Source organism: Aplidium turbinatum, chromosome 9, assembly GCF_918807975.1.
Source record: "Aplidium turbinatum chromosome 9, kaAplTurb1.1, whole genome shotgun sequence".
NCBI classification, from domain to species: Eukaryota; Metazoa; Chordata; class Ascidiacea; order Aplousobranchia; family Polyclinidae; genus Aplidium; species Aplidium turbinatum.
In genome coordinates this window covers 14535079-14801602 of record NC_137480.1, presented here as the reverse complement: position 1 = coordinate 14801602, position 266524 = coordinate 14535079, and the positions used below count along the sequence as shown (strand labels likewise).

General features: G+C 38.0%; 13 protein-coding genes across 19 annotated transcripts; 6 read left to right on the top strand and 7 right to left on the bottom strand.

Moving 5' to 3' along the window:
• The first annotated feature begins 37050 nt into the window (after positions 1-37050).
• Positions 37051-45269, top strand: LOC145777108 (ADP-ribosylation factor 1-like). Its single transcript, XM_082588400.1, has 4 exons — positions 37051-37233; positions 41318-41428; positions 42128-42252; positions 42436-45269. The coding sequence occupies exons 1-4, from the start codon at positions 37089-37091 to the stop codon at positions 42595-42597; spliced, it is 543 nt and encodes a 180-aa protein (XP_082444526.1). The 5' UTR covers positions 37051-37088; the 3' UTR covers positions 42598-45269.
• A 12674-nt stretch (positions 45270-57943) lies between these two features.
• On the top strand, positions 57944-61045 carry LOC145777106 (ADP-ribosylation factor 1). Its single transcript, XM_082588397.1, has 4 exons — positions 57944-58121; positions 58607-58717; positions 59189-59313; positions 59511-61045. The coding sequence occupies exons 1-4, from the start codon at positions 57977-57979 to the stop codon at positions 59670-59672; spliced, it is 543 nt and encodes a 180-aa protein (XP_082444523.1). The 5' UTR covers positions 57944-57976; the 3' UTR covers positions 59673-61045.
• Positions 61046-66911: 5866 nt separating this feature from the next.
• LOC145777103 (ADP-ribosylation factor-like protein 13B) lies at positions 66912-80538 on the top strand. Of its 2 annotated transcripts, XM_082588394.1 has the most exons (9): positions 66912-67110; positions 67735-67862; positions 68028-68220; positions 69408-69513; positions 69791-69984; positions 70794-70833; positions 76892-77225; positions 78670-78858; positions 80338-80538. In XM_082588394.1, exons 1-9 carry the CDS (start codon positions 67073-67075, stop codon positions 80409-80411), a joined length of 1296 nt encoding a protein of 431 aa, XP_082444520.1. In that variant the 5' UTR covers positions 66912-67072; the 3' UTR covers positions 80412-80538. The 2 variants fall into 2 exon arrangements, with proteins under 2 accessions (XP_082444520.1, XP_082444521.1); XM_082588395.1 differs by lacking the exon at positions 70794-70833 and having other exon boundaries at positions 77062-77225.
• A 585-nt stretch (positions 80539-81123) lies between these two features.
• On the bottom strand, positions 81124-85279 carry LOC145777291 (uncharacterized). Its single transcript, XM_082588640.1, has 2 exons — positions 85140-85279; positions 81124-83869 (listed from the first exon to the last, which is right to left on the bottom strand). Exons 1-2 carry the CDS (start codon positions 85169-85171, stop codon positions 83389-83391), a joined length of 513 nt encoding a protein of 170 aa, XP_082444766.1. The 5' UTR covers positions 85172-85279; the 3' UTR covers positions 81124-83388.
• Positions 85280-105465: 20186 nt separating this feature from the next.
• Positions 105466-112391, bottom strand: LOC145777220 (protein FAM228B-like). The gene is made up of 7 exons (XM_082588545.1): positions 112178-112391; positions 111361-111489; positions 110574-110687; positions 109223-109417; positions 107373-107522; positions 107073-107239; positions 105466-106398 (listed from the first exon to the last, which is right to left on the bottom strand). The coding sequence occupies exons 1-7, from the start codon at positions 112289-112291 to the stop codon at positions 106185-106187; spliced, it is 1083 nt and encodes a 360-aa protein (XP_082444671.1). The 5' UTR covers positions 112292-112391; the 3' UTR covers positions 105466-106184.
• Positions 112392-117993: 5602 nt separating this feature from the next.
• LOC145777588 (profilin-4-like) lies at positions 117994-130303 on the top strand. 2 transcript variants are annotated; one of them, XM_082589006.1, is made up of 4 exons: positions 117994-118291; positions 127819-127947; positions 129937-130071; positions 130169-130303. In XM_082589006.1, exons 1-4 carry the CDS (start codon positions 118241-118243, stop codon positions 130301-130303), a joined length of 450 nt encoding a protein of 149 aa, XP_082445132.1. In that variant the 5' UTR covers positions 117994-118240. The 2 variants fall into 2 exon arrangements, with proteins under 2 accessions (XP_082445132.1, XP_082445133.1); XM_082589007.1 differs by lacking the exon at positions 117994-118291 and adding an exon at positions 125011-125702.
• Positions 130304-130311: 8 nt separating this feature from the next.
• On the bottom strand, positions 130312-134183 carry LOC145777589 (centromere protein S-like). Its single transcript, XM_082589008.1, has 3 exons — positions 133700-134183; positions 130616-130719; positions 130312-130450 (listed from the first exon to the last, which is right to left on the bottom strand). The coding sequence occupies exons 1-3, from the start codon at positions 133739-133741 to the stop codon at positions 130312-130314; spliced, it is 285 nt and encodes a 94-aa protein (XP_082445134.1). The 5' UTR covers positions 133742-134183.
• Positions 134184-136333: 2150 nt separating this feature from the next.
• Positions 136334-159431, top strand: LOC145777519 (syntaxin-binding protein 5-like). Of its 2 annotated transcripts, XM_082588915.1 has the most exons (28): positions 136334-136483; positions 139941-140038; positions 140749-140830; positions 141219-141319; positions 141570-141704; positions 141968-142115; positions 142425-142548; positions 143094-143157; positions 143454-143605; positions 143677-143900; positions 144182-144293; positions 144952-145151; positions 146551-146706; positions 147050-147135; positions 147552-147677; positions 149807-149946; positions 150112-150174; positions 151726-152106; positions 152563-152769; positions 154110-154211; positions 154464-154589; positions 155348-155457; positions 155597-155704; positions 155809-155963; positions 156193-156328; positions 156743-156875; positions 157311-157537; positions 157967-159431. In XM_082588915.1, exons 1-28 carry the CDS (start codon positions 136334-136336, stop codon positions 157994-157996), a joined length of 3876 nt encoding a protein of 1291 aa, XP_082445041.1. In that variant the 3' UTR covers positions 157997-159431. The 2 variants fall into 2 exon arrangements, with proteins under 2 accessions (XP_082445041.1, XP_082445042.1); XM_082588916.1 differs by lacking the exon at positions 151726-152106.
• Positions 159432-159495: 64 nt separating this feature from the next.
• LOC145777518 (androglobin-like) lies at positions 159496-186169 on the bottom strand. Of its 3 annotated transcripts, none has more exons than XM_082588912.1 (41): positions 186039-186169; positions 185715-185827; positions 183683-183791; positions 183393-183512; positions 182789-182878; positions 182158-182219; positions 181662-181785; positions 181278-181417; positions 180519-180608; positions 179979-180071; positions 179448-179557; positions 179250-179354; positions 177784-177902; positions 177132-177309; positions 176572-176734; positions 176079-176200; positions 175088-175155; positions 174618-174706; positions 173276-173386; positions 173122-173203; positions 172576-172735; positions 172129-172239; positions 171557-171705; positions 171257-171424; positions 170603-170674; positions 169651-169786; positions 168978-169203; positions 168255-168389; positions 167658-167811; positions 166866-167053; positions 166548-166629; positions 166311-166419; positions 165988-166106; positions 165463-165534; positions 164733-164853; positions 163951-164114; positions 162978-163136; positions 162561-162654; positions 160332-160446; positions 159925-160117; positions 159496-159781 (listed from the first exon to the last, which is right to left on the bottom strand). In XM_082588912.1, the coding sequence occupies exons 1-41, from the start codon at positions 186066-186068 to the stop codon at positions 159596-159598; spliced, it is 5031 nt and encodes a 1676-aa protein (XP_082445038.1). In that variant the 5' UTR covers positions 186069-186169; the 3' UTR covers positions 159496-159595. The 3 variants fall into 3 exon arrangements, with proteins under 3 accessions (XP_082445038.1, XP_082445039.1, XP_082445040.1); XM_082588913.1 differs by having other exon boundaries at positions 179304-179354; XM_082588914.1 differs by lacking the exons at positions 185715-185827; positions 186039-186169 and adding an exon at positions 184503-184631.
• A 1495-nt stretch (positions 186170-187664) lies between these two features.
• Positions 187665-198890, bottom strand: LOC145777434 (kinesin-like protein KIF22). Its single transcript, XM_082588806.1, has 11 exons — positions 198729-198890; positions 196731-196902; positions 195895-196046; positions 195463-195672; positions 194842-195072; positions 193845-193966; positions 193565-193727; positions 192917-193054; positions 192416-192473; positions 191831-191960; positions 187665-191244 (listed from the first exon to the last, which is right to left on the bottom strand). The coding sequence occupies exons 1-10, from the start codon at positions 198831-198833 to the stop codon at positions 191833-191835; spliced, it is 1479 nt and encodes a 492-aa protein (XP_082444932.1). The 5' UTR covers positions 198834-198890; the 3' UTR covers positions 187665-191244; positions 191831-191832.
• Positions 198891-207232: 8342 nt separating this feature from the next.
• LOC145776724 (transmembrane protein 98-like) lies at positions 207233-207973 on the top strand. The gene has a single exon (XM_082587953.1). The coding sequence runs from the start codon at positions 207233-207235 to the stop codon at positions 207971-207973; it is 741 nt and encodes a 246-aa protein (XP_082444079.1).
• An 11579-nt stretch (positions 207974-219552) lies between these two features.
• Positions 219553-231630, bottom strand: LOC145777272 (uncharacterized). 2 transcript variants are annotated; one of them, XM_082588616.1, is made up of 3 exons: positions 231348-231630; positions 230431-230522; positions 219553-221843 (listed from the first exon to the last, which is right to left on the bottom strand). In XM_082588616.1, exons 1-3 carry the CDS (start codon positions 231493-231495, stop codon positions 221658-221660), a joined length of 426 nt encoding a protein of 141 aa, XP_082444742.1. In that variant the 5' UTR covers positions 231496-231630; the 3' UTR covers positions 219553-221657. The 2 variants fall into 2 exon arrangements, with proteins under 2 accessions (XP_082444742.1, XP_082444743.1); XM_082588617.1 differs by having other exon boundaries at positions 231384-231630.
• A 3980-nt stretch (positions 231631-235610) lies between these two features.
• Positions 235611-254783, bottom strand: LOC145777162 (akirin-2-like). Its single transcript, XM_082588470.1, has 6 exons — positions 254329-254783; positions 239925-240056; positions 239730-239845; positions 239027-239114; positions 237115-237186; positions 235611-236740 (listed from the first exon to the last, which is right to left on the bottom strand). The coding sequence occupies exons 1-6, from the start codon at positions 254612-254614 to the stop codon at positions 236730-236732; spliced, it is 705 nt and encodes a 234-aa protein (XP_082444596.1). The 5' UTR covers positions 254615-254783; the 3' UTR covers positions 235611-236729.
• Positions 254784-266524: the final 11741 nt, after the last annotated feature.

Here is a 266524-nt window from a genome sequence, read left to right as displayed (position 1 = left end):
ACAACAACCACCTTTCAGAACTGATACTAGCCTTATCATTGAAACAGAAGTAGCCTAACAGCACTGCCAAATGAAAAAATATCCCGGAATTACACTTAACAAGGAGCTTAACTTTCAAAAAACATTGCAGGTAAACTCAAAAGAAGAAACTTGTTATTCCAAAAAACAAGGTAGGCTACCGTCTTAAAACGAAAAAGCATAGTGTAGCAAAAACAGAGTTGAGAAAAAACCCGGGCTTTTTTGTGTTTGGGAACGTTCAAATATTACGTAACGCCTTCGAGGGGGAGGGGGGGGGTTTATGTAAAGCGTTACGTTAGCGTCACATCGGGGGGGAGGGGGTTCAAGCAAAACGTTACGTAATGCTTTCGAGTACGAAATGGTAGTTTTTTGTGCTGAATTCGTAGTGAAAAAGCGTTACATGGGGGAGGGGGGGATTGAAAAAAGCGTTACGTTGGCGTTACATGGGGAGGGGGGGTCAAAAATTCGGAAAAAAGGCGTTACGTAATATTTGAACGTTCCCTTTTTTAAAACTATTTGAAAAAGGTAGTCTCTGGGGGGTTGCTCACTCAAAAAGAAGGTGGACAACTGGAGGGTCATAGTGTTATGACAAAATTTGGTGCAACTACAGCTTGAAGTCTACCGCCATATGTCGCATACCCAGGTGCAGCGTGTTTGTCCTGTCTACGAGTGTACAAAGTGTGTATTGTCAAAATAAATGTTTGAAAATATGTGATATCATCGGTGAGGGAAAGCAAGGAAAGCAGTGCTTACCTTAGCAAAAACTATGCAAAATATAATGACTGAATTCTAGGTTTTACTTATTATTTTTATCACGTCTATTTTAACTTGAAAATTACTGTATTCGTGACTAGAATTACTCGTAACGCTTGTGAGTAGTCTAAGTCCTCACCAAACCGCATGTCTTGCCTATAAATGCCAATTGACGCAAACGCTTCTGTCAGAAACAATCACTGAGGCTCCAGGTAAGTAACTATCAAACTTGCTTTCCCAGATTCAAAAATGTCAAAAAACGCCTTCGTTTCATCCAATCCTCACCCGTTTTGCAAAACGTCACTAGCTGCTTAGCCAATCAGATGTGTTATGGTAGGTTAGTTGTGCTTTCCCAGTGACGTCAATGCGTACATTCGCTAGAGCGACTAGACTAACTCGTCAGAATGGTCTCTCGTCACGGTACACGCACAGCATCATAATGCCAAAAAGCTTGTTGCTGTTTTTTGATGTCTCCTCGCCAGTCGCCATGTACTTTAGCCTACTGTACTAGCTTTCATAGCCATGCCTTTGCCCTTTTTACAGCGTGGATATAACGTTACTTCGCCAATGAACGTTCAGGTGCGGATGCAATATTTAGTTTGTTAAGCTTCTATACCCAGGAGGCAAACTTATCCAGCTTTTTGTACAAATTGCTTGCGGTTGTAATGTTTAGGCCTAAGTGTTAGTTTTTGTAGTGTAGGCTTAACTGAATATCTGAGAATGAACATTCATGACGAATTAAACATTTAGACAACTATTATTCCATGTCTAACACAGGATTTTGGTCCTGCAACGTTAAAATTAAGATTGTTTATGACTTCTAAACAATAAATGGATGTATGATCACGACATAGGCGAAGCACAATTTGACAGATTTTTATTTTTGATTTGTTTTGGAAATGCTCTCAGAGCGCACCAAATTGGAAGTGTTTTTCAAAAATTTTTGGGGGACGCCCCCCAGACCCCCCGCTGGAAGTGTTGCCTTCGGCAACACGCCTTCGGGCTTCGCCCGACGGTTACGCCCTTTGTGCCTACTACCTTGCTGCAGCATATTTCCAAGTTGCTTTCCCAACGGTTTAAGCCACCGAACGTCATTGGATATCATGCTGATGTAATGCTATACTAGTCATAATAATGCAGCAACAGATTTCACGCTACAGTGGTAGCAGTTGTTATTGCTAACCTCACACTGCTGTAGCAAGGTTCTGTCGATGTTCTAGCATCCTAAACCTCGCGCAAAATATAGCATTTCATTTGTTAAAAATGAATTTGCGTAAAAGCAAACAAAACTTTTTGCAGTTCTGCCAATTTTTAAACTTTGCAGTGACCCTCCAGCTGTCCATATCGCAAAAAAATCAATAAAGCAAGTCGTCCAGTAGTTTCACGCTTATGTCACTTCAGTGCCGGTCTTTGGGGTGTGCAAACCGTGCGATCGCACAGGGCCCGCAAATTAGGGGCCCGCAATTTACTCAGAAAATGCAGTAATTTTGTCATTTTCAATGGAAAAATTCAAAAAGTGAATTCAACAAAAGAATTAGCTACAAGAAAACATAAAGACTCAACGGGTGAAACCTATTTCGTCCCCAGAGCATTTCGTACCTTGCAAAGATTGAGAAAAAAACAATAGAGCCGAAGTCGCTGATCGGAGTTGCCGCAAACATTTCAAAATTTTTCTCGATCTTTTCAGGGGACAAAATAGGTCGAAATTTGATTTTGTTAGACGATTTTAGGGTACGGTACTAAATCGGGGTACAAAGTTTTCAGGGAACGACATAAGTTGCATCCAGACTCAACATATAAACATAGCTTTATTTCCGAAAAATGCCAAAGAAAGCATGATCTTATCCTTTTGCTATGCCACCGGACAGCACCATTTTACAGTAATATTCATACCCAAATTTTTGTTGAACATGCCCTCAGAATGCCCCAAATTTAAAGAAATTTTAAAAAAATTTCTGGGGGATGCCCCCCACACCCCCGTCGCTGAGTGTCGCCCGCCGACTGTCAAACCACTCCCTCCCCTTTCAAAATACTTAGTTACGCTACTGAATTGGATCATTGTCATTTGGGCCTGCAAGGCATATTCCGCACAGGGCCCGAAATACCCTAAGACCGGCACTGGTCACTTCAAAATGAATTTCGGAGTTGGAGCCGGAGTGAATACTTTCGAAGCTGGAGTAAAAAAAAAGTGACTTCGTTCACTTCTGCTAGGCATGTGGTGAATGCAAAAGTTGATGAAGAAAGGTTATTGGTCAGATGATTAATTTGATTATATTTTAACAACAAGAATTTATGTTTGAGCCTTAGAGAGCTTGACTTGTTGTACCAGATGCATATAACACTCAGTAATGTTAAGGGATTTAACAATTTTTGTTAAACACACAATAAAACAAGAAAAAACTACTAAATGCAACGTTTTCGACATCACATATAGTGTCCTCATCAGGAATAATATATAGGCTACATCTAAGAGAAATGAATTTGAAAATTTTACATTCAAGCTGTACAAGCGACACCTTTCAACAGCACCATCAACAACGGACACACGAATTCAATGCAAGACACACAAATTGGCGAGGGACAAATCACATGATATGCACAACTCAAAACACTAAATAATAGTTTTATTGCAGCCTGATACCAGTGGCGGATTCAGAACGTAATTTGTGGGTGGGCCTAGGAAATATCTTGGTGGGCCTTCACCAATAATGCCAACAATGCTTGTTGTACCTGTGCTGCTCACTCTACTTGGGGCAATCAGTTAGCACAAAAAATCGTAATCAACTTATTTTTTAACAACAAACAAAAAATCGTTAATAGTTCTATCAGAAAAGAAGCTGTAATAGCATTTAAAAAGCGGCAAAAAACGAAAGACTTATAAATGTGAGATTATGTCAACCATGCATAGATAATGATTTGTGAAAGTGGCGAAAAGCGTATTACACAAGAATGCAACCTCCTGACTTGGAATGAGCAGAACTAAAAACATTCAATCATTAACAAGTGTTGTCTGTTCTAAAAAGAGATGCTTTAATATCCTTTTTGGCCATTGAGTGTCATTCTATATGTCAGTGTTCATTTGATTGCGAAATCATCGTTTGTGCTTTTGATGTTTTGGTCTACAAACATGTATCGAAAAATTAACAATGTAGGATTTTTGGATAAACATTATGAAAACTGATTGGCTTGGTCGTTTGTGGCATTTTCCATCCTATCACGACAAAGAGAGGGAGGGACAATATTTAGAACTTGTACTTGAAAGTGTTATCCAAGGACATAACAACTTTGGTGCGAGTTGAACCAAGATCTTTGAATTGTTATATCATTGAAGCAATATTGCACATTTTTTTGTTGTGGAAATATTCAGCAAATGCCTCCCTCAACAAATCTTAACGTATGAAGGGTTATAAAACACATGTTTGTTTGGAAAGCGAAATGCATCAATCAGCCTCTTAATTTTTGCCCTTAAAATGCGACATATTAGGCCGTATCTTAAGTAGGCTGATTGGCAGAGCAAATATTTTCCATTGTTAAAGAGATACTAAAAAAAAAACTTGACTTGGCGATTTTCCACGTTCTTTGTGTTTAACATGCTTCCATAAAACGATTTTCAATAAAATTTTGCCCCATTGCGGTCTGATCAGCATTCCGCGCGTGCTTTTGTCAGAGCTTTCAAAACGGGAATGGGCGTGAGCAGCGAAGCGTGCGACTGTACAGTCTACGTCACTATAGACTAGCAATCAGCTGATCGCGCAAAAGTTGTTACTGGGGGCGATTTAACTGTAGGCTATGTAATGTATGTACAGTACGTCAAAACATCAGATTTTAACATCAAAACATCAGACAGTTTGCTCAAAACATCAGATCTGATGTTAAAACATCAGATGTGGTTTTGTTATTGCTGTCGATAGTGACGTATTCTCGAGCAGTGTTTCCACTTTTTGGTCATTTTGAAAAAAATGAAAAATAAATGAAAGATTGGACTTTGGGCCTTGCCAGTGCCATTGAAAACAAATTTTATTCGGTAATTTTTTTTGGAATGTGTTCTTGAATGTTCAGTTTACGCATTTTCATGCTTAATTCTCGTTTGAAAATTTTATTTAGTAGGCCTTCAAAATGTTGTTACCAGGGAATTATTTCATCCACTATAGTTGCCGCTGAACGCAAGGCCGGATTTAGCTGATGGGAGACCCGGGTAACTTTTAGATTGGGGGGCCCCCGTGCAAAAAATGTTTTCACGCCGTCGGCGCGAAAAACCACCTCTACGTCTACAGTAGCATTAATTCAGCACTGCACAGCATTTTGCAGAAACTTCAAAGGCTGAAAGAAAAAAATAATAATACTGTAACACAAAATCGCATTTTTTTCTACGTCGGGAGGCCCTTCAAAAGGGGGGCCTGAGGCACCTGCACCCTTTGTCCTCCCTAAATCCGGGCCTGGCTGAATGAAGAGCAGTCCTGAAAAATGCCTAGTCAAATCAGCGCCGCGTGATCTTGAGACGGGCTCTTAACTGCTGAGCTAACGTGGGTAAGAGTTATCCACTTGTCAAAATTGACATCATCAGACATTTTCATCATCGGACACCATCAGTTTTTTCCTATACTTTGTACAAAAAAAAGTTGTCCAAATGGTCTCAATCCCAATGGGTGGGCATGGTAAAATTTCAGTAAGTTTCCGTACGGTAGTTATTTTATTTTCTAGTAGCCTAAACTTGTGATAGATGTAAGTGTAAGAAACAATAAACAACTTTAAGACAAACATATTTTCAGTGATGTACGCGCATACAAAAAATATTGACGCCGTCAGCGCAAACGTTCGAAAAACCATACGCCGTATGCGTCAACGTAACTTGTAACAAAAGTTGGTGGCGTCAGCGTCAGCGCATACACTAGCGCAAACTAATTTTGTTTGCTTGGTGCCAAACATTCACACGGTATAAACCACTCCAAACAAACAAGTTTTATTTTAAAATTCCACGAAGAAACCAGGGAGAAACACAAGCATCTGAAAGTGTTTATCTGACATTTTGCTGTATTTTGGTTCCAATATGTCTTTCACCATGTCTTTGCCCATTGAAAACATTCTTTCAACTGCAGCCCTGGAAGGTATTGGTGTGTTGTAGGGATTGTATATCATAGGGATGCGAAACTTCATCCGCTTTTGGCTTATTCGCTACACTAGAAGGGTTACGTTTTTTTGTAATTTATAAAATATTTTACTTTTTATGGGTTATATAAGAAGAGTGAAGTTGGTTTTAAAGTAATTTAAGGTTTTTAGTTAAAAGCAAGCCAGCAGTAAAGCGTAAAAAAAATGTCAAATTGGCAATTGACCCTTCTAATGTTGAAGGAACAACGGAGTTGCGCGTCCCGTAATGTACCGTCCCTAGGTGTGTTGTAGCGAAAAAAATACATTAAAAAGTATGCGTTGACGCTATGCGCTAAAAAACCTCGAAAACTTTACGTCGTAGCCTCAAGTGCAAACTATCCAAAAAAATGTGGCCGCAAGCGTTAGCGTAAACAAAAATTCTACGCGGCGTAGAATTATACGTACATCTCTGCATATTTTGCAAAAAATAAATTAAATTTTCTCCGATTGGTCCCACACTTCTTCCACTGTATCTGAAATTGATAAAACTTTTATTGGCAACTCTTGCGGTCCCACGAATTACCCATAAGTACCCATAAGCACCATAAGTACCCATAAGCCCCATAAGTCGCGTCGAATTACCCATAAGTACCCATAAGTCGCGTCGAATTACCCATAAGCCCCATAAGTCGCGTCGAATTACCCATAAGCCCCATAAGTCGCGTCGAATTACCCATAAGCCCCATAAGTCGCGTCGAATTACCCATAGGCACCATAAGTAGCATTGAATTACCTAGAAGTAACGTCGAATTACCCATAAGCTTGTATAGTGTAGAGTGTAGTCTATAGCCGTCTAGAAGACTAGTAGTCGGCTGCATAGCCGAGTGGTGAGGAGCACTGGCTGGGCGTTCCAAAATATAGTTCGACCTCTGGTTCGACACCGCTCAAGAGCAGGACACTTGAAGGCATGCCTAAAGGTGGACACAAAGATTGGCTTCGTTGCCTTCCCGTCCGCTTATGTGTAATCTGCAGTTTGCTGCAGCAGATGGAGTGTTCTGTCCGATAAAACACCTTAACATTGGACAATTTTCCCTATGAACCAGGTGACTGCAGCATAGCAATCGTTCTCGCACTCAGCCAGAGACTTCATTCTTGCTTTAAACTTGATAATTAAAGAAAAAAAAGAATAATGGCAAGGGTGGGAATCAAACCCGTGTCACCAAATTCAATAGCCCTTTGGCTAAATCGCTAAACCACTCTGCCACGCAAGCGCTCGTGAAACCTTCGCTTAATTTGGTTTATATGGGTAATGTTTCGAGAACGCTCACAATATTATCAGTTTGGTTTGTTTTTATTTCTGACCATCACAACGAAAAAACAATATACGACAAACTTAGCACAGATCTATAAAAGGTAGAAGCGACAAAACGCGGACGTTATTACGTGCACGATACCAAAGCAGGACAATCAGTTTAACCCTATTTCCTGTGGGGGGGGGGTCGGTGGGGACTTGCTCCTTTGCAAAGCAATATCATTAAAGAACTACGCGATCCACAGCTTTAAATTTTCTTGACTTTTCCTAAAAATTATTCAAGTATTTATTCCGCTTTAAATGACGTTGCTATTGTCTATAGTTTTAGAGATATGGCATGATTTTCATAACATACTCTGATATTTTAGCTAGCTACTAGCTAGCCCTTTTGTTTTCAAATTATACGGATTAATAGGATTACTGAGCGCCGCCGTGCGTGGAACTGCGACGCAGATATCTCATGAGTTGGCTTTGTTGTAAAGCATTCAACCATAATGAGTCTGCCTTTTGTTTGCAAACTCGAGTTTTGAGTTGCTTTGATTAATCTTTTAAATACATCTGAGTTGCTTTGAAATTATCAGAGAGCATCCGATAAGCTATACTGAAAAAATGTAATTTTACGTTGTTTTCTATGGCAAATACATTTTGTTTCTAACTTATAACAAGAAGCAGTAGGAAAATTCTTGCCAAAACTCTGTTTATCTCATAAAACAAACAGACTGATGTGGTAAGTTTCTTGATTTCTTGTCGGAAAGCAAGGAGTGCGTTCTTGACCCGCCAATAAACTTTTCCATGTACCTGTACACTTATATTCACATGAATGTTGTGAAAATGTTTTATGAAAACGAGAGATTGATGGATATTGAAAAGAACTTGACACAGACTATCTAAACTGCTTGGCTTTTGTGGAAAAACACGCGCAGCTAAATTATTGTGCTTTGACAAGCATTGTGCATATTGTATCATCACTGAATCTTTACCTAAATGGTAATTTTGCAGTTGCTTGAGAGATTACAAAATTATTTTTTTATACGAGGATTGAAAAGTTTTGATATATCTCAGCAGAAACACTATTAGGACCAACTCAATAATTTCAAACTTTTCATTCAAATGTTGGTCTTCAAAAGCTTATTTTCACAAAACGGTATAGGCCTACATCTTTTTCTCCATAAATTTAGACGTTTGTGTCATTTGGAGCAAAGTTGTTTGTTGGGTTGAAAGAATCTGAAATCAATGCCTCGTTTGTGTAACGTATCGTAACGTAATCTATCAGTCAGCGCTTTTGTGCCTTTTTGTTTTCGAATACATTTCCGTGACAAAAGATTGGCTTTTGTAATAACGCCATCAACCATAGAGTTGTATTCTCTGACTGCATCTCAAACGCTATGCCATACCCAGCAATTTTTCTAAAGCATTGTTACACAAAATGCATATCTGACAAAAGAAGGGAAATATGTTGAATTGAATTATATTTTATACGGATCGTTTTCCTTGTCCTTGAAAAAAAGAAAGAACGATTTTTACCGTTTGGCATAAAAATATGTATATTGAGGTTCACCTTGGTTTGCATAATGAAAATCACCCCAAAGAATTGCTTGAAGTGATTTTTGCAGCTATTTGATCCTTCGCGATGTTATCAATTATAGTTTCTATCAGATGAAACCTGTTCAAACTATTTTTTTAAAACTATGGTTCATTCAAGAATATAATACTTTGTAAATATAGCTTACTTCATTTTTGCGTTTTTACTTCAATTTTTTCACAAGCAAGACTTTACACAAAACAAGTTATTTGCAACGTGAGTTGATTGACCATAGTAGCCTAAATGGACCAAAATGCTGTGGCCAAAACTTGATTACTTTTTATCAAAATGTTTGCACATTGGAAACAGCAATCATTTTGTTTCAAATCAGCAAATCACTTTTTGTCATTGGTTCAACGTCTGCAGACGTCTAATCTAATATACGACAAAATTGGTTTTCTGGGTCTTCGGTTCGGAAAAACATCATTATGATGTATTGTGACGTGGTCTATCAGCCAGCAGTAGTTTATGCGTCTTTTGTTTTTGGATGTGTGTCAATTACAAAAGATGGTTTTTGCAGTAACGCCATCAACCGCAAACTGCATCTAAAATGCTATTTCAAAATTTGAACAGAAAGAAATCTTCTAATGCGTAATAAATAACTTGACACAAAATGTATGTCCAACAAATCAGAAAAAAAATGTAGAAAACGTTATTTTGCAAATCTAGTTAACAACATGAAAAAAAACACTTCAATCATATTGACACAAACGTACATTTTTAAAATATCAATAACCTTCAATTTTGCCCAAGGAAAAAGTCAACACTTTAGTGATTTTTTGTTTTTTTACGACAATAGCACTCGGCCTGAAAAATAATTTTTTTCTATTTTTCGTATCGTTATGCCACGACTTTGAGTTTGTCACGCAGAACGGGAGTTCCATTTGGCAAACGACCTGTTCTATAGCCTACCAACACGATTTGACTAAACGATTATTATCACTACATTTTGTCACAACTGTTTGCAAAATTGTTTCATTCAAAGTGATCATTGTTGGTAAGTATTGAAACATTTCACTTTGGAATGCATCGTGACATAGTTTATCAGTAAGGAGTTTTAGACGCTCTTTGTTTTTGGAGTGCATGATGGCCTAAAATGGAACAAGCTCCTATCGAAACAAGTCACTACCTTTGGATAGGTTGTTGTTCAAATACCACGTGACACCACAGGCTACCTTACTTTTCTGTATTCAACCGCTACCCAGACAGCAAATCAGACACTTTTTACATCGTTTGCCAATAATGTTAAAAACGAATAAATAGCTTCCTGAGATGTGCTGTGAAATACAAAGTGTTTCTTGATCATGCATAACCAAATTCGAAAGTGTGAATGTGAAAAAAAATTTGCTTGATTTAGTTCCAATATCAAGTAATGACAGTACGTTTGAAAAAGTGTAGACTATAAACATGTGACTCAAAAAGAACTTGAAATAGTTTTTTTGTGGTGATTTTGTCTCATTCTCTGCAAATGTTGAAACAAAGCAAATTTTTTTTACAATGCCTCCGGCAAAACAACAAGCAAACGCGAGTCGGACGCCAATTACGATTTCATTGAAGCGTGGACGACGTCTCCGCGTAAGAGATTAAAATCTACACAATGGAATTAACCCGTCACACTCAATTATAAGTTAATTACGAAGCAATTTCTCAAGTCAAATAAAAAAATATGACCAACCATCAAATTATTTGATGTTTCAAGTTGCGCTGTTGAACAAATTGCAAAAGAGTTTCGATGTTATGTTGTCAGATAAATTATCTACACCATGTGAAAATTTGATTGATCTATCTTGCGTAGTTTTTGAGTTACACGAGCTCAAAGTGATAGTGTCGAACCGACCCCCCCGTCCGCAAGTCAACTGGCCAAGATACGTCACAGGATAAAGGGTTAACATGACACGGTCGCAACAGCAACCTGCAGATTACATATATGCTGACATGAGGCGTAAGTAATTCCACGTTGCTTATGGGTAATTCGACGCGACTTATGGGGCATTTGGGTAATTCGACGCGACTTATGGGGCTTATGGGTAATTCGACGCCACTTATGGGGCTTATGGGTAATTCAACTCCCGTCGAATTACCCATAAGCCCCATAATTACCCATAAGTCGCGTCGAATTACCCATAAGCAACGTGGAACTACTTAATACTTACGCCTTCATGTCAGCCTATATGTAACCTGCAGGTCGCTGTTGCGACTTGCGACCGTGTCATTTTAAACTGATAGTCCTGCTTTGGTATCATGCACGTTATAACGTCCACGTTTTGTCTATTCTACCTTTTATAGACCTCTGCTAAGTTTGTCGTATATTGTTTTTTCGTTGTTGATGGTCAAAAATAAAAACAAACCAAACTGATAATATTGTGAGCGTTCTCGAAACATTACCCATATAAACCAAATTAAGCTTAAGTTCCACGAGCGCTTGCGTGGCAGAGTGGTTTAGCGCTTTAGTCAAAGGGCTATTGAATTTGGTGACACGGGTTTGATTCCCACCCTTGCCATTATTCTTTTTTTTTCTTTAATTATATCAAGTTTAAAGCAAGAATAAAGTCTCTGGCTGAGTGCTGAGAACGATTGCTATGCTGCAGTCACCTGGTTCATAGGGAAAATTGTCCAATGTTAAGGTGTTTTATCGGATAGAACACTCCATCTGCTGCAGCAAACTGCAGATTACACACAAGCGGACGGGAAGGCAACGAAGCCAATCTTCGTGTCCACCGTTAGGCATGCCTTCAAGTGTCCTGCTCTTGAGCGGTGTCGAACTATATTTTGGAACGCCCAGCCAGTGCTCCTCACCACTCGATCGGCTATGCAGCGTCCGCGTTTTGTCGCTTCTACCTTCTGTAGACCTCTGCTATGTTTGTCATATAGCCTATTGTTTTTTCGTTGTGATGATCAGAAATAAAAACAAACTAAACTGAAAATATTGTAAGCGTTCAGGAAACATTACCGATATAACCTAAATTAGACAGAGGTTTTGCGAGCGAATTCGTGGAGGATGGTTTGGACGAAGAAGTTAGAAGAAGTATTGATTTTGATGACGTGCGTTCGATTCCCTCCCTTGCAATTATTATTTTTTTTTTTAATTACACAACTGTAGCCTAACAAAAAACGAAATTTTTTTTGTTCTTGGGAAATAATTGCTATTTTTTGTTTGCTTTTGCCCACAAAAACATGCAAAATCTTTATTGCAGGCTACCACACAGCAGGGCCTCCGAGAGAAATAATGACTGGTCGGGAAACAATACTAAAAGTGGGCCCCAAAAAACATTTTTCAGCAAAAATGCAAGTGACGAATTTGTATCATGCGTTGCATAATGTGTCTTAAACCGAACTTGGCTACTTTCCTCATCGTGAAATTGAATTCCTTTAAAGTTTCAATCCATCGTGAAAATGCAGCCGACTACTTGGCTACAAGTCGGCTATGCAAGCTTATGGGTAATTCGACGTTGCTTATGGGTAATTCGACGCACGTCGAATCACCCATAAGCACCATACTTCCGTCGAAGTCGGATTACTTGTAAAACTGGTAAAATTACCATCAGGTATCAATAATGCATTCATGCTGTGATTGAGGCAGGCGGTCGTTTTGAGTTTCCCAAAACAACAGCTCTGACGACGAAGTATTTCATCGTGTTTCTGTATGAAATGGTTGTGTAGTCTTATTCTTTGTTTGATAGATTCGAAATAAATTTAGAAGTTTTCGTTTTCCACCAGAAGAACATTGTTTTGTCAGCTAAAACATTTATCACTTTATCAATCCTTCATTGCCCCATAGCCGCTTTTGGTGATATGTAGTTCCTTTCACGTCTTGTTATGTTGAAAATATGCTACAGCAAAGACATTTCAAAATTTTCTTTGTCCAAACAACAAGTAGGCCCAAGCCGACGCTAAAAATAATTCTAGTTTTTGTGGCACCATAAATGAAGATTTATCTGGCTTGTGGAAGTTGCCACAGCATGTTGCACTTTATGTTGCATTTTTTAGTTTGTGGTGAACTTTCAAACTTTATTATTGAGACACTGTTCTGTACGTCATGTAGAGGCTCAAACATATCTATCTTGATTAAAAAGAATTGCCTACTTTTCTTGGTTTCCGTGCTACAAAACAAGCTCGTTTGCACTGATTCAATGTCTTCAGCGGTTGACCAAGCGGTTTTTTGGCTTTAGTCACAATCGTGGCATTTCTGTCAAGAAACAACTAATGATTTCTGTTATTCGAGAGAGGCAGTGATGTGACGCGACAAGCCAAAGCTTGTTTTCAACAAATGTGCAATAAACTATCAGTATCCTCATTCCGCGAACGCCAAACGAAAATTTGCTTGAAGACAGGCGGTGAGAAATGAAACTAAAAGAATATCACAAAGAAACCCGTTTTGTGTACTTGCATCTGAATGCCAATCAAACCTTGGCAATGAATAACATCTGGCGAAAAAAACTATCACGTCAAATCAGTGTCCAAAAGTGTTGAATTTATCTAATTTTATAAATCTAGTACATTTCAAATACGGCAACGTATGCGGTCGGTTGGTTTGGCTGTAGCCTCTAATAAAATTGTTCCTGACAGTTTTGCATAGCCTACTTGTAAGGGCTTTGAACCACTGAAGGTCATCGAGTTTGCAGAGTAAAGTTTCCGATTGTCGAAGTATTATTGTTGGTGAAAAAGTCGGGGGGCCCTGGGCACCTGCCCCCTCTACCCCCCCCCTAAATCCGGGCCTGGGTGAATACATCTATCCACTCAGTGCCACTGAATGGGAGCAGTTCTGAAATGTGTTGCTCAAGCACACACCCAGAGAGCCGAACCAGAGTATATTGGTCACGAAGATTCTTCGTGTAGCCTACTAACAAACTCGGTGACTAAACCATTTAGCTAACAGGGATAATTGTGCATTCAGCACAGGTTAAAAGATACATTTAAGAAAAATTGAAATAGCCTCAGTGTAACATTGAATTGCTGGCTTTCGGTTTTTTAAAAAGATTCATCAGGATAGCAGGCTTTCCAACGATCACATAAAGCATGACGGTTGCAATCCTACTTTGAAAACTTCACGCTGACTTTCACTTCGTTCATGTTTTCATTGAGACTTCATTTCGGTATGTTGGTGGAGGCATGTGCAGTTGTGCACTGCATATCCCGTTTTAAAAGGTAGTTGGTGGTGTATTGTAACATCACTTTTGTGAATATAAAGATATGAAAGTGAATTGGAAACTTTTCTTTGTCGAATTTAGTGGTCTTTGGATCACACAAAAATAATTACACTTCTCCTGTTGTCTGCAATGTCCGGAAAAAACAAGTCCATTAAACATCTTAGATTCTGACAGTTTTTAGACTGAAAAGGAGTTTGTGCGTCCTTTAGTCATAGACTGGCACCAATGCTTCTAAACTTGTTTCCACAGCTAGGCCTACTGATTTCCCTTCCACGTAGGAATGTGAGCAGAGATTTTCAGTAATGATGAACATCAAGTCAAAAAATTGAAACCGACCAAGTGCGCCCGGAAATAACTTTCGATGGGCTGTTAGCAAATTTACACTGCACATCGACCAATTGGTGGACAGTAAGCCTAAACAAAAATTTCATTAAATTTAGTTGTGGTGCTTTAGTGTTATTTTAGTAAGCCAGTGTTACTATTCTGAATAAAATATGATTCCATAAAATCAGTTAATTAGTTGTTCTGTAACAAGTGGTACACTTGGCAGTAGCCTACAGAGCGTCCAAGTGGTACGAGATCGTAAAAAGGTTGGGAACCCCTAATATAGGGCATAATAATGACAGTTTAATGTTTAAAACTACATATATATGGCATAATAGCGATGGTTTTGTATTGAAAGTAACATGTATTCTATTTAAATGTAATTGCCACAAAACGAAATTCTGTTATCACAGTGCAATGTGAACTATTTGGCACATGGTAAAATGTTGTGAGTGGCCTAAAAGCATGTAAGCTTGAAAAGGTGGCCCTACGCGACAATCTTGTCACTTGCCTCACCCTAAAGCCGCAAATGACTAAGGATACCGGTAAAACAAAAAAATACTGGTACTTGCTTGTGAATCGAATTGAATTTTTTCCATTGAAAATGACAGAAATTACCCACTGCATTTTCTGAGTAAATTGCGGGCCCCATAATTTGCGGGCCCTGTGCGATCGCACGGTTTGCACACCCCAAAGATGATGACCAACAGTCAACTATACATTTGCAGAACGCAGTTTGACGTTGATCCAATGCTAATTGGATTTTGCTTGCTAGTGAATGAACTTTTTTGTGTTAGATGTGTTGCATTGCAAAAGACTTAGCAACAACGTTAGCGAACGACTTTCTTGCGCAACTGCAACGTTTTGATTTTCAGCATCAGAAATAGCCCTTTTTTTTCACTGTGCCTTTATATAGCACATCATCTGTGTCGAATCAGCACAGTTTAGCCCATACGCGAACATTTCTTAGCATTACTTTTATACAGTAGATAGATTAATAGATGGAAGTAACGTTTATTAAAATAACATCTTAATCGTACGGTAATTTAAGAAAGGTTAATTTAAGTTAAATCAAAGTAGAAAGGCAATTACAGCTTAGCCTACTTCTTTGCCAAGACACTTGTATTTTAGCCTACCACTTCGATTTTTACACTTAGATGTTCATACTTGTTAGATCGTAATGTGCTTCAACAGGCGTTTATGACAACCATAAATATTTTTATAAGCTATTTTTATAACTATACTCTGCTAAAGCCATGAACGGATTTATCCCACCAAGTAAGCTAAGTTATTTCAGTTGATCGAACATTTTTCTCTCAGTCTCAGACTCTCAGGAATATTGATTGAAAAACGAGCTTTAGGTATCTTGTCAAACTAACACAAAATCCGACGCGACCGACCAGTTGAAACTTGACGATCGACGGTTCGATCTCGATGGACGGGTTCAAGCAAATAAGCTATAGAGGTAGCCGAACATTTGATCGCAATTTAAGGAAGTTTACGTTACGCTTTTTCTGGAGCATATGTTAATTACATTTTATTTCTATTTAGTTGTGTGAGCGTGGTTGTGTCCTGATCCAAATCTTTAAGAGCATTGAGCTTCCTAAAAAAATCTTGTAGTTATCATAGGTTACCTTGCAATCTCAGAAACATAAAATGCCGAAGTCTCGAGCTCCTCGTTACCCTTGCGGTGCTTGCAGTCAGCAATGCAAGTCAACCGATTGTTCGGTATTGTGCGGAGTTTGCAACTTGTGGTTTCATGCCAAATGTGAGGGGTTGACAAAAGAGCAGGTGACTGTCCTAGGCAGCATCAAAGAAGACTTTGTCTGCGCTGCTTGCTGTACATCCGCTGATAGCTTCGACTTTGATAAAGCGTTATTGCGTTTAAGCAATGCTGCTGGTTTGGGAATTGAAGGTCTTAAGACTGCAGTAAAGTTGGAAAATATCCTCTTGCGAAAAGTAAAATTGGAAGTACCACCAGCCGTTTCATTTGCGGAAACTATACCGACCGATGAAGTAGCGATGGAAATTCTCCGAGGTGCTGGAGGCGTTCGCTCACATAGGCCAGGCATTTCTACTCTAAATGGAAATTGTTTATTCAACGCCATTTCTTCGGCAATTTATGGAGATGAAACCAGGGCATCTCAACTGCGAGTTTTCACGACTGTTGAGTTGTTGGCATGGCCACAGTACGGAGACATGTCAACAAATACAGACCTCTGTCTGGTGTCACCGGATTACACGGAGGTGTGTTTAGAGTGTGCTAAAGACGGGTCTTTTTCGTCAGCAATAACTATCCAAGCTGCTGCATCTGTTCTACGCCGAGACATAACTTCCACTTACCCTCCTGTTAACGGCCTTCTGGACAAATGCCACAAAATATTGGATACCATATTTCGCAGCCGAAACAAGTGTTTGTACCAACCCATCAACATTATGTGGACAAGTATGAGTCGACCAACAGCATTTGGATTTTGGACCCCAAATCATTTTGTTCCTCTTCTTCCGGTGTCTGATAAAAAAAACATCATATTGTTGGAAGCAGAAACAAGTTCAAAGGTAATGAATAAAATGTTAATCAACCAACTGCCAAGCTCGTAAATTAGCGTTCCGTTGTCGTGCAATTTCAGAGTGTAGGCATAATTAATTGCCCAATATAGTGTTTCATCTTGAGAATGAGATTGAAGTGGTGTTCTTTACCTGCCGCAGAACAGGCAAGTTTTCCCAAGAAAGCAGCAGCTACCTCCTTTTGTATTGATGCGTAGGCTACTTCTAACTTGAGCAGTCTTTGAAGGATTTTGTTTATAAGCTATGCAAAACCTCTGCTCACAAACGATATCATAACAATCTTCTTGTTTCATTACGTAATGATTGCAGATGAGCACCTCGCCCCAAGCTGAACCTGCGTCACCAGAACCATACTTTGTCGACGAAGAGGAGCCTGCCATCTACGAAATGGACGATGAATTTCCAAACAATGAACAAATCAAGGTAAAAAGTGGAAGTTTACTTGGTGAACTCATGCAACGTTGCAAATATGTAGTAGGCCTAATATTTCCTTACAAGTAAAATAGGCTAACTTAAGTTGTTTTCATAAATGAAGGAAACTTTCCTCGAGAACAAGGCTGCGTCGTCAACATCAGGGTTCCATCTTAAAGAATCACCCGCCCACGAAATTGAAAATGAATCACCACAGCGGAAGCGAATCAAGGTAGCCTTCTGCTGTACTATAGATATTGCTTTGATTTTGGTTTTGAATCTGTATCCTCGGACTGACAAAGCCTTGAGACTCTTGACGCAGGGCCGGTTACCAAGATTGGCTCAGTGAAGTTTTCCGATGGTTGAAGTGTTGTTGCCGGGGAATTATTCCATTCACTAAGTGCCGCTGAATGGAGAGCAGTCCTGAAAATGCGTTGCTCAAGCGCACACCCCGAGAGTCGAACCAGCGCTGCGTGATCTTGGGCCGGGCGCTTAACCATTGAGCTAACGGGACGGACATATGGGGCGATATAGAAGCGTAGCCACTAGCCAGCACAAAATGTCGGCGTGGGGGGCCAAGTGACAATTATTTCAAATGTAAGTGACCCGGTGGCGTGCCCCAAAGAGACACCCCATAGGGGGTCTGGAGACCTCCTCCCGAAACTTTTGAAGAAAATACGTTGAAATTGTGCATTCTAAAAGTACTTTGAGCCTAAATGAGTAGTAAATAGGCGTTAAGGGCTTATAGTGATGGGTACAATGGTGGGCTTTAATTTGCCAATAAATACCTTTCATGCAAAATACCACACGGTACTTGTTCACTTGGGATTGCTGTTCTGTTTATTTGCATCATTGCAAGACCTGAGAGTCTATCTTCACCAATACCTTAATAGTTTGTTAGTTGGTTGCACATACAAAAACGTTGCTAGGGTTTAAAAATACTCAAAAACGTTTCAAACTTGTAGTTGTAGTCACAGCGTAGTATTCATAGAAAAGCCATAAAACATGTCCCACAGTTTGCTCACCGTTAGTCTATATATTGTTTGACACAGGGTAGTAATTTTTGCTTTATTGATATAGAAAAGTTTGTTCCACATCCACGATGTGTCGTCAAAACCAAAATTTCTTGTTAAAGACCTTTCCAACTACGAAATGGATGATCTGCCAGAGCTAAAACGTCTCATGGTAAAGTAATCACAATTTGCTTTCTTTCCACTTGCATTACTTTAGCTCAATCGATGGTAAATACTTTGCAAACCTTTCTATGATGTGCTCATTGTAACTCTTTGTTTAGTCCATTCTGCTTTTGTTACCGACCACCACACAGTAAAAGCAATACATACCAACGAGGTAATTCCTGTTAGCTTGCGGTCCATGTAGAAATAAAGAGCAAATGAGGCTTGTGCACTGAATGGTGCTTTAACTTTACCTTTGAATTCTCCTGTAGCCAATAGGCCTACTGTTGAGTGTTGAGCTACTTACAAGCACTATGCTGTTTTCTTCATTTGATAAATTTAATTTTTATCCACTATGTAGATAAAATTACTGTATAATTGTTATACTTGAAGAGAACATTATCTGATGTCGAAATCGTTCTATATGAAATTTGTTTGCAATGTGGTTTTTGTTTCCGTAAATGTAAAAAAACGTAATAATATGTTCAATCTTGGTTGCTTAACTCCGCTTCGTATGCTCATTTCGCATATGGCTGATGTTCAGCATTTTGGTACTTATCATCGCGTCATAAATGCAGACGAACTCACCACAAACAGAATCTGCGTCACTAGCACTAGACTTTGCCGACGCACAGTCCAACATTTACGGAATGAACGTTGCATCTCAAGAGGATGAACGATTTGAAGTAAGCAACAAACAATTGAAGTTTTCGTTGTAGATTAAGGAATTGTCCTTTGCAAATGTATTGTTTGACAACTAAGTCATTTCATTTGTTTTCATAAATGAAGGAGACTCTCTTCGAGACCAAAGCTGCATCACCTGAACCAGAGTTCCTCCTTAATGATCCTCCCAATTACACATTTTCGTCGGACGATGAGCTACCAGAAATAAAATTGATGAAGAAGTCTTGTTTGTTGATTCTCCTTGTGGTTTATAGTTTTGTATCAGGCCATTTTGAAGATAATGTGGATCCGGTACTAATGAGAGGTCCGAGCCACTAGCATAAACGTGTTAATTTATTAAAGCACAGCTGTGTGCTTCATTTATAAACATGTAGGGTAGGCCTAGCCAGCAAGTAAGATCATTGTTATCCGGGTGACCGCTGACCATGGCAGTCTTTTTTGTTTGGCTGGCAGGCCAACCATCATGGAGTAGGCTACTATTTCAACTCCATCGTTCTTTTGTACATTAATTCATTACATCAAGATATATTTTTATGTTTACCTTTTCAATGAATTTTAATCCATTGCTTTCACTTAAATGCAGAAGACTTTACTCCAAACGCAAGGTGTGTCACCAAACCCAGAGATTCCAAGTGAAAAACTTTTCAGCTACGAAAAGGAAGATGAACTGCTAAAACGTATTCAGGTACAAATTTTGCAAATGTAACTGCACAAGGCTTATACCGTGGGGCTGAGGATTAAACTTTTCATTAATTTTACACTTCTAGGTGTAGATTATAGAAGGAATCGAAGACGACTTGATGTTATGCTGATGTATTAATTTACTCTTTTAATCTATGTCTCACTTGCAATTGGTTCGTGAATTTTTTTAACTTTCATCACCTCAAGAACATTTTCATCCAAACAAAAACGTCTCAAACACCATAGTTCTTGCTACTGCTACCAAGAAAAGAATGAACAAATTTCCGAAGCTAAAACGATGCTTGTTAAAACTAAGGATAGGCCTAATAGGCTAGTAATTTATACAGAGAGTAGCTAAGGGAGACCGGAGTTGTCGGAATATCGGGTGTTAGTTGAAACATTAGTATATTTACCTCCCCAATAGTCTTATGATAGATGTAGTCTTTATACATTTCGTTCAAGCGACTAATCGATGTTTATTACTTTACAAATCCAGACGGGTGTGTACCGTGTGAAGACTCCTTCACCCAAGCCGAACTTCGGCCATGAAACCTCTCCTACATGCAAAAACAACGATGAGCTACCAGAGCTAACACCAATCAAGGTATGTATCTCCCCCTTTATTTAATCTCCACTTTCGCTGTGCAACCGGGATTGTATGCTTTTACTTTTTAGTAAATTTCAATAAAAAGCGTAGTGATAGGCCTAATAACAGTTAATATATTTTTTCTGCCTTAATTTATAAGCTCAGGATTTTATATTAAACCGTTTAATGGATTGGGATTAATTTGCCTCTCTTAAATGCAGAATACTTTTATCCAAACGCAAACTGTATCACCAAAATCAAAGTTACTAAATGAAAAGTCTCACAACTACACCTACGCAATGGAAAACGAATGGCCAGAGTTCCAGCAATTCATGGTAAACATAACCATTCATGCAATTGATTGAGTTTCTCTTTTAGCAGCATGATCGTTGCTTATACTTCACAGTGTAGATTCTAACGATCTGTTTAAGCCTGATGCTACGAGTTAGTTGTGGCATCAGGCTTAAACAGATCGTTAGAATCTACACTGTGAAGTAAATAACCATTCATGTTTGAACATTTCGAGCATAGCTTCAATTTAACATGTATTTTATCTAGTAACTCTGATCGACAGAATTAAATTGAAATATAAGTAGCCTATAGACTGCATAGGCTACCGGTAGGCTATGATGATGAAGATGTGCGTTTATTGAAACCGCTTTTAAATAGGTCAACCTAGTTCCAAACTTTAAAAGCTTGCAATAAGCCTGATATCATAATGTATTGTTTACTTTGCAGGAAATGATGGAAAGTTCCTTTACTCAAAAAAATAATGAACAACAATTAGAAGGGAGTTCTCGAATGGGCGAAAATTCTCTTCCAATAAGTGGTAAATTTTTATCACTCCAGCAACTTTTGAAGGAACTTTCTAAAGACAACGCTGGCTTGTTAGACAACGTTCCTAGAGGCCCGAAAACTAACGTATTTTTTACTGTCAATAATCAGCGCAATGTCGACAAAGCTGGTGAGAGAAGGCATGACTTTCCCGATGATTGTGGTGTTTGGGACGGTAGAAAGGGAACTACTTCCAACACACATGTCTTAAAAAATGATAGTAATAATATAAAAGTGATTTATTTAAAAAACAGTGTGTTTTGTTCCGCTAAAAAAGCAGAAGGTAAAATTGAATACATTCCTCTTTTCCCTCAACCTTCAAAAAAAGAAGTTCTCAAGCTGCATAGGTATTATACAACTTTAAAACGGCAACCTTGCTTCAAGAAAAGAGTCAGCGTGGCATCTGGACCAGGAATGAAAGCGGTAGCTGTGGTGGAATATTCTGGTGTCTTAAAAAAATTCACTCCAACTTCACACGGAAATAGCAAAAAAGCAGCTCCATACACAAGAACCGATCCCACAGTGATGGAAAAAATATCCCGTACCGTTTTGTCTAAAACTCCGCGTGAAGCGTATCAAGAAATGGTGGAAAAGGACCCAACAAATGGACCCAAACATTTTAAACAAGTTAGAGACAAGAAATACTGTGATAACAAGAAAAAGCACCCTTGCAATAGAAATAATATAGCCGACGAAATCTTGGAAGTTTTATCAATGTTAAATACAAATTCGCATGTACAAGAAATTATCCATAAAAAAAGTAAACCACCTTGCATTATTTTATATTCGAATGAACAAATAATTGACATGGAAAAAAACTTACGCCATTCAGGAAATATTTTAGGGGTAGACAGGACGTTTAATTTGGGTGCATGTTATGTAACAATAGTTGTGTACAAACATTGTTCTGTTGACCACAGAGAGTCAGGCAAGAGTCCTATATTTCTTGGACCAATGTTTTTACATTGGGACGGGGAATTTGTTACGTATAACTCTTTTTTCGCTCATTTAAAATCGAAGCTTGCCGACTCTGTTGAAGGGTTAAATTTCGAATTGCGCATTGGAAGTGACCAAGAACAAAGCTTGCTGAAATCCATAAAATTGTCCTTTCCATCAGCCACACATGTTTTATGTTGTAAGCATTTAAAGGAAAATGTCATTCGTTTTTTGACAGACAAAGTAGGCTGTTGTATGCAAGAAAAAAAAGTAATTGTTGAAAAAATTTTTGGACGAAATGGTCTGACGTTTAGTGCAGACGCATATCAATACGAAAAGAATGTAGGCTACTAGAATTATATAGTTGTTTTGACAAGTATCCATCGTTTAAATGTTATTTTGAAAAACGTTTAAATAATTTGTTGTATGATTATGTTTGTAAACCTTCACAATTAGGGAAAGTTGAAAGCCTTTGGACCAATAACAATTGCGAATCGTTGAATAACATTTTGAAGCTGACCACAAATTGGAAAGCTCAAAAATTATCTGATTTGGTGGAAAAGCTCAGCAATGTCACCCGTTTGCAAATGTTAGACTTGAGGCGCGCCATATTCGGCGAAGGAAATTACATTTTAAAAACTCATTTAAAAAAATATTTGATTCCAAAACATGTCTGGTGTAATTTATCCGATGAAGAAAAATCCGAAAAGTTTGTACAATTCATCAGTAGAAAGAAATGTATGATAAAAAATAAGATCGTGGCCACAAACGTAAATTTTTCTGTTCCCAAAGTTAAAACAATTGCAAAAAAGCCAGGACAGAAAAAACGTTCTAGAAGCGAAAAAACACGGTGATTTTGTTACTGCCACTCAATTATAGTTACAATTGTTTTTACAACATATACTGCTTTTGGGTGCTCTCACCAGGTACAGTAGGCTATGCTGATTGCTCTGTAGAAATGCTCACAACAAAAACGTTCATTACCTTGTTTATTTTTCTGCATTTATTTTGTTATCTTGTTTGTAGTCATATGCTACAACATATAAGTTACTGTACTGTCATATTGTTTTCGGTGCTCTCACCAGGTAGTAGGCTATGTTGATTGTCTCGTTGATTGCTCTTTACAAATGTTTACAACAAAAACGTTCATTAAATAGGCTATTTCAGGCTTGTTCATTTTTCTGCATTTATTTTTTCGTCTTGTTTATAGTTGGGTGCGTGGCCGAGTGACCAGAACGCCTGTGCGACGCTCGAATGGTTGTCACGTCGGTTCGACACCGCTCTCAAGCACGTGGCTGTGTCTCTGCAGGACACTTGCTGACATGCTAAAATAATAAGAGCAGCTGACTCGATTACTAAATGTCCCTTCGCTGCTTCCAGTCGCCTGTTGTGTTGCATCTGTTATCGCAGAGTAGGCTACCGCTTTGTTGTCGTAATGGGTGCAAAACACAGCAAAATATGATTTCATTGACTATACAGTATTTTGCCAAACTTACCTGATTTTTTTTTGTTTATGGGGAGCTTCACATTTGCTTTTTATTGCTGTCAACTGCATTATCAAAAAATTGCATGGAATGCCGCTTGTTTATCGATTTGTGACCTCTAGCGGACATTCATGAATGTGATAGAAGTTTGAAGAGTAACAGAAACCTCAAGGTCTTTCGTTCATTTGCTGTCTCGTTTTGCCACTACGCTGTTACAAAACTGTGTGCAATTGCTGCAGAATTTTTTTTTCGAAGAACTTTCAAGGATGTGAAGATGTAACTGATGTGTAGGATTCGAATTTGCGTTGTTCTGCTTTATTTTAGCCAATGTTTTGCGCTTGTGTTACTCGGATTCCTTAATCCGCACACGGGCTTGTAGCCTAGACAGCAAATCAGTCGCAAATCAAGTCAAATAAGCAAATCAAGTCAAATAAATATAAACAAACGACTGGTTTGCTATCTAGGCTGCTTTCCAGTTGAAAGAAGCTGGAGGCTTTCAACGTCATGCCCTTTCCGTTCAGTGGCTGCTTCTGTCTAGACGATTATTTTTATTGTTAGGTTGGTTCCGTTGAAGACGATCGTATCATTTTTTTTGCACCAGCTCAATGGCCGAGTGGTTATGCCTTCGGCTCTGATGCTGGTAGACGTGAGATCGATTCCAGATCGGGTCAACGGAACACTTTATAAACGGTACCGTTTGTGTTCTTTCTTGCATAGCGCAGTTAGAAAAAAATCGAGTAGGCTAATAATGTACCGTAATGAGATCGTAAATCTGTTATAAAACCAAAATGAATGCTGGCTCTGAAAGACCTTAGCTGTTGTAGAGCGACAGTAAATAAAACTATGACATTAATATTACCGGTTGTTATGTTTGTTTTGTTGAGGACTGCCGTGTCGTTCTCGTTGTTATTGATTTGCCAGTCGTTTGTAGGCTTACTTCTTTTATTAGCCTACTACCATTTCTGGCTGTAGGCTATTTGCGTTTTTTGAATAGAACTTGCACTGTCGATGCGCGAACGAAGGTTCCTTGCCCGGATCACCCCTTGGTACTACAGTGCTCAGGGATGTCGTTGTCTTGCCGGACCGCCCTGATATGAGCGGGTAGCTCCTCCTATAGCCTACAGCACACGTTATAGAAAAGGTAAAGGGCCATGAGCAGCCTAGAGTTCATGCATATGTTGAAATAATTTTATTGGAAAGCAGGTAATTTTGCTTCATTAGGCTACGTCATTCCGAATAATAGTTTTCAACTGTTCATAGTTTGAGTGAGTATGAAATAGAAAAATGACGTTTAGCATCATTCTATTATTACAAAAACCACGAAATCATACCGTACAGGAAATCATACCGTAAACAACAACATTTGTATTTTGGAATAAGAAGGTGGTTATGAGTGTAGGTGCAAACTAGTAGGTTAACTTATCGGAAGTTTGACTCAGGTAACATTTCTGTTTTTGCACACCGAAATAAATTCCCTGATTTTCTAAATCTAACTTATGGTTAATTCGGCCAGACTTTTGGTACCGGTAATTCAACAGACTTATGCCCACTACAGACGACTATGTAGGCTTATGAGTAATTCGACCTGAGTTATGGGCTTGTTCGACCTGACTTATGGGTAATTCGACGCGACTTGTGGGGCTTATGAGTAATTCGGCACGACTTGTGGGGCTTATGGGTAATTCGACGCGACTTGTGGGGCTTATGGGTAATTCGACACGACTTGTGGGGCTTATGGGTAATTCGACGCGACTTATGGGGCTTATGGGTAATTCGACGCGACTTGTGGGGCTTATGGGTAATTCGACGCGATTTATGGGGCTTATGGGTAATTCGACGCGACTTATGGAGCTTATGGGTAATTCGACGCGACTTATGGGGCTTATGGGTAATTCGACGCGACTTATGGGTAATTCGACTCGCGTCGAATTACCCATAAGCAACGTGGAATTACTTACGCCTTCATGTCAGCGTATATGTAATCTGCAAGTCGCTGTTGCGACTTGCGATCGTGTCACTTAAACTGATTGTCCTGCTTTGGTATCATGCACGTTATAACGTCCGCGTTTTGTCGCTTCTACCTTTTATAGACCTCTGCTAAGTTTGTCGTATATTGTTTTTTCGTTGTGATGGTCAGAAATAAAAACAAACTAATCTGATAATATTGTGAGCGTTCTCGAAACATTACCCGTATAAACCAAATTAAGCTTAAGTTCCACGAGCGCTTGTGTGGCGGAGTGGTTTAGCCAAAGGGCTATTGAATTTGGTGACATGGGTTTGATTGCCACCCTTGCCATTATTCTTTTTTTCTTTAATTATCAAGTTCAAAGCAAGAATTAAGCCTCTAGCTGAGTGCGAGAACGATTGCTATGCTGCAGTCACCTGGTTCATAGGGAAAATTGTCCAATGTTAAGGTGTTTTATCGGACAAAACACTCCATCTGCTGCAGCAAACTGCAGATTACACATAAGCGGACGGGAAGGCAACGAAGCCAATCTTCGTGTCCACCTTTAGGCATGCCTTCAAGTGTCCTGCTCTTGAGCGGTGTCGAACTATATTTTGGAACGCCCAGCCAGTGCTCCTCACCACTCGGCTATGCAGCCGACTACTAGGCTTCTAGACGGCTATAGACTACACTCTACACTATACAATCTTATGGGTAATTCGACGTTACTTCTAGGTAATTCAATGCTACTTATGGTGCCTATGGGTAATTCGACGCGACTTATGGGGCTTATGGGTAATTCGACGCGACTTATGGGGCTTATGGGTAATTCGACGCGACTTATGGGGCTTATGGGTAATTCGACGCGACTTATGGTGCTTATGGGTAATTCGACGAGACTTATGGGGCTTATGGGTAATTCGACGCGACTTATGGGGCTTATGGGTAGTTCGACGCGACTTATGGGGCTTATGGGTAATTTGACGCGACTTATGGGTAATTCGACGCGACTTATGGTGCTTATGGGTACTTATGGGTACTTATGGGGCTTATGGGTAATTCGTGGGACCCCCAACTCTTGTTCATTTATGGGAGTGTTGCCAGTTGCCACTTGTCAAGTAGAAAATTTTATTTATAATGTAGGGAAATTTTTTAAGTCCTTGGGGACAAAACTCAAATCTGTGAAGGTGGGTAAAAATGTAAGATATTGACTCCTCGATTTTTGATCGTCCGACTGTGATTTCCGCTCCAGTATTGCCAGATTTTGTAGGGTTTGTAATGTGCATGGTATCCATTGTTCCACACTTTTGATGAAGTTTATGAACAGCTTGTGGGGCTGCTTTTTGTGGTTTGTAAGCTACGGTACTTTATATAGGCTGGTAGGCTACTGAACAAAAGCAATGAGAGCAACAAGCGTTTCAACTGAATTCCATGCATTAAAATGATTATACTAGTGAAAATGAAGTTTTAGCAGGAAATGATATTTATTAGTCTATCTGACTTAGCTAATGAAGATTTGGCCGTTTTCTTGACTTTTTGTAAATTGAGAATCGTCTTTAACAATACCATAAAACAGGTTCAATTTAGGCTAACAATAATAGGGTATGATCAAAAAAATATTTTTTTTCTTATAGAAATAATTTGAGGCTTGTATGTTTTGGTTTTACTCCGCCCGTAATTTTTTTTCCAGTTTGTCCATCTTTTATGTTTCATACGGTTACCAGTGCGGATCATCCATAAAGTTGAAGCTTTATTTTATAGACAATTTTGGTAAAGAGGTCACTTTCTTCAACCACAGACATATACAACCAAGCAACCACACGGCATTTAACATATGATAATCCATTAAAATTGAACATAAACTATAAGCTACAAACGTTTTCGGCCATACACACGTTAGCCCTTATCAAGTAACAAAAAAAAAATAACTGCTTATCATATTTACACTGAAAATGAATAACTGATCTAAACACTGAATTGAAAAAACGAAATGCAAAATGAAACGGCACAGCATAGGAGAAAGGCACATCACATGGCATTTAAATTACACAAGGCAAAGACGCATCATATGACGTATCAAGAAAAAACGTTGAGTATTTACTCATTTTACAAAGTATTTACTCAACGTCTTTTCTTGATACGTCATATGATGCGTCTTTGCCTCGTGTAATTTAAACGCCATGTGATGTGCCTTTCTCCTATGCTATGCCGTTTCATTTTGCATTTCGTTTTTTCAATTCAGTGTTTAGATCAGTTATTCATTTTCAGTGTAAATATGATAAGCAGTTATTTTTTTTTTGTTACTTGATAAGGGCTAACGTGTGTATGGCCGAAAACGTTTGTAGCTTATAGTTTATGTTCAGTTTTAATGGATTATGTTAAATGCTGTGTGGTTGCTTGGTTGTATATGTCTGTTATTTTATAGAACTACAAAAATTCGGTTTTGGTGAATCCTTGATTAATTCTCTACAAGGAGGGGTTTTGTTTTTCCAGTTCAGTTCTGCCACTTGTTATATTTCTTGATGATTGGTCAATGTTTTAGAAGGGGTGTCCTGATTTACCGTAAGTCGTGTTGTCTCTGGTGTTTTACTGCTGAGAGGTTTTGTGCAAATATGAAGTTGTTGCCAGTTTTCAAATTTGTGGCAGAGGTACACTGGTACTGTACAGTACTTTTATAATATTGCACATTGTGAAAACTAACTGCTTGTTCGAACTTAATAAAGAGAGATAACTGTCTGTGTCATACTCATACCGGTATACTGCTTTTTTCAGGAGAGCAATACCTTGTCTTGCGGGGTGCAACTGAGATATGAACCGTTGGGTAAAATTATGCCTGACCAATTACCCAACCTCATCAATCAATCATTTTATTTTTCGTCATTAACGCGTCCGGGATGAAAAAGATACTAACTACAAAAATCGATATAAACCTACCAGCACGTTAACGAACAAGAAAAGGTGGCAAAACCTTGAAAGGTTTAAAACGTGCCTGAATGAAAAATTATGTACGGTAGTAGGCTATATATCAGTAGTTAGCATGGCCACAAAACCCTTAAAACAAAAAGCAAAAAATAAAACAAAAACAGAGAGAAGCACATGTAGTAATGAATGACAGGATTGACAGCCTAATGAAAAGTGTTGTGGATTGAATTTGCCAGTTCCAATATTGATGTGGATGAGCAGTCATAATAATAATAATAATAATAGGATGGAGAAAGAAAACCGGACATAAAAGAAACCCATCCTCAGGCAAATGCCCGTTTCAATGTGGCCCAGGAGAGCAGGTGTTGAGCTCTTTTTATGGTTAGACTGCACATCACACAGTAGCCTAAGACGATTGAGGTTTGATATCCAGTTTAAGTTATTGTTTCTTGTCCTGGTGGGTGATGGTCAATAATTCATATAATAGTGCCAAATACTCAAACAGCTCGCTACAAGTTTAGTTGAAATAAGTTTGATACTCCTATTGCGAGCCAAAAAATGTAGTTGATTCTTTCATTTAAGGTAGGTTTTTTTTTAAAAAAAACACGCTATTGAAGACCAGCCCATGGCTCTCTAAACCATGGATTGCAACCCTTCAGAGAAATCGCACAACACATTTTAGGGGTTGCCAATACACCACTTTTCCACAAAGTGTTTTCCAGAAAATCCTACAATGCTTTTTTTGTGATACACAAATGTCAAAAACTCAAAAGTAATAATATTCAAAAGTCTGCCCCGATAGCTCAGTTGCTTGAACACTTGTCTTTATAAAGAAACTGCAAAATCAAGCAACATTGGTTTTGATTCTTTGTGGTGTGCGCTTGAGCAATGCATTTCAAGGATAGTTTTTCATTCAGTGGCACTAGGGATGGGCAAAATAGAATAATTGGCTATTCTAGAATATTCTAGAATACTGAAACCGCATATAGAATACAGATATCTATTCTAGAATAATTGACCGTTTTACCATCAACACATTTTAATGATTTTACAAAAACAATGAACATCACAAAATTGCTTATTGCAGTGTAACAAATTTAGGCTTTTTAAAATTTTCGATACAATACGATATCTTTTCAATATCAATATTTATTTCAATTTTGTTCAATGTTTTAACTATCACAGCCTTAACTCGTAACTGCAAACCCTTACCAAAATGTTGTCGAGGCCAAACGGCAAAAGTTGAAATTGCCTCGGCAATTGCTTTCAACGTTTATTACGAAATATGTAAAACAAAAAGCGAAAAATACACTAGAGTAGTAGTCCATCACGACTGCACTGTTTGATTTGTTGTGATGTAATAATGCCAAAAGTAGCGATAAAGCGAGCAACGCGATACGCACGCTGTTACAGTAATTCACGTTAAATAACTCACGGGGAGGAAAACCAAGTTAATTTTGCGTTAATTCAACGTTTGAGTCAGCACAAATCGATTTAATTTTCCCGGCGGGTTATATTGCGTAACATTCCGTAATAACAATGCCCAAAAAGAAATTTACATTTATTTTACATTAATTCGACATCTAGCGACGTTGAATTATCATAAAATAACGTTAATTGCTCAACCAGGTACCAGTAACAAATTAATAGCTCCCTGCGAGAAGATTGCCTCGATTTACGTATGCACTAACATAGTTTCGGCACAATTGGGATACTGCGAGCAACACAAAGTCTATTTGATAAAGAACTAGCTGTCAGAATCATCAGATGCTGTATCGGAGGATGAGGTTGTCGTGTCATCACTGGAATCAGACACATCAAGAGGCTCATCGCTTGGCTATAAATCTACACTGTCTTCGCCGTTCGCAATGAAGCGTCCACGTTTTGCCGCTTTCGTGCTTTGATACCCATCCACACGCCTCTTTCGCAGAGCTCCATTAGGGTATTGACTAAGGAACAAATCTATGGCAGTGGCATAACGACTGGCAGGAATGTCTAACCTTTACAAGCGCTTGTGTGGCCTTGGCATTTTTATTGCTGACGCTAATTTCAAAGACTGAGAAACTCTTTTCTTAATTTGAACAAAAATATCGAAAAGTATTGAAATATCGAGTATTTTTTCAAATATTGTATCGTTTTGTTTTTTTCGATATCGCCCAACACTAGTGGCAATTTAACCTGCACTTGAAAAACATCTCTCTGAAGAAGCAGATGTGGCAGTTACACAAAAATATTGCGCTTAACAAGAAAGATCTCTTTAATGTGAACACGTACGTTTTTCCTATGCCGGAGTGCACTAAATCGATAAACAATTCTACTTTCGCTGCAGCGAATTCGTTGCGACCAGACGGAGCGGTACGGAGTCGATCGTTAAAGCGGTTTCAATTATCCGATTTCATATGCATTTTGAAACCGGTTAGGCTTCACAACCGGTTATTCTATATTCGGTATTCTGTTTTGCCCATCCCTGAGTGGGGTCTGCTACTATTCGGTGAGTCCGATTCGATGAGTCCGATTCGGTGAGTTCGATTCGGTGAGTTCCTAACCTTTAACCCCTAACCCCTAACCCTAAAACGGCAATGATAATTAGGCTACGGTACCCAATAATTTAAAAAAAAAATTGAAAAAATCTCCCGTTAAGGGATCGGACTCACCGACACGGACTCACCGAATCAGACTCACCGAATCGGACTCACCGAAACGGGCCATTCCGCCTGAGTGGCACCTGGTAGGTGGGATAATTTAGAGTATCTGAAACCGTCAGGAGTAAGCTCTCAAAGAAGCTTTAATAACGCGCTACTCGGACCAAAGCAGCATGCACTACTGCTACTTCTTTCGCTACTTTTATTTAAAATGACACTAGGAAACAATCTTCAAGTCCCTAGTGATGCAAAAATGACCTTGAAAATGAATGTTATCATTTGTTTACACTGTCATTTTAATGTCGTTATAGAAAACACATTCTAAGGGAAATTTATTATTACGCATCTTTCAAAAACACAAGCATTTCAAAATGAGAGTCATTAAGTCCGGCCCGCTTTAGCTTAAGCACATCTCCTCCAACAGAGAAAAGTCTCTCCACCGTAGCACTGGAAGGAATGGGGGTGTTGGGAATTAAAAACATTATTACTGCATTGTAAAGTAAGTTGGTTGTCGAAAGAGAAAACTTTGAAAAAACTGTTGATGAGTATTGAAGTCAATTTTTCTAATGGTAAAGCATTCTGTTGGTCTACTATTTTGAGATGTAGGCTACTCTGTGGTAAGATGCTCCTGTTACAGATCAACCACAGTCAATTGTGTCTCCTCATTCTTCAAGACAGAATATTCTGATTCCACAAGTACGATAAGCACTGAGCAAATTATCATATAAACAATGTTACTGTACTTAATAACTTTCCAGGACACATTTTGTAAAAACAAAAGGATTGGGTTCTTTGCCTGGTGGCTGTGTTGTGTGTCAGGGAGTTGTGCTTATGGAAAATATCAAATAAGATTCAATCCAATTTTTAAAATAGTTTAATTACCAACACTGTGCCGCACCGCTTGACAACAGGAGGTTTAACAGAATCATGTAGAGGTTTTTGATAACACCATGTCCATTTGTTTCATAAAGCTGCATCAGCTGTCATACGTATAATAAGACTTCAAAGTTGAATGAAATTGTCAATACCAATGTATGGGAGCAAGTCTTTTAGGCGCAGACAGTTAGGTGCCGGTCATCGGTCAAATAGGCGCGCACACTGTGGCGTCTGGATATTTAGGTGCGGACCACTGTGGCGCCCGTTCATTTAGGTGCTATTCCTAGTAAAGTCTGCAGATTGTATCAGCTTGGCAGGTAGGGCAATGCTTTTCACACAAAATGTTAAATTGAACAAAAAATATGTCATGGCTCCCCCTTCCGTTAGTGAAGCTGCTTAAACCGGCAATGCTTTTCACACAAAATGTTATATTGAACAGAAAAATATATTGTATTTTAATGCGAGGCTTGAGTGAAGAGTACGGTAACTTAGTTTTCCGTCAAAACCCCTACTAGGTTTAATAACGAGCAAAGTCGCACCATTATGCTTGCAACTTGTAGCTAGGGTTCATATGCCTTATAGAAATGTGTTCATGTAGTGGAGCGTTGTCTCATACAAACTTGCCACACGACCAATCCATCCCGAGTAGAAGTAATTGCGAAAGATAACAGATTAAGTAAGGTTCCATCTGGCTGCAACCTGTGTTCAGTAGGGTGGAGTGAAAACACTTTTTATAAAAAAATTATTAGCTTGGGGTTGGAAAACTTGCCAATTACTACCAAAAACAGTTGTGCAAAATTAGAATGTAATCTGACGACATCTTGATCTGCCACCAGCCACTTAAAAATTTACTATTTCCTTCTACATTAGGGTGGATCAATTTAGGGGGGTGTAAAACCTTTTTACTCATTTTACTTAGCTTGGGTGGCCAAAACTTTCCATTGGGCATATAGAACACTGTGCTAAAACTATATTTCGATCAAACAAATTTTTGATCTGCAACCAGATCATTACTTATCGACTAAAAATGCAAAAATACATGCAAATGTATATTTGAATTTGACATTAGCATAGAGATTTATTGTAACGCAATGGAAATGATAATATGCATCAAACTTCCTCGCTTTAGATGAAGTAGTCACGTTTCGATTCAAACCTGGGCATTTTTTGTCGTGATTCAATGCGTGAGAGTATAAATCCATCTTGCGAATTAACTCCTCACGCCGCCGCTGAAGCTTCCGTCACCAACTTGACGCACCTTTCCACCACCTGCGTGTGACACGGAAATCGAGGAAATAAAAGCTCTGGAGTGTCCTTAGCTGCAATCATGTCTCGCAGTTCTTTGTTTCCCATGTTTCTTGTTACAGGAGCCTCCGTAAGATTGAGAGCCTGACAGTCAACTTTATCCTAGGATTCGTTGGCGTCAAACTTTATGGGCGGAATGCAGAATCGTCGCACTGTTCTCTATTCACGATGTCTTGATCGAGCATTCTGAATTCACTTAAGTCCAAGCTCACGGATTATCACTACCAATGACAAATGTAAAGTGGCAAATAAGAAGCACGCCCTTGCAGTGAAGCAGGAATGCAGCTGGCTCTGGAACTCCCCAAGCTCAGATGGCCATTTGTCAGCCCCCTTCAGCACCAGAGAACTTGCATCAGTCAAAACAAGTTAAAAGTGGGAAAGCACAAGGGCCCGATAATATCCCTCTAGAATTTTTAAGGCACTGTGGTCCCAAATGTTTGGCATGGGAAAAGCTTCTATTCTGCTTGCCTGACCCTCCAGGCCATACCTAAAATCTGTCGAAAAGCAGCTGCAGTGGCACTACTTTAACCAAACAAGCCAGCTGATGATTCAAGAGTTATCGTCCAATATCACTACTCTGCGTCCCATATAAGATCCTGGTACGGCTCCTGCTAACTAGAGTCGAGCCAGTTGTCGATCTCCAACTACCAAAAGAACAAGTTGGATTTTGGCATGGACGCTATACGACTCATCAAGCAGTCAAGCTGACCGAGGATATAGAGAAAAGTTTCGAGAAGGGCAACAAAGCAGGAGTAATCTTGGTAGACCTCACTGCTGCCTATGATTCTGTGTGTCGCCAAGGGCTAACCCTAAAGCTCCTCCGCATGATCCCAGGCAAAAAGGTAGTGCAATTTCTCGCCAACATTCTGGCAAATCGGACCTTTTTGCTGAAGACGAGTGATGGGCAGTGCAGCCTGCCCAGCCGCTTAAGAAACGGTGTTCCGCAAGGATCATGGTTATCCCCTCTACTATATTTAACATCTACATCAGTGACATGCCAGAGACTACGTAACGCCAGTATGGCTATGCTGATGATCTGGCACTACTCCATTCTGACAAGTACTGGCATGTGGTAGAGGAAGCGCTTACAGATGACATGGCCCAAATCGCAGACTACCTGGAGCTTTGGATGCTGAAACTGAGCCTGGCAAAGATCACTGTCACACCTTTGAAACATGGAATCTACGCGCCCATTGTCAGTCTCAACGGAAACCCACTCCCACACAACCCGTGCCCCACCTTCCTAGGAGTGAATTTCGATCGACAATTAATATACAAACACCATGCTGAAGCCCTACATGCCAAGCTATCAGCACGCAACAACTTTCTGAGATGCTTAGCTGGAACATACTGGGGTTCTAGTACATCTGCACTCCGTACAAGTACTCTTGCACTTGTTTACAGCACCTCCGAATATGCTTCCCCCACTTGGTGCCGCAGCGCACAGCCGCACACACTAGCAAAATTGACACTGCCCTCAACACCACCATGAGAATAATCACTGGTTGCCTGCTTCCAACTCCCACCGACTTTTTGCCTGTGCTATCCGGCATCGCCCTAGGTAGACTGCGTAGGGAAAATCACGTTCGCAGTCTAGTTTTAGAAGCTATGTCAAGGGATGACTACCTCCTCAAACAGATTGTCCTAAATTCGCACCCTCAAAATCCCCAGCGCTTGAAATCTCGACGCCCCTTTTCCGGACATGCTGCAGATCTCTGCAAGTCCAACTTCCACATTACCGAAGTTTGGCACAGTGAATGGAGAGAAGTTGCGAGACCAACCCAATTCACAGTTCCTCCCAATACCAACACTCCAGCCGGAGCAGAACAACCTCGGAAGGAATGGGTGAAGCTCAATCGCTTGCTGACTGGGGTGGGCCATTTCAACAGCAACATGTTTCAATGGGGCCTCACCGACTCACCATTTTGTGCATGTGCCTCAGAATCTCAGACTGCATAACGCATTATCTACCAATGTCCTGCATATCGACCCCAGGACAGATATATGGAGTGTGGACCTCACAACGCTCGATGAACGCACAATCTATTGGCTGCTGTGTCTGGATGTAACAACGTGATCTGCGGCGGTCTCAAACGCAAGAAAACGAATATTCTCGAACTTTTTGAGAAGATGCTCCATACACCAAGCAAGAGCTTATCCAAGAGGACAGGAAAATTCACGTGGTCCAGCTGTTAGTCCATCCAGATGTGCAAATACATGTCTAATGCAAATACACGATACTGTTCTCCAGAGAAATGGATACTTTGCACACTCAGAAAACATTACGTTGTCCATGATCACAGATGAGAGGCAGATAATCCGTGAGTTTGGACTTAAGTGAATTCAGAATGCTTGATCAAGACATCGCGAACAGAGAACAATGCGACGATTCTGCATTCCGCCCATAAAGTTTGACGCCAACGAATACTACGATATGGTTGACTGTCAGGTTCTCGAGCTCACCGAGCCTCCTGTGACAAGAAATATGAGAGACCAAAAACTAGGAGACATGATTGCAGCTAAGGACACTACAGAGCTTTTATTTTCTCGATTTCCGTGTCACATGCAGGTGGTGGAAAGGTGCGTCATGTTGGTGACGGAAGCTTCAGCGGCGGTGTGAGGGGTTAATTTGCGAGATGGATTTATACTCTCACGCATTGAATCACGACAAGAAATGCCCAAGTTCGAATCAAAACGTGACTATTTCATCTAAAGCGAGGAAGTTTGATGCATATTATCATTTCCATTGCATTGCAATAAATCTCTATGCTAACGTCGAATTCAAATAGGAATTTGCATGTATTTTTGTATTTTTGCGGTTTTAGTCAATGAGTAATGGCCTGGTTGCAAATCAAAAATTTGTTTGATTGAAATATAGTTTTAGCACAGTGTTCTATATACCCATTGGCAAGTTTTGGCCACCCAAGCTAAGTAAAATGAGGAATAAAGTTTTACACCCCCCTAAATTGATCCACCCTAATGTAGAAGGAAATTGTAAATTTTCAAGTGGCTGGTGGCAGATCAAAAATTTGTTCCATCGAAATTAATTTTTAACACAATGTTCTATACACCCAATGGCAAGTGTTCCAACCCCAAGCTAAGCAAAATGAGGAAAAAAGTGTTTTACCCACCTAAATCGATCCACCCTAGTGTTCAAGATGCATAGCAAATGTCCTGTGGAGATGTGCTAATATCAAGAGTAGTAGAGTGTTGTCTCGCACCTCATCTCCACACGCGCATTAACAAAACAACATATTTTTTTGTTCAATATAACATATTGTATGAAAAGCATTGCTCTACCTACCAAGCTGATGGGTCTGCTACTATTTGGTGAGTCCGATTCGGTGAGTTTCTAACCTCTAACCCCTAATCCTAACCCCTAACCTTAAAACGGCAATGATAATTAGGCTACGGTACCCAATAATTTAAAAAAAAATTGAAAAAATCCCCCGTTAAGGGATCGGACTCACCAAATCGGACTTACCGAATCGGACTCACCGAAACGGGCCATTCCGCAAGCTGATACAACCTGCAGACTTTACTAGGAATAGGACCTAATTGAACGGGCGCCACAGTGCTCCGCACCTAAATATCCAGACGCCACAGTGTGCGTGCCTATTTGACGGGCGCCTAACTGTCTGCGCCTAAAAGACGTGGATCCCAATGTATTGTAGAGCTAGAAGTATTGATGTGAATCACTAATTTTAAGATTTTCATTAACATTACTTTTTCAATGAGTTTGTTTTGTTGATTACTTTTTCTTATGTTTCATGCAGAATTTTTAGAAACTTTTATAAAAGTTAATGTGATAAATCCAAATGGGTGGTTTTATGTCACTTTTCAAACGCCTTTTTGGCAAGCAAGAGATGCGAATTTTGATGGTTGGATTGGATGCTGCTGGTAAAACAACAATCTTGTATAAATTGAAACTTGGAGAAATTGTAACAACAATTCCCACTATTGGTGAGTAATTAGTGTTTTTTTTTTATCAGCTCGTTCTTTTGAACAGATATGGTACTTATCTGAAACATCATTGGAGCCTTTTCAATTTCATGCGATGTTTAGACGTTTTGTTGATCTATCTAATTCAATCAACGCTTCCTTATCATAACATGCATATTGCCAAAATGGCCCGTTTCGGTGAGTCCGATCCCCATTCGGTGATTTTTTCAATTATTTTTTTTAAATTATCAGGTACCGTAGCCTAATTATCATTGCCGTTTTAGGGTTAGGGAATAGGGGTTAGAACTTACCTAATTGGACTCACCAAATCGGACTCACCGAATAGTAGCAGACCCGCACATTGCACATGCCTTGTTTGACTTGAGCCTTGGATGGATATTTATTGATCTATTTTAGACAACGGCAACATAGTTATCTTACAACTTTCGGATTCAATACTGGTTTGGTTACTTATGTTTGTAACATACGGCAACACAATTTTTGTTTACCAATCAAATAATATATGCCACCCCCAAATGTAAATCACACAAATAATGACAAAAATACTTTGTAAGGCATGGTTTACAATTGACTTGAGTAACTATGGTAACTTTTGCGTCACAGCGAGTATCTAGTGAAAGAAATTTGATGGGAATTAAACATTGGTAAACAGAAGTATATATCTGTACAAGACAAGATATACGTAATGGGTAAAGTAGAATTTGTGTCAACTGCGACAGGTCAGCCACATCAAAATTTGATGTACCTCCATCTAAAACAGGCCTCGAAATTCCATCTAAAACAGGACATGTCCGCCGTCACAGCATGTCGTCTCTAATAAGCTGAACTGTCGTAAGTCCAAATGTTTCAAAATTGCGTTTTTGATTGATTTGGTATCTTTATAGACTACAGTTTATTTTGTTAAAGCATCGTAACTCTATCTACTTTAGTTTTGATGATACAGAACGATGAACTATCGTAAATGAATGTACAGCAAACACAGCGTAAACTTTAAAACTCAATTTTCTCAAAACTGCATTTTTGGAGTTACGATAGTTCAGCTTATTAGAGACTAGAGATGTACCGATATATCGGTATCGGTGATATCGGCCATTTTTTGAGTATCGGTATCGGCATCGGTATCGGCAAAATTTGGCCGATACTGTGGCCGATACTAAACATGTAAAAAAGGCGTTTGCTGCGGATTTTCTGCAGAAGCAAAGATATTACATAAATTTTTTAAAGTAGTAACTAACACCACATTGATGTAGAAAAATAACAACCTGTTCAAATTTTTGATACCTCACACTCCCATGACTTCATGCGCGCACCTTTTGGCATTGTTTGCTTACAGTGATTCTTTCACTCAAACAAAACGTTTTGTTTCAGCAGTTTTGCGTTGTTTGATTCTTAAGTTGTGAAGGAGACTCAATTTCTCCAATATTTATCATTCTTTTCTTTGTGTTTCTTTTTTACTCTCAGCAGAGGATAAAACCAGGCCAAGACTAGCCAGATAGCAAAAAAGTATACTTTTGGATCGTTTTTACGTTGCTAAACGTTTAAAAAAAACCATGGAACTTGGTTGTTTTTAGTAAGCTGGTTTTATCAGTTTGTGATTTAATTTCCACCTTTCGTTGTAATGATCACACCAAGCTTAAACAATGTCATGGCAGAGTAAGTAGGCTCAAAATGAAAGCAATGGGACTACAAATCCTCACTAAACTAATCAATAAATGGTCTTGTTGCGCCTAAGATGACAACCTCATTGTGAAGAAAGGAGCGTTCTTCCCGGCTATCAGCACAAGGCTGAGCACTCACTACAGCGAGCTGTTGCGATTCGCTACCCATAACGGTGTAGCTTCCACGCTAGCCATTTAGACCATCCAATCAACTATATGTTTCTCGGCAGCCGTTTTGTAGCAAGAATTGACATCGACAAGAATTGAAATGGCTATTGTACGCCCGGACAGCAGAATAACTAACTTTTATGATTTAATTTAGGGTGCTTTTAACAGAACATTTTGCACGTAAAGCATTAAATTACCACTTTGGGCCCATAATTTGCTTGCAAAGCACTCGATTACCTTTCTGGGCCCTTTTGCCAGATTACGGCCCCCCAGGACTAAAGAATAACAACTTTAATGCTTGAAATCAGTCGTTTAGGATGGTTTTAGCCAAAAATTTTTGTGCGTAAACTATAAAACCACAATTTCGGGCCCTCCCAACAAACACAGGCTTGGATCGTCAAGGGTACGCCGTACCTTCCGTACCCCCCTCTCATAGGCCTTGGTCATTTTAGGCGCAACAAGACCATTTGGATTAGTTTAGTGAGGATTCTTAGTTTGCTTTCATTTTGAGCATAGCCTACTTATTCTGCCGTGACATTGTTTAAGCTTGGTGGGTTTATTACAACGAAAGGTGGAAATTTAATCACAAACTGATAGAACCAGCTTACTAAAAACAACCAAGTTACGCGGGTTTTTTAAACGTTTAGCAACGTAAAAACGATGCAAAAGTATACATTTTTGCTACCTGGGTAGTCTTGGCCTGGCAAAAGCTTTTCAACCGAACGGCAAGCGCCATTAGGTTGCACATTACTTGTTGAATAGTTTTTGTACGACTACACAAATCACTTGGTTTACATTTTACATCTTATTATCAATTATGATAGCCTATTTGGAGAGTTTGTGCAAACACTTTATTAATTTTTCAGAAACCCCAATTATGATGTAATGTTTCTTTCCTTATACCCCAGTCCTCAATTATGGTGGCCTTTCATTACTGAAACCTACTAGTATTATGACACAACAATGCGGTTGAGATTGGATTCTTGAATCTTTAATAAATTATGCCAATTGAAAGCTTTTTTTAATAGTTTTATGCAAATAAGGTAAAACTTAGCATTTGATATAATTCCTTGCAAATACCAAAATTGCTTCTTTTTGTAACACCAAAGTATCGGCCAAAATATCGGTATCAGTATCGGTATCGGCCTAAAAAAGTGATATCGGTATCGGCCAAAATATTGGTATCGGTACATCTCTATTAGAGACGATGTGATGTCCGCGGGAAGTACCCTCTAGATCGGTCATATTTGTCCGCCGAGAAATAACACATGAACTAGCGATACAAATTGTCATTCATAGCACGAATAATTGTTGCGAGAATATAATTTACCGCGCATTCTAGCACACATCTAGAAAATGTGAATACTGTTCTGTATCGTATAGATTTCTTAGTTTCCATTCAAGCAGGAAAACTTTCGATTTTTACGTTGCTTCGATTGATGACATTGAATCAGCGTAACAAATGTGAATTCTTCGCCAAGAATCAATGGAGTACGGTACTTCTACACTAATCACGCGCAGCTTAGTTCAAGTTTTACATCACAATGTCAGGCTTTGATCTCCGAGTAATATTCACGAGGCAAGGTTGGTTACAAAATTTGTTAAGCTTTGGTATTGCAGTAAGAAAGAAAAGGCCCAGAGAAATTCACTTTCGCTCACATGACACGCAAATATAAACCTAATGAAAAAAGCCTAATGAAACTTTGCACAGCAGAAAATAGTAGCATTAGTGTATAAGTTTTCCGACTCGTGCCCAGAGCATTGTGACGCAAGAAGCCGCACGGCCTCGTTCGGTTGAAGTTAATCAGTTATGTGTTTTGATTCTTCAAGCGCACGTCGTTGGTCTGATGAAAGCCTTTCAGAGTGACTTCACTGCAATTTTAAAAAGCCTTCTAAACCGTAGCTATAGTTCTCAAATGGTGAAAAATTATCAAGATAAAGTGATTAAGCATGACGATCGACGCTAAAACTGGTGTGTCCGCCGTGAGACTTAATTTGTCCGCCGTGAGACTTAATTTGTCCGCCGAGGTAGCTGCTCAGACCGGACACGTTTGTCCGCCGTCAACAAAAACGAATTTCGAGGCCTGTAAAATGTGGGCTCCAAGACTCCAGAATGCAACTGTCTCAATAAGACAACAAGACTAAATGTTGACTTGGTATCTATGCCCCAGTGCCAGTCAATGGAATTCATTGATAGTGGTAGAGAGACTATTAGTACAGTAGTGTACATGGTATTTGATATAGATGATTGTTTGCAGGATTCAATGTCGAAACTGTTGAATACAAAAACATCAGCTTCACTGTGTGGGATGTTGGCGGTCAAGACAAGATCCGGCCATTGTGGAGACACTATTTCCAAAATACTCAAGGTAAAATTGTTTATTGGCAGTTTAAAATATCACAACGCTTTAACCCTTTCACGTGGTAAAGTATGGCATGAGGTTTCAGGTGAATTAGAAAAATTTTTTTCTATTTTGTTTAAAAGAAAGTTTAAGTGGATCACTATTTACTTTTCCTTGCATTAGACGAGGCGGATGCATTGCTGCTTTTTCGAAGCTAGCAGTGTTGTTCATGGCTTGGTAGAAGACAAGTCACTTACTCACTTCGCATGTTCACACTTGCAAGTGCAGAAACGCCACTTTCACACAAAATAACGTCACAAACAGCCATTGTTACCGAACCATGGACTAAACTAAACAACAACTGCAAGAATAGGCGCTGGGAACGAACTAGTCCGAAGTAGGTCACATTAGGCCTACCAAACAATAATCGTGGCACAAGATATAGTGTTACCGACATTTCTGTTCACGACTTGTACAATACGGTAGCATAACCTACTAGTCCAACAGCCTATAACCTTCACGTCCCCAGTTTAAGGACCACTGGGTCTATCCACAAGCCACGATCTTACACAAAAGAAAGTGCTTGTACTTTAACTTTGTTAAGGTTGGTCTAAATACAAGTAGATAATAACCCTAACCCTATCTCATTGTAAAATGATGTCATATAGTTCATACTTTAATTCAATAGCTTTTTTGGCACTGAAGTATAACTTGAGACTCTTGCAGGTTTAATCTTTGTGGTCGATAGCAACGATCGGGAACGTGTTATAGAAGCTCGAGAAGAATTGACCCGAATGTTAAATGAAGATGAACTCAGAGATGCTGTGTTGCTGGTATTTGCAAACAAGCAGGTTAGTACAAGTGCCGATCACAAAAGTTAGTGCTGTTTTCAAACTTTGCCAGGCTAGTTTTAAGGGATATGGAACAATTTTCAATGAAAGATTAAGAAGTACCGAAAATGTCAGTAGTTGTTATGAACTCGGTATGCCAGAAAAATGTTTTGTATCGGTGTTAATTGTAGCAAATGATTTCAGGATCTTCCCAATGCACAATCGGCCAGTGAGCTCCAAGAAAAGTTAGGTTTGCAAGGTCTTCGCAACAGAAAATGGTACATTCAGTCAACCTGCGCTACTAGTGGTGATGGGTTATATGAAGGACTCGACTGGCTTTCAACTCAACTAAAAAATTCTAATTGATTTGGTTGCATATTATTTGAAGGCCGTACTCTTGAAGCTGTACATACTTTAGCGACGGCTCTGAATCCACTCATTATATTCCAGAAGAAATCCTATTGCATCATTGTTGCTTTTTGTTTGTTGTATGTATAAATTTGACACCGTGTTCATTTGCATGTAAGCTGCATTCTGTATCAGTGAAAAACAAAATCAGTTTTTGTTTTTGAAAAACCGATTGGTCTTTCACAAAATATGTGTTGTGAAAAAATGTAGAAGTACCGCAGTGGTTTTGCTCTAGCAAACTCTCATGAGCGAATTGAACACGTTTTGAAGAAGCTTAGAAATCTTTTGGCAGCAACTAATATTTTGTTAAATTGTCTGCATCCACTTTGTGTTTAAACTGACTAATGTTTAATTTAACATAAAACTTTTGATAGTAATTCATATTTGTTTTTCCTCATTGCAAACAACTCCTGCGCTGTTGAAAATACTGTTTTAGTTCCTCTCACTGAGAGGTTTTCAAAATCAAGGTTCTCTAGTGGTCTGCGTACGGAATGGTGCACCTCATAGTATGTGTATGATTTAGCTATTTGCTGTGTGTGAATTAAGTTCATTATGATGAGACCAAATGACGTGTTCTGGCTTAACGCGTCGTAAGCAATCGCAAAAATGACGATTGTTCGACAATGAAACTCCTTCAGAAATTTTCCAAACTCTTGCGACATTTCCACGACTTTGTAATCTCTGAAAACTTGTTGAAACGTCAAAGTTCAAAAAAAAGATCAACGCCTAGTACCACAGTTTTGCTGCAACATGTGTACTAATGGGCCTTTTCTGTTGGTACCCTCATTGTCAGTTTAGCTGTCATGTGTTTGGTATATGTGACGTCACATTGTTATATTGTATGAGGTTTATCTCCATCAACGTCATAGTCTGTAATTTTGCGGTTGTCTAAATATCACATGACGCCGTCTTGCTTACCCCTATAGGTTGGCATTCGTCAACAATGTAACAGTGCTGACAAATATACTCCTGAGAGCGTCGTATGCTCAACCACTTCTTCGGCTTGCGTGAAGAAATGAATTTGTGAAGTCGGTTAGGTATCAGACGCGGTCAGCCTTCCATGCGGTCCACAGCCCGATAATCACGGTCCCGTGGAGGAACTGATTTTAGTGGCATTTTTTTATGTTTGTATTGTTGAAGCTTAAAATCACGTGTTAAACTCTATAGATCATATCGATTCCTCACTGTTCATGTGATTGTTTTCTTGTAAGCACAATGGTGATACAAACAGGATCGTAAGTTCTTCTCTTTACGTTGCTTGTGTGTCAATGATAGAAATATGTGGAGCTTGTGTGCAAATACATCGAAGATCTGGGGATTTCTTATTTACATTGATTGCGTTTCGATTTACAAAATTTTGTGTCATTTCCCGAATGATGCGATTGTGTAAAATTTGCTTCTCACAAACGGCGTTGTAGTTATTGCTGCAGTTTCGTTTTTCATTGATGCAAAACGTTAAGTTTTTGTGACCAGATCAAGTTAGCGTTTTTTAAATTTTCAAGTCTGTTTAAAATTGCATTCTTACCCGTGTGCAATGTGCAACGGTTATTCATTCATTAATGAGACTTTTGAAAAGCTGAAATTTCGCATATTCACCAATCTGAAAATTACGTATTTGAGATAAAAATTCCATTCATAATCACCAAAGAATAATTCAGTTGCAAATCCACAAACGTTAATTGAGAAAGTCTCATTACTTACTTATTCACTTTCGTAGTTGTTTAACACACGAATTTTCGGTTTTAAGGTCAATCTTTCAAATCTATACATTTGAGTTTTGAAATTTTAGGTAAGTCTACTTTTTGGTTTCTGGATTACGAGCGGCATTTTTGCACTAAACAATTGAAAGCTTTTTTTCGGCCACTCGAAGTAGGCCTACTCTACTGATCAAATATGCATGCATACTGCATATTATCAATATTCTTATTCTGCTGCTGTGTCATCGCTGTCGGTTGAAGTCTTGTGGCTGACATCGTTTACACTTGTTGTGTTTGCTTATTTCACGCTTTACCTGATGATTATATTATTATTATCGGTCGTTCACGGAACTTCAAAATGTGGAACCCATTAAAAATACATATTTGGACTCAATCAACCAAGTGTTCATGATATATTTTCATGCCATCGTTTTATGTTACATGTGTTCTTAACGTGACCATGTTCTAATTTTCTGGCGTGTAATTAAGCAGCGTAGCCAGAAGAGTGTATAAACTTGCAGAGAGTGTTTTGGGCTTTCAAAGTCACCAAAAATTTCTTTTTTTAATGCTGTTGTTAAAAAGACAGATCTCATTCACTGTTGTTATACGAGATGAGTACTTACTGAGTAGGCTGCAATTGTAATTTGTTACATGAACAGTTGTATCCGTTTTGTTAGGTTAGACTAGTGGTTCCCAACCTTTTTTTGGCTGTTACCCTAAACTCCACCTTGAAGTGAGCTAATTACCCCCACGATCAATTTTCAAAAACAAAAATGTTTATTGCTAAGTATTTCAAAGGGCTAACTATGACAATCAAAATGCAATACAATACTGAATACAAGATAAAAATGCGTGGTAAACATTCAATCCGAAAGTTGGGCCTGGACTTCAGCTGCCAGCTTTGTGATCCTGGGCTTAGTGGTAGCCTACTGAAGGCGATTCTTGCGTCGCTTTCGACGTCCATCAGGCGATTGCGCTTCTTTGTTTTCATTCCCAAGACTGTTGAAAATCCTTGTTCACAGCGATGCGTTGTTGAAAAAGATGTCAGGATATTTAATGCCTGTGTCGCTAATGTTGGTGCGTCCTGGAGTCTGCTAGACCAGAAGAGTTCCAAGCCTTTCCCCTTGAAATCAAGTTTCAACGCTTCGTTCATTTGGAGAGTGATAAATTCTTCTTTAGTCGGAAAGTCGTCATCATCCACCTGGCCGTCATCACATGTGAAGGGCTCAGTGCACCATTTGCGACTAGCCGTGTCCAAATTCGAAAAGTAGTTGTCCAAATGTCCATCTTCTTGGCTACCTGGCCTAAGTGGTCAGCTATGTCCTCGCCGTTCAACACCGCTGTCAAATCAAGTCCATTGCCTTCGAGGTACATGTCAAGCGTCTGAAACTGCGCCACTGTGCCTCTTCCAACCCGCTTGTTCCACAATTTAACCTTTGCGATAAATGCTGCTACGGCTACTTTGATGTCGATCACAATTGCATTCTTGCCTTGAATTAAAATATTGCCTTTGTCCATATCACCAAAGATATCAGCCAGATGAGAAATCCACTGTTGGTTTGAGAAGTATTCAGCCAAGTCGGACTTCTTTTCTATCAGAAAAACATGGACAGCCTCACGAAGTTCGACCAGGCGGGTTATCTATGTGCTACGAGACAGCCATCGTACTTCTGTGTGGTACAGTAATGCTTCGTATCTTTCTACCATCTTCTTGCACAGTTCCTTGAAAAGACTGTTCAATTCCTTCGCTTTTATAAAGTTCACTTGCTTCACTGTTTCTAAATCGAGTCTCGTTACCCCCCCAAAACAGGCAAATTACCCCTGGGGGTAATTTACCCCCAGGTTGGGAACCACTGGGTTAGACAATGGATCATTCATAAAATTTGATAAAGAACAGGCTGGTTACTCAAAGGTAGCCATATGTTTAGTTGACATAGGGTTTGATTGGGCTAAAACATTGCAAAACATTTTCCAATGTTTCTATGATGGGATGCTAACACGGCTAAATCTTTCGTTCGGCGGTGATGGCGTGAGCCTACATCTTTTCATCTAAATATGTCTCAACACTCTCTTCACTTTGTGCGTCGCAATTCATGTTTTGGTTGAATTTTTAGAAAGAACGGTTGCTTCTGTGGCATAAAGGTTTGCAGCCTATCCACTTGCAAAAGTTTGGATTTACCTTACAGCTCATCAATTAACGCATTTGTATAATTTTAAGTCGTTTGCCCTTTGTGCAAAGCTCCCTTCGCCTTTCCAAGAGTGGCGTGACTCTGCTTTTTACGACCTTTTAGACAGGCGATAACTTGGTTAGATATTGGTGCAAAGGCCGATTTTCGAGTAGTGATTATGAACTATGCAGCCTATAGGTATTAGTCCACTTGATGATATTATACAGTAGCCCAATCAGCTAAATATACTGTCAACTAGCTAAAGCAATCAGCTAAATAAACTGTCAAAAATATCACACAAGTGTGAAATATGTAGCCTATGATGCAGTGTGATTGACACATTATTCGAGTTCTTTTTTGTAAGATTGATGTAGGCTAAGCTTGATTAAAAGGATGAGACCAACCAATTTCGCAAGAATCCTCCCAGATTGCTCAGTTTGTTAGCGCGTGATTTCATGAAATAAGAAGCTTCGAGATCAAGCGACGCTGGTTCGACTCTCGGGGTGCGCTTGAGCCACGCATTCTAAGGACTGTTCTCCATTCAGCAGAATAATAATTCCCCAGCAACGAGACTTTAGCAATCGTGCATTCCAACTCACTAGGGTTGACGTCTTTGTGGTCCGTGGGTCGCTGCCGCGGATGGAGTGTTATGACCACAGAAAACAGACGCTTTGAAAATTAGTCCTTTTTTTCTTGTAAACCAATTAACTGCAGGTCGTTCTTCTGGCGTTCGACCAGAGAGTTGATTCTTGCTTTGAACTTTGATAATTAATTAAAGAAGAGAAAAGTGTTGACGAGGGTGAATTGAGCCCACGTCGTTGAGGTTGCTGCCTACCACTGAGCTGCACTGATAACGACTAAACGTTCTCTACCTGCAGTTTCTGTCTGATATTTCAAGAGCGCTTACAATATTACGTGCATGTGGCACTGGCACCCCGTCTCCTGCGGATTATGTGTGCTAAGATATCGCTCATAACATAACTTCATCAATCGTCATAAGTGCGTCGCGACTTCAGCAGATTCTTCTGAGTGTGTCGTTTCAAAACTTATGAAAAAGGAGACGCGATATGCTATAAATTTTTGCTTCGAGCGCACCAAAAAGGGTCCGCCAAAACAAAAAGGTTAAAAACCACTGTCTTAGATGATTATAGGGCTATCATGGCCACCTAAAGATACGGCCTGATATGTCACATTTTGTAGAAATTTCCAGATTTTTCTAACTTTGGGCGAACGTTTGAATAAATTTTTCTAGAAATTAGATTTTTACGCTTTCTTTATTCTTTTCCCCAGATGACACAATAGGTTTTAACATCCTCACATGTAGAAAAACAAAGAAAATTTGATTTCGAAGATTTTAGTCAGACTGTTAATTTTCAGTGACAGTCTGATTTTGCATTTTTTAACTTTCTTTTTCTCATTTGCTACTGCTTCCCCAAGGCAACAAAAAAGTTTTATGTCATTAGGAAACCGCAAAAAGTAAAAACATCTCAAAAAATGTCAGTCAAGCACTAGCAGTAGCTGTAATCAAAATCTGCAAAATGTGACAAATCAGACCGCATCTCCAGGTGGCCATGGGCTATGTAGCAAAAAGTGACAAATAAAAAACATAACATATTTATTTGTCAGATTCAGTCAATAAACATTTTGCTGTTCATTTGATTTTCTCAACAGAAAACATGCGTTTTGCATTTTGAGCCATAGCTTATTGCAGATGAAGAATTGCTCGATTTTTAACAATTCATTAAAAAAAAAATCTATAGTTCTGCAATATTTGAACTATTCTGTCCATTTTCTAATGTGCCATCATTCAAACAATGCTAATCATCTAATGCAAGCTAACTATCAGGTTTAAGACACCTTTATACTAGCTTTGGTATAGATCGAACAGTTTAGCATCATCAATGCAAAGAGTTTTTTCTGACAGATAGCCTACTTCCACACATCGCTAAAAAGCGTTATCCTATTCTTTGGTGTAAGACAGCATAAGCAATAAGCATCCAATCAAAGGATGTGATCTCGAAAAATGAATTAGTGGTCTATTCATCCAAATAGGCAACATAAGAGTCAAACAATAAAAATACATCTGCCATGGCCATCGAGTAACACTGCCTTCGTTTGCCACAGAAATAAATGTAGGCTAGCCTATCCACCATATCCACAGCAAGCAATGTAGGCTACCTATGGTCAACTTCAAAGTCAATAAACACTTTTCTTAAACAAAAGTTCAGTTCAGTTGTTTTTTATTTCTGACCATCATATCAAAAACAATACACGTCAACATAGCAAAGGTCGAGAAAAAGGTAGAAGCGACAAACCGTAAACGTTAAAACATGCTTGTGACCTAAGTAAGTTATTGGGTTGAAAGAAATTTGGCACAGTCGCAACACCTTCAGAAAAGGATAACCTAGCCTACTTCTGCCACATAGCTCACAGAAAATCTACTTTTCTTTTTTGGTATCGTTGCTTAGCCTTATTTAGCTTTCGCCAATGTCACATAAAAATAAACCCATGTTGAAAATGATAGCAATGCAAAAAAGAGGACATTTGAGCATTTTCAAGTGTCCTCGGAGGACCATTAATTTTTTATGAAAAAAAGGACAAATCCTCCTAAAAGAGGACATATGGTATCCCTAAGCTTATGCATCAAGAGTGTTCCCCCTCAAAATCATCAACACTTTTGATAACCCAACAAGGTCGATCAACATAACAACTGTCTTTTTGTCCTGTTTTATTGTTTTTTTACTCACATAAATTGTTAAAAAAAAATTCCCCAGCCTATATTTTTTCCTATTTTTTTCTAAATTTATAAAAAATTTAGAATTGAGGTGCTGCGACCGTGCCATATTTTAAACTGATTGTCCTGCTTTGATATCATGCACGTTATAACGTCCGCGTTTTGTCGCTTCCACCTTTTTCTAGACCTTTGCTATGTTTGTCAATTGTCATATATTGTTTTTTCGTTGTGATAGTCAGAAATAAAAACAAACCGAACTGAGTCACGGAACACTTTATGTACTGGTATCAAAATAATCTTGCGGAATAGGCCTACCGTATCAAATAAAATTTTGTAGGTTGCAGGCGGCTTAGCCTACCTCGTTATACTAGTGCCCGCACTATTCAAATTTAACAAAATATCTTGACCTTTGATGCAGGACTTCGGAAATCTCTTTACAATTTTTTATGTAGATGTCAATCTTCAAAAAGTTGTTACATGAATGCTCTCTGCAATTCTGACGCTTTTGTCAAATCGTCGTATTTCAATTCTGCCGTTGGCAGTTTACTTGTCGATAATTTTCCGCAGCAGCATTAACTGTTAACTGGGTTATTGTGATTATTACTTGTATTGTTTGTTTTTGTTTTTTGCATGTTTGATAGTAAATATGAGAATATGACCCTATTGGTCTGATACAAATAAATAATAAAATAAACAGCACAACAACAATTTATTCACTTCCAGTTTTTCTCAGTAGCCTACTGTATCTGGGCTAATGCGATGTCTGATTTACGACCGGTGTTCCATGCAGCACCAGTCAAACTAGGGATTGTAGATCATAGGGATGCGAAACTTCATCCGCTTTTGACTTATCCGCAACACTAAAAGGGTTACGTTTTTTTGTAATTTACAAAATATTTTACTTTTTATGGGTTATATAAGAAGAGAGAAGTTGGTTTTAAAGTAATTTAAGGTTTTTAGTTGAAAGCAAGCCAGCAGTAAAGCGTAAAAAAAATGTCAAATGACCCTTTTAATGTTGAAGGAATAACTGAGTTGCGCGTCCCGTAATGTACCGTCCCTAAGTCAAACTAATAAACTTCTTGTGGAACACCTGACGATCTTTCATGGAACACCGGTTGAAGTCACTGTTGTAAAGGGTAGGCACTTTAACGTATATCACTTGTCGAAGAGTGCCTGCTTTGTCGAAGAGTGCTTTTCCTTATAAACTCCATTGATTGCAGTCATTAAGATCCTTCTTGCACTCAGTTCAGTTGCAGAAGAAAAAACAGTAATAGCAGAGGGTGCGAATCGAACCCATGAAATCGAAATTACTACTCCTCTGCCCTAACCATTAGGCAACGCTGGTTGTGGCGATGCATTCAGTTAAATTTTTTTGTATCCAAAAAATCACGTGATTCTCGCGACGAGATGAACATGTCACGCATGATTGCGTACCTTTTCGACAAGTGGAATACGTTAAAGTTAAAATGCCTGGTAGGCACTTTTACGTATTACACTGCCCGAAAAGGCAACCGCAACCATGCGTGACATACGACATCGCTGATGTTGGTAGCGCTATCATGCGTGACATGACTCAACACGTGATTAACTGGTCGTCTTTATCGAAAGATTTTGATACAAAGAAATTTAACTGAATGCATCGCCACAACCAACGTTGCCTAATGGTTAGGGCAGAGGAGTAGTAATTTCGATTGCATGGGTTCGATTCCCACCCTTTGCTAATACTATTTTTTCTTCAACTGAACTGAGTGCAAGAAGAATCGTAGTGACTGCAAACAATGGAGTTTATGAGAAAAGTTGTGACTAAAACACCAGTAATGTCATATACGATACGCATGGTTGCGGTTACCTCTTCGGGCAGTGTAATACGTAAAAGTGCCTACCAAAATACCTACCGTTGTAAAGTGTAGGCCTGCAGTTCGGACGACAATATTCGAAAAACCAACACACTTTTATTCAAAGAAATATATTCAATTCAATTCAATTTATTTTTCTTTGTCAGAATACAAAAGAAATGATATTGTGAAAAAGAAATACAGTAACAAAACCAACAAAAGGAAAAGGTGGCAAAACCATAATGGTTTAAGACGTGCATAAAAGGATCTAATATTGCGGTATAGGCCTATGCATCGATAAATATAGTTAAGCACGGCCACCAAACCTGATACATTAAAACAAGTAGATGAATAAGTTAAGAATCAGTCGCCTCCTCGTTCCTAAAACAACTGGAGCGTCAATTCTTAAAGCAATGAGAACACGACTGAACCCAACAACATCACAAAAACAAACTAATACACACACACATATTGTAATTACATAAGGGACTATCAAAACAAGGACTATTTACAGGTTTTATACAGAAATAAAGTGTTCGCAGCAACGAAATTAAGTAGCTTATAGAATGCAGATCAAATACACAATATGGCAGCTCATTATTAAGATAAAATAGTTAAAAAAGCTTTGTTTTTGAAATTAATTTCCAGCACATGTAAGAGCATAAGAAGTATGATGATATAGCCAGTGTTGGGCGCGATAACTCATTTTTCAGTTAAGCGATAACGATAATCGATAAACGAAAAATGCCTAAAGCGATAACGATAAACGATAAATCAAAAAAAAGTTAAGCGATAACGATAAACGATAAATTATCGCCGATAATGTCCGATAACGATAATTTTTTTTTCTTGATTAGCGCTGCCCCACCCCATGCAGCACGAACTGTTTTCATCAACATGACGAAAAATCGAACATAATGTACTGTAAAGGGACAAAACTTTTTGTAAGTTATGCATGAATAGAATCGCAACAGCGGCAGTAGGTATGGAATCTTCAACCTCTTGATCCAGAATCAAACCACTGAGGTAACCGCCGTGCTTATAATTATACATTCAGATACCAGTTGGATGCTTTTATCAATTGAATTACACTGCCGCTTACGTGCAGTAGGCAAAATAATTAAATCAAATGAAAATACCATAAAAAATTCCAAACTTTGTATTTTGCTTTCTACGGGCTGTTTACAGCAAAGTCAGCAATAATTGAAAAAATTCCAAAAAACGCAAAATGCTTGAAAATTTATCAGTAATCTTAAGCGTTATTGGTAGTAAAAATGTGCATACTGTGAAATCCATCAAGCTTGTCAAATTAGTCGTGTTTGTTCAAGAACAATAACATAATTATCGTACCGTAACTTACTGATAATTTCAGACAAATTTTTCTATTTTCTTTGTGAACACCATCATTAAAGCAATGGCAGAACGCTGAGTTGTTGAGATAAGAATTACAATATAGGCACTGTATTATTAGTGGGAATAAAAATATTTGATTGAGCGTTGGCTATGTCACATAGGTAAATCGTCGTCGTATCCAGTATCCAGCTTACGCCCGGTGGTTGAAGATTTAGATTAAGTGGACGGGAAGGCAAGAAAGCCAATCTTCATGTCCACTTTCAGGCATGCCTTTAAGTGTCCTGCGAAAGACAATGTCCTGTCCTTTCGATTGCCGTTCCAGCGCTCTCACCACTCGGCTATGCAGCATAGGTAAATGAGAAAGGTTATACTGTAGGCTATTTAGCATAATTTTACCACGCAACTCGATACGCAACTGTATGCTCATGAGCGGTGTCGAACCGGCGCCCTTTCGATTGCCGTTCCAGCGCTCTCACCACTCGGCTATGCAGCATAGGTAAATGAGAAAAGTTATACTGTATTTAGCATAATTTTACCACGCAACTCGATGCGCCTATTGTCATGCAAAAACTACTACAAGATGCAAAAAGTGTGATGTCGGTCTGCATGTCAAATGCTTCAAGCAATATTATATTCTGCAATGACTTGTTTCAGTGATGGTGGCGCGAAAGACCATGTTTTCGATGTAAAAGCGGCCTCGTATTGCGACACTTTCATAAACCACTTGCCAATTTCTTTCGCTTCGCTTCAAAGGAATCTGTACCGCCTGTGCGCTTACATTTTAATTGTAAAATTCACTCGCGATTGCCGATTGCAGCAACACAACAAGAGACATGTTGCATGCATTTCATTGCATTGCAATTTGCAACTCTAAAAATTATTGTGTTGTCAGGGCCGTCGCTGCAGGGGGCGTGCCCCTCCCATGACAACGACCTGTGCACTCACACTTCAGGCACTGAAGAAGAACTGGTTTTAACTTTAGTTTCATGAACTAGGTGGCTAGTAAAAATATTACTTTTCATGTTCTTTCCACTTGTGTGTTGATCCGAAATAAAATTTATCGGCGATTAATTATCGGCGATATTCAAATACTGCCTTTGGCGATAACGATAAACGATAACTGAAAAAATAATTAAGCGATAACGATAAGCGATAAAAATTTATCGCCGATAATTATCGCCGATAATGCCCATCACTGGATATAGCAGCGTGTTTTTCGTATTGCCAATAAGAGTTGAATCATCTTTTATAGCGTCAGTGAAGGATGGAGTGTTTTGGTATCGCTAATGAGAGGTGGAGATTCTTTGGTAGTGCCGATGAAAGATGTAGTGTCTGAGCTGTTTCAAGCATCTTTTTCCAAACCAATCTAAACAATAATCTTACGAAAAGTCAAGCGATCCTCTGAACAAACATAATAGCTTATAATAATCAGGGGGTAGTTAGATGCAAGCTTGTAGTAACTTAGTGATATATTCTTATCTGGCAATATAAAATTATGCAATACAGTATAGTAGCTTATTCATGGAAGAGTAAAGATAGTAATCATCATCTTTAACTATTCGGGTGTAATATATGATAAGATATAGCATACGTATATTAAGATATGTTAATGTATAATATAGTAATATATGTAGGATAAATTTACAAAAGTGGCATTTGGAAAGGCATGCTATGCCAGGATTTGGTGTAACAATCAATAATACAGTCAGAAAATTAAAGAGTTACAGCATAGGTTGTTAGAGGTTGATTTTCAGAACGCAAGTGCTTTTTCAGGTTACTGCAAAATATTGAAAAGGTTTCAATTTCAGTGACGGTTTTCGGGAGATTGTTCCACACTTTAACTCCACTAAACTGGATGGAATGTTGAGTCAGTCTTTTGGAGAAGTAGGGGAGGAAAAAGTTATTGTTGCTTCTGGTTGATATTGAGTGCAAATTGTTATTAAGTTGAAATAGAGAATTAAAGCATTGGGGTAAGTGATTGTGTTTGAGTTTGAACATAAATTTTGCAGTTTCTATTGTATATAGTTCGTCAATTGTGAAAAAATTATGGGATTGAGAGTGATTTGATTCATGTTTTGCAATCATTTTTATAAATTTGTTGCAAATCTTTTGAAGTTTATTTAAAACAGTTACATGACCATGCTTCCATACACTTATGCAATACCGGAGATTGCTTTCGATTAAGGAATGGTAAAGGCAAATCAGATTGTTGGTGTTTAAGTAGGACTTAACCTTGCAGATCACTCCAAAGTTTTTGCGAAGTTTTTGCAGTAAGGATAGCATATGGGGTTTTCATGACAAGTCTTCACTCAGCAGAATGCCCAGAAAACTGATAGTGTTGACACGTTCAATGGGTTGATTGCATATAGACAGTGTGTAAGAGAGGTTTGAAAGTTTATTGGTATTATTGAATAACATATATTTTGTTTTTTTTACATTTAGTGATAGCTTATTTGCTGCTAACCAGTTTGTTACTCCTGTCATTTCCTCATTCGCCATTTCGAAAAGTTTGTCATAATTTTTACTGCAAAAGAATAAATTGGTATCGTCAGCAAACATTATAGATTCAGAGTGTACTAAACATCTCGAAAAATCATTAACATAGATTAAAAATAATAGTGGTCCAAGGATCGATCCTTGTGGTACTCCATAACATATTTCTCGTTTAGCAGACATTGAGTGAGATACTTCTACAACTTGAAATCTGTTTTGTAAGTAACTTCTGAACCAGTCATGGGCTATACCCCTAATACCAAAATAGTAAAGTTTGTTTAGCAGAATGTGGTGATCGATAGTATCAAATGCTTTGGACAGGTCCAAAAATATACCTAGTGTTGTTTCTTTTCTTTCAATTGCATTTGAAATTTTATCAACGAGATGTAATGCTGCATGACTTGTTGAGTGATTTTGTCTGAAACCAAACTGCTGACCATAGAAGAAGTCATTGCCTTCTAGAAAATTGTATATTCTATTGTACATTATTTTCTCAAGTACTTACATTATTTTCAATAAGTTCAAACAAATTTACAGAATATGCAAGAAAAATAGTTCTGAGCATCCTTAAAAGATGCACTCTAGGGGACCTCCTTGTTTGCTTCATGGACGCGTCGGCCCTGCTTGTAGTTGTGCCGTAATAAAGATGAAATATGATTGAAACTTTTTTCCCCTTTTGTATAAAAATGTTTTAAAGTGGCAACACTGATAGACTCAACGGTATGATGTGGATATTGGAAAGCAATTTTACAGAATTTTAGTCACAAGTGAATGAATCGGGCGTTGGCTTGTAGAAGTGGTATTTTTGTGTTTTGTTATTATTATATTGTACTCTGGTCCAGTACACATGGTATTACAAAGAAAAACATTAACATGTACAAATAAATAAAAATAAGAAATTTTTGAAGAGAAAACAAAAATCACAAGGAACAGAAAAGATACGGTAAGACACAATCATAAATAGTTTTCGACACCTCGCTTAAATATCGCAATAGACATACTATTGACTACAGCATATGGTAAATTATTCCAAGTGTCGACTACTATATTGGCAAAGGAAAATTTACGGCAGTCCAGTTGAGCAAACTGTGTTATGCAATTGTTGTAGGTATTAACAGAAATTCAGAATCAGTTGTTCAATCCATCATCAACAAATTGAAAATGTATTCTGCCTGTAGCTTACATATTTTTTTACAGTTGTGCTTGATCAAGATAGGCTATATGAACTGCCGGTACTGTATACCGTACTAGTTTTAAGGCTGTGGCTATATTTACACTATGTAGTGTAATAATAGCCTCAATAGTGTTGCCAGATATGGAATGCTGCCTTAATTTGAGAAAAGTTTGAAGCTGGTGAAAACAAAAACTTGTATAATTTTGGAAATTTTTTTTTAGTCCTGGGCGGATGCAACCTAATTTGTACCATGAACAATTCGTACAATCAGTTCGTACCTTGAAAAAGTCGAAAAAAAAATTTAAAAAAGCCGAAGTTGCTGATCACAGTTTCCGCAAACATTTTAAAAGGATTAGGGTATCGGAGTATCGGTATCTGCAAACAAACAAACTGAAAATGATCGAGAGAAAAAAATAGAACATCGCTGATCGCATTTTTCGTTTTTCCGCAGTTTTCGCAAACATTTTAAAAGAGTTAAGGTTGATCGGAGTTTCCGCAAACATTTTAAAAGGATTAGGGTGTTTCCGCAAATAAACAAACTGAAAAGATCGAGAGAAAAAAATAGAACAAAGCCAAAGTCGCTGATCACAGTTTCCGTTTTTCCGCAGTTTCCGCAAACATTTTAAAATTTCCGGTAATGATCCTAAGAGTTTACGGAAGTCGTTGATTGCAGTTTCCGTTTTTCCGCAGTTTCCGCAAACGTTTTAAAATTTCCGGTAATGATCGTAAGAGTTTACCAAAGTCGCTGATCGCAGTTTCCGCAAAATTTTTAAAAGGATGAGGGTTTAGAGTTAGGGTTGATCGGAATTTCCGCAAACATTTTAAAAGGGTTAGGGTTGATCGGAGTTTCCGCAAACATTTTAAAATTTCCGTTAATGATCCTAAAAGTTTTTGTTTGCGAAAAATTTTGCAAAAACTGCGATCAGCGACTTCGACTTTTTTAAAGTTTTTCTCTTGATCTTTTCAAGGTACGAACTGACGGTACGAATTGTTCATGGTACGAAGTAGGTTGCATCCGTCCTGGGCAAAGATCAAAACCCTAATCTTATTCATAACTCTTATCATTACCTTAACCTTTCCTAACTTTAATCCCAACTCTGGCAACACCTGATTGCAACCGTGGTATTAAGTAAGTGTGGAAAATTAGCCACTTCCTAGTTTAATCATGAAATGCTGTTTGACAGTCAGTCTAAACCAGACTTAATCGGTCTTCGAAAACAAAATAGTGTAACTGACCTCCTGTGTTCTTCTTGAAGTGACGAGGAAGGAGATTAACTGCAGGTAGCCAGACTTCAAAGACTTAGCCTACCAGTAGGCTACACTTCGAGTTTGCCACACATTTCTGATTATTAGACATTCCCTGCAGAATGTGTCCAATTAAATTAAAAAGCAACAAATGAATTAATGACAGCTTCATCTTTGTTTTGTTAAGTGGAAAAATTGAAATTGCTGACGTGGCATATGAAATTAACTACCTTATTTAAACAACGATTAGTTTTAGTGAAAAGTAACCAAGTCTCATCTTTACTTTGTTAAGTGCAAAAAAAATTTTTTTTTTTGTTTCTATAAAACATAAAAATAAAAATTGCTACTGTGAAAAATGAAATTACTACCGAATTCAATTAATTTTAGTACAAAATAATCAAATCTTGCATCATTCATGCATTGCGGCAGTCGAGCCTTGCATCATTCATGTATTGCAGCATTCAGGTCTTGCGTCATTCGGACTTTGTGGCCAAGAGATCATGTCATTCTCGTTTGCACCATTTGGACCACAGCATAAAGTTGTAGACTGCCACTTCTGCCAGTACCGTATGCAATTACTTTTACATTTTATGTCAATAGGATATATAGAAAAATTTTTGTGTTGCTTATAAATTAAAATGGGAGCCTTTGCATCTTTGTTTAAAGGCCTTTTTGGCAAAAAGGAAATGCGAATTTTGATGGTTGGATTGGATGCTGCTGGTAAAACAACAATCTTATATAAATTAAAGCTTGGAGAAATCGTAACAACTATTCCAACTATTGGTAAGTAATTAATGAAATTTTTGCTTCAACATTTTATTGATCTCTGCACTCTCAGTGACGGTAATCAAAGGATTATTGCTTGTTTTAATTTGCAGAACTGCTAATTACAGTGTTTGTATTATTATTGTGGCTGTTTTGACTCAACAAAAATAGTCAAGAAACACCCAGTGTGTTGTGACAAATGAGTTGCACAGGCTGTAACTCTTTAGAATTGCCTTTGGAACTCTGTTAGGCCGCCCCAATAGCTCAATTGGTTGGCGTAAGAAATCTTCAAATTAAGATTTCCAAAATACGTGACTCTCTATAAATATGTCTGAGATAGCTTTTGATAATCAGGAAGCTGAATGGTGCCTTTTCTAGAAGAGACGAATCAAAGCTGAGGCGAAAGCTGGAAGAGTAAAGAAATATCTATTTCAGAATTTCTTTTAGTTCAGCTAATTTTCTCGCAATTTATTAGTGGATTATTTCCTAAAATTCATCTGCAGGTTTTAATGTTGAAACTGTTGAATACAAAAACATCAGCTTCACTGTGTGGGATGTTGGCGGTCAAGACAAGATTCGTCCTTTGTGGAGACATTATTTTCAAAACACACAAGGTAAAGCTGTATAGTGTATAGGCTATTGATTGTAAAAAAAATATCAAAATGATTTATTTGGTACCTGGTCAGAGAAAGCTGTTGTTTGTTTGTGTCACAAGTGTAGATGGAACCTTAGCACCAACGTAAATTTTGTGACGTCATATTTGGTAGGCGTCGTGTTCTTGGTTCTGTGTTCAGAGTAATGATTCTTTAGTTGCACCTAGTACAATTGACACGTTATATACTGTATGTTCTCTCTCTCCTTTTTGTTAACAACAAGCCATTCACACCATGCAGAATAATTGTTAGATCTCTGCTGATTGCTGAAGTAGAAAATAGTATAGAAAACAAGAATATAAATGTGTTATTATTTATGCAAACTTGACCAGATTGAGTTTTTTTTCCCTACACCATCATTGCTCTCAGATGTAATTTGTTGCAATCTTGATGGTGCTTGATTACAGCGATGTTTTCTTTCAACCATGGCAGGTTTAATCTTTGTGGTCGATAGCAACGATCGGGAGCGTGTTGTGGAAGCTCGAGAAGAATTGACCCGAATGTTAAATGAAGATGAACTCAGAGATGCCGTGCTTCTAGTATTTGCAAACAAGCAGGTTAGTTCCAAAACAAAATTTGGTGATTATTACACTTTTCATCAAATCTTATGATTTTACTGATGATCCAACAAGATGCGCAGTGTGATAAAAACAGGCTAGTAACTGTATTTAAGAAGTACGTAGTTGTCACACATCAAAAACCATGTCATTCATGAACGAAGTTTAAGGTAACAGCAACTTGTCAAAATTTTTAGGATCTCCCCAACGCATTGTCTGTCTCCGAACTCCAAGAAAAGTTAGGCTTGCACAATCTCCGCAACCGAACTTGGTACATACAATCGACCTGCGCCACCAGTGGTGATGGATTGTATGAAGGACTCGACTGGCTTGCAAATTCATTGAAAAACGCCAAATAATAACCTTTCGTTTTTGATTGCATGCTACATTGCCGCACAGTTGATGTACATATTTGAGTTGGGTCTTTACACATTGTTTTTCGCATTCCTGATTTCGAACGTTATCACATTGTTTGAGAAATCACGGAACACCAATTCATAGTTTTGTAAGATGTCATACGCTAACACAGAAATATGCTTCATGCAGTGGTAAGTTCCATATGCATTTTTGTGACAAAGTGCTTGTAATCTTACAATACTTTTTCGATTAAGTGGGTACAACGCAACTGAATTAAAAAAGGTAGTTTGCAAATGGTAAACCCCTCAGATCAAATAATAAAGTATGGCGCGAGGTCATGTCTCTGGAGCACTCTAAACAGTTTAAACTTACGGACTCTTCAGTGCTTTGATTTTATTATTCTAATGCCAGCCATATGGATGACATTGTAAAATTGTGATTGGCCAGTAGCATTGCCGTTTTTTTAAACTTGACAACGTTGTATTCGTAAATAAGACATCTTAGTGATTTGGAAACAAATATAATTTATCAAAAAGGAAATAAGCTACGCGTCGGGCAACATTTATTGAAGTTTTCTTGAAACAGTTTATTACTTTCTTTATGGAATAGTTTAACAAAAGTTTTTTTTTTTTAAGCAAGATGTATCATGTTAGCAACGAAACATATCCACTATCCAACCTGCGTTAGACCGTGCTATAGAAAATGTTTATCAAAAACATTGATTAAATGCATCTAACTTGTACATAGTATTACATACTTAACAAATGTTTTCATCTTGAAATTGTATTGTTAATAGGCCAAAGCGTTAATCTGCTCAAAGCATATGAAACGACACTAGCTACACCATCCCCTAGATCACTAAGCCAATTGCACATAATAGACTACTTTAAGTAAATCCTTTAAAAAACAACTGTTTTCGATTGCTGTTCCGGTTGCACGTATGTAATACCAACTTACGATAGCTTTCTTAGGTGTTATAAAGTCGATAGTTCAGCTAAACGAACGTTGAATTTTTTGTGTGTTGTCTTTTCAACTGTGCTAAGTGAAGCAGCGGCAAGCTTTTGAACAGCAGCAGCTGTTTCAACCTTCTTCAATACCGCTTTTAGATCATATGGCCGCCAACCACTGCTTGAAATGTTATATGCTTGATTTTCCTTGTAGAAAGAAAGCAAATCATCGATGAATTCAAGGAAAACAATACGTTCGTTTGTTGCACCATGTTTTCAGCAGTCTCGGGATTAAAACCATTTAGATTCCTTTATGTACAATGCATCATGTATTACGTGCATTATACTTCCCGCTTCATGGTCGTAGTTGGTTATAGTATTTCACAGGTTTAAATCATTGAAAATATACCAATACTCGTGTAACCATACTTCATCACTGCCATACTTTTGTGCTGTTAATATGTCACTGAACTGAAGGAGGTACGTCAACTGGGTTTCATTTTGTCTACTAAAGTTGGAAACGCTATTAGGGGTTTTGATTTATTTTTGCAAGGCAGTGCGAAGTAAAATCAAGCAAGAAAAATATAATTCAAAACAATCGAAATCAACCGAGACTTAAATTGCTACACTTTTGAAATACTCATCCCAATTGTGGATGTAAAAAGTAAACTTTGAGGGGCACCAGACTTTCAAAGAAACGAGAATATAGCCGATGTGAAAGTTGAAATCCCAATAATTCAACGGTTCGTTGTGGTGGGCTTGCTCCCATGAATACTTTGACAAAGTTTTGCTTATGTTATGACCCAGTAGGCTATTGGTTGTTTGTTGAACAAGTATAACTTAGGGGGACGTGGCAAAACGGGCATTTGCTTTTTTTACAAAAATTACAAATTAACATTTTTTTCTTCTAGAACTACTTGTACTAACTAACACAAAAAGATCGGAAGCCCTCTTGCCACACTCAGCAGCAGTTTTTACCTCTTTGTTATAAAAACTTGTCCACTTAAATATGATTATAGTTTAGTGTTTTTTTTGAAAATTTTAACTTTTCTTAGTATTGAACACGTAACAGTTGCTAATTGTCTTTTGTAGCTGACTGTACTGTAGGCCAGGGCTTTCCAAACTTTTCTGCTCGCGACCCCTTTTAATTTCCTAAAATTTTTCGCGACCCCTTACGATTAAAATGACGAACAATACGAAATGTACATTTGTGATATTTATTGAGAAGCGACGTGATGTTGGTTGGTTTGATTACAGGTTGTCTCAAACCAGCCAACATCACGTCGCTGCACATTCTGTCTGGAATTGCTCTCCCCAACATTAGAATAAGCGTGACCAGCAGAAAGGAAAGATCTTGCCAGGACATGGATTTGAGACACCCACTGTATGGCCAGACTCCAGCACACCGGCGTCTGAAGTAAATAAAAAGTTTTCTTGCCTCAGTTGTCCCAATAGGTCAAGACGTATTCCATGGGGAGCACAAGTTGCAAATGCGGACAGGAGCAAACAATGCAACATCTACTCGAATGCCCTGACCTAAAGGAAAGGTGCTCTGCATAGGATTTGGCCGAATTCAAAGATAGAGCAAGAGCTTGCGTGGTGCTCTGGGCTACGGCCGTTTGTTTTTTTGTTTGTCGTATCCAGGCTTACACCTGGTGGTTGAAGATTTAGATTAAGTGGACGGGAAGGCAAGGAAGCCAATCTTCATGTCCACCTTCAGGCATGTCTTTAAGTGTCCTGCCAAAGACACAGCTGCATTATCTTGAGCGGTGTCAAACCGGCACCCTTTCGATTGCCGTTCCAGGCCTCTCACCACTCGGCTATGCATGCAGGCTACGGCCGTGTGACACACGATGAAGAAGAAAAGCTTAGATCAAATGAAAACCGAAAACTATTTTCCGGCACTCAGTTCAGTTTGAATTTATTTATTTCTGATCATTACAACGAAGTCTATTGGTAGCCTACTGGAAACAAAACAAAAAAGCAAACACATGTTTTCAGTGTGAATGGGTGTGACTGCCATCTGCTACAAAGCAAGTCCAGTCGTGGCTCAATGTTAGTTAAAGCAGGTTTCAAGGCAGTTTCAATGTTGCTTAGGTTGGAACAGTAGGCGAAGTGAGAATATTTCAAACAAATCATTTTGAAATTTTGGTTTCCAGATGTTCAATTTGTTGATGAACGCATCAATTTTAGATTTCAATGCAAAATATTGATGTTTTCTCCTAGGAAGGGCAAACTAAATTCGTTCAGTTTTTTGAGCAAATCTGACATTTGGCATAATTCCAGAAGCTAGATGCGAAAATGGTGGATCAAGACTGAATTTTATTCTGCTGAAAAAAATCACGATTTCAGTTTTCAACGTTAATTGGCTGGCAATTTTAAAGCTTTGATTTTTGAAAGCCACTTCATGATGCAGTAACAGAGTTTTTAACTCCGATTCCATGTCGCCTCATAAATTTTCAAAAATACGGCAGGCTATTGAGTGTGTGACTCTTAATGAAGTTAATAACAAATTGGTATAGGCTACTTTCTGCGACCCCTGAAGTTCGTTACGCGACCCCTTTGGGGGTCGCGACCCCCAGTTTGGGAAGCCCTGCAGTGTAGGCTACCCACCGTAGCCTACTAAAAAACTTACTGCAATTTAAAAAAAAACGTATGTTTAACGTGGTACCAACTACCGCCCTGGTAATGTTAGAATAAGGCAATCGCTGTGAGCCTTCATATTCCCTTTAGATATCCTTGGTTCTATTAAAGGGCATCTGATTAAGTACCTTCAGTTCAGTTTGTTTTTATTTTTGACCATCACAACAAAAAAAACAATATATGACAAACATAGCAGAGGTCTAGAAAAAGGGGCTTGTCAATGGTTCAAAACCTCTGTGAGTAGGCCTACGAGTGAGCTTGTGGAACTTCCTTAATTCTAATTTCAAGGTCGTGAGTTCGATCTTCGGGGCACTAATGCAGGTTTTCTTAACTTGCTTATAATCCACTGCTAACAGTAGAACCGCTGCTGGCGTAACTACATTCTGATGACACTGACACAGGGGTAACGAAATGAATCTCAAGGAATTTCTTTATTTGTGAGTTCGAATTGCAGAATTTAGAAAACCAATTTTTGAATTGGTGTTTTTAGAATGAATAGATTTTGAATTTGGAAATAAAATGATGTGTATAAAACTTGTTTGTGTGGAGGTATATAAAGCACTTTTAGAATGATTAAATTAAAAGACAAGTAGTTTCGTACCGGTAATTTAAATTTGCCAAATTTCAACAATATGTTTACGATTGTAAAACAACAAGGGTGAACTCATGGTAAGATTTCGTCATAGAGGTGAATTGCGGAGATATTGAATAGTTGTTTACCTCATAGCAACTTGAAACTGACGCTATTTCTTAAAAGTTATTGTTGATGAAATTACTGATTTGACGTCATAACGTAACGTTTTGCAAAATCGGAGAAACTAGAAAGCCATCAATCGCTATTGAACAGAATTACTGGTGAAAGCTGCGGTGGGTTATTTGGTGGAAAACTATTTGTCAATTATTTTTGTTCACAACAGGTGAGTTTTTTTAGGAACGCAAATATTACAGAAAAACATTTTGCACAAGGTTGAAAACAATGTATATTGTATATTCATCACGGCTCCCTACAGAACGAAGCAGCTAAATTCGCTTTCGAGATTATGCTCCACTTTGATATCACAACCCCTGAAAAATTACGACCACAAACTTAAGTTGGTTTTGAGGGAACAGAAGGGTCGACTTGCCTTCGCTCAGCAATCCAACATCGAGAGAGTCCACTCTCGCACGAATCCAACGTCGACTAACCAGCGTGCAAGTGTCAATATAACGTATTTATCAAAGGAATTGTAACAATGAAATCTTTTTGAAATATAAGTTTGTTTCCAACAGACGTGAAGGCATGTTTTTGAAAACAAAGGTTTGTGCTTGAATTGTAAAACATTTAAAGCTTTGCTGGGGAAATTTCAGTCTGGATATCTGGCAACGCTGAAAACAGAGAGTTGTATTATTGTAGTTTGTCTGTTGTGACAACGTATGGTCAGCACTCAGCAGTCAACGGCAGTGGTGCCACGGCTTGTGTTTTAGCACAAGATCTTGTGCTTTTTCTTTTGATCTTGTGCTCTTGTGTTTTCCGATCAATTTTTGGCTAAATCTTGTGTTTTTTGATCAAAGTCAAATTAACCGTTGCTACCATGGTTTGTGTTTGGTAGAGAATTGAGGACTGGCACTAAAAGGTTTTGGTGACTACTAGGTTTCTGGTACCATACTTACTGCTTAGGCATATTGACCAATTTTACACATTGAGTTATCAAGCCTGCCGTTCTGCCAAGATTAGCTAAAAACTTTGATCTGAAGAGAGTACGTTATGTGCTCGTCGGCAGACTCAGAGGTTGTGTTGCTAGACAACAAGAGCAGCGAAAAGAGTACCGGTGTATCAGCATCAAATAATGACAATCATTCACCAAGTCCCAAAACAAAAAGTGGTACGGTAGGCTATAAACAGCCTTTTAATCGTCAATGGTTGAATGATCCTGATTTTAAAAGATTGATACAAGAAAACAAAACTGATATAATAGATATGTAGCCTTTTGTAAGATTTGTGATATTAAATTAAATCGAAAGAGAACAGTGATTTAGTAAGCATGTATCTTCCCTAAACTGTTGATTTCAGAGTCATGTTATTCTTCAAATTGGCACAAAATAGGTCGCAAAGGTTCAATTTTGCAGTCTTGTGCTTTTGTATCCAAATCTTGTGCTTTTTCTGAAATTGCTGTGGTAGCATTGGTCAACGGCTAACGAGATAACGTTGCAGCCTGCACAGTGAGAATCTATTGGAATAAGCAACTTTTTTGTTTTTCTTTGCAAAAATGTGTCTCACGTGTAGAACATAGTCTTTTATGTTTTCATTTGAGTGAAAAGAGTTGTCTACTTGACAGTTTGTAGGGGAGCAAGTCTTTTAGGCGCTGGTCAAATAGGTGTGCACACTGTGGCATCTGGATATTTAGGTGCAGAGCACTGTGGCGCCCGTTCAGTTAGGTGCTATTCCTAGTAAAGTCTGCAGATTGTATCAGCTTGGCAGGTAGGGCAATGCTTTTCACACAAAATGTGTCATGGCTTCGCACGGTGAGTGAAGCTGCTTAAACCGGTAATGCTTTTCACACAAAATGTTATATTGAACAGAAAAATATATTGTTTTTTAATGGGTGTGTTTGGCATTTATTTGTTGTTAGTCCAGGTTTGCGTCGGCGAAAGCTTTATCAATAAATTATTCAAGTTTCCGAACATGACTGAGTTCACTTTTAGTAATATAAGTTAAATAATAACTACACTAAACATCAGTAAAAAATATACCATAGCCTATATAAGCTAGTGGTAGCTTGAGTAAAGAGTAACTTAGTTTTCCATCAAAACCATGACTAGGTTTTGCCAAACCTGAGCTTATACACATACAATCTGCAGACTTTACTAGGAATATCACCTATCCTAAATAAATGACCGCCACAGTGCTCTGCACCTAAATATCCTGACGCCACAGTGTGCGCGCCTATTTGACCGGCGCCTAACTGTCTGCGCCTAAAAGACGTGGACCCGTTTCTAGGGACTAAATGGCGTCTTTAACTTTCACCACTCCAAGTTTGCAAGTCGTTTTTGAATCAGAGAAGTGTTGATATTTTTTTACCGAAATTATTTTAAAATGCCACGAAAGTTTTTCAAGTTTCTGTGATAGGAGCTTTTTTGAAAAACTAGTCATACGGTAGGTATGGTAACTCCTTAAATGGTTATTTCAGAAACCTTGCTTGCCTACATCCATCAGAGCGATTGCGCACAGCACTTCATCTGTATGATTCACTTTAAATAAGACTGATGGTGATGACTACATCAATATCCAGCATTGCAGAAAAAATATAACACTTCAATATAATGTAAAATATTTCCTAACCGTAGTGCAAGTTGTCTAATAGAAAGAAGTCAGAATTTGAAGAGTTCCTTTCGTATGAGACATGATTGTTTAAATTTCGGGCAGGTGATGGAAAGCCAAGTTAATGTAGCTTTGTCCAATGCTGTCACACTGTGCATTCTATTTGATAAATTGTAAATGGGACATGTAAGAATGACATAATCAGCAACTTTTTTTCTGTGCCACATTTGCAAGTCGACTGGAGACAGTGGAGAGCCAAACTCCACTTGTACATATTGGAAACTTGTTTGAAATGGAATAATCATCTTATTCTGTACATATAAATTATAATTGATTTGTTTCGTTAGATTTATGTAGTGTTGCTCTGTACTTCATTACTATAGTTGGGTGTGAAGAATTGAATTCATTTACTTTGATAAGATTGGTGAAAACTGTTTTTGAAAGGTTTTTGACTCTCTCTGATGTAAAGAAGCATTAAGATTCTGGAACTCAATACTATTACCGTGGCTTATTAATGGGTAACTGCTTGAGGTCACTTGGAAAAAAAAGAAAGTAAGTCCACATAGCAGTTTTTTTAATCTAAAACAATATTTTGTTGACGTTGTACCTTGTTGAAAACTGTTGATGAGATCAAAAAATTGTATGTTGTTCGGTTACGGTCTTCTGAATGCAAGTTGGATCTTATCTGTCTATATATACATACATTGCCAATTTTACATGTGTATTTTTGTTTTGTGATGTACTTCATCTTCATCAATGAAACATTCTATTGTTTTGTAGAACAACAAAATTAAAAAAATTATGTAACCACATACAGTAGTGCTATTTTTCTCATTTTTGGAAATGCTGTTGCACTTAAAACCTGATGAATGTACATTACAATCAAAACAACTTGAAACTAAACAGAAAAATCATTAGAATCAGAGTTTAAGATTTCAAAAAAGTAACGTTGCAAAAGAATGTTCCAGAGCTGACACTTTGATAACTATTTGTCCGATTATAATAAGTTTTTAGTATGAGTTGTATTTTTATAATCTACATTCGACAAGATATGTATATTGCATTAATCTAAATCTGAAGCCTACTGGTTTAGATTATGTTTTGTCTAAATAAAAGGTCATCAAGTTCGCTGCAAGTCGATAAATGATATTAATTTCCTTAAACATTTTTCAACAGAAGTGCATCAGTTCTTATAGTTGGATTAGATAATGCTGGAAAGACCACAGCTGCTAAAAGAGTTCAAGGAGCATCGATTGAAAACGTAGCCCCGACAGTTGGATACTCATCTGATCAGTTTAAATTTGGTTAGTTTGTTTTTCACACTCCTGATTTAGATAATTAGTATTTTCGCAATTTAAAAAATTAAAATTATTTCTTTAACGTATTTACTTAAAAAACTTCTTGGCTGTTTCCACTTTTGATTTAACATATACAATATACTTACGCTCTATTTTTTTTCAATTGTTTAGGACACTTTGATGTTACAATGATAGATGTCGGAGGCGGAAAAAGAATCCGTGATATTTGGAAGAATTATTTTGCGGAAGTTCATGCCGTCATATATGTGGTCGACTCATCTGATCTTGAACGCCTTGAAGAATGCAAAAATGAACTATCTCAGCTGTTGAGTAATTCTTTAATCAAAGAGAAGCCTCTGCTGCTGTAAATATGCTGAGTTGTTAACTATATTAGTTATGTTTTATTTATTCAGTTTTTTGGTTGTTTGTTTTGAATAAGCATTAAGCAATGGTGACTGTGATTGGAGCCCAAGTTAGTGTCGCATGGAAGTTAAAACCTGTGTCAGGTAGCAACTTGACAAAGAATTGTTTGTCGCAAACGCAGAAAGCTTGAATGTTTTAGTTTCAAAGAAAATTATCTATGTACTGAAATAACAGCCCTATAATAGTCTATTCTATTCCTTGAAATTGCCTATTCTATACCATTAATTACTTTCCTCCACAGAATACATATATAATGACTATTTGCGTTTTGTAATGACTAATTTAGATTAGATCGATTTATTTTTGCACCTGACATTGGAACACGATATTTTGGCATTCTCACATTGTCGACTTGTCGTATGATCATGTTGAAGTCAAGCAATGACTAGTTCACTTGCAGTATAATATATTTTATCGAACGTATGGTTGCCGATGCTGCACGGTATATTTGACGGACAGGTGATGCCCACACTCAATCTTCAATAATTTGATTGTTTATTTTGAGCAAGTTTCAAAGTTTCTGTTCTACAGGTTGTTAGGTGAACATTGAACAAATGCTTTTCATACAAAAGAATTACACTACACGTGCGTAGAACGTACCAAAGGTTTTGTTCCAAAATAAGGTGCACAAAAAAACTCAGCCATTTACATCAATGACGACAGCACCACAGCCATGCCACGTTACCTTCCTTGCACCTTATTTTTACACAACATAATTATTCGACGTCTTGCCTTCAGCCCCAGATGGGCAATGTTTTCGGCACTACATCAAACGACTACTAGAGTAGATTGGACTGCAATGTCCAGTTTTGTTTGATCTGTTTAAACTTATTTAGTTATTGCCTATGAGCTCACATAGAAATTGCCACTACATTAAATCGAGAAAAACCTCTGCGTTTAGCGAGTTGTATACAACATTTATTATTAAACATGGTTGTGCTCATTCATCTCCACTCCACAGGACAGCTGTAAAGGTGCGACATTTTTAGTGTACCGTATTTTTTAGTAATTGTTTGATACTTGAATTGCCACCTAAATGCCCGTACGTAAACTGAGGCTACACCGAAATGTCGTGGACCACTTACAATTTAAGTCTGTGTTATGAAACGAGTCTTTTCGTATTTTTAGGTTTGCTAACAAACAAGATAAACAGGGCGCTTTAGATGAAGTTGATATTGGAGATCGTCTTAATTTGGAAGCAATTGTAAATGAACATAAAACCTTTTGTAAAGTGGTAAGTTTTTCAAGCGTATGTGAAAACACAGAAGTTTCTACGTGGTTTGGCGTTACATCAATCGCTGTTGTTATATTGTGTAGTGTAGTGCACTGCTGCTATGAAACACTTCACTAAACCTAATTAGAAAAATAATCACCCAAGATGTGACACATAAACTTTTAATATCCATCTTAAGACTTTTTATAAAGATGCACTGTTGCAATCTGGTGTGGCACAGTGCTGTTGAAGTTTGTTTGGAGTCGATATACTTTTTAGTTATTTAACTCAACTTTAGGAAATGTGTGCCGCAACGTTGCACAAAAAAGACCGATCAATCAAAAATGGAATGACGTGGCTTCTAAGCATGGTAGAAAAAGATTACGACAAATTAAATTCCCGCGTCCAAGCTGATGTTGAAACACGGGATGCGGAGTTGGAAGTGGAGATGGAAGCTCGCAGAGAGCGCGTTCGAAGACGTAGAGAGGAAAGGTAGACTGATGTTACGTTAGAAGATCTATCATAAGATCACTAAAAAAACTTCATCGTAGTCTGTAGGAAATGAATACGTAATTTAATTTCTATTTTGTACATGCTACCTAGTGCTAAAGGGGTAGTGGTGTTAAACTGTTTTTAGTCATCGTTTTTTTTTTTTAGTTCTTTTTGTTTTGTGTACTACTTGCAATCATTCCATACATTTTCAAGCAAAGAGGTTTACATTACTTATTGCCGTTTACATTTGCCGTTAACTTTGCCGTTTACATTACTATAAGCATTGTATAGAACTGTAAAGATGAAAATAAAAGCGGAGCTGCAAAAGTATAGATGCTGATTAGCCCGGTTAAAATTAACTTGGTCAAATTTTTTTACCGGAGGTCTTAGAATAAATACTGTTGTATCCTAAAATCACGGCTAGACTTGGATTTGAAAAAAGCCAATTAACCCCTAACACTATACAGGACTACCCCTGTCATTCTGGCTGCGATAGTTCTGCATTGATGTGCTTCGCAAACAAACTTATGTTTGCGCTGTGACGCCAATAAGTTGGTGTAGTTTGGAAACTCATAAATTTCAAATGAAGTAAATGAAATATTCATCAACTAACAACGCGAATTTCTCTCAACCGCTTATTACATTTTTAAACTGTCATGCACGTTCATCTAAAGTTAAACTCTACATGGGTCGGGTTCGGTTAAATGTAATTGACTATACACGAAATCAAATCTGTATCCTGTGTAAACTTTGAACGTATACTGCTTGCTCGCGAATTATTTCATCTTCACCCGTTCTCATATTTGTAGAGAAGCTCAAGAAGCGGCAGACAAAGTTAACGGCATTGAGGCTGTAACCACCACAGGTTGAGTTACTGATTCTATTTGGCGACCAATAGTTGTTATGCGGACCGCACATACATTAAACAGAGAATACAATAAAGGGGACCCAACACACAGCAAAACCTAGAAAATTAACAGGGCTTAGCCCCACTGAGACCAGGGAGCTTGCAGGGCGTGGAATAAGAGGGCTAGTTAAGCACCATCCAAAGTCACGAATTTATAAACTGAGCGCTAGTAATGGACTAGGCCAGCATAGGGGTATAGCAGAGAAAAGGGATAAAAGATTACTGAGCAGTAGCACCAGCAGCCATTTAGGTTTCACAAATCCAGTAGGCAATTACATCTACATTGATCTTTCAGTATGATACAAATCCGATATCAATTAGTTACTGATCCCTTTCAAAGAATAGAAATATAAACATTAAGTTAGTTTAAGAGTGTTACTTACATACTGTGTGACTTCCACGATAATAAATATTTAAACCCTAAATAAAACTGCTTTCGAATCTTCCGCCTCGCCGTCAAAACATCATCGCGGTGACAACATCCGGGAATGTGCATAAAGCCTATTTTGGGAAGGGCAACGCAGTCGACCGAAACTCGCCATGTAAACAAGGGCTTCGTAAAGGGTCAGAAAGCAGGCATAAACAATTATGATTAAATCGGAACTGAGCATGAGATTATGAAACCAACATACCGGCCTCAAAAACATTACTGGGGTAGAAGTAGCTGTTTTTCCCAAGAGAAAAATAATCGAAGGCTCTTATTACATGAGCTTGTTCAGACAATACAACGTTTCAAATGTACAATGTCGCATAACTATGGAAAATATTTACGATCTCTGAAGTGGGTCCCCTGAGGTCGTTTTGAACACAAAAGCAAAGCTAGGCAAACGTATTGGAAACAAAACACAAGCAACAATACCATACACTAAGTTACGTAAATGTTCGCGTCGCGCGCGTAATAATAAAACTGTCTCTATCAGTAAGTCCAATCATCTAGGGAAATCGATTCAAACGTCTGCTTCCAAAAGACACACCTTTCAAACATCACGCCCATAGGTTGAAATCGCAGTCTTTAGACGAACCGTGCGTACAAAGTCGTCTTGAGCTGGAAACACTTCCGTCACTCTCGCTTTGGGCCACGACCCTCTGGATTGACAGTCATTTATTACCAAGACCACGTCGCCAACGGCGAGATTTCGAACTGGCTTCTGCCACTTGCTACGGGTTTGCAATAATGTTATGTATTCTGCAGACCAACGCTGCCAAAACTGGTCGGTAAGGTAGTTAACTAACCGCCATGATTTACGGTAACTGTCAGCAAATGTAAATATATCACATGGCATGCTTGCATCAAGCTTGGTTTGTAGCAAGCTATTAGGTGACAGAGCCACCAAGTCTTCGGGATCGTCGCTAACTGTTGTCAACGGCCTGTCATTCATCATGTGTTCTGCTTCGGTAACAAGTGTTATTAGGTCTTCATCCTTCAAAGTTCGGTCCTTGACCAAGGCATGCAGAATTCTCCTGGCAGATCGGGTGCATCTCTCCCAGGCTCCACCTCTATGTGATGCCAATGGGGCATTGAAAGACCACTTGATGCCTTTCTGAATATGGGAAAGGTTCCACCGTTTGATACCTTCAAATGTGCCGTTGTCACTTATGGGTTCTTCAACCATGCCTCTTCGATTTACGAACCTTTGAAATGCTTGAAGGAATGAGGAGGTGTCGAGGGAGTAAGCAAATTCAAAATGTACAGCCCGAGAGGCCATACAGGTAAATACACACAAGTAACGTTTGGACATGCTTCTACCAGACTTGGTCATAAACGGCCCTGCATAGTCCACTCCTGTGCAAGCAAACGCTGGTCTACCAGGGGTAACCCTACATTTTGGAAGTGGTGCCATGATTTGTTGACCCCCTGTAGCATCTCTCAAACGACACACTCTACACTCACGCAACACACAACGCACAGTAGAATGATCTTTAATCACCCAAAAAGCCTCCCTACACACACTAAGCGTATGAAGCGCGCCGCAATGGGCACCACAAACATGAAAAAACTCATGGCGCGTCACATGGTGTCGGCTGGGCAAGATCATTGGATGTTTTTCCCTAAAGCGAAGCAAAACTTCAATCAGATTGCTTGTTTGGTCTGGGCCTTGAAGTAGGTTGTCATTTAAAGAAGTGCCCCTGAACTTAGACGCACAATCGAAGACAATGCGGAATTTTTCACCGGTAGCATGATGAGAGGGGTACCATGTTCGGTTGGTCTGAGGCAATTGATCATGTGGCATCCTTTGTGCATACCCGTTGTCTAAATATTCTCTGATCTTCTGACTATACATATCGAAGAACTCGTCATCCTTTCCAAACCTACGCCGAAAGTGGTTCAAGCATTTTTCGGCAAACTTTCTGTTGCCAGAGAGTGTAGTTTCCTCATCTTTCCATGGTAGTCCTAGCTGATAATGTCCCTCCACCTTTTTGACCGATTCTTTCATTAAAGTCAGCGCTTGTTTGTCATTGATGGACATGGCAAGTTCATCTGGATCACCAACATCATTGAAGTCATGATCGTAGGTTTGCTGCATGTGACGATGCAGTATGTCACTACCAGAGTGAATAAAATTAACATGCACCAAGGCCTTGGAACTATTATGTCCCACAGGACCACTCAATGTCCAACCCAAGCCAGTACGAATGGCATTTGGTTCACCATTCCGGCCTCTGCGAAACGCATGCATATAGTGTGCTTCCTGCACATCAGCACCAATTAAAAGGTCAACTGACTTTTCAGCCAGCTCTGGGATGTCAACGCCTTGCAATACATCTGGAAACATGCTAGCATCATCAGCATTCGGAATACTTCCATCCAGAGCAGGTAATGCCGGAACCGCCAATACAGCATCAATCTCCATCCCCTTACATTCTTTAATGCCACGTGTATACAGACCCTGCAGCCTGTAACCACGTTGTTGACTGACGCCGTTCATAGTTGAAATGGAGTAATCCACACTCTTGCCTGTCATCCCAAGCCGCTTCATCAAGTCGATTGTGCAGAGGGTGGTGTCTGAGCCTTCATCAAGAAAGGCATAAGTATCGACTTGTGACTTTCTATCCGGGCTCCAAACTGTAACCGGTACCACCTTCAGACGTACCATATAACTCTTTGCACCACGCAGCCCCGAACTAGCGCAGGTTACTACAGAAGTACAATTGGAAGATGTAGAGGAGCCGGCCTCTTTGCTGTCCTGGCCAGGTTTCATGGGTTCCGTGGCTCCATACTTTCTTCCACTCCTGTCATCTTGAGGGCGGTGAAGCAGAGTGTTATGTCTTCCTTTGCAAAGCTTACAACTCTTGTCCCACTTGCACTCTTGTACACGATGTCCAAACTCTAAACAGTTAAAACAACACTGGGCAGCTCTAACTGTCCGCTGTCGGTCCACTTCAGCCATGCGACGAAACTGCCTGCATTGCCACAATGGGTGTCCGTTAGAACACACAGGGCACTTCCAATCGCATGGTTCTGAAGAATAGTTTGCACCAACGCTACTCTTAGCAGTATGAGGTCCACCCCTTACTGAACCCTGTGATGCATATGACAGAACACCTTTACCTGACTTGGTTCTTCTTTCCTGGTTCGATTGAATCTTGTCTCTGTTGAGAGCCTGTGCCAAATATCCACCTTGGACCCGAGCATACTGGTAAATATGATCAGCCAGTTGAGCAAATGTAAGCCCTTCAACAGAGACCTCAATCAACCGATCTTGCAACTTGGGTGGCAGACGACTCACAACACTTGTCAGGGTGTGACGTGTGTTCAACCCACAATCTAGTCTCCCCCCACAAGTCATTTCACAATCTTTCATCTGACGCGACAAATCCAATAGTCCCTGCGTGTTCCCTTCCTTAAATGAAGGTCCATTTATGATCTTTTCAATAAAGGCTGTGGTAACACTGTCGATCATGCCAAAGTTTCTGTACAGTGTGTTACGGGCATGGTGGTAAGCAAGGCTTGGTGGTTCCATGACAATGCATTGCTCGATGCTGCGTCGTGCCCTCCCAGTGCAGCAAGAGATCAAAAGGTCCAACATAGCAGCTGGATCGTTTACATCGCGAATGACATATTTCTCAAAATATCGGACAAAGCGATAATAATCTGTTGGCGTACCATCAAATTTACTCTCTTCTGTTACCCGACCACCCTGGGCGCGGCAGACCGCAGTTGCCATTGAATGCAATGCACCGACAACCTTTTCAATTTGTGAATTTGCCGGATGCAATGAGGTATCCAGACCTGTGGACTCATGCCTTACGGGCAGGTGCCTCCCAACACCTTGGTAGCCAGGCACAGACCTCATGTCTGCGCTGTGCTGGCCATAAGAATCTCTTTGGTATCCCATCATCATGGGTTGGTGTGGTGCTCTCCAGCCATTCCACTCTGCTTGGCACTCCAAGTGAGCATCCTTACGCTTGGCTTCATAATTCACAAACGAATTCCAATGCGAAGCCGTGACGCGTTCACCAGGCAACACAGACCGCGAATCCATGTCGGCATGGCTCCTGGTAACAAAGTCCTTTTCGCTAGAAACGTCTAGCCCTTTGTCGCTACGGTGCAGTTCCCCTTGACAAGATTCGAAAGTACTGTGACTCTCATTTCCAACGAGATTGACAACTGTCTCTGTTTTTGGCGGAACTGCGTCTTTAGACAGGGGGACATCGCCAGTCACATGGCGAGATACAGATTCCTCACGAAGTAAACCCTTCCCCTCACCTATTGCCTTCTCTGACTCAACCTTGTCATCGCCCGTCAGAGAAGATTTAAAACGTCGACGCTCCAGCTCCAAGGCCCGGCGCTCTAAAGCCATCTCCTGGCGTTGGAGCTGCAAAGCGCGACGCTCCAGTTCTAATTCTCGTTCCTCCAATTGGAGAGACAACTCAGCATGGCGCTTATCCATAGTGAGTTCAACAAAATTAATGAAAACAAATACTACCAGTAAGTATTAACAAAATAAAATAGCCGCAATATATCCCTACAGTAGATGTAGGCTACAGATAAGCCAGACAACACAACAGTAAACAAAAACAAAAAATAACCAGGGGAATTCCCTTCGGAAATAACCTACGAGGTCAGCCGCTTACAACTAGCAAAGCGAGCTACAACTGATCACAACAGTAAATCAAAAATTATGTAAGTTGGAGTAGAATCAATTAATGCGCATTCAGCCACAATTAACCGAACTAAACTACTGCAACCTCACACAAGAAATTCAATGACTGACATTCAACTCACACAGCAAAAGCAGCCACTACACACATTCATGAATCAATCGTACCGTAGCCTACCAGGGTACGCAAGAAATCAATAATTGATATGATGTAACCACCACAGGTTGAGTTACTGATTCTATTTGGCGACCAATAGTTGTTATGCGGACCGCACATACATTAAACAGAGAATACAATAAAGGGGACCCAACACACAGCAAAACCTAGAAAATTAACAGGGCTTAGCCCCACTGAGACCAGGGAGCTTGCAGGGCGTGGAATAAGAGGGCTAGTTAAGCACCATCCAAAGTCACGAATTTATAAACTGAGCGCTAGTAATGGACTAGGCCAGCATAGGGGTATAGCAGAGAAAAGGGATAAAAGATTACTGAGCAGTAGCACCAGCAGCCATTTAGGTTTCACAAATCCAGTAGGCAATTACATCTACATTGATCTTTCAGTATGATACAAATCCGATATCAATTAGTTACTGATCCCTTTCAAAGAATAGAAATATAAACATTAAGTTAGTTTAAGAGTGTTACTTACATACTGTGTGACTTCCACGATAATAAATATTTAAACCCTAAATAAAACTGCTTTCGAATCTTCCGCCTCGCCGTCAAAACATCATCGCGGTGACAACATCCGGGAATGTGCATAAAGCCTATTTTGGGAAGGGCAACGCAGTCGACCGAAACTCGCCATGTAAACAAGGGCTTCGTAAAGGGTCAGAAAGCAGGCATAAACAATTATGATTAAATCGGAACTGAGCATGAGATTATGAAACCAACAGAGGCCAAGAATGCAGGGTCAGAAGACATGACTGCTACCCACACGAACAATGTGTTGGTGTCATCGCACACTTTAAACGACCAGCGTGCCACACCAAGCGATGCCACTGCTCACAGCGCCAGGTCCGGTCTTGGTGATGAGTTGCTGGATGACGTCGATGACTCTGATGTCAGTCTCCCAGGTTCAATTGACCAACCACGAGGCTCACATCGTCATGACAACTCCAACCGAGAAGCCGGTTGGAATCACAATAACAGACTCAACGAGATCGTACGTGACAGTCCCCTCGGTTCCTCTAGCGCTACCGATGAAGCTATGTCGGTTACTTCAGAGAAAGGTTTGTGATGCTGTGTTGCATTTATGTGTATTTTTCGGCAGAATATTATATGTCTTTTTACTAACTGCCACTGATCACATTTTCAAAAGGTACTTTGTGTCAAGCAGTGATTGGCATTTTCATTTATCTTAGAATGCTGCGTAGACTTTTAATTTGTTAGCAGCTTCAACTAGCTGTAATTTATTCAAGATTTATTTGTGTTGCTTGCCGCGGCCGGCGGGTAACAAAGAACGACATCAGTGCTGCCAGCTGGGAAACACTTCAAAAATTGTTTGTTGTGTTCTTGCTTGCGTGCAACAGTGAGAATGATTTGATATGGCAACTATAATCGAAAAGTTGAAAAATGCTGGTCTCGGTCCACAACAACCTTGTGACGTAGAACTTAAGTGAAAACGTGCCTTTATTATTTGTTTTATTTCTGCTTCAACAAGCTCAACATTGTCCCAGGCCTCGAAATTCGTTTTTGTTGACGGCGGACAAACGTGTCCGGTCTGAGCAGCTATCTCGGCGGACAAATTAAGTTTCACGGCGGACACACCGGTTTAGCGTCGATCGTCATGCTTAATCACTTTATCTTGATAATTCTTTGCCGTTTGAGAACTATAGCAATAGTCACGGTTTAGAAGGCTTTTTAAAATTTCAGCGAAGGCACTCTGAATAGAATCATCAGACCAACGACGTGCGCTTGGAAGAGTGAAAGCGCCATGTAGCTGCTTAGTGCTTAATACGCCGCATAACTGATAACATAACTTATCGTAACTTCCACCGAACGAAGTCTTGAGGCTTCTTGCGTCACAATGCTTTGGGCACGAGTCGGGAAACTTCTACACTAACGCCACTATTTTCTGCTGTTTAAAGTTTCACAGGCGTTTTTCTTTGGGTTTATTTTTACGTGTCATGTGAGCGAAAGTAAATTTTTCTTGGGCCTTTTCTTTCTTACTGTAATACCAAAACTTAACAAATTTTGCTGCATCTTGCTGTAATAGCCTACTGGGATAATCTAATTTTGTAACCAACCTTGCCTTATCGATATTACTCGGAGATCAAAGCAAGACATTGTGACGTAAGACTTAAACTGTTGCGCGTGATTAGTTTACCGGTACTCTCATCGATTCTTAGCGAAGAATTTACCTTTGTTACGCTGATTCAATGTCATCAATCGTTGAAGCAACGTAAAAATCTAAAGTTTTCCTGTTTGAATGGAAGCTAAGGGATACAGTATTCACATTTTCTAGATGCGCGGGAAATTATATTCTCACAACAATTGTTCGTGCTATGCAATGACGATTTGTATCGCTAGTTCTTGTGTTATTTCTCGGCGGACAAATATGACCCATCTAGATGGTACTTCCCTCGGACATCACAGTCATCACATGCTGTGACGGCGGACATGTCCGCCGTGAATTTCGAGGCCTGTTTTCCCAATATGTTTGCTACGTTACAGATGATTCTACACCTTTTAAGATGAAGAAGAAATCGAAACGAAGTAATAAAATACTCCCCTTTGCCGATGGCATGGAGCATCCAAACGCTACAATGTTGGCCCCATTGAAGATTAAAGGAAAATTGGCTCCTTTAGATTTAGGTGAAAGTTCTAACATGGCTTTCGAAGAAGATGATTCTAGCAAGAGTGGTGAGTAACTTATTCAGTTACTGTTATTTAACGAATCGCAAAGAAAATTATAACGTTGAAATTAATTTATTTGGTTTGCATGTGAATTGTAATGTTTTCATCTTCATATTTTGTACTCCCAATTCCAGTACCGCACTGGCAATGGTAAGAGCACATGGCTTAGAATAAACCGAGTTTATGAACTGTTGCCGTCTAGCTCAGTGATTCCCAAAGTTTTTTTTTCATTTGCGTACCATTTAGCAGTTTCATACTAATGCATACATAATATAAAACAATGAAAACTATTCGTACAGGGTGACCCAAAAAGATGCGTACCCATGAAAATTTCAGTTGTGACTTTGATTGAAAAGCTATTTATTTCAAATTACAACCACACATTATTCAGTTTATGGAAGACCATTGACCAGAGTTTCAGCTTTTTCTGTCAATTTATGGCTTTCCCAAGATGTGTTCCAAATGTGAAAAAAATCGAATAAAACATGGGTACGCATCTTTTTGGGTCACCCTGTACTACACAAAGTGCTCAATGCTAAGCAAAAAAGCAAAGCAGAGCGAATTAAATCAAATATTACTATCTAAATCCTCAACAGCCTGTTTCCCCTACACGGATCATCAGAAGGTACTGAAAAACATGCAAAAGCAATAAATCGGTAATTCCTGAAGAGATATTAAATGCATGTTTTTCAGTACCTTCTGATGATCCGTGTAGGTGAAACAGGCTGTTAAGGATTCAGATAGTAATAACTATATTTGATTTAATTCTTTCATACTATATCATTCATAATTATCATGATACAGTGTTCGCGTACCACCTAGGTAACATCCAGAAAATATCAAAAATATATAATAAAAGGCAAGTAAGTGTAACGAATATCAGCATTGGCTCCAAGCCAAGAAGATTGTTAATATTCGACTAAATACAATTAAGCTGTTCAGCCACCGCCTAAGTAAAAGACCAATAAATACTGTAGGTAGGCTGTACTTCTACTGCTGCCATCAGCATTGAAAACTGAAAGTTTTGGCGTTTCTGTTGAACAACCCAGGTCAGAGGTTCTCATGCTGTGCGTGGTTTCAATTTTTCAAGGGCGTCGCACAATGATTACGCTTCGTATATAAATTCAATTGCGGTAATAAAACTTTTACACATATTATTATCCCTGACATGTGCATGAGAACTCATTAAAATGAAGCCTGGAGACACAAATAAATAAAAATGATGAAATTCCAATCGCTGTGTGCGTCGCAAGTCCAACAAACTTTTCCATAAGCTTAGGAAGCACAGACTTTGGTGTTGCATCATAAACACTTGAATCCCTCCAAAAAATATTAATGATGACACAATAATGCACATTGTATCCAGCTTTTGTTAGTTTGATTTTGGTTGTTGTTACTTCTGAATACAACATATCGCTGCACTTTTTTTTAGTGTTGAGTTTTTCATACATTACTATTACAAATTTGTGAGTTTATTTCTTTCAGGTACTTTTCGATTGCCGCCGTTGAAGTTGAACAAACCCAATGTAGATGAAGACGACGATGATGTTGTTGTTTGAAGCAATTGTACATTGTTCGGTGCTTTATACTTATTTGTTTATTTTGGTGCAATAATACCACATTGCACTGTTTGCTTTCGTTAAATTTTTATGTCTTTATTTTCTTAATAAAATATCTGACGTCCTAACTATTCTGCAAAGGATGTATTTTTCTGACGCGAATGCCTTGACACTTCAAGCATGATCATGAGTTCAGCCCTAAGTGCTTCCTTTCAAAATCCGTCAGGTTGTGCATTGTCGGCGTTAAATTGGCTAGGATTTTTCGATACTTGGAAAAATGCACTGCTATTTGCGATTGCAACTGGTCGCCGGTATGTTGATGAGATGATCAATTTTTAGACGGGCATTGTCATTTCACAGCGAATCTAAACCGGGATGCGAATTTGTAATTTTTTGGTCGTTGGACACAAGAACAGTAAAGAGCATAAAAATTCCCAAGAGCACTTTTTCTCGGAGAAATTTGGTTTTAACGTTCTCGTTTCGGCGTTTTCAGAGCCAACTAAATTATCTCCCGTTAAGGTTTCTGCGTCGGTGGTTTGAACGCAGCAACGACAAGACGCTTTAAAAAAGCATCCCCAGATTCAAGAATAAAGATTCCCTCATTCAATCAAATAAAGTCAATGTAAAAAAACAACTAGTGGAAAAATGTATATGCACCAAACAGACAATTTGCTAGCCTATGTTATCAAGCTAGCAATTCAAGAGTTTAGAACATCTTATCACTTTGTTTTATTTCTTATGATCCTAACGAAAACAATAACGAACATAATAGATGTACGGTATACACTACAGTCACGGTCTTGTGTTGATGATGAGCTCGGGTAACGAACAATTAGGTTATCATGACAGTAAAGTCTTCCCATTTCAGCCATAAGTTATTTAGACTGCTAGCCTACAAGGATACGTTATCGATTCAGTACAGAAGCAAGTTTTCAAAATGAAACATAGCAATTTCTTTTTTGACGCAGGACAACTTTTTCAAAATAAAGGTAGACGTAGGTACGATATGCAATTGACAGGAAAGCGATACCGGCAGAGCTGTGGAGTCGGAGGGATTTTAGCGTCTCCGGAGTCAGTCTGTTATAAACCAAAGGAGTAGAGTCGCATACTTTTCGCCCGACTTCAAAGCTCTGGTTACCAGTAGTAAAGCTCTGTTTTCCACAAGCGAGCGTTTTGTGGAAAAATATAAACTTAGGCCTAGGCCTTACTTGGTGAATTTGAATCTGTTTGAAATTAACTGCGAGTTGAATCAGACCGTGTTCACCGCTCTCCGTCCGGTGGGGCCCACTCATTTTAGTCTGTTTAAAAAATTACTACATAAGCTCGTTATTTAATAGGTCAAATCATGCAGGGCCATATTTACTGCTTTCCAAACCTCCCGACTGGGGGCCTAGGGGACAACTTTTACTTAGTTCGTGCAGCGTTTTCGGCTTGCAACTTCGCATGCACCGGTAACATTAAATATGGCATTTTTTGGAAATTTCTCTCGCTCGCTTAACCACACTTCGTTACCCTTGGCGATACTGGACATGCATAGTTGGGGATTAAGGAAGTGAAAAAAAATTTGTGTTTAAAAAACAACAAAATGATGCAATATTTCAAAGTAAACACTGCTCACTCAAAAGGCCTAGTTTAACAATTAAATTGATAAATACCAGTGTTGATCGAGATAGGTTATGAAGTGAAAATGCTATCCGCAAAAATCAGATAAATTCTCGAAGTTCTAACTTGTTGACAGGCTACACCACACCTTCTGTGGTCGTGAATGAATTTTTTTGCAATGGTAGGTGAACTTGAATTTTAAACCAAAACTTCTACAGCAATCCAATTTTATTTTGATTGATTACATACAAAATGTCAGAAAAACAAACAAAACATTATTGTTCATAAAAATGCCTAAAAAAGTGACCAAAACAAGATTATAGGCTATTCGTCAAACTTTTCTGGGGGGCAAGCCCACCACACCTCCTTCAGTTTTACTTTTCGGACTTTGTTCATTTATGTTTTGAATTGTTCATGTATGAAGAAAGGGGCGATCTTTCCGGCTATCAGCAGAAGGCTGTAGCACAACGGTGTAGCTTCCACGCTAGCCATTCAGACCACCCAATCAACTATGTTTCTCGGCAGCCGATTTGTGGCAAGAAATCGGCTGCCGAGAAACATATTGTTCATTTATGTTATACATTTTGCTTTGTTAACTCTGGTCCTTCCCCAACTTTTTTCTAGACCGCTACTGCATTGTCGAATGTCGACACAGCCTATTAAACCTTTTTTTCTAGAAAAAATAGAGTTGCTTACTCTTTGTTAAAATGATGAATGTAAATTTTTCCCCACATTCAAAGAGTTTGCGGCCCTAAACGCTTTCCGGTTCTATTCTTAAAAGCAATCACTAAACATAGGGGCCCACTAGTGGATTTCGGAGGGGCCCAAGATGGTTCTCACCCGGCCCTGGCTACTGAAATTTCCGGATGGCGGTTAGAAAGCTTTGCTATTCATCAATCATTTTGACAGTTTAGTTTTTTATAAGCTAATTGCAATTTTATGTTATCAGATATAATTAATTGTTATTAGTTACGAAAATGTAGATGTTAACCTAATTCGAAAGCAACTGCATGATGTACGTCAGAAAGATGAAAAAGTACCTCGGTGTTTACAACATCTAATATTATTAAAATGTAAACTAAAGGTATTTGCCAAAGTCATTTCAATGTTTTATCAAAGAAAATATACAGGCCTACCAGTAAATATGTGCCAATATTGGGTACAAACAAATTAAAAATTGTATAAATAAATGTCAGCAACAACACAACCTAAACCAATCATACAAAGCAAAATTTGAAAACAAACAGTTTTTAAACACATACGATAAATAAATTACCTTAAAATATTATAAATTATCCTAGGATGTTAGTAATGCATATCATACAATCATAGCCTACATAAATCGTTCAAAATATTCCAATTGCTCCAAGAGAGATTACCAATAAACTGCAAATAATATTGTGAGTACAGAATACACAAAATATGAAGTTACAACGCTATAATCCTTGAAGGATTTCTCTAAGAACAAAGAGAAGCCATAAACCGTTGGCATGCAAATCAACAGCCTTTCTTCTGTGCTTAGTGACGAAGCCTTACTGTAAATTTGCATTGTGCAATAACATAGCAACAGGCTGACACAAACAGCTGCAAGAAAACAAAGTACATTCTTTAAGTATCCTATGAGATGTAAAGAATTAAAGGTGACTTTAAAGCGTAAACATCTATTGAGGTAGGTAATGAGGACAATAACTTCTGCTACAACACATATTCCAACTGTTAGTCTAGCAACAAAGTGCAAGGAGGTGTGCAACATAAAATGAACAAGTATGACTATAGCTCCGGAATATACGTTGAATGTTCTGTTCCATGTTGGATTTCGAGCGTATACTGAAAACTCCACTGCATCACAGGATTTTCTGCAATAATAAACATAATGAATAATGATTTGAAAGCTAAGATTACAAAAACATGGAAACTGCAGAATAGATCGGGTGCTGCAGACTGCAGTGCTACTATAGGTATACCGCTGTATGTCACCTACACAGGTGACATTATTATAAACTTCAAAATTATAAATCCCATTGTCTATTTGATAAATGGATTAGATAATGCAGCAGTAAATCAGCCTACTGTTCAATTCATGAGGAATGGATAATACAGTGTTACACTTCACGATATAGTATAAACAAGAGGTAGATCTCACATTATAGTGTGGTCGACAAGCGTTATCATGGGCTGCGGAGCTGCTATAAAAGGGGTTTGGCTCTGGAGCTGTCAGGTTAAATCAGTGCCTTAGAAGTTGTCAGGCTTCATTGGGATCCGTGAAAAAAATTGTGGTTTGTGGAGTCGCCAAATAAGTTTGGGAAACCCTGGTATATAGTATTCTGAAGAAACCAGTAGCAGTAGGCTACTAATGGATAAGTACTACTAATAATGGATTCATTAAATTCAGTAGCTTACTGCTTAGTAGATGCATGGTGCTTACCTTACTGCTTAACCTACTACCATATATTATACATTACTGGCTGATCACCTCTTACAACACTTTCGGTCCCTACATAACAAGCATCCTGACTTGTGATATCCTTCAAGTGCATAATTGTATACTACAAGACACAATCCACTAGTTGCTGAAATAACCATTCAGTGCACAGTAAAGCAATAACAAAACATGTACGGCAGGCTGTAAGCTTAATAATGAAATAAAGTCTATCATCACCTATCAACTTTTTATGTTTATCTCCTGACATTAAACATTTTCAACACATATATATATACTACAGTAAACATGCAACAAGCAAAACTAATAATTTTGGAAAAACTGTGATCTTACAACATTAACTTTGACCTGACCAAAATTTCAGTGTCGCCACAAACGCAATGGTTCAAAAATTTTTGCTGGTTTGGAAATGTTGCCAAGAGCTTATTAAAACTTTGTATCTAATCTTTATGCACAAAATTAAAAAAAAAATTATGAAAATTTAGTATCCGGATCCAGTTGCTTTGAAAAAAAAGATTCAGATCCGAAAAACGGTAAGATCCGGCTCCGGATCCTGTACACTTGTAAAACACCAAGGAGCTTTATTTTGACCTGCAATTACAACAGTGGTAATCACAAAGATCTGTTCTAAGTGCTGGGAAAGACAACTTACTTCCTGATCCACAAACTACTTCAAACAAACTTACCTCTTGATTAAACTTTCTTCTTCGTTAGCCATAATTTATTCCATTAAAATTGTGACAGACTACTTCAGTTGGTCAAAAACAAACAATATTACATTTCAACAACTAAGATCATTGACGATTCACAGAAAACTTTATTCATAAGAGACCTGGTAAAGTCAGATACAGTTAGACTACAGTAAATATTCGTTCTTTTTTTGGGTAGTCATCACAGATGATCAGAGACTGGATTTTCAGGCTCCGCATCCGCTCCGAGCTAAACTTACCGTACTCTGCATCCGGTTGTTTGGGGCAAAATTTACTTCCGCATCATGTTTGCGGTAAAATGTATATCTGCATCCAGTGCTTATCAATATATTGGAGAGTCACAATATCAGTTATTTGTATCGAATTTACAGTGTCATATGCAATTGCAAGCGTTTTTAATTATAACATATTATAACTTAGATTAGTGACGACGCAAGCAGATAAAATCTGCTCAATGCCTGCACTACAAATGTTTGCCGGCACACTGCACTGCTCCGCAAAAATCTAAAAATGTTACATTGCGCCCGCAAAAATCTGAAAGCAATACAGTGTACTTGCACTGGTGCATGGCAAAATTGATACATGTAAGTAAAACAAATTTTGGACAACATTTACGCTACCAGTGCAGATATATTATGAACAACTGGTAATTATTATCTACATCTAGTAATTATTACTAATTATTATCTATTCCATCCTTGATAACTCATCTGAGTTGCCTTTTTTCTGGGTCCTGTACTTCAAGTACCGGTAGACTTGAAAATTGAAATGTTTCTGTGTATCTCCTTTATTCTGATATGTGTACAACTGTACATGACATACTTCCTATCTTTCAACACACATTTCACACTAAAACTGCTGTCATCTAAAACATCACTAGGCTACACAAAAATCACTATTGCATATTCTTGCCACTAATCTCTTATTGCCTACTTTAAAAACTTTAGTCGATTTGATTGCCTGCAAAAAATAATCAAAGCTTTGTATTTGAACGAAATAATGTTGAATAGTAGCTGTAAACTGAAATCTTTCACATGCAATAAACGACTACACGTAATATGTAATATACACACAATACACATACATATATGATTCTGAAACAAGCAAGCTGGAGTAAGGATGTGTCTAGTTTACAGCGGCAGTGCTCACGCGACTGTGCCTTTAACCCAAGTCAGTGACAACTCGACGCAAAGCTGTATGTCAGAAGTTGAAGCAAAGCTTGATATGATACAATACTAAACAGCTTGAATAATTTAGCGGCGAAATTTGAGATGAGTGAAAAGTTTCAAAATCTAAACAAAAGACTGAATGAAGTTAAGGAAATGATTGAAAGAAAACAGTCACCTGGAGACAAGTATCAAAAACAAGGCTGATAAAAATTTGGTAGTGAAATTATCTAGAAAAATCAACAGTCAATACGTTAGAATTTTTTATGGATAAAGATAAAGAAACAAATGCATTCTTACAAGAATCTAACCAACTCAGGGACCCATTATGAAATGCACACTCCACTTAACACTGCTGTATAGCCTATTAGAATATACCTACACAAAAAGCTTAGCCCACATCATGTTTTAAATGGGATTTATTTTTTGGCTATTTACAATGAACAATTTTGCAGAAAAAAAATCAACATCTAAGACTGTAGTCAAGAAAATAAAATATCTTCTGACAGGTGTCAAACCCACAATAACGTTTGATGTGAACGACTCGATTACATATGTCTTGTAATACAAACGAATTTATTTTCACAAGAGTCAGTTCAACCATAAACACCTAAAAATCGATTTCGATCAGCTGCTTCATCTTCAGTTAAGCATATTCTATTTGAATAAGCTTATCAAAAGATGATCTAGGTGCTAGCAGATCGAAATCGATTTGGTCAGAAATAAAAACAAACTGAACTGAAAACTAATCTCGATTATTGCATTATAATGTTTTCCAGTTCATTGACGTGCTGGTACAAGGTACCTGCAGCTAATAAGGCTAGCTAATTTTCAAACCTCAATATTTTTCTAAATACTGCATAATTTTTAACGAAACTTGGAATGAGGATACTTTTGGTCTATCTAAACCAGTGGTTCTTAATCTTTTTTGTATGTTTTACCCTTTTAACAAAGATGGATATCAGATTTACCCCCAATAGATAAAATGGTAGTCTACTCATTTATTAAAAAACAAAAGTAAAAAATTCCATCAGTTATATTCAATGCGACGGCTGCCGTTGCTTTTTGGCAACTAGTTATTCAATGTCTGGTAAAGTAGGAGATAATGCACAACAAATCTCGGATTCAACATGAAGTTGGTTTCGTGCTTTAGATTTGATAGTAAGCAATGCAGAGAAGCCGCATTTGCATAGGTAAGTAGAAGAAAACGGGACAACACTAAAAGGCGGACATGTGGAAATAAGCCGGGCGTGAAATGGCATATTGTCTGTGGAAGTAGCGCTTCAACACCGATGTAGAAAACGCGGAAATACGATCTTGGATTCCTAAACACGAAAAAGGCGGAAATGCAATTTTTAACAACTCAATACCGAACATTTTCTTATGTTGAAATATCATTGAAAGATATTGTTTAGAAGCAATTGTGAAGTCATTAAATACTTGGACTGTTTTAATTCCACAGTTATTGGAGTAAATTTCGAAATTTAATGGAATTTATTAAAATAGGAAAAAGGCAGAAATGCGATTTTTAGCCACAACTCAATACCGAACATTTTCTTATGTTGAAATATCATTGAGTTATCGCTATGTTAAACAATATGGACACCAAGATCGTATTTCCGCATTTTCTACATCGGTATTACATCGCTACTTCTGCGGACAATACGCCATTTCACGCCAGGCTTATTTCCGTGTTTCCGCCTTTTAGTGTTGCCCAAGAAAACGTGACCAGAACATTCAGAGCTAGAATACCTATGCTTGGATAACAATGATATCAAAACTTTTCTAGGTTGCAAAAGTGAAACTCATCTTTTGCAAAAGAATTGTTTGTTAATTCTATAAATTCATCTTGGATTGCTTCAGGAACATCTTTCACTTTACATAAAAAAGGATTTGTCGCTACTTTCATCAAAATGCTGCACCAGTATTTATCTAGGGAAAATATCGTTCAAACTCCTCCTGCAAGTTTTGAAGATGACCGATGATGTTATTCTTCAAGTTTTGATTGAGATCATCTCCAGCTATCTCCGTCAAGCGGTGAAATGATGTCTACAATACCTACAGCTGGCACAATTTTTCTGTCCCATCAACTGATGTGGATATTTTGATTGATAGCTCAGTTAACCCCCAAAACAAGGAAATTTACCCACAGGGGTAAATTTACCCCAGTTTAAGAAATGCTGATCTAAACAGTACACCTGTGAAACAAGTTTCTAAGCAAGAGGAGTTGTGAAATATTAAAAAAACTCAAGCGGGCCTTATTAGATGCATGTGTTGTGAATAAGGCTAGTTTGAATTTGCACCCAAAGATGCAGAAAAAATGTATTTTCACAATAACAACACCACAAAATAACTTCTTAGAATCGACAACACAGGAATAGAACTACTATTCCCTTCTACCCAGGCTCCATTTTTTTCAAAGCAACATGGTGTTTTTAGATATGGTAGGGATACTAAAGTATTTTGACACTGAAATTATGATATTTCCATTGCAATAACAAATTGGATTAATGGTGTAACAAGAATTGTTTGGGTCACTCAAGTTTTTAACCCTCACTTTCTTAACCAGGGGTGCACAGTGCACACTGCACAACAGTACCGTACAATTTTCCACATCCCCACCTTAACCAAACTTTCTACAATTCACACTATTAAAGCTCTCATTTCCTTCCATTTAAAAATTATCAAAATTTGCCCAATCCTTAAAATATTTGCACTTTCAGCAAAGCTGGCTGTAACTCTGAACAAGTATCTAAAATCAGTGTCTAGGGGGTATTTGTCTCACATAAACACAACAAGTAAAGTTTTGTTTATCTTTGTCTGTCTTTCAGTTTACAAAGAAATGATCTTGTTACTACAGGTAACAAACAAATCAGCACTGTCACTCAGGGTTACCAGATTGGCCTTTTTAAGGCCAAATTTCTCGAATTTGGCCTTTTTTAAAGTCTGTTGGCCTTAGAAATTATACATTTGGCTTTTTTCTAGTATGGCCTTAAATTTGGCCTTTTTTTAATTTATTCTTCAAAATGCATAGGTCATCAATATTTCTCATATATCGCAACCTTACCAGATGAAAACCATAATATTCACCATGGTTCAATACATGTTTTAATCTATTCTTGTTCAATACTCGTAAGTTGTAATGTGACCCTGGCGCCAAGTCAGACTGCGCTCACCCTCTAAGGCAGCCAGTGGTGCCAGATGTCACCACTGGAGTGGATTAAAACTCATCCGTTACAGTTCTTTTATATGTACTTGCTACTTTTCGGGCTACTTCAGAAATATTTTTGCTGTAATTTATTAAAATCCACTACAAGTCATAAAATATCAATAAGTGTGAATATTATAGACATTACGTTGATGGAAACAGGCAAGTATCCATTTGGCCTTTTTCATATAATTTTTCCTTGTTTGGCCTTTTTTGTTGTATTAGGTTTGGTTTGGTTTTTGAATCTTTATCCTGGGACTGACAAAACCTTGATAGGTTATTCCTGGTAGTTTCACCTACTTGTAGAGGCTCTTGACGCAGGGCCGTTTCCGAGTGAAGTTTTCGGATTGTTGAAGGGTTGTGGCCGGGGAATTATTCCATTCACTAGGTGCCGCTGAATAGAGAGCAGTTCTAAAAGTGCGTTTCTCGAGCGCACACCCCGAGAGTCGAACCAACGCCACGTGATCTTGAGCCAGGCGCGTAACCACTGAGCTAACGGGGCGGACTAACGTATTATTTTGGCTTTAAGACCTTTTCATAGTCTGACAACTCTGCTGCTGAATGCTGATATTCAACAAGACAAAATCCAAGATCGGATTCTGGCACATTCAGTCACGACTTACAATGCTTATTATATCTATTTTATCTCCTTTGAGTTTAGCTTATTTTTGGCCCTTTTTCTACCTGTTTGGCCTCAAATTGGCCTATTTTTTTGGTGAGTTTGGCCTTTTTTGCAAATTTCAGTCTGGCAACCCTGCTGTCACTTGAACAAATCCAGTCAGTATGCTGGTCATACCCAAACTGTAGCATAATAGGATTTTAGGTTGATAGCCTAAAAAATAAATAGGCTAGGCTATTAATTAGAAACAAGAATATCTTTACAGCTACAATAATGTCTTTAGGCACAATGCTCACTTTCCTACCCCATGGGCCTTATTACCAACATTAGCCTAGTCTGATCATCATTATCAGTCTTGCTTTTACTAGAAAAAAAATTCAAATTTATTGGTTTTACTGCATCAGCATGCACATATCTTTTACATAAAATGCAAAAAAACGGAAGTCAAAGCGGTTTGTTAATCAATCAATCAATCATTTTATTTTTCGTCATTAACGCATCCGGGACGAAAAAGATACTAACTACAAAAATCGATATAAATCTACCAGCACCATCAGTAGTTAGCACGGCCACAAAACCCAAAAAAACAAATCGCAAAAAATAAAACAAAAACAGAGAAGCACACATGTTGTTAGTTAACTGCAAAGCAGTCAAAAATATGTGAAAATTAATAAACCCACTTAATTTCAATGCTCCCAAACTTCAACTATCCGTAAGTAACAAAAAGTTCTGAACTTTAGTTTAGGCTGTGTCTGTCAGTGCATGCCTGGTCCGTGAAACTTCACCAATCACCCTTAAGTCAGTCTCAATTCACCATAGCAGCAATCAGAGCTTCCAGTTTTGTTTAAAATAATAATAATCGTGTTGGCTGTTGAATACTGAAAAGTTTGGGTGTTCATCAGGACAATTATCGTTTCTAGCACTAGTTGCAACGTTCATTTGATAAAATTGAAAGTAAAAGTAACAACAAACAAGATGGTTTATTGCTTCACTGACGTTTCGAGCGCCATGACAATACGCATCCTCAGAGCGAATAACATACAAAATAAAATTTTACAAGGTTGTATACTGCAGTGCGATTGAAGGCAAGAAAAAATAAAACACGCAATATACACTGCTTCAAATTTTTATGTTTATTGTTGGAAGTTTTTACATAATTCAACGTGAAAAGTAACCGCTCACACATCATTGGCCAATTTTTAAAATATTGCGTGTTTTATTTTTTCTTGCCTTCAATCGCATTGCGGTATATAACCTTGTGAAATTTTATTTTGTATGTCATTCGCTCTGAGAATGCGCATTGTTATGGTGCGCGAAACGTCAGTGAAGCAATAAACCATCTTGTTTGTTGTTAGTTTTACTTTCAATTTCATCAGATGAATGTTGCAACAAGTGCTAGAAACAATAATCGTGTTTTTATTTGCGCCCACTGCGATAACATTAAGGCTACCGTATGTCCTCTTTTAGTAGGATTTGTCCTCTTTTTTCATAAAAAATGAATTGTTTTTCGAGGACACTTGAAAATGCTCAAATGCTCAAATAAGGATAACCCAGCCAGCAAGCCCATATGGGCCCCACATGGGGACCCATATGGGCTGATGTACGGGCCCCATGTGAGCTTCCCATATGGGGCCCATACACATTGTGTCCGCGGGCATCACATTGCCCCCATATAGGCTGCCCATATTCATTCATGGGTTTCATGTGGGTTGCTCACACTCAACCCACAAATCTAATATGGGCTGCCCATATGTAACCCATAAATCTAATACAGGCTGCCCATATGTATATCAGGTATATAGGCCTATATAATTGCAGACAGATGCCAAAGTGCTCTAACTGCAAGCAGTGAACTTTGCGCAATGCATAGCAAGGTGCCCCCAGAAAAGTGCTCAATCAGCGTAAGCCAAGAGGACAGTGCACCCCGTTTATTATAAACTGGAATGGCCATAAAGGTATATACCTCCATGTGACATTTTCCTATTTGTGGTACGCAAGCACCAAAAATAGTACTACTGCCAACCTTGCCAAAGTGCTCCAACTGCAAGCAGTGAGCTTTGCGCAATGCATAGCAAGGTGCCCCCAGTAATTTTGCTTGTTCAATTTCATTTTGTGTTTGTTTAAAAGATCAATAAAAGTCGTTTGAGACAACTAAAAAATCTCAAAGTCTAGACAAATGCTGATCGAGGTGTATATCATATTAGTATGGGTTGCCCACAAACCTTTGAATCACTGTGTGGGTAGCCCATAGTCTGCCCATAAAAAATGTGGGCAGCCCATGGTCTGCCCATAAAAAATGTGGGCAGTCCATGGTCTGCCCATAAAAAATGTGGGCAGCCCATGGTCTGCCCATAAAAAATGTGGGCAGCCCATGTTCTGCCCATGAAAAATGTGGGTAGCCCATGGTCTGCCCATAAAAAATGTGAGCAGCCATGGTTTGCCCATAAAAAGTGTGGGCAGCTCATGTTCTGCCCATGAAAAATGTGGGCAGCCCATGTTCTGCCCATAAACAAAGTGGGCAGCCCATGGTCTGCCCATAAACAAAGTGGGAAGCCCATAAATATTTCATGCTTAGCCCATGATCAATAATTTTATGTGGCTAAATTTATTAAAATGCATTTATATGATCACGCATTTGAAGATTGGAAGTTTTATATTCCACCTTGTCATTTAGCAACACATTCTGCAAGAAAGCCCATATTGGGCACATATGGCAAAAGCACAAAAACCCACATAGAACCCACATGCCCACAAGCCCATTAAAGTAGTATATGGGGCCCATATGGGCTTGCTGGCTGGGAAGCAACAATACCAAAAAGGAAAATACAAACGAATTTATTTTCACACGAGTCAGTTCAATCATAAACAGCTAAAAATCGATTTTGATCAGCTAGTAGCTAGAATGCTAATCATCTTCGCCTATTCCAGGGATGCATAGCCTATTCAAATACCGTACAAAAAAAGGAAGTATGAAAAGTATGTTTTGTGTGAGCTGTGGCAGAAGTAGGCTCTCCTTGTTTCAGAAAAATGTTTATTGACTTTGAAGTTGACAATAGTCAAGAGCCTATAGACTACATTGCTTGCTGTGGATATGGTGGTTAGGCTACATTTATTTCTGTGGCAAACGAAGGCAGTGTTACTCGATGACCTTGTCAGATATATTTTTATTGTTCCACTCTTGTGTTGCCTATTAGAATGAATAGACCACAATTTCATTTTCCGAGTTCACATCCTTTGATTGGATGCTTATTGCTTATGCTGTTGTAGCGATCCATTATTTCATCGTATAAGTTTTCCTGCCTTTTACTAAAGTTCTGTAATTTTCCATGCAACTGCTCCCAAAGAAAATAGAAAAAAGGGCGCACACAATAAAATGGTTTGTTCGTCCTTTGACGAGAGCTTTATCACATCAAACCAGCTCAATTAGACAAAGAGCTCTATCACATCAAACCAGCTCAATTAGACAAAGAGCTCTATCGCATCAAACCAGCTCAATTAGACAAAGAGCTCTATCAAATCGGACCAGCCCAGTTAGACCAGTTCAGCTCTCAGAAAAACATTAAATTGATTGTTTAATTAAAATGTAATAACTCGTGATAATGTTTCATTATTCTGCAATTTCATTATTCTGTACTGTTTAAATTCAAATTGTGTTATAGACCTACAACATTATACGAACACCTTCTGATAACTTGAAATTATAATTCGAATAACAATTGTGTGGAAGTTAGATTTCATGGAGTCAGATAGCCAAACTAGATAAGTTAGATAAATAGAAATTTCACCAAGCAGTTAGACAGCCTTCATCTTAATTCAACTTATAAACAAACCATTCTCATACTTAAACATATACTTAAATATAAACTATCCTTATGTACGATAAATAATAACCTAAATAATATATATTACCACATTGATGACCCCGCACGTAAGTAGGTTTTTAAAAATAAAAGTAAGTTTACAAGATAACCAAAAATATGGAGACTCTGGTAAGTACATTATGCTACAAAACTTTTATTTCAAGCTCACAATTATTTTGTAAAAACATGTCACCTTTTATCATTTCACGCGTCGATTTTTTAACAATTTTTCTGTAGCGTATTGTAGCCTACTTTTTTAAAGCACCATGCCGGCAATTTATTGCTTGTTAAACGTAACTGATTTTTCTTGTTCGCTCAATAAAGCGAATCGTTCAACGGCAGACTACTCCTTTCAGCAGCCGATGTCGACAAATTATTTAATTTTATGCCGAAACGCCAATTGCCAATGTAATGTTTTTAAACGTTGCTTAGATAAAGCCTACTAATTGCCAACAAGTTGCCTTTGCAGGGAAACATAATTATGTAATTTTTTGTAGTATTATCGCAGGGTCAAATGTTACTTAAATACTTAGCTCATTTTAATATACTTTTTTTGCAACTAGCATGCAACTAGCATGCAACTACATGCAACTAGCATAGAGATTACGAGGTTCGAACCTCAATCTCATTTTTCTACAGACGTACATGTGCAGGCACAGCTCTGCAAAGCGTTATGGTGTCGCTTCCAAGCAACCATCCGTGAGTTTGTGCGTCTTTTTACTCCGACAAGGAGATCTCCGAATAGGAGAAATCATTGTGAAGACTTTAATTCACAACTTTGCCACCCTTATGTTCTCAGCTGAAGCATCAGTTTGTATAACTCTGTGGCGCAAAGACAGGGGAAATTATGCGAAGCCACCCAAAGAGGTTGTAGTTTTCGTGTGCCCCAATTTTTTTTAATATTACTAGGAGCTAACATGATTTAAGAAACGTTGTTTCTGTTTTTTGTTTCCATTGCACTACTGTCTATGCGCAGTTTTGTTTTTTTTACCCTGTAATGGAACTTTTTGTGTAAGCTTGCTTGGCATTTGGACATATATTTTCTTTTGTCTCTTGAGAAGGCAGAATCGCTGTCACGTGTTCTGGTGCTGAGATCGACAAAACAGCACTATCCATCACACTTAACTTTTACTCAGCAAAACCATCCATTGATGACATCACTCGCCTCGACTCAACTGACACTATATAATTTCTTTCATTTGTAATTGTGTATCGAAATATGGCTGATCAACGTTGGATAACCGTCTTGTAGCATATTGCTGAAAATCTTCCCGACAACCCATAGGGTTGACTGCAAATCTTAGTGTTCAGTGTTCACGTTGGGTGAACAGTTTTCGATGTTTTATTGTGTTACTGTATAACGTTTTTTCTTAACAGTGCTATTATCCCCACAAATGATGTCACACGCTGTGAACAACAGTGATGGACCTTCGAACCCCGGAAATGTAGCTAAACAACAACCTTATCAATCAGTGACGTAATCCGGCGAACAGTCGACGGGCAGCTCATGTGATTCAAAGCTGCAATATCTTTCGTTTACGTTGTATTTTAATATTGTAATTACGTAACTTTTTACTGTAGCGTTTGTGTCTTTTTAACAGCGCCAAGCTGTTGTGCTAAGACGAATGGTCTTAAGGATTGTCCACTCCAGCATTCGTCCATTTGTTTATTTTGCAGTCTGCAGAGCAGCAATGTAGGTTATTTTTGTTTGTTCTAAATACATGTGACTGTTTAATCAACCATGCAGTTCCTTGCAGGAAAGTTGCAGCTTCTTCCAGTATAGCCATTTCAAGTACTTTGGAATGAGGTGCACCTCAGCCACTTTGGCAGCTCTTCGATGTCTGGCTATATAAGATGGCCTACCTGCGTTTCAACAGTTTTTGCCTCCACTGCAGGTTATATTACTTCGTTGCAGGAAAAATGCAAATATTGCATTAATACGAAATCGTTGTCTTTTTCTCCACTGCCTGCATCCTTTCCAATGCAGAACCAGACAACCAGTGGTTGTCAATTTCAACCTTTCTCTCTGTATAGGTTGTCTGCTAAGCGTTTTTGTTTATTGTGTATGGTTGAATATGACTGCGAGTGGCATGCAAATGCGCGCATCTAACGGTTGGCATGGCATGTTACTAACCTATTTAACCTATGTTGGGCAAGCATGCATATGCCCACGAAACATTAGTTTACATACTGTATGAAACAACCGCATGGTTTTGAATCATGTAGCCTACTGCACCTTTTTTATTTCTGTGTTTTGTTTGCAGTTGCTGAACGACTGTTAAGACTTATGAACATTTACGATTTTGTGAATGGTATTTAGACCTGTCGATGCCTATGTTCTTTTGTTTTAATTAGTTTTGTTCGCCTTTCAAATCGTATCTTTACATGTTGTACAGGTCGACTTATAAACCAAGTCGCTCAATATTTTAAAGTTGAACTTGTAATCAATTTGCTTTGCCTTTTTCAGAAATCTTACACCACATTCATTCATGAACACCAGAAGGACGTGATTATGCGTACTGCCGCCTGAAACGAAAAAATGCTCCAGAGCCACCTGCACTCGACTCTCTAGCGCCTCTCAACGAATACAAAAAGCCAAATGCCAACAATTAAATGCTACGACGACCTCAATGATCTCTAGCAAACCAAAAGGAGACAAGGCTGCTGCTGCATTTGCATCAACTCAATCGGCATAGTCTGCTTTTCAACAGAAAGAGCCAGACAAACAATGAATGCCTGCTACGGTTTGCAACGGCGCTCACAAACAAAACAACCAATTCTTTTATGCGGTGGACTCTTCTTATACAGCACAAACTCAGACATTCCTTTGCGGAAGGCGGTGGAACCACGCAGAATCACTTCGCGACACGATATCACAAACACAACACCACATTATCATCATAAACACTAAACATACCTATTTCATACTATGTCTGTTACAATTGTGTTAACGTTTTTAACTCCTTAAATTTGAACTAAACTTGGTACCCTTGGTTCCAATTTAGCCCAAATTTGGGGGGGCCTCTGTAGCGATCCATTATTTCATCGTATAAGTTTTCCTGCCTTTTACTAAAGTTCTGTAATTTTCCATGCAACTGCTCCCAAAGAAAATAGAAAAAAGGGCGCACACAATAAAATGGTTTGTTCGTCCTTTGACGAGAGCTTTATCACATCAAACCAGCTCAATTAGACAAAGAGCTCTATCACATCAAACCAGCTCAATTAGACAAAGAGCTCTATCGCATCAAACCAGCTCAATTAGACAAAGAGCTCTATCAAATCGGACCAGCCCAGTTAGACCAGTTCAGCTCTCAGAAAAACATTAAATTGATTGTTTAATTAAAATGTAATAACTCGTGATAATGTTTCATTATTCTGCAATTTCATTATTCTGTACTGTTTAAATTCAAATTGTGTTATAGACCTACAACATTATACGAACACCTTCTGATAACTTGAAATTATAATTCGAATAACAATTGTGTGGAAGTTAGATTTCATGGAGTCAGATAGCCAAACTAGATAAATTAGATAGATAGAAATTTCATCACCCAGTCAGACAGCCTTACTATTAATTCTTATCAACAACACTTTTATAAGTTACGTAAAATAAATATAACCACACTGTCTTACACCAAAGAATAGGATAACGCTTTTCAGCGGTGTGTGGAAGTAGGCTATCTGTCGGAGAAAAGTGTTGGCATTGATGATGTTTATTTGTTTGATCCATACAAAAGCTAGTGCAAAGGCGTCTTAAACCTGATAGCTAGCTTGCATTAGCTTTTTTAAATGATGGCACATTAGAAAATGGACAGAATAGCCTAGTTCAAACCTTGCGGAACTATAGATTTTTTTTTAATGAATTGTTAAAAATCGAGCAATTCTTCGTCTGCAACAGACTATGGCTCAAAATGCAAATTAGCCTACATGTTTTCCATGAGGAAAATCAAATGACCGGCAAAATGTTCATCGACTGAATCTGACAAGTAAATATGTTGTGTTTTTGAGTTGTCACTTTTGCTACATAAGCCTGTAATCATCTAATTCTAAGAAGATGTAAAAATGGTTTAAACGGAAAAAACCCTGCATTTTACTTGCTTACTAAACATGTCGTCTTTTTGGATGATGAAAATATGGTAGGCCTAGATAACATACAGTAGCCTAGCCTACACTGCGATCACGGATGCGATACAACAGACTACAGGAAGCAGCGAAGTGACATATAGTCTTCGAGTCAGCTGTTCCCCTTATTTTGGCTTGCCATTAAGTGTCTTTGCCGAGACACAGCCAGGTGCTCTGGAGCGGTGTCGAACCCACGTCCTTTCGAACGTCGCGCAAACGTTCTCACCACTAGGCTACCCAGCCGATCAGAGCATCCAGTTAAAAGTGGAATTGTTGCCTGGTTTGATAGCAAGAAAGTCTGTTCTATGTTGCTGTTTTTTATGGCTTCCAAAGATATTGCTCCATAATGAAGACTTCATTGCATGTGCGTGCACCCCATACCGGTGATCGCTGATAGGCTATGAATTTAGGCTACCTAGACTACGGTTTGGTTTCGCACGTTTTTGTGGCAGTGGATCACACGCAACTTTTCTATCCGATCCGCTCTTTCGTTTTACCTTCAGAGATTTAGGCCGAGTAGGCCTATCCTCCCTTCGAATTGTCAATCCAGCGTCTTGACAGCCGTGGCCGAGTGGTTAGCGCGTTGGGCTCGCAGTCGAGAGCCTGCATGTTCGACTCCAGCCACCCGCACTTGCTGTTGTTTCTCTGGGCAAGAAACTTTACGATAATTGCCTCTACCCAGTGATCGATTTCGAGTAATGGGTAGTACCAAGTTTAAGTCATAAGTAGAGTAGACAACCGGAAACAGACATTGCCGTCGGCTGCAGCGTGGGTCAGGTGTATGTCGGAAGGCGTACACCGATGCATAGCGCTCAAGTCCGCTTTCCCGCAATGCAGGATAAAGATAAACAAACAAACAAACAAACAAAACAAAATAGAGCATCATCACCATCAGCTGTCATTTCATCTATCCGTGGTGCGACTGTATAATTTATAATTGTGTGATCATTAACACGATATAGAACATTACCGTGGCGTACACAATTGATCTAAAGAAGCACGAACATATCCCTCATAGATGTCATAGGTGTGGTAGGTGGTGCATTGCTCGGTCCAGGGTCATCGTGGTTAATGGATTCAATATGGTGGACAACTCGATGGCTGGTTCAACAACGCTTTCTGGAGAATGTAATGGGTAAGGCATCGCTAACTTACCAACTACAGTAGGCTACGTCCAGATCGAGCACAATGAACACAGATTTGGTGTAGGCTACCACGTTAGAAATGATTAAGGGCCCACTTATTTTAGTCTCTCTAACGTTTTTTGACTGTTTAAAAATAAAAAAATACCACAGAAGCTCGATAATCAATAGGTAGCTTAAATTAAATCATGCATTTTAGATAGCAGTTAAGAATTGAATAGGAATTTGAAACGCTAACAGTAATTGTGCGTTCTCAATCGGCAGTTTGATACACATATAGCCTACGTAGTTTTACGTATTTTTTGCGTTGTGTATCTGCCGCATGCTGCTTTGCTTGGAGCATTCTAATCACCCTGACTTTCCTTTAAATCAACCGTCTAGCGTTAAACTAAAAAACAGTACCGTAGCCTATGGTTTTTCTCAGTCATTGGGTGGTGCGTTATTTTCAGTCAGTTCACCACGGAGTCTTTTCTTGAAAGTCAAATTTAATTTTATGTTCTGAATCATGATTTCGATTCAGTTCAATTCATTCTGATTGTAATCAAGTTAGGCATTATTTGGCTGCAACGTTTCTGATCTGGAAGTTTGTTTTTTCTATACAATAAACTCATAGGCCTACTAGCTGAAAACTAAGGTAGGCTATCATTCTCAGATCATCCCCACTGCGTACCATACTCGTGATGTTGCTGTAGCAATTACAGCTAGGTATGGGCGGATGCTCCAGACAAATTGACGTCCGCTACAAGCCCACTGGATTTCGGGGAGGGGGCGAGATGGTGCACTGCTCACACGGCCCCGGTTATGATGGAGGTGAGCGATGGCGGAGTTATGAGTTCAGTAGCCTATATAGTAATATTGTTTTCGTTCAATTTTATTTCCACCATCAAAGCTAATTAATATTATTATTTGTTTGCGTCAGGCAAAGCTGTCCATATATCCAAAACAAAACAACGAAATAATACACACTCTGCAAATGCACAAAGGTCACGAAAAGCCACTTTGGATTGGGTGTCGTCAAATTAAGAGCTCACTAAATATCTACTGTTACAAATTTACATAGGCTTCAATGAACGTTGGAACTTGGAAGTATTCAGAACGATAAAAACCAGGGGCGTTGACAGGGGGGTCTAGATGGTACTTTTGGATCCGGGCCCGGAATATTTAAGGGGCCGGGATTTAAAAAATTCCTTGCGATTTCAAACATTATCAAGATCTTAATATAATCAGATCTAAAGGAATTGCCATCAGAGATTAAAACAGCCATTTCAGCCCTTAGATGGTAAAGTACCGGGCCCCCTTCTGGGTACCGGGCCCATTCCAGCTTTCTGGTGGTAAAATAGCCACTTCAACCACAAACAGTAAAATAAAAATTTAGTCTAGTAGCCTATAGTGATTTCCCTAACCACGAGTATTACCTGAAACACGAATTTCAAAATAAACGGGCTAATATTTATTCAAACTCAAAACTGAAATGGCACAGGTAAAAAGATTGCTATCCCTATTTCTGCACTAAAAATTAGACCAAAACCGCTTTTCAGATTGCAGCAATCACCAAATTTTGACCTAGGCCCAAACACCTTTCCCAAATCAAATTGAAAACTTTCTGTCTGACTTTGCGTCGGCAGCCGTGGCCGAGTGGTTAGCGCGTTGGGCTCGCAGTCGAGAGCCTGCATGTTCGACTCCAGCCACCCGCACTTGCTGTTGTTTCTCTGGGCAAGAAACTTAACGATAATTGCCTCTACCTAGTGATCGATTTCGAGTAATGGGTAGTACCAAATTTAAGTCATAAGTAAAGTAGACAACCGGAAAACAGACATTGCCGTCGGCTGCAGCGTGGGTCAGGTGTATGTCGGAAGGCGTACACCGATGCATAGCGCTCAAGTCCGCTTTCCCGCAATGCAGGATAAAGATAAACAAACAAATGACTGTCTGCAGAACTGTAAATTCTCTTCTGGTGAGCCAAGAATGACCAGTAAAACATCAATGGAATTGAGAAGTAACACTCTAGCGCCATGTGACAAATAAAAGTTCAAAAAAGCAACCGCTAGATAGAGATAGTAAGTTTTGCGATTCAAGAAATATTAAGATTGTGCAAGATTTGTTAAATGACCTTGCTAAAACGACATCAATAAAAGTTTGTTCACAACCTTTATATTTATAACATTGTCGATGAAGGGGGCCCGAAAATAAATTGGTACCGGGCCCGAGAAATCCTGTCAAGGGTTCTGATAAAAACAATCAGATGACATTAGGTCTGATATAAAGCGATCTGAGCAGTGTATGCAACGGTTGATAAACGAAAACATGTTTTTCCTGAATAAAGCATCAAACTTAGTTATATTATTATTCATTAGGCTACTTGATATTCACGGGCACTGACTTAACGAGGCAAATTGTACAATATTCTGAAATAATAATTGTAAGCAACACGTAATCGTTTTATACTGGAAGATCTAATAACATTATTTGGCACAATATAGTGATGCCAGGGAACAGACCGCAGACTACATCATCAATGACTGTACACCATCTAACAAAACTGCAATAATTAACTTAGTGTATATTCCTGAACACATCAGTTATCGATTCCCATTTTAAAACTGCACCACTGTCGTTGCTGCGAACACTTCACTTCATTTTATTTAAAAGCGAAGCACTGTACATAGTTTTTTGTATAATTAATAAGCTCATCGTACGTTGTAAGGTTCAGTCGTCCTCGCATGGCTTCATCAACTGTCAGACCTCCAGTTGCTTTAGGTATGTGGATGCAACTGATTCTTTCAACTAATTCATCTATTTTAAACTGTTAGGTTTGGTGGCCGTGCTTAAATTTACTTTCATTGACGTATTCTTTAAATTTACATCGCATGCACGTTTTAAACTTCTTTGGTTTTGCCGCCGTTTCCTTTTGTTGGTTTTATTCCCGACTAGAAAAATAAATTGAATTGAATCAAGCCATCTAACGGAGTGGAAGTTCTGCGAGTATTGGATGATGAAACCAAAGACTGGCTGCTCCTTAGTAACCTTCCAGTGTAGTCTGGAAACATCAACAGCATGAATGTGGGGTGGTAAAAGAATAGACCCTCGCAGTGGCGTAGCCAAGGGGGGGGGGGGGGAGGTTGGGGTTACAACCCCCCTTTGGCACGCGTGTGACGTCACGATATTGAGAATGATGCTTTCAGTCTCTTTATGCTTGAGAATGATGCTTTCAGTCTAAAAAAAATTGCTTAGTTTTAAACAAAACTGCATTAAAAGAGCGAGTTTTGCCAATACCAAAATTCAAACATCTCAGCCAGGAATTAGCAACAAGAAAACATAGAGATTAAGTTTATTTCCGAAAAATGCCGAAGAAAACATGATCTTATCCTTTTGCTATGCCACCGGACAGCACCATTTTACAGGAATATTCACACCCACAAATTGTGTTGAAAATGCTCTCAGAATGCACCAAATTCAAAGTAATTTTTCAAAATTTTCTGGGGGAGGTCCCCAAGACCCCCGCCGCTGGGTCGTCAAAACCCCCCCTTTCAAAATTCCTGGCTACGCTACTGAACCCTCGGCCCTAGAGGCTCAGGCGACGAAGAAAAAAGAAGATTTTTCCTTTCATTGCATTAAGCAGCCTAGGCTATGGCTGAACGAGTTGAAGCGTTGATTTTTGCGATCCCTCATTGTGCACGCTATACGTTGAAATGCTGCGGAGAAAAAGTATAGCCTAGTACTATTAGCCTAACGAAGCTGCATTAACCTTATTTTACTCTATCTTACTTTGAATGCATTCGGTAAAAAAATCATGATCGCAATTGGCTACATTAAATGTTGATGAAGTTAACCTTTCCGTCGGCCAAGCCGCCAAAGGCAGCATGAAGTTGGCTGGGAATAAAAAGAAATAGGCTATTTGCAAAATAAGGACGGTCGATAAGCACAGCTTCACATAGAATTTTGATTTATTATTACAAAAAATTATAAAAACAGCTAGCCTATAGGCCTACTTTATACTAAACATATTTCTTCTTTAAAAAAACAGCAACCCGAAAATATTTTCTGACAATCCAACTTTGGATCGCGACTAGAGTTGTAAATGCAAAAAAAACGAACCGTTTTTTTTTTTAAAAAAACGTGTTTTTTTTCAAAAAAAACTTGAGCCAAAAAAAACACGCGTTTTTTGTTTTTTTTCATACTTTTCTAAAATTGGTTTTATTGGTGTGCTGAAATTCCTAAGTGTGTGTGCTTGGCAGCAGCATATGTTTTTTGCATAGTCCTACAGCCTACGTTGTTTCACTTTCTTTTTCATTCTCAGGCATGTTTGTGGCAGTAGACCTGACAAACATTGAATTAATGCAATTTGATACGTGACATAATGTAGACGAGTTAATTTCTTTTTCCTTTTATGGAAGTGCCCTTTATGGAAGGTGGCCTACGATGTTAGTATACCGGTAGGCCTACTGGTTATTCTTGTACACACTCAATAGGTTGACGAAATTTTGGCAAAAACAAGATGGCAGTATTCAGAGCACACATTAGCCTACCTTGTTTGTGGTAATTTACTAATGCAAGCTATTGCCATAGCTTGTTTAAACATGTTTTTTAACTGATAGCTTAACAACGATGAATATGCTTTATAAATGTTGAAACAGAAGTATTCTTTTCGTGTGTTGTAAGGTCTTAGACACTTTGTCATTGATGCTTCCTGCAGATCATTTGTGACATAATGCAAGAGATCTTATCACTGATATTTTTAGCTGTCAAAAGTAAGTGCATTTGTCAGAAAAGGTTTAGGTTAATGTTCCTTTCAAATGCCCACCACCCATGTTAACTATTGCTAGTAACTACCAACCATCAAAGAAGAAAATTTCCCTTTAAAGTGGAGTTTTTCAGCACTGCTCAGTGTTCACATAGTGAATAAATGCTTCATAATACTTTTCCTGACAAGAATAAAGTTTTACCCATATTAGGCCACCGCAATGCAGGATAAAGATACAAAACAAACATCAAAGATGAAAACTTATTTTATTTTGGAACTACGCTGGAGTAAAAAGGAGTGAGAATTGACCTCTTGTCGTTACGCACCAATAAAACCGCTGGTCAAAAGTGCCTTTGTTACGTAGAAAAACAGGACACTGACCACCTGGTCCTAACATGCCCATTACCAAAATCCCAGGTGGCTTCGAAACTGTACACGAGTGTGGTACTGCATTTAACAACTGGCTCGACCAAATTACAGACAATACTTGAGATGTGCCAACCATAGGACACTGTTACTACCATTTGAGACAGTGAAAAATCTTTATGGCTCATGTGTTGAGGCTTGGGATCTACAAAATTGCAATGAAAAAATATACCACTACCAGACATATAGTCTGATTTAAAGTAAGTTATACGAGTTATGAGACTCTTTCTTTGTTGAAAGAGACGCTATTGCAATGAGTTTACCCTAATTGCTGCATATTGTGACATTTAATGTCAAAATAGGTAAAAAAAAAACAAAAAAAAAACGAATAAAAAACAAAAAAAACGAGCTCGTTTTTTTTTAAAAACAAAAAAACCGTTTTTTACATCTCTAATTGCGACCCATAGGCTATACGTTTCAGTGGCGTAGCGTGATCATTTTTTGAGTGTTCATTTTTCAGTAAACTTTAAGCATTTTGTCTACTTGTATTGATCTTGTTTATCCGGCCAATGAGATTTTTTTTTCATTGTCACCTGGCCCCTTTTCAAAACAGTTTGGCGATCTCTGCCTTATATATCGTTTGAAGCCCAAACATGCTCAAAGATATTCTTCGCAAAACTCTTTCTGAACAATATTTCAACATTGACAGATAGCCCATAGAAATTAAAAATTCCTGTTGCCTCTCTGCATTGGTCGATTGAACTTATTCAAATAGAATAGCGTGATGGATAAACGCACGCTGACTACTCTACGACCCTGTAGGCCTATAGTCACATAGCCTGTAAAAATACATTTCGATTTTATTACGTTTGAAAATAATATCTCAAACCGTATTATTTTTGCATTTTGAAATGAAAATGAACGTCTAATGAATTACTATACCCGACGATCATGTTACGCCCGACTTTTCAATCATGCTGTTAATTTTAGTTTGCTGGAGAAATTCAGTCTAAAATGCATTTCTTATAGTAGCCCAGCAACTTCTTCTTCTTGCTTATAAGGCAGCAATTCAGTAGTGTGTAGCACATTGAACGTCTTATAGCTATAGGCTATTAAATAATAGAAATATTTTTCCGATAAGCTAGAGCAGAGGTTCCCAGGTTGGGGGCCATGGCCCCTAGTGGGCCATGAGCCCTTTTCAAGGGGGCCATGGAAAACTTTGAATTTTTTATTTTATCATTTCTAAGTCCACTCCAACACTATATAACAAAATAAATAAATTAAAAATTATTGTGTTTTGTATTTATATCATTTTAACTACCGGTTACTGTATAAACAAGTTTTTTTAAATTAAAATGACGTTCCTTAATTTTTTCAAAAGGTTGAAAAAAATTGGGGGGGGGGGGGGCATTAATTTTTTAAAATTTTAAAAGGGGGCCACGGTGTAAAAAAGGTTGGGAACCCCTGAGCTAGAGTGCTAAATTTGGCTAATGGCCTACTGTAAAACTTGGCACAATTAAGCAAGAAACACACAACAATCAAACGCGTACAAAAGAGTTTTGCAATAAAATCTTATCCTTGTTTCGCCCACGCAAACCGGCTATGTTATTACAATCAGAAACCTATTATAACAATATACAACCTATGCTTCAACGTCTGAGTCATATGCGACTTAATTTCAACTCTTGGCAAAATGAATTGTAAATTGGCACAAAGACAACTACAATATTGCAAATTTGACTAACGAACGACACAGTCAACTACAGTGATGCAAATTTTCAACATGTCACGTCACATTCAGGCAGTCGACGTCACAGGCGGATTTGCAAATCGAACTCCGGATTTTTCTGGAATGTCTTCTATGCCTTGCCCAGGCATGGTTGAAGGGATTTTGAAGCGTCGTTTCTTTTGTATTCGCATTTCACGATCGGTAACTTCTGGTTCAAACGTCGTGCTGCTCCATGTCGCAAAATCAATGTCTGTTTGGTTTGATTTTCCAAGCATCCGTTGTCTGCGAACAAGAAACTTATTCATTTTATCAATTCTCGGATTGCTTACAATAATTTTAGTTAATTTCTTTCATGAAGCTTGATTAATGATTATACAATTTTTGGCCTGAGTAAAAAGCACGAAATCATAGACAAAAGGGACAATAATTTTGTGGTTTTACCAGGGCTGTGGAGTCAGAGTGGTCAAAAAAAGGTCGACTCCAACTTGTTACAAAACAATGAATAACAAAATGTTTGTTTGCAATCATTTTTCAATTAAGTTTGCAACTAGATTGTTTCTTATCATTCGAATTACGCTTATTATTATTTATATATATTTTTATTTATTATTATTATTACGCTTATTCGTATTATGCTTATTATATTAGTTGCAGGCCATATTTTTTCCCGACTCCGCAGCCCTGGATTATAACAGAACATATAACCCAAGAAATCTTAGGTTCAATCTTTGACTTACCAGAGTAGATTTCTCATTGAATATACTGTGTTTTCTTACTCATATTATCTCAACTCTTTAATTCTACTAAGTTTTCCATCAGGACAAAGAATTAATTCAGGCACGTTGTAAAAATTTAATAATTTGTTTAACAAAACATAAAATTGCAACCGAAGTGGAGTTGATAGCCGTAATAACACGTAAAAACAACACGTGTGGAATTGAATTCCAATTGCTAACCCGCTTCTTCTTCTGTGGGGGCTATCCATCGTCTGCAAGGTCATAGAGAGCCATGTTGAACATTTTGTTCCAGCCCTTCCTAGTGGGACCAACGGATTGGGAGGCAGTCGTCGAGCTAATATTACTCTGTTCGGACAAAGTTCTCCAGTTTCACAGCGATGAATCGTCTGAAACAGGGAATCACATTACTGCGCAAATCGTTACATTTCAACGCGAGCTATTGTTACTCCGTTACAAAACGCTACATTCTAAAAAGGTTGTGGCACGACTATTGATACAAATATTCCATTGTGCTGCTACCTTTTCTTCTTGCAATCTTTGTCGGTCTGCAGTTAACAGTGGATCTTTCAATTGGGTAGTTTTGGCATGCAGAGCGACTGGACTTGAGGGGTTATAAAGAGTGAATGGGTTGTACACTTCATTTGACACAACATCAAGAAATACATTACCCTGAAAAAAATATTTAACAGATTTTTTGATTGAAAAGGTTTTCCACTGAGAATCTTATTTCCAATAATTTAATTATATTTTCAATGATTTGTTAAAAATTGTAAGCACGCTACGTGATTTAATTAACTTACTTACAACATTGTATTACCACGTAAAAGTTGATCAAGTTACAAGCTTAACACAGACGCCATGGTCGGTAGCCGAAACGTGTGAATATTATGGGAGACGGATACCTTCACCATATGAGCAACTAAACCGCCAATACTGTATAATCATATTGGGAAACAGTAAGTATATTTAAGTATTATTTCGTATTATTTCGACGCATAAGTATCTGCTTTACGTGGATCCCTTAACAAACTTTACGTTTATTTAAGGTTAAATGTGTCAAACCCCTTTTTAATTAGTAAGTATATTCACTGACTTTTAGCCTATTTTAGGTAAAATATTACACTTCAATAATTTAAAGAGCTGGCTGTTTGTTTGTTTTTCATATCTTTATCATGCATTGCGGGAAAGCGGACTTGAGCGCTATGCATCGGTGTACGCCTTCCGACGTACACCTGACCCACGCTGCAGCCGACGGCAATGTCTGTTTCCTGTTGTCTACTCTACTTATGACTTAAATTTGGTACTACCCATTACTCGAAATCGATCACTGGGTAGAGGCAATTATCGTAAAGTTTCTTGCCCACAGAAACAACAGCAAGTGCGGTCGGTTGGAGTCGAACATGCAGGCTCTCGACTGCGAGCCCAACGCGCTAACCACTCGGCCACTGCTGCCGGCACTGGGGTGCACTTGATGATGTGGTTTGGAAAACGTGAATGAAATACCCAACAGGCAGCAAATCAAGCGTTTATTGCAGACTTTGAATCCAGGGATATCTAAGATTTATATATCTCTGGTTGAATAAATGTAAAAAATGGTTAATTTGTTGTCTGGGTATCGACGTATACAAGCTTCTAAAGTAGGCTACATGGTTCAAGTGGTAGACTAAAGAACAAAACTGGCATTTTCAAGTGGCTTGTAGAACTTTTTGTATTTCTTCCATCCTCGACATCTGTTCACGTAGCAATAAATGAGAACTACATCACGGTTTACTATGGAAGAACCCACTCCAATGTTATCAACTCAACGAATTGGCGAGCATCGTAATAAATTTGCTATAATGTTTGCTTTTATGTCGCATATGTAATGTTCATCGTATTCATCGGAAGGTAGGAGAACTTATCTAAAGTCCCATCCTCAGAACTTCGCGCATTTGTTAAACTTTTGAAGCGTTGCTTATTATGCATGCAACTGCACAAATTGATTTTCCAAGGTAAAAATTTCTGATTTAGTTTTTCTATTTCTTTATTTTCAAATGCAAGCCAAGTGAACTGGGTGACAAAAGCAAGAAGCCGTCGACCAGCAACATATTGGGAGAATGGTTTTAAAATATTAGTTTAATATTCCCAAAGACAGTTAAAGGCCGCATATAACACACAAAGCAAAAGATCGGTAACCGTTTTTTACTTTTAAACTTTTCCATCGAAACAACTTCACATAAAAAAATAACTGGTTAAAATTTCGATTTTTTTTCCTAAAGCTACACTGTAAGCTGTCATCGTAGGAAGTCATCCGTCTGACGAAATAGAACTTATAACTTTGAAAAACAGAATTAAACAGTGTGTCTTTCCTTAAACTTTGTGTTCCATACCTTTTTGTTTTGGTACTCCAAGTAATTGGAGTATTCTTTTCTCCTTTGGCGATCAATGGCATCAAATCCTTTAACCATCGAGTTTTCGACTTCCTTTCTCAATGGAACATATACTTTTTCATGCCATTTTTTGTGGAGTAGTTCCTTTCGACGAGTTTTCAAAAGTTCATCTTCCTCGAGAAACTCTTCTATTCCCTTAAAATAACAGTGGCTTATTAGGTAAAGGTGAGTCCCATCCTTAATCCAAGCATCGGGAGATGAGAAGATAAGGTTTCCATCCTACCAAGTCTTCGGCACTAACTTATTATTTAATAGTAAAAGCACTTGTGAAATTTGTTGTAGAATAGGGTAGGTTGACTACAAAATCCAGTTTATGTAATTTGTCACCTATTAAATAGTTTTCAAGTCGCGGGAGACTATTCTACTTGTATTTGCATTGTTCACACTTTTCTGTGCTTAATGTTAATTCATGAACATGTTTGTAATGCTTATGGACGTTGTCCATAAACATGGCTCAATTGGTTGTGCGCCCGAGTTTGTGCACGAAGAGAAACAGCAAGATCAACCAGCGCTGGTTCAGCTCACAGCGTTGAGCAGCGCATTTTAAGGACTGCTCTCAATTCAACGGCTAGTTGTGAAAAACAATGCACAGAATAACATTTTGACAATCAGAAACTTCATTCTGTCAAAATCGATAACCGGGCCTGCGCTAGTGGTTCAAAGCCTCCAAAAGTATGTGGAACTGCAAGAAATAACCTTTCAGAGGCTCAGTCCGAGGATAAAGAAACCAACCATGTATTGGACAAACTGAAACAAGAAATAGTACACCAAGCATTCCATCACAATACAGTCTTCAAGACTGCATCGGGATAAATTAGCAAATTTCTTCCTCATCACACGACCAAGTGTTTGAAACTCAGCAGAGGTGGAAGCACATGATTAACTGAAATCGGAACAATCGTTTTTGTCAGATATTAAAATCGTAAAAAGATACAGTCGCTAAGCTATAAGCTCATATTTCCATAACATTTAACTGGAAAAATTAAGCACAAAGTGTTGACTAATAAAATCGTTTTGTAACTGAGAACCTAACCCAAGCAAACTGTCTACTTGAAGCTGTTTGAATGTCTCATAATAATAATAAGATGCCTTGTTAATAACACAGCAACAGTTTACTTGCCTCATTTTCATACTGTTGCGATGTTATCACTTATTAAAAAGGCTTAACAAGCTGTTGATTTTTTTTTTATAGAAACAGAGGATATCAAAAGACTTTTGTTTAAGGTTTGGTATTGTATTTCTGCCAAGAATGATGTTGGCAATAGACATTTATTTATGATAATAATCATACCTTCACAAAATTTTCTTCATTACTTAAAACTCTATTGTAGAGATGGCGTATCTGAAATGTTTCTGCACTATGGTGATCTCTGATGTTGGATAAAGATTTTTGATTAATCCAGTCCTGTATAAAGTAGTATAGAAATAAACTTAATTTTTATTTTATTATTTGCATCAAACACAAAGTCCACAGAATAAAAATTCTCACTATTAATCAATATGTTGTTGTAGATACGCTGTAATAATTCTAGAATTCTAAAGTTAAAATGAGAATAATAACAAGCAATTCAAAATGCAGACATAAAAGCTGTGCTGTTTTTAGTTTTTGATTGAAGAGTTTAAAGTAATTGCTTTTTGAGGATAGTGATTACAAATGGTACTTTTTATGGCAAATAATAAAAATTGAGTACATGTATAGGAAAACTATATTGCCTTCAACTTCAAGTATTGCAATCTTAATGTTGTGAGGAGAGATACATTTGTACAAAATTGTTATTTTCAAAGAGTTTGGCGAATGCAAAGGCAGTTATGTGAAGAAGAGTTACTGTTTATACAAACGTTATTTCTTTTAGTTATGAGGAATTAATTATGATTGGGCAATTACCTTGTAATTTGTTACCGTATTCTTTTCTCAAAAAGTAGGAAGCTAGATGTTAATAATTAACATTAACATTTTGCAACACAACATCAGAATGCAAATCTTAAGTTCAACAAAGATTAAACAATTATTTAACAATGAAAATAAAACTAATATTGTTCATCAATCTTGATATAAAATTGCTTAAAGTTTTGCTCACTTTTATTTGATGGGAATTTCCAGCACTTGATGTTGCGGAGACACTTCTGTCTAAATTTTGGCCAGAATTTACTTTTGTTGACAACCTACTTTGCATTGAATAAAATGGTGGCACACTTGGTTTGATATTCTGTGATGAAAGAAAGTGTTATGTTGCACAAAGTTTCAAGAAAAGTTTATAGAAATCTTAAAATTTATGTTAAAGTATTTTGGCATTTTTAAACATTGTTTATATCAGTTTTTAAACCAATATTTTAATAAGTACCTAGTTTATTGCAAATCTTTAAGTTTTTTTTATAAAACCTATTTTCTTAGCTTCAAACACTTCTAATTAATGCTATAAATTAATCTAAGCCAATTATGCTCTTAACTTTTCATGGGCTATGTACATTAGACATGTGCAATACGCAATTTACATTAGGCATGCACAATACTGTATATATAATTTAAACTAATTGTCCTTCAATAAAGGTATGCCTTAACTAAATGCAAGGTAAAAGCTTATATTTTTTTTTTCGGAATGGCCCGTTTCGGTGAGTCCGATCCCTATTCGGTGATTTTTTCAATTTTTTTTTTAAATTATTGGGTACCGTAGCCTAATTATCATTGCCGTTTTAGGGTTGGGGGTTAGGGGTTAGAGGTTAGGAACTCACCGAATCGGACTCACCGAATAGTAGCAGACCCATTTTTATTATGCTAATGTGATACAATACTTTAATACAAGCATAATGCAGGCCTTCTAACTATCTATTTATCTGCATTAGAACTGCAGCTAAGCCAAAAAGCCATACGCAAGAGATAGGCCTACCTATACAAACCTTAAAGGTATCATCTTCGGTGTCAATATCTTTTAAGTTGGAGCTAAAAAATGTTATGTTTCCAGAAGAATAGTGTTTTGCCTTTTGTCGTCCACTGCTTTCCATTGATTGCATACTATCAAATTGTTATCAGCTCCTAATAATAGCCACTGATTTGTTTGAAATTTTACTCAAAATCAAACCCTTACATGGTTTCATTTGCTGGCAATATAATCTATCTAAATTTAGAAAAAAATCAAATGTGTGTTGTTAAAAATCAGAAATTTCATATTTAGTGCACAAAAACAACAATGTAGATAAATACATCACATACAACATACAATACATGCAAAACATACACACAAACAAGACAACGCACTCAGAAGTCTAGAAAAAATGCAAGGCTATCTAGCCGAGACATCCTTTAACATTCTTTAGATGAACATATATGTATAAAAATATAATTTAATAAAAAACACAGATGATAGGTGCAGACTGCAGAGTTATCATGGAGGAAGCGAAGTCTTATATACCGGTATGTAAAGATGCATAGCCCAGCAATTAATTGCCAGACAATACATTTTCTTTGTAAATTTCTTGTAAGACTTTAGTGACATAATTTGGGCAAGTGTTTTATTCCACAACACTGCTCCTCTATACTGCGCAATTTATTTTCCAGATAAAGATCTATTGCATGGTATGAAAAGATCTCCTTTGGTGGCATGTATGGTCTGTGGTTGTAGATTTGCAGAACATTTTTATCGTGATTGCTTAGGCAAGGTGGCAGCAAAGCATCAGATTGTTTATTTTCACTACTATATACAATTATGAAATTGTTTATTTGTCACTTGAAGTCATAATTCAGTTGAATTTGTTTTGGAGAATTTGAAAGGATTTTAGTTCAGAAGCACTGGTAGAGCCATAGTTGACAATTGAATGCTGAAGTTATGATGCAATCAATCATTTTATTTTTCGTCATTAATGCGTCCGGGACAAAAAAGATGCTTACAAAAATCGATATAGACCTACCAGCACATTAATGAATGGGAAAAGGTGGCAAAACCTTGAAAGGTTTAAAACGTGCCTGAATAGAAAATCTTATAGTAGGCTATATGTCTGTAGTTAGCACGGCCACAAAGCCCAAATTGCACTAAACCAAAGTGAATCCTCTTCAAAATATACACTTACAACACATTTTATAGAAGAGTCTCCAAAGGCAGGCAGTAGCGTGCTGCTAGTTTTTTATGGAAGTAATAGCGCCGCAACATTTTTGTTAGAGTAGCGGCTGTAGTAGCGACACTACTTTTTCCCAATGTAGCGGTAGTGAACATGCACTAGATTTGCTTCAGTCATACAGTTTGCGCTACTCGCTACTTTCTAATTTTAAGTAAAAAAGAATGTTTTTAGATATTTTTGTTGTTTCAAACACTGATTTAAAAAGATGCTTAAGAATAAAAGTTCACCTAGAACCTGTTTTCCATAATGACGATAAAATGGTAGAGGTAGTGTTAGCAAATGTTATTTTGAAGACCATTTTGACTTTACAATGTACTTGAAGAAAGCTTTCTAGCATCAACTCAAGACAAAAGTAAGGTGTAGAAGTGGCGAATTGCATGTTCATCATCATCATCATAATCCATCGTCGGTTTGTTCCCCACTAGTGGGGGTGGCCGATTGTTTCCGCGCAGCAATTGTCTTAATCCCTTTTCTCCATTTCACCCTGTCCCTTGCATCTTCCTCCTTCAGTCCGACTTTTTTAAAACTCATCCTTCACTTGTTGTTTCCACGTTCTTCTTGGACGACCGCGTTTCCTCTTCCCATCCACCTTTAGATCTAGTGCCTTTCTAAGAAAACTTCCTTCCTCCCTCCTTATCACATGTCCATACCATCTTACTCCATTTGCCCTTGCCAGTTGGTCTATGGTCTCTCTCATCTCTAGCATATCCAACAATCCTTCAGTCCTTTTTTCCCTTCTCGTTTTCACCCCACACATTGCTCTCACCATTGAACTTTCCGTTCTTCTCAGGATTGCCAGTTCACTCTCTCTCAATACCCATGTCTCGCTACCATATAGCATTGCAGGCCGCACACAGCTCCGATATACTTTTCCTTTCATCCTTAGTGAAAATTTTCTGCCATGCAACATTTCCCCACATTCCCTGAACTTTGCCCAGCCCAATCTTGCCCTTGTTGTCACCGCTGCTTCACATCCACCACTTCCATTTATCCGATCATCCAGATAACAGAAGTCTGTCACTGTTTCGATGCCATGGCAGAACTCATCATCATGGTCTTCCACTTCATTCCTTCCTTTACTGCATTTCCCACAAACAAAACACTTCGCCAATCTTGTTGCGGCTCTCTTGACATTATCACATCTTGCATGTATCCACTTTCCACATTCCTTGCATTGCATTGAATTTCTCATCACTCTCTTGCCACATATTCCACAGGGATCTACTTTGCTCTCAACAACTGTTCCTTCTGCTCCACTCACCATCACTTTTGTTTTTTCAAGATTCACCTTCATACCCTTGGTTTCAAATGCTTCTTTCCATTTCTCAAACTTTCTCTCCATTCCCTCCAGAGTCCATACTACTACTTGTCAAGACCAGGTCGTCTGCATACAAAATTTCACTCAATAAGCCCTCCCTCACTCCTTCAGTTACAACGTCAACCACAATAGCAAATATCAGAGGTGACAAAACTGATCCCTGGTGTACACCAACCTTCACAGAAAACTCGTTTGAATAATTTGATCCAACTCTTACTTTTGTTCTTGCATCCTCATACATAGACATCACAGCTCTCACTAATACCTCCGGTATACCTCTTTTCCTCATTGCCCATTCCATCACTTTCCTTGGTACTCTGTTAAATGCCTTTTCTCTTATGTTACTTTGACTCAAGTAGTGGGAGCGGAGCTTGTTACTTTTCATTGACTAGTTAGTAACAGGAGTGCCATTTGGAAAATTGGAGCAGTAGCGTGCTACTTTTAAAGTACCGATAGTTAATGTCCACCTCTGAGAAAAGTTCAACAGTTTTGGAGAAATTACTTATCAGCTACGAGATATGGGAAGTCCATGTTAGATTATTGTCCAACAACAGTAGCCTACAATATAATCTAAAATATGGTTTCGGTTTTGAATTTTTATCCTCAGACTGGCAAAGCCTTGATAGGTTGTTCCTGGTAGTTTTACATACTTGTAAAGGCTTTTGACACAGGGCCGGTTATTGAGATTGACAGAATGAAGTTTTCAATTGTTGAAGTGTTGTTGCCGAGGAATCATTCCATAGATTAGGTGCCTCTAAATGGAGAGCAGTCCTTAGAATGTGATGCTCAAGTGCACACCCCGAGAGTCGAACCAACATCGCTTGATCTTGATGCTTCACGAAGTCATGCACTAACTAACTGAGATATCGGGGCGGATGTATTTTTGTGTAACTTTGACTTGTTAGATTTATATTTTATCCAGGTGGACATGAAATTGTTGGTTGTACATTTTGGTTGTTTGTTATTGAAAAGTAAACTGCTTTTGAGAGGTAAACTGCTTTTGAGAGATTAAGCCTCAGTTTGTTTTCCTAAGCCATTTGACGATATTGGTCAATTACAGGTTGACACTTGCTTGTAGTGCTGTAATGTTAGAACCTGATATGCAAACTACCGTACAGTGTCATTATCAGCAAATAAACTGGTTTTAAAAAAGGGTGCCTTAGACAGATATAAGCCAAATTCAATTCATGACATTGTTTCATTAATAAAATAACGTACGTAAACGCTGATATCTCTCTGTTCTAGCTCCTCGGCATTACAGAGAATAGCTTACCGTACATTGCATTAAGATGCAACTGAACGCTTAACGCATAAAGCAAATAAAATCTACCATATTTGATAAAGCCTATGCCTTTTGATTACTTTTTTCACTGCAAAAGGTAGTTTCTTCAGAATCTTATTCAAATAGAATTAAATAATAATTATAAAAACATTTATATAGCGCCACATCCACAGCGCAAACTACCGGTATGCTCCTGGGCGCTGTAGCCTAAGATGTGTTCTGTTTAACTAAGACACCAAAAAAGCCATCTTTACATAACATCTAAAGTGTTATCAATAATCTAATTACGTAACTTAATTGAGCAATAATAGCGCTATCAGTGCTGCAGTTCTATAGTGCTATCACGTTTTCAAGCCAGGCAGTCTGTTGCCATTTGCCAAACTGCGCCAACACCACCACTGTAACTGTTGCTGTAGAAACAGAATACTAGCGCCCCTTGTGTCAGGAAAATAGCTATCACATCTGAAATGCACTCGCGTTGACAAATTACCAAAAGTCAGCAATTTGATTTTATTTTTGACCATCGCAGCAAAAAACAATATATGCTAAATAAATCAGAGGTGTAGAAAAAGGTAGAAGCGACAAAACGCAGACGTTATTACGTGCATGCTCACACTAATTTTTTATTTTTCAAAATGAACATCTTGAAACTAAAAGGCATACATAACATTGAAATAAAAAAACATATGTACAAAGTTCACATGAATGAGTATCCGTCTACGTATTGTGATTTATTCACAAATGCTTCATCTATTCATCAGCGTAACACAAGATATCAAACAAGCAACAATTATTTTATAAACAGATCAAACACAGAATTTGGCAAGAAGTCCATGCAGGTATTGGGACCAATGCTCTGGTCAGAGGTTCCAAGTAGGCTAAAAAACTTATCACTTCATTGTTTCAAAAAAGAGATCAAAACGTTAATTTTACAAAGCTACAGTGCATCGTAAGTGATATGTTATGGAAACCAACTTGTCAGTTGCTTCGGAAACTTTATTATTCTCTGCTTGCTTCATGGAATTTTGTGTTTTGGCCTACGTTATCATCAATATGTTTTTTTTTTTTTTGTGGGTATGCTGTTGTTGAAGCGCGGGAACGTTTCAATTATTATTTTTCTATTGTAAGCTTATTTTAAATGGCAAAATCGTAATTTCCGTAGGGTGGCAATTGACTAGTAGACCGTATGGTCGTCTCGTTGTCTCCCTGTCGGTATGGGAACTTGTGTAACTTTTGTACTGTGTATATTGCATATTTCAAACATGTACCTATGTTCCTGTTACTGACAAATAAAACATTGATTGATTGATTGATTGCATGATACCAAAGCAGGACAATCAGTTTAAAATATGTTTGAGCTAACGCATCATGAGCATGGGCATCACAATGAGCTGAACATTATCATCATGAGCTAACGCATCACAGCTGTTCTCCTCAAGACCATCAGAACTTTTGATAACATATCAAGGTCGATCAACATGGCAACTGTCTTTTTAGTCTTGTTTTTTTTTTACTCACATAAATTGTTAAAAAAAATTCACTTGTTATTTTCTCTGTTCTTTTTTTTCTAAATTTTTAAAAACTCTAATAAGGTGTTGCGACCGCACCTATTTTAAACTGATTTTCCTGCTTTGATATTGTGCACGTTATACGTCTGCGCTTTGGCGCTTCTACCTTTTTTTTAGACCTCTGCTATGTTTGTCATATATTGTTTTTCGTTGTGATGGTCAGAAATAAAAACAAACCTGAACTGATATGGCACAGTCGCAACACCTTATGGAATTTAAAATAAATTGAAACAACTAATTTTGCAACTAAACTGTCCTACTTGACATATAATTCCAATTAAAACTTTCACTGTTTGTTTTTCTATTTTTTGATATTGTTGTTTGCAAATAATTATCAAAATAATAATTTTGTTTGAAAAGCCTTAAAAATGATAGGCGGAAACACTGCCGCTGTTGGCAAAGCAACCTGATGTGAACTCAAGCCAGCGCTGGCGATTTCCTATTCAACAAGTTGAAAAGCCTACTGTAGTTTGGTGTAATTTGAGTACCGGTATGGAACCAAAGCCTAGTTCGCCTTATTAAAGCAAAAACTAAATGGACGTGTCAGTTTTTGTTAACTTTAAGTTGTGATAGTGCTTGGTTACGGTACCTTTATTAACTTTCAACTGTATTTGTGTAAACCATAAACACAGCGGAACATATTTGTGCTAAATTTTAAATAACTTGTGTTTACAGTAAACATGGCAGATATGTGGATGGACAATGATCGTTATAAAATCAAAGGAGTACCAGTAAGTAAAGCAAAATCATTTTTACTAAGTTAAGTTTCTACCACAATACAAGTGACCGAACCTTTCATCTAAAGTGGAAGCAGTTACAGTAGGCTATATAAAGTACAGAAAAGCTTAGGCTACAAAAAAGCAAACAAAAAGTTTTTTTAGAATGTATTGATGAAAAATGGCAGATCTAGGCTAAGAAAACAAAGTGATTAAATATTTTTTCCAAGTGTGTTGTCAAACTTTTCAAATTAATTAGAAATACCGATTAATTTGAAAACTAAATATCGGCATTCGGCATAGCCTATAGGTTTTAATCGCTTAGGCTACGTGTTATAGCCTACGTTTATAATGGCACAATTTAAAGACTTTGATTTTGAAGAAAAACAATTCTGGCGTGTAAGTAAGTTTCTGTATGCAACTTTTTCTGCATTTTTTGTGTTACCAAAACACTGATAAGAGTTTTTTAAGTGTCTTACTACATGATGAGACTTTTTGTTTTTCATCTGCTCTTCTACCACTCAGTAAAGCTCTTAACATTGTAAGCACAGACATTGCGGCGCTACTGGTTCAACATGGCTGCCAATTGCTATAATTAATCAAAAAGAGAAATGAATCCGGCAACACAGATTATAGTTAATGCGTTTCAAGCTAAAAATAGTTTTTTAGGAAGTTAACACAGATGGCACCAGTCTATGACTAAATGACATAGCCTACCGATGCAGACCAATTTTGAGTCTAATCTATGTTGGTAATGTAGCTCTTTTTAGGAAACTTGTTTTTTTTTTTTTCGGAAATTGCAGATTAAAGAAAAAATAGAATTGTTTTTTGTCAATAAACAGATCACCATCTTTACAGACAAAAAAGTTTGGAATTTACTTTAAATATCTTTACATTCATTAAGGTGATATTATAAAACGGTGGTTCTCAACGGGGGCGTTTTGGTTTTTCAGGGGGGCGGTATGATTACTTCGGATTAAGGGGGGCGTTTTGATTATTAGGGTGCATTCTGGTTTAACCCATCTACCACCCAGCGTAACGATTTCGTCAAAGAGCTCGTATCGTCGTGGTAGCATTTCCTACCTCATACCTGGTGGAAAAGGGATTCAGCTGTGTTTTTCTGCTACCTACCAGCCAACTTGACATATCCATAAGAGGTGATCTTTCAATGGTTCTCACTGGCTTTACACCGGATGTGGAGAAACTGGCACTTTCTCACCAAACCCAAGGTTCACACTGACTACCAGTAGGCCTATAGTCCTACTGTTTTCATGCTCGCAAATATATATTTGCTTTTTATCAAATATAGTTAGTGTCACAATCAAGGTGCAAATGCCTCGCGATGGCTTGCTTTGTATCTTCAACGAATGTGCTATTTTCATTATGGAATTCTGGTGCGTTGTGTTATTATCGGTTATGACCTGAAGTAACCTCTGATTGAGAAATTTGTATTATGTAACGTATTTCTAGAATCATCTGTAAGCATGCAAATCTAGAAGGTTCTGTTGTTTTTCATGATTTCTGAGCGTCGTTTGTCATGACGTCATAAGGTTGTTTATCAGTAAATGTCCGATTGCGAAATCGTTATTATGTAAGAATCTTCTTGCGAACGTGACCTTCTAGAGACTTCTGTTGTTTACCTTTTAAATGCTACGTGACCGAACGATGGTTCTTTATGATGTAACCTTCTCGAAGTTACTGGACTGAACAGCCAACTATAAATAGTGGTGTAGTTTGTATTTCTGATTATTCTGAGATTATTATTATGGTGACTATTATGATGATTATTATTGAGTTGGTTATGAGAGTTGTGCTATGAGTTGTAGATTGGTAGTTGATGCAGAAATTAGAGTTATTTGAGAAGCCGTTCGTTAAAGTTCTTCAAGAAGTCAGATTATCATTTCGCTAGTAGAATTATTCGACATTTAATTGACTGCTTTTCGGTTGACCCATTAAACTACGTCATTGAACCTTTCCAAGTCTTTTTCCTGGTAAGAGATAGAAAGAAATCGTGACATTCTGGGGGCTCGTCCGGGATTTTTAACCGAAAAACCGAAGAATACCGAAGATTTATTGAATAATAAATTTATGTCAAAATGGCGGATACTGTCAAACATGAGATGATTGAAGACTTAGGGAGCATGGCTGAACGAATGGGGCTGACTGGTAATGAGAAGTCTCAGTTTGTGATGGAAGAGTATCACAAGATAATGGACCAAAAAGCTCAGCGAGAAGCTGACGAAAGAGAAGATAGAAGAGCTGCTCGTGAAATAAGGAAAGCAGAACTTGAAGCTGAAGAAAAACAAGCTCAACGAGAAGCTGAAGAGAAACAAGCTCAACGAGAAGCTGAAGAGAAACAAGCGCAGCGCGAAGCAGAAGCTGAAGAAAGAAGAGCCAAGAGCGCAATATGAATTGGAAAAGTTAAAACTTGAATTAGAAAGACAAAAGCTGGACATTGGTGAGCGATCTAATTCTACTAATGATAATGCTCGAGATGTTATTGTGGCGCAAGTTAGACGCCCAGATTTGCCATCATTTGTTGAAGAAAAAGATGAGTTGGATAGTTATTTGTTAAGATTTGAAAGATATGCTACAATAGCCAAATTAGAGAAGTCGACGTGGGCTACCCAGCTAAGCATGTTATTATCGGGACAAGCTCTTGATGTATATTCAAGACTTTCACAAGAAGAAGCCATGAATTACGACAGATTGAAGTTAGCTCTGTTAAAGCGATACAATTTTACCGAGCATGGATACCGTCAAAGATTCCGTGAGGCAAAGCCTGAACGACACGAAAGCCCAGGTCAATTTATTGAACGTTTAAGAAACCTTTTGTTAAAATGGTTTGAACTTTCGGGGGCCGAACAATCATTGGACGGATTGGCAAACCTTATAGTTAAGGAACAATTCACAGATTCATGTTCAAAAGATCTGTCTGTTTATTTAATGGAGAGAAGTCCAAAGACTCTAGAAGACATAGCCAGTGTGGCGGAACAGTACTTGGTTGCTCATGGCAAGAAATTGGCGCATAAAGAACCATTTCGTCGCAATACTGACAAAGGTCATACCAGTAGTTTTCACAAGAGCCTTTCTACCAGTGAAATTCGTTGCTTTAAATGCAATGGGATAGGTCATAAAGCTATTGATTGTCGGACTAAACCCAGGGATGGACGAAGGTGGTGCAATTTCTGCAGTAGATATGGACATGAAACGAAGGAATGCAGAGACAAGCCGCGTTCTCAAACCACAAATCAGCCGCCGAGGAACGTGACCGGTACTGTAGCTCACCGAGTGGGATGTGCTATCCAAATTCAAACTTTATTACCAGAAGAGGAGATTCCAGATGAGAGTGGTGGTTGGTCAGAAAGGAAGAAAATGGAAGATATATCTGAAGAAAAACAAATTAACACTAATTTGCCCATAGCGGTTGGAAAAGTGGGACATAAGGAGGTGAAGGTTTTACGGGATACTGGATGTACCGGTATAATTATTAAAAGAAGCTTAGTCAGTGAAGATCAATTGACTGGTGAAACGGGTCATACCACGGCAATTGATACCAGGTTAATTCAAGGACCTTTAGCGAGAGTGCATATCGATACTCCTTACCTTACCGGAATTGTGGAAGCCTTATGTTTGGAAAGGTGTTTGTTTGATCTAGTGATTGGTAATGTGGATGAAGCAAGGGCACCTGGTGAACCTGATCCGGAGTGGGGTATATCTGCCGCCGCTGTTACGAGGGCACAGGCAAGGAAGAGGGAAGATAATGTAAAGCCTCTAAAGGTAGCTGAGGTACAATCCAAATTAACCGTTACGAGGGATAAATTGGCTGAGATTCAAGAAAACGACCTGACTCTGAAGAAATTTGTTAATATGAAAGAGCCAATTAAAAGAGGAAATTTTGAGGTTCAATATGAAAAGTGTAGAAAAATCCTTCGTCGAAAACGTAAAAGATTAGATACCGGAGAAGTATGGAGCCAAATTGTAGTGCCAAAGGAATTAAGAAAACAAGTGATGAAGATTGCTCATGACTCCATTTTTGGTGGACATATGGGTGTGAAAAGAACGGAAGATCGAATCAACACCAATTTCTTTTGGCCAGGGATGCATAGTGACGTTGTGAGCTTCTGTAGATCTTGTGATATATGCCAGAAAACAGTTTCGAAGGGGAGAGTTGGAAGAGCTCCTTTAGGGAAAATGCCGGTAATTGACCTACCCTTTAAACGAGTTGCAATCGATTTGATAGGACCGATTGCTCCCGTTAGTGATGACGGTCATCGTTACATTCTGACCCTAGTAGACTACGCCACAAGGTATCCAGAAGCTGTACCATTGAAAAGGATAGATACTGAAACTGTAGCTGAGGCTTTGATCGATATTTACAGTAGGCTGGGTATTCCTGAGGAGGTCTTGAGCGACCTAGGAACACAGTTTGTTTCTGATTGCATGAACGAGGTATCCCGTTTACTTTCCATTAAGTCACTCAGGACTACTCCATACCATCCCATGTGTAATGGATTAGTGGAACGTTTTAATGGAACACTAAAGAAGATGTTAAGGAGGCTTTGTAGCGAACAGCCCAGACAGTGGCACCGATTTATTAATCCCTTGTTGTTCGCGTACAGAGAGGTACCCCAAGAATCAACTGGATTCTCCCCCTTTGAACTATTGTATGGGAGGACCATTAGAGGGCCAATGAAGATTCTAAGGGAATTCTGGACCAATGAATCCGATTCTTCAGAAGTAAAAACTAGCTATCAATATGTTTTGGAACTTAAGGAACGCCTAGAAGAAACTATGAAGATTGCCAAGGAAGAGCTAGAGAAAAGCCAAATAAAACATAAAAAATATTTTGACCGGAAAACGACAAGGAAAAACTTGAAGGAAGGGGACAAGGTGCTGATTTTGCTGCCGAGTGACAACAACAAATTGTTGATGCAATGGAAAGGCCCTTACCAAATTAAAAAGAAGGTCGGAGAAAATGACTTTCTCGTTTCTCTTCGTGACAAGCTAAAAACGTATCATGCTAATCTTTTGAAGTTGTACTATGATCGAGATGAAGACGCTAAAAGCAAGAAGCAAATGTTCCAAGATTCTTTACAAGTGTCAGAGCCCATGGTGACATTAACAGGATTAATGGAACATCAAGATAACGAAGATTATAGTGTCGATGATGATGAGTTACTAGAGTTAGGAAATTGCCATAGAAGAGAAAATATCAACGATGTGGTTATTGACTCCAAGCTGCCGGACGTACAAAGGAGAGAAATCAATGATTTACTGAAGAAACATAAGGAATTATTTTCAGATCTACCTGGAAAAACAAAAGTCACTAGCCATCAAATCAACGTGACCACTGATATACCAATGCGTTCTAAACCTTATCCTTTGCCATACGCTGTTCGAGAAAATTTGAAGAAGGAAATGGAAGAAATGGAACAGCAAGGAATCATTCGTAAATCGACATCTCCATATGCTTCACCGATTGTTATCGTGAAAAAGAAAGATGGATCCAATCGAATTTGCGTCGACTATCGGAAGCTCAATAAGATTACACTCGGAGATCCAGAACCGATGACCACGGCCGAAGGTTTATTTCAACGCCTGGGTAAGAGCAAATATTTTACGAAGATTGATTTAAGTAAGGGTTATTGGCAAATTCCAGTGGAAGAAAAGGATATTCCCAAGACTGCTTTTGTGACGCCAGATGCAATGTATGAGTTCATTCGAATGCCGTTTGGTATGAAAAACTCTGGCGCGACGTTAGTGCGCGCAATCAGAAAAATTCTATCCGGAATGGATAATGTAGAAAGTTACATTGATGATTTGATTATACACACTAAAGATTGGGACACACATCTACGGACACTCGACGAACTGTTTGGGCGCCTTCGTGTCGCTAATTTAACAGCCCGCCCGTCAAAATGCGTTGTTGCGACCAAGGATGTGGAATTTTTGGGTCATATAGTGGGATATGATTGGATTACGCCAAATGAAGAAAACCTAAAGAAAATTCGTAACGCGAAACGTCCCAAGACTAAAAAGGAGGTGCGTTCTTTCTTTGGCTTGCTAAGTTATTACAGGGATCATATTCCATCTTTTGCTACGATTGCTGCGCCTCTAAGTGATCTAACTAAGAAGGGGATGCCAAACAACGTAATGTGGAAAGAAGAACAAGAGAGAGCGTTTCGAACACTACAGGAAAGTCTTCTGCAAAGACCAATTCTGAAATTGCCCGATCATGATAAGGAATTCCTCGTGCGAACCGATGCATCAAACGTTGGTATTGGAGCAGTGATGATGCAAAGACACAATGACAAACTATATCCAGTCACATACGCCAGTAAGAAGCTAACCAATGCCGAACAGAAATACTCAACGATAGAAAAGGAATGCCTTGCAATAATTTGGGGCATTAATAAATTCCGTCTGTTTTTGATGGGAAAACCATTTATTTTGCAAACGGATCATAAGCCATTAACTTTCCTTTCCCACGCCAAATTTCAAAACGATCGGATAATGCGTTGGGCTTTGGCATTGCAAGTGTATGACTATCATATTGAAGACATTCCGGGCAAGGACAATATTGTGGCCGATTATATGAGTCGAATAAACATTGATTAACTTGACAGTTGCTCAGCTGCATACCGCTGTGGCGAATAACGTTTTTTTTTGGTGTTTTATTTTGTAGTGTGTTTTATATTGATTGTGTTGTTATATTGTTTGCAACAATATTCTAAGGGGGGGCGTATGTCACAATCAAGGTGCAAATGCCTCGCGATGGCTTGCTTTGTATCTTCAACGAATGTGCTATTTTCATTATGGAATTCTGGTGCGTTGTGTTATTATCGGTTATGACCTGAAGTAACCTCTGATTGAGAAATTTGTATTATGTAACGTATTTCTAGAATCATCTGTAAGCATGCAAATCTAGAAGGTTCTGTTGTTTTTCATGATTTCTGAGCGTCGTTTGTCATGACGTCATAAGGTTGTTTATCAGTAAATGTCCGATTGCGAAATCGTTATTATGTAAGAATCTTCTTGCGAACGTGACCTTCTAGAGACTTCTGTTGTTTACCTTTTAAATGCTACGTGACCGAACGATGGTTCTTTATGATGTAACCTTCTCGAAGTTACTGGACTGAACAGCCAACTATAAATAGTGGTGTAGTTTGTATTTCTGATTATTCTGAGATTATTATTATGGTGATTATTATGATGATTATTATTGAGTTGGTTATGAGAGTTGTGCTATGAGTTGTAGATTGGTAGTTGATGCAGAAATTAGAGTTATTTGAGAAGCCGTTCGTTAAAGTTCTTCAAGAAGTCAGATTATCATTTCGCTAGTAGAATTATTCGACATTTAATTGACTGCTTTTCGGTTGACCCATTAAACTACGTCATTGAACCTTTCCAAGTCTTTTTCCTGGTAAGAGATAGAAAGAAATCGTGACAGTTAGGCTACTAGTAGGGGAGACTCGGGTAAGTTGGCCCAGCAAAATGAAAAATTGAATTTGTGAGCTAACAACAAAACATATGTTAAAGCGAATGCTATTGAAGAGTAGAGAATTCATCACTCTAGAAGTGGACATATTCTTGCATCAAACAAACATTCTTAGGTATATAATTTTTCAAGTTTTCCGAAAAAAATAAAATGGACCATCTTGCCTTCCTGTGCGGGTAATTTGGCCCACCATGGAAGGTAAGTTGGCCATGTGGGCAACATGTCCATCTACGGTATATTAAACAGTAGAAAAGTTCTCTTTCTCCCCAATTTTATTTTTATTCTAATTATTTCTTGGTTTTATAGAGGCATACATACAGTAGCCTACATAATTTATTCTATGTATGCATTCATGTATGGTTTATAATATAATCTACTATTAGGCTATTACCTCAGTAAACTTTTTTTACATGAGTAGCCTACACCAAATAAGCTTTCGAAAATAACAAAGGTTGTATCAAACATCATGAAGTTGGGACGGCATGCCTTTATTCCTAACGATCTGGTCACCTTAACGATACTGATAGGTAGGACCTTGTTTGCAATAGGCTACAAACCCCATTTTTGCATGGGTACCAATATCGGAGCATTTCTTAAAGTATCTCCGAAACGAGGTACGTTTTAGACCGTCGCTTGAGACACATTTCCGCGATTGGTTTTCTTGATATAATTACTTACTATTATTCTATTATTACCATATGGGTTAGGAATAAGTTGTCGCAATTTGTGGCATAAAAACGATGTTAGGAAGTGTATTATAGTTATTGATCGTTTAAAGCCGATGTAAAGCCGCGATTTACTTACTTTGGATACTTGATGATAGGCTACTTCAATCTTGCAAAAATAAGTCATCGTATTAGTTAGTCAATTATTATCATTCTATGTAATACCTCATGAAGGCAAGTTGGCCATGGTGGCCAACGTACCCACCTACGAAATGGGCCAACTTTCCTGCATGGCAACCATATTGTAAAAACTAAAATTTATGTCAAACTATTGAGCTTCTAACAACGGTTTAACCGTCAAAGTGAGCCTTAATAACCACTCTAGCGCTGCACTCACTAAATAATAACCTTTTTTATATAGTAAGAAAAAACTCACTCGACATCTAAAAAATTCTAAAATCCAAAAATTTCAAAAATCATAATTTTTCATACAAAAATTGTGCTCACATGTTTGTATTGCTTGCTAGAGCCTCCCAACCTGGTGATAAGGTAGTTTCAACAGCACTTTCTCAGTATGCGTACGATACGTAACAATAACTATTGTAGTTAAAAAATTATTTAGAGTGGGCCAACTTGCCTATTGGGCCAACTTACCTGAGTCTCCCCTACTAGTCTCTAAAACCCTTACAGCCTGTTTCACCCTAAAAGGGAATCATCAAAAGGCCCTTATTCTAATAGAAATAGAATTCTATCTGAATAAGGACCTTCTGATGGTCCCCTTTTTAGGGTAAAACAGGCTGTAAGGGTTTTGGAGACTGGTAACTAGCCTATATTTGATGTAGGCTAATTCGCTCTGCTTGGCTTTTTGCTTGACATAGAGCACTTTTTGTAGTATTAATAGCATTTTTTGTTTTATATTCGCTTTTCATAATTAATCGTTTTTGTTGGGGGGCGGTAAAATTTTGCCAATTCATGAAGGGGGCGTTGGGCCAAAAAAGGTTGAGAAACACTGTTATAAAACAAGTCTTAACTTATAGCAGCATTGGGTGGATGGAATTATTCAGACAACACTTTAACAAGCGGAAACTTCATTCTTTTGAACGGGTTTGCATCAGTGGTTCAAAGCCTCTGCAAGGGCATTCGAAACAGCCAGGATTAAGCTTACAAAAAAAAAATATTCCAGTTCTAGGATGAACAATCACACAATTAATTAATTATGTTTATCAACCTTCAATACCACAGATTTGACACCCCCAAACACATCGCACAGATTGAACAGCTCCTTATACGTCTACCGTCTACCGAATAAGCTACACCAACAAGAAGTTAACTTATGTCGCATTTGAGGTGAAATTGAATCTGTGTCTTTATTCTAGGATCGTGTGAAGATGAACCAATTGAATAATCTTCTCTACGATTCCCTACTTTCAACAGAACACGTTGACAAATGTGCAATCATCGATCGCAAAGAAACTGAAACGCGAGCTTCTTCTGCAGGATTTACGGTAAAATACCCAAATTTAAGACAAACGTAACTAGTTAAACTTAACACAGACAGGGCTAATGTGTTTCGATGTCAAAATTGCTTGCTTGGTTACGTTGTCGTAAACTGGGATAGTCCAATGTCCCACTTAGCAGTCAGTCAAGTATGAAGTGAAAGAATAACCATTTTGCTGACATAAAATTAATAAGTTTAACGAATTACGGTACTTTTAAGACTTTTGTATGTCTAGTACAGCAAGCGATATTTTGTTTCTTTTTTCCTTCTTGGAGTGCAATAGTAGGTCCTACTTTGCAAAAATACATAGTAAACATACAACCAATTATGGCAGCTTGTAGGCTACGCTTCCTTAAACTCAGAGACGACACTGACGCGCTACTTTTTGGGAGCGATAACGGCGCTCCTATTTTGTTACAAGTAGCGACACTACTTTTTCCCAATGCAGCGGGAGCGAATAGGCGTTACATTTGCTCTATCTAGTCGTACTTTTGCTGCTTTCCAATTTAAAGCGAAAAAAAAATATAAATCGTTTTTACAGATTTTTAACGAAATTTGAAAACTTAGTGACCAAAATTTCACCTACAACGTGTTTTCCAAACGAAATTAAAATAGTAGTGCAAGCCAATGTGGTAGCCTACTGAACCGTAATATCATTCGTTTTCTTATTCTGAATTCACAAGGTAGGCTACTTGAATAAAGCTTTTCAATCAGCTCAAGGCAAAAGTAGCGGGAGCGCGCCGTACTTTTAATCCGAGTAGCGGTAGCGTGCTACTTTTCATCGACTGGTAGCGAGTAGCGCCGCTCTTTTAGCATATTGAAGCGTTAGCGCACTACTTTCAAAGTAGCGGATGCTCACCTCTGGTTGAAATGTTAAGACAAACAAAAAATGGACAGGAAACAATTTATTTTAACGAAGATCAACCTCATCATATTCACTTCAAGGAGACAGATTGCGAAAATTCTGAAACGCGGTAAACGCAGCAGTGTACCAAGCCCACATGAAACATGGCAAAAGAAATAACTTATATTTTATTGATACCGACTACATCTTTTCCGATTTACAAATTAACTTACTTAGAAACACAACCAAGACTTTAACCAATAACCAGAGATGTACGTATACGCCGCAAATTCTACGCCGCAGACTTTTTGTTTGCGCTAACGCTTGCGGCCAGATTTTTTTGGATAGTTGTCGCTTGAGGCTACGCCGTAAAGTTTTCGCGGTTTTTTAGCGCATAGCGTCAACGCATACTTTTTAATGTCTTAGCTGTTGTTTGCAATTTTTTTATCAAACTTTCCAAATTTGAATAAGTTGAAAGAATGTTTTCAATGGGCAAGACATATTAAAACCAAAACGCAGCAAAATGTCAGATGAACACTTTTAGAAACTTGTGCTTCGTGGAAATTCAAAATAAAACTTGTTTGTTTCGAGTGGTTTATACCGTGTGAATGTTTGGCACCTAGCAAACAAAATGAGTTTACGCTAGTGTATGCGCTGACGCCGCCAACTTTTTTTACAAGTTACGTTGACGTATACGGCGTATGATTTTTCGAACGTTTGCGTTTACGCTGACGGCGCCAATATTTTTTGTATGCGCGTACATCACTGCCAATAACTCAGCTAGCAAAGTTTGTCCGTTTGCAATGAAACATATTATGTCAGGAGATGTTGAATCACTGTAAAAAGAACCACGTTTTCACGCTAAAAAATGACCGACGAGAAAATATGCATTGGTTGAAATAAACTTTATAGGTATATCTGTATTCATACGAAAGTACAAAATTAAAAATTACATAATAGTTTTGTGGCTGTGCTGGCTGCAAACATATACCGTACATACGGAGCAACTATTCGACACGTTTTAAACCTTTTATGGTGTTGCTACCTTTTCTTGTTTATTGAGGTGCTGGACACGTTAGTGAGGATAAATAAAGTGATATCATAAAAGAGTTCTAGATTTCATGTTAAACACATTTTGGCAAATGTTTTTAGATGTCTAAAGAACAGATGAAAAGCGTTCAAGATTCTTTCAAAAAGTGTTCAATCATAAGAAGGGAAGGTCTCTTATTTGGAGACAAAAGCTACAACTGCATCAGAGCCGATAGAAACTCGATATATGCTAAAACGGTATGGTATGACTGGAGTAAATTGTTTAGGAAATTGGGTTCGAAGTAATTTAAGAACTGAGTTCAAACAAAAGATTTACGTGTCTTCTTTTTCTCAGAAAACTGGAGGATTGATCATCGCCAAAACTAATTCGTTGATAATCGTGGCTACGTACACTGAGAAAATGTTTCCCTCTGTGTGCGTGGAAGCTGTAGAGAAACTTGCCGACTACTTTCGTGAAAAAGGCAGATGATGATGACATCACTTTTTCATGTTTTCTAAATGTTGATGAAGAGCAGTCGTTTTTCTGGCCAGCATCAAGACATCTTCGGCACTTATCTTTTTACGGCGTGCGTGCTTTGTGAAAGCTTCCAAGTCTTCAGCAAATACAGAAACTTGTCTGCAATAAATAAAAATACTTAAGTGTGTTTCTAGAAATAACAAGCTTTCAAGCAAAAAACTATTAGGCCTACTAGTAATTTTAATGAAAGCGAACGCAACCGTAACTAATACCTCAACGCTGTATTGCTACGAAACTACTTTAACGACAAACATGATTTGTTACCTGTTACATATTTCTGCTAACGTGGCAACAGCGTGCTTGCTGAATACAACTCCTGTTTCATGTTGAACTTCTTTGCAAATTTCACCGCATGTGTGATGAATTACCTACATAATGCAAAAAAGAAATTTTGACTTTGTGCTCACAGGCAGTGGCGCAGCCAGGCATGGGGTTTCTCCTTAGTGAATATGATGCCACAACCCTGAAAACAAGCAGACAAAACCATCAATATTGGATGAACTAAGCAGTTGTAATAATTGTATGTTCGTTGTTCTGATTAAGATGCAAACAATTTTATTATTTTCGGTTTGTTTTAACATCAAATGATACAGCAACAGCAAAGACTTTGCATCAACTTTGCTGAATCAATGAGAGAAACTGGGCGCCTCATTGCCTCCAACCCTTGACGAGAGGAAGGAACTTAATGATGATGGTGGTGTTAAAAATACAGAATGGCCCGTTTCCGTGAATCCGATCCCTATTCGGTGATTTTTTCAATTTTTTTTTTAAATTATCGGGTACCGTAGCCTAATTATCATTGCCGTTTTAGGGTTAGGGGTTAGAGGTTAGGAGCTCACCGAATCGGACTAACCGAATAGTAGCAGACCCAAAAAATAAGCTGATACATTTGAAATAAGTATAAAAATCAATGAAAACTATTAATACTACAAACAGTGCTTAATGCTAAGCAAAAAAGCAAAGCAGAGGGAATTAAATCAATTGTAATTATTACTATCTAAATTCTAAACCCTTGACAGCCTGTTTTACCTAAATGGATCATCAGAAGATTCTTATTCAAATATAAATTCTATTAACATAAGAACCTTCTGATGATCAATTTAGGTGACACCACAGGCTGTCAAGGGTTTAGATAGTAATAACTATATTTGATTGAAATAAGTATATAACATATATTGTTTATAGACAATGATTATATAATTTTTAAATTCCGAAAAACCACTAGAAGTTTATTGTGATTCCAGAAACGATGTGACAAGAAACACAATATTTCAAACCTCTATATATAAGGTTTTGCAGCAGCAAAACCAAATCAGCAACAGAATCGTCACAAGTGATGCATTTTAAAATCTATATTGTTACACAACCAAGATGCACCAATGCCGTATTCAATTGACTGAGCTTATAAATGTAAAATGGCAAAAAAATGACTTCAGATTTAAAGATGTAAAACAGTATAAATACTTTTAAAATTTGAGCTTTCAACCTTTGCAGTCACAATCAACCAATGGAGTGCGATGATCATTTTTTGGTGTTTAATTTTTTTCAGTAAGCTTTAAGCTCACACTAGGCCTGCAGTTTGTTCAATAGGCTAGCTGTTTATATCATATAAAAATAAACTGATATGATATAGAGTCGCCATGCAAACCAAGCATTTGTTTGAAATTTTCTAAAACAATGGTCACTGTACGCCACTGCAACCAATATGCCTACGGCCTACATTGGATTGCTGCAGCATTAAATTGCAAGAGCTCACGGTAGGTGTTGGAATGAAAGCAAGCGGGCACACTGCGCTTGCATTTAAACTTTTACATTTAGCTGGATAAATGGGAGGCTTGTGCTTTGCAGCAATAGTTCAATTGTTAAAATTGAAGGAGAAATAGTTACAACTACTTTTGTAAAGGCATAAAATGATTGTGGACGGGTGGAGATTTGTAGACTTGCTTCCATTCGGAGTTAGTACAAAAGTGAGTTTGAACTTATAGCCTACTTGCTTTTAAAAAAATATATTAACATCAACTTTTGCATCATCTGTAAAAATATTGTAACTACAGTCAACCCCGCTTAATCGGCCCACGTTTAATAGGACCACCCGCTTATTCGGACCATTTTGCACTGGTCCCGAATCCAAATCCATTTTTCTGTACAATTTTCCCCGCTTAAACGGACCACCCTCCGCCCTAAAATAGGCCTTTATGGTTAACGATTTTTACTTTTTGTACATTTTTCTGCGAGGTGACGCATCAAGAGTTGTTGATGGGCAACGTGCTACGTTCTCGCTAAGCCATTTTAAAGTGAAGTAGCCTACAGATAAACAAAGTGGAGATGGTATGGGTGGAGATGAATACAATTGTATTGACGACGATATACAGTGCTGGGAGGAAGTGTGTGACGAAGATTTAACGGAGAATATCGTGGCAAGGCATCGTGAAATTGATGATGAAGAAGAAGGCAACGACCAAGAAGACGAAGATGATGAGGCCGAACCTTTGCCTAAGGGACCCATCGTGAAGCCAAGCATTGCGTTGCAATACTCCAAAAATATTTTGTTGAACAAGGAGCCGAGCAAGACCTCCACAAGCGTTTGGATGTTTGTGTACAGACAGTCCGAAAAATTGCTGATAAAGCTAAAAGACAGACGACCCTTGATGCATTTTTCCAGTGACTACTGTACAGTACTGTATTTTGTTTTGATTGTTGATGGTGTTTTGGTTGTGTTTATAGCCGCAATTGTAGAATGCTTAAACTATTTTCAAAAACGACTAAAAAAATAACAAAATTCGTTCTCCCCGTTTAATGGGACCACCCGCTTAATCGGACCAATTTGGCTTGGTCCCGATGTGGTCCGATTAAGCAGGGTTGACTGTATTAAAAAGTACGGTATGTAAACTTTAGATGTGCAATGAGATGAAGGGTGTGCTTGTGTGAACATCATCTGAGATAGTTGCAACATCTTTTCAAACTTTCAGTCTAATTTCCCATAAATGGATGTGAAGAAATTAACCAGATGTATAGTAAATTTGAAAAAGGTTGATAATGAAAAAAGTGGGGAAATGAAAACCAAAGAAAACAGTAAAAGATGACCTGAAAAAAAAAGAACTTGAAAATTCAAAATGCCAAGTAGCCTATAAAGAGAAATGGAGAAGTTGCTGCTAAAAATTCTCAATTGTTTGCATGATTCTGACATTCCCTAAATTGATTGCATTTTCTTATCTTTAGAATGTGATAAACCAGGCATGTTTTTACTACAAACATGGCAAGCATTCAATACAATCTAACTTAAGAAAATGGTGAATAAAACAATCAACATTCAAAAATATTGTGATTACAAAATTTGCAAATACTTACCTGTTTAAATTGTTGTGTTTCAGTTTGTTCTGTATCGTTCATATTTAATGAGTATAGCACTACAAACACCAACTAACACTAATCACCAGTTTATGGAAATCAAGTAACAGTCAATGTGATAATAATCTGACAACACAAAGTACCGGTACCAAGCAGCCCGAGAAACTGCACAAGACACAGTCTGTAGTTTTGGTTTGCTTCAATGAATTTAATTAATGGTCTATTTGTCAGAAACAAGAACATGTTTGAAATATGCAAGTAATATACATTTGCAATGCAAAAGTTCCTGTACTGATAAGGACACAACAAAATGATCATTAGGTCCACTAGTCAATTTCCACCTTCCATGGGTTATTGTTTCCATTTCAAGACAGTATTATTCTCACAGGAGTGAATTATTTATCATTTGAGACAGTTCTTGGCTGAGAAAATGACATATTGGCTATCACACAACAACACTAGCTAATAGCTCAGCAACACTGCTAAGTGCTAGAGTCTAGATTCTTGTAGCAAGTCTGCAAGAGTACGCTTTGCTGAAACAGCAAAATTGCCAGGTGTTGTTAAAATTTCCAGCGTAAATAATTGCAACCCGGTCAAAATATAACAAATTCGCGAAAAATGTAATCAAAAGAAAAAAAATTGGTGAAAATAGAACAAAACTGCGATTGCTACCGTAAAATTTTCTGGGACTCCAAAACAAAACTAGCTCAATTCTGAAGAAAAAACTCGGAGCTGGCAGCCCAGTGAGTCTTGCAGTTGCAGTTGTTGAAAACAGTGTTACCGCATGTAAGACACCACAAATAAAGTTCCATATTATTTGGCTGGTTTTAAATCTTTAAGTTAAAATGAAGTACCGTGTTTATTTTTTTCAAACAATAACTGGTGAAAGGAAATAATTAACCTTATAAATCTTTTTTTTTTCTGAGTTTCAGATCTGGCAACTCTGGGAAGTTCTGAACTGGAAGTAGAGTAGTGGACGTTTTAGTTTGTTGTAAGCAAAAGGGTTCAGGTCAGGTCTCGGGTACGGGAGTTGTGAAAACATCAGGTCAAGACAGTAAAGACACCACACTTTTATTAAAGGTATGGTTGAAATTGAAAATTAGACATCGTGTAGTTAAGTTAGCTCACAGAAACAATAGTAAGGTTGTACTGTTGCTTCTTGTGGTTTTATAAATATTTTTACCCAGATTTATTTATTTAAAGTTAGCTACTACTAGTACGGTACAATTGAAAAATGAAGCTAATGTTCTTTATCAGCATAACCACCTAGCTTCAATCAGAACTGTTGGTTTGTGAGTCATGCCAATATGCAATGTTTGAAGTGTTGTGTGAGGAAAGTATTGGTTTCATTTCTGGCGCTTACAAGCTTAGGCTGAAGTTACTTACACAGGAAAGGATACGGTAGCCTACAGAAACAGGGGTCGATCTTAACTTTTTTTTTCACTAGCCCACCGGACTAGTTGCTCTCCGTTTTCACTAGCCCGCACGATTTTTCACTAGCCCGACCAGTTTACTGACTTTTCACTTGTCTGATGACGTACCGTATTGAGATAAGTGTTTTGGCTTAGACTGAAACTAACTAAAGTAAAGGCTTTCAGATTTCAGTACGCACATGAGAGCAACAATACGCACAAAAACATCTTCTCGCACTACAGACGCAAACAATGCAATTTTAAAACATAAAAAATAAATGTGGCATGCGGTGTGTGTTTAATATTTATTTATGTTTTAATATTACATTGTGTGCATCTGTAGTACGAGATGACACGCCACTCGCCAGGGTGGTGCAATACATAATATTCGTTCACTGTCGAAAGAAGTGGATTATTGGATAGATTGCGTTTGGTTAGGCCTCTACCGTCAGATCTGTCTGGATTGTTGGCTCAGCATAACTCTTTAGGTCACGGAGGCACATGCGTTATTAGACAACTACCCAGCTAACACTAAGCGTTAGACACTTTGTAGTAACGTTGAATCAGCATTTGATCACGATATATCAACAAAAAAACGTTAATTTGTTTCGCTAACTGCTGCTTGCTGGGATGCTGGCACTCTCTGTACTGGCGTGCTCACTACTACCACGTGTCGTGTCCAGCGAAGTTGCGAGAAAAAAGTAGTCACGTCTGCTTAGTTGACCGACTTTGCAGCCTTCTTCGTTTGCAGTATTTCAGAGTGACATTGCCAATCGCCTTTTTGTAAACCAAAACTTTTCACCGGCGAATATTTTCACTAGCCAATCGGACTAGTACTGCAACATTTCTACTAGTCCGCGCAAATTTTCAGTAGCCATTGGCTAGCGGACTAGCGTTAAGATCGAACCCTGAGAAAGGCCATCTGCTCTATTGCTTCATTCGAATGCTATTGCATTCAAGCTTAATGCTAGAAGTTTTACATAATTGCAGAAGATTAAAACCACTGACACCAACCGCTTTAAACTGCTATTGCTGTCAGTATTAGAGGCCACAAGTTGTAAGTTGGGTAAGCTACCTAGTTTGCAGTAAATCCATGTGCACTTTTTTGTGATTTTGCACTTTGCAGCAACAGAGGTTTTCTCTTGACTGAAATTGTGTTGTAGAAATGTATAGGCTGTACAAATTTTAGTGAAATCAGACAGAGTATAAATGGATAAACAAAATGACAAAAGTAATGAAACGCGTGCTAGATGTTCTGACTAATAATTCTTCTGCACCTGTGCTGAAATCTTCTTCAGGACATTCAGGCAGCAAGAAGAAAGAGCCTGAGTTTTGGGAAAACTTGACAGAAAATCAATTTCAACCATGCAAGGTATACCTACACTTCTAAGTTTTATTTATTGTTTTTGCCAAGTTTGAAACCGAAATGTTTTAAGATTTATTTGTTGTAGGCATTCATAATAATACCGTATATTAGATGTTGTAAGCACCCAGGTGCTTTTTATCTTTCTGATATGCATAATGTAGTTGCTGTTGAATTAGGTTAACAGCAACATTTTCATAACTAATAAATGTTCGCCCCTATAGCTCAGTTGCATAGCGTGTGACTTTGTGAACGAAGAAGCTTCAAGATCAAGCGGCGCTGGTTTGACGCTCAGGGTTTGCGCTTGAGCAGCACATTCTAAGGACTGCTCTTAATTCAGCGGCACCTAATAGATGGAATAATTCCCCGGCAACCAGGCTTCAACAATCAGAAATTTCACTCTGTCAATCTCGGTAACCGGCCCTGCGTCAAAAGCCTCTACAAGTATGCGAAGCTACCAGACTTAACCTATCAAGGCTTTGCCAGTCCAAGGATAAAGATTCAAAACCAACCAACCAAATTTATAGCTGAATGTATAATGAAAATACGTATATAATGATAACATTCCAAGAATAAATTGTATTAAATGTATAACTATTGTTTGTTTCATATGGAGGAATTAATTTTCAGGTGGTATCACAGTTATGTTTGAAATGGGCGATGTGAATACTGTTGTAAATAATTTGTGACAAATGTTAATCTGTTGATACCAGATATTAGATTTTTGCTAATATCGGTACAAAACTTTAGTCACAAAAGTAAGCTTGAATTAATGTACAAGTTAAGAGAAATTTGACACATTTATTCTTCAACAAGCTTATTGGTAACCATAAAAAAAAATTGGTGTGGTGAATTAGTTGCAGACACATTACACAATTACACAGTAAAAAGTACAAAAAAATACAGATATATATTTTTGTTTGGAAAAATCTCACTTTGTAGAAAGTTGAGATGTCCAATCGTCCGTTGTTCATAAAATTCATGTTTGTGAATATCAGTTGAAAATGTTTGATTCAACATTATGAAACATTTATATAATTTGTACAAATGAAATCGGTTATGTGCATTTTGCTTAAACATATCCGCCCCGATAGCTCAATTGGTTAGCGCGTCACTTCTGGAACGAAGAAGCTTCAAGATCAAGCGGCGCTGGTTCGACTCTCGGGGTGTGCGCTTGAGCAACGCACGTTAAGGACTGCTCTCCATTCAGTGGCATCTAATGGATGGAATAGTTCCCCGGCAACAAGACTTCAACAATCGGAAACTTCACTCTGTCAATCTCGGTGACCGGGCCTGCGTCAGTGATTCAAAGCCTCTACAAGTATGCGAAACTGCCAGGATTAAGCTCTGCAAGAAGCTTTCCCAGTCCGAGGATAAAGATTCAATCAATCATATCAATCGTTTTATTGTGTTCAAATTTGAAATCCCTAACCAAATCTCATCTAATGTTAAGTAAATCTATTGGTTTAGCGTATCCCACTTAAAGGAATGTATCTGATAATATCTAGATAATAATAATCCCTAACTGGAACTTAGGGAAATAAGATAATCCCTAACCAAATCAGCATTTGCTTCTCGTTTACATACTTTATTTAGTTAATGGTATCATTGTGCTACAAAGATCTAATCTTTATGAGCTGGACTTCTTTAAGGCGAAAGAACAAATAAGGAAATAATTACACTGCTATAAATGTAAAAATAGCATGCTTGAAACAAAGATGCAGGCGGTCAAAGTTCGTCTTGTGACGTCACAGATATCATTTTAGATAAAAGGAGTCTGACTGCTGCAGTTTCTGGAAAATGCTTTGATTGTGCAGTGTACACCCATTTGCTTGCACTGTGTTGTGTAACAAAGTACTACTAAATTCCTTTGAGTATAAGTAGACTTGCAAATAGTTGTAGGATTAAACCACATCTGGTTTTTTTTTGATCATTTATCGCTCATTGACCGATTTTTTAGCAAAATGTCCAAAAAAATATAGTAAATTTGGTCAAAATGTCCGAAAAAATACATAGTCAATTCAGTCAAAATATCCGAAAATTTTTTGGTTTGTATCAGCTACGGTACTTGATGACCAAAATGAATAAAAAATGACCAAATTTTTTCAAGTCATTTCGGACAATTGACTGAAAAGGCTCAGCAAAAAAAAACCCAGAGCCACACTGTTGTGAAGCCCAATACAACCGAGTTAGCACATGCACATTTCCAACGATAACGTCTGATCACAATGAACCTCTTGAGCAAATTGGTTGAATGTATCAATAGGATAATAATCGTATCAAACCATCTGGCTAATGGCTGATACGATTAACCGATTTCGACTGTGTTACAGTAAGTTATTTGTTTGCCATTGTTTTTAAATATATAACTCTCAATGTGGCAATTGAAGCTTGTCAGATGAAGAACAATGAAGTACATCAATGACACAAATTAACTTAGGTGTTACAATTAAAACTCAGCAGTATCTAATATCGTTAATTAATAAATCAAAGAATCTATATGTCTGTTTGCATTGTTATTCAGTTATGTCTTGAATTTGAGATTGTACATACATATTGCTTTGTGTTGCAAACTGACAACCTTTCTGTAAAGCAATTGGTAAAAAGTAGCCTAACAATTGCAGTTTACTTGCTCGGTGGCTTAGTTGTTACAGTGCTAACCTCTGAATCAATAGACATGGACTTCCTGTCAAGAAGACTTTTTTAAGGTGGTGCTATGACCCACTGACTACTTAGCAATCAGTGAAAGAATGGTTTTGGGGTAATACTAATAATCAGAATGGCCTTTTTCGGTGAGTCCGATTCGGTGAGTCCGATCTCTATTCGGTGATTTTTTCAATTTTTTTAAAAATTATTGGGTACCGTAGCCTAATTATCATTGCCGTTTTAGGGTTAGAGGTTAGGAACTCACCGAATCGGACTCACCGAATCGAACTCACCAAATAGTAGCAGACCCACTAATAATGTACTCAACTGCACCTTTATATGACTTCACTGATGCTGTCTGCATTGTAAAATACTGAGTCCAATACATATCTTGCACAATATTGCTTTAAAACACACGTCATGATTATAAAGTAACAAATCAGACTTCAGAGTAAAACAATTGCAGCTGTTAAAATAATTGAGCAATGCAGATTAGTAGAGCAGATCATGTATCACACAAAATATTAACTTATTGATTGGAATGATAAATGTAATTCTTGAGATATGTCGAGCTAAAATGAATATTGTTTTCCCATAGGCAGTGTCCATGTTATCTTCATGGTTGTTGCAACAAAATGACCTGACTCGACCATAATGCAAGCTAAAGTGCTAACTAATAACTTTGAACTGTTTTGGGAAATATTACACAGTATATACAAGTCTTTGTAATGTAGAAAGCAGAAAAAAAACTTTGTTTCTGCTTTGATGTATTTATTATAGGCAATATTGCTGAAATGATACATATGACCATGTCTTGCAGATCGTTCGTCATGGTTTTCCAAACAAACCTTCCGCACTTGCATACGATCCGGTGCAAAAACTGCTTGCAATTGGATGCAATTCTGGCTGTATTCGAATGTAAGAAAATCCACTAAGCTAGCAACTTAGCATTTAGTTTGGTTGGAATTTTTCTTAAACTTATACACCATTGTTGATGACTAATCTTTCTTTGTTTGTCTTTAAAATTAAAAAAATATGTTGTAAGTTGTCTGTATCACATTGTTTCAACATTGCTAATTGCATTGCACACAGTATATAACCAAGATTCAATCGTATTTGTCAAACTTTGTACGATTGCGCATTTAGTAGTAACATTCTTAAGTTCAATGAACTGAACTCATGTAGTTCAATTGATTGTGTTGTTTAAACAATTTGAAAGATACTGTTGCAAGGGGAGCTTTGAAAAACTGAAATAAATATATAATGCTATGTTTAGGAAATATATATCATTTTCGACACTCGTTCTATTTCTGCGAAACAATGTCACTTTTTTCTTACTAGTCCAGTAATGAAGGATAACTGCAAAGCACATTTAGTCTGTCATAGTTATCGCTTTTGTTTTTAAATAACAAGCAATAAAATGTTATGCTTTAAAAATGTTTATACAAATATTGTGGTGTGAAGCATTGGGTTTGTAAATTTTTTCATCAATGAGATTACTGTATTTCTTCACTTAGAATTGAAGTAAATGGCTTGGACTTACATTTTTTGTTCATGCAATTATGTCAGTGTGGAAAAATTTTAATCTCAGTGGTAATTATTGTTATCAACTTGTATTTACTGAACAGCTTGGGTCAACCCGGTGTAGATTGCTACATCACTCACGATACTGATTATTCTGTCATTCAGCTTCAGTTTTTGGCAAATCAGGTAAGATATTTCAACAGACAAAGTAATTCTGCCAATATTGTTCAAAATAGAATCAATATGGCCGTGGATTCGTGGAATAAGACAATTCGTGAAAAGTAATTCATGCCTTCGAGAAGGAACGTTCATAAGTTTGCATTGTGTTATAAATGACAATCGGAAAATACCGCTAGTTTTATCGGCCTAGACTCCTTGTAAAAACGTCCAAGATACTGTCACTTCATTTGGATAATTGTGTACTCAGCTATCTTGCGACATGTACCAACCTCTAAAATGTCATCTGTTGTAATTTTTCTTGCAAACTTACCTTTGGGCTTATTTATATAACTTCACCTTTTGGCTACTTTTTCTAACTGGGTATGTTTGATCAACATTAATTGCATGCTTTTAGGGTGCACTTGTATCTGTCTGTGCTGACGATACAATTCATCTATGGAATCTTCGTCAGACGAAACCAGCAATTTTGCATTCTTTAAAGTTCAAAAAAGAAAGGTATCGAGGTTTAGCTATTTGTGATAAAATACTTGTTGCATTGTTGCAAAGGATTTTCGTGTTTTTAGTGCATCAACATACTGTAGGTTGGCCAACGAAAAAACAGATTGTGATGTGGAACATTAAACAATGAATAAGCTGCAAGTCCAGAAGCAACTCAATCAATTAAACAATGAATTCTGACTCATTTTTTACATTGTTTCTAATTTAATTTTTTTTGTATGTGATTGAAATATCCTAAATGTTTCAGGATAACATATTGTGATATACCTCATCAAAGCAACTGGATGTATGTTGGAACAGAGAAGGGCAATATCCACTTGTGTAACGTTGAAACATTCACTCTTTCAGGCTATTCAATCAGCTGGAACAAAGCTATTGAACTGTACGTATAGTGTTGTGCAGCGTTGAATAAACTAGCCTTCAGCAAATGAAAAAAATCCTGACATGTTTAAATACCTTATTTCTGCTGAGTAAACATCTTGATGAAACTCAGCTATCAGTTAAAACAGGTCCGCCAATACAGTAATTTCTCTTTTAAAGCACAGCTCCGTAACTAGAAAGTGAACTTCTGAAAAAATTGTATTGGTGTAGGCTACAATAGAATATTTCAAGATTTTGAGTCATCGTATAATTTTATCTTTCCAGATCACAGAAGTCTCACCCTGGTCACATTGTTACCGTATCTGAGAACCCTGTCGACGAAAACAAACTGCTTATTTCTTTTAGTTCTGGTTTCGTAGTTTTGTGGGATTTAAAGAATAAAAGCCCGGATCATCGATACCATTGCTCGCATGTAGGTGATGTCTGTTGTGTCATTTTATATTTGGTTTATGTCACCTTTGTGTTGTTCTTGTTTTTAATAACTGAACACTTGATTGATTTCTTGCTTATACAACCTCTTCTGTATGCTATGGTGTACAATTAACTAGCAATAGATATAATTATAAAAAGTAATATTTTAAAATTTGTGTGATCAGCGATTTCTTATTTTCTCTAATTTACCAACACTGGATGTTTTTTTTTTATTTTTAAAGGCATTTTTTAATTCTTGTGCTTATGAGGTAAATCCAAAACCATTTCATTTACGTTTAATCATCTGCAGAGCATTCGGCACACGTGTTGGCACTTTGAGGGCAAACAATTCATGTGTTGCCACAGCAATGGCAGCTTGACAATATGGAATTGCAGGAATAGCGCTAATCCCCAGCAAGAACAACGGCCACATGGTGGGTAGCACCTTACGTACCGAGCTTCTTAATTTTTTATTCTATTGATTTTTTGCGTGTTTGATTTAATTCCGTCTTGGAAAGGCACTCTACTGGTTAAAGGTAGTGATCTAGTGGTTACGTGCTGCTTGCACTGTAGATCTTCAAAACAATAGTCGTCTGAATGTCATATTTTGACTGCACTGGTTGTTTTTATTGAGAAATTCTCTGTCGACTTCTGTTTCTTAACATAGGTAGTTTGTACATAACTGTTTGGATAGTCACAAATGTTTTAATTCTTTTTCCAATATTGAATTTAAAGTGATTTTCAACGTCATGTATCCGAAATGAACATACTTTCACTAGTGCAGTTGTTTAATACTAAAATTTTTGTACTCAAGGGTTAATCTGAGATAAACAAACAATCCTACCTTTTATTCAAGCTCTAGCTGGTAGATGTTTTGCTTTGTCTTTGAAACCGAGTATCTTTCTAACTTTTTTAACGTTTCTTATGTTATGCATCCAACATCAAGTCGTATAATTGCCAAAGTTCGTTTGCATTTCAGCGAAAAATAATGATGACGCTTGCCATCCTATGGACAAGGTTGCATGGTTATCTTGCAGAAATACGTAAGTAATTTCAGACACCTTTTGTGATGCGGTCAATTTTAATGTTGTAACTGTTAATTTAACATTGTAGTATCGAAGTGACCAAGCTGTTTCGTTAATGAAGATTGTTTATTTTCATATGTCAGAAAAAGAAAAAAAACTTCCTTATGTATGTCCAGTTCTTTGCAGACATCCAAAAATGCAAATAATTCCTTATTTGATTGAAAAGCACCAGCACTGCTCGTTTTTCTAATGTAGAACAAAGTAAACGACCACAAGATGCGGTAAATTCTTATGCATCAACTTAATTTCTGCAGAGATCCATTTATTGTATTTTCTGGAGGCTTTTCACGTAGCATGCCAACTAGACCCAGCATAACTGTGATGAAAGGCAAATCAACTACAATCCTCGAAGTCGATCACAGCATTGTCGACTTTCAAGCCATCACAGCAACACCGTGGCCCACAGGTGCGTTAATTTTCCGATGTTATGTCGATGCAAGCGCGTTTGACGTCTTTTTTAACGTTGGCTAACTTTAGATTTTCAAGATCCCACTGCGCTTGCGATACTCACTGAAAGAGAGCTTGTCGTTATTGATCTTGAGGTTCCAGGCTATCCTTCTATCGAGCTCGGTCACGCCATGGATATTCACGATTCACCAGTCACTTGCCTCAAGTATATTCCTGACCCAGACACCGACTTGATACCTGGCTTGTATCAAGTTGCAGCGTCAAAGGTGCACAGAGACGAAGGAACCAAAAAGGTATAATTATGGTTACAGTTATTACTACTTTTATTTTTTTAGAAGACAGTGACGTTTTGATGACGAAATGAATTTGATGGTGTTTTATTTTTTCATTTTATATATTTTTTTAGGAAAAATTTTTCATTCGAAATGCGTTGAGAATATGAGCGTATTAATGAACCATGTCACTTTTAAACTACTATCTTAGATAATCAGAGATACGTATAAGTCACATGAAAGCCATCGCCAGCCTCCTATGCAGCAAAAATTTAAGTTCCTTTTTGTTCTTCTCAATGCAGGAGTGGCCAATCACCGGCGGCGAATGGAGCGTGGATGATTGTGACGGAGTTCCGGAAATCTTCGTCACCTGCCACGCAGATGGATCTTTAAGGTTCTGGGACGCTTCTGCAGGTGCGGTTGTGTTCTAATTTTCCACTACCTTCCATACACCCACCCCTTGTGAAAGAATCTGCATAATGTCATCATTAGTCACAGAACACAAGTTGTCCTGTTTTTCTTGGCTTATAGTCGCGACGGGTACTTGCCAGCAAATCATTGTTTCAAAACGCTCAAGAGTATCCAACAGAACAGCACCCACACTGAACATTTATGTATAATTTAGAGACTAAGATCTAAATTCTATCAGGTTTTGCTGTTGACACTCTCCAGGCAGCCAAATAGGTTCCAATACCAATATGCTCATCATCATCATCGGGTATTCTTTTTAAACGTGCATGTTGTGCCAGGCATTTCTATACTGGTAGGTCCCACTCCAGATGACTGGCTAGTACATAAATTTACAAGGGAAAGTTAATAATCTCTGAAGGATTTCAAGAATGCCTTTTAATTGTTTTGATGAGAACAAGCAGCTCGGTTGATCCACCTTTATCTTGGCTTTATTCAAGGTCGTTGCTTTTCGTAAAGACGTTGCAGCACTGAGAAGTTGTTTGGGCGTCTGGCTAGTTAATTAGTAACCAATGCAAAGAGCAGTGAATATCGGTGATTTTTTTGATGCTTATAGGGCGGGGTGTGAGCAAACACGGGCTAACGACACATTATTGCCTTCTAGTTTTCCTGAAAGCCATCTACAAATTAAGGACGAAAAAGCTGTTCAGAAAAGACGACGATTGCGACAATGACGAAGATGACCCATTTCAAATCACTCACATGTTTCTCTGCCCCGAAAGTCGAACTCTTGCTGTTGTTAATGTCAGTTGCGTTGTCATCTTGTACAAACTCGTCACCCAAGAAACTCAGTCAGAGATCCCGGTAAGTCATTTTGCAATGATGTTTTTGCTTTACATCTGTCGTGTCCTTGTTGCAAAAGGGACCATTTTATATCGTTTCAACGTTTGAAACGACCCAAATATGGCAAACTTGGCTCACTGAGGTTGTTTTTACGTTATAATATATTTATGCGGTGGAAATACACCTGGTAGAGTTGACAGCGGAGTTCATCATCATCATAATCCATCATCGGTTTGTTCCCCACTAGTGGAGGTGGTTCAAGGTGTTCAAGGTGTTCAAGGAGTTCAAGGTGTAATTTTGGTTCAAGGTGTAATTTTGGATCAGGGCCTGGAAACTTGAAGAAACCACTGCGCATATATTGAATTTTTCTGAGACGTGTTTTGATTTGGGGTCCGAGAATCTTATTGATCAATAACAGCCCTCAGTACACCATCGCTTTACATCCGTGTAAATACTACGGACGATACCATGTTGGATTGTTGGTGCACACAAACTCTTGGTGTATTTTTGGGCAAGATCGTTGAGCAGCCGTTTAATGAATTTCTTTGCACTGTTAATCTGTTATAATCCCGGAATCGTGTTTGTTGTAACAAGTCGTGAAATCATGTATTCTTATCTGCACACCTTTAAAGCCATACACTGCAAGATCAAGGATATTTTATAAGCTCTTAATTATGCCGAACGATAAGGGCGATTTACTGTTTGTGCAATTTTTCATTACTTCAACCTTTTTGTGGACACTTTGCTGTTACACGTAACTGTAAAGTTTGCACCTGCTTATTAGCAGACGATCGAAAACATCGTGATAAAGTAATATCTTCTGGTTCGGTTAGTTGTCCTGATAGTAGGTTGTAAATTCTTTTGTCTGTCATTTAATGTTCTGGCTGTCGGTGGCTATTTACACACCGTTGTAACCTCTTAACCTAACACTTGTTTGTCTACTTTCTTATAAGAATTTACAGATTCTGAATCTGTGTGTTTGAAAATGATAGCAAAATTTAATAAAAATGTTAGCACAGAAGGCAATTAAATTGCTGTGTGTACACTGTAAGGCCCAATAATTTATTGAAATCTTGTCTCAAAAGTAACTATTCCGTTTTATACGCGTTGTAACCTATGATATGTAGGGCAATACCGCTTGACTGCCATTTCTGATATCCTTAGGAAACTGACAACTTATGTCAACAGCAATTTTGGAACCAATTTCTTTGCCTTTTTTATTATTCCGTTTTCCTTAATAAAGTTTCGTTATTGTCACCGTCCTTGATGCATCTGTTTCTCATAACCTTGTCCCAGACTACAAATTAAAGTAAACAATGGTTGATTTGCTGTCTAGGGTGGTGCAACTGCATGTGTGTTTAATTTCCCGAGGGAATTCGGTTTGCTTGATGCAAAATCTGTTTAAAGTTCCCATTTCCAGTGCCTGAGCATTTTCCACGTGAACGAGTCTCACAGCTCAACTGAGAATCTCACTCGCTCGAGCAACGGGCAGGTAGCGACGCAGACGACAAACTCGAGTCACGCCGAGGCCAAAGATGAATCCGGCCAACATTCTGAGCCCGACACTGATAAAACGGTATTTTGTTTGTTTATGTTAAGATTAAATATTTAATTGTACCTTTAAATTATTTATATCGATTAGCTTGCCAAGTGTCGGAGAGCCATGTGACGGCAACGGAATATTTAAACACGTAAAACCAATGTGGTAGCGTACGGTATCATTCTTTTGGGGCTTTGTTGCTCGTTCGTATTGTGTTGGGTTTGCTAGCGATGTGAATTTTACTAAATGGTTGGTATAATACAATCGTCGTTCGGAATCAAAGGAAGATGGATTCCTACGTTTTTATTGTCATTGAGCTTTGGGAATTAAATCATGTGGTTCACAGCATGGCAACCCGAATTTTTTTTAAATTTGCCAGGAAACGGACAAACCGCAAGACGCGGAAACCAAGCGAGAAAGCAACGGATCGTCCCCATCCTGTCCCCAACCAACATCGCTGCTGAAGTGTGTGACTGTTCTTCATTACTTTTTTTTCAAAAGAAAGAATTTTTTTTAAAGCAGTTGTGTTCTCTTCGATGGATCAGGGCTCACTAAATAGATAACTTCACAATATCCGCTTTAAACTGACAAAGCCTTGATAGGTTATTCCTGGTAATTTCGCGTGCTTCTATAGGCTTTTGACACGGGGCCTGTTACCAAGATTGGTAGAGTGATATTTTCCGATTGTTAGTATGTTGTTGCCGGGGAATTATTCCATTCACTACTTGCCGCTGAATGGAGAGCAGTCCTGAAATGCGTTGCTCAAGCGCACACTCTGAGAGCCGAACCAGCGCGTATCCACTGAGCTTGCGGGGCGGTCAGATGCTATGCTCAAGGATGTTTATGTTTTATTTTCATTACATTGTTGATTGTTTTGGCAGAGTGAAGAGCGGTCCAGTACGGCAAAGTCCTGGTTTTCAAGCCGAGCTCGTGTGTTTGATGTTGGGAACCGATGTGGAACCGCCGTCGCACATCACATTCCTGTCAATGAATACATCGTATCAACTGTAAGTGATTTGTAGATTCCTCCCCCCCGACTTGGCGTTACTGCAATGTCAAGAGAACGATCCTAAATATGAACGCTGTTTTTGGTGGTGGACATCACAGTTTGTCAAAAGTGGATTATTGTAATATTTTTCTATCCTGTCTGGCCGTAGACAGCACTTTGTGAAAACAACTGTTTTCTGGAGTAATGTAGTCGACTAGTCGTGCGTGATCTACATTTGGTGCATATTTGTTGTTCACGTGCGGAACTACTTTTTTCTACTGAACTTCCAAAAAATTATGATGGTGCATCTTCTGTTGGTCTGTTGATGAGACTAATAACGTTATTCGTCCCATCTACATACGTCGCCTTTGCAGTGATGGTAGTTAAATGTAGGGATAGTGGAAGTTTTCGCCATAAGAACAATCAAAATTGAAATCCTAAAACTTTCAATCAGCTTTTTACACTGTGAACGTACATGCTTATTTAAAACCATGTTTTCTGAACAGAAAACGTTTCAATTATTCAACAGATCGTCTGCCTGTCTGTACAGTTATGTTTGTTACACTTGACTGGTTGATGTTTGTAATTGGTTTAATTGTCGCCTGTGTGCAGCATTACGCATTTGATTTCCATAACTTATCATCACCATGTGCTTGTTAAATGACATATGGTGCGGTTATCAATAGCATGATTCGAAGATAATGTTCATTAATGTATTAGCCATTAATGCGTTGCAATATGTTCAGTCCATGTTACTATGTCTTCATTAACATTATAGTAGCACAAAGTAGCTTAATAATATGTGCTCTTTCATACCGTATGGCGCTGTATCCGTCGCAGATATGCGTTGCTCCTCAGCGCTTTACAAAGCAGGCAATGTCAGTGCAGCCGTATAGAGGTGCAGGCGAATACATTGTTATTCTGACTCCTTATCTTTGCTGAGTGCCAAGCAGAAACAAGATTCAGTACTGCTTTTAAAAAGTCTCCGGTATGACCTGACAGGGCGTCGAACCCATGCCTATCGGTTCATAGGCTGACGCACTAACCACTAAATCATCCAAGCCTCTTAATTTTTCAATCATTGCTAGCTTATTTCGCGGTACTTTCTTCATTGGAAGGTTTTAATAAATTTCATCTCAACATCTAGCCGTATCCAACTCTAATATCGGTGCCTTGAAAAGATTTATTGATTTGACTTAACAAACCATCGGATTGAAAAATGAAGGCTAAAAATCTTAGAAATTCGTTTGTAAATGTAAATAGGCGTATGCTTTCCCGCTTGTCCACATTTTCTACTCTTATTGTATGAACCCAAGCGGGTATGTAAATATTTGTATGTATTAGGGTCAAGCTCATTTCATATTGAAATCTTTAGAGCAGGAACCCAGCTAGTAGGATTGGTCTTTTTTTCCTAACTAGACTAAACTTCTCCCAACCAAAATTGATCCTTTTCACATTGATTCGACATTTTTGGTATTTTGCATTTGGTACATTTTAAACATTTGCTTTACATTGATTTAGACCTATCAGTGTACAAAGAGAAAATTTTGCTCGTTAGAGAATTTCTTGCCCGAAATAAAAGGAAATCTCATTCCTTGGTATTAACACAAGCGGTTTGTGGCTTAGTGCTTAGTGGCAGTGTGTTGTCTCAGAATCAAGAGGTTTGGCGTTCGACTCCCAGTAAGTTGATTGCTTAATTACCTTTCTAAGCAGGAGGATGTTGGACTAATGCCAAAATGGATGAATTGCTGGATAAGGAATCATGCACAAACGCTTTCTCCAAATTACGCCACGCCATTTCAGACTAATATCTCACATTTTTCCCGTGCTTCAAGATACAAAATTTTGATATGAAATGCCTTTTTGCAACCGCTGTCTAAGTTACGCAAACTCTACGCCATGTTTGCATATAATTAACTTTTTAATATAAAGCGTCTCTGTATAAGATAGGAAATGTCAGAGTAATTTGTGAATTTCAATGAATATTTTAGGCGAAAAAAGCTTTGAGGTATTATCGGGTTTCGCCGTAGCCGAGTTGCTGTATAAGTTTAGTGCGTTCCAAAGCAAAAAGTTTTCGTCTATTTATTCTTACTTGACGTTGAAAGACGTTAGATGGATTGTGACGCAAATGTTAATTTTATTGATTAGATTAGCATTCGGTACGACGACTTCTCTTTGCATTGTGGACATGCTGCAGAAGACATGCTTGCTAAACATGAGTGCCGACGCCCTTTTGATGTCAATTGACAAGAGAATCCATCCTCGCAGTCCCAACAAACATAAATCAGGTTTTAAAGAACTTGTAAAAGTTTTGATTTTGCTCAATACGTTGTGCGTTTTACTAGCGGTGTGTCACTTCCATATCTTAAACAATAAATACATTGTCAGCGTTGTTTTTCTGTACAATGCAGCAGGCAAACTTCGAATAAATTTACCAGCCTCTCAAATTTCAGGACCCAATGAATCTGCACCATCTTCATTTTCGTTTGACCAAGCTGTACTGAAATCTCCCACAGGTAGGTGACGTCGTTGTTCATTAAATTCTCTACTATTGTTTTCTAAGCTATCTTGTGCATCTTTCTGAGATTCGCAGGCCATTTTGTTAATTTAACAAACAAAACAACCTGCCATAAGAAATATTAATTTTAGTGTGTTTTCGTCATGGATAGACAGGTATATCAACTACCGTTCGTATTTTCTCTATAAATGTTGATTTTTGGTAAACCAACAGTGGAAACTTGTCAAAACTAATTTCACCTTCATCGGGTTGTGCTCAAGTGAGCCGCTTGGACAGCGACGTGTGAACAGATTTCAACAACATCGCAGTCTGGCTGCGTTATATGTTTCATAATTGAATTGTGCTGTAGCCGGTGACAAGACGACATTCTTCTTCCATCAGTGTCGCGAAAACTTTTATTAAGTGAATCATAAGAATTTTTGACCCTGGGCTGAATAGTGAATAGCCTTAGTTTGATTTGAATTTGCAATAGTAGCAATTGACGAAAGGGTGGTTCAACTTGAATGTTATCTTTAGGTCAACGTTTTTTTAATTTGTTTGGTAAGGATAACCACCTTTGTCCCGATAAACATGTTTCAAATTTAGTACCAAGCACAAAAATATATGAATAGTATTTTTAAAATAACCTGGGTTTGTTTTGCTTTAAATAAGCTTGCAAGTCGTTTAGTTTGCTTATTTCTGCTCAACTAACACTTTCATCGTGTTTACTCCTCAATTGCGTTGTGTAGACAGACAGTATTTGCATTCTACAGTATGTGCCTAGCCAGCAAAATCCGGCTTTTTTACAGTGGTACAACGTCTGCAGACGTTGAATCAATGCAAAAAAAGGTTGGTTTTGTTAACTGGGTAAAGCTAAACGTGACGTCATCCATATGCATGGTGTGCCGTTGTTTGTTCAGTATTTTAATCGCAAGAAGTAAAAATAAATGATGAAATGTACACATTGGAACATATAATTTTAGTTTTTCTTCGTCAATGCTGTTTAATCTTTTCAGTTTTTGCTTTACAAATAGTTATTTGCCTGTCTTTTACAGCCAGCGGTTTGTTCCGGCACGTACATTATAACTGTACTTTTTGATGACGTACCTTGCTTAAATAGCAGTGTTGACTTAAAGTGTACATGGATCACTAAAGTACCACTTATAGTATCTGTTTGTACATCCAGTAGCTTAATACTACAAATCATGGGCGTATCCCATTTCTCTGGTCTTTTAAAATTCCACCCTCTGACAGCATCGGGTCTCTTGGCCTTCGTTTTAAAAATATAAGATACGATTTTGACCGCCAACTAATGTACTTTCGTCTGACAAAAGTGTTTTTACGTCGCTTTAACGTTCGGTGACGTACAAACAATCAGGTATCTTTAAACCTTTGTAGCATCTGTCTCTTAAAGACTTCGTTCAGTAGTGGAAAGCTGCAGTGGAATTTTGAAATCTGCCACCGAAACCAGTATCATATAGCTTTTGTACATCATAATTGAAATTTTGCAATTGATGTGTTTGATGCTTGTGCCGTTTTTGTTGATTCGTTTTGTGCTCAACTGACTTAGATGAAGGGCCCGAAGCAACCACAAGAGTTAGCGATGCGAAAGTAAAATGGGGAATGGTTGCTAAGAAATCACGACTGACCCGGAAAAGTATCGGCGATTACTTTGCAAAACCACTCTCCCCCCTCACCTTCCGAAGAACGAGTTTAAAGCCGAAGTCGGTACCGGTCAACTTGTGCTCGCAATCCCAAAAGGCTGAGTACTTATCAATGATATCCACTCCTGGAGTGATTTCTTCTCCTGAGGAAGAGATCAGTCCGGGAAGCTTCGAGGACAACGATGCTTTTCTTCTTTCTCCTCCAAAACCGACCACCATCACATTCCAGCTAGGAGAAGAGGATAATTGTGACGAAAAGGAAGACCAAGAAGGGAAACCTAAAACAGGTTATTGCTGGCCACACAGCACTCCACGCGTTTGCCACCCTGTGACATCACATCACCCACTTCAATCGAAACTGTTCATAAAATCAATACTGTTTTAATTATGTATGTGCAGCGTTTTATCAGATCAGGAAAAACGGCCGCTGTGCAACAACAGCATTGAAATAATTTTTCGCTTCAATTAAAACCAATGTCAACTTGTTTCTTGTTACGACCTGCTGATTTGATTCATCATCTGTAAGCTTTAATTATTTAACAGCATGGAAGTTTAATGCACAAAAATACTACGCAATATTCCATTTTAAAGCAGCTGCAAAGTTTGCTAAGCAAATTTTATATCGAATAATGCGCAATTCAAGTATAAAATAATCAGACATAAACAGAGACGAAAATGAAATTGCATTGTTGTTTATGGAATTGTTACTCAGACGCATGGTAATTATTTCTTTCCTTTTTCAGAGCTATGTAATGGCAATCAAAGTCAGCCCATTCAATCACCACATCATCTGACAACGAGCCAAAAGTCTCTTCAGCGAGAGCATTCGACCTCAAGTATGGGTAGTTCTTATCCTTTCCAACGAATTAAAAAACCCCCGCACAGAGTGTTTAAGAAAACCCAGTCGTTTAGCTTTGAAAAGAGCTTGGACAGTACCACAAGCGCGGATGGTAATGTATTGGAAACAAAATGTAGCTTGTACCGTCCATTGCTGCATGGCTTCTTGCCCTCATCAGCTTTCTTCAACAATTGCTTCGGTGTTTTTCTCACAATCCAGCTTGGTTGCAGGCAACGCGACGCTTTTGGTTGAGATGCTTGTTGTAGTGGGAGTTAAGTAGAATGTGAAATTAATGATCAAATACTTATGATTATGGCATGAGCTCTTTTACAAATTCACTTTTTCAATCTGTTTTAAGTTTAAAGCTTCATTTGGTGGTGAAATAATTGCCGTTCCCCGGGAAAAGTCTTAAAAACTTTACCAATTGAACAGTCTTTGGTAGCTTTATGCATTTTAAAAATATAACTGGGCTTTGATTTCTTGAGCCGAGATATTTGACAATGATTTGGTGTCGTTCGTACAGTAGAAGGTTATGCAACGTAGAGATTTGCACGGACTCTTGTTGTATTAGGTTTGTAGCAATAGTTGTAGTCTTTGTACTTTCCTACATGAGTAGCCTACTGCTCAAAGGAAAAATGTATATGGAAATACAAGTAAGCCACTCGTTGAAATTGTTCCTAGAAAAGGCATTATTCGCTTGGGCATCATTCTATGAAGAAAGTTACATAGTTTTTTCTGTTAATGGGCTACAGACACCTGTAACCTCAAACCGAAAGAAAGTGCTCTATGGTGCTTTAGCCGAGAGTATGTATTTATGTAGTTGTAGCCGAATTCACCAAAATCGTGATGTGTTTTTGCTTGAATATCATGCTTCAATTTGTGTTGATCAAAACTTGTAACGCTGATCGAGATTTTTCTTCAATGCTATTTCCACACAGTCTTGTGATATTGAGGTTTATGTTCGATGTTCTTGCAAAACCTCTCTTTTTGATTCATTTGCGGTGGTATGCCGGTAATTGCATTGATTGATGTCGCTGCTTATAAATAGTAATCACAACACTATTGATCCAATGCGAGGTTTGTCCACGTGTTACTAGGTTTTGTGCTATTTTGTATCGCATGATTTCAGGCAACAAATCAATAAGTTGTGTTTGACCTCAGTTTTATAAAATACTTCCTCTATTTTTAATAAAAACAAGGCTACAACAGAAGCGATCGCTTTTAAATTGTACCAACTACAATATAAAACGTAATGCATGATAAATTTCTTAGAATTTGAAGTAAGTTCAAAAAATATTTACTTTGTCTTGCTTTTAAGAGTGTCGCTTATGAAAAGGTTTTATTTCCCAATTCCCAGCTAACATTTTGTAGAACATTTGATCATGTTAACTGCGCCATTAAGCACCATCGGTGAGTTTTCGCTATTCTTAACCATGTCACTGGTGTGTGCAGACCCAGCCTTTAGCCGGGCATCGAGCTTCTCGGAGACTGAGCGCACAGCTCCCCGGGAGATTGTTACTTCCTTAACGTTTGCTCATACGTACACAAAGAAGAGTAAGTGTGAAGTTATTTGCATGATACCTTTGGTAGTTCAATTATATTGTCACTTGTTGTTCTCATAAGATCACATGCATTTCACTGTATACATGTCAAATGTCACTGCGAATTTTCACTGTATACATCTCAGTATCCAATGCTGCTTAGATTTCGTTTGATATTGCTGTCACAAAGCAATATACGTTTTGACCGTGCGCACTGCTCCATCTGACTGTGATCATATCAATAATACAAAGCTCTACTTTACAGATGACAATATGTCGTTGCCTTGCGTGTGGGTAGGAACAAGTGGTGGATATTTATTCAACGTTATGATAAGCATGCCAACTAACTGTGACCAACGTTCAACCCAGCTCATAGTGGCGTCACCAAGCGGTGAGTTTAATTGATTGATTGAAGTTTTATCCTCGGACTGGGAAAGCTTCTTTGAGAGCTTAATCCTGGAAGTTTCGCATTCTTTTAGAGGTTTTGAACCACTGATGCAGGCCCGGTGGCGGTCATCGAGATTGGCAGAGTGAAGTTTCCGATAGTTGTTGCCGGGGAATTATTTCATCCACTTGGTATCGCTAAATGGAGAGCATTTCTTAAAATGCATTGCTCAATAGAGTTGTCCCGAGAGCCGTACCAGCACCGCGTGATCTTGAAGTTTTTTTTCGTTCATGACGAATCGTTCAATTCGTTTGCTTTGAATATCTACGGAGCATGTCAATTTTATTGCTCTGAATTTGTTTTACAAGTGTCAGTGATTGCTTTTTGATGTGGCTATTAATTAATTCATTATTATTCATGCACTGTTTAAGTTGTGAAAGTGTGCTGTTGGCGAACAGCGTGACTGGGGTAACTTGTTACAGGAAGTTGAATGTTTATTTTCACAGCTGGACTACTTGAAAACACGGCTCAGTCTATCACTGTTGACAAGCTTGGAAATTTTATTGCACTTTCCTGCGAGATTGTATCAATAAAAAACATTCCTGGTTAACAAATCAAGCAGTAGGCAACAGATGCGGCCAAGACTTGTTGTGTTTGTGGTGCAGCTACGTTTGCACATTTCCTCGGTCGTTGATTCAATGGATTCTGCTATGAAACTAGCCTAACCAAAACATGTGAAAGACCAAACGATTTGTGTGTTTCAGGAACTGTCCTACAGATGAAAGGTGGCGTCATATTTTGTACTTTCCTCAACTCGGCCGGCCAACTCATATCAGCAGAAGCAGGGAACTGGAGAGAAAAGTGCAATACTGGGGTAGGAAAATGACTTGTTCCATCTGAACTACACATAAGAAACAGATTATCCAATCACAGTTCTAGATTATATATCTCTTATAATATTTTCACAGCGGTTTTTGTACGTTATTACAATCTCCATGGTTCATACATTTCAGTACACGGGTGGTCCCAGCATGAGAAGCGAGTCGCCTGACAAAGACGGACACAATCAAGCAATCGTCGACAAACAGTTCATGATCGTATGCTCGGAACGCCAAGCCAAGGTTTCCTTTTTTCATTTGCTTAATCGCAAAGTTCAAGATTTCGATATGTCGATGCAACTTGACCATGAAAATGAAGTGATAATGTAACAAGGATTTCTTCACAGGTGTTCACCCTCCCATCTCAAGTTTGCATGCATGTTGTATCGTTCAATACCGAGGTTGGACTCGTGGTAGAAGCAACTGTGGACTCCATTCACGGCGGAACCTTCCTCGCATGTTATACTTCCAATGGATATATCTTAGTATATGGATTGCCGAGGTTACTTTCAGTTTCATATTATCAAGACAGTTAACTCATTTGCGCTTTAGGTCGCATTTCATAGTCCACAAGTTTTTTACCATCACACAAACGCAGTTATTGACGAGTTGCTTTAAGACTGTGCGCTTTTATAAAAATTATGCTGTTTTATAGGTTTGAGACTTTCTTTTTTGTAATTTTTTCATTAGAATGTGTTTTATGTTTGTTTGAAAGACAAGTTATCTTGCAGCTTAAATCTCCTGATGGAAACCTCGTACCTTCCCGCCCAGAACGTGAAGATTCCAAACACTTTCTGCTTCGGGGTTAACGCGCTGGCCATCTACCTGGCTAGTCAAACTGAAATCCAAAGGATCAGTTACGCTATTGTAAGTCCAGGGTGGCAACACAAATGTTTCGTTCTGCTTTCGTTACTGATTTCGCTCCAAAGTGTAGGGTCTAAAGTTATAAAGGGTTGAGATAAAATGCTTATTTGTTGGCATGAGATGTATTTTGTTAGTGGCTCATGAAAGAAGTGATTTATTTCAGATATTCAAATAAGCATAGCATTCAAAACCGTGATTTGACATTGACGAAAATTTTTGATATCTGAAAGAAATGTTCCTGTTGTGATTATGGATTTGAACCAGCTTTTACCATAAAACTTTTTGTGTCGATGTTGTATAAGCGCTTGCACGTTTATTATAATGAAACAGCGGTAGTATTTTATTGAGAAATCACCGATACATTTGAGAAAAAATGAAACTTTGCATAACAAACTTATTGTGAATCTTGATTTATAGGAGACCTACGAAAGCATGCAGGAGGTGATCGGTCATCTTTTTATTCCACGCGAGTCTCCCGAACGGCCCAACCCTGGATTTTTCAAGGGCTTGTTTGGTGGCGGCCATGCAAGACTAGACAGAGAGGAGTTATGTAAGTATTGGATTATTGCTTGTTGGTCAGTAAAGTGTGATGGATGTACAACAAGTAGGACTGTTCGAACAAAGGTATTTTGTTTCGTTATAAAGTCGAAACGTTCAACAATGATTAATGATTTGTTCAGACTTGCGAGCGCTCAGCACAAACATATGTCGAAATATTTCGTTTCGGTTTAAAATTATTTGTCTTGATTTCATTTGGAATGAAAACATTCTCTAAAGTTTTTGTCATGTGCTGCAATGATTGACCTCTTTGTCTTGGTAGTGGTCCATTTACATTGCCGTTTGAACTTGGCGACGCTGAGGTTGTGACCCTGTGACGTATATCTCAGCAAACTTGTCGGCTTCATTGGTTTTACTTTCCTTGAAACCTTAGTAGGGTCTAGGCATCATAGAGCAATAATTTTTCATCATGATGCAATGTTTGAAGTTGGAGAAGGACAGAGTGGGAGAGCATCCAGAGGAGTGGCGCAGCACATCCCTGGCACTGGAGGTTCGAGTCTTGAAGGTCTGAGATCTACATCCGGAGGCATTGGAGCCGATATGCAGCGCTTGAAGATGCAAGCTCTGGAAAGAGGTGAAAAGTTGACTGAACTGGAAGAAAAAACTCAACGCATGCACGATTCAGCTTCGAAGTTCTCCTCTGATGCCCACGCGGTAAGTAGAGCCTTGTATGTGGTGCAATCCAGTATTTCTTCTCACGTTTACAGAACGTCAACATAAAAAGCAAACAACTGGAAATGGATTGCAATACTGCCACTACAGAATATTTTTCTTCGAACCAAACTTTGACTAAGTTGATACTACTTTAAAGGGGATTACCTGCAATGCTTTTTACTGGTAGTATTTCCACAGGCAACTAAGCACACGCGGTCTCAACTTGAATTACTGGCACAATTTTGTATTCCTAGTCTAAAAGTCGTTCTTATTACAGTTGATCTCTCTCTTTAGGTATCATAGCTGATGCAGCCCTCGATGTACAATGATGTTCCAGTTTGATCGATCTCGTGCTTCTTGCCAAATTTTAGTAGGGTTTTTGATAAGTGGTTGAAAATTGTGCAAAAATGTGAATCTTTGTGCTTACAGTTGATGCTGAAGTACAAAAACAAGAAATAGTGCAAGAAGTGAAGATAGTCACCACACGTGGTTGTAACCGCATGGCACTTCAAGGCAACACACAACAGTGCAATGACAGGACGTTGTGCAATTTACATTTATAATGATTAATGCAGGTGCTACCGATGCGAAAAATTTAAGATATTTTTCAGTAATTGCTGTGGTTTTATTTTGTCATGACAAGTGCAAATGACAAAAAGTTTTCGGTGCTACCACTACCATAGCGTGAGGTCTACCGACGTATGCCGCCTGGCCTGTCCATTCAAAAGGAAATAACTGAGGGTTTGGATTAGTGATAACATGATATTTTTGGTATTATATCCATGAGGGATGGATAATGCATGGGTAGACATCACGCTATAGTAGCACTGATTGTTTTAGATATGGTTTGAAACCAAAGTTCTAATTTTAACGCGAGATTCTTCTGTCGTCTGACACACGGTCATAACAAATCGAGATTTTACATTGTGAGGAGCAGTTCATTTTAGATGCAGTTTTCATTCTGCATTTCGCTTCATGAATGATGTAGTTCGACCAACATCAAAGCACACTGGCGGGAAGTACCCAGACACCAAAATCTGTCATTTTTACATTGTTTCAACGTCTGCAGATTAGTCTGGGTTGACATTGTGGTCCTCTGAAGACAAGTAGATCTATTTTAAAAGTTTACATTGTTTTTCTATTCGCTTGTAAAGTTGTTCGTCTTTTCATATATCTTCATTAATTAATTATCCCTTTGGTTCCACAATAGCATCACAAATACTGTTGCTCATGTTCTATCGCTGTCATATTGTGACCAATGCGCACTGCAATCATATCCGTCGATGACGTTTACGGTTCTCTTTGTAATTGTTCGTGACGACCACATTTGTTTATCGTAATCTGGTGTGAAATGAAAATGCTTGTTTCTTGTGTCTCATAAATAACGTACTTAAAGTATTTATGCAGTTGAAGACATATCACTGTATTTCAATCTTCAGATGCCTGATCACATCACTCTACTGTACCTATCTTTTGATTGGTCTACCTGAAAAATTTGTCATCTAAATATAAAGAAGAATAACATTCCATAAATCATGTCACATTTCTAACATGATATCACAGCGTTAGTTTTATAAAACGCTTTAACCGGTCATGCCTGGGACCTTATTTGACGCAGTGTTGTGTAAGGATGAGCTATTCCATGTCGAGTGAGCCTGCGAGTTCTAAGATGTATTATGACACGCACAATGCATGATCGGTGCTTGTTGTTTTGTAGTGTTTTGCTATCAGATCATTATATTCTTATTTGCACCAAGAACTTATGTACAGTGCTGCACATTTTCTTATTTATTAATGTTCATCATTGTAGCACTTTGGAAGTGTCTATTCCATTTTCAGAATTGCGCATTTTGGATGTCCGTAGACATAAATACAACGTGTTTTTCTGATTTGATTTGCACCGTTTCTTGTAATACAGTGAATACTTTTAACATTGCTTTCAACAGACGTGACGGACATTACAGGATATTACCACAATTTATTTAAACAAAGATAGAAGCTGTCAAATAACAATCTAAGAAAATGATGAACACAGTGAATAAAATTCTTCAAGCGATTTTATTTCTTTTTCTTCCCAGCACTTTTCCGCCCTTTTACATCCGGACTTACGGGTGCTGATGCAGCGAGAATCGCCGCAGCTGCAGCCGCCGCGGCTTCATCCTTCTGCTTTTGTTCCTCCAACATCATCTGTCGATATTCTTCTCGTGGTTTCAACAACTCAGTACGAGCTTTATCCAGTTCATACTGAACATAAGAAAGTGACATCCAGGGTTGAACATGATTGAAATATAATGTATAGAACCCCATGTGGCGACGTTAACAACAGCACAACTTCAGATGTAACTGCTGGCTGGTTTACAATAATTATGTCATCACAAACAACAAACCTGCATTTCCTGGTAAATTTCCAACTGATGTTCTTTTAGTGCCATCCTGTCCATGCGGTTTTGTTCTCGGTACGCCAAGGATGTTGCTCTCTTCGCATTATGCTCTTTCACAGTCACTCTCTGGTCCTCTTCCTCCAACATGAGAAGCGCCTCCGAACTGATAAACCGTGCTTTCTGGTCTGGCTTTAGTGGTCTAATTCAACAGAAGATGGTTCAACTTCCGACAATTACGCCGGTAACATTGGGATTCTACCAGGGCTGTGGAGCCGAGCGAAAAATATACGACTCCTTCTCCTTGGTTTATAACTTGCCAACTCTGGACACACTAAAATTGCTCCGACTCCTCAGCCCTGGATTCTACTAGGTAACGTAGAGAGTCGAATGAAAGCAACCAGTGTTAGCCTTACGTGATGTATGGAGAGAAATCAACAGGTTTTAACAATTCCTTTTGGGAAGGCGGAAGTACAGGTGGATGCTGAAGGAGCTCCTTCTCATCTCCGGGCTCTGGACTTAGGGCTAGCTCTGTTCATATAAGTGAAGGTAAGGCGGGGAGTTGATTAACAATATATCGCAATCATACGAGTTGTCAGGTTCGCTCAAACAACAAAAGAGAAAAAATGGCATCACAACGCACCTCTGTATAGTTTTTAATAAGAGTAAAAGTTCCGCTGAAATTGTTGTGGAAGAAACTGAAGCTCTTTGAGTCCATTGCAGGTTAGATATTACCGGAATGCAACTGTATTATCGCTTTATCAAAGGCGCTTCACGTGGTTGCTAATAAATTAATACCCATAAAACTTGCAAACGCTGCAGTGTTAGGGTCAGTTAAAAAGTGACAATAATATTCTAAGATGACGTACGACCTTGATTAATGTAGCTACCGGTAATTCTAATGGATGTCAAAATAACATTAAATAGAATTAAACTGTAGTGATCATAACTCCAACTAATAACCCATTTTTTTTAAAAAGGTTTTCAAATGCATGACGCCCTACTGCGCAAGGCGTTGTCAGAACAGTCATATTACTGTACATGATTCTCAGAATGAATTAAACATAGATTCCCGATGAAAACGTTTTTTTTTTTCGCTTCAAAGATAACATGACAACGCAATATACTAAGACGTTATTGGGTTTTAAAAGATGTGACCGACAGCTTGCATTTGTTTTGCTGATCGTGACGAAAGGAACAAGTGATTTGTGGTGACTTGTTAGGTCTATTCTAATGAACTGTTACGGTAAACAACTAGGCTATAAATCAAACTTCTCACAAAACAAGATGTCTACAACCCTGATGTGGTGACGCTGGTGAGATCTTAGGCAAGTTTTATCTTCTAATGCTTAATAATTTCTACATGTCGACGACAATGAATGAGATGTATGAATACTTACACAACTACGGGAAAAATTATGTTACTCCTCTGTAACAAAGTATTGCAACATTATAAGCAAAGTGGGTAGAAAGGCCGGAGAAATGCATTGGATTTAACTGCAGAAATATTTTCAATTTATGGTCGTTGTCAATCAAAGAAATAAAAAGCCGTTTTGGTTGCAGCTTTTTTACGAACTGTCAACATTAGAATAATAGAGTTTCGCTTTTAGCAGCATGATCGTTGCTTACTTCACAATGTAGTAGATATTAACGACCTGTTTTAGCCTGATGCTGCGAGTTCGCTGTGGTTATAGCGAATTGTACCAACTTTCGGACAGGGATGTCTAGAGTAGGGGATACGAAGGCTTTTACTGTATTACGTCTGACAGTAGAAGGGCTTCTATTTATCTTAAATAATCTCTGTTTATGATAAAATGACAATTGGCACATATAGTAACTTAAACTTTGCTATGACAACCTGCATTGTACTATTATCACCAGGTATGATTATTCAATGAATGCTCATAATCACTTGTTAATTCAACCACCCGTATACTTGCTTTACACCTAGCCAACTGCAAAGGTTTTGTCAAAAAAAACAGCTAACTGGTAACTTTTCAACTGTCTTTTCAAACAAGTATTCTTTAAATATGTTCTACATAACACTTGCTAACTGTCTTGTGTAACTGAGCGTACCAGCTGCACTACAAAACTTTCTGCAATTTAAAAAAGAACCGCATGTTTAACGCTGTACCAACTACCGCCCTTCTAGTGTCATGAGAATCAGCAATCGCTCTGAGCCTTCGTATCCCCTTCTTTAGATATCCCTGCTTTCGGAACACAGTTCCTTAGTCATGTGCTATGACGAATGGTGTTGAAGTCAGCAGATCGTTTTTATGCGGCTCTTTTGTTTGGCTTGAGGCTGCTATCTTGAATGCCGTCAGTTGAGTTTCTGAAACTGAGTTTCAGAAAATCGCAGCATCAGGCTAAAACATTGTGAAATCTGAATAATAGGTAGCAGTAAAATTGGAAATAACAAATCAATTAAGAAATTATATGAGTTTTATTACCGGCCACCAAACAAGAAATTATGAGTTTTATTACCGGCCACCCTCGGTAACGGGGACATCACCGGATTAAAACTGGACTACTACATTACTCATTGTCAGATGTAGGCTATTGTTTTGTTATCAAACTGAAACAAATTTTTCGCTTGACTGCAATGATCGGAAACTAATAATAAGAACAGAAATTCATCACGTTACCTCTGCTCTTCTGTTCGTCTTCTTCATTTTCTTTGTCAGAAGTTTCTGTTTTAAGTGTGGCGTTGTTCAAGAAAGCAAGGCGAGATTGCATGGCCTGTACATGAGGACCATAATGACTAGAATGCCTATTGCGTATACAACTTGGTGTGCTGCACTTGGCAATGTACAATATTATTGGCAATGATAAGAAATCAAATGAAGACGTAAGACTCGTCAGGTAAGGCAAAGCTAATTTTAACATCACTCTGTGCCAATAAAAGAATATATCATTATGGAAAAGTCTTAAAGATCTTTAGGTTACTTGTTTTCCACTTCCGATTTGAAACATGGTTACTGGCTATCCACATTATCCATGCGCAAGAATCAAAGATGTACTACTGTACATCACTACCAATAGATATATGAGTACAAACTGACTTTGATAGCCCGGCCTGGCTCAGCGGTTTCCCAGGCTTGTTTCATCGCTCGGATTTCTTCTTGTCGCTGAGTGTCTCTCTTCACTTCTATTTCTTCACTCAGGTCCGAATCAGTGACCACACGAACAGTCCAATACGCTCTTGAATCATCGAAGATATGCTAAAAAAACAAATTATATCAACCATCTAATGTGATGCAATAGTGCACTCGAGTATAGACCAGAACTTTGGAGCCGGAGCCGTGCATTTTCAACGGAGCTGGAGCCGGAGTTCTATGTGAAATTCAAGTGGAGCTAGAGCCAGTTGTTTGAAAAATAGCTCCGGCTCCGATATATTTCATAAGATGCTCCTACTATTGGCTAAATTCACATAATTTAACAGCAACCCTTCACAAAATTAAGAAATTATTTGTGTAATCAGACGTCGAATTAACGAATACGATTTGAAACGCAGTTCCGCATGACATTTTGATGAAAGTACGTTAAATTTCATAAAGTTGTGGTGTTTTAGCAACAGTTGACTGCAGGCAATTTTAAGGTTTAGAAATTAATATGATATGTCGTCATTATTTTAATGAAAGCACTTTTCGGAGCGTGGAGCCGGAGCAGTGGTATCAATAAGCTCGGAGCTGGAGCTAATTTATGATAAAAAGAGCTCCGGAGCTGGAGCAGTTTAACATTTACGCCTGCTCCAAAGCCCTGGTATAGACTAACCATGAGCTAATTATATTGAATTGAAAGCTAACGATAGCTGCTACGCAGAGAAATACTATTGCAGAACTAAATTTCTCTTGAGACTTGTGCTATCCTAAAAAGTTTTTTATATTGATTCAACGTGTGCAGACATTAAATCAATGTAAACAGGACTGATTTTGTTAGGAAAAATCCTATCGAACAAACAGTAGTTTGTCAACTTAACCAGAAAACTTATAATTAGCAACAGTTTATACAAAAACTTGACTCGAAACCACTAACCTGGGACGACGGTCGTGAACCGGTCTCTTTGTCGACTTGTTTCTTTTCTTTCGCTCCTTTCTCGTTTGCTGCTTTTAGTGTTTTCTTTGTTTTATCCCCAGCTCCACCTTTTGGTGCTCCGGCCTGCCTCTGTGGTCCGGCCGAGCCAAGTCGGTCCTTGTTCACTACGCCAGAATGAGGGTGGGGTTGGGGCATGCTTTTATGATTAGGGGGTCGTTTTAAGTAATAATTTGCCGCCCTTGCATGACCGCCTAATCTACCATGCATTCGTGGGCTTTTAACCGCTACTTCTCGATCAAGAGCAATGGGTTGGTGACGGATTGTTCCGTCAGCTACAGAGTAGTTACGATTTCAACCAGGACAGGCGTCGCATTCCAGAAGGTACAATAAAGATAAAAACATTGCAGCATGCGCGACAAGTCATGCAAGATTTGGTTAGGTAATTTGAAGAACATGCAGCAGATAAAGATTAGTGTTTTGTTACAAGTTTAAAGTAGATCAAAACAAGCATTTAAAGGGATGAAATGCCAAGAAAAAAATAAAACAGTAAAAATTGTGACAACTGTTAAAACAGACCAATGACAAGATTGTTTAATGAAGCTGACGAATTTCAGTTTATAAATGCATAAGTTTAATATTGATTAACGTAAAAATGAAGCTGACATAAGAGAGAAGCATCCATGATATTAAGCGTAAATTCCAAGTGAAGTAGAAATCCAAGTGAAACACCTAAATATTGCTTGATGTGAAAAGATTGACAAAATGAAACAGTCATTTCTAACCCGAGAAAGCTTTCAGTTCTTCCTTTTCCATTTCCTTGAGCTTCTGAACATAAGACCACTGGTTTTTAGTCAGTGGCCAGCTCTTCTGCTCCACAGTCGCTTGTATGACGTAGCTGTGAGGCTGCATCACAAAACGGGAAATTGTAATTAAGAAGAAAACTTCAACCATGAAGCATATTTTATTTAACCACCAAAAGTTAACTGCTTAACTTTTTAGAAGAAGCGTGCAAACTTTTTAAAAATGCAAATTAAGTAGTTTCAAAAGTAAGTGGAACTCTAATTAACTTAGTAAAACGTTGAACAAGGATGGTTTCGAAACAGTTTCTGCATTGAAAGTGGTATGCTATATATAGAGCTTTTATACAATACTATAAGCTGCCAGTAAAAATCATTTGAAGTCCCAACAAGTCGTTAAAACTTGAGATGCAGTAGAGACAAATGTGAATGGTGTAGTTACTTGCTAAAACTAAACTTGCCATTTCTCCTCCTTTCTTTACAAGGAACGTTCTTCGTAGTTAAAGAGAGTTAACTATTTTTATAAAAACTAATACATTCTACTATCTGCAGGTACTTTCAATTCACCAAGATCGATTGAAAAAAGGCAATGACTTTTCCACTTCATTATTATTATAATCATAACCCAGATAGCAAATCAATGTAAAAAATTGCTGATTTGCTGTCTGGGAATGTCCAACAAACAGGTGACGAAAAATATTCAATAACAACTTACATAGGAATTATCGATGACCTCCTCAATAGCCGCAATGGTTATGATTTCATTGTTTTCCGGCTTGCGTTCTTTCTGTTAATTCAAACGTCATTGTTCAAAGGGAATTTAGGCTGAATGACATGTAGGCTACTGTTAGGCCTAAACTGTGTGGTTAGCAAGAAATTTTCAGTCAATTATGGCGAACCAGGCCTGTGTTAGTGATTCAAAGCTTTTAACAGTGTAAAAACTTGCACTGTTAAACTTCAGAAACTCTTTTCTTGATTTGAAATCAATTATTTCACCATTGATCCATCCCCTGTTGAAAAACTCATAAAAACCTTGGGACACGGGGCTTGTATAAAAGGATAGAAAAAAAACAAGCTTCTCGACCAATCCCTGTTTCCGTCTACCCAATACACCGCCATCTCGTTGCAAAAAGAAAAGATACATTTGGAATATTAAGAACTTCAATACTTTTCGACAAGTAGCACTTTGTCGTGGATCGAACCAATGACGTTTCGATGAGCAACGATCAACGGAACATACCGGAGATGATTTCCCGTCTTGTTTCTTCGCTGAATTGCTTTGCTTCTTTCCTGTGGAACCAGCTGCGGCTTTGCTGGGTTGGACAAGCAGAGGAGCTGCTGGCTTACTGTCTGTATTGGCTGTGCGGAAAAGCGGAGTAAATTAAATGAATTGAAAGCGGGCTTAATTTGAGAAGAAAATTAAAAGCGGAATAAATTGAGTTGGCGACAAAAAAAGACAATAACGCTATCTTATGATGTGACAACAGTAAGTAGTAGGGCGTTCTATAAACTGTCATGCCTTATTGCGCTTAGGTAAACGATCGATAGTCTATCAAAACTTACACAATCTGCTGTTTGCCCTTTCTCTGTTGTTCGTTAGGAAGTAGTAAGCCGGGATGACGCAGAAGCCTTTGCCTCTCGTTGACGCAACTTCCACGTCGTTGTCAAATATCTAAAGACGGAAATGAAGAAGATATCAAATCTGATTATAGTTTCACTCAGGTTTTCATAGCTGCTATGTACAGGCTCAGATATATTTAGAAAAAGGAACTAGATCAAAGTATCAGTAAAGGGAAGTACCTGAAAATGTATATGAACGTCTGGCTTGCTGGTCTCCAACTGCAAGCTTGCTACAAGGTTTGCATGAGTCCTCAAAGTGTATCTAAATGAAGCACAAGAACAAGATAGAAAACACCAAAGATTATCTTTATTAAATCATTTTAATGTCGGTAGATGCAACATAGTTAAATTTAAGAGCAACAACACTTGTGAACTGGAAGTATATATTTTATTGAATAAAAATCACGACACGTTAGCACTAACAATTCCCAAGCAACAAACAAGGTTATAAAATGTTACTTTTTTTCAAATTTCCAGTTTCAGTTTTGAGGTTGTTACCTCATGAGGACGTGTGACTTGTTGGGGACGTAATAATCCCTGATCTCTTTCGTTGAGAATGCGGAAGTAAGTTGGATGTTGGCTGGATGAGGGAGGGTGTTCATGGATCCAATCAAACGCATTCTCCATTTTCCGGCGGAAAGAGAGTGATCGAGAGTTCTGGCCTCAGCAACGAACGTGTATCCTCGCTGGAAATTCAGAGTAATTTTGTATTCTTTAGACACTGAATAATAATTGGTGTTTTGCTGAGCTTGTCGGGCCGAGTTAGGTTTAAGTTTAATAGAAGCTCGTCTAAACGTCTTAAACTTCATCGATCGTTGTTTTTCCATGGCCCATTTGATTCAGTCAGAAAATTTAACTTTGGAGCCTATTTTGAGTTTGCTAGAAATCAACTAAGCGATTTAGTTTGAATTTTCCTTCTCAGGTTCGAGCTTAAATTGATTGTTGGGTCCGCTTAAACAAACACACACTTTCTCGTGTAAAAGAAAACATTTTTTATCACAATATAACAAACGGAATCTCGATAAGACAAATAAAACTGTTCACCAACCTAAAGTACGTTCTTCTCGGTTTCGCAAGCTAAACTAGCACAACATTTTGTGAGCAATCATCTCTACAAGTGTTTATTCAGATGTTTAATCAGCAAGAAACGACTCATTTTTCAAGAGCGCTCAAAAACATTTAATATGGTTTCTGCTTTAAAATACTCACTAAAAGTTACGTAATTAGCTGAAAAATGGCACAAAAATTAACTATAAAAAGAATACTTCGATTCTGAACCTCTGCTTATACCTTGTTTTTTTTATAAACGTGCGGGGCAACTTTTTGAAAGACTCTCTTCACTTCTTCGCCGTTGTCGTTGTTGATCACGCGTAGCATGCACGTTGCTATGGGAACGTAAATTTTTGGAACACACAATGTGTCTTCTTCTACGAAGAAGATCTCTCTGAACACAGGAAAATGTCGTCACGGTTTAGTATCGAGCAAATTTTTTCCTCGAGTTTTGAATTTAAAGTACGTTGTTTCGTTAATCATACACCACGAAGAGCAATCAATCGAAGTAAACCAGTTGGAGCAGTGAAAATACATATTTAAATGACAAAAAAGTCGGAGTTGAACCTGAACTATATTGTACAACATTCCCTTCTAAATGTATTCTTGAAGGTGGTTACTTTAGTTGAAAGCGATCGAGACAGAAAATCATTCGAAACAGATCAAGCTTTTAATGAACTGAGTGAGTATATGGCTGAAGGTAGACACAATCCAACCACCAATGCAGTTTTTTTGCATTTAAAGGCTACAAACGTTAAATCAATGTAAAAAAGTACTGACTGTTTTGGCTGGAAATCGATTTATGGCCAGTTCAAATATCACCGTAGCATGTCTCACCTGAACACGACAAACCAGGTCTTTGCGGGTTGCTCTGTAAACGTGCCATGGTAGTCGGTGTAGCAAATTCGGTTCCACTCGTCTTTGTAAAAAGAAAACTTTGTCATCAGGCTCGGATTAATCTTCAGCATTGACCTGAAGACATAACGAAGCCGGGTAAATTGCTAGTCAGGTTCTATTCCTAGAAATTCGTTTTTTTTTTCACTTTGATTAGACTTCCTCAGATGTTGAATAAATGTCAAAAGACCAGTTTTTCTTCATCAAGACCCATCTGAGTTATATGGCGAGAAAGCTTTGCCAAATATTTTAAATGTCGTAGCCTATATAGACTGAAATGTGAAAACGGATTTTTTCCCGTTTTTCCGCTTGGACAGCCACTGAAGGTTAAAAGCCTTCTTAGAGATCTCGCATAAACTCTACAATACTTGAGTTTAAGGTTGAGGCTATTACACTTTTTAGAGCAAAACATTTCTTCACGTTTACATACCAACCTCAGCTTTTTCTATTAACGCCACTGGAACATCACATCGACCCGTTCTACATTGAAGTCTCAACTGCCACAAGAAACAGCTGTATCTGATGCTCGTTGAGTTGGCATCAGTTTTTTCAACGCAGCATTTTACGTTAAAATTTCAGGCATCAGAAGAGGCTTGCGAACATTTACCGTCAGCGACAACAAAGAAATATAAAGAAATAGTGAGAAAAAGTTCAAACTATCCGAACCTCAGTAGGGACAGGGCGTAGCCCTGTGGATTATGTTGCAAGGCTGCGCGAAGAGTTTTCAAAACTTCCTGCGCTGAGTTATGCTCGATAGAGTCTTGCTCTCTGTTTGCCCGCAAAATCTTGCGCATGTACGTTCCACGCCAACTTTTTTGGATTTTGACAACTGCGTTTACTTCTTCTTCTGTTGGAATTCTCTCATGCCAGTTATCAGGTGAGTCTTTGGGGCCTGAAAAATGAAAGTTGCTTGTTTATCAGAAAATCGAAACAAGTTTTAATAGGAAAAACACTTTCTATTTATTATTATAAGAAGCACAAGTAAAAAATAAAAAATTTCTGGGGCTTGATTCTTAAAGCTTGGCAGGTGCGGGCTTTAACTACTCATGCTGATCTGGCCAGCAGCCACGAAAGTTGGTAGTTTGACGTTTTCCGCTTGACAGCAAAATTGCTGCTACCATTAAACTTATTCCAGCCACTTGGTGCTGAATAGTGGAGAGCTGCTTTTGAAATGTGTCGTTCCTCCGCAAGCGATGAGAATTATTGATCCATCATCGCTTGATTAGTATGAGCTATCGTCATCTGATTAAGCTCAGGAGAAGACATTTTGTTGGGGATGCTCGACTACAATGCAGTTCTTCAAGGAACGTGTTCAAACACAGAGAAAACAAAAACAAACCTGACAAAGGGGGGTGAGGAAGCACAGAGCCTCGGTCAAAGTCGAGCAAGAATGAGCGAAGAGCAAACTCCAATCCGTAGATCTTGGTCTCACCAAGAGCGGCATTCATTGTCCAGTAGAAAGCTTTCCGCCAAGCCTGTAACAGTGCGTCAGACCTTCAACAAAAACGCCGAGCTTGCGTAAAGAGATTAAAAACAATGCAATGTTTTTTTAATCCCACGCCGGCTCGGGTAACTATTTGTTTGAATAACTGTGCGATTTCACTTGACAAAACAAATTTTCATCTTCTTTCTCTTGAACCCTCTCTAGTGCCTGACAGCTTCTGAAGCTTTCTACCTTGCAAGTGTCTGTCTACTTGTGTCAACCACACCATCTTGCCGAGAAAAGTTGAGCTTTATTGAACGACATTTCATGTCCAATATGGACTCGACAACTAACATTCATAAAAATGTCTAGCATAACAGTCTAAACAGATCTTTTGATGTAGACGACATGTCCACATTGCACTGGTCATTTATTATTTTATTTACCATGGAATATCCCAAAAGTCTGCGTGCATTTAAAAAGGTTTTCTGACTTCCCCTAATTTGCAGTTATGATTTGAAAACATATTAGTTATTTTAGCATTTTATTTAAAAATGTGAAATAACAACGAAGATGCACTCAAGTTTCTAGTGGTTTTTACAAATTCCTTGTCACAAATAAAATTATAAGTTCTTGTGAATACGCTCGAACGTTTGGGACACCCTGCACATTATTTATTTTCGCGACTAAAATGTCCAAATTGTCCAAGCAATTAAGAAGTGCACACAACTTTAAAAGAAAAACTGTTGTAAATAAATTTTGAGAAGTCCAAAGCGAAAACAAACTGTTGATTACGATTTTTCGGCGCAGCAAACTATCGCCACTAGGCTACTGTACTGTCCCAAGCAACGCGAGGCATGAAACGTACTTTCCAGTGCGGTTCAGTTGGAGGAGTGTGAGGCTGGACCTGGCATCTGTCATACGTCAGTTCTTTCGGTTCCTGTTAGTGTCACAATACTTCTGAGGTCAAAAATTGTTTACAACAGTTGATGTTAGGTTTAACTCTAAACCTGTCGAACCTAACCTGACCTGTCTGCTTGCATGTCTGCTACCAAATCTGCAATGTTAATATTTCGTGGAAGGTAAGCTACCACTGCTTTGCCAGTAGCCTATAGAGTGAATGGTAAACTGTAGCCTATAAATTACACTACATCTAGATGCTTGATTTTCATGCTTTCTTCTCCAGCATATGTGACTAAATGACGTGGAAAAACCCTAAAATCCTTAATTAACATTAAAAAAATATCTGCAAAACTTTCCAAACATAACAATCCTGACATAGCCTACTACTGCAAGCCGCTCATAAAATTGCAATTCAAGTTCGTGGCATGTCAAAAGAAAGAATTTACACAGAAAAGTAACCTAATAAGATGTTTTTAATGTATGCAAATACAAACCTGCTACACAGGTATAACATATCACGTATTGAAAATGAAAACTAAGAGCCTCAGAACAGAAATATATAACAACCATGTTTCAAACGGGTGCCCGTAGTCGAGTTGTCTTTGTTGTGGTTGCTCACCTCGTAATGCTTGGCCTTCGGGGATTTGTCATCAGCCTTGTAAGGCATGTGGGATCTATGGAGTTCTGCAGAAGCAGCTTTCCAATCTGTTTCATTTCCGAAAGCATCCAAGCACTTCTCCACGCTGCTCATGATCTTGTTCGCTGCTTCAACGAAACGGCAACTCTCCTGATGACAAACAACTTCTTTATCCAATCGATAACATAAATTTACTAACATGTAATGCACCCTTAGCCCATTCAGTAAGAGAGTGTAGCTATTTTCTTAAACTAACAGAAATGATAAATTTATTATTCTAACTTCTTGCAGAGGAGCCATGACTGTGTCTTCATCACCGAAAACAAACTTCGTGGTAGAGCAAACGTGCACATGGTATCCAAGAGGAGAGTTGAATATAAATCGAAGAACATGTCGTCCTGGAGGCAGAGTCAGACAAGCAGCCCGACTTCCTGTAGCAAAATAAAAAAAAAAACTCTTTAGAATTTTTTTTAGTCTGTATTTCTTGTGTTTTTAAGCCTAGCTATCATCAGGTGTATTTATTTTGACGTTCCGTCAAATACACACAAGTGACTTCTTCAGAGATCTAGTTTAGATAATGACCACGTGTCTAGAACATGGCGGAGCACAAAACCATGTTATTCCAAAAAGCTACAAGCAAAACGAAATTCATACAATTCAAAGCAAAATCCGGAGTAAATTTCAAAAGAACAATAGAATTTAAAAAAAATCAATTGTTTTTACACTACGTACCCAATAGCTACAGCTATCAGCACCACTAACTGATGATTTCAAATATCACCTTTATGTAATCTCATAAAAGTTTTAAAATCCTACAAAAGTAATAGCTGCCATTGAAATGTTCAAGCAATTACCAGTTGTTCTTATGCGTAAGATTGGCTGCCCTGTGACCAGGCTCTTCCAAGAGTACGGCTCAGCAACAAGAAGTCCAGATGGGATGGTCACTTCATGCTTCATACTTACAACTGGAAAAAAATACAAAGTTGTAACTACAAAGGGCAAGTCATTTGATTTTCTCCTTATAAACCAGACTAAAAATTGAAGCTCAAAACAAGAAAATACTTCTATTGTATTATTATTATGAAAATTATAAAAGGGAATCAACTGCGTCATCAGGAGATGAAGATTTCACATCACTTGTTTGCATATCGACGCGTTGCAGAATTAATTTTTCAAAACAAACTTGAAACTTTTGGTTTTGAAACTAGCAATCGAATAAAATCAAAGTAATCAAAACCTTGATTGCGACAAGTGTGCAACCAGCTCTGCAAAAGTTACGATCATGATAAAATTATTTGAACCTTCCGAAGCCCCTGCCACTGATTCCTTGTCCGAGGTGTTTTTTTGCTTCTCTTCTAATCCAAGCCACCTCGGCAGCACAGAGAAGCAGACTATCAACTCGATTTGCTTTAAACTGTCAACGAAAAGGAAACTAGGAGTCCGTTCTTCGGCTGGGTAACCCTGTGTAGTAGGTCAGTTTAATTTACAAAGTCAATTTACATACAGATATTCATATTAATTTCTAAAACAATGAAAACTATTAATACTACAAAAAGTGCTCATGCTAAGCAAAAAAGCAAAGCAGAGCGAATTAAATCAAATATAGTTATTACTATCTAAAACCTTAACAGCCTGTTTCACCTAAAGGAGGATCATCAGAAGGTCCTTATTCAAATAGAATCTTAGTTCATATTAATTTCTATACACTATATCTAATTTACTAACAGTGATGTAATAAACAAAATTAAACACAACTTCTAGCAACGGATAACAAGACGACAACAACCACCTTGCAGTTATTCGGTATCTCGGCTACTTGTATACAGCTTCCAGCTGCTTGCACTTACCTCATACGACTTGGGTGTGATAGGACTGGTGGTAGGTTTGACAACGTTTGTTGTCGACGTGGCTTGGTTCATTGATGCTGACCTGGAAAATGGTTTTGATCAACAATCGATTGCTCTGGTTGATGGGAGACATTGATACTCAGCACTAACTCACCCCTTCTTGCTAGAGCTCGACGTTTGGCCAGCGTTCAAAGCCACCTGCTTTATCTCACCAGCTGATTCGTTGTAAGGATAAGTGTTCACTTTGTGAAAAATCACGATGTTTCTATGAATTAAGCAAATCTTGTCAGTGCGGATTCCGTTTTCAGTTCAAAACAGGTAAAATGTTTATATGGTGAAAGCAAGCTAAAGCAGCTTGAATTTTTTTTTTTCAAATCATGAAAACTCACGTGAAATGATAAATAACAAAAGTCAAGAGTTTGATAAAGCAAAGTAGCCTATCTCAACGATAGCGATAACCTACAATTGTAATCATGGGAAATACTCTAACATGAATCCAAATCAATCGTAATGCACAGAAAATAAATAAATTACGTATGGTAGCAACTACCTAATAGAACGGTGAACAAGAAGAGCATTTTGAACGAATGCCAGTAAGGCTAACTGGCATAAATGCACTATTCTACGATAAGATTCTGTGATAAACAAATTACAAATCAGCCAGATGAGCATGACCATTGACCAAAGCCGTGTGAGCACCATCTTGCCCCCCCTCGAAATCTACCAGTGGGCCCCTACTTAGGTCCTCTTAAAAATAAGACAACAAAGCGTTAGGTTATGGACACAAACTCTTTCAATGTAGAAAAAAAATTCACATTCATAATTTCAGAAAAAAGTGAACACTGAACAACTCCAAAAAAATTTAGAAAAAAAAAGTAAATATACCGACAATGCGGTAGTGGAGCTATAAAAAAGTTGGAAAAGACAAAATTTTTTAAGATAAATGGACAATGCAAAGCTTAATGTCTAAAAAAGTCATGCCCATCTTGCTGTTTGTAATTTGTTTTTCACAGAATCTTATCGTAGAATAGTGCATTTATGCCAGTTAGCCTTATTGACCTTCGTTCAAAATGCTCTTCTTGTTCACCGTTCTATAAGGTAGTTGCTACCATACGTAATTTATTTATTTTCTGTGCATCACGATTGATTTGGATTCATGTTAGAATATTTCCCATGATAACTGCAATTGTAAATTATCGCTATCGTTGAGATACTTAGCTTCATCAAACTCTTGACTTCTGTTACTTATCATTTCATAAAAACTTGAGTTCTATTACGTTTTTTCACTCAAAATAGCTTGATCAGTCCTTGTGACGTCATCCCGAATTCAATTTAAAACTATAGGGCATCAGGGATTGTTTACATTTACAGCACTGAAGATGAATACAGTATAATTTTCGAAACGTTGGTTTGTTGAACATGTGTTTAGTAGCTACATTTTCGGCTCTTTATTTTTTGATTAGATTAACCAGCTGTTGCAGCCATTTTGCTCTTACGTGAAACTTTTACAAAAATCGTCGAAGTCGATCCAAGTTTTTCTGATAACTTCATCAACAGATGGAATGGCGTCGGCACCTCCGATATTCTATAAAAAAATATTCTTCAAATTAAACAATCGATTGGTGGTTTATCAAAATTCATCATGCGAGAAAGAGTCGTATTTTGCACAAACTCTTTGAATTGAAAAGAAATTTCCCCATGGGTTGAACCTGTTTAAAAAATGGTGACCAGACAGCCATTAAGCATATGCAGTGTGATATTGCTTATAGAAGAAAATCGTTCACGCTAACTAAAATATTTCGTCACATGAGTGAAAACAATTCAACAGAAAAGTCACCTTTGTGAAAGGGCGACAAGGGCCCAAGTTTAAAAATCTTCCAATATTCATTTAAAAAAATATTCACAAGCGAAATATTGACGCAATAACCATAACACGTCACAACATTAGACCAAAGAATCATTCTACCTCGACATGTTCTTCTTCGCCTATGTCATGCTTGCTCACAGTTTCTGTTTCCGAGCCAGAGTCCATATCTAACACACAGAAACATAACTTAAACCTTTGAGATCTCAAAGACCATGGTGGACACAAGCTTGTCGGAGGTCGACATTATTTCTCTATCTCACACTGACACTAACGTTTCAACTCAAAAAGTTATCGATCACATGCTGCAGAAGTAGAGGAAAATCTGGTCAACAGCAAGTTTTAATCAGAGAATCGATTAGGCGATTTTGAAGGGTTTTTGACGCTGATTCCGAAAACGTCCTTAATTTTTGTCCAGTACAACAGGTTTTTGAGATATTTGAATTTTTGTTGTTTAAATTTGACCTATAGCGAAGCAACTTGACACGATAGTGACAATTTTGACCTTAAGCTTGCACAAAGCGGATTTTACAACACACTGTGATTACCAGTTGCATTTTAGAAACGCATTTTTATATAAATAAATGCGTAAAAAGACCTAAAATATTAACATGCAAATATTTCAAAGCCTGATGGGCTAGAGAAAAAACAAGCCCAGATTCGAAATCCGCGCCTAAAATTCATCTAGAACAATTCAATTGTGTCTCTGATTAAAGAATTTAGTTAAAATTTGTTGACCGATCATCATCATCATCATAATCCATCGTCGGTTTGTTCCCCACTAGTGGGGGTGGCCGATTGTTTCCGCGCAGCAATTGTTTTAATCCCTTTTCTCCATTTCACCCTGTCCCTTGCATCTTCCTCCTTCAGTCCGACTTTTTTAAATTCATCCTTCACTTGTTGTTTCCACGTTCTTCTTGGACGACCGCGTTTCCTCTTCCCATCCACCTTTAGATCTAGTGCCTTTCTAAGAAAACTTCCTTCCGATGTAATGACCGATGTCATTAGAAAACATACAAAACAATCAGACTTTTGCAGAATTAAATTGACACCTCTTTTTAAATAAATGGGTGCAAGCATTACAAATTGTTACCTCCTTTCACGAAAGTAGTAGGACTAGGTACAACTAAGCCTTCGCGGCCAGAGGTTTTTCTTGAATGAGCTGCATCTGAGACCCGCTTAGATACCTTCGAATGTGGTTTCGATTTTGTTTCCCTGATCAATTAAGACCAGTTGAAGGTTAATGAAGTAATAAGCCGATACGAGACAATCAACTAGTGCACTTTCATTGACGAGTCATCTGGAATAAACCTCAGTGCCATGCAAGGGGTGCATAACGACAATAATGCATTGAACTTCAACGTATAGTTTGAACTTCAGAGTAATAGGTATAACGGGGCGATGTGGTAGCTATTTTTAGTCTTGTCAGTCATAACTGCAAAAGAAAACGTTTACAACTATATAAAAAGCTGCAGTGATTTGTGTAAAGCAGTTGAAAAAAAATTAATAAACATGAATGTAAGAAACTAAGCTTTGTCAGTTTGTTGTCAAAGCGACAAGGAATGATAAGTAATTCCTGTCCCTACCCGCTTGTGTCTCTTTCTTCGTCAACTTCGCTGAAACTGACAGAACCGGCACGTGACTGGGGTACGGAATACGTAGTTTCGAGTATGACCGGTGTGGGACGAAACCCTAAGAATGGCGACTCCAGCTCCAACCATTGGTCGGGTTTGGGAGGTTCCGGTTCGGCTATTCATTAAAAAAAACGCATCATTCAGATTTACTCAGTTATACTAACGTAAGTTTTTGACGGACTGAAAACTTTTAAGTTGCAGCGTGAATGGAAATAGCAGGCTTGTGCTTGAAGGCAAAAATGAACAAAAAGAGTCCACTGGTTACAATTTCAATGCAAGCTCTGTGCTCCAACGCAAAACATAAGCAAAAAAGGGCCCAGTTTTTACATGTAATTTACTCGGGGGGTACTCGCCATTTATGCGTCCAGAATGCAACATTTGTCTTGAGATTGAGTTAGAAGATGAAACTCAACCGTCCAGATCTGAGCAATAAAGTTCTCAAACGTGTTAAGTCGCGACTTTAATAAACTATAGCAGATCTTGAACTCTACCTTGAATGAAAGTTCACTTACGCTGAGGTTCGTCAAATGGTGTGGATTTCTTCCTGTGTGGACGGATCAACTTCCAGCGAGGAATCTCAGGAACAGGAGTAGGAGGAATAAGAGAACATGATCTTGTTTTGGATATAAGAACAGGATGAGTATGCAGGTGAGACAGTCCAACTTTGCGTAGTTTTTCACTGGAGTTTGCCTGATAGGTTGGTTGCAAACAAACAAAAAAATTGCTGCTAAAACTAATCACAAGCACAAATAACAAGTAAAGTATATTTTTTTCCAAGTTCAGACTTCGATGTGGCGGTTAAACACTTCGTATAAGAGGACAAAAAAAAATTATGTCCTGGTTTAAGTGAAGTGGTATCTAATGATTACAATAATAACCCTAAAATATAGAATTAGAATTCCTTCTCTATTTTTATTTTTGAAAGAAAAGGGGTCTCCTTTATCTCTTTAATAAATGTCACACATCAATGCAAAGAAGAACGGATAAGAATTGAAAAAATTTTTATTGGACAATTTAAGTCCATGAAACCGTTTCGTGAAATGAACGATACCACAACTGATATGGTGTCAAATCTTTTCTCATGTACATTTCTTCTTTCGAGGAATCTGAATTGTTGACTATACGCATAAGTTTTGTTGTCAGTTGATGAAAAGAGCTACTCACCATTTCCCTTAACACGGACATGGGTGCAGGGGTAGCGTGCTGCTGGCTGAATAAACCGAACACAGCCATTTGTACATTCTCTGGGCGGATAGGCACAGGCTCTTCAACGACGGACTTGTCTGCAAACAACGCAGACTTTCCAAGTGAAGCTTTTCCAATAATAAATTTTAACACTAGCAGTCTGCTACTCAAATACTGGCAGAAAAAAATTACACGTAAAAGTATTGAAATCCATGACAAAATTAAAAATTGATGGATGCACTGCATATATTAAAAAAACTCCGGCTTCAATGCTCTAAGATTTTCTAAATTTTTTGTCGTTTTTTTTTGTTTGAACAACTTGCAAGGGCAAATGGCGTAAGGTTGTATGGGCAATTGGCCATGTACTAATGAGGGAGGAAGGAAGTTTTCTTCGAAAGACATTGACTTTGAGAGTAGATGGGAAGAGGAAACGGGGACGTCCAAAAAGAGCATGAAAAAAACATGTGAAGAATGAAGCAGACAAAGTCTGACTGAAGGAAGAAGATACGATGGACAGAAAAAGATCGAGAATAAGAATAAAGGTAATCGCAGCAAAGAAAAAATCGGCCACCCCCACTAGTGGGGCAAAACCGAATTTGGATGATGATGACGAAAACAAATGCCCAATCCCTAGCTTAGAAAAATAGAACACCACGCATTGAGGGAATTGCCTTTGCAAACAACAGTCTCGCGGAAAGCAGGTAGCCTATCTGATGTTAAACAAAGGTTAGCTGGCATGAGCTTCTACCACAAAATAAAAGGTTTAAAAGATAAGTGATTAGTTAAGGAAACTTAAGGTTAAGACAAAACAAATATCAAAGCACCAAAAATGTGCACACCGCTAACTCTCCTAATGTTCCAACCAGGGGCTGTGAAGTTGGGAAAAAAATATGCAACTTCGACTCCTCAATTTATTACTGGCTGAATCCAACTCGGGCTTCAGTGTTGCCAGACTTTTGAGGGTTGCCAGATTTTCTTAAGTTTTTTTCGTTTTTCTTTCTTTTTTTTTAAATTGAATACGTGAATACTAAAAGGGCCCAATTCCACTTTTTGTCAAATTGCACTTTTTCGATTCTTTTCAATGTTTTCTAAATCATATCTAAAAATCGGCCAAATGTTTCAAGTCTTAATATAAAAAATACCCCCTCAATGTTTCCATTGATTTCAAGAAGAGCCCAACTCCAGCAGTTGGCTTTGAAGGTCAAACTTTGGTCGGTGTGTAGGGTTTTGACTATCTCATTGTGCGCTCAAAAAGAACTACTAGCGAGTAAACTATACACAAAGATACGTAAAAAACAGAAAGCACAAACAGAGGATTGGATTCTAGCCGAAAGCACAGCCGGCAATTCGAAAAAAAATACAAATGGGAAATCAGAGCCGAGATGGTTTAATGCCAGATTAGTGACCACAGCAAGCCAATGCACACAGCATACCGCGCCTGCTACCTGTTCCTGATCGAGCTGAGGTCGGCCTGACGTCAGAGTGAGGTCTAGACTTACTTTTTTCTTTCTCATCTTTTTTTCTCGAACTTTCTTTACCGGCTTTTCCATCTTTAAAATGTCAAAAATCATAAGGTAGATGTGAGTGTAAAGAAAAAATGCAACAAACATAGATGACACACTGTAGGTATATAAGCCGCTTACCTTTTCCACTGCCCTTTTCAGGCTTCGAAGTGGGGCTGCCAACATGCTCATGCTTGATGTTTTCAGGTGGTTTTGTGGAACTGACTGACATATCTCTGGCCTTGTTTTCACTAGAATTATATCAAATGATTGTTAGTAATTATCTGTTTATCTCAAAGCTGTCTCGCTAGCGGATATAAAACCTATTGCACCAAGGAGCTGTCAGCTGAGACAAAAGTCTGTTTTAGTTGGATACGGTATTCTTTTAAGACGTGTTTTAGAATTACTACCCCAGGAGAAGAAACTACACTTAATCATTTTAATAGATGTTGAAATGAAGTGACAAGGCAACTTTTTTCAACTCGAATGGTTGGTAGAATCGATCAACTTAAATAAAACGAAAAGAGCCCGATGCGGAAGCTAAACTCATGACTCAGCAAATGTTTCGAAAATTAAACTGCTGTCATCCTCAATACCAAGACAAATGTCTTACTTGTTTGTGTCACCACAATACATGGCTGAGCTTGGATAGTAATTAACTTAGCAACTTACGGTACGGTTTCAACCGGGGGTCGGTCTTCGGGAAGTTTCCATTCCGGTAATATTTTTTTCATCAATTCCCAAACGTTGTTGTTGTGGCTAAACCTTGAAAGCACAACAAAATGTGTTTTACTTCACAAGCAAGTTGCAAATTGCGAAAAGAAATTCGCTTACTGCTCAAAGAATTGTTCTTTTCCTTAAACTTAGTGGAAAGCAAGCTGTAAACAGTCAAAATGAATGCATTTTCTGCAATCATAACCATCACTTGCACTGTAGGTCGACCGCTACGTAGGTACTTCACCAGCGGTGGTAAGCTAGCCAGATGAAAAATTGCTGTGTTTGATGCTTACTCCAGTTTTTCTAGGGGCCTTGCCATATAGGGTTGACTGCGATAAATCCCAGATAGGCCAGCCCAGACACAGATCTTGCTGCCGGAAACTATTGCAGTTGGGGGGCAATTTTCACTAACTAAATAAAACGAATGTTGCTAAATCACGCAAACGTTAAAACTGGTTTTCACCAGTTCAAACACGAAATTTGCTAGATACTCACTGAACAGGTATGGTCTCCGGAATCCATCCCGTCAAACACTGAATCACAAAGTAATCACGAATTTCCGGGTTTTCCGTCGCTGTGTTGTAGCTAAACATCACAAAGTTGTTATTCGCACTGAGGATGCGTACAAACAAACTTGGCAAACATGTGTAATATCAGTCAAGCAGTAAAATTTCTGATATTATTGCTTCTTCAATTTTTGATGTGTGCTATTTACTGGCTACCCTACTCTCGTTAGTGCCGAAGGCTTAGTACAATGAGAACCTTATCTTCTCATCCCCAGATGCTTGAATCAAGTATGGGACCCACCTTTTACCTTTATTCTATATGAAAATAGTTTTACATCAAATACAGTTACTACTTTCTAAAACCTCTACAGCCTAAGTCGAGTCTACAGAAGGTCCTTATTTAAATATAATTTATTCTATCTGAATACGGACCTTGTGATGATCCCCCAGTAAGGGTGAAACAGGCTGTAAAGGTTTTAGAAAGTAATAGTTGTATTTGATGTAATTTGATCTGCTTGGCATTGAGCACGTTTAGTAGTATTAATAGCATTCATTATTGAAAATAGTTTTGACAATATTAGGAGAGTGAACTTCTTAGATTCGGTTTTGTCACTTCAATGACAAGCACCAAAAACCACTGTGGGAAAAAAGCTAATATGGATAAAATTCAACACAAATGACTAATTCCACATATCAGTTTAAGGTTTGATCGTTTATTTTAGCAAAGATAAATATTTTTTACACTCACTCCAAACAAGCTACTTTGATGAGAGCTTTAGTAAGCAGCAGAGGCCACAGTTCGTGCTCTGTTGAGGAAACAGGAAGAAGTATTTTGTCATCAATATCACAGGGAATTAAATCGTCGACTACAATCTTCCTCCAGCATCCCTGTGGAAAAAATCTACCGGTTTAGAATTAATAATTTTTTTTTAAATGCACCATATTTAATTACAATTGTGCAATTCTAAAATAAAATGTAATGGAGGTAGGATGCCTTGTTTAAAACATACATGAAAACTAATTAGATTTTCTGAAAGCATTTAGTGTAGACATGCTTTAAGTACCATTATTCACAATTATGTTTATGCTTTTCTTACATGTTTTTTACAAACAAAGAGCTTTATCAACATACCATCCAGTACAGCCTGACGATGTACTTTCCAAATTGGTTGTACAATGGTATATGGCCCTTCACAGCTTTGCATAGAGAATATATATGTTCCCAGGGTAACCACGGGTTTTCAGCATTGTCAAATCTAAGACATTGATAAAAAAATGACATCAAACCTTTTCAAACTTTAACCTTAAATAAGTAAACATGTTCTCTAATTGAGTTGAAGTAAGATATACTAACTTGTCATTCGACAAATAAGTGCGTTCAATAAACTAAATTATGTATAGTATTTAAATTGTACTCAAACTGGAGTTGAAATTGAATTTCAGTTTACAAACACAAAATTATGAAGACAACTAAATACATTAACTTTATGAAACATATTCTCATAATAAAAAAGATGCTTATAAGTAGGCCTGTCCTATATACGGTATATACATTAACAGTGATTTTGATTAAAATTTTTAAGAAACAATCATGCTATTGACATTGGCATAACAAAATGCTTACGTACTTGGTTTTCGTACGAGTTATTTCCCATAGTGAAAGTAGTTGACTAAGAATTGTTCGAATAAGCTAAAATAAATTTGAACCAAATAAAATAAAAGCTAGGAAAAATATACGTTTGACTACAAATAGAATAGGTTAGCTGACTACACAATAATGCAAACAGCATTACGCCGCAAAGCAAGTCATTGGTGTAATCTGGGTAGACTTTTTCTTTCAAATAAATGAAAAACATACACTTTCTGCTGCAAAGTAGGATATGTGGATCACAAAAAAGATAATGTTATTGAAAATGAAAAAGGTATTAAGCCTTTCATCATCAAATTAACAAATACACAATGAAACTATCCTAAGTTCAAAATTTTGGATTTGCGTATCAGAAACACAAAGCAGTAAGTAACCTGGATTGTTTTTTTCTAACCAACTGTACTTCATTGCAATGCATCACACAAAATTAAAGAGTTTTTGAAACAGTTGAGATTTTGATTTCATATTTAGATAACTTTATTGTAACTTTACAATGATTTCATTTCAGCATATTGACATAAATTATATGCACTAAGCTACCTGTCAATCTTAAAATTAAAATTCTTTACACTTTCGCTACAGGATGTGTTACGTTTGATAGAAAATGTTACCTGACTATGAAGCAAATGCTCATTCGGACGCACAATGTCAAGAATGTTTTCATTGTCCACAACCGTAGGAATTTTAGATGTGATAATGTCCTTTAAAACAAGAGATTTTATAAAGCATTTAAAATTTAACTTTTCAGTATTATGAATTCAAGGAAATAATGACAAAATATTTAAAAACTAGAATCAGAGTTAGAATACAAAATAACAAGACTAGTAGGCTATCACAATCGTATTTAAGATAAAGATTATCAAAAATAAAGAAAATTGTCATGTCTTGTGTTAATAGCATGCAAATATTGCTAACAGGTTTGTTTCATCAAGCTAGGATGTCCGTTTAATCAAAAACGTCATAACTTGATAAGCACTTTCCAACAAACCAGAAATGGCCACAGTTGTTCCCAACCAAATACAAAGTACACTTAGTGAGTTTTGCTCATGCAGTGGGTTATATTTTGTTAGCTAGAGTCACGTTACTTAAATTTCAATATTAGCTTTTCGGTTGTGAAAGAAGTGATTTCATAATTTCTGGTTTTAAAGAAGACAATCATGCAGTGTTTTCTTTCTAAGCATGCCAGTGTTGACTGTTGAATGAGTAGATTGTTACCAGTGGTCGTTTCCAGTGATCAACCTTTAAAGAAGGGGGCAATTCAAGCCTTCCTTCAGGATCATCAAAAAACTGCAAGCTAGGGCTTTTTCCTTTGTCTTTTCCTTTTGCAACGCCCTCCTGTGTAAAGCACAAAATATTTGTAATTCAAACAAAACATTTTATTGGTTGAGTTTGTAGTTTAAAAAAACGCTGCACATTAAACAAGCACAGTTTTAATACAGGTAGGTATCTTAAATTTAGATAGCTGTTTGGTGTCGGCAATAGGCAAAGTAACTCAAAGTACAAACCCATTTTTCAGCATTGATATCATTTTCAGTGAATTCAGGCCATAATGGGAAGTTGCGAGGTTTGATTTTGGTATCAACTGATGCTACACTTCCAACAAAGGACCCCGCTCTGTAATTTAAACAAACAAAATCTGAATTTCATTAAATAGCTGATTTTTCTTTAAAAACAAATTACACAGACTTTTTAAAATTGTATATAGCTCACTTTCAGAAAATGACTTCATCTTTAGAAATTGCTTAGCACCTTATACAGTATATATTGTAAATGATTGTTTTGCTGATTTTCTCAACTTAAGTGATGTTTTTTTCACATTCAGACTTATGTTTGCGGATTGAAACAAAGAGGCAAGAAAGCCAATATTTGCTTTCAAGCATGTAACTAGGTGTTTAGTTATGACACAACTCCATATGAGCTTGGAAACAATGGACTCCATATGAGCTCCATATGACACATCTCCGTGACGTGGCCTGCCTGCAGACCAAGATGTTTCACTCTTAATTATCGCTTCTACCGAGTGCAAGTAGCTGTTGTGTGTGGGAGACCATTTACCTTGTGTTAAAATTCAGTATTGGTAAAACAAGCAAGAGATGATGCCAGTATGCCTTTACGAGACGTGTAGGCTACTTTGATATAAGATCATGCAAGAATCTCTACAATAAAGAAATGTCAAAGAAAATTAACAGAACATAAAATGTTTCAATGCCAAACAACATGATCATGCAGATTACTATCCAAAAATCATTATAAAATGTTGTAGAACATCTTTTGTCAAATTAAGAATTTAAACTTATCCAGTTTAATAAAATCACCAAAACTGACCTCTTTGAATGTCCTTGACCTTCTGTCATAGTTAATGTCAAAAGTTCAAGTTAAGCATTCACCAATTCAATTTTAAAAAATGAACGTTTGGTCTATTTAAACTACACATTCTTTTTACATATTTAAAAATATCAAAATAAAACAGAATTTAAAAATATATGTGAAATGGCTAAACTGAAAGTTCAAAATAATAGCTAAACAAGCCACAACAAACACCATAGTGCTCTTTTTTTTTATATATAAAATCCATGCAAACTATCATTTAAAAAAGGAAGTGGCTACTTTTACACAATGAGGTGTTGCCAGGGTTAGGATTAAAGTTAGGAAAGGTTAAGGTAAGGGCTTGAGTTAGGAATAAGTTTAGGGTTTTGATCTTTGCCCAGGACTAAAAAAATTTCCAAATACAAGTTTTTGTTTTCAACAGCTTTAAACTTTGCTCAAGTTAGAGCATAATTTCTTATCTGGCAACACTATTGAGGCTTTTCTTACACTATATAGTGTAAATATAGCCACAGCCTTTAAAAAAATTGCTTTTGATACTGGCATTGTAAGTATATATATCAAGTTTTATAAAGCATTGAAAGAAGTCTTCAACCTTAACCCGATAAAACATATTTCATCACAACCTAATTTAAATTGGGGCTTGTTAGTTTGAAATCATATTGAAAATAAAAGCATGCAAAGTAACAAATCTGCTTTCTTCAATATTGCGACAAAATTGACTTGAGATTGAGATTAACGATTTCATCAAATACAATAATGTAATTGACTAAGTAAATGAGTAGATTAATGTCGGAATAGATAAAAAGATGTGGCAATATGATAGATATTTTAATTAATTGCAACTATAAAAAGTATATAAGGTAGTCAAAACCAGAAAAAATATAAAATAGTCTGACAATACCAATGAGAATAAACCTGAACTTACACATGGCAAAAGCATGAATTATGAAGCATTAAAAAAAAAATCTTTTAGAAGATGAAAAAAAAATGAATTAAAACACTTCTTCTCTTTCTTGAAATTAGGCTATACTACTTACATGCTTGTCACTGTAAGCAATTATGAAATAGCTTACCATTAAAGCAGTTAAAAAAGTGCTAATTCATCGCATGGTAATTTATGGTACCGGTATACCATAGCCTAATTCATACAATGGCTGGATTCTTTCAGCTGCCTAATCTCAGTGATCTGTTAACATACCTAACACTTACATTATAGGAGTGGGCTGAACTGACACCTCAGGCTTGACAAAACCAGAGCTAATACGTGGACCTTCTTTAGAATCTTTTCTTTTACCAGTTTTTGTCAAATGACTCATCATGACCTACAAAATGAAAACTTAACTAAACTGCTATCGGTACACCTAAAATAGCATAAACCATACTAACATACCTAAAAAACAACTTTTTATGGCAAATGGGGAGTGAGCTTTTTATTGTCAATAATATAAAAATTCCTGACAAGGCCTCATTGATAGCCTAAAAGTTTAAACTTTCATAAATACTGTAGCATCCTTTGTATAATAAACTTCTGACCTGTTCATCTTTGCCATTTACACTAATCATAGGTCTTTTAAGGATTATGACAGTGCTGCAAAGTTTAATTGTGTGGATAAATACTGTCCAATACCTGTTTTACAGCAAACAAGTAACCCTGCTTGCATCCAACATTAACCTGCCAGCCAATTTTGGAAACAAGCACTTGATTTGAGAAGTAAGGTTTCTATGACAATTTCAAGTATACACCACCAAGTGTCAGAAAAATCTCAATTCTTACTGGAAATTTACAAAGACGGTTGTTGTTGCTGCTTGCTTTCATAAAAACGATAACATTTTCTGTAAAATTATTTAAATTTTAAAAATAAACAGTAGTTTCTATATACAACACTAAAAACCATAAACTAGCGTAAACCATACTATCATATCATTTTATCTTAGTTGTTGACGTGTCCGCAAAGAAAAAGGATGGTGCGAGTTACAACAAGCGACCTAGCACGTCAATAAAGCCCTGTGTTAAGTGTTGAAATCTTGTAGACTATACTTTTTTTTTGTCTCGAATACGATGATGGCCGGCTAAAAACATTAATACATATTTTGCGAGGTTTTAGACTTTAGAGTTTCACTTGAGGAACTTTCCTCTTTTGAGAAAATTTGACTACCCAATTTGAAAAAAGGCAAAAAAAATGATGAAATCACCAGAAAGTAGTTCAGTCCAGTTATTTTTAAACATTACAGCGAAAACAATAGGCTACAAACCCTTTTATAGCTTGTAAGGTAGCAATTCAGGCGACACCTTCCAACTGCTACACTGCCATAAAACTGATAGGGAAAGTAGGGTAATATGGGCCAATTGGTAATATGGTCCACCCTTCTCTGGCGTATTGGAAAAGGGCTTGTGTTCACGGTTCTTGAACAACTTGAAAGAAAACTAAGACAAAAAAAGAAACTTAAAGTTTGATGGAAATTTTGTTTGCTTTATGGAGCAGCGTGGTGACTAGGTTTTAGTAGGAGTTGTTGTAATTTTTGATTGAACACAAATAAGTCAATGTTGGAACAAGTGCGTCTAGAAAAATGGTTGAACCCTTTGTTTAAACATTCTGAGTGAGGCTATATTTATAGCAAAGCTTAATAAAATTGTAAATATACAGACCAGGACCAAGAATGAGGCCTATGGTGATCTGACTCAGGCAAATATATACAGTACGGTACCTAACTCATTTGGGAGAGCTATCGCAATTTCTGCTTAGGCGGCCCATATTTACCTCCTTGCTTTTATTTTGAAAAGTAGTCTGACAGATCATATACCGACCTACAAGTGAGCAGAATAATGTACCGTAAGCTAATGTATCTAAAGAAGGCCAGTCTACTATAGTCCTGGTGCAGCAGAAAGGACAAAGTCAATATAAAGTGCAGCCAACAATTTTAACTGCCATATAGCCAATTTTAACGCATAGAGCATTAGAGCTGCTTCAAAGGGCGTATAAGGTGTAATATATTTGGGCGATTTCAATAAAACTTCTAAAATTCAGGCATTATCATTTCACCCCTCCTACCCCAAAAGAATGTTTCGGTTCCGAACGCCTATGACTATAAGTAGGCTACCTACACATGAGCGTTAGTGTACACTCAGCTATGTAGCCTATTCAGTAACAAAAATTTGCATTTTGAAAAATTTAATAAGTGACAATACAACACATAAATGCTATATACTTTCACACATTACACACAAATGACTAACACGACCGAGGGAAAGGTATATTGAGGTTATTTTTGTCAAACTTACTGTAACCGGTCTACAAGTTGAGTAATGCATTGAAACGAAAGAATGCGACTTGGGCACACACAAATGCATGTAGGAAAACAATTAATTTCATGATAAACAACTGAGTTGGCTTCAAAGAAAAAATACAAAGCTACGGTCAAGTGGTTTTGAGCTATTCAGCTCTACATCATTTTCTTGGGGGGGGACACTAATAAAGTTCATGTAACTTCATAACATACATTGTGCAAATTAAACCCAATCGCTTAGTACATTGCACAACTGCACACGCAGCCTATCTTTATAAAGTGTTTTTACTGAGATGATTGTAACTGAACTTGAATCCAACGAAGTTGACATGAAAAGAGAGTGTTTAGCAAGCCAATAAATAATAACAGTAAACACAAAAACAAATAAAAACAGTAAACACATTGCTAAGTTACCAAGCCTCTGCAATAGGGTGGCTCATTTTCCTTGATGTTCTTTAAAATTTTTGTCAGTTTGGAATAATGTTCCATTTTGCTCACTGATATTTGTAAACCAAAAATTTTTGTTGGGTTTTGACCTTTGACCCTGGTTCACCCAAGGAGAAATTCTGAATTTTTCTGAAAAATTAGTAAATTTCGAAGTGGTTTAGAAGTATCTCAAGAGAGGATTTCTCAAAATTTGACCACGTGATTTTGACGTCACTTCCTCTGTTAACTTCCACGTGGAACATCTTCACCCTACTCCAAGTCTGAGAGTCACTAATAGTGCATGCTTTTAGTGTCATTTTAGTTGATTTTACAGCCTTTTCGCAGTCAGTGAATCTATAACGTCGTAGACCAACAAAAAAATTTGGCATAAAAGATGAGAGTCATTTTAGAGTATTTCAGGGCCCCTGATTCCGAAAATGCACTTAGTTTTTTCGAATTGCCTCTAGTTTTCGAGATATTCGACAATGAAAATATTTTTGAAATCGTTCCTCAAAAGCATTCAATTGGCAAATTACTTATTTTCAGCCCTGTTTACCATTATGATGTCATAATTGCACTTGTCTAGTTCAATTGGTTCATATTGCACGAAAGTTCAAAACGCAAGCAAAGGTTGAAATGAACTGTGTTTAACGTAAGGGAGACATAAATACTCAATGAAAACAGTTGTGAATCAGTAGGTCTACATCACAAGAAAAATATCCCGAAAGTCATGTGTTTATGAATGCAGCTTTATATTGAAAAGGTAGGCCTACTGAAATGGATACTTGTACAAATGAAGTTTTATTCCAAGCCTTTGCTAAGGCCAAGTCTTTGCTGCAAGAAGTTTTTTTCTGGTCTATAGGCTAAATAAATGGCATATAGGCTAATAAAATATGCCTTTGACAAGTAGGATGCTGTACAAACAACCCAGATATATTTTGCTGCATGAAGCAACGCAGAGGACCAACACATTTTGCGATAGATACAGCGCTATATAAAAACAAGCATTATTATTATTACTTTGACATGAAGCTGGGTGATCAAGATAAGTCCTGGGTTCCTCCTAAAGTATGCAAACATTGCACTCAAACCCGTTTCTGGGCTCAAGGCTAAGAAGTTCAGAGTGCCATGACATAAAGAGAGCCGTGGAATCACCATGAAAATTGATACTTCTGCACGGTGAGGATGTTCGAAGGAAGTTGGAACATCATGTTTACATGGAGTGTGCAAGGCAGTCATTGCATGGACGTTGCTATTTCTGTTTTTTGTTTGCCCTCTCTATAGTTTCAAGTGGTGATTTGCTTGAAACAATAGGAAAACGGGCATAACTGAGAGTAACCTCAATACCTTCAGTAATGTTTTGGAGCAAGGTCAAGTTTTTTTCTCAAAACCATTTCTACCACCTACTGTAGTAGTTAAAGATTTAGTTATCAAAAGTGGTAGCTGCAATCTTGGCTCCTCATCTCGATCAACATGGCATTCTTGACTTCAAGGCCAAGATTACGTTTTTCCGCAGCAAGGATAAATGCAGCTACTTTACTGAAGAACATAACTTTGTATTCTGTAATTATATAAATGGCCTTCGTACCTTGATGGGTGTTGCTCAGTAGGCCAATCATAATAAAGAGTTGTGTTTGTTCATCGATAGCTTTGTTTTGTTTATTTGTCTAGTTTGCTAAGCAAAACAATGTATGCATTTTGTTTGTACTTAGTAGCTTACTTAGTAAGTCTGAGACTGTTGAAATCAACAAATATATTAATGCAAAACGCAAGTTATATATTCTACATCTTGTATCCTCAGGCTTACTTCGCATCATATTTTGATTGTTACTAGGCCAGTAAACGTTAATAGCTGTTTGTTTGGGTTGTAATCAACGTGATTGGTTCCAAATAGCGTTTATACAACTCAGAAATGTGCCTGGGATTACTTCCAGTTTTGTCTATGTAGTAAACGACACGACGTTAAATCTATAGGGGCTCAAAATTGCGAAAAAAATGTTTTTGCTGTAACTCAAAAACTAAAGCCAATTCGAGAAAACTTAGTGCATTTTTAGAATCAGGGGCCTCGAAATACCTTAAAATGACTCTCACATGTCTTTATATAAAAAAAAGTTTTGTTGGCCTGTGAAAATCGATAAACATCGTCAAATGATTCAAGAAACTGAAAGCAGTAGATATTTACTACGTGAAGAGTGCACAAAGAAAATCATGTCTGAAATGTGGTAGAATTCGACATTTTGAGAGTAATACATGTGTCAGTGTTCATGGAATTGCTAATTAAACTACTTTGCTTGCTACAAGTTTGTGTTACTGCCTCTTATTGTGTCCATTAAGATGCTAGAGTGCATTAGAAGATAGCGAGTAAGCAGTTTCAGGGATAAGCGAAAATTCGATATTTTGAAAAAATTCAAACCAGGTGAACCAGGGTCAAACATTAATATTTTTTTGTAAAATTTGGTGTAGGAGATACATTTACCAAAAGGAACAATATTCCAAACTGACGAAAAATTTAAAAGAAAAAAATTTTTTTTTGGAGATTTTGCGCCAGCCTACTCTGCAATCCCAGAAAAGCAGCGTTAATCTCGCGATAAGCTCGATTAAAACTTTGCCAGAGAAATTTTCATTGAACTTCTTCCATGATGTGCCTTTTATCTATAAAAGGTGCATTCCACAATATATCGTGTCTTATCCGTTTTGTCATGCAATAGCAAGTGGCCGACGTTGGCGGGCCTCATTCTGCAGTGGGCCATATAGTTTGATGACAATTGTTTTATATTACAAAAAAAAATCGCGGAAAACCATTCAAATACTTTGTTGAAAAAACTCATGACACCATAAATTTTGGAAAACTCATACAAGTGGTCCAGGGGTGCGTCTTTTAAGTCATTAATGACAGTTTTCCGTTTGCACTGAAGCGTTAAAACACATCAAAAGCAAATAGTGCAAACATACAGTTACTTAAACTCTCTTCTTCAAGTGCCGTATCATCCACAGTAGATTAAAACGATTGAACGCGGCAGTGGTCAACCTGAAATATAAAAAAGGATTTATACCAATTCTTTGAAAATATACAAATTGTGCCCAATCACCTACGTCCTACGTACAAGTCAAGTAATCCTTCAGCATGAAATTGCTAGAAATGCTGGCAAAGACAAGTGAAAATCTGCCTGCAATACGAGATATCGTGGTTGATCAACACTCAACAGCCACCTATTGATAAAGTGACAAGTTTACCAGAAAACTGCAATCAAATTGAGGCTTTGAAAGAATCGAAAGTATGGGAAGTAAACAGAGTAAGAATTTAAGAGTCGTAAAACTCTTCAATAAATAAAAAACCCAAAATGTAGATACTAACCAAACGATTCGAAAACTATAGTGTCTTCAATCTTCAGTGCTATAAATATGTAATTATAGTTTTATATTTATAGACATTTACGGTATAGCACTAAAGATAAAAAAACAAACTTGGTTTAACTAGTTTCAATTGTCGTTAACTGCAAGTATGATAACCATCTAATTTATGTTTAGTTGTTCCTGATTACGTCTACAAGTGGGATATATATTTTTGAAGTTAAATTCAATCGCCCTAAATCAAATTGACACAAAGCACTTGCTTTTATTCTCCGCTCTCGTTGGGGCTGCAGGGTTTTATTTGTATACTACAACCTCCTTCTTTCCGGGTGATGGTGAATCTTTGTGACTTTTTAGCAGATGGTGTCACTTTGTTTAATGAATGTTGAATTTCTGAAAAAAAAGTTTATCGATATAGTATATGCTTTGTAACATTGGTCTGTATGAAACTATCGATGCATGGTTATGAGAGTTTCCAACAATTCAAAGACTCGTTTCAAAATCATTCAGAGCATAAACACACAGAGAGGCGACAGAAAAATTCAATTCTTTACCTTTGAATGCGAAGAAATGACAAGAACCAGCAACAATGGTTCGTTTCTCAATGTGTGCAAGTGCGATACAAAACTTTAAACCTATGCGAATCGCTAGTTGAGGCATTTTGTGCATTGATTAAGTTAGACATTTAGACAACCAACAAACTTCAACAGAAACTTTAAATACGGTGACCAGGTTTGCATTGGGACTTCATAACCTCCGCAAAATCATGAACATTAAGGATTGCACAAAATAGTTTCTTAATCCGGAGAAAAATATTAATCAGAATTCACAATCAGTCAAATACTTACGTGTTGAAATAGATTGCACGTGTTTCTCGCTTTTGGGTTTCGGCGTTGTTTGTAAAACCTGCAAATTTTTTAACGTTAGCTTTCTGGATAGCGTAATGTTACGATGGCATAGACAAGTGGTTCCCAAACTTTATATACTATTGCCCCTTACAGAAATCTGTGTATTATTATTTATTTAAAAATAAGTAGACTAATCAGAGTAAGTGGTATTTCTTCAAAGAGCTTTTCAATATTTGGAGAAATTTTGGTCTGATACAATCGTAAATCATTCCGTTGGTGATGGAAAGGTGATTTGCCATTACATCACAACTGAAACAGGTTATTTATAACTTTATACAACTACAAGATAAACAATACAAGTTTCTCGATCATTCCAACTTCTTAAGAATGCGCTATCGCCTCCTGAGGTTTTTTTGAGGCCTAATGTATCGCATTGCTCCAAGGATGGCTATCGGGCACTTTGAGAATCACTGGCATAGACCATATTCATACAAATACTACTTTGAAAATATTTGCAGTACGACGTATGTCATCAATGAGATGTTTTTGATGTTCTTTGTCTTTCAGTGACCGATCGATTGATGTGGTTGTTGTGCTTTGAGCATTCATCAGATTTTCCAAGCCGTCAAACTTCTCGATCTGTTTCACAATCGAAGTACAACAAAATAAAAACACGATATAAATTAATATGCAATATAAACTGTACTCTTTTGCATACGTGTGCAGACAAACAGCTTATAAATGTTTGCTTCACAAATGTAGATACAAACGACCTGCTTTAGCCTGATGCTGCGGGTTCGCTGTAGTAGTAGCGGTTTGCACTAGCTTTTGGAACACAGTTTTCTAGTCATGTGCTATGAGTATGACAGATTTTCCATTTAGTCCAATGTATTCATGATGGAACATTTGAGAATGCGTCATAGCACATGACTGGGGAACCGTGTTCCGAAAGGTAGTGCAAACCGCTATTACCACAGCGAACCCGCAGCACCAGGGGCTAAAACAAGTCGTTTTTATCTACATTTGCAAAGTTAAGAACGATCGTGCTTCTAAAAGCGAAACTCAATCTATTTATAAATGTTTGTACTATTTAATATAAGAAATAGTGTGAAGGGGAACCAATCTCTCATGATAAATTAAAAACCAAACCTGAAGTTTTTGTTTTCTGGCTTGTTCCCGCACAAAGGAACTGAAAATGGGCTCAACCGCGTTTTCTTTGTCGGGAGAACTTTGTTCTGATGGTTTCATTTTCTTGCTTGAATTGGTTTCTCCAAGCTCGTCCGGTTGGATCAGACGTTCGCGTGTGAACGGCCTGAAGATAATAACACTTTGTGGAGGATCGGATTATCAATGTCATCGATTGCAGACTGTTTTGACACGAAAGACAAAAAGGTTTTCAAACTATGATCTATAAAAATATTCTTCAAACCTGTTTATGACTGCTTTGCTCTTGACGGCGAACGTAAGCGCTCGATGTGTGTCAAAAATCGAAGACATTTCCGGCGATAAATTGACTACCATGGATGTATGAGCAGAACCACCGAGAGAATCCTGAAATAGGTAACAAAAAACTGAAAGCAAACTACAGAAGTTACATACACACCACATACAGTTCTAATAAAATTACGAAATATCTGAGTCTGCTACTATTCGGCGAGTCCAATTCGGCTAGTCCGATTCGGCGAGTGCCCTATTCGGCGAGAGCCCTTTTCGGCGAGTTTCCTATTCGGCGATTTTTCGATTTTTTTTTTAAATTATTGGGTACCGTAACCTTATTATCATTGCCGCTTTTACATCGTTTTAACGCCGCTAAACGTTCAAATAACCCCCTTACCCTTAACCTCCTAACCCTTAACCCCCTAACCCTTAACACACTAACCCTTAACCTCCAAACTCTAACCCTAACCTCTAACCCCTAACCTCAACCCCTAATCTATATGCAGCTAAATTATTTATGTTTTTGATCTATCAGAATTTAAATCTAAAACAGGAATTACAATAGTAAAAACAAACATTGCACGTATTGACACATGGGACGCGGTTGGCCACAGATGCAAACAAAAGTAACTCTTCCTCTCGGTGACACAACAGCAAGCTGTTTGCGGATCATTGGTCAAACCAAGCAATGTATCTATAATTGCAATCCAAACTAATCTATTATTTTCGTTAGTATCTGTGACTGTAAGTGGTACGAAGTTGCTTTAAGGTCAGCAGCGATAGTGTAAAATTAATTTAGTAGCTTTAACATTTTCATCATCTTTAATGTGTGCTGTTCAGCAAGATAGTGAAGTTGGTTCTGAAAAAAGTTACATTGTGTACAGGCAAGTACGAACTAAATTTTATATTTTTGAATACAGTGCTCTGGGCACAATAGAGAATTTAACGAGTGAGAGTGAATATAACTAACTACACTTGCTGCAGTATACCTGAAGTAATCTTGTGAGCTTGCTGTCTCTGTATGGAATTCTCGGATGCTTTTTGGACAAAGAATCTATGACCTTTCCCAAAACTAACAAAGACGTGTTTATCGAGCTTGATTCTTTCAGTCTCAATCCCTTGTTTCCAGTTTGACGATTATCCTCCGAACCCGCCAAATCAACAATTGATAACTTTGCAATCTTTTGTCTGGTAGGATTCCTGCTCTCCCAAGTCGCTAACTGTGTAATGAATGATACATAATTACGTCTTAGTCAGGATATTTTGATTTACCTCTGGTACAAAAAAGAGGAAAATATTTCTCGAAAAAATCGTTAACTCTTTATTGATTGCAATACATAATGGAATGCAAAAAATATCAAAATTTTTATTATTGAAGAAACAGCACCAGCATGAAGACAATACGACTTTTTTTAGCAAACAAAACTAGAAATCAATAAACACTTAAACTAGGGACTTAAACAGTCAGTTAATGTTAATAAAATAACGTTTTTAGTTCAAAAAGATTGTGATGGACTATATAACTACTTTAGTGGTTACAAAAAAAGACAAATACACATACGGTAATGAAACCAAAGCATACGGCAATGTCAACAAAGCAGAAAACTTACTTTTATTTGAAGAATTGTGTGAGATCGACTTGATCGCTCATTTACATTAGTCTTAGCAACTCGACGATTGTTGCTCGCAGGAATGAAGAGATCTTCAAAATCACTGAATGTCTCTATCGCAGTTTCAGTGAGACCAGGCAAGAAAATATTGCCACCTTTGTCTTGTCGTATGGCATCTGTTCTTTTTGATTTATTGAGCAGATCATAAACCTGAACGAATGCAGCATTACTTAGTGCATTGGTAAGCAGGAAAACAACAAAAGCAACATGACTGCCAAGCAATCGTACAACTTGGCAACTTAAGAGAACATTAAGGAAAAAGATATTCAATCTTGGCATACCAGATATACACAAAAATAAAGATACAGAAACAAACATAAAATAACCTAAAAAAATTTATGCTGCAAATACTAATTATATATAAAATTTTACCTTTTCTTGATAAATTTCTATGTATGACATAGAAAATGCAGCTTTCACACCAGGATTGAAGCTTGCTTTTCTAGATTGTACAAATAGATGACGCATAGTTCGAGGAATAAATCCTGGTGCTTCATCTGTTCCCAGAATAGTAAATGTTTTACCTGTTGATACAAATAATATAAACACTAACAAGTTTCAAAGCATCTAGCTTTATCAAAATTATTGTTCAATTAAAATGTGAATTACAGTTCCAATTATGAATGGACTAATCTACAAATGAGCAACTGGCAACATAGATGTCCGAACATTCCAGTTCTAAATATTTCTTAGAAGAAAAATTTGCACAAGCTCTGTTTTGTTAACTTCACCAACTTTTATGTTTTTGTTATACCATTCTACCTGATAATGTTCTTACTTTTCATGCTGTACACTTAGCATGAGTGCTTACTTTTGCTTATGGCTTTTGCTATCATAGAACACTGATGTTATTATATTATATTAGTGCTTGTTGTGCATTTAGAACCACAAAACTTTTGCAATAACTATAGTCACAGCCAAGATAACATGGACCACTCTTGGATATTACAAGGGAGCAACACATCTCCATTAATTCTACACCAACATAACATATCTTCTCTGAAAGACGTAAAAAAAGCAAAATTTTAATGTCTTTGAAAATCATAATTTGAACCAGATAAGTCTGTTAAAAAACTGTTTACGCAGGATTTTGCATGCTTTACCGGTACTTTGCATTTGCAATTATTACAACATAATAAATTAATGAACAGAACATTTAAACAAATAACGGATGGGTTCTAACTAATACAATAATATCAATTTTATACCAGAACCAGTTGGTCCATATGCAAAAACAGATACATTGTGCAAGTCATCGATAAAATGAGAAAGATTAGGTTGCACAATTGTTCCAAACACTTCTTCCTGGGTAGAATCTTCCCCGAAGACTTGCTCAAAATTGAACTTCAATGTTTTTTGGGTGTTTCTTAAGTTGATCATCTGAAAATTACAGGGTTGATCGGTTTAAACTGCCCGGTTAAAACGAGGCAGTTTTGACCACCTATTACTGGTCAAAACCCCTTTAGTGTATGAATCAAGTTGCTTTTCATTTGAATTAAAAATATTACCCTCCATGTTTAGTAATGATGTTCAACTATTTTAGTTAGGAAGGGTTAAGGTAAGGGTCGGAGTTAGGAATAAAATCAGGGTTTTGATCTTTGCCCAGGAATAAACTTTTTTTCCAAAATACAAGTTTTTGTTTTACATAGCTTAAATTTTCTCAAATTAGGGCAGAATTCTTTATCTGGCAACACTATTGAGGCTATTATTACACTATATGTTGTAAATATAGCCACAGCCTTTAAATAACATTTCTGGCCTCTCATTATTTGGCATAATCTATCAGAGAATCTTCAAATGTTTGCTCTGTAACTTTATTTCAGAATTTATTTTTGTTGCATAATTAATATACATACTACAAAAATAATAAAACAACAGTATATTACATATTTACAATAGTTCAACATTCAAACGTTTTCGACTTAACTTAAGTCCTCATCAGGAATCTGTAAATATTTATAAACTACAATAAATTTCACTTCTTGACAGTGACTAGAATGTTTTCTAAAAGCATCAAGAATGTTCTACTTTTGTAAATTGGTAGCGGGTAGCGCATGCTACTTTGGTCTAAGTAGCGCGCTACTTTAAAAGTAGCGGGTGTCCACCTCTGGTCATGAGTTACCAAGGGGGGGGGGGACTTGTATACCAGCTCCAAAACATTTTCAGTGACAAAAAGTATTACAAAATTTATAGCCTATCCTATTAGCAGGCTATTAAAAATGTTTTATTTGGACCAAAATAAAATTTTGGACAAAGCAATTGTCCTCTCTTCATCTATGATTTTTAACTGCATCATGACAAAAGAGGTATATAACAAGCAGGATAGAATAAATGTATTGGCTAGTCTGCGGCATAGCATTTAAGCTGAAATACATTGCCCCTTTAACAATATTACAAACCTTATATTATGCTTTGTTTCAATCCAAGATCCAATACTCGATTTTAAATTGGGGAAGAGCAAACTCTACATTGCTTGCTCCACTACAAGTGTTACAAAACAAGTTCATTTGATCCTGCTTATTTTGCCGAGGTCAACAAATACAACTGTTTTTTATCACCAATTTAATGTGCTCAGAATTGATGATATTATTAAATTAGAGACTGCAAAATTTATGTACAAAATGCTGCCTCGGGTCTTTGCTGGCTGCTTTATTTTTGTAAACGAAATTCACCATCATAAAACCCGTCAGAACCAAAAGAATGATTTATATTTGCCTTCTACAACGTCAAACTCTGGTAAGAAGATGTTATGTTTTAATGGAGTGAAAATATGGAATCAAGTACCAAAAGAAATAAAAAAAACGTCTTATAATGTTTTTAAATTTAAATATAAATGTTTATTAAAGAATTTGTACAATGATCACTCCTGAAACGTATCATCCGCTTATTTCTCTACACAGTTTTTTTTTTATGTTGCCCTGTGTTATTCCATTGTTATTGTATTATGTAAAGTGCTGGTATTGTGCTATATATTATATATGTGTAAATGTTCTTAATTTTGGGTCTTTTGTTTAAATGTTTGGGTGGCAGCTGACTTTGGTGACCTTTTGGTCTTTTGCTGCCATCCTTGTTGTGCGAATTATTTGTGTTTATTGTGTTTTTGCTTTTTGTGTCTTTCTTTTTCGCCAACAAAACAAAAAATAAACTAAACTTACTATAGATTTTGTGTAAACACCACACAACCAACAAACTATCAAACAACTAACCTCTACAGAAGTACTGGAGGAAGTTTTAACACACGATTCTTCTGGATCTTCATTGGCATTGTGAAATACTGGACGGAATCGAACATAAACATTGAAATGTGCCATTTTATTTGACAAAAGAAACTTGTGCAGCAGTAGGCTTATAATGTCTGTAGCTACTAATTTATTGTCTGAAATAAATTTCGTAAATATTTTGACAAAACAATGGATTAAATTGCTTTGAAATTATGGTGAAAACTTGCCTTGGGGTTTCCTGGCTACTCACACATGATAAACCTATCGTTATCAGCATCAGTCATCACCTTGCATTCCCATTTTGCAACCAAAGCTAAACAAAAAACACATATTTTAATTTGACGTCAAAATCCTTTCAAAATTAGTTATGATAAGTTTGTGGCGTCACAACCATTCTACCATCACAACCGTATCAACCAACATAACGGTCACAACCGTTCTAATTTCTCTCGTTTTGCTGTTCGTTTCTCCAAGTCTCTCCTTTCAAAGGGCGAGTGTGGACAGTTTTATTTTCTGTTACCTTTTTTCTATTTGAAACAGCTTAGATGAAAAAATAAAAGATTTTTAAGTCACTTGCTAGGAAGGAAAACGCGTTTGGCATGATATTGGATTGCTACAGAATCATTACAAAATTTGAGCCCAAAATAACAATTTTGACAATTTAAATACACCTGTCACTCTTCCACAGACATAAAGCAAAAAAATTTAATTTTAATTTTTACAAAAATCAAACACTTCGCATTGAAATAAAACAAGAAAGGAAAAGCAGTTTTGTCGATTTAAGTAGTGATCCAAACTTGTCTGGCAGCCCTCCTTAAACACTCTGGCGGCATAGATATGCTAGCAGTAGCACCATAGATTCAATTCAATTCAATTCAATTCAATTTATTTTTTCTTTGTCGGAAAACAACAGCAATGATAAAGTTACAAATAGTGAACGGGAACAAAACCAACAAAAGGAAAAGGTGGCAAAACTACAAAAGTTTAAAACGTGCATGCGATGCAAATTTAAAGGTTACGTACACGAAAGTAAATTAAGCACGGCCACCAAACCTAACAGTTTAAAGTAGATGAATTAGTTGGAAGAACCAGTTGGCTCCACATACCTAAAGCAACTGGAGGTGTGCCAGTTGATGAAACCATGCGGGGACGACTGAACCTTACAACCAATATAAAAAAGAAAAATCAACAACACGAGCATTCAAGAATAAACAATGAACATACGGCATATTATTACATATTAAACATATTACATATTATTTACATATCAAACATATTACATATACAAAATACTATGTACAGTACATCGTTTTAAGTAAAATGGAGTGTTCGCAGCAACGACAGTGGTGTGATATTGAATAGGAATTGATAACTGATGGGTACAGGAATTTAGATTAATTAACTTATTATTTGAGCATGATATTACACTGATGATCATGAATGATGAAAAATGTAGTGAAGATGATAATTATGAAAATGGTCTAGATGGGATGCGGGTGACTTCGGTATCGGAGCGGGATGGAGTTTCTTGAAATGCCGTGAATTTCCAACCAAACTTCTGGAGAGTGATAGGCCTACAGCTTCATTGTTGAAGTACTCTTGTCAAATAAATCTACACAACAAAGTAACAGAGAGTTATAAGGTTCTGTGAACAAGTATATTATACGTGGTTCGGCTAATTAAAGGCGTATTGCATTGGTAACATATTAGCATCTAATTGCAGCCTATTGAAACTGAACAGTTTAAGGTGGTGATGGCAGATGTACGACATTGACAGTTGTAATAAGCTCAGATACTAGGTGTCAAACAGTACGGTAGTACTTGAAAGATTACATGTACAAAAGTGGTATCTATTACACAATGGACGTATGCTAATCGGTTTGAGTTTTTGTTTGCAGATGGGTTTTCAGCTTGCTGCTGAATAATGAAAAGGTTTCGATTTCAGTAATGTGTTTAGGGAGATCGTTCCAGACTTTAACTCCACTAAATTGGATAGATTGTTGGGTTAACTTTTTCGAGTAATAGGGGAGAAAAAATCGATTGCTACTTCTAGTTGATATGTGATGCAAGTTGCTATTAAGTTGAAATAGTGAGTTAAAGTTTTTAGGCAGTTGATTATGTTTTAGTTTAAACATGAATTTGCCACTTTCGATGGTATAAAGGTTATCAATTGTGAAAAAACTGTCGACATTGTATTGTGGTTCATGCTTAGTGATCATTTTTATGAATTTGTTGCAAATTTTTTGCAGTTTGTTTACAATGGTAACATGACCATGCTTCCAAGCACTAATGCAATATCTTAGATTGCTTTCAATGAGAGAATGATAGAGAGAAATCAAATTCGCAGTGTTTAAGTAAGGTTTAATCTTGCAGATTATTCCGAAATTTCGTCGCAGTTTTTGTAGCAAGTGAATCATATGAGATTTCCATGACAAATTTTCATTCAGTAAAATGCCTAGGAAACTAACAGTGTTAAGACGTTCAATGGGTTGATTGTACACAGATAATGTATGGGTGAAGTTAAAACACTTTGTATTATTATTATTGTTGAATAAAATGTGCTTAGTTTTATTTACATTTAACGACAGCCTATTTGCTGCTAGCCAGTCTGTTACATTTAACATTTCCATATTGGCCAGTTCATAAAGCTCGGGGATACTGTTACCACATAAAAACAAATTGGAGTCATCAGCAAACATTACAGATTCAGAGTGTTGTAAGCTGTTACAGAAATCCTTTATATATATCAAAAACAGTAAAGGTCCTAGAATTGAACCCTGGGGGACCCCGAAACATATTTTGCGTTTAGTAGACATTGATTGAGATATTTCTACTACTTGAAATCGGTTTAGTAGGTAACTACTGAGCCAGTCATGGGCTGCCCCCCTGATACCATAATAGTAAAGCTTGTTTAACAAAATTTTGTGATCAATTGTGTCAAATGCTTTAGACAGGTCTAAAAATATACCAAGGGTGGTTTCTTTTTTTTCAAATGCATTTGAAATTTTACTGACAAGATGCAAAACTGCGAGGTTAGTTGAATGATTTTGTCTGAACCCAAATTGTTGGGGGTAGAAAAAGTTATGGTTTTCAAGAAAATTATACACTCTGTTGTACATTATTTTTTCAAGTATTTTAGAAAAGGAAGATAATAGACTGATGGGGCGGTAATTACTACAGACTTCAGTTTTGCCTTTTTTGAATATGGGTATTATTTTAGATGTTTTAAATGCCGTTATAAATTCACCGTTAGTTAAGGATAAATTGAAGATGTGGGTCAGTGCTATAATTATGTTTTGTGGTACAACTTTTAATATCTTTGTTGGTATTTCATCTATTCCACAACTAAGTTTGGATTGAAAAGAAGAAAGAATTTGTTTGACTTCATCAGCAGAAGTGGGGCTTACATTATAACATTATATATTATATCTTACTCATATATATCTTACATATATTATATCTTAGATATCTTACATTATAAAAGATATCTATATAAAGAATATATAAAGATATAATATAAAGATATCTAAAAGATATCTATATATAAGATATCTATGGTAGCACCATAGATGGTACATGGTAGCACAGACGCACAGTGCTTTCACTTTTAAGGATTTAGTTTCAAATTGGAACTTTTAGCCCCTTTTAGGAACAAATCTAGGCTAGAGATTTTGATGATCTAGGAATTTTTTGGGGATTTTTTGCAAATTGTATTGTATAATTTGCTAACCAGTAAATTCTGTTTTTTTCTTCAATTTATGTGATATTTAGTTGATTTTTGAAGTCATGTCACCGTCACTTGTTTCCGTGTGGTCAGTGGCCTGTTTGTTTCCTTTTTCGCCACTACACCAGTACCGGTACACCAGATAGATACCATATGATTTGCTTTTAGACCAGTGGCCCAGGGTTAACCAGCAGCACCACTATACCAGGCAAAAAAAAACAGGTTGAAAAAAAGAACAGGTTTTGATTTAATTGTGCTAGCCAACTTGTTTCTGTTTTTTTGAAATTTTAAAGAGTAACTGATACTGCTTAGCCTATTTAAAACCTGGAGGCAGTGTTTCTGCATGAGTTTATTTAACTTACCTTTCACCTTGGCTAATACCCAACTGTCACTGATACAGTCAACAGTACCGTACCTACCAACTCAGCGGAAAAAGTTGTCTCATCGCAAGTGAACCTTAATGCCACAAAGTGCACCAATGTTGTGAGGCAAGGAACTGGTTTAATTTTTGCTAAGAAACTGATATGTACGTTAATAAAGACAAAATTCAGCATCATACCGGTACCGGATGAAACTATGGATGTTTCATCCACAAAACAACTGGGCATTGTTGTAGTCTTGCGATGTCGAAGCTATGTGTGTTAAAACCCAGTTCCTTGACATTGTAGATTAAGTTAATAATGTCACAGCAGAAGGCATATATTATATAGTGCAATCAAGCAGTCACTGAATGACAAAGACATACCAATGTGCAACATTGTCGGATACTCATCTGACACTACTAATGTAGGCCGAATGTTTGGTAGCAACAACTGTGTAGTTGCCTTGTTAAAGAAAGACTATCCTGATGTTGTGACAGATTGATTGATTGAATGTTTATCCTCGGACTGGGAAAGCTTCTTGGAGAGCTTAATCCTGGCAGTTTCACATACTTGTAGAGGCTTTGAATCACTGACGTAGGCCCGGTCACCGAGATTGACAGAGTGAAGTTTCCGATTGTTGAAGTCTTGTTGCCGGGGAACTATTCCATCCATTAGATGCCGCTGAATGGAGAACAGTCCTTAACGTGCGTTGCTCAAGCGCACACCCGGAGAGTCGAACCAGCGCCGCTTGATCTTGAAGCTTCTTCGTTCCAGAAGTGACGCGCTAACCAATTGAGCTATCGGGGCTATCAGTGAAGTGTAGCTGTCATTATAATACATTTGTGTGCAATGTGCATCATAATATGCATGCCAAATTGAAAATGGTATTGAAAGGATTGAATGAAAGGAAGTATGGTGGGCTACATTTCATTCGAAATCCAATATAACGCGCTGATTATGTTTAGGGATTTTTCATGCCATCTAGGGATTTTTTGTCATAGCTTTAGGGATATTCTGGTTTTCATTTGTGAGAGCTCTGCTCTAGCAGCTAGGTTCGAGTCTCTACTGCTGGACGCTGGCAATGTTCGGTTTTTGTGTCAAAAACTAAGTAATTTATTAATAGAAACTCTTAAGCTGGTTTAATTAAATTGATTTATATCGAGACAACACACACTAACCTAGAGAAAACTTTAAAAAACAACATAATTTAAAACAAGAAATTTTAGGACAAACTTTGAACCGCTTTGACAATGTGCAGCAAGCAAGATGTTACGGTAAACAATACAACATGCAAAACAATTAAGCCTTATGGCTTACTAATCGTTGTTTGATAAATTTTGTACTGTAGTTCAATTGCTTCACTGGATAATAATTTTAATTCCCTCATCCCGATTCTTTCAAAGCTGAGGCTGGCGATTCAATTGCTTGTTAGCTACATATGGCAACCGCAGGCTTGGGTTCTTGTTATTATAATTTCGCTTCAAGTTCTTGATCGATTTCAAAAATCTTGGTATTAAACAGTTCATAATCAAATCATCTTCTTCGTTTCATTAAACTTAGTTTATCTCCTTGGTCTTTACACTTTTGATTTTTTGCTGCCATCCTTGTTGTGCGAATTATTTGTGTTTTTGTATATTGTTGTTGTTTTTTTTTCTTTTATTTTTGCCAACAAAATAAATTGAACTGAACTCTCCAGGTCTTAATTTATCATGAATCCAGTTTTTGGAACTGGAGAGTGAAAACTTTGCTGCTTAACGTTGAAAAGCGCGAGAAAATTTGAATGGTATTTGACTAACTTAACTAACTGAAAAAGCTAAAAAAGTCACTTCAGACTTTAGATTTCAGTAATGCAGTGCAGCATAGCATTCTTATTAGTTTTTGGTTTGGGACTGTTAGTCTTTAGTTCTGGTGCTTTCCGTTCAATGTTCTAGTTTTTGGGTTCTGTTATACTTGCTGTGTTACACCTTCGTTCCCATACCTGGATTTAGAAAAAATGTAATACTGAAAATCATCATGTCCTGATCAGGGTGCAGCTTATTTCGTCCCCTAAACACTTCGTACCCTGAAAATATCGAGAAAAAAATGCAACAGAGCCGAAGTCACTGATTGGAGTTGCCACAAACATTTTAAAATTTCTCTTGATCTTTTCAGGGGATGAAATAGGTTGCAGGCCTCAAAATTTGATTTTGTCGACAGCGGACAAATGTGTCCGGTCTGAGCAGCTATCTCGGCAGACAAATTAAGTCTCACGGCGGACACTCCAGTTTTAACGTCGATCGTCATGTTTATGTATATAATTACTTTATCTTGTTCTATCTACGGTTTAGAAGACTTTTAAAATTTCAGCGAAGTCACTCTGAAAGGCTTTCATCAGACCAACGACCTGCGCTTGAAGTGTCAAACGTTTCACTAGACTTTTTTCCTTAAGTTTGTTTTAGTGTGTCATGTGAGCGAAAGTGATGAAGAGCAAGTAGGTTCATTGTCCTCATTCTCACTCATAGAATTTTCGGCTCTCCTGCTGAATCGTCCGCCTTGGTCATTGACGTCACATAAAAAGGTGCAACTACTTCTGGGAAGCAGGAAGAGGGTGAAAAACTGTGGAATAAGTGATGAAGCAGAATGGATATAGATTTTTAAAACTTTCATAGTGCCTCCACCAAATGTGCTGCAGTTTTCTCATTTCTGATTGGATTTTAACAATGTTATTATCGTTGGAAAGCAAGATACTGCATCTACCCGATTATTGGTTGCAAGTTCAGGTTCCCTAGGGCTAGGCCTTTTTTTACTGTGATTGCCTACCAAAACTTAGCCTACTCCTAATCTAATTTTGTAACCAACCTTGCTTTATCAATATTACTCTGAGATCAAAGGCAGTCATTGTGATGTAAGACTTGAACTAAATTGCAGTTGTAGATTTGTAGAAGTAGGTGCTCCCATCCATTCTTAGCGAAGATTTCACCTTTGTTACGCTGATTCAATGTCATCAATCGTTGAAGCAATGTAAAATTCAAAAGCTTTTCTGCTTAAATGGAAGCTAAAGGACACAGTATTAGCATTTTCTAGATGTGTGCTAAAATGCGCTGGAAATTATATACTCGCAACAATTGTTCGTGCTATGCAATGACTTCAGAGTTAGAAATGTTTAAGTCAAGGATTCAGCGTATTTCATTGCCAGAACACATCATACTCTGATTCCAGGGTACAAATGGGGGTACAAAGTTCAGAGGATGAAATAGGTTGCATCCTCCTGATCACATTCCTGAAATTGCCTCGCTCAAGCGCACACCCTGAAAATCAAACCAGCTTTGTTTAATTTTGCTTGTAAAGATTTTCAAATGATTTAAAAAAAAATCTATATCTTAAATGTATATCTAAAAACTTTTGTCACAGCTTTTGCCTACAGTAAAATTGGAAGTAGAGTTCTGAATTCTATCAAATCAAAATTATGAAGCCACTTTATTACTTCCCTTTGTCTGCCACTATAACTCATTGACAAGTCTAGCCTCGATTTTTGTTGTTGAACGTTTCTAACTATCAGCAGAGAGTGTTGGGTTATTATTTAAGAAGCCTTTTTATCTTGTTATAATTGAAACCTGTTATCACTTACTGACTGGCAAACTACTACATTCACTGTGATTAACTACTAACTACCATAATTGCTGTTTAAGACTGCTTCGCTTGTTGACACTGACCCAAGACTAAATCGTAACTTACGAAGGTGAACCCCAGTGATAAAATTCAGAGATCTCTGGACTTATTTTACAGGTTTTATTTTACAGTGATAAAATCAGCGAAAAAGGTCCAAACTACAGGTCCTCAACTTTTTTATCTTTTATAATTCTAGTCCAACCAATTTTCATGCTTAGATATTACACTACAAGCAGCCCAACACATCTCTCTTTTTTCGTTGATTCAAATGTAGCAGATGTTTTGTCAATGCAGTTTCATGTTCTATTTTCTAGTTTGATTATCAAAGTGAAAAATAGTACTTGCTGAAATATAGCAGGGTCTGGAAGGTAGAGGCAACCAATCGCAAATGTTAAAGCGTGCTTAATACCAAGATGATTTACTAAATACATGATTAAAAAAGCAATACTAACTAGGCCCTGTGCAATTATACACACCATTTTTTTTTTCGATTACTAAGAGGACAAAGCAAAAAAAAGTCACAAAAATTGTGTTTTAGAAGCAGAGCCGCTAACTTTCCTGGCCCATGGAAAAGGTACCTGATCCGAGTTCATAAGTAATCTCTGGCACCACTACTGCTCAGAACTCTGGTTGCTTTAATCTAATTAAAATAATACATACTAGTTTAAGCCTAACATAAACTAACAAAGCATTTATTAATTGGTTAGCCAACTTTCATTATGGATATTTTTATACAGATTTCTCAAAACATTTTAATGGAAACTGTAGTTGTTGTAGCTGTAAGTGTGCTAGGCATTCTTTTTATTGCTTCTTTTGGAAGCTTAATTTACTTATGTTGTCGACGATATCTTGCAAAGCATCAGCCATTACTTGATGCGGAAGATCTCACATTAAGCCAAACTGTTTTAGCATTTGATGACAATGCTGTGGATGACACTTCAAGTTCTCTGGAATTGAGTTGTGCCATTGCGTGTGATGATGGAACTATACAACAGCTACTGGAAACAGAAGAGTGGGCAAACAATGTACATGGAGTCATTCCACATTGCATTGCAATTTTGAAAATGTGTCGGGAAGTAACTGAGAAACTTGTCGCCGTTGCAATGGAAAACAACCATCAAAATATTTATCCTTCTAAACGATCTGAAATAATGATTGTTGCAAAGTGCATTTCTCCTCGCGTTGATGATGTGATGCGGGCGATCTCTCCTCCGATCAATTCTAAAGTATTAGAAGCTTCTTCTGTTGCTTTAATTTATTCTGTTCAACACCTTGCTTTGCTTTTGCGCAATTCATGGCAGTCCCACATTTCACTGGACTGGATTGATGCAGCAATGGATAGCATGACTCAGCATTTGATGATTCTTCGTAATGTGAATTCTCAAGAAAAAGGAAATGATCTTAAATTTGAAAGTGATATGATGAAAAAAAAATTCACTGATGGAGACACTGATAGCAGTTCTCAGGGATCAACCAGTCAAAGTTCAAAGCTGTAAGTTAGATTGTAATGCATCTTTTCATGCATCATCATTCATCACTTGTAGCCTACATGTACAAGAGTCATCCATTATAAATATATGGATCATAAAATGCTATCAAGCTTTGTGCATGTGAATAAGTATGTTTCCTAAGCTTGCTTGTCTTAATTTGCGTATAGCTATACCTGTTTAGCTATGCCAAGCAGTAGTTTTCGGGTATGCAGGGCAAATTGATTTCTTTTGCGTTCTTAGTCAGGCTGAGTGCTATAAATCAGCATGTATCTTAGTGTTGTCTGTGAATTACTTCATTTGCTACATGTTGCTGAATAGAGAGCTGTCCTTGAAATTTTTGATTTAAAGTGCACATCCTGAGAGTTGAACCAGTATGTCTTGAATATTTTGTTTGCAATGTTAAAGCACTTGATCTGGCTCCAGTACAAATGAGATTTAGATGGCATGGGAGATTTCTGCTAATAGACAGCATATTTCTCAATCATCCATATGTAGCCTACAGCTTCCCAGATGGCAAATCTACCCTTTTCTACATGGATTCAACGTTTGCGTAAAGGGTTGATTTGCTGTCTAAGTTATTAAGGCTGCTATCTCGGAAAAAGTAAATTCAACATGAAAATTTTGTTACTGTTATCATCCCCGTAGAGCCATTTTTTGTATTTGTAGCACCGGCCATATACCATCCCATTCATAACTGGAGAGTCTGTCTGCTTTAGAGTTTACAATCAAACATAATGCTTTGTTGCAATTTATATTTACCTTGGCAGCAGTTTGCCATCCAAGTGGCTATTGTTTTTTGAATCCAAGTATAGTTTATATATATATATATATATATAGATTCTATTTGAATAAGACCTTCTGATGATCCGTTAGGTGAAACAATTTGTAAAGGCTTTAGATAGTAATAACTATATTTGATTTAATTCGCTCTGCTTTGCCTTTTTGCTTGGCATTGAGCACTTTTTGTGGTATTAATAGTTTTCATAGTTTATATATATATGTCATGTTTGCTGTTACCTTTATTTTATCCACTGTTCATAATACAACAAAGAGCAATGATTTTCTTCATCTGATAAAACCTTTGACAAACTTATACTGTATTACATAGAATTATTTTTGTTTGCTGGATATTGGTTGCATGACCTGGTGGAGAAGGTGTCTGCGCTTTGCTTGAAAGATTTTTGGTTAGAATCGTATCAAAAGCATGGGGCTGCATCTTGGCAAAACATTTATGGACATGCTTCAAAGTAAACACTGTTTATATCATGAAACTTTGGTGCTTCAGATGACTGCAATTTGCATAAATTTAATAAAGTAGCTAATTGTTTTAACAAAAATGGCAATTGTCGTCCAAATTGATAAAAAAACACTGAACCCTTGTGGGTTGAATGAATTACATTCCAAGCGAAAAAGGCGGTTTAACTCTGAAATTAAAAATCATATTATACCGTACGTGAATCGTGTTCTGCAAATGTTTTCATTGATTGTTTTTTTCTTGCCTGAGCTCTTCAAATTTCATATGATGTCATTTTTTTGCTTATTTACCCGCTTCGCGTCACGTGATGTTTGTATAGCTCCTGTATTGCTATATTTTGTGCTCTTGATACGTTCAGTGTTGTGTGGTATCATAAATATGTAACCTGTGACGATCTGTTTTAAGCATGCGTTGATTACTGAGCAATCAATATCTAATGTGCTGAATCAGCTTTTGGATTATTTTTTAAAAAAAGGTTTAGTTTTAAATCGAATTTATTTATTTTGGTTTTATGCAATTTTGGTTTGATTTTTGAAACTTCGGCGCAGTACTGTATAGCAGCTTTATTCAATTTATTTTGAACTTTTTTACTCATTTTATTGAACGACTTTGACCTACTTGTATTGATCATAATCGCTAGCTACCATTCTGTCGTGTGGTTTATTTACACGTGCAATTCGTTCATATATTTTTACGTATTACACGTTCAAAAGTAATTTTAATATATTCATAGATCAATGTTGTGTAACATACATTTTACCAATCAGTGCTACCCGTTATATATCTCTTTGTTTGCATTTTTTTCACATAAAATGGCTGTCCTTTGTGCAATTCATTTCATATATTTTTATTATCTGCACCTATTGCTCTGTCAGTTACGATCATTTTAATCGCATTTTATGAATATTTTACAACGTGTTATTGTTTTTTCTACTTTTCATTTACACCTAGCCAGTTCGTTTCATCTTCTGGCCTATTGCCGGTAGTTGTCATATTTTCACTTGATTGGTTCAGTATTTTTTAGTCTTACGCAGCGGACTTATACTTAGTCAAGAAAGTCTTAACAGAAGTCAATTAAATAGATTTTTACTTCACAAATGTAGAATAGATACAAACGACATGTTTTAGTTTCATGCTGCCGGTCGTATTTACATTTGTGAAGTAAACAACGATCATGCTGCTAAAAGCAGAACTCAATCTATTGCAAAGAGATTTTTGTACCGTTTAAAACTTAATTCCACTGCATTTTACTCCGCCACTTTTGATTGTCCAATATTCATCCACCACTATCACTGACTTTTGCCTCATGTTTGACTTTGAGACATACAGATTCAGTTACCATCAGAACGTTCGTTTTTAAGGTCGCGTTTACTTTCAATACGCGATAGAACATAAATCATATTTGTCATAGAAAGCCACAGAAATGTGTGACTTTAGTCAAGCGCAAACCTCCAGTCACTCCACTACGAGGAGAAGATAATTATAGAGGACCCCTTTTCGTGTATTCTACGCAACATGCAGGCGCAGAGGAGATCCAGCTTATACATGTATTCTGATAAACTCTCAGTTCTTCAGCAGCGCTATTCTTGGCGACGGTGAGTCTTTTGCGTCGGACTGAAAAACTTTATTTTGGAACCTAATCCTGACAGTTTTGCATACGTGCAGAAGGATTGAGCTACTGACGCAGGTCTGGTAACCGAGATTGACAGAGAGGTTTTCGCTTGAAGTTTTGTGGTATGTGAATCATTCAGTTTATTAGGTTAAAGGATAGGCTAAATAAATAGGAAAATTAGGCAAAATAGAGTGACCCAACAAATGAAAAGTAACCTAAAGACACAAAAAGTGACTTCTGGTAATTTTATAACTTTTTTAAATATTGACCCAACAACCATGAAATTTTGGTTCCACATTTCTTTTGTTAATTGGTAGTCTACGACTAAAAAAAAAAGTAACTTTAGTGACAAAAAATCGCCCTAGATTACTGAAGGAAAAACGACACAAGTGACAGTTTTTAAGGAACAAACATGCTGGATCAAGATAGCACATCATCGATTGTGACATAGGTCAGTGATTCTCAACGTGGTTCAGATGGACGACTGGTGGTCCACCTGGAATGTTTAGTGGCCCAAAAAGATTTTGAGTGTACAGAATGAACATGCAATGGCGAGTGGTTAGCGCGTTGGGCTCACAGTCGAAAGCCTGCATGTTCGACTCCAGTCACCCGCACTTGCTGTTGTTTCTCTGGGCAAGAAACTTAACGATAATTGCCTCTACGCAGTGATCGATTTCGAGTAATGGGTAGTACCAAATTTAAGTCATAAGTAAAGTAGACAACCGGAAACAGACATTGCCGTCGGCTGCAGCGTGGGTCAGGTGTACGTCGGAAGGCGTACACCGATGCATAGCGCTCAAGTCCGCTTTCCCGCAATGCAGGATAAAGATAAACAAACAAACAATCAATAGCAAAGAAATTATCACAGACTGAACAAGTTTGTCAAAAATTGGCTTTGAATTTTTGTGTCAGAAACATTAAACTAAGGCATCACTAGATTTGCAAGTTGCTGCATTGATTCTACAAAGCATGGGCATGATGTTTTGTTACAAAATATGTAAACTATATGTTCCCACCTATAAAGGCAGAGAGGCCCGTAGTCACGTGCCTCTCTTCCCAAAAATCCGTACAAGACATGTAGCCTAAATTTTCCGTGTTTTTTCAGAATTTTTTTACTCACTCAATCCTATCTTACCCGACAAGTGGCATTGAAAGCACATAGTTTTGGCAGTGGAAAACTGTCAACAAATAATTTTCTAAAATCCTTTAGTGGCCGTAAAAGAAAAAAAACATTTAAAACGTAGGCTTAAATTCAATTTCAAACTAAAAGTTATCACTCAGCTTAGACTCTAGAGAAATCTAATATTTATTTAATGAATTTGGTCAACTACAAGGTGTGCGTCTTGACAAAAAAGCACATTATTATTGGACTTAAGGAATAAAAGGATACACAAAAAGCAAACAAAACAAAGTTGAATTTGTCAAAATTATGTAGGGTTAAATCCCTAGACCTCTTGCTACAATTGCTTCTTTTCTACACAAAAACTTTTCATTGCTCCATCAGTGGCCGATCCATCGAAAGGAAGAAATGTATAAACTATCTATAGGTGTAACTTTGGATGAGCGATTGACATGGGATAGTCATATTATTAATCTTAGAAAGCAGCTTGCAAAGGTCTACGGCAGTGGTTCCCAACCGGGGTGCCGCGGCACCCTGGGGTGCCAATTGCAATGCTCAAGGGTGCCGCGAGATATTGCAATAGTGCGGCCCATTCTTTATTTTAACTTTAACCCATTAAGTGCGGAATTTATTTATTTGTAACCGAGTTTCAGTGCGTATTAAGTTTCGCGCCTCGTAGTTATTCCTGGCTCCTTTCTGGAGAGTTGCTTAGTGGGGAAGTCGCTGGGCTGGCGGTAAGCCTTCGTTTTCTCGCCCAAATCATTGGAAGAACAAATTTAGAAATATTTTCCCAGCTTGTCCACGGAAAATTATGCATGGGTGAGAAATCCACTTTTACTGGACTCTCATATTGTTTTGAATCTTAAAGAAAAAGAATTAATTGACATTCGTAACGATGGAAATTTTAAGCTTATGCACAAGCAGATGCCTCTCGACGAGTTCTGGATAAAAATTCAAAATGAATATCCTTGCGTTGGAAAGAAAGCTATTGTGATTTTGCAGGAGTTTTCCACGTCATACCTATGTGAGAGTGGATTTTCCGTATAAAGGAACATAAAAACTAAAAAAACAAAAATGACTGCTTATAATCGAAGAAATGCAAGTGGCTTTATCGAATAGTGCCCCCAAATATTAGGGGACTTTCTGCAAGAAATCAAGCCTAAATTTCACACTGACTTTTGAATAAATAGCCTACATTTAATTACGCGCGCTATACTGTAGAACTGATTCTGTGTTATTTCATACAGTTATTTGAAATACAGAAACCTCATAAAATTGATCCAGTTTTGCCAGGGTGCCGCAAACTATTTATCTCTTTGATAGGGTGCCGTAACGTCAAAAAGGTTGGGAACCACTGGTCTACGGCATAGCATTTAAGCTGAAATACATTGCCCCTTTAACAATATTACAAACTTTATATTATGCTTTGGTTCAATCTAAGATCCAATACTCGATTATAAATTGGGAAAGAGCAAACTCTACATTGCTTGCTCCACTACAAGTGTTACAAAACAAGTTCATTCGATCCTGCTTATTTTTGCCGAGGTCAACAAATACAACTGTTCTTTATCACCAATTTAATGTGCTCAGAATTGACGATATTATTAAATTAGAGACTGCAAAATTTATGTACAAATATGTGCACAAAATGCTGCCCCGGGCCTTTGCTGGCTGCTTTATTTTTGTAAACGAAATTCACCATCATAAAACCCGTCAGAACCAAAAGAATGATTTATATTTGCCTTCTACAACGTCAAACTCTGGCAAGAAGATGCTATGTTTTAATGGAGTGAAACTATGGAATCAAGTACCAAAAGAAATAAAAAAAAAACGTCTTATAATGTTTTTAAATTTAAATATAAATGTTTATTAAAGAATTTGTACAATGATCACTCCTGAAACGTATCATCCGCTTATTTCTCTACACAGTTTTTTTGATGTTGCCCTGTGTTATTCCATTGTTAATGTATTATGTAAAGTGCTGGTATTTTGCTATATATTATATATGTGTTAATGTTCTTAATTTTGGGTCTTTTGTTTAAATGTTTGGGTGGCAGCTGACTTTGGTGACCTTTTGGTCTTTTGCTGCCATCCTTGTTGTGCGAATTATTTGTGTTTTTGCTTTTTGTGTCTTTCTTTTCGCCAACAAAACAAAAAATAAACTGAATTGAACTGCTTATTCAATCTTGTAAGTTTTAATTCTTTCAAATATCTGTTGCCTTCCCCCAAATTTTTCTTCATCCGTCACTACTCCCACTCAGCTTGAGCTTGTAGTTGTTTAAATCGGGCAAGTAGTTTGGTTGAGTCTAGTCTGCAAATTAAAAGATATTGCTTAAGTGGCAGAGAACTGACGCTAAAGGTCACTGATTTATGCGCAATAGCCTACAGTTTCCACAAATGGCCTTCTTAGGGTGTCAGCAAAACGAAGTGGTCCATGGAAATTTTTTCTTAAAAAAATGGCCCATGGGACAAAAATGGATGAGAACCATTCATTTGAAAATCACTTGCTCGAGGTCTTTTTAGATTGCTGGACCATAGGCACATCATCATAGGCGTAGCCAGGGGGGGGCGAACGGGGCCATGGCCCCCCCCCCCCAAATTTTCAAAGTTTGGATTCCGAAGTTGAACCCTTTGTTGAAAATATAATATAATTTGTATAAATTTATATTGTTTTCCAAGACATTTGGCTATTATCTATTAACACCCCCCAGGACTTGTTTTAGACACACAGAAAGACACCAATAAATTTTGCAAATCGTACATCGCGCAAAGTTTACGCGATTTACGCTTCTTTTAACTAATCTGTGGAAGCAATTTCAGAATCGCTTACTCTGTAGGGTTTTTGTGTAGCTGAGTTTTTTGTGTTCTCTAATTTTAGCCGCAGTTTTTGCCCGTTTGTGTGTAGATAAGAGCTACCTTTAATAAGTTAATAGCTGTTTATCTGCTAATAAGTTTCATACAAATATTACCCTGAAAGTGTTTCCAGAAAGCGTTATAATCCATTATTTAAGTGTAATTTTGCAAAAATTTTCCGGGGGAGCATGCCCCCGGACCCCCCTAGAATACGCGTGCCTTCGGCACGCTCTAACCCCCACCAGCTTTATTGCTTCCCTTGCTTAACCAACCAGGATGCGCCACTCAGGGCCGGATTTAGACCATGAGAGGCCCTAGGCTATTGCATTTGTGAGGCCCCTCTCTATTTTTAAGCTCAGAATTTCTCTCTAAACAATATCACATGTTATTGCTTAATGTTAAAAATATGAGTGCATTAAACTCTTCCTTTTTTCATTGTCCACATGCATGGGTGCAAGTTTTTAATTAATACAATAAAATTTTAGTTTAGGCAGCTTTGCTTTTAATTTTCATTTCTTTGATCAAACAACCGTTGTAATAATTGTAAAGTTTGTTTACGAGGACATAAAAAATAGTTACAGCCATCAAATAGAGTAAGACTAGGCTACCAATTTTTTTCTAGCTTTCGTCAAAGCAAAATCATGCAAAAGTTCATCAAAATTTATCTGTTTAAGTTTGTCACTCTCAATGCACAGAATGCTCAGTGCGGACAACCTTTCTTGAGACATTGTCGATCTCAGTTTAGTTTTGTGTGACGTGGTGAAGACATTGGTTTCACTTCTAGTGCTTGTTAGCTCTGGTCGAAGTTACTTGTAGGGAAGGCCACGTAGAGGCTGTCTTCATCTTCCGCTTAAGAACTGGTATTGGCAGGTGTAAAACCTTGATGAGACACTGGGGGTATTCCATGGGGAGCACAAGTTGCAAATGCGGACAGGAGCAAACGATGCAACATCTACTCGAATGCCCTGACCTAAAAGCAAGGTGCTCTGCACAGGATTTGGCCGAGTTCAACGATAGAGCAAGAGCCTGCGTGATGCTCTGGGCTACGGCCGTGTGACACACGATGAAGAAGAAGTTTAGTTTTGATGGTTTTGAGCCTTGAGAAAGATCTCTGTCCTGAGCAGTTAGTGACCATTAAGCTTAGAAACAGTCTTAATATTGCTTCCACATTAGGAAAGGCAGTGTTAATCTTTTCCTTGCACATAATTTCATAAAGATCTCCATGAGACAAGGAAATAAATTGCTCTTCTGTACCGGTAAGCCCTTGGTTTTGTGTTTGTCTCACGTACAAATGAAAATGTAGAAGTTCATCAGCAAGTTTCGAGTCAACATCTTCCGGATACGCTTCCTTTAAAAGTTCTACGCCTCGTACAATTTCTACCTTAGTTGCTTTCAGATTAGCAAGAAAGAGGAACATTTCTGAAATGTCACTGTACACATTAGCTCTTCTTCTTAAATTGGTTTAAAGTGCGTCGAGCATACGGATAAAGGAATTTATTTTAAACTTTTCTTTTGAAGAGAGTTCACTTAAAGCAGTGTTTCCCAAACTTTTTTTTAATAGCGCCCCCCTGGACAACGAACAGAGTATCAAACGCCCCCTTCGACAAAAAAAGTAAAATCAAAGTTATTTTCCATTCATCACAATTTAGAGTCCAACTTAAATGAGACGGATGAGGTGGGTGCAATGTCATCAGCCTCTTGATGTCGGGTTTCAGTTTGGATAGGAACAATCTTAAATCTCCCAGTCTAACTATGTCAAGACGGTTTCTTTTGTTATCCAGACGCGTTGTCACGGCACAGAAAGCACGCTCCACCAAGTATGAGCTGGGAAGGGCTGTGATAAAAGCTCTGACCCGATTTCACACGTGACGTTCTGTAGCCAGAACAATTGATACGAGATATTGAACTTCAGTTTGAGTGTAAAATCGCTTTGCAATGTTATCAGTTCCTCCTCAAGAGTTCCATGTTCGGAAATATCACAGAATGGGTCGATTATCCAGTCTTGGATTTCTAACTGGCCTACATTCTGGAATCGAACTCCCATGCCTTTGTGTACTTCTTCAAGATGATTGTTGTAGCCTACGTCTCTACAGTACATCAACATCAGATATGCCTTTGTCACTGGTATCAAGTTGATGCAAGCTTGAGAATTGGAAAAATTCTCGTTTAGCTAAATTTCGCTGATACAACACGAGTTTATTTCGTTACCCTGAAGGGATAATTTTAATTCATTAAATTGGGAAAATAAGTCTGACAAGTAGGCAATGTCATTTCTCACAACTAGAACGTCATTCGCAAGGCCAGGGTCACAACTATTTAGATTTTAGAAATTCTACGACGGTTTCAAACAGGGAATAAAATCGTGCAAGGCAATTTCTCTTGGAAAGCCATCGTACTTCGGTGTGGAGTAGTAAGCGCTCAAAAGCTTCATCATTCTCATTGCACAATCGTTTGAATAAGCGTGTATTCAGAGCGTGCGCTTTAATTTTAATCACTGCTTTAATGACAGTCTTCAAAGATAAATTAAGACGAACGCTAGATCAAAATACTCTCGGACTGTAAGATCGGATTTGCGTAATCTCAGTGCTTCAAATTGTCATGCGTTATGCGTTACGTTATGACCTCAACTAACTTGTAAGGCACTGCGAAGCGACATTGCCAGCATAATCGCCACAATATCTGCCACAGAGCTCTTATAGTCACCGTCTTCTTTTGTATTTCTTTGAAGCGAAACATGACAAAAAATACTTTGCAATCCTCTTCTTGTAACTGCCCCGATTTACTCTCAACGCCCCCCAATCGCCCACTTTATAGCCAGCGCCCCCTTCATGGTCGCAAACGCCCCCAGGGGGGCGCTGGCGCCCACTTTGGGAACCACTGACTTAAAGCGTCAGGTGCATTTCTTTGTCTCCTAGCGACAGCTCTATAGTTAATATTCTGCAAGGTTGCTTTTGCTTGCTAATCAAACTCGTCAAACTCATCTGTAATTTCGCTTAGAAAGTCTACAAGTGAACTGTACAATTCGGCACAACTACTTAATAAAAATTCAGATTTCTGAAGAGCTTTGCTAACCCTGTGAAAACGACCTAGCAATCTGGACCAAAAATGCAACATAAACACAAATTCCATTTTTTTCATTTTTTGTAAAAGGTTGTTAGCATGAAGTCTGGTATCACCCTTCTCACTTACATTGGAGTGCAATTGACTGAGGGCATTGGTGATGGCACTGTAGCTTTCCAAAATAGCTTCCGTGGCTTTTGCATGTGCATCCCATTCCCACCTAGTATCTGACAAATGTTTTAGCATTTTTGATTGCGGTTGCAAAAATGATTTTAGAACTGCCCACCTCTTTGTGGAAGCTGAAAAAAAGGTGTAAATTTCATTGACTTTCAACTCTGGTGGGCTAAAGTTATCACTATCATGGAGAGCATTGCACGCTTGAGGCAAAATTTCTTATTCTTCTTGCAAATCATCTAAATCTTCTTCGTTAACAACAGAAGGAAAGTTGATGCTGCCACACTCAAAATAAAAAATAAAAAACTAGATTCTCCAAGAAAACCACTAGACCACTACATTATTTCAAACATCACTAGATCTAGTGGAAAGCCGCTAGGAGTGGCATCCCTGATGTCAACTACCGATATTGTTTTTTGCAGAGAAGACTGCGGTACTTTAGCGTAGAAGCTTCCAGCAGAGCAGAATGCGCGTAATAATTGCCTTCATCTTCGTTTGAACCTACTTCGCCACTTCAAGGGTCGAGGGGCTTTGCGTTTTACCACCCTTGGGCAGTGGCGGCGACGGGGTCTAGATGGTTGGGCAGGCGTCGAGCAGCCATTTAATTGATTCGTCATCCAGTTCACACAGACCACGCACACCATTTGGCGCAGTTACAGATGGTGTGGTCTGTGGTTTGTTCCTCCTTGCCGCACTCACAGATCGCGCATGGAGCCATCTCCTATTTGTGCATGTTGGAGCGGAACAGTCCGACGCCAGTACGCAGGATATTGAGCTGCACCCAGGCCTTTCCTTGGCAAATGCATTCCGGTTGGGTGGGGGCCGGTGTCGGAAATGAAACTTTGAAGTCTTGAGGAGTTCTTCTTCCACTCCAAGCTCCATTGGTGGTTTGCTCAGGTAGTCGCACTGATGGATTGGTCTTTCATAATTTCATAATTTTCTTAATTGCCTTTATTATGATGCAAACGACGTAATAATGACTGTTTACAACGTGGTTGAAACCAGTTGTGTATAGAATTTTCTACTCTGAAAAGCTTGATAGCCTATACATATATACTTTAGGTAGGGTTTTAACTTGTCAAGTTTTTAAAAGAATATTACAAACTTCGAAACCAAATTTCGAGGCCCCTGGACGTTGAGGCCCTAGGCTTCAGCCTGCCTAGCCTATTGGTAAATCCGGCCCTGGCGCCACTGCACATCAGGTGGCGATGTCTTAAATCAAACATTTCGTCGTTCTCTTCAATTCATCAAATATTTGGCCCCCCCAAAAAAAATTTCTGGCTACGCCACTGCACATCATGCTGTAAACAAAGACTCGTAAATCTAAGCGTGTACGGTAGAGCAACGCACTTCAAGAATAGCCTGCCTTGCCAACTAACGTAACCCCCGTGCTTGCTCTTTTTTTTCAACACGTGGCTACTAACACTAAAGACAGAAACGACGAGCCTTGAGTCAAGGTTTTTGCCACTTGATACAGGGACTTAATACCAAGTTTTAAGAATGAGATTTTTTTAATCGACAGTCACATTAAATCAGTGAGAAAAGTTTCGAGATGTTTGTACAATGCAAGAATAACCTATGTGTAATCTTATTTTATTTACAAGTAAAAAGTCAGCTAAGAAAGTTCGTCTTTTTACAATGATTCAACGTCTAAAATATTTCTTTTAGTCACAGCTGCAATTAGAAGTATTATTTACTAACGTGGGTTTACGAAGAGCTTGGAAAATGTTATACATTTCTAACAGCGCTTACATGAGGTAGAGCAGGTTATTTCAGTTGAAGCTGCGATATAAACACTGAAACAAAACGATTTCTATACAAGACTCCAGACAAACATTATTACCAGGGCTGTGAAGCTTTTCGCCGGCTTCTGATAGGCTTTTGGCGTGTCAGAAGTCGGAGTCGTATATTTTTCGCCTGACTCCATAGCCCTGATCAGTGGCGGCTCGTGTAATGGTGCTGTGGCGCTGCAGCTCCACCAATTTTTTGGGCTCATTCTGCCCGTAAAACACGTCGTGATTTTTAATTAAATTTGTTGAAGTTAGCAGACCTTTCCAACTTTATCGCTTTCTTGACGCCTTCTCAGAGAGGGAAACTACCTTGTTGTCACATGACTTCCACTCAAGCTTGACCGCTATGACTTCGCTATGCGAGGCGCTGTGATTTTCCTTGCGCCTGAGCGCGAGCGTCATAAAAGCAAACAAACCAAGTCGAAGTCACGTGACAATGACGTAGTTTATCAGTCTGGCAATGCTAACGTTCGTCGTTTTGGCGCTGTCTTGAACAGTGCGCCTAGGGTTGCCATATTAGTGATTTTATCGCTAAATTCAAAAAATTTGTCCATTTTTAAAGATGTTTGTCTACATATTTGGGTTTGGTTATTTGGTTCTTTTTTAACTGTTTTTTAGAACCGATTAAGGTTAATTAATTGTCTTTGACGATTCCCCAACCTACATTACTTGCAGAACAATACATTGCAAAAGTATTTAGCAACGCTTTCTGTCACAATAATGGCTGCAGAAATTCAATTTATTTTTCCTTGTCTAAATACAAAAGAAACGATATAGTGGAAATAAAACACAGCAACGAAACCAACAAAAAGAAAATATTCAAACCGCAAAAGCTTTATCTTATCTTTTCATTACAATTTAGAGCTGAAGATGCACGCAGAATGCACCAAATTAAGTGTCATTTTTCAAAATTTTCTGGGGGAGGCCCCCCCACACCCCCCTCCGTTCGACTCGCCTTCGGCGAAGACGCGGGCGGGGCGCGCCCGTCCGCAGCACCACCACTTTCACACCTCACCAGCCGCCACTGGCCCTGATTATAACTTATGATTTGCAATACTAGTCAAAAATCATGAGACAGTAATGATCTTTATAAGGTTTTCAAACGTACTGAATAAATACAATTAACACGTAAACATTAACACAAACTACGAGAAAGGAGCAATATTTAGATACTACGATGATAAAGTAGACAGGCATATTTTTGTGCTCTATTCTTACGTTCGACTGGTTGATAAAACCCCAACGAAACGGCATAAACATGATTTTCACGACAGCGGTAGCTAATAATGTGGCGATGATCATTTCCAAGTCCGACTCAATTTATGTGGCATTTAATTCTGTAAACCAGCATCATTCGTCAAGCGACAAGTCACGGAACGACATGTTGATTGTTGAACAGCCTACACCAAATATCATTTTTATCGAAGTAGTGTTACATTTCTGGCGTTTTTTTGAAAACATTTATAGGCATACAATGAAATGTCCATTGGCAGTAGTATAAGCTAATAGCAGTGCAGTTTAAGGCTCAGCAGCCTCAGCCTGTCTATAGGCCTATGATTTATGATAGGTTCTATGAATGTAGTTGTTTTAAAGCGGAAGACGCCCCTTTTTTCCAATAAAACAATGTTACTCGACTACAGTCACCTCAATTGCAATGAACGGAAGCTGGGAATTGTTTCTATAACATCATAGGTTTGCAAATAGGCTAATAGCTAAATTTAAACAACAGACCTGCAGTAAATTGGATTAACAAAACTATTGCTCTTAATATGGCGGAAGCCAACTTATGAAAAAAAAAATATTGGCCAAAACTCGTTCGAATATACCTAGCCTATAACTTTTTGAAGGCAGTTGACATGTTGATTGTTGCCTGATTTGTTTCTTTGAAAGTCAGATTTTGACGGACAACACGAAACTAATTGTTCCACAGATTTGCAGTTATGGCATCGTTTTGGTAAGTGTGGAGCTTTGCATTCTTTGGCATGGTGTCCGTTTTCACAGCATTGTAGCATCTATATAAAATAGTTTTAGTGCTTAATGTAGAATACACTTCTTGTTTCCCTCTTGTTGCAGGAAAGTATAAAACATCGAGGCATGAAACAGGGAGTAGGGGAGATGTGGGACCAGTGGATCATAGGGACCACTGACTCAGGAGCTTTTTTCTCCTTTCTATTAAAAATAGATATTTGAAATTTTGACTGTGGTATTGAGATACAACACCATCTTTGTCTACGTGTTTTTGAACAAAACAGAAGTCTGTGTAAGATTTGAGACAATAAAACAATTTTTGAGGCAAAAAAGTAAAATTTTTGCATTTAAAAGAATTTGTATTTTGTACTAGAGCAAAGTGCTTATGGAATGTGGTTTAATAGGAAAAATTCTCATTGCATTTTAGTTAGGTGATGGAAAATAGCAGACCTGAAAATCTAGTTCAAGTTTCAACTAAGGCCATGCCAAGTGCAAGTAGCTGCCACGGGGACTAATGGTTCACAACCTGGTGGAGACCAGTAAATAAACTGAATACTGAATCAGCAGTATTGTTCGCCTACCGAGTAAACAAAGCACAGAGATAAGAATATTTCTTAACATCTTCTACGGCATCTCTAAAGCTTAAAGTTGGTTGTAGCCTTAATTGTATTAGCAGACCACCATGCAATCATAAACTCGATAGTGATGACGTCAAAATGGCTTCTAAGGGACATGTACTTTAGTTTCCTATAATATACTTTGGTTGTTAGACATATAAATTAAACTGCAAGACCGTGTAAATAGTAATAAAAATAAATAAGCAAATAATGCAGATGAAAATTGCATTTGTATTTGGACGGTGCTTGATGTTCTTCTTCAACAAAATGTTGTGAACCAATGGTCCCTAACCCTTGAACCAATGGTACCCATGGGTGGGGACCAATGGTTCACTTGAGTTGTACTTTTTGCAACCAAAATAAACAACTTTTCTCTTCTTAGATTTTCAGTTAAATGCTGTGGTATGTTGAAGGATAGATTAAAGTTCATGTTAAGACTTCTAAATTCCATTTTATGAGGCAAATAAAACCTGCATATGCAAAAACGTCAAAAGTGACCCACTGGTCCCACATCTCTCCTATAAAGTAGAAAAAAGGTCTCTCCTGTTGAAACTTTTTCTGCTATAGCCTATCATAAAGTAGCCTACCAGCAATTTGAGCCTTGAGGAGCCTAGTTCCAACATTTTATTTGCCAGGAGCGCAGGCTATTTGGCTTCGCAGGCTGCAGCGTTCTGCTTAACCAGCAATGCCCTTGGATCACTAGTTGTTACGTAAATACAACAATATGTTTAATCTTCAAAGTTTAAAACTGAGACATGATTTTAGACTTCCAATGTTAGCTCCTTTTCAATAGCCAAGACGCTACACACCCACAGAGAGACATAAAACTATTTCTTAACTATAGTTAATCGGCTCATTTTAAAGAAAATCTGGCCGAAAAGAAACCAAGAACAACTCAAACACATGCAGTTTAAACTTTGAAAACGAGGTGGTAAGTTTCTACCAAAAGCATTCAGGCAAATTACTTATCAGGGCGTTTTTTTTCGTTTTGATCTTTTTTCACAACCATTGCAATCTTCTCCTGTTGGATTCATTACCTTTAATTGCTTCCCATCCCAATGGTGATTGCTTGTAAAGAATTTTTACTCTTTTCCCTTCTGCTAAGTTACAAAACCCTTGGTATTTGGATTTTGGACTGAAAATATTTAACAAGTTTTGTCAGCCCGTATTTGTGATCAAGATTTTGCGAAGTTGTCCATTATAATCGAGTTGTGACGAAAATATAAGTATTGTTAGCGTTTAGCTAAGGGTAGCTATATTTGTGTGGTAACAGCGAAGCGTACATTAATGTTTTGGAAAAGGTCGTCGTCGTGTGAGCCTCTGGGGCCGAGGGCAGGCGCGAATCTAAGAGTTTTTTTCGGGGGGGGCCAGAAAATTTGAAAATCAATTAAAAAGAAAGAAAAGGCTAAACAGATATGAACAATGATACTACGACATATACGATATGCTAAAAAATAAACAACCATTTTCATCAATTGTGATGTCGAGGGACTAATATCAGCTGTTTAGAAGCATATAAAACCATTTGATGCGGAAACATACAATTTTTCACAAAATTTCGGGGGGGGGCCCGGGCCCCCTGGGCCCCCCCATAAATCCGCGCCTGGCCGAGGGTCTATCCTTTTACCACCCCAGATTCACGATGTTCCCGGACTACACTGGAAGGATACTAGAGAGCAGCCAGCCAGTCAACAGCAGACATTCCGCTAGTGCCATGATCATCAATCGCCATTTGTAACAACAAAAGATGGGAAAAGGGAACATAGCGAACGAAACTAATTCTCAAGCTTGCTACGTGAGTGAAGACAAAACATAAATAAGCAGGAGAAAAGACATTTTTAATGCCGAATGTAAATAAAATTGAAATCCGATCATATCAAGACAAAAAGTTTATTTTTTTATTATATTATTAAATAATAAGCCTAATTTGCACTCTACTGGTGTAAAACAAATTATATATTATTATAAAGAGATGAAACCAAGCAACCACACGACATTTAACATAATATATTAAACTGAACATAAACTATCTACGAACGTTTTCGGCCATACACATGTTAGCCCTTTTCAAGTAACGAAAAAATAACTGATTTTACATCTACATTGAAATAAATAACTGATCTTCACACTAAATTGAAAACGAAATGCATAAGAATGAAACGGCAAAGCAGAAGAGAAAGGCACGTCACATGGCGGTTAATTCCGCGAGGCAAACACGCATCATATATGATGAATTCAGAAAAGACGTTAAGTAAATAAGAAGCACCTGCGGCAAACAACTGCGTATTGAGGCTAGGATTGCATGATTTTATTAGCAAAGCCTCGTGGATTTTAGTGTCAAATTCGGTGAAACATTTACGCAAAACTCTAAAAGATTTCAAGGATCGTTTGTTGTTTAAACATGATTGGCAATCGAATATAAGGTCTTTAATGGCACTTTTTCTGTTTAAATTAGTTAAATCTAAGTGCTCCCTCACTCTCGTGGCCGAAGCGGAATTGAAGTGAATTGAAGCGGACGAACGTGAATTGAAAAACTTTCTAACAGTTCCCTTTATCTGTAAAGCATCGAAACGTTTTGTCAACAGCATGTCAAGTTTTATTAAAATGAAGTTCAACGTGAATATTATTCCCGTACCGTATATAAAACATTTAAAGTGGGTTATTATTTTCACCTTAAATCTGGGACTCCCTCCTGCTTGTGTTCAAATGTCGTGTACAAGTTCACTTGTTCGCACGACGCGAACTGTAGCCTACATAGGCCTACATTGGTATGTCCACGCGGCATTTGGCCGCGAGAGTGAGGGAGCACTTAGATTTAACTAATTTGATCAGAAGAAGTGCCATTAAAGACCATATATTCGATTGCCAATCATGTTTAAACAACAAACGATCCTTGAAATCTTTTAGGGTTTTGCGTAAATGTTTCACCGAATTTGACACTAAAATCCACGAGGCTTTGCTAATAAAATCATGCAATCCTAGCCTCGATACGCAGTTGTTTGCCGCAGGTGCTTCTTATTTACTTAACGTCTTTTCTTAATTCATCATAATGGTGCGTGTTTGCCTCGCGGAATTAACCGCCATGCAGTGGCGCCGCCAGACCTTCAACATTGGGGGGGCAAAATATTGACAGTGCAAGACAGTAGTCCAAAATTTTGAAAGGGGGGGTGTTGATAGCCGGCAGGCGAAGCCCGTTGGCGTGTTCGTCGAAGGCGACACTTAGCGGCGGGGGGTCTGGGGGGCCTCCCCCAGAAAATTTTGAAAAATTACATTCCGTTTGGTGCATTCTGAAAGCATTTTCAACAAAATTGTGGGTATGAATATTTCTGTAAAATGGTGCTGTCCGGTGGCATAGCAAAAGGATAAGATCATGTTTTCATCGACATTTTTCGGAAATAAAGCTACGGTAAGTCTCTATGTTTTCTTGTTGCTAATTCCAGACTGAGACATTTGAATGTTTGGTATTGGCAAAACTCGCTCTTTTAATACAGTTTGGTTTAAAATTAGGCAAACTTTGTTTTAGAGACATAGATTGATTGCTTTTTTTGCGAGATTATTACAGTTTTATTACTGTATTTATCAATTTTCTCCTTTGTTGATTCAAAAAACGATCTTATTCCGGTAAGTCACTAACTTTTATGCTCTGAAGTCAACCCAAAGTTTAGAAAATGTAACGTCATACATCTTGATGAGTGTCAAACAAAAAGCTTTGAGACAATGAAGTTACTTTAGGTTATTTCTGATATATTCAAGTTTTGTATAACGAATAGCTGTTTAAATGTTAATCTAGATCGAACAAGCGATCTCAGCAGTTGCAGATGGCTTGCATCCTTGCACAGTTTGACGAGAAATTACATCATAGGCTAAAACTTTTCTTGTAAACAATGTATTAACATCCGTAAATTCAATTTGAAGGGTTGAAACCCCGAACCCCCCTCCCTTGGCTACGCCACTGATGCAAGACAGTGGTATATTATTTAATTTCTCTTGTTTTCTACCAGGGCTGGAAAAAATGTTTAGCTTCCCGGAGATCTGTTTTTTAGAGAAAAACCGCGGCTTACAATCACGATAATGAGAACCTTATATTTTACTGATCTACGGAGCTGACGTAAACCTTAAAAGTCATTTCGACATATTCTTGATGCCCCCCTCATCGAAAATTGTTCTTTGTAATACCGCTTTGAAGGAGGATTACGACTATGAACAAAAGAATAAATTTTAAACTTCATTTTGAATTGAAAAGACATGACGTAATGTCTTCCAACCTTAGTTATATATTTTTTCATTACGTAACGTCTTGTAGGAATGAATTGAAAATCAGTATGATCACTCAAAATGAAAGCAATGGGACTACGCATCCTCACTAAACCAATCAATCAATGGTCTTGTTGCACTGAAGATGACAACCTTAAGGCATAGATCTGTTGACTCAATGCAAACCCTTTGAAGGTTGGTGGGGGGGGGCTGTCAATTCAACTTTTTTGTATCAACAGTTGTATCTCTAAAACCACTGAGGCTGTGACTACGAGATTTTTTGACTTTTCATAACTTTTATTCACCTCTATTGAGCTGAAATTTTGAGCGAATAAAGGTTATAAATTGAAAGATATAAGGCATTTCTCAGCACATCCTCTGAAACATTTCATATTCTATTGTGAAACAGTTTCCCACCAGCTGGATGAAAGTAATTAATTTGGCCCATGTCTCGTTAATCCCAACTGTTTCACAGCGTGAAGAGCATTGGCTGTATGTAAAATAATGTAAAAAAGTTAATCACAACAATACTATGCACGTTCTTCATTACTTTACCAAAAAATAATGTGTAAACTCACGATACAAATTACACTCATAAGTGACCTCAACATTTCAACGTATATGAGCAGTTCTAAAATTCACATACTAGTTTTAATTTTCGGATATGCTCAGCGTGAATAATTTTACGAAGTGAATCCCAAATTTTGAAACCGTGCCAAAATAACAGAGATATCACTCCTAAAGCATAAGAAGAATTGACAGCCCCCCCAAACTGAGCAAGACTCCAGGAGCCCAACCTTCTAAGGGTTAAAAGTCATGACTTATTCTTGATGCCCCCCTTATCGATAATTGTTGTTTGTAGTACCGCTCTGAAGGTGGATTACGACTATGAACAAAAGGATAAATTTTAAACTTCATATTTGTATTGAAAATACATGACGTAATGTCTTCCAACCTTATCACATTTTTTTCATTACGTAATATTTACCACCACCAAACCACTTTTGACGATCGAATTTGTTAATTTATTATTCGGTAAAATGTTTAGATGATGTTACGTCATTACGCCGATTTGAGATATAATTTCATTCATGATGTTGCATGGATGAAAAACTTTTACAAGTTTTATACTCTGCTGAGATTAAAGAAGAAACATAAATGATAAATATTGGAGAAATTGAGTCTCCTTTACAACTTAAGAATCGAACAACTCAAAACTGCTAAAACAAAACGTTTTGTTTAAGTGAAAGAATCACTGCAAGCAACCAATGCCAAAATGCGCTCGGAAGAAGTCATGGGAGTGTGAGGTATCAAAAATTTAACAGGTTGTTATTTTTCTACATCAATGTGACGTTAGTTAAAACTTTAAAAAGTCTATATCTTTGCTTCTGTAGAAAATCTCTTTATCTACTGTACAATTTAGTCATCAAGGTTTTCCATACTTTCTTTTAAGGGAGAGCTTTTACCTCCCCCCCCCCCCCCCCCCCCTTGCAACTTGAGTTGACTTACTTGAGGTTGGGATCCAAATATTTAAAAAATAATAATAAAAAAAGATGATGCCCAAAACATTGGGGGGGCAGCTGCCCCGCCTGCCCCCCCCCCCCTGCCGGCGCCACTGCCGCCATGTGAAGTGCCTTTCTCCTCTGCTTTGCCGTTTCATTCTTATGCATTTCGTATTCAATTTAGTGTGAAGATCAGTTATTTATTTCAATGTAGATGTAAAATCAGTTATTTTTTCGTTACTTGAAAAGGGTTAACATGCGTATGGCCGAAAGCGTTCGTAGATAGTTTATGTTCAGTTTAATATATTATGTTAAATGCCGTGTGGTTGCTTGGTTTCATCTGTTTATGGTTGAAGGAAGTCACCTCTTTACCAAAATTGTATATATTATTATTATTACTAAATAATAAAAGTGCCGCTAAATCCATGTTTAGGTTGTTTAAACCAGCGTTTTTCAAATACTGGAGTTGGACATTTTTTTCCCGAAGGCTAATAAGCTTTCTAGCCACAAACTATAGGCTAATTTTTCTGCGTTCAACTAAACTTACTGCCTTCAACCAGGTCTACATCATACAACAAAAATTTTGAAATTTGCGAGCTCCTCAAGCATGTCAGCTTAAAATAGTTATCAATAAGCCTAAAATAAGTATATGGGGTATGAGTGAAAAACATTTGTCCTCACCATGTTTTAAATCATTAGCATGGGCCAGGTAGCCTACTATAGTGATGAACTGTCCATTCAGCGGCATCTAGTGGATAGAATTATTTATAGGAAACACTCTGAAAAGAACGCAGATTCCAAGGCTGACTAGGTTTGTGTCTTTGGTTAAATCCTCTACATTAATATATAAAACACCCAAGATTAAGCTCTTAAAAAGTTTTTTTCAGTCCGAGGATTAAGATTTCGACACTTAATCCTCATTTAAATTTATGCTTGCTGTTGGCGTTGTTGCTTTTGAATTATTTCCTCCACTAGGTGCCACTAAATGGAAATTTTGGCGCTTAATTTCTGACACCGAAAATAGAACCACACTTGGAATGTCAACGTTTTGTGCAGAGTAAAGTGACCGATTAAATAAATGTTGGTAAGTCATGAGCATCTTTTATCGGCTAACATTTTCAAAACCAACATTAGACAAAACAATGGTTTCTAAATTTTTCACATACAGTATCATGGTAGACCTATTTGTTATAGGCCAAAGTCAAGACCCCAACAAATTTAGACCTTGGTTTGGTTTTGAATCTTTATCATCGGTCTGACAAAATCTTGATAGGTTATTAGCCTACTGGTAGCTTCGCATACTTGTAGAGGCTTTAGATGCAGGGCCGATTTCTGAGATTGACAGAGTGAAGTTTCCAATTTTGAAGTGTTGTTGTCGAGGATTCATTCCATCCATTAGGTGCCTCAGAATGGAAAAAAAGTCCTTAGAATGAGTTGCTTAAGCAAAAGCACACACCCCAAAAGTCGAACCAGCGCCGCTTGACCTTACAGCTTCTTTGTTCACAAAGTCACGTGCTAAAGCTATTGAGACGGATGTTTTAAATCTCACTTTTTAAATGTTTTAAATCTTCAAGATCATTTGGATCATCAAGCCATCTGTTTTAAATCTTCAAGCCATCTTGTTTTAAATCTTCAAGCCTTCAAGCCAATGGAGTGGAAAGTCTGCGTGTCTTGGATGATGAAACCAAAGACTGGTTGCGCTTTATTAGCCTTCCAGCTTAGTCCATGTGACAATGTCTTTCACTATTGCGTCACAGTACTGTTTACGTGAGTTTGAGATATCGCAAATTATTCTAGTCATTTTAAAATTGTTGCGTGAAGAGGTTGGTCGCATGTTTAACTGTTTTTCTTAGTGCTTGTCAGCTGGACGAAAATTTCCGTCTTTTATCCAAGTAATCTGTTCTGTAGTGACAAGTTTTAGTGGTGTACGGCGTTGCATCCTATTTTCGACAGCCAGGTGGCTAATTTTACAGAAATACAATTTTGAATAGACGTTTCAAAGGAGTGTTTCTTTTTCGGTCATTACATGCAGACGAACGGATTCGGGAATTTTATGTTACAATTTTCCCACGAAGAGATTATGGTTTACCGCTGTGACCACCATGAATATTGTGAATCTTGAGGGGTAAATGGATAGACCCTCGGGCCACAGAGGCTCACAAGACGACGATGATGACCATGTACAATTCCAATTAATAATAATACATAGTTAATGAGTTATGTTGAAAGGAATCAGAAAATGGAGGAAAATAACTCACTTGATACACAAATATGTTGTTTTCACCTTCATACCCTACTTCTGTCGGTATGAACCCATAACCTTTTGCAATACTCAACCAGTTGCATTTGCCTGAAATAAAACATCAATCCATGAGTTTAGAAAAGTAGTTTCAAAAGATAATTTTAAAGTTTTCAAAACCTAATAAAATTTAGGAACAGCAAAATTACTCGTTAAGTGTAGGCTATATGTAAATGACAGCTATGCAATGAAATGTTTTTTTTGCAATTGATTAAATTAAAATACTGTTATTTTGTAATTTTTAAATATAACTCTACGTTAATAATAATATTTATCAGTTATTCAACGCTTGAATTAAATAATTTATTATATAAAGTTTTGGTAGGGAGTTCACTCTTTAACGCTTGATATTAATTTCATTTTAAATTTTTAACTCATTTCACAACCCAAGGACAAAGTTTGCAAATAAAACATTTTATTTAGTGTAAGCTTATGGTTGTATCCATGTCCAGTTTTTTGGTTGCTTTCCGGAGTTGAGCATGTGGGCGTAGCCAGAAGCCAGCACAAAATTTTGGGAGTGTGGAGGCGAGGCAAATAAGTAGTGTAAGTGACAGTAAGTGTACATGTAAGTGAACCCAGCAACGAGTCACCGAAAACGGGGAGCTCCCACGAGGAGATTTGAGGGGCCTCCCTCACAAAAATATAAAAAATACCTTAAAATTGCGCGTTCAGAGAGTACTGTCAGCTTAAATCAATAGTAAAACTTTGTAAAATGATGCTGTAACAGAAGGTACTTTTTTTTAAATCACTCAGGTGTAAGAGGGAGCAATTGTTCCCTTTTCCACCCTGACTACGCCCCTGTGTGTAGAGTCTTCAAATGTGTGAGGTTGTTTTGGGAGGACCTGGTCGGTGGTCTCTCAATAAACGTTAAATTACCGAAACTCTCGATTATTTCTTCAACGATGTCATGACCTTTATTGCCGTCTGCGGAATTCCTTAAACTTGTGTCCAAAACCAATTCTTTTGTTGATGTTTCCTTTTTAGATCTTTCCGGAAACATTTTATGATGAACATAAAAATACATATTCAAGTGGGCATGTTGTAGGCTTTCATTCTACCTAAATTAAAATAAGATTTTTACAACTAATGTAGGCTACCACAAAGGGATACGCTGATGCCAATTACTTTTCAAGAAACATAGCACAAGCTTTACACCAGAATTTTTAAACCAGACACAAACGCTTTTTATCTACCAGCTTAACCTTATCTTCCACATCCTACACAAGATAGAGAGAAAATTGGTTACTGCAGTGCAGGTAAATTATCTTGTTGGGAGTTTTGTCTAATAGAGATTTTGATAGTAAATAGATTCAAATTTCTGCTTATTTATAGATAGGTCACGGATTAAGATATCCCTGATATGGGATTGAGTAGGCTATAAAAAATTTTCGCCTCATGGTAACATCTTATAAGAAAAAACATTTACAGCTTGTCTTAGAAGTTCATTATGTTTTAAATTGTCCTACGCCACTTAACTTCATGCTCTGCAGTTTAGCAGAAACAAGATTTATTGTAAGCCTACTACATTTATGAGAATGTTAGCTTACTTATATAATCAAAATAGTATGGATAGATTATATCTGTGATCATTCTTTTCCTGCTCAAAACCTCTCCAAGCCTATTTTTAGTTAGGTTAGGGATAAATGTTTACTTTTTCTGAAACATCTACCTCATGCGCATTAGGCCACATAGAAAACTTCTAGATCAGAAAAGGAAGGTCAAAGTCTTAAAAACAAAATATAAATCATTTTATCAGCAAGGCGTCGGTTTCGAGTTATTCCTTTAAAAGTCCTGAAAGCAAATCAGTCGTCTTCAGACGTTGAATCAATGTAAATTACGACTGATTTGATATCAGGAAAGCTACTCTTCTTTAAGTTCGAGGCAAATCTCGATCAAGTTGCAAATTCACAATGAGTTCATTCAGTTTGGTTTCGCAAAACCTGTCTTTCTGTCTTTCCAAAATTCTAATTGATTTTCTGTAATACCCTGACATCGTCGATTGATGTCTGAGTCTCAGGTCTATTTATACAGATCTCAAATTGTTGATATTTTTTGAGATTTGAAATTTGTAGCAGCCACATTTGTTCGCATCATTCATACCACGCAGACGTCCAGACCATTAATTGTTGGATGAAAGTTGTAGACTCCTACAGTTTGATGAGATGAAATCAAATGTGCATATTAAGAACAAAAATCCTACAACTCGTGATGAGTTGAAACGTCTTTCGGCTGTTACCTTTTACCAGCTTGCGAAAAGTATTGTTCAGGATTTTTTTATATAGACCTACCTACTCGCTCTTTATTCTCATATCCCTTTATTTACAGCTATTGTCAGTGCAGGAATGAAAAACTATTCTCATAATGGTGGCTATTGCTTATTCTGACGCTGCTTCTCACTGAGTAAGCTGCTCAGATGCTTGCCGCTTGTCAATTGACTTGACAGAGTTTGTGAAATTCGGTTCTCAATGATCTCATTAAAGCAAATATAGGTAAAAAAGCTTCTGTTTTGTAATAGGTCGACCAGCAGACATCAGCTACAACGCTATTTATTGTTTACTGCTCATGAGAACGATTGCCGAACTGACGCGATCACGCAGCAGCGTTTTTTTCATGACGCCTCATTGATATATTTTTTTCTTTGTTCCTGCTGTTGTCCAGTTCGTAAACACATATGGTGGCACTCTGAGAATGCGCTTTGTTTCTTTTTGGCTGTGAGTCACAACTGCACATCAATTCCCATCTTAGCAACCAACAGCTTGTGTGTGGTTTGCCTAAATCTACTTACAAGCTGTAACCGAATCAACAAAAGTAAAGGCTGATTTCAATAGCCCAGCATCTCAGTAACCTCCTTAGGTCTGCAATGCCCCTGGTTGGCTTTCTTTTCGCTTGCGAGCTTTACTTTGCTGTTATTCAATTTTCGAGTAGGAAAATGAGGATTAAAAAGCATCTAAACAACGCAAAATATGGCGCGAAAACACAACAGCCTGGACAGCGTAATATTTGAAATTCGCGGCAAACGCGTCATGCCTGCAAACTATTGGCTAGCTAGTGACATGTTGTATCATGTCCACATTGGCTAATTGGCCAGGTTTCATAAGCATACAACCAGTTAAGAAATCTGAAATAGAAAGGCGAAAGCTGTAGCATACCAGGGCGACAAAAATAAAATAAACTTTGGGCTATCAATTTGTTTATCACCAGCGCAGTGGCTGACTTGTTGGCTTCTGCTCGTTATCGGTATGACGTCAGTCGTTTTTTCTCTACATTGCGCGTATTTCAGGTTTAGTCAAATTATTTGCTCCAGTTCAAGCTAGATCCTCACGAGCTTCCAGTAAAAACTGGCTATGATGATCTCATTGTGGCAGTGGTAGATGCGTGTGGTGACAGTTTCAATCAAAGAAAAATGGTGTGTTCAATCTGTATGAGCTTTGCTGATGTAACAAACCAAATAAATACAGTAACGATATGTAACCTCAACCATATGTAATATATAGCCCAGTTACTTCGAAATAAATGCACAAAATACACTGGTAGAGTGCTAAGACACAGTGATCGATTTGTAAACCAAAGCTGGAAAGCAGTGCAATGTCAAGTATTTTCTTTCAAATTATTCTTTTCGTGTTAGAGTTGTGATTTATGATCTTGGTGAAACTCTTTTTTTAAAGTTTTAGTTCATCCCACACATTCAGGATGGATAAAACAGAACAGTTTGTATGCAACGGCAGATTGCAATAAATTCTACCTTGCTGAAGTCATGACTATTTTATAAAAAAAAAGCTTAGCTTCGAAAGTGGATAGCCTAATAAATGGTCGACAGTTCCAGATCGGGAATCATTAAAGTTTAGACGCATAATGCACCAACAACGGATCTTTCAAGCGACCGATCAAGCTACTTGTCTGATGAGCTAATCTAAAATCAGCTTTTGCAAACTTATTCGGCAGATCAGTAATCGGCCATTCTAGTCAGCGGAAAGCAGCTGGTGTGCAAGAAAAAAGCTGTCGGCGACATAAATTGTTTAATCAGCAGATTTGCTTAAAACCAATTGCGACGGATTATGCGTGTTTTCCATACCGGTAAGTCTTGCTTTCAACCGCACTGCAGTACTCCATAAATTTTATTTTGTATGTTGTTCGCTCTAAGAATTCGCATAGTTATGGTGCGCGAAACGTCAGTGAAGCAATAAATCAACTTGTTTATTTTTATCAGATGAACGTTGCAACTGCTGCTAGAAACGATAATTATCCTGATGAAAATCCAAACTTTTTAGTATTCACCACGAAAATAAAGCCGTACGCAAGCGGCCAATCATTGAATAATATACCCACTATTGGTAAATCCAGTCCTGTCTAAAAAGTTTTCCTTGCTGTGAACGCTGCGTAGCTAGTTTGATGCATTTTCGGGCAAACATATTGTGTGTTGTTTAAAAAAATTGATTTCTTCAAGAAATCATCAAGAGCTATTTTTAGTGTAAAAGTGCAACCCAAGCATTTCTGCTTTGATTAATGAAGAAGCAGCTCCATCACCACCGTTCAACCGCAAAGTTGCTCCTTGAAACGTTTTCCAGCCATACAAAGTAAAGAGATTGCGTAGTTTGGAGAAGTGTTACTGTGACAAGCTAGGCATAGCAATGGGTTGCGGATGTACAGTGGGGAAGTAGTGCAGCTGGTTCCTTCAGCTTGCACAGCTAGTAATTTTAATATCATGAGATTGGCTTCACGTAATTAGACGTTTGATCAATCAAACGCTCGGTGTGCAAATGCCAGCAGCATCACCAGAAGCGACTTTCCAATGCGCGTCAAGCATTGTTGCAATTCATTAAAAAGAACTTCTATTTTTATGTTACTGGACAATGAATAGTCAAGCAAAATAGTTTTCGAATTTACACGTTCTCACATTTTTAACTTGCAATTGCTGCAATCTCTATTGGCAATCTGTGATTTTTATATTGATTCAATGTCCGCAAACGTTGAATCAATGTAAAAACGACAGATTTTGCTGTCTGGGCAGCCGGAAAACTCAAGAGTTTTTAAATAGTTCTGCACTAGATGCTGTTGTTTTTTGGGTCGTGGCAAAGTCTTATTTAATTTAGCGGGCTGTCCGTTCTGTCTAACTAAATGATATCGCATCCAAACTTGTTCACACATTGATGGGTTTATTTGCAGCAACTATTATCACAAAATCTTCGAACAAAGTTGTCACCCACAAACATGGAAATCAACAAAACGCAAACGTATGATGACACAAGGCCGCACGAAATTTGCGCGCACAACTCGTTTAAAAACATGACTTGTATTAATATCCTACACAAACAACTTATTTAGCCGAGTCCCTACTTTTTAAATAAAAGATCAAAACAGCAACGTAAAGATATACTAACTGTGAAGTCGATTAAATAAGAAAGTGATGGTGAAGCCGCAATACAGCATTTTCCCACTGATGGTGTATCAGGATGTCCACTAATTTTCAAGGCAGTTTTAACTAAACCCCAGCCAGCAAACCAGGCTCTTTTTACATTGATTTAACGTCTGCAGACGTTGAATCAATATAAAAAAGGACTGGTTTGCTGGTTGGGACTAACACAAAAAACATTTTACATATTTCGCAAGAATGTAACGCTTTAAGACGTTGAAAATATAAAAACAACAAAATTGGCTCTCTGAGCGTGAGACTTCACGCAAGTACAGTCAATAAATTGAACTAACGCTGAAACATTTACTTCTTGTTGTTTTCTGCCGAATACGCAAAACGAAGAAAACAAATTCGCAAGCTGGGATTTGCCTTCACGAGTGGTGACGTACAAACCACAGCTTTACGTAAGCTTATTCAGCAAAGCAAGGATGCTACAAACGTAAAATACACAATCCGGTTTATCAAGTCAAATTAACTGGAACGTTAAAACAGAAAAAAAAGTCGATGGTCAAAGTTGTCATCAGCGATCGCTAAGTTCCCATCCAGCCAATAAGTCCCTTCTTACAGATTTAACGTCTGCTAACTTTAAATCGATGTAAAAAGGGAAGTCTTAGGCTGGGTTAGCAAGTAGAGCAATTGGTTGGACGGCTTGCTATTAAGACATACAATCCAGCCTGGTAAATAGCTTTTTTATCGTTTCAACGTCTCTTGATCAAAAAACGACTATTACAATGGAAACTAGCTAGCACGGTACAAAAATAACTGGGTGGTTTCAACTTCAAACATACATTTTAACTCTAATTCACTACCAAAGAAACAAACAACACAAAAAATGGTTTCCGAACAGATCAGGAGACATCTGAAAAACAAACCAGAAATTAACGTCGACCAACTAGACCTGAGCATAAGTTTACAAACAACAATTTTGTGAAAACTGGTTTAGAAGTGTTAAAATAATGAACGACGCTCTAAATCCATCACTTCCTTACCAGCAAACGTCACAAAAATGAAATTGTTTACAACTTTAGAGTTAAAATTATGCTAAAGAATTCTTCCCTTCAATTTTTCGTTTCAACAGTTTGAAAGTGGAAGCAATTTTCTTGAAAAAAAAAGGTAGAAGAAATTTCACTAAATGAACCACAGCAAATTGCATTGTCACTTTTCGGTTTTTAAGAAGAATTGCGTTGCAAAAACCACTGGGAATCCGGCACATACAATTTGCATGGTACTTACAGCTAGCAGGACGGCCTTGGAGTTGTTGTTGCAACTGATCGTGACTGAACTTGACAAACGCATCGTATTGCTCTGCATGAAACAAGAATTATTAAAGACAAAAAATACCTTCCAGTTTCAATATAAAAGCGGTTCTGGAGATTTTGAAGCATAAACCACTTCAACAAGATCAATTTGTTGGGTGATGATCGACCTTAAAACAGACAATTTTAACAAAGAAAGCAACATTAAGAAAGACATGAAGAAACTAGCGCAATTGTTAAAGAATCCATGGAAATAACAAGAATTGTCTTCTGTTTGGTATATTTGATGTTGAAACACCGTTGCATGTCAAAATGTGCTTCAAGCAGAAGATTCATGAAATTTGCACCTATTCGAACTGTGCACTGAATTGCTGAAAGAAGCATACCGGATGTTTTCAATCTCAGCAATACAAAAGGAAACTCTTGAATTGCACAATGATGCAAAAAACAAGCAGGCAATAGACATGCTCGATCTAGTTCGGCAATCAACGAAGCAGATAAGCAAGCACGTGGTAAACAAAAACAAATTTGGCAGCTTGCTCAGGTTCTCGGAGGTTGATCTGAGTCATTACGATCAAGCGGCTATTGCGTCATTGTATGCTTTGCCAATAGGAAACCTAAGGCACTCATGAGAACTTTTGCGACAATCCCAACAAACAAAATTCATCCGTTTTGCAATGATTCAACGTCTGCGGTCGTGTCGTGAAACAAATCAATTGCGCCAGCTGGCATAAATCTGAACATTGAAGAAACAAATGTCGATTTTGCCAACTGACGAACGAATCATAAACTTTGGAACGTAAAGCTAAAGAGTATACGAAAAATCTACCAGGCAAACTGCCCAAATGAAGCATTCTCATTGAATGTAGAATACACTGTTTGCTCTAATACAGTTCAGTTGGTTATAGCTCAAAGAACTTCTCTCTAGACTACTGCAACATACTGTTCATAATCATGAGAAATAAAGGCTATAGCCAAAGGGGCGCCACTCCGCTATCGACGGATTATTATACACTGTTGGCGATTAATCAAATCTTTCAAATGCTGAAGACAAGAACGCATTTTCATAAGTTATCAAAACAATTTCTTCCAGTAAAACGCTAAACAGACATCACGGCGAGGTATGGCTTGGAATAGATATGAGCCAGTGGCAAAGGTGACTAATTAGACTTTACGATGTCTTAGCAATGTCCGCACCGCGTGGTATAAAACAGTAGGTTAAAGTTAAACTGCTTGTATCCTTCCTCAGATTTCATGAAATAACTGAAAAGAATGAGCCACCGCTTCGTGGAAAAGCATCCGGAGTACAAGAAGCTTCACAGAAATGGTTGAAGCAAACCAGAGCGATCTAATTGTTTCTTATCGTTACCAAAACGCAGGACCGCCAAACGCCAACCTGATGTGTGTATTACTACAGCAGTAGATACACATAAACGGATAGTGCCATTCTGTCACAGAACAGCATATGATAAATTTGTTAAGAAACCAGTATAAAAATTATTCATTCATAAATAACAACGGAACAGACAATTACTATACATGACTTTGAGTAAATAAGCTTGAGAATAGTATCCGTTAGTTAATATGGACGCAGTACATCTGTGCGTTTATACACCTTCAGCAAACATGTTTCCCTACTACATCATGCATACATTGGCACGAATAAAAAAAGTAGGTAAGCCCAATGATGGCATTGTTTCAGCTGGTGGTTGCGTAATTTGCATGGCGTGGAATCTAACTTGTGCTTTGTCTAACAACGTTAGCCTATACAAGTTTCACTGAAATGTGCCAAATTTGAAGACGCTAGAAAATAATTTCAATCAAAGGCTAAACAGAACGCAACCTAGCAGCAATTATGCGAGACATGCAATAAAATAAAACAAACGAACCGGATAGTTTATTGACAAGAGCTTTTTCGTATTCGACACACAGCTTTTCTTGTTGCTCTTTCAACAGACGCTCGCAGATGAGGCCAACCTGAAAATGATCAAGAAAAAATGGTTTGACTGTGTATGAAAAATCCTTATGCATGTTAAAAGCTAGACTTTACAGAAATTCGCTATCCGCGAACATCTAGCGCTGTGGACCTAAAACAACACAGTGCTGTCTTGCTCAATAAAGTGGAAACGCAAGCAACAGAATGTATCACATTGACTAAAGAAAAAACGAATAGAATTAAGCGTATTTTGATCGCTGGTTATCATTACAGCAACAATATTATACGTAAGAAACATTATTAGCTGCACTGGTGAGGGTAGTAATGAAAACAACATGATATTAGTGACAGATTTTTTGGTTTGTTGATAGTCGTTGAACTCACAGATTTATTCAATCATCAGTGTACAAACCCGGTTCATAATTCATATGCCAGTAGTTCTTCTTTGATAAACGCCAATGTCTTTTACTACGGACATCATAACGATAATTATGATAAAAATTAAATGAAGAGGCACCGGTGCTGGAATAATAGGAGCATTCAGTCTCGAAGTCGTTTCCTGAGTACGTTCTGAAGTTACGTGTTACTAATAAAGGATTGCCAGTGCATAGAAAGAAAAGTTAAAACTGAGTCGAAGGATCGTCTGTTTTTCTTACTTGTTTAATTGAGAGCAACGGAGCATCCGTGTTTTGTTTTCCGGGAAGAATAACTGAGCTGCTATCGCTTGGGTCCAAGGAAATGAATGGCAGTGGAGCGACGAGAGATGCATGGCCTGGTGATACAGAAAGCAAATTGAAGCGCAAGTGTTGGGGTGAATCAGAAGAGTTGTTTGTTGCGCTGAGCAGAGATACCTGATGCGTGCGAAGAGGAAGATTCTATCAACATCCGGCTGCTTCCAGGAGAGGCTGGATTGACCGAAACCTGAAGTTGTTTGCGTTTCTTCATTCGTTTGTATTCTTGGTAAATGTGTTTCACAATTTGCTCTAAAAAATATTACAAAACAATATTGCTTGTACAAATATATGATTATAACCAAAACAATTTGCTTAGCTTGCAACAAAAAGGGAAAACAAAAATAAATAGACAATCCTTTGTGCAGAAGCCCACAAGCCATAAAAGCAAGTAAACACATTGAAATGGAAAAGTATTTTACAACTCTTGCACGCCATCTTGTGGAAATTCTAGAAAATTATTGTAACCGGTTGGTGATGACAAAGTATAAGAGGAAAACGTGAAGTAAGGTAAGCTCGTTGTGACAGAACATGAATCTAGTCAGAACACCTCACTAACTGGGCATCAGTAAGATGGGTATAGAAATTAGGACATGGATAGCTAATAGATCATCTAGTCTAGGTGCAAAATGTATTTTTGGAAGGCTTAATTATTAGCTAGATTATTGTCAAAGTGGGCACAATGACAAAACAAATCGGGCTATTTTTTTGTTCTCGGTCCAACTCGAAACAAAAGCTGTGAAATTCTAGTGCATTCCAACCACATGCATTTCCATATAAAACATGACGTTGTCTTGCTTTCGTTAGAACTTTCTATATAAACATAAGCTACATACAAATTTATGCTCGAAAGATATGTGTGGAATAACACAGTACACCAGTGTAGGTTAATAGTTATTAGTTTGGTTATTAGTTGATAAACATAACCTTTGTCTATATTTTGAGTTGCTTTGTTACCATTCAAATAACGGATTAGAATTTGGCACTTGTGCTGGAAATCCAAAGAGCATCTGGCTACACTAGTAATTAAGAAAAAATTGTGATTGTTTTAACGTAATTTTAGGAGTTTTGCAGTGATTTGAAATTCAGTAATCACACTTTGACAATTTAGATTCTCAAAACTATCATTTCAAAGGGACAGAAAGCTGTTTTTTTTTTTTCGGTCATTGACCGACTTTTTAGCAAAATGTCCGAAAAATATAAAGTCAATTTGGTCACAATGTCCGAAAAAAGTGTTGCAAGGTTGAGTTTCGCTCATGATCGTTAAAAAAACGTTTGTCTGTTCAAACTTTTCTCAGATAAAACACGACAACGTTTCTCAGCGAAACTTAATGTTGTAACTAGTCAGGAAGTGCAAATTTGTATCAGCAAATTTGTATTTGCATTGTATCAGCTACTTGAACGAAAATATTTTCATCAGAAAAAATGATCGAAATAAATAAAAAATGACCGAATTTTTTCAAGTCAATTCGGACAAATGACCGAAAAGTCTCAGCAAAAAAAAAAAACGGATAGAAAGTGAATTTAGCTTAAAGTTTAAATCGAAAATAAATCGGCCTTGTCAGGCTTCCAGTTCGCACGTTGCCAAGGTCTGTGCCAATCCACAACAATCCAATCCACACAATCCAATCCACACTATTTTTGGTCTGTGCCAATCCACACAAACCAAAAATAGTTAGTGTTACGGACAATTTTCATATCAAACGTCATACAAAACCGTTCAGGTCTACTGAATCTTGGCGTCCGACGTAATGGACTATTGCTAAAAATGAGCAGATTGCAGAATCGTTTGCAAGACCTGTATAAAATTTGCAGCTGCGGCATAGCATTACATCATCGTTAAATCTTTAATTACTTGAACAAGCCAAACTTGAGCAGGTGTGAGCTAGGCTTGAACAGGTGTTAGACAAACTTGAAACAGGTGCTTGAATAGTTTATCATTGCTTATCATTATTACGCCACAGAAGATGCTTAGTTGCTTGTAACGTGAGATTTGGAATATTGCAAATTATTCTCTCATTCGTAAAATTGTAGCTTGAAAGTTGGTCGCACATTTAACTGTTTTGCTTAGTGCTTGCTAGCTGAACGAAATTTCCGTCTTTTATCCAAGTAATCTGTTCTGTAGTGACAAGTTTTAGTGGCGTACGGTGTTGCGTCCCAATTTCGACAGCCTTGGGCTGTTTTTACAGAAGTACACTTTTTGAATAGACGTTTTCAAAGGAGTGTTTCTTTCGGTCATTGCATACAGACAAGCGGATCCGAGAATCTTATGTTACAATTTTCCCACGAAGAGATTATGGTTTACCGTTGTGACCATAAATAATAAAAGACGTGGCTTGTCTAGTGATAAAAGGGGTCTGCTACTATTCGGTGAGTCCGATTCGGTGAGTCCGATTCGGTGAGTCTGATTCGGTGAGTTCCTAACTTCTAACCCCTAACCTTAACCCCTAACACCTAACCCTAAAACGGCAATGATAATTAGGCTACGGTACCCCATAATTTAAAAATTTTTTTTAAAAAATCCCCCGTTAAGGGATCGGACTCACCGAATCGGACTAACCGAATCGGACTCACCGAAACGGGCCATTCCGGATAAAAGACGATAAAAGTGATAAAAGACGTGGTTTGTCTTGTCTAGTGATAAATAATAAAAGAAGCACTTTAAGCACAAGAAATAATAAAAGACGTTACTCTGTCTAGTGTTTGGTACAGAAGCAAAGAAATAATAAAGACGATTTGTTGCTGGTCGGTAGTCTACAGAAGCACAAAATTACAGACGGTTTTTCTCAGTTGGTACTGAAGAATTTCAAGCAGAAAATTAAAGACGTTTCTTTGTTGGTTATCAAGAAAACAACATTGACATTCATTGGCAAGATAGAAGATTAAAGACAATCGATCTGTGCTTGAAGATTCAAGTGGACGAATCCAAGCAAGTTTTGTGGAACTTTAGGACTTCATATATATACCCCTACAACTACGGTATTGTGCATTTAAATTCTTTTTGTATTTTTACGGTCTTTGCAGTTAAGTTTTTTATAACTACTGTAATAATTTTGTGTGTTTGTGTAACTTAATTTTTAATTGTTAAATTTAGCCCCAACATTTAATATGTCTACACTCGGTGGCGACAGGGACTCGACCGCCGTCAACTCGACTGAGTTTAAGCCTGATGATGTTCTTTGCGGTCAGGCAGGCCATTCTGGGGAGGGACCCAGTAACGATGAGGCTAAGTCAGTTCGAGAGGCCCGGCATCTTAGAAGGGATATTTTGACTCAAATTGGGGAACTTTCTGTAGCCCTAAGTTCTTTGAGTGATAAGCAGGAACTGTTAATTTTTCAATCTAACTTATCTACTTTAGAAGAGGAATTACGGCATTTCCATGCTCTTTTGAGTAAAATTTTTAACTCTGCAATTTTGGCAGAACTTCGTGATAGGGTAGATCCCAAATTTAACTCGTTAAAAAATAACTTCGAACAAAAAGTAAGTGAGTTCTCAGATATGTTGGATGCTGACATACATCCTGAGGATAGCGCCTCAAATGTAAGCACTAGGACTTCGTCTCGGATAGTTGCACAAATTAACCTACAGCTAAAACGAGAGGAGCTCCAGATCCAAGCCGAGGCCGAAGCTGCTGAGGCCGCCGTGAGAGCTGAGGCCATATGAGCTGAGGCAAAAGCTGCTGAAGCCGCGAAAGCTGAGGCCGAAGTGAGAGCTGCTGAGGCCGCCGCGAGAGCTGCTGAGTTCGCACTCAAAGACGCACAGTTGAGGGCTGAACAACGTAAAGAGGTAGCTTTGGCTGAATATCGATCAGATGTGGGCTCCCGGCGTAGCTCTAAGAAGGGCTCTTCTAGGCATTCCAGAAGTGAACATTAATCGCGGTTAAATTTACATAACCTTTTCCAGACACCTGTTCAATCTGTAAGTGGTCCAGTGCAATCCACATGTTTTCAAACTGTTTCAGGAGGTCTCGGGGCCGCGGCTAAGGGTCTTCTGAAGGATCTAAAGCCAAGGCCTGCGAATTATAGCCGAACTCCTCCCCCAGAGCGTGCAGGTCATGGGGCCGCTATCAGAAGTAATGTTTTGCCCTCTTCACAGTTTTCTGCGCCGCTAGTTTTTGATCGCCCAGCTACATGTAATTTGAGTGGTTGTGAGAGGCTTGTCGCGTCTACTGATTTTAACGTGTGTGAGGATGGTGATCGGGCTGTGCATGTGACTGAGCCCCCTCAGCCCCTTAAGGTAAATAGCTTGTCTTCTCCCGCTAAATCGAGTTCTCAATAACAGGATTGTTTTTTTGAATACCAAAATAGTAGGACGTTTTTCGATAAGGCGGCCTTGATTGGTTACGATGGTAATAATATGCCATTTATCTTCTTTAAAAATCGTATTACGGCCTTGATGGCAGCTTCGCCTTTTAAAGGAATTCGTTTGACTTTGTTACAAGCAGCTTGTGTTAGGACAGCTGCTCAAACGATTGCTAATTTGGTTTCTGACACTCCTGGTTTGTCAGAGGAAGACAGGATAGAAATGTCGTTAGCTCGTTTGTCCCAACGTTTTGGAGTTCGTGGAGGTCTTTTCGCCGAACCGGAAATTAGAAAGTATTGCTATGGTAGCAAATTGACTTCGATCTCTTCCAGTGATTTGAAAGAGTTTAAAGATGAATTGTCGCAGTGTCTGCTTTACGCGCAAGCTTATGGTCAGCGTGACAAATTGAAAGGACGTTTTGTTTTGGATTTGGCTAAGCGACTCCCGTTTGACGCTAAGCAGCGTTATCTTGACTTTTTGGGTGATCAGTATGGTGGCACTAATGAGCCTACTTTTCAGAGTTTGATCGATTTTGTTGTACGAGAGGAAACGCGCAAGTCGACTGATTTTAGCATTATGCTAATGGGCGATTCTGGTGAGTCGCAGCATTTTAAGAAGTTTGGCAAAGGAAAATTGCCTTCATGTCCGGTGAGCAGACGTCGGTAAAACCCCATGATAATGTGATTTCAGGGAGTTCGCAGTACTCAACTGCTGTTGGCGCACCGCGTGGTGGTGTGGCCAGACGTAGAGACCTACCGGCATGTATTTATTGTTCGTCACAGGGTAAAGTTGAATATCATTTTTTGTCTAATTGTAAAGATTTTTTGCGCTTGACACCTAAAGATCGGAGAGATGTTATTCTGAAAGCTGGCAAATGCTTGAATTGTTTGCGCCAGCATATGGTTAGGGACTGTAATCATGCAAACAACTGTCGTCAATGTGGGCCTAACAACGATAGGAAACACTTTTTTCTTCTGCATAATTTTTATGTGACGTCACGTGATTCTCTGGATTCGGTCGGTAAAGATGATGCTGGTGCCAGAGTTCCTGTGCGTAATGTTAACATTGGAAATGTTAAAGCAGCCTTTAACCGCGTTACTGCTGCTCGTGTTTTGAATCCAATGACTGGCAAATCGAAGTTGGTGTATTGTCAGCATGATCCTGGTTCGCAGTTGACTTTTGTTTCGAGTGATTTGGTGTGCGAACTTGGCGTTAAACCGTATGATAAAGTGTCGTTTAAAATGGCTACTCTGGCTGGTCAGAAACCTACTTGTGCTAACCTTGTTAAACTCAACATCCAGTCGCTAGAGACAGATGAACTGTTTTGTGATATAACTTTGGTGGTTAACCCAGCTTGGGCTGACGATGTTAAAACTTTACCGCATAAGCAGGATTTAAGTGGCTTCCGTCATTTTCATGACGTGAATATGTTTCATTTGAATGATTGTAGTACTGTAGATGTGCTGATTGGCAACGACAACGCTTATTTGATGTGGGCTAAAGAAGAGCGTGTTGGTGAAAATTGTAGTGAACCGCATGCTTTACTCACTCCTCTCGGTTGGTTGGCTTGTGGTGGTAAGTCACCCTTAGAAGAAAGCGTAACTTTGTAAAGCCAAAAATGGACGCCTCTTATCTTAATAGAGCCTTAGAGTTGACTGTGAAGTTTGTTCAGAAGAGCGTGTATGGCGATGTGGTACATTTAATGACTGAACGATCGCCGGATGCACTTGAGGAAGTGATAAAACAGGGTAGTGTTGACGCTTCGCAACGTGAGAAGGAACGCTTGAAAGAACTGCGTTCACTTAAAAAGTACAGACCTTGTGTAGATGACGCTGGTGTAATCCGCATTGAAGGGCGCTTAAGTAATTCTCCCGAGATCTCTCTAGAAGCAAAGCATCCGATTGTTTTGCCTTCAAAACACCCCTTCACTAGGCTTGTTGTACTGTCGCATCATAATCGAAATGCGCACTGTGGAGTACAGCACACTTTGTTGTCTACGCGACAGAAGTTTTGGATCGCTAATGGTAATGCCTCCGTGAAGAGGTATCTTAATGACTGTGGTGTATGTGCGATTGAGAAAGCGCGGCAGCTCATGTCTGATTTACCTTTGTCTCGCACAACTGCGCATAGGAAACCCTTCTTTGATTGCGGCTTAGACTATCTTGGACCTTTAACCTTTGTTGAAGGTAGGAGCCACAAAAAAGCTTGGGGACTCTTGTCCACATGTATGGCATCTCGAGCTATTCATGTTGAGCTGGTTACGTCATTGTCGCTGAGTGATTTTTTACTTGCCTTTACAAGGTTTACAGATTTACGTGGGCAGGTTAATGCTATCTATTCCGATAATGGAAGCACCTTTCAGGCAGCATCTAAGAAGTTACCCGAGTTGATAAAATCAGCTGAATTTCACAACGCCCTGAGACAGAAGGAGATAAACTGGGAATTTATACCTCCGTATGCTCCAGCGCAAGGTGGCGCCTGAGAGGCAATGGTAAAACAATTTAAAATTGCATCTTTTTCACATTTTGGACTCTTCAATACGTAAGCCCAATTTTATTGAACTGCTTACGTACACAGGCAGTGCCGTTCGGATCGTGAACGAACGCCCTTTGGTACCTTTGCGTGACGACCCTAGGGATTTTACTGTCATCACCCCTGCCTCACTTTTGACCCCATATTTAGACCCATACTGTGCTGTTGGGAAACCACATGATCGTGACCAATTAAGAAGGGATTATCGGTTCAATTTGTCACTTTCTCAGCAGTTTTGGAGTAAATGGATCGATTTTTACTTGCCAGGGCTTCAGAGCCGGAAAAAATGGTTAAAAATGGCCGAGAATTTGGAGCCTGGTCAACTTGTAGTGGTGGGTTCTCTCCAAGACATTGGTAAACGTGAGAAGTATCAACTTAGGAGGGTGCATGAGGTAGTTCCACAAATTAGGAAAGGGAAGCCTGTGGTTAGTAGAGCTAAAGTTGCCGTCTGCAACTATGATGAGAGTACGGGGAAAGTAAAAGTAGAATACGTGTTGAGGGATATTTCGTGCCTTGCCCCCGTAAAGAACACTTAAGTGTTAGGGCTTGAGCCTGGTTTTGTCTGCAGTGGCCGACCCTTGTCTGAGCCCAGAACAGTCGGTTATTATCGCAACCATTGTATATAGCGTCATTTTAGTGTGTACCTATGGTACCAACTTCATGTATCGTCGCGTATTATTCTTATCGCTGTTCATTCTTTGCATGCCCTTTGTATTTGCGTATTAACTTAAACGTGAGTGATTCAAACAATTTGTGTATCGTGTGTTTTTATTCATTGGCTCATAATTGTCCTTAAATTCTTTTTTAGTTATGCCATGATAGACTGTCATAACTAGGGGCCGCTATATTACGGACAATTTTCATATCAAACGTCATACAAAACCGTTCAGGTCTACTGAATCTTGGCGTCTGACGTAATGGACTATTGCTAAAAATGAGCAGATTGCAGAATCGTTTGCAAGACCTGTAAAAAATTTGCAGCTGCGGCATAGCATTACATCATCGTTAAATCTTTAATTACTTGAACAAGTGTAAGCCAAACTTGAGCAGGTGTGAGCTAGGCTTGAACAGGTGTTAGACAAACTTGAAACAGGTGCTTGAATAGTTTATCATTGCTTATCATTATTACGTCACAGAAGATGCTTAGTTGCTTGTAACGTGAGATTTGGAATATTGCAAATTATTCTCTCATTCGTAAAATTGTAGCTTGAAAGTTGGTCGCACATTTAACTGTTTTGCTTAGTGCTTGCTAGCTGAACGAAATTTCCGTCTTTTATCCAAGTAATCTGTTCTGTAGTGACAAGTTTTAGTGGCATACGGTGTTGCGTCCCAATTTCGACAGCCTTGGGCTATTTTTACAGAAATACACTTTTTGAATAGACGTTTTCAAAGGAGTGTTTCTTTCGGTCATTGCATACAGACAAACGGATCCGGAAATCTTATGTTACAATTTTCCCACGAAGAGATTATGGTTTACCGTTGTGACCAGTTAGTTCGCAGCTATTTGTTTTCCATGTTTGTGTAATTACAACGTATGGGTTTATGTAATAAAATCGAGCAACTAAGCTGATTTTCAAGTCGATAGCTTAAGTTGTAATGTATTGATTTGATTTACTTCACTCGCAACTGGCACAATGGCGTGGAGGTTTGATTCCACATCGGGTCACCACAAAGATCTTTTAACATAGAACTCTGAAACTGGAAAACTCTGCTTTCAGTGTCGGGGGATAAGCAGTTGATTAAAATTCAAGAGCGCTTAGAGCCTGATATGAGTCCAAATTGCTCAACAAACGACAACAAAAATTATTATACATTAGGAGAAATAGTAGTTTTTATTCAACCATCCAAGTATATTATTGACTACTGAATATTTCTGAAAATTCCAGAGTCCAGACCAGTTAGTAATTTTTAATGCACTAACTCCCTTTTAAGCCAAGTAGCTAGTAGAATCTTGCACAAAAATTTTAAGCGCTTAGATCACTAAGTCTGTTGAAAATCTATCAAGAGCTCTGACCTTAAATTGAGTGCATTTTTCACGGTTAAACCATTTGCTTCGCACACATGTTGCAAAACAAACAAATACTTTTTCTAGTATAAACTTGAACAAGCAGCACACTTCTAAATAATAAAACCGCAACCAAAAAGCAAAACTAGCCCAGAAACCAACAATTGCTGAATTTTTCTTGTGATTTTGAATAAAAACTAGCCCAATTCCATGAGAAAACCGAGGGACTGGCAACCCTATAACGAAGCACATTAAATGAGTAAAAACTGAATTGGCATGAGGGAAGCAGACAAATAGCTATTTTTTCAATATAGCTGAATTGAATTATTGCAATTATGAAAAAGCAAAACTCATGGACGTTTTTCATCCGCACCACATTTGTCACCCAAATTACAATATTTTTCATCTGTATTCGCACAAGTGCGTACCATCCCAAGGGTTGAAAAGTTTTGCTTTAGATAATACCTAAGCATAATTGAAACATTATGTAAACTTGGCTATAAATTGTTCATGGCTCTCAATGGTAGAACTACAATGTATTGAACACCATATAAAACAAAAAAAAGAAGTAGAGACAATTCCATGTCTAAACTTAAGTCCAGTCCTGTGAAAATTCAACCTTGCTGCACAATGTTTTGCGCATGAGATTACAGCTTTGCTTTACAGTTGCTTGTATTTCTTTTGACTGCATGTATTTGTCAAGTGACATTATTCTCTGCACTTCACTTTAAACGTTGCAGAAAATTATTTAAAAGAAAAAACAAAAATTCTCCTTTCGATCACTAAGTCAACATTTGTGACACAACTCATTTTCTTTGGTATTAAACATGTAGCTGAAAACAATTATACAACTCAACAAAAAAAATAGGAAAGCAAGAAGCAAATTCTAATACAAAGAACCAATTTATTTCTTTACATGGCACATGATTAACTGATGGTTTTACTAGATTAGATACGATTTCGGTTGAGATTTCGGATTTTGATGCAATAAAACAATTGATCCACTTAAGCCAGCAGTTCTCAGCTGAGAGACCAAGGACCTCTCAGGATCTACTGTGACCAATCAAAAAGATTTGAAAGATTTTTTTAATAATTAATAATTAGGTTTGAAAGCAAAGCTACATATAGCATGATAGCTCTCTTTGCTACTTGTCGGTTTGTTGTCATCAGTCGAATCCAGGGCTCACCACGTGGAGGTTGACAACTTGAGCCCAAGTTTCAGCTATACCAGCACTCTCCATCCCTCCTGGAGCAGACCTCTCAAGAAAGGCATGGGTCACATTGAACAGGATCAGATGTGACGTTGGCTGCACTGGACCTAACCTGTTTAGGTGGGGGTTGCATAATTCGCCGATATGTGTCTGCGGAGCGGTAGAACAAACAATGCAACACATACTCCACGAATGTTCCATCTTACGGCCCCCAAGTGGAATCACTGGTATTCGACAACTGGATCCAACTACCGTATCTTGGCTACACGAGGAGGCATTGCCAATCTAAGCTACTACAAGTCAAACGAGAGAAGAAGAAGCATGATAGCAGGGACAAATCTAGGAAGGAAAGGAAAAAACCGCCCTCTCCAAACCAACTCTAATATTGGTCAGAGCCAAGCCTTTGTCTCACACTCCGGTTAAGCGATCATTTAATTTACGTAATAAGATAACTAAATAGCTATAAATAAATAGAAATTTTTTAGCCAAAAAGTTTTTTTTTTGACAATGTGGAGATTTAATCAATACTTTGTCCTTGTAATTCTGGTTCAATAATCTAGTTTTTTCTCAACTGCACCAATTAAACTTTAATGATATCAGTCACTGGCTGGTAAAGCTGTATATTAAATGCCTGTTTTGTCTTCTGGGGGTTTACAGATTTTAAGAAATTGGTTTAGTGGTTCACTAACTGAAATGAGTTGAAAAACCCTGGTTTAAGCAGTGTGCAATTAACAGATATCGTCTGTATAATCAAACCTCATCATTTTTCACTTGTCAACTTTCACCTAACTTGACTTTTTATTATTCCTCATCAAAGCAGATTTTATTGTACTTCATGTTAATTGTAATAAAATCATTGGTATTTCATACTATATTATCTGAATGAAGTCCACTTTTGATGCTTTTTCATTGGGAGTAGGCTACTACAGTTTAATTGTGGTTAAATTTGAAAATGTCTCTATGCAAATTTTTGTTTAATAAAAGAAGATGTGGCCACGTTTGCCAAATGAAACTACATGCAATCTCCCAACAACTGTTTGCTCTAGTTCAATCAGTCAAATTTTGTTTTAGTAGATGCATTTACCAACCTAATTTTGGGAAATAACTTATCATATGCACTTATGCATTGCACTAAACTTTCATTGTTAACCAGTAGGTTTGGTAGCTGTTGATATTAACAATACTGATTAAAGAAATTATTTTAATATTAACTAAGTTTTTAGTTTTTCTTTTTTTCCTTGTTTTGATGTCAAGTTTCTGTGTTTATGGTGGCTAAGCTAACTTAGGTTTTAAAAAAATATGTGCTTGATGGAATAACATCATGCCATTATCGTGTCTGTAAGCCAAGTGATGTTTCAAGGAAACATAATGTAGTGAAACAATAATCTCAAAGGATATATGCCTATGTTAGAGAACCATGGGTGCAACCTATTGCATCCCCTGAACACTTTGTCCCACGATTTTTTCCCCTGAAAAGATTGAGAGAAAACATACAACAGAGCTGAAGTCGCTGATCGAAGTTGTTGCAAACATTTCAAAATTTTTCCTTTGAAAAGATTGAGAGAAAAAATACAGAAGAGTCGAAGTCGCTGATCGGAGTTACCGTAACAGTTGACTACGCTAAGTATCTTGAAATAGTTGATAAACCGAACCTTACTTTCGGGTTAGGGTTATCGAATTAAGATTAGGGTTAGTCATACTTATTTTGTGGTGGCCCATAAAAATTCAATGATTAATTCCAGGGGAAAATTTTAAAATATTTGCGGAAACTCTGAACAGCGACATCGACTTTGTTCTATTTTTTCACAATCTTTTCAAGGGACGGAATAGGTTGCATCCGAGAACCATAGCCTCCATCTAGCAGTGACTAATTGCTACCACAATATTGTTCACTGATTACTTAAGCATAAAGTTCTCCAGCATATTTTTGAGTTTTGTGTGCACACCTTCCATGGGTATGAGAATTATATTTTGAAATGCAAACATAGTCAAACTTCATCAATTCTTTCGGAAATTGATCAAACACTAGTAGTGTTCATAAGGAAATGCTGCATTATGCTGTTGATACATTGTTTCTGGCTTTTAGGCAATGGAAAAGATAAACATTTGAAAACTTTCCAAGACTATCAAAAAAGAAAAAAAAAATCAAACTAGCCAAGTTGGCGACGGTACCAGTATGCTCAGTCTTCGAAATTAGCCTCGGCAATCGGCAATTGCCGAGGCAGATGCATGAATGGCACATTAGCCTTGGCAATAAAAATGCCGAGGCCACACGAGCGCTTGTAAGGACCACAAGATTACAAAAATAACCCTAATTTTCTTAGACCACACCAGACTAGGAGGTTGATTCAATCTTACTATTGCTTGATGTTTTTATTTGGTTTACTTTCTACTTCGCCTGCGCTTAGACACGTGCCCAGCTGGGAGAATTGAATCTTTTATAGAAATCCCCCTATTTGCATTGACTTAACGCCATTAGACGTCAAATTATTGTAAGCATTTACTCCTTATCGCGCTTCGCCTTCCGTTATCTCGTCTAGCTGCATCAGAAACGATAGCGCCGCTTTCACAACGAACCACACAACATCAACAGACGTCGAATACATGTAAGTAATAGGTTAACGCGTTAACCTTTAGAGTGAGCTTTGTTAATTGCGGTTTGTGATAGATGTCTGGTTGCGTAACAACAACAGGTGCAATTTTATGCGCTGACAATGTTCATGTGAACTATAAAAAAAAAGTTTGCAACCTTATAAATACTGGCTTAATTGTTACGCAAAAGTTATTCTTTCATCGAATGCTTGTTCTTTACCAGTGTCATTGCCAATATAAATCATGGTAAAGGAAGATACAGTTAAAAATTGGAATTTATCTGCTATAAGTTATGAAACAGAGGGGACAGAAGGAAAAGTTAGTGTAGTATTTTGCAAAATTTGTAAAGAATTTTATGACGGAAACAAATCGGAATTAGAAAAGCTGCGGGGCCCAGTTAAAAAAGTAGTACAAAATTGGATAAATGGTACTTCGGCAGTAAAGTAATGCTTCCGATCATATGACATCGCGTGTTCATGAACGGGCAGTTTTGCGTCTTCAAGCTTAAGCTTCAAGCGTCTTAAGAAATGACGTCGTCGTCATTTCTTATTGGACATTGTTGTTACGTAATACAACCGGTCGGGAAAATTAAATCGATTTGTGCTGACTCGAACGTTGAATCAACCCAAAATTAACATACTCCCCCCGTGAGTTATTTAACATGAATTTATCGTAACAGCGTGCGTATCGCGTTGCTCGCTTTATCGCTACTTTTGTTATTATTTCATCACAACTAGGGATGCCCAAAGTAGAATAATTGCCTATTCTAGAATTATTCTAGAATTTATTTTCGGATCTAGAATTTTAAATCCTATTCTAGAATCCTCGGCGTAAATTTTAACCTTTTCTTTTTATTGAAAAAATACACATAACAGCATGAAAAAGAAGCTTTGCAAAGCCATCATTTTAACAACTTCTCAATCGTTCACAACAGTGCTGAATTGCAATGTAGAACGTTTATCTCCTCCAGATGCTGCCCTGTCAGCCTTGTTTTGAGTTTTCCAACAGTCAACCCAGCGCTTGAAAATGATCGCTCCAAAGAAGCTGATGTTGCTGGAATGGCCACGTATTTTGCAGTTAAATTGTGCAAAAGTGGGAAGTCTGCTTTGTTGCAAGACTTGCAGGCGTATTTTTTCAAAAACATTTTTTTTTTATAATTTTTTCTTTTCTCCGTATTATTTCCGAATCCAATTACTCGATAAAAAAGCGGTTTTTAGATTCGAATCTGGATGGATTCGAATCTCAGGGATTCGAAATTCTACTTTGGGCATCTCTAATCACAACAAATCAAACAATGCGGTCTTGATAGACTACTCTATTATATTTTTTGCTTCTCGTTTTACATGTTGTGGTAGCCTACAATTTTTTCGTAATAAACATTCACAGCAATTGCCGAGGCAATTTCAACTTTTGCCGTTTGGCCTCGGCAACGTTTTTGCCGAAGTAAAAATATGCTAATTTCGAAGACTGTATGCTAGAGATGAGAGAGACCATAGACCAAATGGCAAGGGCAAATGTAGTAAGATGGTATGGACATGTGATAAGGAGGGAGGAAGGAAGTTTTCTTAGAAAGGCACTAGATCTAAAGGTGGATGGGAAGAGGAAATGCGGTCGTCCAAGAAGAACGTGGAAACAACAAGTGAAGGATGAATTTAAAAAAGTCGGACTGAAGGAGGAAGATGCAAGGGACAGGGTGAAATGGAGAAAAGAGATAAAAACAATTGCTGCGCGGAAACAATCAGCCACCCCCACTAGTGGGGAACAAACCGACGATGGATTATGATGATGATGACCAGTAGCCTGATTCTATAACCTAATGGCTGAATTATAATTCATTTAAGAAAATCAACATTTTATGCAATATACAGCATACTTATCATACCTGAAGAAATAGCACACTTTTTCGTAGCAACAGCAAATGGTGACTGTTCAGTTACTTCACTTGTTGAAACATTACTTGCAGTAGAAGTATACCTTCGCCAAACTGATGGTGAAACAGACGGAGGAGTATTTGTTACTGAAGTAACTGCACCACATCTCTGAGCAATGCTATACTTTCTACGCTTTGACGATGGTGCAGGAATGGCATCATCAGAGGAAACTGGTGGGCTCTGGTTATGTAAAGGATCAAAATCCAAACTTCTTTTTAAAGCCACACCACAAGCCATTGTTAGGCTCGATTAAACTTTAAATTCGCCGTTTATGCTTCAAGTATTGACTCAGCTTTTGGTAAATAGTTCAAGCAAACCTCAAATAGGGCTTACTTAAATCCAATCACACAACGCCACAGCAATGGAATCAAATTAGAACACCAAGACCAAGTGACTAATCTTCTCTTTTCTGCTCTTATGAAATACAAACAGAAGACTATAGAGTTTCCCCATTTAAAAATAGGAAAATAACTATTTTGAACAAGAGATTGATTCAAACTTAGCCTTCCTTAAAGTTTATGAAACACAGACGTCTCCAAGTAATTAACATTAATATGTAACGTAAGTTTATAATATGTTTTTTATACAATACATCTGTTATTATTACTGTACTTGCCTACTGTTATTATTCTGCGTCAAAAGCCTCTACAAGTATGCGAAACTACCAGGAATAACCTATCATGTAGCCTACCTACCCACACTGATATTACATAGCTGTTTACTTTTGCGTGTGTATCACTGCTCAAAGCAACCGTTAACTTCAATATAGTTAGCCTGTTATCTTTATTAGTTTATTTACTTTATGTATTTGAAAGATAAATAAATAATCACTCTGCTTTGCAACATCTCATATGTTATTATTATTATTATATGTAGGCCTAGCCTTTCAAGCTGCTTGATGAAGCTAAAATCTACAGTTCATTTGAAAACTAAAGTTGATTCCAGGAGTTAATAGCACCGGCGGTCTAAAATGCAAGAAAAGATATAAAAATAATTTTATGTGACAGATTCTGCAAAGCTTGACAAGCTCTTCTTATTCAAAATTTAAGCAATTTATGAATTACGAAAAAGAGTCTAATCACAAACCAAGTCTTTTTAAGTTTCGGCATGACTATTTCGGTAAAGCAAATAATTCCAGTCCTACGCAAAATCATTTTGAAAAATATTCCCCGTTTCATAAGCAGTAGCCTAGGCTACGTTAACATTAGGGCTACCGGTGCCATAGCCTATACGTCTGTTACAGACGGTTGTTCGCCTGGTCAAACGTCATGTAGAAACCGTTCGGGTCTACTGAATATTACGTCATGGAAATTCCTAAAACATGAGCCAAAATTGCACCATCGTCCGTAAGACTCGTGTCAGACCGGTTTAAACCTGTTTGGACATGTTGTTGCGTCGCGCTACTGCTGGCGTGCCTTTGAGTTATCACAAATTTTTCTGATTCATTCTTGAAGTTGTTTGTTGGAAGTCGGTCGCACATTTAACTGGTTTATTTGGTGCTTGCTAGCTGGACAAACTCTCCGTCTTTTATCCAAGTAATCTGTATCGTAGTGACAGTTTTAGAGGTGTAGGCATTGCACCAGTCATTTCGATAGCCGCGGGCTAATTTTACTGGAATACACTTTGAATAGACGTTTCGAAGGTGTGTTTATTTTTCGGTCATTACGTACAGACAAACGGATCCGGGAACTTTATGTTACAATTTTCCCACGAAGAATTATGGTTTACCGTTGTGACCATAAAAAATAAAAGACGAGTTCTTGTCAGTTGGTAGGTCAAGAAGAAATTAAAACATAAAAAAATAAAAGACGAGTTCTTGTCAGTTGGTAGGTCAAGAAGAAATTAAAGCAAGAAAAATAAACGACGAATTTGTTAGCTGTAGGCCAAGAAGCACTTGAAGGCATAAAAATAAACGACGTGTTTGTTGTCAGCTAGTGCAGAAGAACTAATTAGAAGTACAAGAAATAATAAAAGAAGATTTGTTGGTTGGTAGTCTACACTCTTACAGAAGCAAAGAAAAGTAAAGACATTTCTTCTCAGTTTGGTACAGAAGAAAAATAACTTTGACATTCATTGGCAAGAAAGAAGATTAAAAGACAATCCATCTGTGCTTGTAGATTCAAGTGGAAGAATCCAAGCAAGTTTGTGGACTTTAGGACTTCATACTCGTACAGCTACGGTATCGTGCATTTAAATTCTTTTTTGTATTTTTACGGTCTTTGCAGTTAAGTTTTTTATAACTACTGTAGCCTAATAATTTGTGTGTTTGTGTAACTTAATTTTTTTTTTAATTGTTAAATTTAGCCCCAACATTTAATATGTCTACACTCGGTGGCGACAAGGACTCGACCGCCGTAGACTCGACTGAGTTTAAGCGTGATGATGTTCTTTGCGGTCGGGCAGGCCATTCTGGGGAGGGACCCATTAACGATGAGGCTAAGTCAGTTCGAGAGGCCCGGCATCTTAGACGGGATATTTTGACTCAAATTGGGGAACTTTCTGTAGCCCTAGGTTCTTTGAGTGATAAGCAGGAACTGTTAATTTTTCGATCTAACTTATCTACTTTAGAAGAGGAATTACGGCATTTCCATGCTCTTTTGACTAAAATCTTTAACTCTGCAATCTTGGCAGAACTTCGTGATAGGGTAGATCCCGAATTTAACTCGTTAAAAAATAACTTTGAACAAAAAGAAAGTGAGTTCTCAGATATGTTGGATGCTGACATACATCCTGAGGATAGCGCCTCAAATGTAAGCACTAGGATGTCTAAGAGTTCGTCTCGGATAGTTGCACAAATTAACCTACAGCTAAGACGAGAGGAGCTCCAGATCCAAGCTGAGGCCGAAGCAAGAGCTGCTGAGGCCATCGCGAGAGCTGAGGCCATACGAGCTGAGGCCATCGCGAGAGCTGAGGCCATTCGAGCTGAGGCTTCCGCGAGAGCTGAGGCCGAAGCGAGAGCAGCTGAGGCCGCCGCGAGAGCCGAAGCGAGAGCTGCTGAGTTCGCACTCAAAGACGCTCAGTTGAGGGCTGAACAACGTAAAGAGGTAGTTTTAGCTGAATATCGATCAGAGGCGGGCTCCCGGCGTAGCTCTAAGAAGAGCTCTTCTAGGCATTCCAGAAATGAACATCAATCGCAGTTTAATTTACATAACCTTTTCCAAACGCCTGTTCAACCTGTGAGTGGACCAGGGCAATCCACACGTTTTCCAGCTGTTTCAGGAGGTCTCGGGGCCGCGGCTAAGGGTCTTCCGAATGCTGTAGAGCCAAGGTCTGCGAATTACAACCGAACTCCTCCCCCAGAGCGTACAGGTCACGGGGCCGCCATTAGCAGTAATGCTTTGCCCCCTTCAAAGTTTTCTGCGCCGCTAGTTGTGGATCGCCCAGCTACACGTAATTTGGGTGGTTGTGAGAGGCGTATCGCGTCTCCTGATTTTAACGTGTGTGAGGATCGTGATCGGGCTGTGCATGTGACTGAGCCCACTCAGCCCCTTAAGGGATATAGCTTGTCTTCTCCCACTAAATCGAGTTCTCAACAGCAGGATTGCTTTTTTGAATACCAAAATAGTAGGACGTTTTTCGATAAGGCGGCCTTGATTGGTTACGATGGTAATAATATGCCATTTATCTTCTTTAAAAATCGTGTTACGGCCTTAATGGCAGCTTCGCCCTTTAAGGGGACTTGTTTGACTTTGTTACAAGCAGCTTGTGTTAGAACAGCTGCGCAAACGATTGCTAATTTGGTTTCTGACACCCCTGGCTTGTCAGAGGAAGACAGGATAGAAATGTCGTTAGCTCGCTTGTCCCAGCGTTTTGGGGTTCGTGGAGGTCTTTTTGCAGAACCGGAAATTAGAAAGTATCGCTATGGTAGCAAATTGACTTCGACCTCTTCCAGTGATCTGAAAGAGTTTAAAGATGAATTGTCGCAGTGTCTGCTTTACGCGCAAGCTTATGGTCAGCGTGATAAATTAGAAGGACGTTTTGTTTTGGATTTGGCTAAGCGACTCCCGTTTGACGCTAAGCAGCGTTATCTTGACTTTTTAGGTGATCAGTATGGTGGCACTGATGAGCCTACCTTTCAGAGTTTGTTTGAATTTGTAGTACGGGAGGAAACGCGTAAGTCGACTGATTTTAGCATTATGCTAATGGGCGATTCTGGTGAGTCGCAGCAATTTAAAAAGTTTGGCAAAGGAAAATTGCCTTCATGTCCGGTTAGGCAGACGTCCGTAAAACCCCATGATGATGTGATGTCAGGGAGTTCGCAGTACTCGACTGTTGTTGGCGCACCGCGCGGTGGTGAAGCCAGACGTAAAAACCTACCGGCATGTATTTGTTGTTCGTCACGTGGTCAAGTTGAATATCATTTTTTGTCTAATTGTAAAGAATTTTTGCGCTTGACACCTAAAGATCGGAGAGATGTCATTGTGAAAGCTGGCAAATGCTTGAATTGTTTGCGCCAGCATATGGTTAGGGATTGCGTTCATGCAAATAACTGTCGTAAGTGTGGGCTTAACAACGATAGGAAACACTATTTTCTTCTGCATGATTTTTATGTGACGTCACGTGATTCTCTGGATTCGGTTGGGAAAGATGATGCTCGTGCCAGAGTTCCTGTGCGTAATGTTAACATTGGAAATGTTAAAGCAGCCTTTAACCGCGTTACTGCTGCTCGTGTTTTGAATCCAATGACTGGCAAATCGAAGTTGGTGTATTGTCAGCATGATCCTGGTTCGCAGTTGACGTTTGTTTCGAGTGACTTGGTGTGTGAACTTGATCTTAAACCGTACGATAAAGCGTCGTTTAAAATGGATACCCTGGCTGGTCAGAAAGCTACTTGTGCTGACCTTGTCAAACTCAACATCCAGTCGTTAGAGACAGATGAACTGTTTTGTGATATAACTTCGGTGGTTAACCCAGCTTGGGCTGACGATGTTAAAACTTTACCGCATAAACAAGATTTAAATGGTTTCCGTCATTTTCATGACGTGAATATGTTTCATTTGAATGATTGTAGTACTGTAGATGTACTGATTGGCAACGACAACGCTTATTTGATGTGGGCAAAAGAAGAGCGTGTTGGTGAAAATCGTAGTGAACCGCATGCTTTACTCACTCCTCTCGGTTGGTTGGCTTGTGGTGGTAAGTCACCCTTAGAGGAAAGCGTTGCTAAAGTGTGCAGAGTGCAGACGTCTTCAGAGTCGGATGTCATCTCTGGTTTTCAGCGTAAAATTGAGTCTCGTGATATGGAAATAGCAGACCTGAATAAAGTCATTCAGGATTTGACGTTGCAAAATGAAACCTGTGAATTGTCTCGCAATGATAAGTTGGCTAGAGAACTTGTTGAACCGAATATTGAGTTGAAAGATGGTCGATTTGAGATACCTGTTCCGTTGAAGGAAGATATTGATCTACCTAACAATTTTGTGTTGGCGTCAGATAGAGTTGCTGCTTTAAGGAAGAAAGCTTTAAAACAACCTGAACTTCGTGATTTCCTTACTGACACCATGAAAGATCTTAAATCAAATGGCTATATTGAGCGTACTGGTGAAGCAGGAAATGTCAAGGGATTTGAATGGTATTTACCATACTTTGTTACGTCACAATTAAAAAAGCGCATTGTTTACGATGGCAAGTCTGAATTTCGAGGAACTTGTGTTAATGATATAATGTTTTCGGGTCCTGACTTGTTAAACCCTCTGGTAGATGTCTTGGCTAGATTTCGGCTTGGTAGATTTGGTCTCATGGCTGATGTGACTAAATGCTTCTTTCAAATAAAGTTACCTGAGTCGCAAAGGGATTTGTTTCGTATATTGTGGTTTGAAGATGATGACCTTGAAAATGGTAGGATGGTACCATTTCGTTTTTGTGTACACCCTTGGGGAACAAAGAGTAGCCCGTATATCGCTTGCTTGGCTATAAAGAAAATGATCGAGCAGAATCCCGGCAGTGCTGGTGAATTGACTCTCTGCAATATTGCAAATAATATGTACATGGATGATTTTATATTTTCGGCTGATAGCTTAGAGGAAGCTCAGCAAATCACTCATGAATCAATTGCTTTGTTTGATAGCCGTGGGTTTAAACTTGGTAAGTGGAGTGCTAACAAGGAGGCTATGATTGTCTTGTCAAATTTGGATAATGAGATGCTTTCACCTTTGATTCGTGACATTGACTTTCAGACTGAAAATATGACTTTGCCATCAGCGAAGACATTGGGTTGTGTGTGGCAAACCGAGTCTGACGAGATGCGTATCGCATGTTCCTTAAAGCCCTTAGCTAAACACACGCGCCGAAGTATGCTCAGTCAGCTTGGACAAAATTTTGATCCGCTAGGCTTTGGAGCGCCATTTTTTCTAAAAGCACGCCTTATACTTCAGCAATTGGCGATAGACAAGTTTGATTGGGACACCGAGGTCCCTGATAGCTTTGTTAAAGAGTGGGAGTCGTGGCTTCGCTCTTTGGACCTGCTTAAGGATTTTTCGTTACCGAGATGGTATTTTGCAAACTCTGGTGTGTGCAGTCCGGATGATATTATTTCATATCAATTGCATGGGTTTAGTGATGCTTCGAATCAAGCTTTCTCTTCTGTTGTTTACTTACGTAGACTGGTTAACGGAGTTCCGAGTGTGTCTTTCGTTCTGGGTAAATCTACCATTGTTGTAAAAAATCAGTTTTCTTGGCCGATAGCTAGGAAAGAGCTTGTTGCCGCTTTGAATACAGCAAGACTCGTGAAGCAGGCCTACGAGGCATTGAAGATGCCCGACTGCCTTAAGTATTTTTGGTGTGATTCTCGTACTGTGTTGCAGTGGGTTAAAAACCCTGATTTACGTTTGAATAAGTTTATTACGCGTCGAGTTGAGCATATTTTATTGTTGTCTGGAGCCCAGGATTGGCGTTTTTGCCCTACCGATATGAACCCAGCTGATGTTGACACACGGCCAAATCTTATTACAAAGAAAGAATTTCGAGAGTTGTGGTTGAATGGTTCTAGTCTTCTCTATCAGTGTGAAGAAATTCCATCTGTAGAAAACGCCACTCCAGTACCTGTCCATAGCCTATACCTTCGTGACGAAGAGGGGTCGCTCGACGTTGGACAGGGTGGCCTTCACAGATTGATCGAGGCCGCACCTTCTTTGTATGTTATGAAAAAGAGAATCGCTTATTTGGTTGCTTTTGTTGAATTTTTGTGCTGTAAAACGAGAAAGCGTAGCTTTGTGAAGCCAAAACTGGATGCATCTTATCTTAACAGTGCTTCAGAGTTGGCTGTGAAGTTTGTTCAGAAGAGCGTGTATGGCGATGTGGTACATTTAATGACCAAACGATCGCCGGATGCCCTTGAGGAAGTTTAAAATTGCATTTTTTCACATTTTGGACTCCTCAATACGTAAGCCCAGTTTTATTGAACTGCTTACGTACACAGGCAGTGCCGTTCGGATCGTGAACGAACGCCCTTTGGTACCTTTGAGTGACGACCCTAGGGATTTTACTGTCATCACCCCTGCCTCACTTTTGACCCCATACTTAGACCCATACTGTGCTGTTGGGCAACCACATGATCGTGACCAACTAAGAAGGGATTATCGGTTCAATTTGTCACTTTCTCATCAGTTTTGGAGTAAATGGATCGATTTTTACTTGCCAGGTCTTCAGGGCCGGAAAAAATGGCTAAAAATGGCCGAGAATTTGGAGCCTGGTCAACTTGTAGTGGTAGGTTCTCTCCAGGACATTGGTAAACGTGGGAAGTATCAACTTGGGAGGGTGCATGAGGTAGTTCCACAAATTAGGAAAGGGAAGCCTGTGGTTCGTAGAGCTAAAGTTGCCGTCTGCAACTATGATGAGAGTACGGGGAAAGTGAAAGTAGACTATGTGTTGAGGGATATTTCGTGCCTCGCCCCCGTAAAGAACACCTAAGTGTTAGGGTTTGAGCCTGGTTTTGTCTGCGGTGGCCGACACTTGTCTGAGCCCAGAACAGTCGGTTATTATTGCAATCATTGTATATAGCATCATTTTTTGCGTGTACCTAATACCTATGGTACCAATTTCATGTATCGTCGTGTTTATTCTTATTGCTGTTCATTCTTTGCATGCCCTTTGTATTTGCGTATTAACTTAAACGTGAGTGATTCAAACAATTTGTGTATCATGTGTTTTTATTCATTGGCTCACAATTGTCGTCAATTCTTTTTTAGTTATGCCATGTCAGACTGTCATAACTAGGGGCCGCTATGTTACAGACGGTTGTTCGCCTGGTCAAACGTCATGTAGAAACCGTTCGGGTCTACTGAATATTACGTCATGGAAATTCCTAAAACATGAGCCAAAATTGCACCATCGTCCGTAAGACTCGTGTCAGACCGGTTTAAACCTGTTTGGACATGTTGTTGCGTCGCGCTACTGCTGGCGTGCCTTTGAGTTATCACAAATTTTTCTGATTCATTCTTGAAGTTGTTTGTTGGAAGTCGGTCGCACATTTAACTGGTTTATTTGGTGCTTGCTAGCTGGACAAACTCTCCGTCTTTTATCCAAGTAATCTGTATCGTAGTGACAGTTTTAGAGGTGTAGGCATTGCACCAGTCATTTCGATAGCCGCGGGCTAATTTTACTGGAATACACTTTGAATAGACGTTTCGAAGGTGTGTTTATTTTTCGGTCATTACGTACAGACAAACGGATCCGGGAACTTTATGTTACAATTTTCCCACGAAGAATTATGGTTTACCGTTGTGACCAACGTCCTCTTTTTTCAAGAAAAATGAATAGCCCTCCAAGGACACTCAGAAATGCTCAAATGTCCTCTTTTTTGGTATTTTGAGTTTTCTTGCTTAAATTTTCAACAGGATTTTATTGTTGTGCGAATTTTCTGCAATGGCTTGTATGTGCTTTCCAAAACTACACGGGTGACCATGAACTTAATTCCGTACCGAGGTACAAACACACAAACAAACAATTAACATTTTTGTACCTCTCGTCCAATTTTGACGTTGATAATAATTCATGTTATGGTAGAATAAAGATTAAGCTTAGTAGTTTGCAAGTTGTGTATTATTTATCATTTTGGCAAATCTGACAGTATATCCTGTGCTTTTTTTACGAATACAGCACTGAGTAGCATACAATTTCAATCATATTTCATGCCAACAATTTTGTAATTTCAAAGCTGATCCTTTCTCACTGAAAAAGTTAAGTCATTGCTACCGGGAGGTGAGGCCTGATTTGTCACATTTTGTAATTTTTTGCGATCGCTGTTGTCTGACTTAAACTTTCTAAAAATCAGATATTTTCACTTTTTGCTGACTCGTCGTCGTCGTCGTGTGAGCGTCTGGGGGCGAGGGTCTATCCTTTTACCACCCCAGATTCACGATGTTTCCGGACTACACTGGAAGGCTACTAGAGAGCAGCCGGTCTTTGGTTTTATCATCCATGACATGCAGACCTTCCACTCCGTTAGGTGGCTTGAAGATGGTACAGTCATTGATGATGTGGTCTGCGGTCTGTTCCTCGGTACCACATTCATAGGAGGAGGAAGAGGCCATTCCCCATTGGTGCATGGTTGAGCGGAAAAACCCGACGCCCGTGCGGAGACGGTTAAGGCGCACCCATGCCTGTCTTGGTAGTGTTAGACCGATGGGGCGTGTGTCGGCGTCGGGGATGAACGAATAGAGTCTGGTGGCGGTGGACTTCTATTCAGAACTCCATTTATGGTCCGCCCAAGCAGCCGCAGAGATGTCTTGTACATCAGCTTCGTTGATAAGAAGTTGAGCGGCTGCCACGAATGGGTGTCTTGATTTCAGTCGACGGGAGTGCTCGTTTGGGAGAGCAGAGATCTTGTGGTGGAGAAGGTGGTTAGGCTCCAGTGCCCGTCGACCGAGGGACAGAGTGGCTTCTTTGCGACGAAGCTCAGCGGGTTGGATGCCAGCGAGAATGGGGAGATTGTCCAATGGTGTGGGACGCAGGCATCCGGTCACTGTGCGCAGGGCGCTGTTTATGGCAGTGTCGATGTTATGGCAGTGAGCACTGCGGCACCAGACAGGTGCACAGTAGCCTACTCTGCTGAAGAGTAGACAAGAGCTAAGGCTGCTATACGCAAAGTGTCAGCCCTCGCCCCCCAGCTAGAGCCTGCCAGGCGCTTGAGTAGCGCAGCGCGGGATGTGAGTTTCTTGCGCAGTGACACCAAATGGTGGCGGTATGTGAGCGATCTGTCCAGTGTCACCCCAAGATATCTTGGTTCGGGGCAGAAGGACAGAGATTTTCCGTTGTTCTGGACGTGTAGCTCACGATCAGCTTCCCGATTATGGAGGTGAAAAGCTGCTGCCACAGTTTTGGCTTCGCTGAGTTTCAGTCGCCAGATCGATAGAGTTTTCATGTCGGAAGCTTTTTGTTGCCTTGAGGAAGTAGTCAAAAATGAGAAAAACTATATTTAAAAACGTCCAAGCAGACTGTTAAAAAGTCCTTGTAAGCAGGTCCTGTTACCAGTCTGAAGGAATCTTACAGGTTAAATAATAATTTGTCTTCGTTTTTCTAACCCTTGTGATGTTGAAACTCATTGTGTCACTTGGGAAGGAGAGCAAATGATGTTAAAATATGATTTTTTCAATTTCACTCAAAAGTGGGAATAATCTGGAAGCGTGTTGCAGAATGTAGGCTAACAAATCAGACCGTATAAGGGGGCTGCAAAACAGTCGTAGGCCAAATCTAGCATATAAATTTATCTTGTTTTTTTGCTGTAACTTTTGCTGCATCAGCTTAAAATTATCCAAAAGATATAAAAGATTGTACAAACGTAAAATTCTACTTGCATTTTACTTGCTGGTGAAACGTGTAGGCTACTCTTTTTGGGCTATGAAAATATTGTAGGCCTAGTTAACGTTGATAAGAGGTCCAGTGAATAAACTACTTTTGAACTTGGCCCCGGTAGGCTATAATTTTAAGGGCCCGTAATCTGGAATTGGAAGAAACCACCGCGTAGCCTATTTTTTGGACAGGCTATATACTATATAATGTGGAATTCGCAGCCACGTGGGCAGTGGCGTACGCAGGATTTTCTCAAGGGGGGGGGGCCATTGAGAGTAGCGTAGCCAGGAATTTTGAAAGGGGGAGTTTTGACGACCGGCGGGCGAAGCCCGACGGCGTTTTCGCTTAAGACGACACCCAGCGACGGGGGGTCTGGGGGGCCTCCCCCAGAAAATTTTGAAAAATTTCTTTGAATTTGGTGCATTTTGAGAGCATTTTCAACAAAAATGTGGGTATGAATATTTCTGTAAAATGGTGCTGTCAGGTGGCATAGCAAAAGAATAAGAACATGTTTTCTTCGGCATTTTTCGGAAATAAAGCTAAGTCTCTATGTTTTCTTGTTGTTAATTCCTGGCTGAGATGTTTGAATGTTTGGTATTGGCAAAACTCGCTCTTTTAATGCAGTTTTGTTTAAAATTAGGCAAGTTTTTTTAGACTGAAAGCATCATTCCCAAGCATAAAGAGACTGAAAGCATCATTCTCAATATCGTGACGTCACACGCGTGCCAAAGTGGGGTTGTAACCCCCAACCCCCCCCCCCCCCCCTTGGCTACGCCACTGGCCATTGATATGCCAGACGTCTTCATTATATCCCAGTATGGTTTTAGTTTAGACTTTATCTATTTCTCTCTCACTAATCACCATAATAGGCTTACAGAACACTATGCTACATTGGCATACCTGGGGTGGGGTAGGTAGATTGGGCTATGTATTTCGTATTGGCTTAGTCTATAAAACAACATTGTTAAAGTGATTGCTTTGACAAAGCAATGCAAAACATATTAAATGCCTTAATCTACGTCATTAACTACTAAACCATTTTTAAGGGGGGGGGGGCATGGCCCCCCCCCCTGCCTACGCCACTGCACGTGGGCTAGCAGAACGAACCAAACGTAGCTTACGCCAGCAGGCTAAAATTCTTATTCTAGTGTTCAGAGATATTGAATTAAATTTCAGTCTTTTGGTTGTTTAGATGAAAGCTTGTTTGTTGATTTCACAAATGACACCATCCCTTGCATCGACCATTCGAAGTAGGCCTACCGGTTAATGGAACCCAGCTGGATAGTTGAAATTATTTACTTATGAGCAAGGCCGTTGAGAGGATTATTTGGGCCCGCGCTACCAATGAGATCATCGAAA

What these genes read in the sequence shown, in the direction of transcription:
- LOC145777220 (XM_082588545.1), bottom strand. Translation starts at nt 112,291, where the DNA reads ATGCAATCAATGGAAAGCAGTGGACGACAAAAGGCAAAACACTATTCT. An exon ending in TGGAGTACCAAAACAAAAAG is followed by an intron (nt 107,523 to 109,222) that starts GTATGGAACACA and finishes TATTTTTTTCAG; the next exon opens with GGTAATGTATTTCTTGATGT. An exon ending in CCCCACAGAAGAAGAAGCGG is followed by an intron (nt 106,399 to 107,072) that starts GTTAGCAATTGG and finishes TCTTGTTCGCAG; the next exon opens with ACAACGGATGCTTGGAAAAT.
- LOC145777108 (XM_082588400.1), top strand. Translation starts at nt 37,089, where the DNA reads ATGGGTGGTTTTATGTCACTTTTCAAACGCCTTTTTGGCAAGCAAGAG. An exon ending in AACAACAATTCCCACTATTG is followed by an intron (nt 37,234 to 41,317) that starts GTGAGTAATTAG and finishes GATTGTTTGCAG; the next exon opens with GATTCAATGTCGAAACTGTT. An exon ending in CTATTTCCAAAATACTCAAG is followed by an intron (nt 41,429 to 42,127) that starts GTAAAATTGTTT and finishes AGACTCTTGCAG; the next exon opens with GTTTAATCTTTGTGGTCGAT.
- LOC145777434 (XM_082588806.1), bottom strand. Translation starts at nt 198,833, where the DNA reads ATGGCACATTTCAATGTTTATGTTCGATTCCGTCCAGTATTTCACAAT. An exon ending in AGCAAAGCAGTCATAAACAG is followed by an intron (nt 193,728 to 193,844) that starts GTTTGAAGAATA and finishes TATTATCTTCAG; the next exon opens with GCCGTTCACACGCGAACGTC. An exon ending in GTACTGCAAATATTTTCAAA is followed by an intron (nt 192,474 to 192,916) that starts GTAGTATTTGTA and finishes AAAAATTTGCAG; the next exon opens with GTTTTACAAACAACGCCGAA.
- LOC145777272 (XM_082588616.1), bottom strand. Translation starts at nt 231,495, where the DNA reads ATGTATTTTTATGTTCATCATAAAATGTTTCCGGAAAGATCTAAAAAG. An exon ending in AGAAATAATCGAGAGTTTCG is followed by an intron (nt 230,523 to 231,347) that starts GTAATTTAACGT and finishes GTTTTATTTCAG; the next exon opens with GCAAATGCAACTGGTTGAGT. An exon ending in ACAACATATTTGTGTATCAA is followed by an intron (nt 221,844 to 230,430) that starts GTGAGTTATTTT and finishes TATTTTATATAG; the next exon opens with ATGCTACAATGCTGTGAAAA.
- LOC145777106 (XM_082588397.1), top strand. Translation starts at nt 57,977, where the DNA reads ATGGGAGCCTTTGCATCTTTGTTTAAAGGCCTTTTTGGCAAAAAGGAA. An exon ending in AACAACTATTCCAACTATTG is followed by an intron (nt 58,122 to 58,606) that starts GTAAGTAATTAA and finishes ATTCATCTGCAG; the next exon opens with GTTTTAATGTTGAAACTGTT. An exon ending in TAGTATTTGCAAACAAGCAG is followed by an intron (nt 59,314 to 59,510) that starts GTTAGTTCCAAA and finishes CAAAATTTTTAG; the next exon opens with GATCTCCCCAACGCATTGTC.
- LOC145777518 (XM_082588912.1), bottom strand. Translation starts at nt 186,068, where the DNA reads ATGATTAGTGTAAATGGCAAAGATGAACAG. An exon ending in AAGACGGGAAATCATCTCCG is followed by an intron (nt 165,535 to 165,987) that starts GTATGTTCCGTT and finishes TTGAATTAACAG; the next exon opens with AAAGAACGCAAGCCGGAAAA. An exon ending in AGCCAGGCCGGGCTATCAAA is followed by an intron (nt 162,655 to 162,977) that starts GTCAGTTTGTAC and finishes CCTCATGTACAG; the next exon opens with GCCATGCAATCTCGCCTTGC.
- LOC145777589 (XM_082589008.1), bottom strand. Translation starts at nt 133,741, where the DNA reads ATGAACGATACAGAACAAACTGAAACACAACAATTTAAACAG. An exon ending in AAACACAACAATTTAAACAG is followed by an intron (nt 130,720 to 133,699) that starts GTAAGTATTTGC and finishes TGCATTATGTAG; the next exon opens with GTAATTCATCACACATGCGG. An exon ending in TTAGCAGAAATATGTAACAG is followed by an intron (nt 130,451 to 130,615) that starts GTAACAAATCAT and finishes TATTTATTGCAG; the next exon opens with ACAAGTTTCTGTATTTGCTG.
- LOC145777162 (XM_082588470.1), bottom strand. Translation starts at nt 254,614, where the DNA reads ATGGCTTGTGGTGTGGCTTTAAAAAGAAGTTTGGATTTTGATCCTTTA. An exon ending in AAAGTGTGCTATTTCTTCAG is followed by an intron (nt 240,057 to 254,328) that starts GTATGATAAGTA and finishes AATATTTTTTAG; the next exon opens with AGCAAATTGTGAAACACATT. An exon ending in TTCCTCTTCGCACGCATCAG is followed by an intron (nt 239,846 to 239,924) that starts GTATCTCTGCTC and finishes CTGTATCACCAG; the next exon opens with GCCATGCATCTCTCGTCGCT.
- LOC145776724 (XM_082587953.1), top strand. Translation starts at nt 207,233, where the DNA reads ATGGAAACTGTAGTTGTTGTAGCTGTAAGTGTGCTAGGCATTCTTTTT.
- LOC145777519 (XM_082588915.1), top strand. Translation starts at nt 136,334, where the DNA reads ATGACAAAAGTAATGAAACGCGTGCTAGATGTTCTGACTAATAATTCT. An exon ending in TCCCAACAAACATAAATCAG is followed by an intron (nt 149,947 to 150,111) that starts GTTTTAAAGAAC and finishes CTCAAATTTCAG; the next exon opens with GACCCAATGAATCTGCACCA. An exon ending in CATAGTGGCGTCACCAAGCG is followed by an intron (nt 154,590 to 155,347) that starts GTGAGTTTAATT and finishes TGTGTGTTTCAG; the next exon opens with GAACTGTCCTACAGATGAAA.
- LOC145777291 (XM_082588640.1), bottom strand. Translation starts at nt 85,171, where the DNA reads ATGGCTAACGAAGAAGAAAGTTTAATCAAGAG. An exon ending in GAAGAAAGTTTAATCAAGAG is followed by an intron (nt 83,870 to 85,139) that starts GTAAGTTTGTTT and finishes TTATTATTGCAG; the next exon opens with AAAATCCTGTGATGCAGTGG.
- LOC145777103 (XM_082588394.1), top strand. Translation starts at nt 67,073, where the DNA reads ATGGGTAACTGCTTGAGGTCACTTGGAAAAAAAAGAAA. An exon ending in AAAGAGAAGCCTCTGCTGCT is followed by an intron (nt 68,221 to 69,407) that starts GTAAATATGCTG and finishes TCGTATTTTTAG; the next exon opens with GTTTGCTAACAAACAAGATA. An exon ending in CGAAGACGTAGAGAGGAAAG is followed by an intron (nt 69,985 to 70,793) that starts GTAGACTGATGT and finishes TCATATTTGTAG; the next exon opens with AGAAGCTCAAGAAGCGGCAG.
- LOC145777588 (XM_082589006.1), top strand. Translation starts at nt 118,241, where the DNA reads ATGGCAGATATGTGGATGGACAATGATCGTTATAAAATCAAAGGAGTA. An exon ending in ATAAAATCAAAGGAGTACCA is followed by an intron (nt 118,292 to 127,818) that starts GTAAGTAAAGCA and finishes TCTTTATTCTAG; the next exon opens with GATCGTGTGAAGATGAACCA. An exon ending in ACTCGATATATGCTAAAACG is followed by an intron (nt 130,072 to 130,168) that starts GTATGGTATGAC and finishes TCTTTTTCTCAG; the next exon opens with AAAACTGGAGGATTGATCAT.